General features: G+C 36.3%; 1 protein-coding gene and 2 long non-coding RNA genes across 8 annotated transcripts; 1 reads left to right on the top strand and 2 right to left on the bottom strand.

Moving 5' to 3' along the window:
- The first annotated feature begins 97,606 nt into the window (after positions 1 to 97,606).
- On the top strand, positions 97,607 to 288,079 carry LOC140526726 (uncharacterized). Of its 5 annotated transcripts, none has more exons than XR_011974498.1 (8): positions 97,607 to 97,903; positions 117,547 to 117,750; positions 120,677 to 120,778; positions 226,409 to 226,460; positions 237,283 to 237,462; positions 245,091 to 245,140; positions 264,727 to 264,832; positions 272,339 to 272,532. It is a non-coding gene; the product is annotated as an uncharacterized lncRNA (long non-coding RNA). The 5 variants fall into 5 exon arrangements; XR_011974500.1 differs by lacking the exons at positions 264,727 to 264,832; positions 272,339 to 272,532 and adding exons at positions 283,275 to 283,316; positions 287,342 to 288,079 and having other exon boundaries at positions 97,611 to 97,903; XR_011974496.1 differs by lacking the exon at positions 272,339 to 272,532 and having other exon boundaries at positions 97,613 to 97,903; positions 264,727 to 265,469.
- Positions 173,914 to 176,604, bottom strand: LOC140526728 (uncharacterized). The gene is made up of 2 exons (XR_011974501.1): positions 176,452 to 176,604; positions 173,914 to 174,316 (listed from the first exon to the last, which is right to left on the bottom strand). It is a non-coding gene; the product is annotated as an uncharacterized lncRNA (long non-coding RNA).
- On the bottom strand, positions 255,459 to 273,552 carry GJA1 (gap junction protein alpha 1). Of its 2 annotated transcripts, none has more exons than XM_072643175.1 (2): positions 273,234 to 273,552; positions 255,459 to 258,397 (listed from the first exon to the last, which is right to left on the bottom strand). In XM_072643175.1, exon 2 carries the CDS (start codon positions 258,379 to 258,381, stop codon positions 257,233 to 257,235), a length of 1,149 nt encoding a protein of 382 aa, XP_072499276.1. In that variant the 5' UTR covers positions 258,382 to 258,397; positions 273,234 to 273,552; the 3' UTR covers positions 255,459 to 257,232. The 2 variants fall into 2 exon arrangements, with proteins under 2 accessions (XP_072499276.1, XP_072499277.1); XM_072643176.1 differs by having other exon boundaries at positions 273,409 to 273,552.
- Positions 288,080 to 288,358: the final 279 nt, after the last annotated feature.

Genomic DNA, 288,358 nt, shown 5'->3' with positions numbered 1-288,358 from the left:
CCCTGAAATAGTCACTATATGGGACAGAATTATTTACTTTTCCTTCTTAGCCTTCCACAGTGCTAAGAAAACAGTGCTAAGAAAACAAAATGAATGAAAAAGTTGATTATCCCTCCACCCTGGGGAATCATAGAACCAATGTATTTCTGATGAATGAATAAATAAATGATCCTTTGTTTTGCACTAGGAATTGTGCTAAATGCTGGGGATGGAAATATAAAAGTGAAGAAAGTCCTTAATCTCAAATAGCTAATTTATAAGTTATATATACATATACATATATATATATACACACACACATATATATATATATCTCACATATAACTTATATAAATATAAGTTAAGACAACATTTTGAGGGAAGTGGTTTCTGGGGTGGGTGTTTTGATCTGAGCAGTCACCTTCCATTTACTCTAAATGCATCTATTGCTTTACAAGTTGTCTGCTCCATAAGGTTCCTAAGAGAAAATGTTGCTTTTGCCTTTCTTAGTACTTCAAAGTGTTTAGCAAGATGCCTGCCACATAGTATACACTTAATAAATGTTGGCTGACTAAATCTGACAAGGATAGTGAATAATGCAGTTGGGCAATTGATTGCCTTGTGATTTCTGTGAACTATAGTGTTGATCCAACCAAAGTTCCTAGAGGGGTAGCATAATGTAACAGATAGAGAGCTGACTCCTAAGCCAGGAAGACCTGGGTTAAAGTCACATTTCTTTCATTTACTGGCTATGTGACCTTGGGCAATTCCTTGACTTCTCAGTACTTTGGGTAACTTTTTAAGATGGTAACTTGCAGTGAAACTACTGACCTGAATTAGTCAAGGGAATATCTTCATCCTGGGAGTTCCTTATACCAGTGAAATTTCAGTTTCAGTTTATGATTCCCTAATCATATCCTAAATCTAGAGGTGGAAGAAGTGTGGGGAGGGCTGACATGGCAGGAAGATGGGTCTGGATCTGAGCTAGATATGGAGAACTCTCACCAATGAGTAGACCAGGGCCCATGGAAAGGAATTTAAGGGGAAGTGGACAGCAGAGGCATAGGTGGAAACCAGGAAGTAACACAGATTGATTCTCCCAAATTGTTTTTCATTTTGCATTTATTTTCCAGGATATGATTCTTTGTATCTTGTCCTCTTAGTTTTTGCTATTAATATATAGAAAGAATTTTAATGGTTATAAATTTATGTTGTGAGTTGCTATTTTGCTGAAGCTATTAATTTTCTCAAATAGCTTCTTATAAAAACTATTATTTAGGGTTTTCTAAGTAAAGCATTATATTGTCAAATAGGAACATAGAATAGAAATAGAATATAGAAAATAGAAAATATTTTTTTCTCTACCTTGCCAAAGCTTATTCTCTTAAATTATTTTTCTTCTTTATTGCTATAACCCTATATTTCTAAAACTTTATCAAATAAGAGTGGAAACAAGGTATATCCTTGTTTCACCTGATTAAGTGAGAAAGCTTCCAATAAATTCCTTTCCAATTCTTTGCCTTTTCACATTTAAATACAAACAATTGCTACTATACATTTTTGTAAGAGGCATTTTATTTCATATCCATATAAATATTTGTGTCGGTTTAGTTATTAATATGAATAATTATGTAAATGTAAGTCTAAGATAGCACCGTAGCCATTATATAAATGCTGCTTGACCACAATGAATAATTTTAGTATGAGAATTACAATTTTGCATTGGTATTCATTAATGATTTTGATCTGAAATTCTTTTGCTCTACCTTTTTCTGGTTTGCTTATCAGAGTCATATTTTTCCTAATAAAATAATTTGACATGGTTCTTTCATTCTCTAATTTCATAAAAGAATTATAGCTTAGTGAGTAATTGTTCATAGACTATTAGAATTAACTTGTAAATCTAGTTGTTTTTTTTAATTCTTTGTTAGTTCACATATGACTTTCCTAATTTTTTCTTACTGAAATGGAGTTAAGATTTCCATTTTCAGGGGGGCAGAGCCAAGATGGTGGAGTAGAAAGATGCAAATACTCTAGCACTTCCCCCACAGCCCACAAAATACCTGTAGAAAATGACTCTCAGCAAATTCTAGAGCAGCAGAAACCAGCAGAAAGAGGTTTCTCGCCAAAGGTAACCTGGAAGGCTGACAGGAAAGGTCTATCCCATGGGACACTGAGCTGAGAGGTGCCCAGCCCTGGCCATGCAGCATGGGGAGGAACAAGACCTGAACAGGCCTCTGGGGCAGAATCCTCAGCAGGGAGGGTCCCAGATCCTTCAACCCAGAAGCAACAAAGAAAGTTTCAAAGGTCAGCGTGGGAGGGCTTTCCCAGCTGGGCAAGAGGGGAGTAGGGTCCCAACAGCACTGGCCCCAGGCTGCAACAGAGGTGGCAGCAGTAGCAGCAGCAGTGGGTGGCAGGCAACTACAGTGATCAGAAGCAGCCTGGGTCCACTGTCTGAGCAGCTCAGCTTAAAGCCTGTGGGGGAATTGAGCAGGCGATCTGAACCTCAGCCCTGATAATGGTACTGGAGGGGGTAGAGGGAGCACTAGGATAATCCTCTTGACAAAGGATCCAGAAGTCAAATAACTGGCTGGGAAAATGCCCAAAAAGGGGGAAAAAAATAAGACCATAGAAGGTTACTTTCTTGGTGAATAGGTATGTCCTTCCATCCTTTCAGATGAGGAAGAACAATGCATACTGTCAGAGGAAGTCAAGGCTTCTGCCTCCAGTACCTCCAAAATGAATATGAAATGGGCTCAGGCCATAGAAGAGCTTGAAAAGCTAGTCAGCAGCTTGCTAAAAGAGAACCAAAAAAAAAAAAAATGCTGAGGAAAATAATACCTTTAAAAATTGGAAACTCAATTGGAACTAACTCAATTGGAAAAAGAGGTCCAAAAAGCCAATGAGAAGAAGAAGGCTTTAGAAAACAGAATTAGCCAAATGGAAAAGGAGGTTCAAAAACTCACTCAACAAATAGTTCTTTAAAAATGAGAGTGGAGTTCATGGAAGCTAATGATTATATGATAAACCACAAAGTTACAAAACAAAACCAAAAGATTGAAAAAATAGACGATAATGTGAAACATCTCATTGGAAAAACAACTGCCCTGGAAAATAGATCCAGGAGAGACAATTTAAAAATTATGGGACTACCTGAAAGCCATGATCCAAAAAAGAACCTAGACATTATCTTTCATGAAATTATCAAGGAAAACTGCCCTGATATTCTAAAACCAGAGGGCAAAATAAATGTTGAAAGAATCCACTGATTACCTCCTGAAAGAAACCCAAAAAGAGTCACACAGCTAGAAAGCATCTGAGGCTGGATTTGAACTCAGATCTGGAGCTCTATCCTCTGCACCATTTAGCTGGGGAAAAATAAAATGATTAATGTCTTCTAGGCTTCCCTTTTGAGAAGATGAGAGGGGAAAAGTGAAGCTTACTCTCTTCACATATGGCTTAAGGAGGGAATAACATGCTCACTAAATTTGGTATGAAAATCTGTCTTACACTACAGGAAAGTAGGGGAGATGGGGACGAGTGGGATGATGGGGATGATAGAAGGGAGGGCAAATGGGAGAAGGGAGTAACTGGAAGGAAACAGTTTTGGGAAGGGACAAGATCAAATGAGAGAATAGAAAAAAGGAGAAGACAAGGTAGGATGGAGGACAATATAGTTAGTCTTACACAATATGACTATTATGGAAGTCTTTTACAAAATGACACATACATAACCTGTATAGAATTGCTTGCCTTCTCAGTGGGGATGAGTGGGGAGAGAGGGAGGGAGAGAAGTATTAGAAATGAATGTTGAAAATTGTTATTATATATAACTGGGAAATAAGAAATACAGGTAATGGTGTGCATAAATTTATCTTGCCCTACAAAAAAAGAGAGAAGATGGGAATAAGGGAAGGGTGAGGTGTGACAGAATGGAGGGCATATTGAGGGAAGGAGTAATCAGAATGCAAGATGTTATGGAGTGGGGGGAGGGGAGAGATGAGGGAAAAATTGAAACTCAAAATTTTGTGGAAATGAATATTGAAATCTAAGAATAAATAACTAAAACTATCTTTAAAATTTCATTTTCAGTTGTGTTAATTTAGGTGTTTTCTGTTTCTATAGATATTTTCAATTTCCTTTATAATATATCTGTTTTGCTGACCTGTAATTGGGTTTATTAGCCTCCAATAATTTGCTTTTATTTCCTCTGTGCTGCTTCTAAGTTCACCCTTTCTTCCCTCCCTTTTCCTCTGAGATAATAAAGTGAGATTCACAATGAAAAATAATTGTGTCTCCTCTTTGCAGCATATAAGGAAAGAACTACTATTAGCACTTCCATTTTTTTGGATTTGCTTACCTTTCTTAAGGATTTACTTTTTACATGTTACATTTGCTTTTTAAAAGCTTTGTTTGAACTTGGTATTCTCAAAAGGGAAGCCTAGAAGACATTAATCATTTTATTTTTCCCCTACTAAATGGTGCAAAGGATAGAGCTCCATGCCTGGAGTAGGAAGACCTGAGTTCAAATCCAGCCTCAGACACTTTCTAGCTGTGTGACCGTGGACAAGTCACTTAATCCTTCTTGCTTCAATTCTTCATTTGTAAAATGAGCTAGAGAAGGAAATGGCGAACAACTGCAGTATCTTTGCCAAGAAAATCCCAAATAGAGCAACGATGAATTAGACACAACTGAACAAGTAAGACAATGCTCCGTTTATAGAAAGTCGTTATTGAAAATGTTATTTTTCTTTGCTTTACAATTTCATTAATATGCCAATATTTTCTATTCTTCATGTTGTTGATATGTAGACAAGGAAATTCGATATTCTTTGATCAGTAAGCTGACTCTTCTTGACTACTTGGAGAAAAAAAATATTTTTGATCTCCCTAGAGCCTAATAACTTGCAGAGGTGCCATGTGAAGTAAAAATGAGGTTCTTCTCTGCAGACATTCTAAAGATTCTCTTAATCCATTCTTTTTCCTCTGGTTCCAAAACCTGGAGAAGTTTTCTTTCATGATTTTCCATAACACAGTATTCAAACTTTTTTGTTTCATCATGTTTTTCTCAGAGACTGCTAATTCTTACATTGCTTTAGCATAGTCTATCTTCAAGGTCCTTTACCTTGACTTATAGAGGATTCTATTGTTTTTGACTTTTGTTATATTTGCACTTGTATATCTTGTTGTATTACTGCATTTTTTGTATTTTTTGTCCTCTTTCTTCAGAGTATCCATGCTTTATTAAAATTTTCTAGATTTTATTCTAAATTAGCAACTCTTTTCATCATCTTTCAAAGCTCTAAGTTCCTTATCACTTCCTTTAATTATTTTTATTAAGCTTCTCAATCATTCTGAGGTTCTGTATCTGCCAGTTTTTCCCAACATTTTAGGAGGCAGTTCATCTGAATTTGGTGAAAAACCAACAATAGCTTTTATCTGAATGTCCCGTTATGGCTTATAGGTCATTCACTCATGAGTTATTTAGTCACTGAAAGAGTTGCAAATGTAATAAGTATTAGTATAGTCCTCGGATGGTCCATCAATTGTGTGTGTGTGCATGTGCATGTATACAGAGTTATAACTATGCAAACAACTATATGTACACCGTTATAGCTGCAGTACACGTAGACCCTCTGAGAGTGTGGGAATTTCTTATTGTTTTCTGACTCTCGTCCATCTTCAGTATATTCTGTCACACATGGGTTATAAAGATGTTGAGAAACCAAAAGGGAATTATCCTTTCTCTGTCTTCTACTTTATTACTAGTCACATGAGGCAGAAGAGAAGCAAAGAAGGAAACAAGCCCAGCTGTCACTACAGTGACTTTGGCACCAGCAGTAACAAATAATGCAACCACAGGGCCCAAGGCAAATTAACCCAACAAACTTTTATCAAACATCATATTAAGTAGAGTGCCATACTATACAATGGGAAAAATGCAAATGAAAATAAGAAATAGTTCCTTAATACAGGCCAAAGGCAAGTAGGGGGATATAGCCCATACTGTAAAAACAGAAACACATAAAACATGGTAATAAAGTGTTATATAAGGTCCAAGAAAAGATTGCTCCCCAACGTTGGCATCAAGTAAGGCATCATGGAGGAAGTCGCTTTTGATTTGGCCTTAAAAGATGAGTATTCTGTCTAACAGAAGAATATGAGGGAAGCATGCCAGGTATGAGTATGTATACAAGCTTATGGGTTGTATAAAAGTATTTTAAGCTGTCTGATGAATGCAGAGTAGGGAGGTGTGGCTCCTGATTGGAAGGCTATGATGTCCCTTGAAGGAGAGCTAATCACTTGATCTCATCATCATGCTATTTAACTAAGTTTTGAATATTCTTTACCTTCTCAACTTCCTTAGCCTCCTCTCCCTTCTGATTGGAAGACTGAAAGGTGGAACACTGAACTCTCAAAGCTTTCCTTTACAGAGGACTGGGATGTGGACTTTTAGCAAATTCTCCTCTTCAACTCTCCACTTCATTTGTAGTTCTGTCAATTAGAACTCCTCTAATCATAATGCCTTCTCACCTCCCAATCCTTTCCAGCTTCTTTTTGTGAGTTGACTTCCCCATTAGACTATAAGCTGCTTGAGGGCAGGTACTCTTTCTCTAACTCTTCCCTCTGGTGCCTATCTATTAACAGATATCATAACACACTCTGCTGCTTTTTTGCCCAAATGTTTCTGGTAACCTAAATTTTGTATCAAACACAAAGAAACTAAGGATTAGCCAGAGATAAATATGAAAGCAGAGAGTCAAACTTCTTCCTAAATGTTAGGAATTTTTCTAAACTGAGATCTTGTAGTGATCATGCTCCTAACATTTTTCCTCTTGGCAAAAACTCTCTAAAGCAGTAGAGTAGGGAGCCACAGAGGCCTGATGGGGGCATTATGTTGCTTTTCAGCTTAAAATGAGCTAATCATTGAAACAGATATTACATTATAAAGTCTCTTACAATTTTAGCTCTATGACCCATGATGTTATGACTAAAAGTCCTCTAAGATCCTTTCCACCTCTAAATATAGGAGTCTGTGACTCAGGATTCTGTGGCATGAGGACAAGAATGTTTTTCTCCTCTTCCTAAATCAGATGCTGAATCGCCTCTTGATCACAAAGGGGAGAATTGGCGGGGTTGTTTCCCCCAGAAAGAACACAAAGTTAAAATGTTTGCGTACATCACGCTGACTTCCAAGCCCTCAAACAGCATCCATTGTGGCTAAAAACTGAAGAATATTCTCTAGGACTCCTCAAAAAATTGATGAGCCAAGTTCAAAATGGTTGTTAGGTATATGTCTGTGCTAAATGCTGCCAAACTTCATCCTGTGGAATCACTTGCCACTGCCACCCCATTCCACCCTTTTCCAGAATTGCTGCTTTGTTGTTTGACTTCAGAATTGTTACATCTGAATTACTGTTTTTTACAAATAATTTTTGAAATTATTTGAATAAAGGTCATTACAATACTTCTCGCAAATTGGGAGTACATGATTAATCAGCTATTATGTCAAGGCACATGTATTTGGACACTTTTGCTTATGATATACTATTTTGCTACAAAAACAATTCACTCCTTGGGGCTTTGGAGGGATATGTTTGCAATTATTTCATTGCAGAGCCTTACTGTAATTTGTCTTCATCCTGGGGGCTGGAAAGCATAATTTCTGAATTACTACTTGTTTCAATGGCAGTGGGTTTCTTTATTTGTTTGTCCACTCATTTCCCAACTTTAATCTGACATAGTTAATGACATTGCCAGGTTCATCTTACGGCCACCTGCTCCAAGGACCTCCTGTTAGAGGAATTAATGTTACTTTGGCAATGTTATTTCAATCATTGATTAATATTTCTTAGAAGTATCACGACACATAGTGTCTTTAATAAGGAGGTTTGTGTATAGATTCCAAGGGATGTCTAAATTTGGATGGGAAAAGTATTACATTTTTATTTTCACTAGTCTCTAACTTAAAATTAGTATTGCACTAAATTATAATTAAGAAAAAATTATTCTGAGAAAGAGTTCATAGGTTTGACCAGATTGCCAAAAGGGTCTAACACATACACACACACACACACACACACACTATTTAAGAGCCAGGTGCTTTACTATATGTATGTCTGTGACAAGTATATATGTATATACATACATATATGCATGTGTGCATATATATATGCATGTATAACACACATATAATTTTAAAAATCTATTTCTATATTAAAAGCAAAGATAGATATAAATAGATAGAAAGGCAGATAACATAATCCCTGTATTTCAGTATGTCACCTTTGTCTCTAAAATCCCATCTTTAACTGGAAATATTTCCTTTTATTTATAAATATTTATTTATAAACTCCTTTTAGTTGCAGCCCTTTCCTCTGTTATTTATCTTGGGCATAGCTTGCGTTGTATATATTTATTTGCATGTTGTCTTCTCCATGGGACTAAAAGTTCTTTGAGGGTAGGGACTGTTTTTGGCTAGCCTCTTTTTGTATCCCCAGTGTTTAGCACAGAGCCAGGTACATAGTTGATGCTCTGTAAATGTTTATTGATTGATCAAGCTAAAAACTCATCACTGTGGGGACTCTTGTCTTACTTCATTTATTCAACAAGCATTTATCAACATTATAACATGCATGTCAGGCACTGAGGACACAAAAGCAAAAACGAAATAGTCTTTACGCTCAAAAAGCTCACTCTGTATTGGGAGAAAGGAACATATGCACAACTCTAAACAGGCACACACATACTTGTATGTATGCTTGTATATATACACATATATGTGTTTATGTATGTATATATATATGTATGTGTGTATAAAATTTTATGTGGGTCAGTAAGTTGGTTTTTTTTTTTGCAGATTCTTTGCACATATAAAAAAAGAAGACAATGCCTGCCTTCAAAGTGCTTGCAATCTAATGATGGAAGATAATACACAAAAGCTGGGAAAGGGTAAGTGGGAGGTATTTAGCACAGGGACATGATGGAGAAGCCAAAGAAGTCCAAAATGAGTATAGCTGGATGAGAAAGGAGGAGACGACTGAGGGGATGTCAGTCCTATTCTCCCTCCTTAAATGGAGGCATTTATGATTCTATCATACTGTCACATGGACAAAGGTTACCAATGAGGTGTGAAGAACCTAGGTATGTTTTGGAAGATGATGAGTATGTATACATAAAGTAACATGGAGGTTTTGTGTGAGGATACTGACACTGGTGAGATCAGGATAAGTTTCACGTATGAAGTGGTGCTAAATGATCTAGTAATTCTAGAAGGTGGCCAAATTATGACCCCATCCATGTCTAAGTATATCTATATGGTCTTTGACAGCTGCTAGTGCAGAAAACTTCCTCATCCATGAGTCGACCTGTTCATAGACACTGTTGAATCTAGCTAGGTTGGTCCTAAGAAAACAAATATATCAGCTATCCCCAAACTCATCCACCAATCTCTTCCACCTTGCTAGCTATTGTTGCCAAAGTATGTGCACCATTGGCATTGACTTTAAGAACTCAATATGAGAAAATCAACCAGATCCTATCAACTGATAGGATAGGCCACAAACTACCAGACTTCTTCCCTGCCTTTATCCTTTCTTCCCCATAGACAATAAAATGGTCTTTAGAGCTTAAATTCAAGCCGCAACTCCCTTGACACAGTTTCCTAGTAGATCACTCTCCTCTTCTGGTCAGACTGGTTTCCACATGGAGAAATAGGGAGCCATGTCCACCTGTTCTAAGTGCCAGAGTATACTTGTTGAATAGTCTTTCTATGCTGAGGCTAAGTAAACTTCCTTTTGTTAACTGTTAAATGACTGGAGTATCTCATTTTCTTACAATGCTAACCTTTTTTAAACAGAAGGACACAGACTTGAGTCGGGACTTGCCCCCTCACAAGATTGTACTATGTAAGATAAACTTTGTGCTTCAGTGGAGCTCATTGATCTGAGTACATTCTGCAGTTCAGATCACAATCCGTCCCTATGTTCTAAGTTTATGTAATTCTTGTCTATGTTCTCTAATAGCTCTTCCACAGAGGTTCTAACCATAATCTTAAAGACTGTTATCTCAGGTACATTTCATCAGTGCCAGTACCACACTCAGACTTTCCATTTGTTATCTCTCTCTCTCACTCTAAAGTTGGTTTGGTTTCATCTTGCACATAGGCCATCCTTGGAGACACACTGAAGTCTATGTGCAACCATCATGCAAATTACATTCTTTTATCCAAAGGCAGCTAGGTGGCTCAACGGATAAAGCACTGAGCCTAGAGTCAGGAATATGTTGTCATTCATTTCAGTTGTGTCCAACTCTTTGTGACCCCATTTGGGTTTTATTTTTTGGCAAAGATTCTGGAGTGATTTGCCATTTTCTTCTCCAGCTCATTTAACAGATGAGGAAACTGAGACAAACAGAGTTTAGTGACTTGCCCAGGGTCACACAACTAATAAGTGTCTGAGATCAGTCATGAACTCAGGATGATGAGTCTTCCTGACTCCAGTCCTGGCATTATCCACTGTACCATCTAGCTGGCTTAGAGTCAGGGGGACCTAAGTTCAAATCTGACTTCAGACATTTACTGACTATGTGACCCTGGGTGAGTCAATTAAACTCTGTTTGGCTTAATCCATTGGAGAAGAAAATGGCAAACCATCCTTGTACCTTTGCCAAGAAAACCCCATGGACAGTATGGTCCATGGGATCATGAAGAGTTGAGCATGACTGAACGACCAAGTAGAGTTGCTTTCTCCATTAACCTTACTTGACTTTCAACTTTGCTTCTTTGAAGATGGTTATGTTCTAAGATTAACCGTTATAGAGCATTTTCAGGAGAACACATGCTATATATATATATTCATACCCAATATGCTATGTTACATAGGATATCATATATATACCATGTAAATACATATTTACATGCATATAATATAGCTATAGATGCATTTCCAAAGCCATATATACATGCATTAAGTAGTTTTCAACTTGCAAATGTGGAATTTATGGATGCCCTGTCTATAAGTACAGGCAGTGTTTGTTCCCTAATGCAGAACACATGAAGAGCAATTGACCCAGAGCAGCACTTCCCAAACTAATTTGGCCATAGAATACTTTGTGGCTTAAATATATTGGCAGAAATCATAAATGCTTTGTAGATGGTTAAATACATTTGTGATAAATGGGAAAGGAGAAGCAAAATAAGGTAAATTAAAACTATTTTTATATTGGAAATTTCTATATGCATTATTTTGATATATATTACATACATATAGAATTTTATATTTGAGATTTTAGAGAGAAAATTGTCTCTACCATAATTATTTTTTCTCACAAAACTCTTAATTGTATTTTAAAAGAACAATATGAACACCGACACAGAAAGTTTCTTTCTTTTATTCAAATTTAGAGTTGCTTTCTCTTATGGAAATATGGAAAGATAGCTTATGGAGGTATAGAAAAGCATTTCACTTATTCATTCAAAAATCTATATGGGACACTTATTGTTAGGCATTGTAGCAGAAGTAGCAGGGCATATAAAGGAAAATTAGATACTCTGACCTAAAGGAGTTTATAATCTAGGATAGGGTCTGGACCTGTCATTTATTGACATATATCTATATCTACATCTATCTATCTATCTATCTATCTATCTATCTATCTATCTATCTATCTATCTATCTATCTATCTCCTAAATGAAGAAATTTCCTCTCCCAAGGTAGGCACCTTTTTTGCAATTTATTGTCTTAGAGACTGGCCTAGGGCACTGACCTACCTAGTGTCACATGGTCAATGTGTGCATGAGACAACCCAGGTTTTCATTGTCCTTGAGGCTAGCTCTCTATCATGTCACAGTCCAATAGAGCTAAAAAACCTCTTCTACAAATGCACAGTTACTTTTCCTTAAGCAAATATAGAGTTAACTAGTCAGGATTAGTATAGTGCCATAAAAGGAGTGCTAGATTTGTAGTCAAGGAAGACAGGTTCAAATTTTGACTTTTTTATTTACTGTGTGACCTTGGATAAGTCATTTAACCTCTACTGAAATCATTTTCCTTATCTTTAAAATGAAGAAGAGGGAACAGATGACCTCCAACATCTCCACCAGTTAAAATATCTATGGTTTTATATTATATGATAAAAAAGTCATAGTATCCACTATTAGGTGTTTTTTAACCCTTCCTTTCCCCTTCTCTTCTTCCCTTAGCAGAGTCTCTACTACACACCTAAGGACATTATTGACTCCACCACTTCTTGATCCCTTCTTTTCCTATACACACACACACACACACGGGGTGGGGGGTGTAAGAGATTGCTTATAAGACAGTGAATTTTGCACATTCTTGCATTACGTAACATCACCATTATATAGAAATCACAATTCTCAAACAGAAGTGCTTTGTGAGACTGATATAGTATAATAGGTTCTCCAGGGCCTAGCAAACATGGAATTTCCAAAGCACTACAGGGAAATGCGCATGCTGTATTTCAGAAGACTCCAGCACTTCTCAGGAAACAATGGTTTGGTTATAGCACCCCAGTCCACTACAGTAATGCAAGATGAGAACATGGCCTTTTTTTCCACTGCCATTAAAACTGTAGAACAGTAGATTCACAGTCTGATTTTTTTTTTTTCTGTATAGTTGCTTAACGTTTTTTTAAGCTCTTGGCTTCTTGGTCATTTAAACTGTAGCCCTAGCTTTATTCCCTCACTGTTTCCTCTTCAGGCTGGAAGAGGTGGCATGTTATATGGAACACAGAACACTGGGCTTGAAGTCAAGGGAGACCTAGCTTTGAATCCTGCCACTGACACTTCACTAGTTGTGTGACCATGGGCAAATGATTTTATCTCTCTGAGCCTCAGTTTCCTTTCCTCTAAAAATGGCTTTTTTTGAAGATCAAATGAAATCAAGCCTATTATATATACTCTTCCCTTCACACTCTATGGTCCATCCAAACAGACCTCCTTGCTATTGCTCACAGGTGCCTCCAGTATCTATGCCTTTGTATAGGCTCTCCCCCATGTCTTCCCTGTCTTGGCCTCTCTAGTTTCTTTCAAAGCTCAGTACAAGCACCCCTCCTCAAGCACCTCCTTCAAGCATCCATGATGCTTTTGTGATTGATCCTATGAGCTGCTAGTACTTCCTTATCCTACCCCCCAAGAGAAGTATCCTGTATTTATTTGGTATATACTTTTGCTAATTAATCTCAAATTCTGGCTCCATATTCAACTACTTGAGTAACCTAGGGCAAGTCACAAACTCTTTGGGCCTGTTTTCCTCATATTAAAAGTGAGGGCTTTGAACGAGATGACTTTTAAGGTCTAAATCTACGGTACTGTAATTGATTTAATGCTATGTAAATGTCAATTACCAATATGCTATTTGACACATACTTTCCTGTAACTTTGATATTGCTTCTTCTGGAGGTCAGTCTCTGATAGGTTCAGCAAATGTTTCAAATCTGCTCTAGCATCATGGCAGGAGTTCCCAAGACAAGTTAAAATGAATTCAGGGACAGAATCATTCCAACAACCTTCCTTTCAAATCTAAAATGCCAAGGGGGAAGAGGGCAGTGTACCCCATATGACATAAGATTGCACTCAGCAAAGAAGCCTTTTAAAGGTTATGGGCCTATTGAAAGTGTGTAACAGAAACAAATCTTTTTGTACAACAGATCAAAAAAGACTCTTGGCTAACCAACAAAGATTTAACTACAAATGTTCATTTTAATGGCTTCCTGTTATTATTTACTGCCCTGGCACACAAGGCATGCACTACAGTGATACTAATCAGAGGCCAGTAATAGAATACAGCTAAAGCAGGTAGTTGCTACAATCTGGCTATTTCCTTGATACTGAGGTATGGAATTCATTTGTTAAGGCTTTCCCAGATCAAGTAAATCATACTTCCTTAAACCACATGCCACACACACACACACACACACACACACACACACACACACACACAGTTTTATTAAATAACTATTGTCTCAAAAAGAGCTACAATTTAAAGCCGTATTATATAATCCCTGCTTTTATGTCACTTGTTTAAGCTGTGCTGCTTGTTCAGTGATCCAAACCAGGAGACCAGTTGATTATTATGGAGTCCATTAGCTTTCCTGATTCTGTATGCTTACACTGCAGATTAGCTATGGTTCTAACTTCCAGTTTTAATGGAAACCACAGAACTGTTTTCTTGATATTACTTAAGGAGAGAGACAGACAGATGGATAAAGACAAAGAGACAAAGGCAGAGAAACAGGGATAGAGATAGAAAAAAAGATAGCAGAGAGCAGAAGGAAAGAGCATTGCAAAGAAAACCTTTGTAAAATTCACAAACCAACCACAGAGTAAGAGTGCTAGATAATGCTTCTGCTTTCTTTATGCTTACCTATACCATTGATCCTGTCCTTCCTTTGGTCTTCTCCCCATGTCACCCCACATTATTGTTGTTAGCCCTTTCAGTCACATCTGACTCCTGATGGCCCCATTTGGGACTTTATTGGCAAAGATATTACTAAAGTGGTTTCCCAATTCCTTCTCCACCTCATTTTACAGATAAGGAAACTGAGACAAACAGGATTAAGTGATTTGTTCAGAGTCATACAGCTAGTAAGTGTCCGAGGTCAGATTTGAATTCAGGTCTTCCTGACTCCAGGCCTGGAGCTCTATCCACTGCACCGCTTAGCCTGCCTCATGATACCCTACCATATTCCTCCTAATCTTCACTCTGCCAGAAATTCAGTTCCTCCTTACTTTTGGGAAAAAAAAACAAAAGAGAAAAACCATTTAAGAAAACTATCTATGACAATATATCTCTGTTGTAAAGCTATTTTCCCCCATTTTTTAAAATATAAAGATAATATATCACAAAGCCATAGAGGAACAGGAAGATTCTGACTACAGTGCAGACCTTATCCTCCAAACTCTTTGCCTTATTTAGAGGGGACATTGGCTCACAATGTGTCTTTCCATTGAGGCTGATTCAGAATTAGTATTAAAGTAGATTCAGGATCCTTTGAAAGGTAATAGTACTGTAAATCTAGAAGCTATAAATTGTGGTCCTTCTTGCACCCTTCAAACCCTGTTCTTCACAGTGATTTGTGAGAGGACTTAATAACCCACATTCCGGGGCCCCATTTTTCCTGAGAAGATATTCCCATGGCTCAAGATTTCAGCTCTGCTTTATATTAGGTGGTTTGTCACCTTTAACAGTGAATCTAGACTGAGCCCTACTAATCTGTAATTTGCTACCTTGCTACCTGCATAAAATTAGACCTATCTATGTTTATAAGGACATGGCATGAAGTTATATCCTTATCATTTCAAATTTTCATTGAAAAAACATCCTTCCTATTGAGGATTTCTTAAAATTCTCACATTTTTGACCATATCACTGAAACATCCATTTAATATTTTGCTCTCAAGTGGGTAGAAGTCAGGATACTGCCTAGATAATTCATCTTCTGTTAGAAGCAGCAGGTTACTTATTATGGCCATTTAAGTTAGGACCTAAAGGAGTCTTCAAGATCAGCTTTGCCACCCCCATTCCTCTTATTCACATAAGATAACAGCAACATGAAACAAGCCATTCTCCCTACCTCCAAATTTCCCTGCTCTGAATTTTCTCACTGTAGCTTCTGTTTTCCATAACATATTCCAAACAACCAGAGCCAACTTGTGACCTACCACCACAACAAAACAGAACTGGAAAATAAAGTCTCAGAGAAGGGACATGACTTGCCCTAGGTCAACCAAGTAAGAAGTTAGAAAGCCAGAATTTGAATATAATGATAATAATTGTATTCACGTAGTACTTCAGGGTTTGCAAGACAATTTATTAGCATTATCTCATTTTATCCTCATAAAAACCTGTGAGGAAGATGCTATTTTTAGTGTTATTTTTAGTACTATTTTGAAGAGGGGAAGTAGGCAAAGAAAAATAAGGTGACAAGTCAAAAAATTAACAAATGTCTTAGGTAAGATTCAAACTCAGATCTTCCTGACTCCAAGTCCAGTGGTCTACTCATATTGCCTTGGCAAGATATTTAAAACTAAAAGGCATAACATTTCAGTTTATAATGCCATATATTCATCATACCTGCATCAGGCCCTAGGTAATAGAAACTGTTCGGTTGTGTTGCATTGATAGGTCGCAGGTTGGCTGGTTGACTGTTTAGGATGTATTATGGAAAACAGGAACCACAGTGAGAGAATTCAGAGCAGTGAAATTTGGGTCTGGGGAGGATGGTTTATTTTATGTTTCTGTTGTCTTAAGTAAAAAAGAAAAGAAAGATTGAAGTTGAGGGTTTTCAAGGTGGGTTTTTTTTTAATGTATCTTCATCTAACTGATATGCTTCTACAGGAAATTATCTGACTTTCACAAAAGTCCTCATGGTAACCTTTGGTCCATCTACTCTGGATCATGATCCAGTCCCTTGATTAATAGGATTTTAGCACCTTAAAGTTGCCTGCTTAATATATGAGGACTTGAGCTCTATATCCTGTATCATAACCTGCCCAGATCAGGCCCTTGACAAGCCTAATTCCCTCGACTAAGTACTGGCAAAAGCAAAGATCATCCTGACCCCATTTTAACCTCTAAGTCCTCTTCCTCCTATCTGACCAAATCCCTGGCACCATTCTCTAAGGACTCTACTTCCTGGTTGTATCCTCTCCCCCTTGAGTTGTTTCTGGTTGTATGTATCAAATAAATCTGTTTGCTTTATCCACTTCCTAACTTCTCAATTCTTTCTGCTCACTAAGTTTCTCATGGGAATTCTCTTTGACATGTGTGATCCTTGGCATTTCTTCAGGACTTTTTACTGTATAAACCTTGGACAATAGAGATTTAAAGCTTCCAGAAGCCACCCCTCCTATCTGAGATTCCTCTTAGGGTATGTAGAGAGCAAGGACTAGGAACGTGAACCCAGTGTCCCAAGAGGGAGGGACTCTCTGTTTCTCTAACTGATACCCAGATTGGGACTACAGAGTTGGTCCTGAATCTCATGTCCTTTGGTTCTCCTCCCTTGACCTCATAAGCAGAGTTAATAGGGGTGGGATAGTCTCTCTAGTCCCCTTTGAAGAATAGTGTAAATGACTCCCTTGGCATAGTTTATTTCAAAAGAGTACTATGTGTCACCAAAATACAGAACCAGCTTTAGGCAACAGCAGATTGAGATCATTATGTCAAGCCCAATATATTTGGATGAGCTCACACTACTTTGAGTTCAGAGTCCCAGAGTGATTCCTCTGGCTGATGCTAAAAAACACCCAAAGGCATATTACACTCAGTCAACATGTATAGGTGGTGAGTATTGCGACTGGCTGGCTGCCAACAATGCCCCCTCTCTCTTTCCACACAACTCACAGATTTCATAGTGCCCTATTATGCCTGAGATATTTTGTCTTCTTATTATTCTTGTAAAGATACACTAAATGTTTATTTAGTCTGGTTTCACCTGGATAAACGTGATTTGTCCTGAACCCCAAAGACAACTTTGCTTATAGACTCTCAGATTTAGGAATAGAAGGAACCTCAGTGGTCATCTAATGCAATTCCTTCTTTTATTGCAGATGACAAATGGTAAGTTAAGTGATGTCCTGAAGATCCCACAGGTGAGTGACAGAGTTAGGGTCTGAACAAAAGTCTTCTGAAGTGATATCCAGATGGAGCTACATCATGACACTCACCTCCTTACTCTAGAGTAGTAAATGAAAGATGCAATAAATATTAAAATACAAATATATAACATATATAACTAAATATGTAAAATATGCTGCACATTAAAAATAATTAAAATAGAAAAATAAAAAAGATGGAAGTTCATTAAGGATAAGCTTGCCAACATATGGTGAATCTTCTGCCCTTATTCTATTGATTTAGTTTCATTTATTTATTCTCATAATAAATATTTATCACTTTGATCCCCATGACTGGAAATGTGACAGAGTAGAGAGAATGCTGGGTGTCTAGTTCTGAGCATCACATGATCATAAATATAGATAAATATAAATGTAGAATGAACCTTAGAAGTCAATTTGTCAAAGCACCTTATGCCTTCCAAAAGAAGAGTCTGAAACAAAGATATCTCAGTAACTTGCCCCAGGTAACAGAATTAGAATTCAAATTCAGGGCCTCTGACAGTCAAGCCAGATTTCTTTCCACTTAACCATGAAACCCAAGATTTGGATTTAAATCCTAACTCTCACATATTCCAGCTGTGTGGTCCTGGGCAAGTCTCTTCAGTTCTCTGAGCCTCAATTTTCTCATCTATCAAAATGAATTCAGTGACTTGTGCTAGTTATATCTCACAGATAGGTATAACTTAGCAGTCCCTAGAGAGAGATATAAATGTGAGTTAAAGTTCTTAAAAATAGCCCTCATACATGGTAACCACTCCCCCCAGAATTCTTGGCTTACTATTATTAAAGGAGAGAATTTTCAGCACCAATACCTTAAAACCTAGAAGGAAAAGCCTTTCAATTCATAGGTCTTGAGGTTCAGAGGAAAAAGTCAAGCCAAACAAGTCTCTAGCAAATATATTTTACTGCCCCCAGATAATTGTAGAACAGGCAGTAAATTAAAAGTATTTATTTCACATAAAATACATCCTCTGTTGTGATCTTAGCAAGGAGAAAGTAGCTCTTTCTGAGCTGCTGAGAAATGTACCAGTGTAAGAAAATAATTCACAATTCTCTCTTCCTCCTGTGTAGTAAATAGAGCTAAGAATGGCCAGGCAACCACATTAATTTTCTATGTGTTTGAAAAGATAGATATACACAAAGGTTCATAAATAATGACATCTGTCAAAGCTTTTTGCTCTACCAGGGTCATATATCCCTTTGTATTAAATGTGTAGACATACTCTTCAGACAGCTGCAAAAACCCAACTTTATCTTAAGTACCTGCCTCTCCCTTGAAGGTCGTTGATACAGAACCTTCCTCTTCTGGTTTACAGAAGACAAGAAAATGTTACATCTCCTTGAAAGAATGCTGTTTCTTGGTCTTGGAGAAAGATAGAACTATAATTAACAATTTTGTCTCCATTTCTTTTCCTAATTTGAAGATACTCCCTTTTGTTCCCATTTATCAAAACATGCATGCTTTAAAAAAAAAAACTGTCTACAGCATGTTTCAAATTATTCAGCATATTTAAATCATTATCCACTTCAGTTAGAAGAATTCATAGGCCTCTTTTTCATGATCTGCTCAGAATCTAGTACCTAGTGAGTGTTTAACATCCTGAACTCTGATTTTCCCTCGTTAAGCCCAGGAAGGAGCTTATCGTTTGCCCTCCCAAACATGGAGAGGAAAAGAACCTCACTGGTCCCCTTTTCTTTAAGTCTCTCCTTTGTTCAGATTTATTTTGAACTGAAGCAGAGACCTCCCATATCCTTGTCTTTCATTTTTCTTTTGAGTCACAAGAATCCCGCATAAACAATGCCACCCTTCCCCCCATTCCCCTACTAAAAAGAGAAGAAGCACAGGTGGAGCAAAGTCAGATTTTATGATCTTACCCAACCGGACCATGGTTCTCTAAGCATAGCTTCAAATTCTAAATATGTAAGGCACAATGTCATTTCAGTTTGCTTTGCACAATGCCAAACATAAAATTTAGTGAATGTTGTGATAATCAAAATGGATCATAGATTTAGAGCTGAGATTTCCTAATCCAATTCCTTTGTTTTATAGAAAAGAGAATTGAGGTTCAGAAGAGTAGAGTGGGTTGTCCAAAGATATAGACACTAAGAAGAAGATTTGGGATTAGAACCCAAATCCTCCTATACAAGACCCAGTGTTCTTTCCAGAACTCAATAAATCTATATCTGATAACTTGTATTTTACAAGTCACGTACTTTCAAATCACAGTAGTATTATTAATGCTCAAGACATAACAATTTTCATTTCTGCAGTACTTAAGGGTTCATAAAGAACTTTGTTCTCAACAATCCTATGAAATATCATAGATAATGCAAGTATTATTATCTAATTTTTAAAGATAAGGGGATTGATTCTCATAAAAGTTGACTGATTTGCCCATAGTTGATATCAGAACAAGGAACCAAAACTAGATCTCCTATTGCCTTGCCTAGTGATCTCTAGTGGTATGCCCCAGGAACTGAGGATAGGGCAAAAAGTGACTCCTTCCTTATTCCCACTTGGTATGGGGATGAATCTCCAGTACCCCATTAGTGTACTGGGGGAAAACAGAAGGCTTTTTGTTTTCTCATTGTCACATAACATAAAAGTTCCACTACTCGTGGATCACACAGATTCAGTCCAATATGGGAGACTGACCTTCAGTTTATTTGCTCCTATATAGAGTCTATTGGCACTAGGTGGAACAATGTATAGGACACTGGGCTTGGAATCAGGAAGACTCATCTTCATAGGTTCAAATCCAACCTCAGATGTTTAGTAGCTATATAACTCTAGGCAAATCATTTAACCCTTTTTGTATCAGTTCCTCATCTATAAAATGAACTATAAAAGCAAATGGCAAACTACTCCAATATCTTTTCTGAGAAAACCTCAAATGGGGTCATGAAGAGTCAGAAATGACTAAAGAAACCACCTTCTTACTTCATAGAGGATTTATGAACACGAAATTGCTATTTGCAGAGTTCTTTAACTTTTAAACATCATCAATACTTTTTCACTTTTAAAACACCTTTCATACAAAGCGTTAAAAATTTGGGGAAAAATCTGGAAAGGGATTGTTAAATTATTTCTTCTATAGATCTTTTCCTAATTTGTTGTTGTTCAGTCATGTCTGAATAACAACAACAAATTTAATATGCTATGCTAGACTTCAGGGGCTAGGTAAATACAAATTGTTGTTTTTGTAGGTGGTGCAGTGGATAAAGCACTGGGCTTGGAATCAGGAAGACTCATCTTCACGAGTTCAAATCCAGTGTCAGACGCTTAGTTGCTATGTAACCCTGAGCAAGTCACTTAACCCTATTTGCCTCAGTGAGTTAAAGAAGGAAATGGCAAAAATATTCCAGTATTTTTTCCAAGAAAACCCTAAATTGGGTCACAAAGAGTTGGACATGACTGAAATAATTCAACAACAAAAGAGTCTATTGCAGGTGAATTTCTGTGTGTAGCTTAGGGATAGCTTGTTTCTAGGTTTTCTAAATGTGAGTTGAGGTACCCAACTACTATATAAGCAATCGAGATAACAAATCCATGTTTGTTAACAGTCAGCCTTTGTTTTACCCTGCAGAAAGTGTTGGGCAAATAAAGACTCACACTAATACAAAATATATAAAGTATCCAAGATTTACCATAATCTTCCCTTGGAAGAGAATTGAATTGAGGTTGTCATTAGGACAAATTTTTGACATTCTGGTAGAACCATACATCTTCCACAAGAAAGTTTCCCCACAACTCCCAAGACTCATAGTAATCCCTGATATGGATTCTTCTTTGAAGGCAAACATCTCTTGGAGACTACTATATATGCAGCCCCTTTTCCCTTTGCATCTGCATGATACTAATCACTCATTAATAAGTTCTCAATCTCTTGCCTTTCCCTCTCCCCATGTTGTGGCTTTGCTCTTCAGTTGTAGGAGTTAAATGAGCAATCCCCTTCTTTCTCCAAGACACGTCATTGCTTGGGGAATCTCACTCTTTGTGTCAAAGGTCCAGTCCTCAAAACTCTCAAAATACAATTATCCATGAAGCAATTTCAAGGACACCACTGTCCAGAGAATCTATTCCCTTCTTTAAGTAGAAGGCTAGATATTAACATCACACTGCCTAAGAAACCAAACTTCCCTTTTTCTAAAGAATGAAATTAGAACGTGAACATGTACATGTTTGTTTCAGCCATGTGCTTGTCTAGAAATTCTATCAGTTTCCTGACTCCTGCTGTCCTATAAACTGAGAAAATCCAGTCTCAGTAATTATACTCTGTGGTGACATGACCCTTAAAATCAACCCCCCTCTTCCTCTAAACAGGTCAGTGTTCAAATGTGCAAGCACATATCTATCACTGCAGCTTGCTGCCATGAGTTACCATTACCTGATTTAGGTGTTTGGAGAGGAAGATATGGAAAAAGAAACATCCCTTGATGTCTATTACCATTCTATTCAACATAGTACTTGTGGGGGTGTGTTCATCCTTCATTGCCAAAGAAGACCGTGCCATCAGAGAAATGATGACATGACTTGCACTTGACTTTATTTTGAGTGAGGGAGGGCTGTGCAGGTCACCAACCTCACTTCTCCTCCAGAGCTATCCACTGTACCACCTAGCTGCCCACTCATGGGGGTAAAAGTACAAGGGAAGAGGTAAAAAAGACCAAATGAAAGTAAGAATAGGTTGCTCTCTTTTATAGGCTTTCCAAAGGAGGCAGAAGGAGCTCCTCTGAGAATATCCCATATTTCTGAATTTCTGAATCCTAACTGCCCCAATTATTGAAAGTTAATCAAGAGCTGCTTGTCCTTTGATGGCACCAATGAGCATGTGCTTTACTCATTCAAAGACTCAAGTCCTAGAGTTCAAAATAATTCAAATTAATCAGGGAGTTCATCAAATTCATTCACCTAAACAACCCCCTTACAAATGTATTCTATGTTGTTACTCTTTGAGTAGCAGTCAAACCCTTCTTTTATCCTAAATACCTATCTGTCCATTAGGATATAGGTCAGCAAAGGGTGCAGGATAGAGTCTTGGACCTAGAGTCAAGAAGATTCATGAGTCTTCTTGTATTCAAATCTGGCCTCAGACACTTGTTAGCTGTGTGACCCTGGGCAAGTCACTTAACCTCGTTTGAGTCAGTTTTCTGATCTATAAAATGAGCTAGAGAAGGAAATGACAAGTCACTCCAATATCTTTGCCAAGAAAACTCCAAATAGGATCACGAAGAGTCTGACACAACTGAAAATCACTTAACAATCACAACCATTAGGAGATTCTTTGCAGATCTTTAATGCAGCATCCAGTGTCCCTGAGGTAGTAATTGTTCTTCATGAGACTCTTCCCCAATTGGCTACTGTGATGCTGAGTCAGGAGGTTGCTTCACTAGCCTAAATATTCCCTTTTCTAATTTCACCTAGTTACTTTTGTAATTTAGATAATAATATCTCTATTTTATTTTAATTCTTTCAAGGCATTTTATATCTTTAAGAACTTTTTAGTCTTTGTTACTTAAAATTAATGTAGCTTCTGATAGGACTTTATTTTCTTCCTCATGTCTGTGTCTGTTATATCATCATCTGGAGATTTCAAGTACCTTATGCCAAGATGAAAACCTCCAGGTGATCATGCAAAATAGTGGAAGGTAACTTTTAGAAACTTATGAGAGGACCAGGTGTCATGGAATATTCCTATAATCCTTGTTACTGCTGGAAGTTGAGAATGATAGACTGCTTGAGCTCAGAGACCTGAGGTACAATGTGCTAAACCGACCCCAAGTCTGGTGGCAATATGGTCAGTCTCCAAAATTGGAATCTACCAGACTGTCTAATGAGGGGTAAACTAGTCCAGGTCAGAAAGTGAGTATGTCATAATTCCAGAGAGGAACAGAAGAGGGATCAGTCCCGTGAGTAGCTACTGTACTTCCAGCATGGGTGAGATAAGGAAGAAAGGAAGAAAAGAAAGGAAGGAAGGAAGGAAGGAAGGAAGGGAGGAAGGAAGGAAGGAAGGAAGGAAGGAAGGAAGGAAGGAAGGAAGGAAGGAAGGAAGGAAGGAAGGAAGGAAAAGAAAGAAATCTGCTTGGGAAAATTTAGAACATATTCAGAATAAAGGTAAAAAGGTAAAAAATATTTTTTAAAGTCACAACTATTATTTCATGACAAATCACTAAAAAGTATTTTTCCTTTCTTTTTTCAAGTACTAAAGAAAACAGAATAGTACAGTTGAAATGATACTGGGCTTAGAGAAGGAGACCTGGATTTGAATCCTGGTCATCACTTACAAGTTGTTTTGGGGAACAAATATTTGTTAAACACTTGCTCAATGTGTCAGGGCTGTCCTAAGAACTTTGCATATATTATCTCATTTAACCCTAACAACAACCCTGCAAAGTAGATGCTATTATTATCCACATTTTACAGATGAAGAAACTGAGGCAGACAGGTTATGTGATTTGCCAGTGGTCACACAGCTTCTAAGTATCTGAGGCAGGATTTGAACTCAATAATTCCCCATGAATTGTTCCACCTAGGTCTATGGTCAGAGGTGGGGAACCTGTGGCTCAAAACACTTGAGGACCTAGAAGGTCACATGTGGTCTCCAGGCTGCAGCCCCTGGTAGACATTTAAGTTCTCTGAGCTTTAAATGGGGAATTGTTATATTTGCACTAGTTACCTGACAAAGATATTCTGAGAAAAGTGCTTTATCTTAAAGCTTAAGGAAATACATAAATCTTAGGTAAGCTCACTTCTTGTGGATTTTTGTGTCTAGTTAGATTTCTGTAGGAACCATGAACTTGCCAATACAAGGCATTCTGGGAAGGAAGGGTTTGAAGAGATTAATATGATATGAGAAAGGTTAAAAGGTGCTAATTTCCTGAATATCTCCCTGCCCTAGCACTTGGTGAATAAGAGGGCACCTTCAAAGAACTCAATTAATCAAAATAAAAGTTAGACTCTTTTCCACAAAGGGTTCTCTTTTCTTCTAGTATGAATTTCCCATTGATACAAGCACACATATAAAAAAAAAGGAACACTGGTGCTATTTAAAGGATTTTTTTTTTTTGGTTGTCGGGGTGGGAAAGGCTTTCCCAAGGACTGGAACACAGTTGATGTACTGTTTGCAGCCATCATAAAGAATTTCCCATAGAAGAATTAAAATTAATGGGAGAAACTATAAAACAAAACAAAACATAAGACAAGAGAAAATGGTCTACTTCATCCTGCAATCCAGTTCCATAGTTCTTTCTCTGGATGTGGATGGCATTTTGCCTCAAGAGTCGATTAGGAATTTTTTAGATCTTTGCATTATGTGAAGGACTGTCTACCAGAAAAATTCCTCATACATTGTGGTTGTTGCTGTGTACAAAGTTCTCCTGGTTCTGCTCCTTTCACTCAGCATCAGTTCATATAAGTCTTTCCAGGCCTCTCTGAAGTCTTCCTGTTCCTCACTTCTTATAGACAAAGAGTATTCCATTACATTCATACACCATAATTTATTCAGCCATTCCCCAGTTGATGGGCATCCCCTTGATTTCCAGGTTTTGGCCACCACAAAGAGTGCTGCTATAAATATTTTTGTACATGTGGGACCCTTTCCCATTTTTATGATCTCTTTGGAATATAGTCCTAGAAGCGATATTGCTGGGTCAAGCTGTATGCATGCTTTTGTAGCCCTTTGGGCATAGTTCCAAATTGCTCTCCAGAATGGTTGGATCAGCTCACAGCTCCACCAACAATGACTTAGTGTTCCAACTCTCTCATATCTTCTCCAACATTGATCCTGTTTTGACATGTTAGCCAATCTGATAGGCATGATGTGGTACCTCAGAGCTGTTTTGATTGGCATCTCTCTAATCAAAAGTGATTTAGAGCATTTTTTCATATGACTATAGATAGCTTTAATTTCTTCCTCTGAAAACTGCCTGTTTATATCTTTGGACCATTTCTCAATTGGGGAATGACTTGTATTCGTGTAAATTTGACTCAGTTCTCTATATATTTTAGAAATAAGGCCTTTATCACAGAGACTAGTTTCCCAGTTTTCCAGAATGTCAATTCTTCTTGTGTGTATATGCATGCATATGTTTTCCATATTGAAACACTGCAGTCAAGTTCTAGGTTTGTTGACTAACTTCATCGTATTCTCTAAGCACCAGGAATTAAGCCATTTACTCAATGAATGAATGAATGAGAAATATAATTATCCTTTCCACATTTTGGGGATTAAGGGTTTGGTGCCCCCATAATCTGAAAAGTCCATGTAAAAATTTTTGGCCCTCCCTTCATACCAGAGAAGAAATCTGAATTTTTTCTTTTTCTTTTATTGGGGTTTCTACAGTATCTTATTGTTAAATTTTGGTTGATATTATAAAATTCTGCACATACATTTGATGCATTTCTGAAATTCTGAACTTTTTCTGTCACCTGCTGGCCTATGTGTGATATCTGCGGCTTCCACAAAACTCCCCCAAAATTCCCATTTCATCTTTTATGTTGACCTATGCTATATCAAAACCATGATGGGGAAAGTTGTGATGTGGAAAGGATAACTGTATATATCTATATGTGTGTATATGTATATATGTATGTATGTATGTATGCAAAATAAACAACTTCCTAGGGTTAGATCAAAGTTAATGGGATATTGAAAAACTTTGGGATGGTAAAGGGCTGATTATTATCACCAATTCGTAAAGAGGAAAGAATAAGAGAAAACTAAAATGAAAAACTGATTGGGCATATGTATTTATCTTTCATTTCAACACTACAGGGATTGCCTTGAACTTTAGTTCATAATCAGATGTATTGGCTATTTCTAATGCGCAAATCTTAGTTCAAGTCTTCTTAGATTGTGGAAAGCAATTAAGCTATACAAATCTCTACTGATTCAAGAGTGGCCCAGTCACTCTGTCTTTCTGAGCTCCCATGGTCCCATGTACAAAATGAGGATAATAATACTTGCTGTCCAAATAATGGAAGTTGATGGGGATCCAATCAAGTTAGGTAACTATAGAACAGTATATAAATCCAACGTATTATTGTTATTTGGTTTTATTTTTTATTATTCTTTTCTCGAGAGTAGGATTTACTTTAGTTTTAGTAGTCTAATTTTAACCAATTAAGAGGAGCTGTTTGTTGAGGTAGAAATGATTAATTTGAATTTGTGATAGATGAGGGGGTTGGAGCTGGGGGGAAGCCAGCCATTGTCTATCATGTATCCTACATTTGGGGAGAATTGGTTTCAGTAACTTCAAAAAAAAGAAGTGGGATATTGTGACCTCAAATTGTACTGCAGAAATTGGATGGAATGAATCAAATCCTCATGACATAAACAGAAAGGATTTTAATGAGAAAGTAAACTCACTGAACAGCTTAGGTTTTTAAAAAAGGTAGGTAGAAAAGTAATCATTATAGGGTATGACTCTCTAGGTGGGTGAAAGAGGAGGACTACAAGGGGAAGTTTAGCCAATATAAAACATAATATAACAATGAAATAGACATCTTAAAAATTTTTTACAGAAGATAGATGCAAGGGCAGGCAAATGAGGATGAATTCAAAATAAGAGTCCATAATTCTAAAATTAATATCAGAACAAACAAAGGCTAGAAATATATGCTAGAGACAACAGGTTTTTTTAAAATTTGTTTTGTTTTTTAGATACAACGAAACAAGATCAAAGAAGGGGTAGGAATGTGACTCAGAGTGATTCAGAAATTAATTTTAGGCAAAAAGAAGGCAAAACTACTCAAATTCTTATACTTTCTTTACCACAGGAACAAGCTTCTGAATTAGAACGAAAATATTTAAGATGGAGTAGAAATGCAAGAGAAGTGAGGAAACAATAAAAGAATATCCATCGGCACTCAATGAGTTCGAGTCATCATTGCTGGGCAAATGACATACTAGCACACAGATGTGATTTTTGAGTCACTATTCATGACTTCCAAAAAAATAGGATGATGGGAGAGATGCAACAAGCTGGAGCTTGGTATAAGTAATTCCAATATTTACAAAAGGGAAGAGGATAGATCCTGCAAAGTAGATGTTGGTGAGGTTGACATCAGTTCCTGGCAAAAATTCTAGAATATAATAATCAAAAGGAGGGTTAATAAGCATTTAGAAATGGAAAAACTGATCATTAAAATAGCTAGCATGGGTTCATCAAGAACAGGCCATGCCAAACTACTGCAATTCCTTTGGTCAACAGAATTATTAGACTAGTAGAAGAGGGGAAAACCAAAAACAGAGAATACTCACATTACAGCAACATAATTTAGCAAAGTTTTTCATTATATCCATGTGAACAAGAGAGAAAACTGGAGGTTAGATTACTCTAAAGTTAGGTGAATTCAAAGCTGGTTTAATGATTAATCTCCAAAAGCAGTGATTATTAGAACAACATCAATCTGGAATGAGATCTCTACTAGAATTCTACCAGGATCTCTCCTTGGCCCTGTTCTATTCAACATTTTTCAAAAATAGATTAATTACGTAGAGGCATGAATAGCATGCTGATGAGGCTTACAGGTATAGACTGTCCTGATGTTTATACAGCAATTTAAATATGGGGTCTCAATATTCAGGTTCAAGCTGTTAAAGACTAAGACTTTTGGGACAACCAGTATGCTATCTCATTTGCTCCTCACAACAACCATGTAATGACAATCCTACAAGAATTATTATCCCCCTTTTTTTTTTCAGGAAATTGAATATCAGAGAATTAATTTGGGGTTTTCAGAGAAGTGTGTTCATCCTTCGTTGCCAAAGAAGACCATGCCATCAGAGAAATAATGACATGACTTGCACTAGACTTTGAGGGAGGGAGGGAGGGCTCACTTCTCCTCCAGAGCCATCTGAATCCAGTGACCAGACATTCATCAGGATGACTGGAGGTGGCCCAGGATGAGGCAATTGGGGTTAAGTGACTTGCCCAAGGTCACACAGCTAGTGAGTGTCAAGTGTCTGAGGTGAGATTTGAACTCAGGTCCTCCTGACATCTGCACTGGTGCTCTATCCACTGCACCACCTAGCTGTCCCCTTCAGAGAAGTGTGCAAGATGATTGATTGGTGAACAAAAAGATAGTATTAGACATATCTGTTGTTTCATTTCAGTATTGTCCTATTCTTCAAGACCCCATTTAGGGTTTTCTGGAGTGGTTTGCCGTTTCCTTCTCCAGCTCATTTTATAGATGAGAAAACTGAAACATATAGGGTTAAGTGACTCGCCCAGGGTCATACATTTAGTAAGTGTCTGAGCTCAGATTTGAATTGACAAAGAGGAGTCTTCCTGATTCCAGGCCCCACACTATTCACTGTGCCACCTGTCTTACCATTAGACATGGAGATGTCAGCATAGCTGTTGGATGCTTTGGCAGCTGCTATGTGTCTCAGCTGTTCTCCCTACCTGTACCCAGGTGTTATACTGGAAGGTTAGCTGGGTATGCCTCTCTATAAACAGATTGCTGGGAAGGTCAGCAGTCAGCCTTTCCCAATCTGTATCTGTTTGCAAGTACCCAATGTAACCATGCTCAATGGTTGACCACACACACTCACTCCTAGATAGGCAAGTGGTTGTTTCCAACCTAATCCCTGTGCACCCTGTCCTTTCCTTCCTGTTCTAACATCTACCATGGAAGCAATGCATATCTGTTATATCTTCTAGCCTGTCCTCTGTTCCCCAGCAGCCCCAAAGCTTCTTGCTTCCCATCTGGGCTTCCTTGGGGATGGAAGAAGCTGTAGCCCAGAAAGAAGAGACACAGGGGCAATAGCAGTGGTAGCAAGCAGTCACAGATATCTAACAAGAGGCTGAAACTACAACAGCTGCTCCAGTGTTCAGCAGCCCTGCCCAGAATCTTAAACAGCTCTAAAGATGCTCAGCCCTGCTTCTAACCTCCTACTCATCAGACAATTTAGAAGCAAATGAAGGTCATCTGCCACAAGGAAACCAGGACACCTACCCAAGCATTTTACCTCCTTCCCTGCATTGACCCTTTCTCCCCACTTGGAATAACCACCTTCTGGCCCTGGAACCTGACCTTTAAAGACTATTAGTGCCTCACCTCCAGTGAGGAAAGATGGAAATTTACCCTATACGAATTTTAACAAAAAATCTTTTCATAATTTATGAATGGATTTAAAAATGAATATCATGATTTATTTTCTAAGTATGGCCAACAATGCACTTCTTTCATCTGGATCTTTCAGATACTTTTGAGATAACTTTTTCAACTCAAACAGCTATTAAAAACCAGGTATTAAAACAAATTGAACTTAGGACCAGAACTTCAAGCCATTATATCACAAAGTGTTAAACCAAACATCTTCAATTATATTGTTCTCATTAAAAATGAGATATTTTTAGTAAGAATAAAAATGATTTTTACACCTTTATTAAACTAAATTATTTACTTCCTACTTATCATACAAATTAGATTGTGGTCTTAGTATATGCATATAATTAATACATGCATATAATTTCCATGCATATAAATATCCATCGATTGGGAGCACATGCTTAAACATATATAAGAGGTAACTTGGCATAGTGGATAGATAGTGGACCTTGGAGCCAGTCAGACCTGGTTTAAGTCCTATTTTTGACACATAATAATTATGTGGCCTAGGCAAGTCATTTAACCTTTGAGTGCTCTAGCCACTGGTATTGAATTCAAATAGAAACTAGGGCAACTAAACAGTGCATAAGGATTCTTGCAGGCAACATACTGACTTATAAAACCTCAACTTAACATTTTCTGTCTTCTATTGTATTTTTATTTTTTTTGTTGAAATATTTCCCATTTACATTACAAAGTCAAGTGCAAGTCATGTCATTATTTCTCCGACGGCATGATCTTCTTCAGCAACGAAGGACGAACACACATGCACATACTTTTTGTGTTAAAAGAAAAGCTAGGAGTATAATCACAATCGTTCCACGCCCTCATTTAGAAAAATTCCTATCATTTAGGTCAAAGTTTAGTTGTCTGTCTTAATTTACATTTTTATTTTTAGCTAGCTAACTAACAACTACTTTAGTTGAGACAAAATTTGAGTTATCAGAAATATTAGGGTAAAGAAACAGCTAAGAATATTACAGTTTCATTTAATAGACTGACACTAAGAAAGATAGTTGGGAAAAGAGCAGACCATTTGTTGGAACTTCATCCAGTTCCTGAGAAGATGTGTACAACTGATTACATCAATCTGAATCTTCTGCTCTAACATATCTCTAGGGACAGTGGCTTTTCTTCACCTCCCCCTTCACTGCCACAGCTCAGCCCTACTTTCTCTTTCTCATTTACCAGGTGCCCCTGCTCTATCTAGGGAGGTGTCCAGGGCTTGCTAATAACTGCTGAAAAGTCAAGACGGGTTCTTACCTGATAAATTAAGGTATTGCATCTTATGACATTTTAAGCTGAGCGGGGTAATGATCAAGGATGACTCCCATCCCTACAATTATGTATAGGCTCGTCTTTTTTGATGTTGATTGATTTTGATTATTTTTCTTCCTTTAAAAAAATCTTTTTAAGGGATGAATTATTTAGAGTTGGGGTACATGGAGGGATATGGTATAAATGTAACATGTAGGTGATGTTAAAGCAAACAATATTCAGTTAAAAACGTATTTTTAAAAGTTTTTTTTTTAATGACCCATACAGGAATCAGACACATTGCACCTTCCTTCTTCCCTTCAGTGGAACCTCAGGTTCACTTCTATCTGAGGTTTTATTTTCTCTTCTCAAAAAGGTCTGCATCCTGGATCCACTGGGGTTGTAGCCCTTCTTTTTCCCCTTATCTCTGCTTCCAGCCCAATCCTTATCTTATGTCTATGATCATTTCATTAGAGGATCACAGCAATGTCTTAAAACCAGACTTCTATCATGCCCACTTTTGAAAAATAAAATGACTTTGACCTTTTAGTGCCCTCAGCATAGCTAACCCACAAATCTCCTATCTACTGGTGAATACCCTCAAATTATAAGAATGTCTACTCAATTTAATATGGATTCACTCAGAGAACCAATGCTTTGGCTACAGTTTAAGCATTTACCTCAGGCTCACTTAAAGTTTCAAATTGAACTAGAATCTTTTAATCTTCAAATCAATTTCTGATGAAGAAATGGAACCGCTGATTTTTAAATTGGGTAGGAGTAGGCTAAAATATTGAAATGACTTCTTGGACATTAAGCAGCTATTTAAAAAAATTCCATTATTTCATTTTAAGTGAATCAGACACATGTGGATTAAATTTCCTTAAACTACACAGGGTTTGAAGAATTAAGGGAATTTGATTTGGGTTTCACTGAATTTGAAACATTTGGAGCCCATTTCCTATCCTTTACTCCCTTGTTCTTTCTGTATGTTCTCTTGTCCAACAAGGCCTCTTCATTCATGAATTTGATGTATAAAAGGGAAATGCAAAAGATGAGAGAATTGAACGACTGAAAAGTAGAATGAGAAATCTTGGTAACCTAAAATTTAGGTATTGTGTCTCATGACTGTGACAACATAATAAAATGAAACAAGTTCTAGAAGTGGCATCAGAAGACGCTTGGGTTTTAATCTTACTTCTGGGCTCATGTAATCCATGGATGAGAATCTAGACTTACGTGGACAACAATCAATATCAGGCTTTTCTCTAAAAATTACTCTCTCAGTTCACTATTTGTCCCAACCAAGAGTTGCTTCTGGAAATTTTCAAAGTATAAAGCAAATATAGCTCCTTCTTAGGAATGTTTGTTTATATTAAGAAGGGGAAATTCACATATAAGCACTCAAAATAACAATACACGTCAGGTACAGGACAGATTATATTTCACTTCACAAAACACAATCACAGTACTCCAGAAAACAAAACAATGCAAAGTTCTTTTGGTGACTCCTACTTTTCCCAAGGACCTATATAGTTCCCAAGACTTACTGTCTTAAGGTTTTGGACTCTTCTCTGAAGAATCACTTGGGATTGCTAGAGCAGCAACACCCTTCCATTGAAATTTCATTGTCTGGAAAATGTATAGTAACAGCAAAGGGCAAAACCTGACTCTTTTCCATCTCTGTTTTGTGGAGTTGATGCCTTATTGATTCTTTGGGAGTGAGTGAAGAGAATGAGTGCAAACTTCTCTTTAAAAAGAGCCAGAAAAATAGCAAGGCAGGAAGATGACTTGGTTAGGTGACATAGAGTGAGCATTCACTAATTGGCCCAGCACCAGGGTAGGGAAGAAAGGTTGATTGGAGCAATGCAGGGCACAAGTGGTAGGCTGGTACAATGTGGCTGGAAGATGGTGTAGTCAGACAGCTGGCATGCATATTCAGAGTGAGCTCTCAGAAATCAGCATGGTTCTAGGGAAGCAGCTATAGGTCTAGATGAGAATATACAATGGCGACAGTGGTAGACCCAGGAGCCATGGTATTTGTCACATATATGCATGTTGTCTTTTCTGATAGACTATAAGGTCCAGGATGATAGGGATAGATGATTTTACTTTTAGCTTTTTATCCTCAGTACTTAGAACATAATAGGTACTTAATACATATGTGTTGATTAAATGATTAATAACCATTGCAATAACAATAACTGGACTTAATGTAGCACTTTAAGATTTCTAGAACTCTTTTCATACCTCATTTCATTTGATCTCCACCTCTACCTCAGGAGAAAAGTATCTCATTTGTATGTAATAGAACAGAGATAAAGAATGGTGAAGTAGCTTGCCCTTGGTCATGTGGGTAGCAAATGTAAACAACTTATTGTTGTTATTGTTAGTGAAATGGTTATGATGGCTATTATTTTTATTATTTTTGTTCTTATTGTAATGTATAAAGGTCCTAAGAACTCCAAGCTATTGATAAAGCCTTGTGTCATTTTCCATTTGCCTACAAATTACTTTCTCTTTAATTTATGGAATAAATCATTTTCACAATGTAATACAATTAAGAAAGATGATTGTACATGAAACTGCAAGTTGACTATGCACAACTTGCTGTTCCTCTCAAATATGCAACAAAATGATCGTGTACATTTTTTCTTTTTTTCTTCCTTCTTCCACCCCACCCTAGAGATAGCTACCATTGGACACAAATAGAGATGTGTATGTATGTATGTGTGTATGTGTGTGTATGTGTATATATGTATGTGAGTGTGTGTGTGTGTAAAATTATTCTCTATGTACTTCTGTTTATCAGTTTTTTCTCTGGATGCAGATAGAGTCTTTCTTAATGTGTCTTTATAATTAATTTAGGTATTTATAATACAGAAAATAACTCATTTGCCCAAAGTTGTTCTTAAAAACAGTTGTTGTGATTGTATACAATGTTCTATTGATTCTGTTCATTTCAGCCTTCATTATTTTGTGCAAGTTTTTCCATGTTTTTCTAAGATCACTGAGCCATTCTCATAGCCCAGTAGCATCCCATCATAATCATGTACCACAACTTGTTCAGCCATTCCCCAATTGATGGGCATCCTTGCATTTTTTCAGTTATTTGCCACCACAAAGAGAGCTGCTATAAACATTTTAGAATCTATAGATTCTTTTCCTTTTCCCCTAATCATCTTTGGAAATAAACAAATAGTGGTATTGCTAGGTCAAAGGATATAGGAAGTTTAATACCTCTTTGGGCATATTTCCAGATTGTTCTCCAAAATGGTTGGATCATTTTACAATTTCATCAACAATGAATCGGTATACCAGTTTTTCCACATCCTTTCCAACATTTGTCACTTTCCCTCTCTATCATTTTAGCCAATCTGGTAGGTGTAAAATGATATCTCAAGGTTGTTTTAATCTGCATTTCTCTAGTCAATAATGACTGAGCATTTTTATATGACTATAAATTGTTTAGATTTTTTCATTGGAAAACTGCCTGTTCATTTCCTTTGACTATTTATCCTTTGGACAATGGCTTGTATTCTTATAAATTTGACAAAGTTCTAATTCCTATTTGTGCATTTACCTCCATCTTGTTTTGTTCACTATTTTCCTTTGCAACCTCTCTTTTTTGCCATGTCTCCATTGCCTTTCTTTTCCCCTTATCCTCTTATTCCTTGCTTTATCAACTCCTCTAAAATCCCTCCTTTATCTTTTCCAACCACCCTCCTAATATTACTCTATATACCCTTTTAATCATCCTTCCCCATCCTGTTTTCTCAGCTCTCTACAAGTTAAGAAGACTTCTAAACCTCTTCAGACACACAGTTTGTTTCCTCTTCAATCCAGAGAAGAGGAAGGTTCCAACATCCCCAGCACTCCACCACCACCTGTTTCCCTTGTATTAGTTCTTCCTTTCATGCCCTGTTTTTATGAGACAATGGCTCTTTTTTATTTATAAGTTACTTTTTCGAGAGCCACATTACAGAAATTGAGGGGCAGTGTTCAAATTCAATATGCTTTTATATTGCATGCTTACATTGGATGTACTTTTAAGATGGTGCGATCCATCAATTTGTGAAAGTTATTTTGCTCACACGTAGGCTGCAAGGAAAAGCTTCTACAGTTTCCTTTGAAACAAGGGACATTTATTTTTGAGGAAGAAAAAATAAACCGTTTTGTAGAGACTCTGAACGAAATGGTCAATGCAGATTTTCCTTCCAATGAGGCCTTTTTCAGTTAGCACAAGAGCTGTGAACACTTTTCTAGAGGAAACTGAAACCAGCTTAAAATGATCCTGGTTTGGAGTCCAGAGGCAAGGTTATGCCTCCAAGATCTGATCTGGACTCTTTTGTTTGTTTGTTTGCTTTGTTCCTTTAGGGCCAGTTGAATGAACAGTTCAGTTTGCTTCGTTTGGAAATAGGATTCTCTTAGATTCTTTAGATTCATTTGTCCCAAAAAAGACAGCATCTTCACAGTTCATCTTCATTCTCGTGAAGGAGTATGGTGAAAGGTTAGATGGGGTAACAAGCCTGAATGGTCTGAAGGGACCCTGAATGTCTGAGTCTACCCCACAGAACTGCAAAGCTTTGCCACCATACCACTGTGGTCTGCTTTTTTTCCCCCCAGAGAGCCTGTGGTTAACTGAATCCTGTAATTGAAGTTCCCAAGCCTCTTCCAAATATTATAGGCTTTAATATAAGTTTACTGATGGTTGTGCAAGGGTCAAGGAAAGAAAGAGAGAATCTCTGCAGCTGGGGCTCATTTTTATAATCATCATTATAATCATCATTTACAATCATCATCAACATTTTTAAGCTCTTATTATATACAAGGAGCTTGGGATAAAAGGAGGAACAAGATTTGGTCCTTGCTGTAAAGGGGCATTCAGTTTAGCTATGGAGACAGGAATATAACATGGATCAATATCAGTTCAGGGAAAAAGAGATTTAGTGCCAATTCAATGGATAATTAAATGACTTCTGTGTGCAAGCCACTCTAAATGCTGAAGGATTTCAGAGGACAGAAAGATGGTATAGAAGACTTCATGAAACATTTGGAATCCATTAACCTGCTTTGGATCTATGGCTTTGTCACCCATTACCTGTGTGCCTTCGGTTGAGTTACTGAAATTTACTAATCCCCAATTTCTTCAAATATAAAAACAAATTAATTGATTGATTTATTAATCAATGAGCTTTCCAGGTTGGATTGATGGGCAGGCTAATGGTATTATGGTGGTTGATATCCACCACAACAAAGATTGGAATGTATAGTGCAAGGGGTCTAAGAGCCAGAACATTTTTCTGCAGCTGCTTGTAATGGTATTCTGGTTTCTGATCCACTGAAGTAATTCTGTTTTCAAGGAGTTGAAGAGGCTGTTCATGAGCTGACCCAACTGACCCCTATCCCTGTTTCACATGATAAGAAAGATGAAGCTACCCAGTGGGAAAGAGAAAAAACAAGAAGACAGCTATGGTCATTGGGACTGAGATAAATAATGTTGAGGATCCAAGATGTCCTTAACTTGAAGGTGTACATGCTTTGAGTCAGCAGCAATTCTCAGTACTACATTCTCAAGGTTGGTGGAAAGATGCTTATCTTTAACCAGCTAGCTATGAGGTAGGTAGGTAGGTAGCCATCAGGCAGATAGGTGGCCAATGGATAGAATAATAGGCCTAAAGTCAGGAAGACCTGAGTTCAAATTTAGCCTCACGTATTTTCTTTACTGAGTGACTCTGGCCAAGTCTGACTTGGTTTCCTCACGTGTAAAACAGAGTTAATAATGATACCTGTTTCTCAGGGTTATCGTAAGGATCAAATGCAATGATATTTGTACCCGACACATATGGGTATTTAATAAATGCTGGTTCCCACCTTCTTACCCAAAGGTTGCTATACTGTCCTGCATACTGATCCTGCAAGGGCTCTCAGGTAGGTGGTCATTTGGGGGAAGTCACTGCACACACTCCAAGGCACACCAAATTTATGTTCAAACCAAGGGACAGAAGTTGAAGCACAGTAGAAGCCATGTCTGTGAGGCTACAAAAATTAACACTCTTCCTTCCCATTGTAGTAGAGATTTTTGGGGGGCAATAACAACAAATAAACAAATGATCATATGAATGAATATATGGGTAAATGAATGCATATATAAATAAATGAGAACATATACAAGTGAATGAATGCATGAATAAGTAAATAAAGCAATTAAATGAACTAATTGATAGAAAGATGAATTAATGAGTAGACAAACAACTAAACACAAATAAATAGATGGAGACGTAAACAAAAATGGGTGAATAGATAAACAAATAAATAAATAACTTGAATGAACAAATAAAAGAAATGTTGGATTAGATGTCCTATAAGTGCCATTCCAACTTGAAATTATATAATCATATATAAAAAAGGAGATATAGATAATCATATATAAAATATAATATATTTTAATATATTTGTATATTTTATGTCAATATATTACATATTAACATATATATTAATTATATATAATTACATATAATAATATATTATTATACATAGTAATAATATATAAATATATAATTATATATATGTTTTAATATATTAATAATATATAAAATATATATGATATATAATCATATATTAAAAAGGAGATAAAAAAGAGAAAACATCAGTCAAGAGTAGCATTGCCCACTAATGAATTACAGAATGTCAGTCTAGGAAGGGGACTCCGACCTGGTCCCACGTGTGCAGAAAATTCCTCCACAATCCATTTCTGATACTTATGCAACTCTGATAGTTCGTCTGGCTTCTGATTTCATCATGCATATGAAACTGCTCTCTCTAAAAATATTAATGATTTCTTAATTTTCAAATCTAATGGCTTTTCTCAGTCCTCTTCCTTTTTGAACTCTCTGTAGCCTTTGATAATATCCATCACCTTCTTTTGATACTCTCCTCTCTAGGTTTTTCCAAAGCTACTCTCCTGGTTCTCCTCATCCCTGTCTAACCACTCCTCATTCTCTTTTGCTCCATTTTTATCCTGATCATTCCCACTAAACTGTGGATATAACTCAAGAACATCCTAGGCTCTCTTCTCTCTCTGTACTGTTTTGTTTTGTGTTCTTATAGGATCCCATGGATTCAATTTTCATCTCTTTTCCAATGATTCTCAGAACTGCTTATTCATCCCTAAGCTCTCTCCTAATCTCCAGTCTTATATCTCAAACTGGATATCCTCTAGACATCCTAAGTTCAGTTCATTGAATTCATTATTTTTTTCACCAAGTCCTTCCTACTACCTAGCTTTCCTATTATTATCTAGGATGCTACCACCTTTCCAGTTATCAAGGCTTTAACATAGGTATCAACCTTGACTTCTCTCTATTAGCCTTCCCCCTTCATATAATCTGTTGACAAGTCTTATCAGGTCTACATTCACAATATCCCTTATGCACTTCCCTTTCTCTTCTCTGACACTCTCACTTATCACCTGGTTATCTACTGTAATGAGTCCTCATAGGTTGCCACCATGTCCCCCTAACATGTGAGTGTAGCTGTATGACTTGACGGGAAGTGGCGTAGACATCTCTATCCTCTTCTCTCTGTGTGCAACTCCAAAGGAAACTTTTTAGTTCTGGCCAAGAGGAGGAGCAGGAAGTTGGGTCTGGAGGCTATTCTATTCTCTTCAAAGAGAGGTAGGGGCTACCAGGTTAGAGTTATATCTATCTATTCTCTTAAGTATTATTAGTTTAGGGAATATAATTATGTCCAATCTAACTTCTGATTGCTGTTTCTGATTACTGGGGGAAAGTAGTACCCCAAACTCTGTGTCCAAGACTTGGCCCCTCACTTTCCCACCCAATACCACTTCCATAATGAATAAAGTAAATGACAAAGAAACCCATTTATCTAAATAATTGCAGAATATCAGAGAAGGTGTACATAGAATACATACCAAACAATACAGATAGAGGGAGCTCTCCCCAGTACTGGGAGAAAGATAACTCAGCTCAGTTCTAGATCACCCCCAAGGGAAACTCTCCAAAGTCTTTCTAGAGTAGTGAGCTATCTGGAAAGGGACATGGAGGAGACCTCTGGTTCTTTTCATATCTTCCCAGAATCTTTTCCTTCAGCAGCCTAAAGTAGAGTTGGCTTTTACCATCTTTTGAAGCTGGAAATCAGAAGCACCTGAAGGAACTTGAAACATGAAGAAATCTTGAAGTAAACTGAATATGGTGAAGCTCTCTCACTCTCACTTCTCATTCAGGGCAGGTATTCATCTCCACCAATGAGGAGATACTCCAATACAATGCACTTTGGAACTGGGCCTGTATCAGTGTCTAGATTTCTTCCACAGAATTCTGGTCCACCTACCTCAAATTTCTTCATATTCCATTCCATCCTACTCTTAGCTGTCATGGATTGATCTTCCTAAAGCACAAGTATGAGTAGATCACCTTCCTAATCAATCAAGTCCAGTGGATCCCTATTCTTTCCAAGATCAAATATAAAATTCTCTGGTGTTCAAAGCCCTTTAGAACCTAGTCCCTTCCTACCTTTCCAATTTTATTACTCTTTACTTCTTTCCACATGCTTTATAATCCAGTGAAACTGACCTCCTTACTGTTTTTCCACAAGGCTCTCCAACTTCTAACTCCATTCATTGTCTGTGGCTCTTTCCCATACCTGAAATTCTCTCCCTCCTCATCACTATATCCTAGTGTCCTTCAAGTCCCAGATAATAGCTCACCTTCTGCAAGTACTTGATTTTCTTCAATTTATGTTCTCTCTTCTCTCTCTCTCTCTCTCTCTCTCTCTCTCTCTCTCTCTCTCTGTTTCTATATATATATATGTGTGTGTGTGTGTGTGTGTGTGTGTGTGTGTGTGTGTGTGTGCTTAATATTTGTATATTGTTTCCCTCATTAGACTGTGAGCTTATTGAGAGAAGGGACTTTTCTTGTCTTTTTAATCCCCAGGGATGTGCACAGTACTTGGCACATAATATGCTCAATAAATCCTCATAGGCTTGACTTCACTTGCCAACTGCCTGAATTCCAGGTAGCAGATGGGTGGAAGAGCTTAAATCAGGTGCTTTTCCTTGCCTCCCAGACAACATACATTTAAAAGAAGACATATGAAGACAATTTTCTTCTCAGATGAGACAGTAAGTCAAAGAAATTAACCCTAAGAGACTAAGGCTTTCCAGACAAGTGACACAAATCGGGAAATGGTATCCTGGGAAGCTTGTGGGAAAAGATATTTTTTCCAAGAAAAAGGATCATTTTGGACCCCTCAAGTCACACCTGAGCCAATTCCAGGTATTCACACTACTATTGAAAGTCTCCGAAACATGCAATTACTTCAGAGCACTCCAAGAGAAGTACCAGTTACCTGAATAATATGAATCATTCTGTCCATTCTGGTACCAGACTTTCATAGGGGAATATATTTAGATCAGGAAGGGACCTTTGAAGTCACTTAATCCATCCCCCTCCTTTTTACAGATGAGGAAACTGAAACACAAACGGGTGTTTAGTAACAAGTAAGTTTAATAACTTTGAACGAGTAAGTGACAAAGCTGTGGTAAATCCACATGTATTTTTACTCCAAACCCAGCATTTCATTCCACTATACATTGGCAGTGTGGTACTATGGCAAGACTGCTGAACTTGGAGCACTGAACTTGTAGTCACATGACTTGATTTAGAATCCTTCCTCTATTACTTACTGCCTTTGACCTTAGTCAAGACAATTAGCTTCCCTAGACCTCAGTATCCCATCTATAAAATTAGGGGATTGGACTACATGTGACTCTGAGTTCCCTCCCAACTCTAAATCCATGACCTATGATTTTGTTTCCAGAATGAACACATACATAGCTGATTGCTTTGAGGTGTGCAAAGAGAATGAAAAGAGAAAAAGGCAGAAATGAGTAATAGAGGTGAAACGGCATCACAGTCCTCAGTCAATTTGTCCAGAGAAGTAAGAAATAAGCCAGCCGTAGACTTCCCTTTCCAACCTTCCCAGAGAACTTGAGTGAATGAGAAATGGGAAACTCAGAGCCAGGGTAAAAAAAAAAAAATCACCTTTCACCTTTCTGATGCAAGCTAGAAATGATCTGATTAACTCCATTGAATAGCCAACAGTAGGTTTCCTCTTCTAATTCGGCACCATCATAGGAACTACTTATATACATGCACCATTCAGGTCAGATTCATTCCATAGGCCATTCAGAATATGAAGCTCAGAATATGACTCTTAGATGAGTCATAAAGGATGCTGACATATATGATTCCAAATGCCCAGAATAGGGTTGTAAAAAAGGCTACAAACAGAGAAATTTTAAAACTGTTTTCCCTGTTCCCAGCTGTGAAAAGAACAAGGTTCTATAATAATATTTCCCTCCATTCATCACACTGATGCTTCCTTTCAAGGAGAATGCACGGGGATCACAATAGATTGCTAATTAAGAATCATAAAGGAAGAATCTGCTCATATAAAAAATATGCTTTATTTCTAAAACATGCCTTGCCTTTGGTTGCCAAGGCTACCACTGAGCAACCAAAAAAGCAATTACTAATGTGTTGTCTGGCTTGTCCCTGCTCAAAAAGATGTTAAAAGGTCACCATTTACATGTATCTTCTCAACCCAGCAGTGATAGTAGATGGATTCTGGGAGCATTCAGGTACTACGCACAAAATAATTACACCTCTACTAATGTGCTCCAATTTATTTCTCATAAAATTGATGATCAGAGAGATGTGCAATTGCTGTAGTCAAAAAACCATTGCTGTATACAGGGAAGCTGATAACATTTGTACTGGGAGGTCATTAGAACTTTGAAGTCATTTAGTCTAATCCCCTCATTTTACAGAGAGAAACTGAGGTGCAGAGAGGAACTAGAAAAAAAAAATTAACATGTTAATCATAAAATTAAGCTCTTCCAAGAAAAAAATATCCCGACCAATAGGAAAGCAACATCAAAGTAAGGCATGATGAATCTGGAAAGAGAAGGCTTGGGTTCAAATGGCCCTGAGTTCTTTTATATATGTAACTATAGTCAAATCACTTAGCCTATTCATCTAGAAAATGAGGATGTTAGGCTAGATAACTCAGGGGCACATCACACCGGAGGCACAGTTATACTACAGAGTGCTTGGAGTCTGAAGACTTGGGTCCAAATCCTACCTCTGGCATTTGTTCCCTGTGGAGCCTTGGGAAAGTCACTTCATCTTTTGTCTTAGTTTCTTTAGCTGTTGAAATGAAGTCATTGGCTTTGAAGTCTCTTTCAACTCTGGCTATGCTTATGTGATCCCTAAGATTCCTCCCAGCTCTAAATCAAGGATTCTAAGTATGTATTTTAAAAATTCATCATAAATGTTCTCATGTATTATTGATTACCAGGTCCTGTAACAAGGGTACTGAGTAGGGATTAGGCAGAAAGCATCAAACAGTTTGGTAAGACCTTGAAAACTGATGGTTTTCATTTGTCCCCCCTTCAATGAATACCTTCTAAATCTCCTTTTTTCTCTCTGAAAAGAACTGTCCTTCACTGTTAAAGCGCATCCTGTTTACACCCAACCTGTACTTCCCTCGCCTCAACAGAGGCCTCTGTGCCTGTCCTAACATCCGGTGTGGAAAAGCATTCTCTTTTCCCAACATCACAACACCATGTTCTGAGAAGGCTTGGGAGAATTCTCTCACGGGAGCCTCAACAATTGGCCCTCACACCTTTTTGAAGTTCATAAAAAACCTTTTGGCTCTCAATCCCTTTAGCCACTTAAACAATGCTGGCCGTGGTTCTCACAGAGTTGTCTGGGGAGGAGCGTGGTTGGAGTTAAGTAGGCACAATAACAGGTTTTTCATGAAATAAAGCTGCTTTGAAAGGCATTTGAGAAGACATAGTCAGTATTCAATGCTGATGATCTCCTATTTTTTTAATAGCCACCATGTAATAATAGAGAGAACACCAGATTTGAAGTCAGAGAAACTGGGTTTGGATCCCATTTAAGTTATTTTCTACCAGTTTGTTCAAATCACTTCCTTCACTGAAACCTGTTTTTCTCTTGTTGGAAGAGATGTCCTCTAATCCATCAGTCAATCAACAAACACTTAAGCACTTACTCTGCTCTAGGCATTGTGTTAAGCACTGAGGATATGAAGAAAAATAAGTACAAATAACCCTTGCCTTCAAGGATCTTGTAGTCTAGTTTTTCATCTATGAACCCCCGAGCTCTCGGACTCATTCTTATGGAAAGAGAAGAGAATGGAAGGATAGGTTGCAAGGGGGAAAGTGTCTTTTAATTTAAAAAATGTATTCCAGAAACGTGTGGGTTTTCCTATGGATATGTAAGAAAAGTCACTGAGAAATACATGGCCCTGGCTTCCCAGGTCCTTTTGGCTGTCTCCTCTGGATGAATAAGTCTCCTCTGCATATCCTAGGTTTGCCTGGACACAGGAAGGTAGAGATGTTCTGGCACTTCAGATACCTACAGTCACGACTCTTAACCTGGGTTGGTCAAATTGGCAAGAAAAGATTGGGAACTCCTGCCCTAAAGGCATGGCTTCTGTTGTATAATGGATTTAGCAAATCCCTTTACTGTCTTTCCTACATAGGTATTTAAGGACTCTCCACAGTCACAGTTTATAACCTCTTAAGATTAAACCTTGGTGACTAGATCCCAGAAATAAAGAGTCATAATTCTTTTCCAGAAGGAAATAAGTCACCACAAGTCCAGAACTATTTCTGTTCTTGCCAGTTTATGATATGTTTGCTTATGACGTCATTAAAAAAAAAACACAACTCTGTCCAAACAGTTTATTTCCCAGAGTACTGTTAGCAAACTAAGCACTTCCTCCTAAGTGGCAATTTCCTAAAGTTTATTCACATTGCAGAGCAAAATGATTCAAGGCATAGATAGCTAGGAGATGACCCAAAATGAAGTTCAGTCATTACAGTGCTTGACTGATACTTCCCCCTCCACCCTGAGATTATAAATTATTAGCAGTATCTATTGATTAAATGGTGTGTTACTAAGTGAAAAATCCTGACCTTCGGAGCATGTATGAAGTCATATGATTGTCCTTTTCCCTTTTACTCCTGATAAAGCATTTGTGAGCTAGGTGAATAAAAGTACCCCACCATCGGATCAAACAAATACATTTCAGCAATAGTTTCCTCTGTTCCCTTCTCAACCTTGTCTTCATCACTTCTTGCACATATCTGTGGTTTGGTTTTCTTACTTAAGAGCAAATTTTGGTGATGGAAACTTGTCTAAGCCACGATGTTTATTTTTTCAAGGTTGTTTTTATACTGCAAATTGAAAAGGCATCCTCTTTCCTTTTGCCTTTGGGGATGATTACAGCAGCTTTGGTCTTCTTTTTTCTTTCTTTTTTGCAAATTTCCACCATACTTTCAGTCTTTTCCGGAAAGAAGACTAATTACTTGGCTGAAAATTATTTTCAGCACATGACCAAAAAGACTAGTTTTTTGATGCAGCTCAAAATAAAACAGGAAACACCAAAGGGAATTGTGGCTGAAGCTTCTGCTGCTATTTAGATGAAAGAGGAAAATAAGAGAGCCAGCAAAGAAGTACTTTAGAAATGCCTCTGAAAAGGTTGACAATAAAATCCAACAGATAACCATATAGATACTTGAGCAAACACTGGGTACTTAAAGAAATACTTAACCAACCAACAGGATCTAAAGGGTGTTCAGGGAGGAATAGCTACTCTGGTATGAGGGCTAACTGAGCCCTTTTCACAGCTGCTAATTTACTTCTAGTGTCCTCCTGTCACTCAGCTCTCACCTGTGACTTCAAGAAGCTGTAGCATGCATACAACAACACCCCAGTAAAATCATCTCAGCAGATGGACTAGACAAGATTGAGGGTAATTGATGAGCCTCAAACCCACTGGTGAGTTAGGAGGATGTCTATTCCAAGCATGCAGATTACTCCCAGAAGAATGGGAAGATGAGAGCATTTGTTCCAACAGCCATGAAGGCAGCGGAAGCAGGTGCTGTGGAACACTTAAAACTTAGTCAGGCATCTAAGAGGCTAAGATCATCCACTGCATCCCAAGCCACTGCCAATTATCTTGACTTTTGTCTTGTCTCTGGACTGTGATGACTCTGGAAGAAAGGGTGAGACTCACAACTCTGCCTCACTTAAATATGATCCATGGGCAAATCAAGATATAACTCCATGTGTCCTTTGTCCTCTTCATAAATGATGAATAATAACCATCAACAAGTATTTATTAAGTAATTTAAAAGAGTCAAGGCACCATTGTAGACTATAGATTCACTTATAACTTCCTTTTATGTATTTTTAATTTTAAAAAAAAAAGAATTAGCCATACTTACTGTATTGATAATGCATTTTTACTTATTATTAATATAATTTTGCTTCTTAATGGAAGATCTTCCCCACCCATTTATGGGCCTGGGAAGATTTGTAGGAAGATCCATGCCTTTTGTTAATGAGACACTGGTTCTCAAGGGTTTGATACCCTCTGGATCTGAAAAATGTATAAGTTTTTTGACTTGAGGTTTTACTTTGGAGCTTACTCATTGGAAGTGTTCGTTTGGCCAGAGAAGACTCTGGGCAGCCACTAAGGAGCACTCCCCTGCAAATTCGAAAACCCAGATGTTGGTGATTTGCTCTCTGATAACTATGTATGTATGTAATGGTTAGATATTTATCTGTCGATCTGTGTTGTGCTGTATGTCTAACAATTGGAATCCCTGTCTGTTGATTTTGATTTTTCTGTATTTTCTCTGAAGTCCAGGGTGCTGACTTTTTCCCCTGAACTAAGTGAATGATATATGTGCCTGATTAAAGTGATTGCTGACCCCTCAAAAGTTGCCTTTCCTTTCAGAAAAGCAGATCTAAGAGCCTGTGATAGCAAACCCTTCTGCGTATGTTAGGGTGCTTTCCATTACACCTACACTGCCAGGCATTTCTAGATATAACCTATGTTTCAAATGAACCTTTCCTCCGAACAAAGAAAAACAATTAAACAGAAAGCAAAGAATATGCTGATCAAATCTGATATCTTCTATGTTCTGTATTGCCTCTTTGCTGGGTGATATAGGTATGCTCTATTACTTGTCCCCTAGGATTATTTATTTGTTTTTCAATTATTCAGAGTTTGACTGTAAGTCCACAGTCCTTCTATTTACTTTGTCTCAGTCACTGTGAAAGGTGCTCCTTTAATTCTGTATCAGTTCATATCAGTCATAAAGGTTCTCTGAATTTTTAAACATTTATAATTTATCACAGTCTGATAACATTCCATTTCATTTTTACACAAAAATTGTTTAACCATTCCCCAATTGCTGGACACCCACTTTGTTTCCAGTTCTTGCTAGCTATTATAAAAAGTATGGCTGTGAACTTTATATTTTGAATCTTTGTGGGGTTTTTTTACTATTCATTACTTCCTTAAACATTTATTCAGCATATTCTACATATACAGAGCCCTATGTTAGGCTCTAGAGAAGATGAAAAGTTTAGATAGGACACTATACCTATTCTCATGGTTGTGGCAGTCTACTGAGGTAACAATAATATAATACTAGAGCACTGAAAAATAAAGTACTACGCTCAAAAAGTCCCAGGATAAGATACTATAGGAAGAAGTATGTGAGATGGAAGTTGTATGGAAAACAAGTGATGACAGCTGGAAGATATGGGTTGGCTAATGGACAGAGCACCATTCCTGAAGTCAGCAAGCCCTAGTTTAAATATGGCCTCATTAACGAATAAGCTGTGTGACCCTAGACAAGTCATTTAACCCTGCTTGCCTCAGTTTCCTCATATAAAAAGTAAGCTGGAGAAGTTTAAACCACTACAGTAAAATAAAACCCTAAATGGGGTCATGAAGAGTCAGACATGACTGAAATGACTAAATAACAACAGCTGGAAGACAGTCCAGAGAAAGCACACGGGGTTCACTGGATCAAAAATGTATGTAGGGAGAGTCTCAATAAAAGATTTTTCTGTAATGAGAGAGAAGGAAGAGGGGGGAGGTAATGCTGATGAGAAATGGTAAGGACTAGAGGAGGGAAACTGAAAGAATATAAGAAGGGTTCTTAGTTTTTTTCAATAAAATAGGAGACTAAGTTATGTATTATTTAGGGTTGGGCAGTAAAAAGCAAAAGGAGAGAAGAAAAGATTGGAAACAATTGCTTCAGGGGATAAGATAGACCAAGCAGAAAGATTATAAAGTAGTAATGAGAAATTATACAGTGAATTTATAGTGGATGAGATCGGCTCTGTTTTGTGATTTGGTGTTGTGCTAGTGCTCTGAGTTATCCTGACCATTGGGTAATCGTAGATGAATCACTTAGGAAATTATGAGACTAAATTCCTCTCGTGTCCGCTGATATGATGCCACTGACCTCAATAAATATTGTGTTTTTTTTCTTTCTGTCTTATTCAACACATCTTCGTTTGTCTTTTCACTCTACTAATAGTGGCCTTTCCTCTAGTTTACCCCAGTTTTCCCCTTTTCATTACAAAAAATTTCCCACTGACTCACAGGATAGTTCATTTCAACCATCACATCACTTCTGCTTCTGTTTTAAAATATGATTCCCATTAGATCAGCTAGTCCTGGCTAGAATAGTTACCTACAACAAGGCTCACTTTCTACATGTTTTATCTATTGCATTGCTAAATGGATTGTGATGATTGTTGAAGTACCAAGTCTAGTTTGAAAAAAGTCCATAAATATCTTCCAAAAAAAGGTCAAGTATTAAATATTGTTAGGAATAAGTTGCTGGTATTTGAGGAGTAGCTAACTTAAAATAGTATGTAAGAGTAAACATTTCAATAAGATATGGCATTTAAACTTTGAATCATTTATAAATGCCCAGCACATAGTAGATATTGAATAAATACTTATTAATCAGCTGTGTGAAGGATAGATTAAAAGATGATTCTCAGCTAAATAAAACATAATTGCTATATTTTCATTCCTTCTTTTTATGATAATCAGTTTTTAAATTAGGTATGAAGCTGAAAGACCCAAAATAAAAGATATTTTTCTTTGACATTTGTTCAGCTTACTGTTTGCCCTTGACATTGTAGCTTCTGCAGTTCTCTAGAGTAGGCTATTTGGGTCAGTTTTAAAGTGTAATAATAAAGAAGCCAATGTTGTGAGTTAAAAAAAAAAAAGGCGGATTGATAATGGCGTTTTAATTTGGCAATTTTCTATAAAGAGATGGTAATATTAACAACATAGAGATTAAAACATAACCTGTCACTCACTCTGTCTAGCATGCTCTCATTCTCTCTCTTTCTCTCTCTCTGTATTATATATCTATATTTATATATGTGTGTATAATATATGTATATATATTTATATATCTAGCATTTATGTAATACTTAAAGATTTGCAGAATACATTACCAATGTGTTGGCAATACGTTGGTTTCTTTTGCTTAATTATTTTAATTATTATGGGGAGGAAAGTAATATAAAGTAAGGTCACTGGAAAATGACAATGGTATAGGGAAAAACAGGTAATATTTTTAATTGTGCAAATAAATGTTTTTAAAGAGAGGTGGTAGTTAAAACAGTAGAGAAAATATAGAGAGATGAGAAAAATGGAGGACAGACTCAGGTAATGCCACAAGAAAGAGGACCAAAAGCCAGATGACAAAGAAAAATAAAGAAGTAATGACTAAACTAATGAATGAATGAATGAAAACATTTATTAAGTACTTTCTAGATCCCAGACATTGTACTAAATGTTGGGCATACAACTTCAAAAACAAGATATGCCATGGGCTTAAAATAATTATATCCTAATTGGAGTAAACCACAAGGAAGACAATCATTAGACTGCAATCTTTGAAACTAAGGAAATATGTAATACTGAGTTCCAAAGATCAGCATTGTCAAAAGCTGAAGAGTTTAGCAGAGATTTTTATTGAAGCAAAGAAATGGAAACAAATGTGGGTGCCCATTCATTGGCCAAGAGCCAAATACTACATGAATATAATGGAACATTATTGTTCTGTAAGATGTGTTGAAAGACAGATCAGACCTGCACAACATTTGGCCCTAAGGCTGTTTGTGACCCACCAAAAGATTTTGGGTAGCCCACAAAAAATGTAGAGTATATAAAAGAAAGTAAAGACGTGCTTTGTCCATGCCCTGATTAGCCCGCCTTCCACTAGCCATTATTGTGCCTGTCATGTAACTTGGTAGGTAGGTTGGCATTGTGCACGCTCTACTGTTTGTCCTGTGACCTGTGGCAACCAACCATCATTAGTCTGTCTCAAGTCTGAGAGCAGCAAGTAGCAACAATGCAAGGGCTCCTTCTCCTCCCTTGCTCCTCCAAGTCACATGAGTGCCTGCCATTCTGTCCAAGGTCAGACACTCAGTTCAGTATTTCTTTGTACGTGAACAGTTGCTGTGAAGACTTTTTGGGTTCTAACATTGAAATTTTGGGAGTGACTTTGCAAAATGGGTGATAAAAAAATGGGAGTTTCAATCAGAACATGGAGTGCTTAATCTGCAGTGGACAAATAAATACTTGTTTACTAACACAAGAGACAAAATATTATGACTTGTTTTTTGAGAAGTAATAGCCATTCGGAAGGAATACAGTTTTCATTGCCATTTTGAATCAAAACATCCTTACTTAAGTAAATTGGACACCAATGAAAAACAAATTGATGAAAAATCTCAGTGGGGAACAATGATTATTCAAGACAGTAAACTCTGCAAACGAGGCAGAAATTAAGGTTATTTTTCAGATTTCTAAAGAAATTGATTTCAAACATGATTCCAGAGTACAATAAACAGATTGCTGACAAGAAGTGTAATATGTTCCATTAAACAGTAAAAAAACCTGAAAAATGTAGTAAAACTTGTACTGCTTAGCAAAATAATGGTTTAACATTAATATGACTTCATGATAAAAATCTTGAGTAGTAAGTTCAATTAATTGATAACAATTGAAATTTCTCCTTTTTATAATTTGGTTTATTTGCAAATATAGTTTAATCATTAATTATACCTTTACTTGGAAAGCGAGCTGCTCAAAATCTATCTGTGACCTGAAGAAATTTAGCCTATTTTAATTTTGGTCCCTACCTACTGCCAAGTCGTGCAGATCTTAGATAGATTCAGAGAAACTCTGGAAAATTTACATGAAGTGATACAGAATGATGTGAGCAGAACATTTTGTGCAATAACTACAATAAAGGAAAGTAGCTGTGAAAAATTTAAGACTTCTGATCAATGCAATCTCTGATCACAGCTCCAGAAGACTGGTGACCAAGAGTGCTTTCCACTTCTTGACACAAGAACTAGAGGTATAGAATGAGATACACATTTTCATTTACTAAATTAGTGTAATTAATTTTGCTTCGTTGTATATGTTTGTTTCAAGCAGAGGTTTTTATTTAGGGGGTGGAAGTGGGAAAGAACTGTGAAGGAAAGTTTGTAGGTAGTATTAGTGATTCCAAAGAAAAGAGAAGATAAGAGCACAGACAGCTACAATCTCTCATCTCAGCTCCATGTAGTTTCCAAATGGTTTGACCACTCTCTACAAACCATTGTGCCAGCGCCAGTAGTGATGGTGGTTGCTCTGCTAAGATAGCGATACCTCATACAGTCTTGAACTTTGCCCCCTCTTGAAGAATCTCTGCTCACCCGTTATATCTCCATGAATATCCTACCTCACAAAACACATTCTCCCTTGCATGTGTGTGTTCCTCCTTTGTTGCCAAAGAAGACCATGCCATCAGAGAAATAATGACATGACTTGCACTTGACTTTGAGTGAGGGAGGGCTGTGTGCAGGTCACCAACCTCACTTCTCCTCCAGAGCTATCTGAATCCAGTGACTAGACATTCATTAGGATGGCTGGAGATGACCCAGGATAAGGCAATTGGGGTTAAGTAACTTGCCCAAGGTCACACAGCTAGGGAGTGTCAAGTGTCTGATGTGAGATTTGAATTCAGGTCCTCCTGACTCCTGCACTGGTGCTCTATCCACTGCACCACCTAGCTGCCTGTTCTCCCTTAGAGTAAGGGCAAAATAATGCCATCTCATTATGATATGATCCTCTTTTAATCCATGGATCGTAAAAGTCTTGTCCCAATAACAAGAATTACATTCACATAGAGGAAGGTTAAAAAAAAAAAACAAACCAGCCTTCTGCTTTAGAGATACAAACTTTTCCTCTAGTACAACCAGCATCAGACATGCGCTTTGTCATAAGGGAAGCAGTTCAGTATACATCTGTTACTATGACTGAATAAACAATTTAAATGTCTGTTCCTCTACCCCTAACAAGGTATCATATGAAATAAACTGGTAATACCACTTTCATTTATGGACAGGAAATTGGGGGTGAGGGCAATCTTACTATGAAGCACAATTCAGAGTTTTAACACATGGTGGTATAGACATAAAAGAGAAAATACATAATTACAACTATATAAAATTAGTAAGATATTACAAAATATTCAGCTAAAATTAAAAAAAAAAAAGAAACTTAGCAGAGAGAAAAATTTTCCCTCAGTTTTCTCAGTTAAAAGTCTAACATCCACTTTAATAAAGAATTAACAGAAATATATGACCATGGACATTACCCAATAGACAAATGTTAACTAGATATGAATAAATAGAGTTTTTAAAAAAATTATTGAAAGAAATCAGCTGCATCCATCCTAAGGAAAAATTGTTCCAAATAACTAATAATAAGAGAAATACAAATTAAAGCAATTCTGAAACTTCACTTGAATTCAGAAAATTGAAAGATGGGAAAAAAACCCCAGAAACAGACAATATCAAAGGAGTTGTGATAAAGCAGGCACATTAATAAACTATTCCTATGTCTTGTATGAAAGGAGAGGTTAGTGCTCTCCTTGATGGAAGAGGTTCTAGTCACATTTATGATATACTATTGGTAAAACTGTGAATTGAATTGATTTAATCATCCTGGTTAATAATATGGAATTATGAAATAAAAGTCATAAACTATTTTCACTTCTTGTCATAGAAATTGTATTGGAGTATTTTCCTTCAAGGAGGTCATATGTGTTTGAACATACATGAAAATATTCAAACACTTTTTCTGTGGCAGATAAAAGTTGAAAATGAAGTACATAGTCATATATTTAAAAAGTGACTGAGCAAATTGTGGAAAATGAATGCATACATATGATAACATCATAAGAAATGAGAAGCAACATGACATAGTGTTGTTGTGAATGGCCTTGGAATGAGAAAGACATGGATGCAAGTCCTGGTTCTAATATATGACACTGTATGACACTTTGCAAACCTCTTCATCTCTGTGTTCCAGGCAACACTCTAAGACTATAACTGCAGAGGTGCCAATCTGCATGGGTGGAGAGATTACACTAACGAGATAATACTTACACTAATGAGATAATAGATCCAGTCAATAAAGAAATAAGTGAGGAATAGGAGGAATTCAGAGAACCTTTGGAAGATTTATATGAGTTGATACAGAGCTATCATCAGTTGCTTTCCAGTAGTTTAGGTCCTATACTAAAATGAAATGAGATATTCATAGGCCATTCAATAATAGTTTAAAAAAAAGAAAGAAAAGGCAGTTTTCTTACCCATAGCATAGAAAAGATATTCAACAAGGATACAGCATTTAGTTTGAGTAAACACGACCCTCCCCCACCCCTTCTTCCCATACAGTAACTTCTCTGGTCAGCAGGGCAAGGCGTAGTGATTCCCACAGTCTCAAGTCTCAAGTGCCCAGATTCCCTCCAGCAGTCCTTTCTATACCCTTAGATGATAAGGAAGTCAGCTTGACAGTGTCTAAGGCCATGAGGAAGATGCTTTAAAGGCATATAGCCTGTGCCTGAGTCACCAGAGACAATCAGGTCTTGGGGACAATTTTGTTTCCTTTTTAGGAAAAGAACTACATGGAAGATGGAGGGAAATAAAAAGATAGTACTGAATAGCGATTTTATCACCCAATCTTAGAAGCACGAAAATAATGTACACAATAACTAAGAAACTTTAAACAGCAAGAACAGAAAAACAAAACTGAACGTTGTGTAATTGTGATGACGAACCTTGGCCCCTGAGAAATGACGAAGAAATGGACCTCCTCCGTTTCCTTGGAGAGATGTGGAATTTTGGCTGCAGTACGTGGGGGTGTGGGGAAGAGGTATATTCAGAAATGACTATGAGGTAAAAACAAATGACACGAGTAGAAGTTGAAGAATAACCTTAAAAACCCCTCTGTTTCTTCCTTTGACAAGTTCTCTTAAACTTCTGTTTCCCAGTTTCTGAGCTGGCTTCCTCTACATTAGAATATATCACCTCATTTGGAACACTAAGCTTTTCTAAAGTCGTGTAGTGTTACTGAAAGTTGTAGTGACCTCAGGAGTTGTTTAAATTCACTTACCTGTCATTTTCATGTTCATGTCTGAAGTCATGGCATAAAAATTCAATGAATTCTGTAGTGTAGTCAGTCCTTGAAGCCAAAAGGTAGTGAAAATACACTTTCCCAAGGAGTTGTTCACTTGACAGATGAACTTAATTCCCAACTGAACTTTTTTTGTCTCTGTTAACTATGGTTCAAATAATTTTGTTTCATAGCAAACACAATGTCAGATTTAAGCTCTGCTTGTTCTAGAAGCTGAACTCCCATTCCCTCTGGATGTTTCTACATAAAAGAAGTATTTAGATCTATTTTGTGTTTTTTGGCCCAGATATCTTCACTCCTAACATTTGGAGTCATCTTTTTCAGTAGGTGGAAGCAAGCCACAGCCTATATAGTATAACTTCAAAGGTACTAGAAAGGCTCCTTTGTTCCCCACTCTCTAAAATACTTCCTCCACCCATCTCAGGGATGCTTAAAATTCCATAATTAGAGATTCATTCTTTTCCACTTAAGAAGACTATCTGACTTGTACCACTCAGCTAGACCCACCCTGGAGAAGGGCCTCCAGGGGTGTGGATGGTGTGAAGATAGAGGAAAAGGAGATGTATCAATAGGACCGGAGGGGAAGAAGCAAAAGGCCTGTCACTGCATAGTATCATAGGCCAAAAGGACCAGACATCAAGGAGTGAGAGAACCTTATCCTTAGTCTTATAAACAGACTGATTACCAGCCCCAAACAAAGTTACAGACAGGCTAAGCAAATTAGGGTCTTGGTGTAAAGTAACAGGTCAGTGAAAAGAGAAACTCAATGTACAAGATCAAAGGAAGGAACTGACTGACATAGTTCTGGAGTCTATATTTTTGCATTTGCTTTAATTACTCTGCTGTTCTTTTGAACTGATCTTTGAAGCCCCAGATCCATTTCTACTTCCTCTGACTGAACTAAAACATCTCTGGTGACCATATTAACAGTATCTTCACTTGAATGTAAATATCCCTGAGTTCACTGGCAATATTTATTAATCACTGAATTTAAAAAGTGTTAATGAGAATATGGACTGGATAGGGATTAGATCTGTTATTTCATTCGTATTAGGAAACTCCTTGATGGAGGAAACTTTAACCAGTGTAGGTCAGGCATTTAAAACACTGGACTTATAAAAACAAAAACTGTCTCTGCCCTCAAGAAGCTCAGATTGCATTACATTGAGGGTAGAGATCATCTCCTGAGAACTGGCTTTGGGAGTCAGAAAGAGAAAGAAATTACTAAGGCATTAGGTTGCCTGTAACTTATTGGTAGGAGTGTTCTGGTTAATTTTTAGTAATCACCTGGGGGCAGAGATGTACAAACAGCATACTTTTATCTTTAATGTGCATTTAATATGCATTATTAACATTTTCTCCATGCTTTCTTAAGCCTAAACAATCAACAAAGCAATAAAACAAGCTGTAATTTTTTTTAATCTATTGGCAATTTCCAGTCTATGCACCAGCCTCAGCAAACCCTTTCCTAGTTGCTGGTCTTAATGATGGACTTGGAGGGGGTGAGATGTAGAGCAGTGAAGGAGCATCTCAATTTGGGATGACTCCAATTGTGAGGAAATTTTGTTGGATTTTCCTTGACATCAAGCCTCGTGTTATGCACTTTTGGCATCTGCCCTTTGTTCCTGGTTCTGTTTTGTAGGGCCAAGTTGAACTAGCCTATTTTTTTTCCTCTGCATGAGAGGAAAAATACTAAACAGCTGCCATGTCATCCCTCAGTCTTTCCTTCACCAGGATAAAGAATGTGACAAGAGAATGAAGTTCATAGAGTAGTAAGAAATGGAAGAGCAGAGGAGACGTTTTGAATATTTTGTCAGATGCCAGGGAAATTGATAGGGGACCCACAGAGGTAGGAGGAAAGCCTGATGTCTGAGGCCAATCAGGCTAGGAGTGAGATATTAGGGATAAGCCCGATGAGGCCAGACCATTTGTATTGAGAAATCCACAGTAAGAAAAGATTTCAAGCAGAAATGACTTAATTTCTCCCCATCATTCTACCCATAACTATTATTTAATGACTTCACAAAATGACGTGCCTGACATACAGGGAGACAGACACTCAATATTAATGTGCTCTTCCCCCATCTTTTTTTCCCTAAAACTTCTTCATCTCTTCCTCCTATGAGATTCTCTAAATATTTCTCTCATCTCTGAAAAAGGCAGCCAGAGACCTTATTAGTCTAATTTTTGATATTCATCTTGGCAGCTCTATCATTTAGCGGCTGATTTAAGCATTTTAAACTGAATTGTGGCACTTCTTAAGACTTTACATATGTGAAGCCTGCCCTATCTCAGTGAAGGCTCATGACTCATGTCTAGCAATCTGAGTCACCCTCCAGAATTCTGTGTATTGGCCTTAATGTGGTGCTTTCTGGTTATCAGCGTACAACCTGCCTGCTGAGAGCTTTGTTCTGCTTTCCTTCCTCTCCCTTGGCACTCCCTTAATTGGTAGTTGATGACTTCCATGTTGAAGGCAATGTACTTTGGGGAGAGCAAATTGGCCCTGAGGCAAAAAATAAAAACAAAGCAAGGCTGGAGAGAAACTGTTTAATGAGAAGTGTTAATCAAATGGGGAAGCCTAGAGATTTTTCAGGAAATTTCTTATTGGATTCTTTATACACTAATCAGCCTGACCATAGCCCATGGGCTGGGAATGAAGATGTAATCAGTTGTAAAGAGGAAGTGCTCTTTCTGCTGGGCTGACTTCCTCCTCTCAGCATCAACCAATCCCAGGACTTACAACTAGGTAGTACTGGTGGAAAACCTATGTTCAAATTCGTCCTCAGATTCTTACTAGCTGTGTTAAAGTGAGCAAGTCAATTAAAAGATTCTCCCAAATCATGGAATTTTAGGGAAATGAGCTTATACTTCCTCACCGTGTTGTGAGGACTTGGAATCATTTGTAGTATAAAATCACTGAACCAACTCTAGTTCCTTGATGGAAGAAATAATTAAAATAACAGAATAAAATGATTTCATGCGCAGCCAATATTCAACTGTCCATGACAGCAGAATGGTGGGGATGGTACAGACTGTTGATTATTTATAACAATGAGTAATCAAGAAATATATTTTATTGGGCTTAGAAGTGAATTACTCCTATTTTTCTTCAAGTATTTTCCTTAAGAAAATATTAAAAGATGTTAAGACAACAGGTGTTCATTAAGAATTTACTCTGTGCAAGGCACTATGCTAAGTGCTGTGGATAAAAGTACAAGCAAGAAGAAATATAGCCCCTACCCTCAAGGAGTTTACGTTCTATTAGGGCAAGGTAGTACACAAAAGGCAGCAGAACAAAGAGTGCAGGAAGTAAGGAGGCAGACCCACAAAAGATCAGGGTATTGAAGTCCCAAGAATCAGAAGTTAAGCCAGTAAAAGACTGAAGAATGGCTGGGATGTTCCCTTTCCCAAAATTGAGGCACTGGGAGGAATTAACCAATGTAGGAAGCAGGTCAGCCTGGTACAGTGATATTCCAGGTCAAAAAGGCAGGTGAGACAAGGTTGATGAAATTAGTAGAGTAAAAAGCAGAGAAGAAAAAACAGAAGAAGAATATAAAAATGGATCTGGATTTGTTCCCTAAGCAAACAGTAACAAGTAGGTGAGGAGGATTAGAAATGCGCTGAGACAGAGAGAGGCCAGCTTGTGATTAAGCTCTGTGAAGTTTTTCTATATTCAATTTTACATGAATAAAAGTATGTATAATGTACACAAGAAGAAAGCTTTACCTGCGCACAAATGAATCCTTGGATTAATGTTAAAAATCATTATGCATTTTTAAGTATATAAAACTTTCTACACAGTATCAGATCCTTTGTCCTCAAGGCCCATGTTGGCTTTCATTCTTTTGTAACTCATAGAAATCAGTATTACTAGAGTTGGAAAAAACCTTAAGCATCATGTCACCCAATACATATTTATGGATTAAAAAATCTGGCCAAAAGAGGTGTACCAATGTTTCTAAGTTCTTCATATGGATTTCTCATATGGATATAAAATAGAATTTAAACTCCAGTCTTCTTACTACTTGAGCAACTTTTGATGTTATGCTACACAAGTTACCATTAAAACGTAATTTGTTGTTCCAGGTTTATTTTATTGCTTTATTTGTTGGGAAAGAGATGACTGGGGGAGTTCAGCTTGGACCTTACCTGTGATCTCATTACAATAAGGAACTACACTGTTGAAATTGTTCTACAACCAGTGCATTTTAGTAATTTATCTGTAATTTATATCCTTAGTGAATTTCTTGGGTCACAAATGAAAACCATGGTCACACCATTGGTATGTATCAGAGGTCTTCTTAACTAAGACTAGGCTGCCAACCACTATAAAAAACTGCCTCTCATTCTCAGGTATACAAGATGAGAATTTTACAAGTCATTTTATATTCTACAAGCTGTTTTCTCATCTTTTAATGAATAAAACTAAATTAGAATGAATTGCCTTAGATATTTAATGTGCTAAGCATAATAAATTAAAAGTTATATTCTCTATCTACTCAGAGCTTCAGGGAATACTTAATTTGAACATTTTATAATATGGGGGGTAATATAAGTAGTGTACTTGAAGACAGACTTTGCAGAAAGAAGATAAATAAGGTGTTCCAGGTGCATTGATTAGATACCCACGAAGTTATTTTGTTCACTATTTTATATTTGTGTAGTTACAGAGGAAAGTTGGATCTGTATCATACATTAAAAAATGTGAAAAATATGAATTCTTATACAAAGAACATAAATAAAGGCAGTTTTTGATTCAGATTAAAAAATGTTTTTCTGTTATCTGTTTAATTAAGGGTATGATCACAATTAGAGGTTGTAATAATGATAATAGACAAGATTTATAGAACTCTTTCAAGTTTACAAAATACTTTATGTATTCTATCCCATATAATCCTCACACAAACCTTGAAACATGCTATTATTATCTTCATTTTACAGGTGAGAAAACTGAGACTGAGGGTTGACCTGACTTGCAATATTAATGGGATTTAAGATCTTTCCCACCTCACGTGGAGCCTATTAATGGAAGCTTCCTTCTGGGAGGCTTGCTTGTATGTTTCACACCTTTTGGTAATTAAGCACTGGAGCACGTGCATTAAGATGCCTTCTGGCTCTATATATAGTCTGAGGTTAGCATTTTGTTTTGGGGCTCATTCATTGGAAGAGTATTCATGTGATTAGGCCAGATGAGTCTCTGGGTAGCTGTTAAGGAGCACCTCAACTTTGAAAAACCAGATGTTGATGCTTCCCTCTCTGGTGACTGTGTGTGTATGTAACGGTCAGACAGTTGCATCTGTCTGTTGATCTATGATGTATGTATTGCTCATGGTCAGACAGAAGATCTGTCTATTGGTCTTTATGGTATTTTCTCTGTTTGTAATTTCTGCTTGTAACTTCTGTTTAGATTTTCTCTGAAGTTCAGGGTGCTGACTTTTTCCCCTGAACTGATTGAATAATACGTATGTTTGATTAAAGTAAGATGGTTGACCCCTTAAAAGTTGCTTTCCTTTAAGAAAAGCACATCCAAGAACCTGTACTAACAAATCATCCTGGGTATGATAGGGTGCTTGTTGTCACACTTGTCCAGAGTCACATAGTCAATAAGTATCTGAAGTCAAATTTTAATTCAGGTCATCTTGACTTGAAGTCCAGGGCATAGTTTCTTATTTTGACTTCATGAGTAGCCACATTTTATGTGGCTTTTACTGGAAATACCTTGGAAGCCCATTTGCTTTGACTTTGTTCTAAGAACCAACCACGTGTTTGCTATAAAAATGTTACTGAATAAACAGTTAATATACAAACGTCTATCTGGCACAAATAGTAGCAAACTGTATACAAAATTCAAGTTTGTATTTCATTGCAGTTTATGGAGTTTATTAACATGTGGCAGTTGTTTTCCATCTTCTCCAGGCAACTCTTCTCATCTCTAGCTTACAGAGATTTAACAACTGTTCTAAAACAGCAAGAAATTATTGGTCCATGTAGGTTTCTGCAAAAGTTTATAGGCTATTTTCAGGTAGTTTTTCATAAACACAAAGCAGACTCTTAGTATGAGAAATTTACTAAAATTTATTGCAACAAACATTATTTTCTGGTGCTTGGTTTATTACCATTCATTATAAAATACTCCAATTTTACTCTTATAGGTAAATTTCTAGTTATAATAATACTAATAATACTTTGTAGATTTGAAATAAAACATTATATAAAAAGACAGATACACAGATGATAGTTTTATAGGATCACTGATAAGATCTAGACCTACAGATCTATTTGGGTATATGTATATGTGTATATATTTGGCACAGTGAATATCAGACGTGGAATCAAGAAGATGTGAGTATAAGCCATGTGACCTTGGATAAGTCACACTTTGCGGATGCCTACCTGTTTCTTTAACCTGTAAAAAGAGAGTAATAATAGAAACTGCTCCTTCCGCTACTCCAGGATTGTTGTGAGGATAGAATGTGATCATATTTGTAAGGTGCTCTGCAAATTGTAAAGCACTATCTAAATGCTAGGTATTATTATATCATTATTATCCTAGCCTCCTCAAAGTGTATGAATCTACTCAATAAAATCTTCAGTTAAAAAATATTTGCATTCATGAGTCTTTCGAGTCAAGCTAACATTTGTTTTTTATTAGATTATTTATGATGTCTCCTCCAGGTAATTCAGAAATTACAGAGAGAAACCTGAATTGATTAATTTAAAAAAGGGAGGTGAGTAAAAAGAATAGAAGTATGAAGACATAGGTAAGCCAATAAAATAATTCAACAGTTCAATTAATGGCCGTAATATAAATCCTGGGAAGATAGTACTACCTAGTCAGTTGAAAATAAAAGCAATTTTCAGATCTTCCTGTATCATCCTTCGTTAGGATCAAATCATCAAGTGCTCCTACAGCCCTGACTTCAGATTTGAATATATGTGGATTTTTTCCTATAGGTGATGAATTAACTTTACCCAAAATACTGACATCATTGAGATGTCAGTGCAATAGCTGCCACTACCACTATTGAAAGTATCTCTACAGTCCTTTAAGACATACCAAACAATTTCCTCGCAACAACATTGCAAAGCCAGTAATGAGGAAATGATTTTTCTCATTTTCTAGATGAGGAGAAGTAAGATTCAGTAACTTGCCCAAGGACACACAAGTCTAAATCATAGAATTTGGATTCAGACTCAGGGCTCCTGAATCCAAGCTGAGGGCCCCTTTCTGCAAAGCATAATTCAGCAAACATTTATAAGCACTGATTGAATGCAAGGAAGAAAAAATGTTTTGTAGTAGTTAAGAGTATTAGATTTGCAATCAGAATGATAAGCCTTCAAATCTCACAGAGTCACAGGGTTTTTTGGGAGGAGGTACTGGTGGTTTGAGTTCAAAGGGCCCTTAATATTCATTTAGTTACAATCAGACCCCAAAGGTTTTCTAAAAAACTACCTAGTCACCTATACTCTGCTTGGAGACCTTCAAGTACAGAGGGAACCCACTGCTATAAGCGACAATACGTTCCATGTTTTGAACAGCTCTAATGGTTAGGACATTTCCCTTGATATCAAGTCCAAATGTCCCCTTTATAAGTTCCACCCATTGCTCCTGGTTTTGCCCTCTTGGAACCATCAGGACAAATCTTCTTGTCTGTAATAGCTCTTGGAACACTTAAGGACAGCAAGCATATATATCCATATTTAGCCTTTTCATCTCTGGGTTAAAATAAATAAATAAATGCAGAAAGGCAGAAATAATAAACATATCCCTTTTAGACTATAACAAAATGCATGGTGCAATCAATAAGAGAAAATGAACTAAAAACAGAAATAATTCAACATCAATGTTATCTTAAATAATGAGTGTTTCAAAGAAAAAATCATAGAAGTAATAAATGATTATACTGAATAAAATAATAATAATGAAACAATGTACCAACATTTAAGAAATGGTAATAAAGCATTCATTGCAGGAAACAGTTGTCTGTACACATATTTGTCCAAAAGGTAAAGAGGAATCACATAAATTAAATATGCTACCAAGAATAATTAACAACAATAAAAAGCTAGCTTTTAAAACCCCACAAATGTACAAAATGTGAGAATTTGAAAGTCAAAGAAAGAGAAATATAACTAAAAACAACTGTAGAGCTGATAAAAAAACCCAAAAGGCTATTTTTAAAATTAATCAATCTAAGACCTCTCTTGTTAATTTGGTGAGAGACAGAAAAACAGAGAAAGAGACAAAGAGAAACCAAATTGCCAATACATGAATTGAAAAATGAGAGGAAACAAGCAAAAGTATAAAAAATTATTATACACAACTATGTACTATGTTGAAATATGCATATAGCTACCTAACTTAGAAGATGCCATAAATATTTTGGCTCCAGTTTCTTCAGTAATTTGTTCAAGTATGTATTTTCATATATCTGTTAAATAAATCTTTTAGATTTATTTAAAATTGATCAAGGGACATTTAAATATCCTGCTACTATTATATAGTTGTCTATGTCTTCTTGTATTTCCATTTTTTAAATGAATTTAGATACTAAGGCATTTGGGCCATAGGAATTTGTTGTCTAGAATTCCTTTTAAAGTAATATTGTTACCTCGTTTATTCCTTTTCATAATTGTAAATGTTTTTTCCTTTTTTCCCAATAGCATGATTACAAACTCACTGCTTTTTTGAACTCATATGATATACAGTAATTTTTTCAGCCCTTCATTTTTATTTTGTGTATGTCTTTGTTTTTAAAAATACTATTCATACATATATATGCATATATATCTTGTAAGCAATAGATTGGGGGACGAGAGGTTTCTTATCCTGTCTGAAACTTTTTCATTTTATTGGATTATTCAGTTACTTTATATTTAAAGCTATATGAGCTAATTTTACATATTTTCTGTGTCTCTATTTTTTTTTGACATTAAGATTTCCTCCCTCTGTAAATGTAATATTGTGTCTCTTCAGTTATTTTAGTTTAATATACTTTAAGGCAACCCTATTTCCACTGATTCCCCTTGCCCTCAACCACACTCTGTTTGTTACCACTTTCCCCAGTTTGGGAGTTTTGACTAACTTCTTAGTTCATTTTTTTCTTCCCTTTATCAATTTACTTATTTGCTCCCCTATTTTCCCCTCTCAATTAAATAACCTAGTAAAATCTGCCTTCTTGCCCAAGGCTTTGCCTCTCTGTGGTCATCTCCCCCACCATTTTTCATGAAATCTGGAGGGATCCAGGTTCTTCTACTCTTTTGAGTATGTTACTCCAAAAAGTTGGTTTAGAGTTATAACTAAACACCACATCCCTCCAGATTATGGATACATGAAATCTATAGCCTCCTCATTGTTGTCCCTCATCCCAGTGGTTTTCTTCCTAATGGAATCCTGATCACCTGACTCTTGCGCTCAAAAGCCTTCAATGGCTCAACCAACAAAATTCTTTAGGCTTGCATTCAAGGCTTTATGCATTCTAAAGCCAACCTTCCCTTTTTCCTTTTTCTTTTTTTTACTGTCAACACTCCTTTGTATGGCCCATATTCTCCAACTTAACTGCAGTTCTTGCTATCTATAAAACATGTCCTGTTCTTCCCTGTTTCTCTGCCTTCAGTCATGCTATTTTCATTAACAGAATACTCAGATTTCTCCCCGAAAAATCTTTCTTCATAGTTTAGGTGAAATTCTACATTCTTCATTACATCTTCCTTTAACATTCCACCTACAGATAATCTTTAACTCCTTTGAGCTCATGTAGCACTTTGTTTATATCTATCTCATGGTACTTAACATATTCTGCCTTGAATTATAGTCATTTATATGTTATTGAACGTCTTCTTTACAAGACTAAGTATTTCTTGAGGCCCACAACTTTATCTTGATTGTATTCATATCCCTACAAAATGGTTATAAAAGTGCCTCATAAGTAAACCTTAAATCAATATTTGTTGAATGAATCAATGAACTATGTGCTGTCAATTTCAAGGGGTTTAGTGTCATTAAAGCAGGCCCAGCATTGCCTCTACTTAAAAATCTTCTTCAAGTTACCATGGTGCTTTAAAGTTTTAAGTTATATTTCTTTAAAAGTATTCTATAATGCAAACTTTATACTGCTTCAGACCAATCTTCTCTTTCCTTAGTCTAATTTAAAATTTTATTTTCTATATTGTAATTTTCTTGCACAGTCTCTTGTATACTAGAAACTATGAGTTTAGAAAGATGTCTCCTTTTTAACGGAAAAAATAAAGCCACCTTTGTGGAGAGTTTCTCATGATGCAATACCTAAGATTGGGATGTTTTGTTTTTTTTTTCCAACTAACAATCATTCATTTAAAATAATAGCCTTAATGCAGCATTCAGGTCCAGTGCTGTCACACAGTTGAGGAGGTGTTGAAGAAAGAGCTGCCAGCCTTCTAAAGATTCTAAACTAATGACTCATTTTTGAATGTAAATCAAAAGTGATGCATACTGGAAACTTGTCAAAAACTGATGACCCTTAGAATTCCCTTAGCAGAGTCATTCAGCTGTTGGATATGCATTTGTATGTGTGTATGTGTGTGTATTCTGTTTGGAAGGGGAGCAAAGTAGGTGTATGAGACAAGCAAGTCTGGAACAAAGGAAATTAATTGTTGGCTCTAGAACTTTTTCTTGGCCTTAGTTGCAATGACTTTATAACGAGTTGAATTAATCTTGCAAAGTATTTCATAGAACTTTTGTGAAAATTGTAGAGTTTGATGAGAGTTTATAGAGCTTTAGAGTTTGAAAAACCACTTTGCATGCATCTCATTTGAAAATCACAATAACCCAATTAGGCAGGTATTGTAGCTTTATTATCCTATCTATGCAGATGAGTAAACTCAGGCTCCAAGACTTTAAGTAACTTGTCCATGGTCACATATGGTAATGTCAGTGACTAAATATAAACACAGTCTTCTCAACTAAGTCCAGCATGCTCTCCATTGTACTACGTTATCTCTCTAATGTTTGTGTTAAGATTTTTGAAGATAAGAAAAGGTATTATATAGTTGCCAATGGGGGTAAAATGCTCATTGATTAATTGTGTCCTCTAAGATATGCCTTGTGTATAGAGTAAAAACTGCTTCTTTTTTCTCTCCATTCCTGACCTTCTTCTATGTCTGTTCCAAGTCATTTCAGGACATGTTACAAAGAGGTATGTTCCAAGGTGGGTCAACAGAGAGATTAAAACAAGCCACCAACAACATATTAAGATATTCCTATTCATAAAGGTAGTTAGGCCTCATTTTCATTATAGATAGCTTTTAGGATTTCGTCATCAACACTGTTCTTTCTGAACGTAACAATAATAAAATCATACATAAGATTAATACAATTAAATTTTTTAAATTTCCATTACACTTAACATATATGATTTATATGGTTCTTTTAATAATTCTCTGAAAATTAAAGTATATGCATTATTGCCCCCACTTCCACTTATAGACATAAGACATTGAGGCTCAAAGAAATTAAATGATTTTTCCATGTTCAAACAGGTAGCAAGTGTCAAGCAATGCTCAAACCCAGGTCTTCTGATTCTATGACCAATGCTTTTCCAACATACAACAGATTTACCACTGGTTGCACTAAGCTTTGTGCTAAGTGGTATTCTTTTTCAAATATTAGCAGGGAGAAGAAAACCAAAGGGGAAACATGATGGAAAATTTTGATGTGAATCTCAAAGGGAAGACAGAAAAGATATTGTAGTAGGACTATATTACAGAAAGTCCAGCCAGAAGAAAGAACTAAACAGTAAGTTTTAGAAGCTTGGAAGTAAGGGTTGAAGGCTAACATATAGGATTGAGAGAAGACTTTAACTCTCTAAACTTCTTCTGGAGGTCTCTGATTATGGAAGGGTAGCTGAGAAATTCTCATCTTTCTCACTGACAATTTTGTCATTTAAGTGATGTAGGAAATTAGGGAGCACCTGATAGCCCTGATGAGATTCTAGAGAAACTGGTGACATAAGTAAGAAGGGCATCTTGGCTCTCCTTCCTTAGAAGGAAGTGACCATAACATCTTTGACTTCATTATAGATAAGGAAGGGAATATTGTCCACAGTGTGATGGATAGATCCATTTAGGTTTTGGTGGAGAAGATCTCAAAGTGCTCAGCAACGGATATGCAGGATCACTTGACCTAAGATTTTCTGTACAGGAAGTTACCTCAGTTGAAAGAAATAGATAAATCAGCAGCAGAACTGATGACACAAACAAAATTTTTTGATGTAGAAGACAAGGGAAAGATATGTGAGGAGATGTACAACAGGGAAACCATCAATGAACTCATGGTTAAGAAAAAATATACATAACATGGAAACCAGGGCTGATTATTGAGGATGAATAAGAGAGAACAGCATAGCCCTGTAAGAATATCCAGAATGCTAAAGCCCAAAACAAAATGGGATTTGACAAATGCTAGAAATCATAGAAATTTCTTTTTAGCCATGCAAGAAACAGAAGAACTGGACCTCCATTTGGGATGAATGGGATATCAATGCTCACAACTAAAAGGGGAAGAATTGTCTTCCATTTAAATTCTGTTCATTAAGGAGGATGATCTTCAAGGATAGGATGTATAGAATGGAAAATCTCTAACAAGAAATTGAAATCCATGATAAGAGAAGAGATGGTTAAGAGAGCACCTAGCTGACATCCATATGTTTGGTTTATCAGGTCTGAATTAACTATATCTCAGGGTTCTGAAAGAACAGATATAGCTGATTTATTTTTAGTGTTTTTGGAAAATTTTGAACAGAAGATGAACAGCAGGAAAGGGACTATGAGATGAACAGATCTCCTGATATCTGAAAAAGAAGGTGGGTCTTTTAAATGATAGACCAGTAAGCTTGTCTTGAATTGCTGACATAATTCTAGGACACATTATTAAAGGGATTGTTTGTGAACACTTGGAAAAGAAAATGGTGATTGCTATGAGACAGCATTTTTGATCAATAAAATGTCATGCCAGATTAATTTCATTTTTTTTTTGACCAGGCTACTAAGGTAGATCAGAAGAATTACACACACACACACACACACACACACACACACACACACACACACACACACAGAGGCATGCGTGTGTAGTTATAATTTATTTTTTGTGTTTGTTACATTAAGGCATTTGACTATTTTTTTTCCACGACAGCAATGTGGATAATATATAGAGAGAAACTGAATGAATCCAATTAAGAGAATCCAGAACTGGTTGATTGACAAACCCTAAATATGATTAATGAATTGATTTAAATTTTGAAGGAAGCCTAGTGAAGTGAAATAGGTTGACATGTCAAAGGATTGCTCCTTAAGTGCCACTGTAATCAATATGTTTATTACCCAGTTGGACCAAAGTGTGCATATCAAGTTTGTGACCAGCATGCATCTGAGAGGGACAATAAAAATGTTGCATAACAAAATAGAGATCCCTCAAACCAAAAAGACTTGATAGAGTGGAAATCTAATCAAATGGAGTCAAAGACAAATAAATATTAAGGAATTTTAAAACCAGGATGCACAAGTAGAGGTATAGAAGATATGGCCATATGAAGAAGACTAGAGGGTTTTAGTGAAATTAAAGCTCAAAATCTGTAGAGTGAGATATGACTTCCAGAAAAGCCATTAATAGAAGAATTGTTGCAGGAATTTAGTGTGTACTCTTCCCTGTTCACATCTGGGAGACTGTGCTTAATTCTGAGGGTTACATTATAGGAAGAGTGACTGGAAAGTTGATGCAGACTCAGGAAGGTTAGGAGTACTCAAAGTATGGCATATGAGAACCAGGTGAAAGAACCAGGCATACCCTGGAGAAGAAAAGCCTTAGAGGAAATGTCAGGGTATCAAAAAGAAGAGAAGTTGGTGACCATTTTTTTTGGCAATTTTTGGTCCCAGATGTCAGAATTAGAGTAATCAATAGAATTTAGAGTCATAGTGCAGCATAATATAAACTTTTCAGTAATTAATGCTGTCCCAAAGTGGAATGGATTGCCTTAGGAGTTGAAAGTTTTCTCATCTGTAGAGGTTTTAAAACAAAAAAAGGTTAGATGACCACTTCTTCAGGCTATTATATGGAGGATACCTGATTGAATTAACTCTGTGACCTCTGACATCTATTTCAACTCTAAGTTTTTATGTTCTCATTCTTTTGAGCCAGAAAAAAAGTGTGGCATTTTCATAAGATCTTCCTCTGCTTACTTTTAAGCAGACAAATACATCTACTCACTTCTCTTGCTATTTCATTTCTTGCCACGAAGACGATGGAATGGAGTCAAAAAGAGAAAAATTTAGGTAGGAAAAAACCCACAAACTTGGATGCAAATGCCCCATGAATTGTAGCCACAGTCAAACTATTCACATGAGTCTAAAAGTGGAAGGAAAACTTTAGACATCTTGATTTGAGATTTACTTCATGGTCATTGTGGTTTCCAATTAATATGTGTTATTTCTCTAAAAGTTACAAAGCTCATAGAAGCATTCAAATAAAAAAAACCAAAAAATACCCATGTGAGAACTCTTTTAAAAAATACTGTAATAAAAGTGAGAAGCAGATAATAAATCATGAAACAGAGCTCAGAGAGTGCCCTCAAATACATTCCGCAAATGTATTTATGTTGCTAGAATGCTCTTTCATTTTCAAAGATCCTCTTTACACCATAAAAGTTACAAATCTAGTATCCTGCTTCAGAGAAATTGAAATAACCCCAGGTACTGACTGGCACAAATTTCTTGGAAAGTAATCATATCCTTCTAATGACTTTCCACCAAAGAAATGTTTTCACAGAGATTTCATTTTTTTGCATTCAAAACATTTTCACTTTGGTATTACTGGAGTACAAAGAACCACTGCCACCAGACTAACCTCTTTTATCATCTTCTTTGTTTATTTGTTTTTGGTCATCTTATGATTTACACACATCCAGACAAATTCTTGTTCACTTAGTAAAATAAAAGTGTTCCCGTGCTAAAACCTCAGAGGCCATGTTTTATCCCCACAGAAAATGTTCATGGCTTAGTAAAACTACCCTCAATTCGGGGGTTCGTTTAAGTAAGGAATAAGTCTAAATGTAGTGGTACAAAAAGCACCACTATGACAAATGACTGAAAATCTGTTTTGATAGTTTGCCCATTCCAGACTCACAGGCTGAGAGCTGTAGGAAAATAATATGCTACTAGCAAGAGAGGTAAGAACAAGCAGGCCGAGGGGAAATTAAATTCAGCTTTCCCCCAAAATAGTATTAGACGTTTCTGACCCCTAAGCCTTGCCACAACAAGCTCTTCTCTGGGGCACAGAAATGTCAGCAGATTCTTACAATTCTCCCTTCATTTTCCTGTGGAAATCCAAATAAGTTTTCCGGATGATTGATAAAAGGTTATCTTATTTTTGCTTTGTTCATGCTCTCAGATATTCACTTGTCTATTAATATTAACTTGTAAGGGACTTTGACTGAGGAGCCTACTGATCAACTTTAGAGATACCCAATCAATCAACTTGATGAGCCTATAGGGCATGAGGTGTGTCTGGGGAAAGAAGAGTACTTCCCTATGGAAATGATTGCTCATCTATGCAAAGTTGCCATGACATGAAAAACTTGTAAATGGCTTTCAATGACTGGCTCAATCCCCAAGATCAGAGCTTTGGAGGGGAACTAGATTATAGTTGATACACTCATGCCATGTTAAAAAAGAAAGATGATGTCCTTGTTGGGATCTAAAATATCTATTTAGAAAGTTCCTTTTGTGAATACATATAATATGAATACATATATAATAAAAGTATATATTATCAAGGAGCTCATGGATAGTTTACATTTATGGAACATTTCAAGATTTACAAGCTGTTTTACATATGTTCATCCAATCACACTCCCACTGTGGGCTAGATAGGGCAAGTATTGGAATCTCCATTTTATAAATGAGGAGTCTGAGACACAGAGAGGTCAAGCGATATATTCATTGTCACCTAAGTGGTACATGCCAGCAACGAGAGTTGGATTCTAATCTCAAATTCAATACAATAAACTAGCCTTGTTGAGTTCTCATGGGAAAGGAACTACCATAGCCAGCAACATTTGTCTTTTTATGATGTCATAAGTCTTGAACTCAAGAAGTAAGATTTGCTTTAAAAATTCATTCCTTATTTGCATAATGCAATATATATATTTTATATACATACATATATATATACATACATATATATATATATATATATATTACAGCTGGAAAGGATCATAGAGGTCATCTAGCCCAGTCCTATCCACAATATATATAGGTAGGAACTGATGAAGTGACTGGTCTGAAGAAACAGAGGTTGTTAATGGGAGAGGTGGGATCTGAACACAGTTCTCCTGATTCCTGCCCTAACATTTTTTGAATACAGCTTATTGCATCATCAAATACTCTGCCTTTTTGGTCAACATTATTAACTATAAGCTTTGTGGAGACAATGACACTGTTTTTGTCTAATACTTTAACTGGTATTTTGAGATTTCTGAATTTATTGCCCAAACTTAGGCTAGTAAAACTTTAACTTTCCGTAATATCATTTGTGAACACATAGAAAATAAAGATAAAGGATGAAAAAAGTAGAAACAAACTTTTTTTTTAAAATAGAGACAAGAGGAGAAAATGAATTTGAGAAACAATATTAAAATAGCAACCATAAAATGATGTGAGCAACATATCATTCCACATAACTTCTGGCTTAGAAATGATCAGTACAGAAATTTACAAAACTACTTTGCTTATTCCTTGGATTTTTTTTCATTGACTTAGATCACTTATTCTGAAGTAGAAACCTAAATGAATAAATATGATTTGGGGTTACTATTTTTTCATCCTCTCTTATCTCTCTTACCTCTCTTGGGAGTTGGTGGACCTTATTTCTAATTTTTCTTTATCCATCTATTATCTTAATAGTTTTTTTGGTCTCTCATCTTTTCACTCTGTTTGACTCACTAGTCCCTGAAAGTAATTAAATACTATTGGCTAGATAGTGCTTTATACTTAGATAACAATACATGCTTGGCTTTTTTTTTTCCCTTCAATAATTGATTTTGAAATATATATATTTCAAGTATAACTTCATTTTCTAGGTTCCATTTTTATAATTCTTTAGCTTTTGCATATGATTTTGCTTTGCAAACTGACTTGCAAGTTTATGCAGCAACCTCTCCCTTGTCAAGATTTATGACCTGGGAGGATCCAAAAATGTCTGGGTACATGATGGAATGTCTATTATTTGCTATCTGTCTATCCAGTTTGTAGCTCATGCTAAGGATCCTGAGTCATCTTTTCAGATTATCTGCCTGAAGAAGTCCAAAACAACCTTCTTCATGACCTTCTTTTCCTCAGTCTTTCACTTCTTTTGTCTATCCTTTCCTTCAAACCTTCATCATTTAACTCCACAACTCACAAACCCACATAGATCCTGTCCCCTCATAGAGAAGATGTAAATTCTTCATCCTGTAATTTGTTACTTTCTGTAATCTGACCATACTTGAACAGACTACATCAATTCCCCTAACAAATGGTGACCTAGTTACTAGTTTCTTTATAGGCCTTCAAACACATCTTGTTTATTATCACTCTTATCAATTTGATTATGTTGTTAATCATAGTGATATTACTAACAGTCGATTAATATTTATATAATGCTTTTAAGTTTGCAAAATAGTTTAAATTTGTCTCAGTTGACCCTTACAAAACCCTGAGTGGTAGGTGCTATTATTATCCCAGTTTACAGATGAGTAAACTGAGGCAGAAAGAGTGATGACCTGACTTACACAGCTAAAAAGTATCTAAGACAGATTTCAAACTCAGGTCTTCCTAAATCCAAATCCATCACTCTATGCACTCGAACACCTAGCTGTCTATTAACCATAAGTGTTATGAACTTGCCCCCTTTCTCCATCCACTGGAGTCCCAACCATCCTTAAAAGCCCATTTTAAATGTAACTGTCTTCATGGATTTGTATCCTTTCTATTCTAGTCTATGTCAATCTCCTCCATTTCCAAATTCCTGTGGCAGTTCATAGTAAATATTGCCTTTCATTATTTCCTCTATGTAATTATCTAGTTTTTGCAAATAGATTATAAATTCCATTCAAATATATGTTATGTTAGCTATCCTCCATAACACCTAGATGGCTCTCAACAAATATGTATTGCTGAACTCCTTTCAAAATATAGATATTAATGACTGAATGAAAACTGGCTTCTTATCACAAAATATATGGGTTGGGAGGAAGCTGATATTTATCCAGTTCATCAGTATAATTGAACATAACACTCAAAATCTGGTCTGCCTAAAACAAAGTACAGAGTGACTATCACTTTTTAGTCCTGGAAACTATGTCAGTGCACCCACAGATCTTATCAACTATTTTAGCAGCTATAGTATATATATACTGGAACTGCTGAATCACAATAAGCTTACATTCCACTGGCACCCTCAGATCTTTTACAGATGAAGTTATGGTCTAACCATCTCTCCTCCAACTTATACTTATGAAACTGATTTTTTAAGCCAAGGACAAGAATCTACATTTATCCCTATTGGATTTCATCTTCTTAAAATTAGAACCATTCCTCTGGCCTGTCAAGATCTTTATGAATCCTAGCTCTGTCATCTAATGTGTTAGCTATAACTACCAATTCTGCATCATTTGCAAATATTATAAGTGTGCCATCTATGTATTTATGCAAGCAATTCATAAAAATGTTAAATAGCTCAAAAACTGATTCATCTGGAGGTACTCCAATGGAAACCTCATGTAATATTGACCTTAAATTTCACTTCATTCTTCTAAAACAGTAAGTACTGAGATCCAATGCCAATTGTGTAGTGTATTTTAAATTCAGCAGATTTATGTTAATTGCTTCTGGGACTTTTCCTTTATCTTACCATCTTTCAGAGGATCTTCAAGAAAACAAAAATGTTCAGTATTTTTAAGTTACCTGAAGCAAATTTATTTTCCTGCTCTCTAGTATTATCTCTTCATTTATCTCAAATAATAATAAAAGGCTTATTTTTTTGTTTTTTTTTCAATTTGTGTATATATATGTGAAATGCAAACTATGACCCTTCATTTTGAAAACAATTAGTTAAGGACGCATTTCATTTTTCATTTTGCTTTTTAGTTTCACAGACAAGCAAGCAGAGAGGAAGCTCTCAAAGGTATCTAGTGATAATTTATCCTTTTGTGAAATATACCGAGCAAAGTCAAATTGTTCACCAAATGTTTACAAGAGACAACATGCACTGTAGAGCTTATGTGACAAGAAAAACAAGTATTTAGCTTACACAAATGAATTCTTTTTTAAAAAAGATCTTGAGCTTTATATGAAAGGCTTTATCTAACAGAATCAACTCAAAAATATTTTACTGCTAGATAGTTAACCTTAGGTTGACTCCTACTTTTGTGTGTTTCTTTCAAAAGTTGTTAAAAGAGCTAAGAATTGCAAAGACAAAGAGCTAAGAATTACAAAGACAAAATATGCTAGAGGATCTTAACCTTGTGTGTGTTTGTACGTCATGGCCCCTATTGTCAGTCTGGTAAAGCCTTTGGACTCAAATTTTTAAAAAATTTCTAATAAAAGGAAATACTAAATTTCAGTTACTGAAAACAAAATATATTTTCCCCATCCAACTTCATGAACCCTAGATTAAGAACCTTGGTATATCCTGTTAGATGCACAATTTAAAAAGCAATCTTTCTAAAGAGACTATGAGGAAAGAAAAGGAGGAAAGGAAAAACTGTCAAAGAGCCCAAGTATACAGCAGTTTACAAATTGTTATTCAAATTAATATATTATTAAAAATGAAGGAAAATGGAAGGATAAAGAAAGCTTTCTCAGTTATGGTTAGGGGAAAAAATCCTAACCAGACAAGTTAGAGGACCACAAATAATAAAATGTCAAATATTTTAATAACATATTGTCAAATATTCAAGTGAAAATTCACTTGATTTGACATTCAAAAAGTTTGTACAAATAAAATCAACATAACTCAGGCAAGAAGAGAAAATTGGGAGAAAATCTTTATGTCTCTAATAAAGGTCTCAGAACCAAAACAGATGGAGAATTAGTATAGATAATGATAATAGCAAGAATTTATATCACTTAAGATTTACAAATCTCTTCATTCATATTATTTCATTATTTTTTTTTAAAAGTAACTTAATTTTTTAAACTCTCTGACCTGTAGATAGTTGGATATATACTCCCAAGTAGACCAAAGACAAAAAAAATAAAAAAGTTCCATGTGAGGGCAAATAATTGAAAACAAAGTGGATGGAAACAATGAGATATTATTATACTATAAGAAATGACTAATAAGAATTCAGAGAAGCATAGGAAGACTTCGAAGAATTGATGTAGAATTAAATTAGCAGAACCATGAAAACAGGATAATTAATCAATAAATATTCATCAAATGCCTTCTGTTTGCCAAGTACCTTGCTAAGTGGGGGCCGCTAGGTGGTGCAGTGGATAGAGCACCAGTTCAGGAGTCAGGAGAACCTGAGTTCAAATCTTACCTCAGACACTTGACACTCACTAGCTGTGTGACCTTGGGCAAGTCACTTAACCCCAATTGCCTCATCCTGGGTCATCTTCAGTCATCCTGATGGATATCTGGTCCCTGGATTCTGATAGCTCTGGAGGAGAAGTAAGGCTGGTGACCTGCACAGCCCTCCCTCACTCAAAACAAAGTCCAGTGCAAGTCATGTCATTATTTCTTTGACAGCATGGTTTTCTTCAGCAACAAAGGACGAACACAAACTTTCATACCTTGCTAAGTGTTGGCAATAAAAAAAAAGAGGCAAAAGAGAGTTCCTGCCCTCAAGGAGATTCCTATGTAAAGGGGGAAAGAACATAAGAATGAATATATACAAAATAATTTATATGTAGGATAAATAAGAATTAATAGAGGAAAACACTAGAAATAAGAGGGGTTAATTGTGGCTTCCTGTAGAAGTTGGGATTGAAAGGAAGCTGGGGCAGGCAGCAGTCAGAGCAAAGAGAGTGTATACCAGACATTGGGGACAGCCAGAGAAAATGCCCAGACTCAAGAGGCTTTGGGGGGAAGAGAGGATCAAAGAAGATAGAGGACAACAGTTTAGGGTGAGGGGTGGGGAGAATAGGCTGATGAAAATGGACTGAGGGAAGCAAGAATCTTATTTTGCCTTACTTTTCTCTGCCAAGGAAAATGTTCTTTGACCTAGATAAGACAGAACAAAAATTACTACTGGAAATCTGAAACTGAATCTGAGGAAGCTATTAAGTGAACATCTATTTATCCTTTATGAATTGTAGTTATCAGGTATGAATTGTATCCAAGGGGACTGAAATGATTTGAAATATGAGTGCTAAGGCACTTTTTTTTTTGCCATGATAGCTGAAAGAATGTAAAAAATAGAGAGACAGGACAAAAGTAGAAAAGGGAAAATATACTCCTGATTTTCAAAAGAAGAGGAAAAGTAAATTCTGCAAACTATAGGTCAGTGAGCTTAACTTCAATAATTGGCAAAATTCTGGCACAGATTATAAAGTCATGGTGAGTAAATGTCTGGAAAAGGGATTGATGATCACAAAATGCCTTATCTAGAAAAAGTTATGACAAAATTAATTCATTTGCTTTTTGAAAATGATTACTGGGATGGAAGCTTTCAGTATAATATTTGACAAATATACTAATCTTTTGGCAAAGTTTGGAATAATGATGGTACATTTAGGTAAATTTGTAACTGGTTGAATGACCAGCCCCAAAGACAGACATTAAGGTCTAATTGGGGGTGGGGAGGGAAATTCTCAGGTAGAGGATCACAATGATCTTTCTGTGGTCTTATGTTATTTAACAGCTTTGTCAATGACTTATATAAAGATTGAAGTGATATGCTTACCAATTGAAGGGCAATATGGGACAATATAAAAGAATACTTTTTTAGTCAGAGTATCTTAATTTAAAGCACACCTTTGATACTTACTAATTTTGTGATCTTAGGCTTACCTTCTTAGATATCAGTAACTTTATTTGTAAAACAAGGGGATTAAGTGAAGTCATTTTGAGCTTTACATCTAAAGATGATCTTACACCATATGTACATGGCCCAAAGCAGGGAGTGAGAGCTAATACGTCTGATAGAATTTGGGTCCAAAAGAGATCTCAACAGGCTCCAATCTTGGGACAAATCCTATGCAGTTAAGTTTTGGGGGGATAAATGTTTAGTTTTACATTTTGGTTCATGAGATCAGTTTCACAAGTATAAAGTGGCATGGGTGTGGTAAAATAGCAACTCATCTTAAAAAGACCTAGGGAATTGCAAGCTCCATAAAATCCACAATGTGATAGGACACACAATAATGCAAATTTATCTATACTAAGAAAAGACTGATGTTCAGAATGAAGACTGCGATAGCCTTACTCTATTTAGCCCTAGTAAAGTCTCATCTGGAGAATTCTGCTAAGTTCTGGATGCCACATTTTAAAAATAACATTAATAAATTTGAGTGTGTCCAGCACAGGGCAACCAATATTTTAAGAGGCCTTGAGATGCTGTCAGGTGATCATCAAGTAAAGGAATCATGGATATTTGACCTGGAGAACAGAAGACTTGGGGAGTTAAAGGATACAAAAGCTGTGACATGGGAGAGTATACTTGCTCTTTTTGGTCCCAGAATGAAGGAAAAAGAGAAAAAGGTCAAAGCTGAAATGAAGCTGCTGGTGGCTAAATGGATAGAGTAGTAGACCTGATATCAGCATAGGTCTGAGTTCAAATCCAGCCTCAGATACTTACTAGCTATGTGACCCTGGGCAAATCACTTAACCTCTATTCACCTCAGTTTTCTCAGCTATAAAATGGGATGATTATAATAGCACCTACTTCCTAATGAGGATAAAATGAGACAATATTTATAAAAGTGTTTTGCACATTTAGCACTCTACTAAATTCTAGCTATTATTATTTCTATTATCATAGTATAATGTCAGGTAAAACTAACAATCACAATATAGCAAAAGTGCACTGGGTTGCCTTGGGGAGGTTAGAGGTCACACATGAAGGCTGGGAGATGCTGTAGATAAGACTGAGCAAATTCCTTTTTTAAGTTATAGAAGATGAAATTTTAATCCATCTCTCTCTAGGCCTCATTTTCCTTCTTTTCATATGAAAAGGTTGGATTCTATATTCTCTAAGATTCCTTCCAGCTCTAAATCTTATGATCTGACAATCAAAATAATTTTTAAACATAAATTTTTAAAAACTGTTCTATTTTTATCCCACATTGTTTTGTCTTTCTAAGTGATCAGTTTCTAAGGTCAAATTTACCACTCCCTACAGGGAAATGAAAACTGGGAATTCACCTTCTCTCATAAGCCAAGAAGTAGATAATAGTGATCATAATTATCTTTAGTCATATGAAAAGTGTTTCATGTTAGTTCAGTTACTTCATAAATATAGATTTGGCCAATCACTCAAACTCAACACAGAGTTCCAATCTGTTCCAATACCACTCTTTTTCTTGCCCTGTGTCTCTACCTAATGAGGTGATAGCCTCAGAATGTACTAGAGGTAAGAGCTTTAAAAATATGAAAGCATAAAAGATCATAGACCAGAAAAAAAACAATGCTATAAAACATAAAGATGTCTCTGAAGGAATATAAAATCAAATTTCTTTTTTAAATTATTTAGGTTTTGGTTTTATTCATTTTTAACATTCTGATCTTTACTTTTTATTTTAAAAAATCAATTAAAGTAGAAAAATCAATGTGTTGACCTCAGTCTTCTAAAATCCACATCTTCCCTGGGTCCCTACTCCAGTTGCCTCATTCTGGGTCATCTCCAATCATCCTGATGAATATCTGGTCCCTGGATTCAGATGGCTCTGGAGGAGAAGTGAGGCTGGTGACCTGCACAGCCCTCCCTCACTCAAAACAAAGTCAAGCGCAAATCATGTCATCATTTCTCTGATGGCACGGTCTTCTTCAGCAATGAAGAACAAACACACACATAATGGATGATAAATAATAAGGTGTAAAATTAGCAATGTCAGGTAGGTGGTGCAGTGGATAGAGTACAAGGTCTGAACTCAAGAAAACCTGAGTTCAAACCTGGACCCAGATACCTACTTGCTATGAGGCCTAGGCAAGTCACTTGATCACGTTTGCCTCATTTTCCTCATCTATAAAATGAGCTAGACAAGGAAATGGCAAACCACTCTAGTACCTTTGCCAAGAAAATCTCAGATGGGGTCACGGAGAGTCAAACATGGCTAAGCAATAACAACCAAAACATTAGAGAGAAAAGAGCACTATCTCTGTTTCAAGAGGACCTGGCTTTAAATCTTTCTGGTGCTTATTGCCTATGTGACCATGGCAAATTAGTATTCATCTCCCTAGGCCTCAATTTCCTTATCTCTTTAATGAAGAGTATACACTAAATAATTTTTGAAGTCCCCTTCAGCTTAGATCTACCCTGCATGAAATTAGATATCTTTCTACCTTACCCAGATGAAAACCACTTAATCTCATTTAAGTTAGTTCACCACAGTCTCTAGGAGAAAGATGGTGAGCCTGTAACACAGTGCAGTAATATTATCAACATGTTAATACAATTCAATTAATATAATTGAAATACATGATATTGTCCATGTCCCTGAGAAATTGAACTTGGAATTTTTAGTATGCATAAATTTGAGCCTGTTCCTCCACACAGGCAAGAGAACGGAAAACAACGCAGTTTTGTTTGTTTTTTGGGGTCCTAGGCTGAGGTCCTTGGCTAATGAATTGCATGCTAGTTGAAATATCACTCATGTTGAAATGTCTACTAGTTCCAACACAGCTCCTATATGGGGTTGTCCTAGAGCAGACTTCCCACTACTGAATCATCATCATTACTGCAATTATTGCATGCTGCTTTTCTCCCTACATCTCTCATCTAAATCTCGGCGAATGCCCAATAAACCCAGCTAGTTTCATGTAGCGTGTTATAACTCTTACTCAGACTGTGTCTACATTATTACATCATTTCACTGTGGCAAATGCAGAATAAACAAATATTCAGGTTTTGGGGGGTGTTGCAGGATGCATAACTTTCCAGTTATCTTGACAAAGAGCTCCACCTTTGACAATTTCTTCCAGCAGAGTGATCTTTCTCTAAAATTCCTGCATTAAAATACATTCAGATCTACTTGCCAGTCCACTGCCAAGCTTAATTCTGTCCCAAATTTATATTATATTCTCAGTATATTTTCAAAACATAGATTCTTTTGGAATATCAAGAATGAATATTTTTTAAAGTACACAAATAGAATATTTAGTTTGCTACCCCATGAATTACCTAAATATTTCTCCAATAATTGGACTCTCAGATCTCCACATATAGTCAAAATCTGTCTTCAAAGCTCCGGTCCTATGTCAACTGCTTATTAGATATTTCTAAGTGGGCATCCAACAATCATCTCAAATTTGAAAACTGAACTTAGAAGCTTTCTGCTCCCAATACAACTGTCTTCTGAATTTCCTCATTTATGTCATGGGTACCTCTGTCATTCCAATTAATTAATCAATCAATAAGCATTTATTAGTCATTCTGGCAGTACACATAAATAAGTTCATTCTTTATCCCAAATACTTTGGTAGGCACCAGGCATACAAAGGTAAAAATTAGAGTCCCTATTCTCAAACAATGTATTTACTCAAACTGGGCACAGAGTGGAATTGGAAGGTGATAGCTATCCATTCTAATACTACTCTTTTTCTTACCCTATGTCTCTACCTAATAAGGTGATAGTCTCAGAATACACTAATTTAAATATCATGTTCATAAGTAGTTATATACAGCATAAGAACAAACTAATATCAATCCCTGGCTTCAAGGAACTTAACAATCTAGTGGAGGTTATGAAACATCAATACATTTTGCACGTAATGTCATGTAAAAATTAAGCAATAAGAATTTTTTTACATCCTTTTACATTTATTGCATCTTTCTTCAACTGGCAGTTCCATTTACCAATGAAATAATACATTCATTCCCTATCCCCTCCACTAATATAACTAAAATGTTTGCTTGTTTGTTTTTTGATTTCATGTCCCCTTGTGAGTTTTTTCTACTTTTATTTATTTTTGTACATTTATAATTAGAGTGTATTATGCTGATCTGATTCTACTTCTCTGTCATATTCTTTAGCATCCCATAGATTTGTATTCTTCATTTTTCTCAATTCTTATGTTTTAATAATATTTCTTTATGTATATGACCAACAGTTTATTGAGCAATACAGATGTTGATGGCTATATGAATTGATTTCAGCTTTTTGCTATTATTAATATTAATGCTAGAAATCTTTTTGTATTTTTTTCCTTTTAAAAATCCCTATTTAAAAATTATTTAATCTGATTTAATCTACTCACTTGTTCACTCCACATGTATAACTTGATCAAAGTCCCAAGGGTAGGATAACTCTCCCTCCTTTTCACAGTAATATAAACAGTTGTTAACAGTTCATTCATAGGTTTAAGATTAGAAAGTACCTTACCGGCATCGAGCCCAAGCTCCTTCCATTCAAGATGAATCAGGGACATAGAATGGTTTAGTAGTGGAAAGAGTATTGAGCTTGGAGTCAGATATCCTGAGTTCAAATCCTAGTTCTGTCATTTACTCAGCTGTACGATCTTAGCTAAGTTGTTTAACTTCTCTTAGACTGTTTCCTCATCTATAAAATAGGAAGGTTGAACTAGATGATTTCTGGGGCCTTTCCACATCTGATTGTTTTTAAGAAACTGATATTCAGACATGTTTTATTGTTGTTTAGTTGTGTTCAGCTCTTCATGATCCTGTCTGGTGTTTTCTTGGCAAAAATACTGGAGTAGTTTGACATTTCATTCTCCAGTGGATTAGGCAAAAAGAGGTTAAGTGACTTGCCCAGGGTCACAGTTAGCTGATGTCTGAGAATGTGAACTCAGGTCTTCATGACCCCAGGCTCAACACTCTATCCACTCAACCAAACTATGTGACTTTTATTTGCCTAAGGTGACAATCTAGATAAGTAATAGAGTCAAAATTCATACCAGCTGTTTCAGTTTCATTCATTCTTTTTATTTCCATGAACATTTATTAAAGTTTTCAATAATGCTTTATTAAGCATTGTAATGTAATGTGCTTGGGCTATGAAAGGATAAAGAACGTTTGACCCCTACTAAAGGAAGGATTTGGACTCGATGCCTGCCAAGGTCTCTTCTAGCTTTCAGTCCTGTGATCCTATGAATGATTCCATAATCCCAGGTCCTCATCATACACTAGAAATAATTTTCTTTTGACATTTCTTAAACAGCTTAAATAAAAACTGCATGTAATTGAACAAAGAATAGCTCATGGAGACTTCACATTGTAAATTATAGAAAAATCCCTTCCAAAATATAGGAAATCCCTAATGAATGAACTAAATGAACTTTGTGTTTTGTGTTGGATTCCTAATTCATAAATTTTGTGGATTTACAAACGTTTATTCCAAAATGATTTTTTTATCTGCTTATTCTAGGAAACAGGAAATTATTTTTTGAGAAGGGAGTGAGAATAATAATTGAGGACAATGATTTTTAAAACACATTTTAAAAATAATAACTTCAGCTTCCTTTTCCAGGTTTTCACTTCTTTAAGACTAACCAAAGTGGAAGGATTAGCATAAAAACATTTTCAAATTCCAACTTTAGGGATGTATTTCAAATAAGTCTATAAATCCAGTCTCTGTCCTTTTTTTAAACACTAGTCATCAATGAAAACAAACATTGGAATAAACAAAAAAAAAAAATTAAATAACTATTCCTGAAATCTCAAACTCCACAATTTAAAGTTTGTTTTTAATAGTGAATAGAAAACTGATCTCAACACCAACTTTTTCTACTTTATTTATAAAAACTTTTCTACTTTTATTTATTTCTGCATATTTATAGTCAGACTACATTATGTTTTCTGATTCTATATCTTCACTATCACTTCATTTCGCATCCTATATTTTATTTTATTTTCGTTTTTCAATTCATATGTTAGCCTTAGATTATGTACAAAACCCACAATGTATGGAGCTATTCCAGAAATTGTGGCTATGTGAGTTCATTTCAGCTTTTTACTGTTATGAATACTGATGCTGAAAATATTTGCTTCTATATATTCCTTTCAAAAACACCCATAGAGAATAGTCCCCACAATGAGATTACTGGGTTAGAGAATATAAACCACTTTATAATTGATGTTGTTATGCTATGTTGCCCTCAAAAAAAAAGGTAACACCAATTCAACACCTGCACTAGAAGTATAATTATGGCACTTTTCCCCACAGCTCTGTCGAAATGAATTTTACCTTTTTAAAATTCTCTTCACCAATTTGAAGCATGTAAGATTGCAAAATTGTATATTTTTCAATTTTCTGACAATAGGTGATTTGAACATTTTTTTATTTGATTATTACATTTTGGGTTTCTTCTTGGAAGAACTGTCCATTTCTTTTCACCACCTATCCAATGCAAAAAAAAAAAAGTTCTTAATTTTTAATTTATATCAGTTCCTTGTGGATATTTTATATCAAAATTTTATCAAAAATATTCATAGCAAGGATTTTTTTCCCAATTTCTTTCTTTACTTTTGGTTCTGAATATATCATTTTGTTGCTCAAAACTCTTTATTTTAATGCAATTTTATTTATATTTTCTCTAATCACTTCTATTTATCATACAGGCAAGACTGTTAGTCCTATTATAGCATATGTTATATTAAACACATTGTTCCATTTTCTTTTTCTCTGCATCTAGGTAAATCATCTACTTGGAAATTATTTAAATATATAGTCTAAGATCAGGACCTGCTCCCATTTTCCAACATATTGCTATACGTTAATGCCATAATTTTTATTGAATAAATTTCCCAAGTTGTCCTTTATTAATATTCTTAATATCTGCTTTAAAATATGTTAGAAATGAATTTTTATTATTATTACTTTATAATATAATTGGCTCTCTGGCAATGGGAAGTTCTGTTCCTCCCCTCCCCCACCCCATATTTTCCCTTCATTTTTTTCATATAATTTTATAATCACTTTAATTCTATAAAATGGGTCACTGGTAATATAGTTGGCATTACATTATATTTATGACCTATCTTTATTATATTGGTTTAACATAACCATGGTTGTTGGAGGTCCTTTCTAATTGTTTAGTTTTTCCTTTGTGTAAGTACTTCAAGAATCTGAGACTTCTTTAAATGAGGCATTTTCTTCTTTACTGTAAATTAAAATCCCCTAGGACTTAACAAATTGTCTTCATGATCTCTGCTATGACTAAAAACTGTCATCACCTTGCAGTCTGCTTAGTGATGAAGTTTCCTAGGCTGACCCTCAATCAAAAGACCTACTGTCTGTCACCATTACCATTGTCAAAGCCTTTCTGCTCTATGAGGCACAGAAATATAACTGGGGTAGGGTTGAGAGGTTAATTTTTCCTTTACTTCCATTAAGGAAAGGTATTTTCTGTTGCTTTTATGTAGTTCTAACATATGCCTTTTTAGTAACTGAATACATAATCTTTGATACATTTTATGTATCAAAGATAAATTTTATCTTTATTGTAAATTATATACATAATTTTTATTACATTGGCCATTTTAAGTACCTTTTAAAATAGATTTGATAAACCTCAATTATGTGATTGAATTTCCTGAATTTAAACTGTTATGTAATGAAGTAAATCCAACATATATTGGACTAACAAAATATTTAGATTTAGTTTTGTCTATCCTCATTACATTTTGCAGAATAAAATATCACATATCTGGTGTTTTCATTTTTGCAAAGATAAACTAAAACAAAGATAAATCACCTCTTTACTTGATCAGTGCTTTATTATAAAATTATATTATTGTAATATAATGTCATGTTATATATATATATCATATGTAATATATAAATTATAAAATAAAATTGTAAAGATTAAATGTATTTTTGATTTTTTTGTACTAACTTTTGTAATTTGATTTACATTAAATTATTTCTTCTTAATTATATGCAATGAAGGAAAAATCACTGCAAATTCTAAATTTATAATGACAAAGCAAACCTATTTTCATGTTTGGCTAATAATTTGTAACATCTCTTGTTCAATCAAAATTTGATTAATTAAAAGAAAAATATGTAGTAACTCAATTTGTCTGGCATCATAAGAGAAGTAGATATTGCACATAAGTTAATTTTTCAGATGATTGAAGCTTATCTAAAATGTGCTACAAGCCACCATGCATTTTCAAACAGATTATATGCAACATATTTTAAGCTTTGTTGGTGACTATCATTGTTCTGACCACTCATTATCATGGTATGCATTATAAATATAGTGATTTCCTCAAGGACCATTTATCCTTGCATTATATGATTCCACAGTAGTATGCTTTCTAAGCATTTGTGTCTGCTATTTTTTCTGCCTTACTGCAAGCTATTAGTTCTTGCTGCTCTGAGGATGTCTGCTTTTTTTAGCCTATTCCCCTACTTTTTCATTCTAATTCACTCTTTCTAATTTTCTGGGAGCCAGGAAACTGCATCACCAAGTAAGAGAAAACAGGCTCTGACTAAGGATCTCTGCCATAAGTGCATGAGGATTTTACTCCAGAGGTATGAGGAATTTTTTCTGTCTTCTACACCCTTAGCTATGTTCCAGATAATCAATATTGCTATGTAGGTTACCCCTGCATAACTAAGGTATTCCTGAATTTTCAGCTAAATTGATATGATTTTTTCAATTGTAAACCCAGAGTTGGGCATCTTTGAAACACAAAGAAAATGCAGGGTCCAGTCAGTCCTTTGTGTCATGAATTCACGAATTTGGTTTACTTTACAAATATGTGGATATTGTCTAAAGAACTTTGCTAATTGTCAGTGGGAGCCAAGGCTGAAATTAATCTCAAAATAATTGTTCATGTCCCTCTCAGTTGTAATCTGTGTTGTTTACCCTGTGCTCTTCTGTGAATCATTTATAGTAGGAGGGAGGGAACAGCTAGGTGGTGCAGTGGATAGAGCACCAGTGCAGGAGTCAGGAGGACCTGAGTTCAAAAGTCTCACCTCAGACACTTGACACTCACTAGCTGTGTGACCTTGGGCAAGTCACTTAACCCCAATTGCCTCATCCTGGGTCATCTCCAGCCATCCTGATGAATATCTGGTCACTGGATTCAGATGGCTCTGGAGGAGAAATGAGGCTGGTGACCTGCACAGCCCTCCCTCACTCAACAACAAAGTCAAGTGCAAGTCATGTCATTATTTCTCTGATGGCATGGTCTTCTTCAGCAACGAAGGACAAACACGCACACACATAGTAGGAGGGAATTAATGGAGATCGTTTACTTGGTTCCTTCACTTTGCAAATGTGGAAACTGAGATTCAGAGAATCTATTTGCTTCAACTTACCAACAGAAACAAAACCAACATTCAGATTCAGGTCTTTTGGCATCAAATCCAACACTCTTTGTGCTACTTCAACATCTCTGGTGAAAGTCTTAAAGTGTTTTTCTCTCTTGCATTGGAAGTTAGATACTGAGACTTTAAACATGTTTGAACTAAAGTGTGTGTGTTATATGTATATGTGTACATGTGTACATATGTGTAACATATCACATTGTGTAATGTGTATTTCTCCTAGGTTGAAAGCCAGTCCTTTTAAATTAACATGTCTAATGAAATGAAAGCAAGATTAGTGTAGTGGATGGAAAGCTGTCTTTGGAGTCAGTCAGATAGACTTGAATTCAAGTCCTACATCTGACCTTTATAAGCTGACACATTTCCATGTGCCTCTAAGGAAATTACTTAAATTCTCTAAAGTTATAAATTATAAAAGAAAAGACACTGCATCAGTTGAGGGAATTTCCTCAGTGGAAGGTCCCTACAAAGATAAAATAAAGAAAAGGGAATAAAAAAGATGAAATGAGAAACACTGTAGTCCTATATTTTCAGTTTGATATACTCTTCCCACACCATTTATAAACAATGAACTCTCTTAGGTGCCTATACTATATTTAAAAGAAAACCACAACATTTTTCTATTGAAAAAATAGTAATTTGTGCTTGTGTAACATGTTAGGGTTTAAAATGCTATTTATATGCATTATATCATTTGAGCCTCCCATGAATCTTCTCTGAATGTCCCCTCTTCCTTCAGTTGATCCTCATCTAACATAAACTCAAGGTCTTTCACCATTCTAATTGCCCTCTACTGGATGCTTTCCAATTTATCAATGCCCTCTTTAAAATGTGGTGACCAGAACTGAACAAAATCCACCAGACGAATCCTATGAGGATAGACTATGATGGGGTTATCAGTTCTCTATTCCTAGAAACTCTGCTCCTCTTAATGCCCCAAAAGATAAAATTAGCTTGGGGGCAGCATATTGCACTGCTCATATATTGAGTTTGCCATCTACTAAAACCCTCACTAAAATCCACCAGAGAAGTACATGGCGAACCACTCCAGAATCTTTGCCAAGAAAACACCAAGGACAGTATGGTCCATGGGGTCACAGAATTGGACACAACTGAACAGTTCAAAAAGAACAAACAGAAGCCTCAGAATTTTTAAAGAACTGTTGCCTAACCATTTCTCCCTTATATTATATTTGTGAAGTTGATTTTTTATTGAAAGTTAAAACTTTATATTTATCCTTATTAAATTCCATCTTACTAGATTTAGCCCAAGGCTCTTACCTGTCAAGATTCTTCTGAATTGTGCTCCTGCTACACAGTGTATTATCTATCATTTTCAAATTGGATGATTATGCTATTTATACCTTGACCCAAATCATTGAGAAAAATATTAAATAGCAGCTCACTTATTTTTTAAATATATCCTTGAGGTACACTACTGGAAACCTGTTGCCATGTTGACATTAACAACTATTTTATGAGTCTAGTCATTCAACCAGTTATGAATCCATCCAATTATATTTCATATAGTTCACATCTCTCCATCTTGTCTAGAAGAATATTATAAGAAAATTTTCAAAAGTTTTCCTACAATTTAGACAAACTATTTTCACAGCATTCCAATCATCTGCTAGGTTAGTAATCCTGTTCAAAAAAGGAAATGAATTTAAATTACCTGAGCTACAGTTGAAGTGATGCTGATTCTTTGTAACCACTGCTTCCCTTTCTAGATGCTTGCAAACCATTTCTTTAATAATCTTTTCTAGAACTTTTTCTAGAATCTACGTTAATAGTCAAGGCTTATAGTTTGCAGATTCTGTTCTCTTCTACTGTTGTTGCTGTTTTTGTTTTTAATCAGGATGCTATTTGACCTTCAGGAGTTTTGTGGTATCTCTCTCATTTTCCATGACCTCCCAAATATCACAGATAGTAGCTCAGGGCCCACATCTGCCAAGGATGTGGTTCGTCTGAATCAAGTTGAATTAATCAAGGTCAGCTAAGTGATCTCTTGCCATGTCCCCGGTTATCTTAGCAGTCAACTCCCTCTTAGTTATTTTTGTTCTATCTTTTCCAGTATAAAGGGGTATTATTCTTTTCAGAGAAAACAGAAATAAATTCAGAAAGGTTAAATGAGTGAGGTGCCTGTGTTCACATAACTAGTAAGTGTTGGAGACATCATCTGAACCTAGACCTCCCTGACTACAAGACCAACATTCTATGTACTTTCTGTGTTGCACAATCTGGCTAAAAATAAACATGACTAAAATGTCATCATCTTTACTGACCCCATCATTTCGTCCACACAACCATTTATCCAGAATGATGTCATAAACCCTCGCAAATCATCTCATTAGTACCTCTAATTGGGCAATTCCTGAGACTGGAAAAGCTCCTACAAACATTTGTATCAGTTATGTCCACAGTTACAGTTTCTTTCATTAGTCTATATCTTGCTGGTTATTTTTTTAAAAATATGTCATTGAATTATAAACTTAAAAATGAGATGAAAATAAGGGCAGGAACACATATTTCATGAGAGGTATTTAGTATTACAGTTCCTCACTCAATATGAAATGCCATGCCATAAAATCAAAAAGTTTAATAGAATTAGTGTCCTGCAGATGTTTCTTCTTCCCTCTTCTTGTAATACATAAATATAAACATAAATTTTGGACATAATAATGGAGCAGTTTAGAGAACTAAGATAATGGATTTGGACAGCGTCTCTAGCTCTGTCGGTATTATGCTGTCTAAATACACACCCAGGAGAAGAGTTGCAACATATAGTACATAAAAGATTTATTGTATATTTACTTACTAGGTAGTCACTTAGCAACCTCAGTGTTATCTGATCAACAGCCCAAATCTCAAGAGAGATCCCAAAAAGGTGTATTAATTATCTATCATTAGTCTTCCTCACTTGTCTCTTGCCTTTTCTCCCTCCACCTTAGTTCTAAGACTGATAAATTTGTGTGCAACGCTATGTCAACAATCCATTTCTGTCTTTAAGGCTAATGCAAGAAGAAACGTCATTGGTTGTCTGCTCATTCCCTATAATCCCCAGAGACCAAAATGATGCCTAGCCACATTCAGATCTCTTGGTGTCAGGACATGCATGGAAGCACTTAGCATGTCAGAAGGAAAGGAGAAGTTAAACTTTATTTTTTCCTTTCTCTTGTAAGTCCTAATGTTCCTAGCCTGTTTTCCTCCTCATTAATGTCTTTAAAAATGGTAAAACACAGATGTTTTTTGGGGAAAAAATTTTTCCAAAAATATAACTATAGAACAAGATCAACTGAAGACCCCCTTAAGGGAAAAAGCTTGGAAACCTGGTATTATAGAGTTGCTTTCTGCCTCAGTTAACTCATAAACTCTGTCAGGTTTATTTTATTTGTTGCTGGAAAGGTACAAAACTACTTGCTTTATCAGAGACAACAAAATTTCTAAAGTGAAGCATTCAAGATGATGAATGAGATGAATTCAACTTGGATCATCTTAGATTACATGCTTCAGAGGCAACATAGTATTGTGGACCAGTATGCTGACCTAGGGAAGCTTGAATTAACTCCTTTCATCTTTCTGCCCTCAAGTGATCTGAAACCCAACTGTGAACCCTTTGGGCAAGGAAAACATATATCTTGCTCTATGGAGGCTCCTGAAACCTCAACGGGCCATCTTTTCTGCTTTTACTGTTTTTGAGAGGAGACTGATATTAAATAGAAAATAATTATCGGTCCAAACCTTTAGGCTCTGAGTGGTACATTAAAGGTGAATGTAGTACCTCTCTCCAGACAACTAGTAGAGTCAGTGGAATGCCAGACTTTCCTCACCATACCACAGTGCACTTCTCACCCTGGAAGTTCCCTGCCTCTAAAGCTCTTTCTTCTGATTGGTTGGTACCTCCCAGAACCTCCATTTTTAAGAAAACTGCCTAGGCCAGCTTCCTCTTCATTATTCCCTGGATTCTATTTCTGACTTTCTGGATAGTTTCAACCATGCTCCCTCAGGATATCTTCTTCTTCCCCTCCCCTTCCTTTTCAACTTCCTTTTCTATGTTGTCTTCTCTCCTCAGAGAGAATCTCCAGAGGACTGCAACTATTTTTCTTTCTGCTTATATTTGTGTTCCTAGCACTCAGCACAAAGCCTGGTACCTAGTAAGTGCTTAATAAATGCTTGGTAAAGGGCAACTAGGTGGCACAGTGGATAGAGGACCAACCCTGGAGTCAGAGGGACCTGAGTTCAAATCTAGTCTCAGATGCTTTCTAGCTGTGTGACTGTGGGCAAGTCACTTAACCCCAATTGTCTCCAAAAAACAAAAAAGCAGATAGATAGATGAATGCTTGGTGAATTGTTTTGATGCAGTGGCCTCCATTCAAGAAAACAAAATGGCAGTGAAGGAATGATCTGTTCCTCAGCAAAACAGGAAATTATAGGAGGAACCAGAGATGCACTGCCTGAAGGAATTCAGTCAGATAGTACCAGTAGCAGTGAAATAGTGAGGAGAGAGGCATACCCACCCTCCATCCCACGTTGAGCTATGGCATGGGGCCTGAGCACAGTCAGCAGGAGCCTGGGCAGCTGTGCAGGCAGGCCCATGCTATATTGCCCTTTGCTGTTGGTATTTGATAACGTCCCCTTACTTTGACTTCAAGGTTGATAGGGTAAAAGTGATTGTGCTATGAAGCTAATATTTATGGTGCTGGAAGCTAGGGGAGAAGGTATAGGTTGTTGTAGGCCAAGTTGCTATGACAGGAAATGGTAACTTGAGTTAACAACCCTCTATTTCCTTCCATTAATCTCCTCCCCACACAACACACACCCAAAAGCACTTGTGAGCCACAAAGCTATGGGAAACAGCTGAGACAGTTAAAATTTACTTGGTCCCTGAATGATCTGACCTGATACCAAAATTTTCCTCTTGGGAAAACAGAATTGAGGACCACTATTTGTATTAAATAAAAAGACTGCTAAGGCCTTCTGGAGTCTCCCTGTTGGCTTCTTTTATGTGGGGGTAACTAAACACATTATGAGAAAAGTAATTTTTGATCTATACTCTCTTGCTCTAAGTAATCCATTGCACTGGAGGTAGAATCCATGTTAAGAAACATGGCGTGATTGACTGAGTGCTATACTCAAGACTAGGGAGACCTGGCTTCAAGTCCTGCCTCTAGGACTATCTCTGGGACCCTGGGAAAGTCTCTTAACCTCTCAGAAGCCCAAACAACTCTCTGACATTAAGTTGCAGAGTAGGTGCTGATCTGAATTGGTAGATGGTGATTCCCCACCAGGATTTCCCTATACCAATCCCCATATCAAACCACAACAGAATATATACTTCATATCAGGCAAAAGAAAAGATAATTGAGTCAGGAAATCTTGTATGAAAGGTTTCTAAAAGTCTACTCTTAAAAATCTGGGCACTACATTTCTAGGAAATCATTACAGTACTAAATATACTCCCGTTTAGCCTCCTTTTGAGTGCTGGATGTTAAGGCTGTCAGATCCAGCAACATAACTTAAAGGCAAATCTAGGTAACAGGCAAGAAAATCAGGATCTGAGACCTGTTTCCACTGCTATTCTCGTGGTATGCTGACTGTCACGTATGGAAGGAGATCTTTGTGGGGAGGAGGGTAGATTAGAAATCAAAAGTCAGGCCTTTGAGATCCCTATAAACTAATTGGCTGATGACATTCAGGCACACACTGACTGATAACTTTCCCTTCCATGTCCCCCTCCACACTCAAAGAAATAGTATTTAAAGCTACTGGAGATATTGTTCCTTATTATCTTTATTCTAATAATATGAAATTTGATCTGCAAACTACTCTGTAAAACTTGAAGTTCTTTATGAATGTTATTTATTATTGCTGACATTTCCAGCATTAATAAGGGGGGTATTATCAATGGCTAAAACAATAATCCTCCACAGAAGTGCCATAGAAATATTTCATCATGGTGTGTGTTGATTGTGGGATACACAAGTTCCGGTAGGTTCTACTCAGCTGAAAATGCTTTACTGATGATAATAACTGACATACAGCACTTTAAGGGATACAAATCAATGTACATGTGTGACCTCATTGATTCTTAAAACAACTCTACTCATACATAAAACAATAGCTAGAAACTGTTTGGGGTAAAATTGAAACCCACTTCTTCCTGACTTATTTCTTGTCTAGGCACTACCCTAGTCAATTGTGGAGAGACTCGTCATAAAGATGGCCACCCAGGTTCTAAATTTTACTGGCCATGGAAACTCCTAAAATCATCTATTAAAGTTACAGGTAGTATGATCTCTGACAGTGCAAATAATAGCTGCACCAATAACAGAATGGAAGAGTCAAAGTAAGATTGTAAAAATGGATAATGTTGATAAAGCACCTTCATATATGTTATTTTGTTTAGTGTTCACAAGAATTCTGTGTAGTAGATAAAAATATCCCAGTTTTATACTTTAGGACCAGGGATTCTAAAATGTTAAGTACCTTGTGCAAGATCACACACTTATTAAGTTATAGAGCCAGAACTCACTCTCAGATCGTTGGCCTCCCAAACTAGACTTTTCCCCTTTATAAACTGCTTATTCCAAGAGTAGGAGCCCTCTAATGCTGGACCATGGCCAAACATTTATCTTCTCTGCACCAAAACCATTTTTCCATTAGAAAAATGGAGCTTGTTGCATTTCATTAAGGATTAAGATTATCCATTTAGGACTGGTATTGAAGGTCAGTTAATGAATCTTGGTCTTCTGACTCCAGAACCATTGTCCTTCCCATTGTTTCAAGTGTTTAAGACATAGCTATAGGTCATGAATTTAACTGTCAGCAGTACTAGAAGGTACTATGTGGAAGCATAATAGGCAATGTTTGTTGGGTCATTTTTCATCTGAGGTGATAAAATAAAGCAAATGTTTTAAATCAAAAGATGAATTCCCAGTAGGAATGGGTAAGATTGATAGTTTCTCAAAAGTTTCAGTCAATAGCAGGGTATACAAAAATGTGTACTGAATTTAGAATCATGGGACCTGGGTTTGAATCCTGATTTTGTTACTTACTGCTTGTGTGACATAGGGCAAGCCACTTTGCCTTTTGGGGTTTCAGTTTCTTCATCTGCAAAATGAATAGCTTGAAGTAGATCACTTCTATGGTCCCTGCCACTTTCTGAATTTATGATGTTACGATCAGTGTGGTTGACAGTGTTATCTTTTACAGGGCTTAGGAAAAGCCACTATATACAATGGAAAACACAGGATATACGAATTAGGGTGCCATCTTTCCCACAACAATCATTAAACACTCAAGCAAGCAAAGATGTTTACAAGTGTAGGAAGTACATAAACAGGAAAGAATTACTCACAACTCTTAGCAGGCAGATTTCTTACAGGTAATGTTGAAGGTGACACAATAGCCTAGCAAGTTTTAACAAGGTTCTAGTAATATAGTCATTGATGTTTTGCACTCTATTTTTTCCTGTGTGATCTCGCATGCCCAGAAAGCCCCAAACTGGGTCACAAAGAGTCCAATAAGACTGAAAAATGACTAAACAAATACAATAATGATCTAGATCAGGAAGAAACCTTATAGATACTATAGTTCAATCCACTCTAATCAAGTTAATTAGCAGAAAAAGAAAAGGAAGTACCAAGGAGCTGAAGTGACATCCCCAACTCTTTCAGGAGAAAACTCTGTAGCTAATTGAGTAATGTTTTCCATTTCACTAATGTAGATTCTTCACCATTTTAACAAAATCATACAAACATCAATATACAGGAAAAATAAATCTCGAGTGAAAGACATCAAAAATATAATTTTGTAAATATTTCTTCTTCAAGGTATCATGAATAGTTCCAAAAATCTTTTCTTAGTATAAAGTTATGTTAGAATTCTTCCTCCTCCCATTTATCTCATTATGTTTAATATACATTGCTTCATAGTAGTGGGTCTGAAACTATTATTTGGGGATAGAGAAGCAACACAATAGCAGACAAGAGGACATATGTATTGGGATGATTTCATTCCAAAACAATCTTTTTTTATTAATAAACATTTATTAAGCATTTACTGTATGCCAAGCACAGAAATTACAAACAAAAAGAAAGACAATCTCATTTCAATAGGAGAGATGACACACAGGGAAGATTCCAACTGCAGATCAGAGAGAAAAGATCCCCTGCCCTTCAGGGAGTAGCAGCCACAAAGGTTTCTTCCTGAATACCATTTGCAAAGATAAAATTTTCTCCATTTCTGATGTTGAATCATTTGATGGTGAGAAGAATTATTTTATAACAAAGTGTCTTAATATAGGCTTGATGCAGAGTGCGGTATGTTTCCTATTTCCTTTTTTATTTGGTTTTGAATAGATTTTTATTGATGCCTTTTGTTGTTATATCACCATAATTTCTCCTTGCAGCCTTCCTCCTGCCTCTTTCCAGAGAGTCTTCACTTTTTCACCTTTAATTTTTCATTTTACTTTTTTCTCAATTACATATAAATTTTGACATGATTTTTTTTAAATTTTGAGTTCCAAATTCTCTCACTCCTTCATCTTTTCCCTCCTTAAAAAAGACAAGCAATTTGATGTAGATTATACATTAGCAATCATTCAAAACATTTCCGCATTAGCCATGTTGTAAAGGAAAATGTGGACTAAGAAGAATAAATAAAGTAAAAATTTATGCTTCAATCTGTATTCAGACTCCATCAGTTTTTTCCCTGGAGGTGGATAGCATTTTTCATCATAAATCCTTTGAAATTGTCTTATTGCAGAGAATATCTAAACTTTTCACAGTTGATCATCAGACAATATTGTTATTACTTTGTACAACATTCTCCTGATTCTACTCATTTCACTTTGCGTCAGTTCATGCAAGTCTTTCCAGGTTTTTCTGAGAGCATCCTGCTCATCATTTTTTATAGCACAATAGTAATCCATCACAATCATATACTACAACCTGTTCGTACATTCCACAATTGATAGGCATCCCCACAATTTCCAGTTCTTTAAGTGGCATGGATCTTAATAGTGAGGACTTTCTGTTCTGCATCTTCAGGAGATATATGGTAGCAATACTGCAAATACCAGATAGATATGCTGTTTTTAGGACAGTCACTGTGGAGGCTGGATTGGAAGCATTGCCCTTCATCTGGAAGGTGCTCCCTTGATCAGGACTCCTGGGTTTGCCTGCTATAAGTAGCAGTTGGTGTTGGTAATAAAGGCAGACAACTTCTCCATGATGATTGCTCCCCTCAAAGATGACTGGAAGGGCAGGACTGGAAATAGGTCCAGTAGAATTGGAGTCATTGCTTTTTCCAAAGCTTTTGAGTTAGGATCTTAGACTCTCTCTATCAGGGTCTGAGAGGAGGAGTGAGTCAAGGTAGTGCTGGTGGTTTGAGCTGCTTGGCACATGCCACCTCCTGTCTCTCACTCAGAGTTCCTTCTTATTTTAGCTAGGCTGGCATCCCTGTCTTTGAAAATAATAGGGAAGTGGAAAAGAGGAGTACATTGGGGAGGAAAAACAAGAGTTCTATATTCGACATGTTGTGTTTGGGATGCCAATGAAACATCTCATTTGAAGTGCCTATCAGCCAGCTGATGATTCTCGACTGGAGTTCAAGAGACTTATTTAAGTTGCTTACTTAAATCTGGGAGCCATCTTCAAAGAGATGATTACAGAACCCAATGGGAACCAAATGAGAGAATGTAGAGGGATAAGAGAAGAGGTCCAAGGATAAAACCTAAGGGGACATCCATATTATGGGCACAACATGGGTTCAGCAAAGTAGACTGAGGAGGAGTCACTCAAGTAGGAGGAGAACTGAACAAAACAGTGTTACTAAATTCCAGAGAGATAAGACTATCCAGGAGGAGATGATCCATGGTGTCAAATGCTAAAGAGAGGTAAAAAAAAGAATTAGGATTAAACAAAGACCATTAGATCCAACAATGAACAAAATCCCTAGTAACTCAAAACAAAGTCATTTCAATTGAATGATGAGGTCAGAAACGTGATTGTAGAGATCTTAGAGGAAACTGAGAGAAAGAATTGGAGGCACTGAGTGAAACTTTCTTAAGGGATTTATCCAAAAAAAGAGACAAGAGGCATAGGGTGATAACTAGTGGAGATGGTTGGATTCAGTGACTCTGGGCATGTCTTATACCCTGAATGTTCCCAAAACCACTTCTTATTCATATGCCATTGAGATATTACCAAGGTGGACTCTTTTTACAGGACAGAATCAAATAACAAGAGACGATTTCAGATGCATGGAAAGCAGTTTAGTGGCCATGTGCTTCCAAAAGACCTGACTTATAAGTTGTTTATGGTATGAAACCATTAGAATCACTCTACAGAAGCAGCCCCACAGGAGGGGTCTCCATCCCATAGATTTTGCTTTGCAAGTCTTTTAAAAGCCTTTGGTTGATTTTGATTTATTTCAACAATGTTTGCCTGAGCCTGAGTTCCCTTGATGAGTGGAAGCCCTCCCCCCCGACCGAGGAGCCTGAGTGAAATCACAGCTTGCTTCTCTGAAGCCCCACCCTCACCCCCAAGCTCTACCATTCCTGAAGAGAAGGGTTCCCCTGGGAGGTCAATTTCTTCAGAAGATTGCAGGGTTCCACCAAATCAGTCTTAAACCTACAATCAACCTTATTTTTTATTTCAGTGATTCTTGTCAAAAGAGATAATCAGCTGATCAGAGGAGAGAGTGATGAGGAAGGGGGAAGAAATATTTGAAACAATGCTTTAATTCTTCCTTCACATGATAATCCTTCAAATGTATTATCTTCAGAATATATGTCTACACTTCTCACCAGACTGACTTCCCTTTTCTGGATGTAGACTTCAGCCTCTGTATATCCTTTCTACCATATTGCTCCTGTAACTGGACAGAAGACTTCAGACATGGTTCAGTCAGCCTTTAATCTAAAGTGTCTCTCTGTCCTTATCTCTCCCTCGTCTCCCTATCTCTGTCTCTCTGTCTCTGTCTCTGTCTCTACCTCTCTTTCTGTGTCTCTGCCTCTGTCTCTACTTCTCTCTCTCTCTCTGTCTCTCTCTCTCTGTCTGTCTCTGTCTCTCTATCTGTGTCTCTCTCTCTGTCTCTGTGTCTCTCTCTGTCCCTGTGTCTCTGTCTGTCTATCTGTCTCTCTCTCTCTCTCTCTCTCTCTCTCTCTCTCTCTCTCTCTCTCTCTCTCTCTCTCTCTCTCTCTCTCTCTCATTCTCTCTCTCTCTCTCTTCTCCACTGCCCTCACCCTCTGCCTACATATCTACATATAAATCCAAGTTTACTTACAAATCCTCCTCTAGACCTTCATTCCCTAAAAATTTCATACTGGAGCTCTCTTTCCTTTTACTTCTTCACCACTTACTTGTCCCTCAATTCCTTGCAATCTGTCTTGGAACCCTAACACTCTACTGATAATTGTTCTATCAAAGGTAACCAATACTCTCAGTAACTAATTCTCGAGGACTTTTCTTCATACTCATCTTCTTTAAAATTTCTGCAACTTTCAATACTTTTGATTCTACCTTGTTCTTTCCTTTCAGGAAAAAAAAAAACCAAACCACCATCACCACAACAACTCTCTCTTCTTCCTTGACTTTCATAACACTCTTCTCCTTCTATGTAATCATCCTTCCTCAGTCTCCTTTCATGGCTTATTTCCATTCTTCTTTCTTAATCATGGGCAACATTTGAAGCCTCTTCTGGGCCCTCTCATTTCTCCATAGTCTTGATGATCTCAAGAATCTTATTTTCACCTCTACATAGATGAGTCCCAAATTAGATTTAATAATAACAACAATCTCTATCCTGAATTCTGTTCTCACAAATCTTGTGTCTTACCATCTCCACCAGTTTCCCACCACCTCTTCAAACTCAATATGTTCAAAATGGAACTCATAATCTTCCTCTACAAAGCCACTCTGTTTTAACATCTCATGATTGTCCTTTAGTCTTCTCTCTTTTCATTCCTCATATCAAATAAACTCCCAGTTCTATATCTCCATGTCCTACATCTCTTATATCAGTCCCCTTCTTTTTATTCATACTGCCAACCTTCTAGTACAGGCCTTCATCAGTTCAATTCAATTCAACAAGCAGTTGTTGTTGTATGTTCTAAGAGATACAGTACCAGAGATGCTAAGATAAAAAGTAAAAATGAAAATCATGGCTCTCAAAGAATTTACATTCTATTGGGAAGGAAATAACACACAGATGTGTAAATGCAAAATATAAGCAAAGTAAATTTAAAAGAAAACTAAATTGAGGGAAAGGGTAGATCATGCACAATGATGTAAATCAGGAAAGATTTCATTAGGAGCTGGTACTTGAGCTTGAGATTGTAAGGGATTGTGAGCTGAGATTGTAAGATTCCAAAAATGGAGGTGCATTCTGCACATTGGTGCACTGCCTGAACAAAGGCTTAGAGCCAGGAAATAGACTGTTGTACACAAATTGTTTTCATTGACATGTAAATATGTTCTATACAGCACATACCCCCAAGAGATTATTAACTCCTTGGGGATAGGAACTTTGTCATTTTTATCACTTTATTCCTGGTATCTCACGCATAGTAAGCAATTAATAAAAGTTTCTTATTTTGTCAATTATTAACCTTTATTAAGGAACCTATCATTATAGGAATAACAAAACCGTTCTACTTCAGAGTTCCAGTAAGTGTTGGAAAGCATTCAGATAGTGATATTATAGCTGTTGGTTGCAGTAGGGTGGGGTGAACCTATCTCTGGTAAGGTGGTGGCGACAGATACTTATATTGTTAATGCATTTTTGCTTATTGTTAATGTAATTTTGCTTCTTAAGGGGAAGATGTTTCCCATCCATCAATAGGCCCATGTGACCTGCTTAAGTCACATGGAAGCCTGAGTCACATAGAACAAGAAGGGGTGGAGCAAGAAGGGTGGAACAGAAAGGGGCGGAGCTAGAGCAGAGCTGAGAGGAAGTTAGTCAGAGCTGGGCAGGACAGAGGAAGCAGGCAGCTGGGGCAGCAACTACTGTGAGTTCCAGAGCTTGTTTGTGATTGGTTTAAGGAGTGGGTTTGTGGGAAGCCTAACAGAGGGAAGGCTTGGGGATGGTGGCGCCCTCTGCCTTTTTACTGTGTATAGATTTCTTTGTTACTATGATGGATTTGGTTTTCTGGTGCCTGAATAAATGTTTTGGTTCTGTCTTCCACATAGAGAGTCTGTTATATTTTGTGATTCAGAATTGTGCTGTCATATTCATGGCCACTGTAGGTGCTGTGAATATCATGTTGGCACTACAACACTTTCTAAAAGTGTCATTATATTTTATGTTTTTTAAAGTATTATGTTTTAAAATTACATGAACATTTTAACAAGTTAAGAAGTGTTAGCCCTAGTAAAGAAACATTTAAAAGCCCACCATGTGCAAAGTACACAGACCACAAAGACAAAAAAAGCAGAGAGGAACAGCTGAGCTGAGTTGATGTCATCTGCCTTCACAATGAGGCTGTAACCAGATGCCATGGGGAGCGAGGTGGCCAAACAGATATATAGTATTGTACTTGGAGTCTGGAAGACCTGAGTTCAAATTCTACTACCTTTGTGATCTTTAGGCAAGATACTTGCCTCAGTTGTATAATGAGGATAACAATAGCACGTACTTTACTCAATCAAGAGAAATAACACAGGTAAAGTGCTTTCTTTGTAAGTCATGAAGAACTGCAATTTCTAGCTATCATTAGTATTATTTTGAGGAAAGAGAAAGAAGAGTAGAAGTGTATCCTTGATCGGACTAAACCTACACAGGGAAATGTACAGAGTGTGTGAGGAGAGGGTGTAAGCAGAAGGGGCTTATGGAGGTTAGGAGGAACATTGGAGGGAAAGCACCTATGATATTGGGATTCCTGTTTCCCACCCCACCCCACCCCACCCTGTTGTCTTATTGTAGTGATAAAAAGCTGATCTTTTCCCCTGAGTTTATTGTTTATGCTGAAGGATGTGGCTTATGAGCAGTGATGAAGCTACGTAATAGGTATAGACTAATCTTGTTTATGTAATTGTGCTTGGTGATTGGCTTTCTCTGTCCTGCATGGGTGGGAACAAAGTATCATGTAACAGACACTGGGACACAACAGACCCAAACCAGGTCTTCATATTTCAAGTCCACCATTCTTTCCACTAAATTATACTGGTATGTGGTAACTAAAGAAAATAATCTGACTGACAAGAGAACTCTCTGATGAGATTAGATTGAAAAAATCCATGTTCAAAACATGGAAGGAGGGATGAACATCTGTCGATCTGGTTTAGAGGATAAATCAATAACAGTGGCTGAAATGAAAACAAAATACTGCTATGATTTTCCCTTGATGTTCCCTTGAGTGATAAGAGATCACCAATAGACCCTAAATAAGGAAGAAGGTAAAAATTGTCATGTATTGGTCAAGTTAAACAAAGGTCTCTTTTTATGCCCTCACTTCAATTTCCTGTATTATCAAAAAGCATTTCTACAAGCATGTATCGATCACTTTTTATATTTAGGGCACTGGCATTCCCAGGTCCTGGAGAAAACAATAATTTGAAGAAATATTAAAATAATAACAGTCATAACCATGACAGCTAGCATTTATATAGCACTTGAAGGTTTGCAAAGCACTTGACATGTATCTCAGTTCATACTCACAGCAAGCTTGAGAGGTAGGTGCTACTAGTATTCCCACTGTACAAATGAAGAAACTAAGGCAGAGATTAAGTAACTTGCCCAAAGTCATACTGCTTGTAAGTGTCTGAAATGGGATACAGGCACAAGTCACATATAGAAACATTCTACAATCTTTAAAATACTATATAAACGTCAGCTATTCATACTGAAAAAATTAGTTCAATTGTTCAATTTCTAATCCAGTAGTAGAAAAGAAAGAATTATCAAAGAATTAGTTTAAATGATATTTCGTCAGTTTAGCAGGAAAAGGAGATGGTAGGTTATCCAACAAAGATAGCAATAACGGGCATGGTTACTACAGCCCATTTAACTGTATACAATATAATCATCAAAGAAAAGCATTAAAAATATTGTGACCACCTCTGCCTATAGTGTCATGTTGTAGGTATCGTGTTCACAAGTCAAATGCTATGATCTCCAAAGAGAAATGAAACTAGTATCAGTGATTCAAAACTGGTTTTCCATAGGGTCTCCTGGTGTACTGTAGGAAGGCATCAGGGTGAGCTTATTTCGTCATTGGGTTGTGGGGTTGCTTTTTTTTGTTTTTTTTTTTGTTCCTTTGGTACTAACAATTATTCTTCATTGGCCATAGGATAATAGTTATGGCATACTCAATGCACAAGTTAATAGCAACATTTGTAACTAATACTGTAATAGCTAATATTTCTATCACACTTTTAAGATTCACAAAAACAATTCAAATATATTATTTGATTTTATTCTTACAACAATGCTATGAAGTAGGTATTATTGCAACCTTTCATTTCTCAGATGAAGACACTGAGAGTGAAAATGACTAGAGGACTTGTCCAGGGTCACACTGCTAGTAAGATTTCCCTGACTCCAAGTCTAGGATTTTATCCATTGTGTCACCCAGCTGCCATTTGATCTTACCGCTAATGTTTTATGAATAAGTAACTTAAATTCAGTATGGCATTTTAATATCTCCATTTCAATATTTTCCATGAAGAAATAAAAATATAATTTAATTCAATAAACATGTGAAATCACCTACTTTGACTAACCCATTTTGCAAAGCCCTGGAGTTACAAAGGCAGACAAAATACCAACAGTTTTCAATGAACTCACCTTCCAGCACTATTAAGTGGGATCCTACAATCTTTCAAAATTTATCACTTATAATTTCTACTTAGTGTGACAGAATAAAATGGCTATTCAAAGATCTTACTAACTAGAGGATCTTCTCCTAAATTATATCTATTGAATTTGCCTTAGCCATTTGAAATCACAAGTGGAAACTAATTAAGACTAAATAGAAAAGGTAGCACTTATTTATCAAGATTTACCAAAGTCCTATTTCTATAGCCTACTTCATTTTTTTCTCATCAAGGACTACTTTGTTTAGAAGACTAAAAACAGAAGTAATCAGGTTGTCTGACTGACTCAAAAAAAATCATAAGAGCATTTCCAATTAACTCATCAAGTCAAAAATAACATTCGATCTCTTTAGCAGATGATGTTGCCTGATATGGCCAGCTTAGATCTAGTATTTATTAGCAAAGTGAAATTTCAATCAGAATATGAGGTTTTTTTATTTGGGATTTCCCCACTAAGAACTATATCAGAGCCTGAGTTAACATGAGACAACCAGGGCTATGTTTCAGATTAATATCTGGTCCATCCTCCAGAGGAACAGCTAGCTAGCCCTGGAAGAAAACTGAGGGCAGAAAGTGAAATAGGAAAAGTGTAGATGTGAGAGAGGGAAAAGGAAGTGAAAGAAAAGAGAAAGCATAGAACTGGGGGGAAAGGGAAGTGCAGAAGTGAAAGGAGAGGGGGAAAAAAAGATAGGATTGAGGAGAAAAGGGAAGTGTATTTGTGAGGAATGAAGATCCTTATTTCTGTCATCTATGGACTTTCATTCCTCACAAATACAATTGACACCTGGATTACAGCCTTCTCCATTCCAAATTCTTGAATACCCTCAGTATCTTCAATTCCCATGACTGATCTCATTAACCTATCTCAAACACCCAAAGGAGTTCTTATACCTTAGAAACCATTTCCCCATGTCCCTTAACTGAGGATTTTCACAGGTATTTGGATTTCTAATTAAGGCTCTTCTTAGTTAAGTTAGATTATTTGGTAGTAGACTAAGTTGTTAGTAATAATGAGTACTTAGACTACTCAATTTACATTAGACTGATCATTGCATTTCTAAATTACATTCATTTTAAAAGTTTGGAAGAAGAGGAAATCAGTGGGAGAGAATGACAAATAAGGGTAGTTTATTCTCCTCTTAAGGCAGAAAAGAACCTAAAAAGAAAGTGAGAGGAGCTAATGGATGGGGAAAAAAGATATTAGAGATAGAACAGAGAAGGGTAGACAACTGATATCCTAATGGAAGGAAGAAAAAAGTGAAGGAGGGAGGGAGGGAATTAGGAAAGGAAGGAGCAGAATGAAGGGTTCAGCCTTGAGACACAAGTCTCCTCTTGCGAATATAATTCAGATAACTTTCAAAACACAATAATCAAATTATAAATACCTTTATATATAAAGGCACTTTAAGAATCAGTCAACAAACATAGATTAAGTACCTACTATGTGCCAGATACTGTGCTAAACATAGGGAATAAAAAGAAAGGTGTAAACCTCTCTGACCTCAAGGAGCTTAAACTATAACAGGAAAGATCACATGTATTCAACTAGGTACAGACGTTTGTGTGGATATATGTAGATGTGTGTTTTGTAGTCATTCCCTTTGACAGAGATGACCTTAAAGTTCACAAACCTCTGCTCAGAGATTTTTGCCAAAAGGAAATTATTATAACTGCTCTATTTTTCTGAATTTCTAAGATACAAATACTACTCAACAAATCATTAATATTGTCTTCCTCTGCGTGAGCTACTTGACAAATAATGTATCCGTTGTGCCATCTCATAAACTGAAGCTTCCCTACAATAAAATTTCAAATTCAAATTTAGCATTTTCATGTCAAATGTCCTATGAAGACTTTATAATAATTTCAAAGAATGAGTTTTTTTTCATCTCTTCAGATGTATAGTTCCTAATGAACTAATGCTTGACCATAAGTAGCCCTTTTCCTAACTTTAGTTAGCTGTTTTTTTGTTACCAAAGGCCCTTGGGGCTAGTTCACAAAACTCAAATCAAATCATGGAGACTTCTCTAGAGAAGGCAATATAGTACAATGGAAAATGCATTGGCCATGAAGTCAGAAGCCTTGGGTTCAAGTCCTATGCAACCTTGAGCAAATCGTTGAACTTCCCTAAGCCTCAGTTTCTCCATTTATGTTATGAGGGGCTGGACTAGGGATCTTTTCTACAGTTGTGTTCTCAATGCTAAGGTGTCACCACTGTTTTCTCTGTACCAGTCAGCCCTACAAATATTTTTTATGCACATAGTCACTTCAGAGAGGATAGTGATAGGTACTAGATCTGTGATTTCACTGCAACAGGAAAAGTCCCAGCTGAAGAAACTCGCTCTCAGGGAGGCGCTTCTTCTGCATATCTTCTTAGAAAGCTACCTAGAGCAGTCAATCAGCCAATCAATTAACATTTGTTAAGGTCCTGTTCTGGGCAGGGCCTAAAGTCAGGAACACTCTTCTTCCTGAGTTCTAATGTGGCCTCAGACACTTACTAGCTGAGCAAGTCACTTAACCCTGTCGGTCTCAGTTTTCTCATTTGTAAAATGAACTAGAGAAGGAAATAGCAAACCACTCCATTATTTCTGCCAAGAAAACCTCAAATGGAGTCATGAAGAGTTGGACATCACTAAAAGATGAATGAACAACAATGGCCTGTTATGTGCCAGGCATTGTGTTAAGCACTAGAAATACAAAGAGAGGCAAAAAAGAAACCCCCCCTCAAGGAGCTAACAGTTTAATGGGGAAACAACATGCAAACAGCTACGTACAAACAAACTAGCAGCAGAACAAATTGGAAATGATCAATAAAGGGAAGTCACTAGAATTAAGAGGGATTAGAAAGGCTTCCTGCAGAAAGATGGATTTTTTAGTTGGGCTTTAATAGAAACTGGGGAAGCAAGTAAGTGCAGATGAGGAGGGAGGGCATTCCAGGAATGAAAGACAGCCAGGGAAATTGCCCAGAGTTGAGAGATGGAGTGCATTATTTGAGGAACCATAAGAAGGCCAGAGTCTCTGGATCAGAGAGCATATGGTTGAAGTTTGGGGAAATAGGAAGAAGATATAAAACTGCAAAGGTGTGAGGAGTAGGTTATGAAAGACTTTGATCACCAAACAAATGATTTTATATTTTATCCTGGAGCAGATAGGGAGCCATTGGAGTGTTTTGAATTTGGGGATAATGTGATCACATCTGCAGTTTAGAAAAATCACTATGTCTGCTAAGTAGAGGATGGACCAAAGTGTGGGAGAAACTTCTGGAAACCAGAAAGCTGAGACTAAATACGAGGTGATGAGGGCGATTATATCATGGCCAGGGTCACAGAGCAAGTAAGTGTCAAAGACCCTTAACCCAGGCTCTTCTTGTCTTCAAGGTCAGCTATTTATCCATTACACCTTTCAACCTCTCCCTCACTTTGAAACTCTCAGTGGAATGCTACATATGTGTACACACATTGTTTATCCCAAAGGAATGTAAAATCTTTTAAGAGAAGGGACTTTTCAAATTTATATCTTTGTTTCCCTCGGACCTACTATAATGCCTGTCACATAACAGACTATTAGTAAATTCCTGTTGATTGAAACCTTGATAATAAGTCACTGAAGAATGACTTCTTAATTATTTTTTAGAGTTCGGGGTAGATAGTAGACATCTTTCTCATCATCTTTCCTTTATAAAAACTATGCTCAACTTTAGTTCTTTCAGTAAGCGTAAAATCCAGAAATTGGGCACCTATTGTCATCCCCCCTCCTTGACAATGTCATTGACATTGCCCATACCTTCTTTTCATTGCCAATTCAGTCTAATATTTGGATGTCTAGGTACAACCAAAGAGGAACACTGGATAAATCAGTAACTTCAGTCATCCACAGAACATAGCACAGGCTTTCTCGTCAATTACTTTGTGTTTCACTGAAGTAAAACCAGGAGTAACTGGGGACTTGACGTTAGTTCAGTCACATCTGATGAGTTCAAGAGTAAATGTAATGGAACCTGATGAATGCAAAACAATCAGGCTTGATTCAATGACCTAATGTTCTTTGGGCTTGTCATTTTCTGACCTTTCATGCTGTTTCATTCTGGATGAACATTTCCTTAAAAAGAGGAAAAATGAACCACTGTCTTGTAAGTGTTTAAAGGAAAGTTTATCTCATAATGAGCTGATTTTATGTGAACAAGAAAAGACTACTATTAATAACTGCATATTTAAATAAGCCCAAAGGAGACTCCTGAAAATGTAAAGCTCTTTAAATTCACATCTGCATCTGTTCCCCTGAGTGAAAGTTATGAAAAGTATGCAATTTTTTCAGTGGTAAGCCATAATATAAAACTCTGAAGGGTCCTTTTTAATGCCTCTGAAGGGATTTGAAAGGCCCCATGGAAAGTTTATAATCTCCCCCCAGAAAAAATCTAACAAAATGTGTGATAGAGCTTTAGGTTTACTTCCTCATTAATATAATAATGTTCAAAATCTTATTGTCCTAAATCTAGACATACCAAGAGAGATTTAGAATTCCACATGATTTGGAACACACACACACAACACACATAGAGTCACACACACACACACACACATACACACACACACACTCCCATCAGTGGTAATAAGTAAATCAATGGGTTTCTAACTAAATTTGCTGCTGAGGAAACTATTTCAGAAACCTTTCTTTCTAAAGAAATAGTTATTATACCCCTTCACTTTCAAAATAATTACAGCCTCACTGACTCCTTAGGATAAGCTGCACAAAGCACAATACACACCCAAAGCACTATGCAGATGTTCATTTTTACAGCTAAACAATGAATATACAATTTTGTGTGTGAAAACCTTCTCCACTGGCATTAAGTAAAGAAGTCTTCAGGAATTACCAAGATGATTTTCTTACTCTTCTTTAAGGCTAGTGCCATCCCTCTGTGATTATATCAGATTTATCCTGTACATATCTTGCTTATTCCTAGTTGTCTCCATGTTGTTTACCCCATTAGACTGTAAGCTCCTTGAGGCAGGGACTGATTTTTTGTTGTTACTGTTATTTATTGTCTATTATCTATCTCTGTATCCTTATCACTTAGTACATAGAAGGCACTTAATAAATGAATACTTGTTGACTTAACATAGAATCACTCAAGGTCATAAAGTGAATGATAAAGGCATGATAAAAACCCAAGTTAGAGGCATGCTAAAAACCCAAGTCTTCCTGACTCCAAGTCCAGGACTTTATTCACTATACCATGCTGCCTTTAGCCTTGAAACACAAGCTCTGCTAGTGACTCGGTTCTATTTTACATATTGCTGAAGTGGTATGACAAATTCATTTACTTCAAGCTATTCTAAAAATATATTGTTATTGAACATATACCTTAAGGAGATCATTAATAAGAAGTCCTCATAAAACCTAAAATATTTTTTGTGTGTCTAGCAAAGAACTGACAACAAAATAGGTGTCCATTGATTGGTGAATGGCCAGTTGTGGTACATGAATAGAATGGAATATTGGTTAACTGTAAAAAAAGGATGGCTATGATGAATACTGAGAAGCATAGGAAGATTTATATGAACTGATACAGAGTGACACCACTCTGAGCCAAGAAAACAGCATTTACTACAATAGCAAGTAAATAGAAAGAATAAAAACCATAAAACAATAAAAAAATGACTATTCCAAAATGATACAGAATAAACATGACCTCAAAGAAGGTATGGAAGACACCCCCACATCACTTTTTTTTGTAAGAGGTCCATGAGTATGGAACATTAAATGTTTTCATACTTTTTTAATGGATTGATCAATTTTCTTTTTTTCAGTATTAATAAGGTTCATTCCCCTTCCATATCTTTGATCTCTTCCTCTTCTTCAGATACTTTATGAATCAATCCTTTAATCTCCTCATAATTCTTTCATCTCCCGCAGAAACCTCTCCTATGTAAACTTTCTCTAGCACAACTGTTTGCCATCTTTTTATTTACTCTTTTATGCCACTTATGCCTCTTCTACAAATGTTATGTCTCTAGGACTGTGATGTTAGCATCTAAGGGTGGTTATTTCACCTTCCTTTATGATAAAAAATTTCTTATTTTTAAAAATCTTTTTAGATTTTCCTATCTTTCTTCTGATCCCCCCCATCTTCATCTGTAAATACCAAGGATTACTTTTCTTAGCATGACCAATCTTCTCTAGACTAGTATGATCTTTAGCTCTGAAAATGTCTTCATTAAATTAATTTTACCTTCACTTGTTCTCTCTGTTTAATCGGCAATACAATTCATAATTTTCACATAGTAGGGAGATAAGTAGTGGATAATGTGAGATACTTGAGAGAGTGCTGAACTTGGAGTCAGGGAGACCCAGATCTAAATTTTGACTCAGCAGTTACTGGTCTTAAAAATCTATATAAATGTTAGTTGTTATTATCATTATATCAGCTTTCTCCTTAAGAGGGTACAAATGTGTTTATATTCTAGATTGGTGTTGTCCTTGGCTGCCTTAACTCTCATTTTGGCCAGTACATCAAGTATTTGCTGACAAAGGTGCTTCTTAGGTTCCATTGGTCTCTTAGTTAAAGAAGTTGATTTACAATGGTTGAAATTCTATATGTAATTATTATATTTTGTGTCCAAGTTATTTTTTCTATTCTTGTCCTATATTTTATAATCAATTTTTAAAATAAGTCAGGATGGAGCTGTTTTTACTACACATCTTTTTCTCATTTTTACTTTTCATCTATATTATTTTCTCCTAGCTTTATACTAATTTTGAACTTCACAAAATCAATGTCTTACTGTATACACATATCTTACTGCAGGATAATTCTTATGTCAATAAGTCTTTCATGTTATTACAAAACAATCAATTTTGTTTTTGTGATGTTATTTGATGCTCATTATTTACCATTTTTTCTGAAAGAATGTATTCATGATATATAGACGTGAAACTTTAAAGTCTATAAGTCTTTTGCCTCTCTCATTACTTATTCCAGCTTCATATTTTCCAGTATATTACTTTCATTCTGCATTCTACATTTTGCATTGAAATAACTTTGGCAGAGAAAACAGAATCCAAATAAGAAATGAACGGCTCTCCATTCTCTTGAACATCTCTTTTCATTGTCACACTCACCTTGGTATCATTTCATTGTTCCTTGTTGTTTCCGAAATATTGCTTTTTAAAAATGTTCCTCTGTTTTTGTATAGGGCCATCTGAGGTCGTGGATTTTATTATTGACTCTTTCCTCAAATAATGTCTTTTGCATATTACTAGTCCCTCAAATTGTTATTTTTCCTATACTCCAGCTGTAGCTCTCTAAGCTAACAAACTTGGCAGATGTGTGTGCATGCTTTCCTCTGTCCTTGCTTTTCAGCTTTAAACTTTCTCAACTCAGATTCAGAAGGATAAGGGATAGAGACTGGACTTGTAATTTCATTGACATAAGATTCTTTTAGGTGAGAAAATTCCTCCCAACGTAGGTCAGCACCTTTTCTGTAAGTTAAAGTCTTGAGAGACTTACCTAAAAGACAGAGAAGTTAGACAGAGAAGGGTAGACAGACAGAGAAGACAGACAAATCCAGGGTCGCACAGTCACTATGTATCACTGGGGCAACTTGAGCCTACATCTTCTCTCTTTCAAGATTAACCCTCTATTCACTTAACTGTATTGTCCCTCATTCACTTCAAAACTCTCAATAAATGAAGTTCTACATAATGTGTACAGATTTTTACCAGCATTTCTTATTCTACAAAGGTAGATGCATCTACAGTGCAGTGCATTGACAGTCTTGAAGCTCTGACTATGGACAAGACTGGACTTATATGGAAAGGACTCAGAGTTCCCAGGAACATTGTCTATTCTAGTTTGTGTGGACCAATGGAAATTATTTCTTATATTTTGCTTTACTGTTGCCAATACAAATCCCCTTCTTATATACTATGTTTTGAACTAGATCTTTACTTTTCAAATCCTGCCTTTCACTTCTGAAGCCCCCATCTTCACATAACATCAGTGCTGTCTCACATCTAAGATTAACCAAATCATAGATTATCTAACTTGCTATTAGATAATTCAGTCATCAATCAAATGTCATCCAGCCCTTAGCAAAAGCTGGATAAAGACAGCTGATGCAGGCTAGTGGACATGTTGATGCTCTCTCTTCATCTACAATTTGCAAATTTTATGCTTTATTAACTGAGGTCACCTGAAACAAAGTACCTAGATTGTGTTATCTGAATCCCATGAAGAAATGCTTTCACTGAGTTAAAACTGAATGTCGTATCTTCTGTCTTATGTAAAGTTAATAATAATATAAATTTAAATTGTGCTTCTATGGACTTATTTTTTATTTGGTAAACTGTGGTTGAAAATATTCTCCACCATAGTTATCCCATGTCTCTTGGTAAAGGAACCACATGATAAAGTCCAGATTCAGTTTGATTTCAGGAATAAAAAGAAACAAAACTATCTTTGCAGATAAGTCAATATGTCTAGTTTATATAAAAAAATAAAATTATATGACATAAGGTATTTTAGTACCTTCCAAGAAAGAAAGTCAAATTTAGTATTCAGTTTTAGCAATCAGCTCTTGCTCTCTCTCTCTCTCTCTCTTTTTTTAAAGTTTTGGTTTTCCTGGCTCACTAAAACTGGAAATCAAGAAGACAGTATTAGACTCCATCTTACTGCTGATTGAGATGGAAGCTTTGATTTGCTTTCGACCCTGGGTCAGCATGCCCCTCTTTAGGCTACCTGGTGCCTTTCCCACTGCTAACACCCCCCCACCCCGAGGCTTATCATATTGGTCCAAGCTTAGTATAGACCTTTAATTGGCTTTAGCCCTAATGCAACTCACAACTTCTGAATTCAAGTGATTTACAAGTGATCTCAGTTTCCTGAATTGCAGGTACTACAGGCTTGTGCTACCATACCTGGCCTAATCAGGTCATTTTTAATGTGAACTAATAACATTTAATCTAATTCAAATCAATGGGCCTTTTTTATCTGGTTACTATGTGCAGTGGAGTACATGGAGTGTTCAGGGAGAACTAGCATCTCTGGTGTGAGGGCCTGCCAAGGCCTTTCCAGGGCTGTTCATCCATCTTTGGTGTCCACCTTCACCCAACTCTCACCTGTGACTCCAAGAAGCTGTAGCATGTGCAGTGGCCATACCTTGGTAAAACCATCTTGACAGGTGGGCTAACCCAGGTTGAGGGTAAGTGATAGGCCTCAAACCCATTGGTGAGTTAGGAGGATGTCTACCCCAAGCATGTGGTGACTTCCCACAACATAATAGGTGAATGAGAACAATTTGTTCCTATGGCCATGAAAGTGGCTGTAGGAAACCCTATCGAGTGCTTAGAGCTTGGTCAGATATTGAAGATGCCAAGGTTTGGTCAGACATTGAAGATGCCAAGGTCATCTACTGCATCCCAGGCCACTGCCAGTCATCCTAACCTTTGTCTTCTCACTGATTCTGGAAAGAGAGAGCGAGGCTGATGACTGTGCAACTCTGCCTTACTTAAATCTAATTCATGCTTGAGTGAAAACATCACCCTACGATGTTACAAGCAACTGAGAACTACAAGATGAGAAAATAGAAACAGTGAGTAAAGACAACCCTTTCGAGGAGTTTGGCCATGAAAGAGAGACATGATATAAAGACTTATTAAAAATCTGGGAGATAATAGGAATGTTTATAGGTGACCAATTAGGGAAAAAATGGAGATGAGAAAAAGGGGGGAAATTTTAGGGGACATCTGGAGAAGATAGGAGGGACCAGGGTAAAAAAAAAAGTATAGGAATTATCTTTGATATGGAAATGATTCATTCACCCTTTCATCAGAGACTGGAGAATAGAAGTGGAAATGAAGAATAAGAGGGTTTGAGGAATATAGAGTGGAATAGAAGAGAGACATCAAATGGATTATAAATACAATAAATATACAAATTGTATATATGTGTATATATATGTGTATGTATATATACATACATATATACATATATATAAATGTACATATATATACACATATATGTACATATATATGTAACGAAGGAAAGGAGGTCCTCTGAGAAGGAGGGGAAGAAGAAGGAATTATGAAGAGAGAACCTAAGATGAAGAGATCTGTGATAAAGGAAAGTTTAGTATTGAGACGGAGTACAGATACATAGTAGGAGAAAACGCTTTCACCTCAGCAGATGGTGACACCACAGCAAGAGAATAAGAGGAAAGAATGTTTGGAATCTGTATGTCATTGGACAGAAAAATGATCAGTTGATAAAGGAGTTCTTTAGAGTCCTATCATGACTGAACACAAAGCTAGTGATATCTACCACTGCCTCTGACTGACACAAAATAAGAATTAGAACCACTGACATACAATTGGCTGGAGATGGGGCTGAATCCTCATCCTAAACCTGTCAGGGAACCTAATCCCAAAATGGAGAGAGATGAGGGACATCCAGGAAATACCCTTCATTAGAACACAGGCAATCCCTTGAAGCAAACCCTTCTAGCACATCAACTGAACTAAGCCTCAAGACCTAAGATTTTTATAGGCTCTTTCATAACAGGCTGTCTGGCCTAGAAAGTGACTACAGGGTGAGTCCTACACTGGATATGAGCCTCTTTGGAGCTGACCCTCTATTTACTCTGGCTCACTGTGGCTAGAAGCTCTTATAGTTCTAAGACCCTGGTGGCAGAGGAAAAATCATGTGATGATTAGATATACAGGGGTGTGGGGAGCTGACTTCATGCTCAACTCAAATGCCAAAGCATACCAAGATGGAGGGTGATGAGGGCCACCCAAGGAGTGAAGTATAGAGAGTTCAAGAGGATGGAGACAAACAACCTGCATTGGTAAAATCATTTAGCCTTTGATCTTAGAGCCCCTCCACAGTACCGTATAAATACAGTAACTTCAAGATGTGAAATAGCTTAGAGAGAAACTCTTCAATTTTCTCCTGCTCCTTAAGAATAATACTCCATACAGAAGATGTGTTTACTATAAAACTAGCTATGCTTCTTTGGGAAAAGGAATGGAAAAGCAGCATTGGACAGTGAAGAAAGACATTTCTAGTAAATAAAATTTTGGCTATTCATAGCTGAGCCCTCTGTTACTCAAACCCAACATTTTTTTATAATTTCTGACTGATAATAACTAGCATTGATACAGTGCTTTGGGCACCTAGATGGATAGAGTACCAAGCCTGGAGTCAGGAAAATCTAAGTTGAAATCCAGCCAAAGGGGGTCACAAAGAATTGGACACAACTGAAAAATGACTGAAGAACAATACAGTGCTTTAGGGTTTGCAGAACTCTTGCTTAGGCTACTTCAGTTCATTCTCACAGCAGTCCTGTGAAGATGGTGCCATTATTTTACTGGGGTCATCTAGCATAGGGTCTGAGCAGGATTTAACTCAGGTCCTCCTCATTCCAAGTCCAGCACTCAATCAGAATAGCTTTTGCCTTAGGATGAGAAAGGAGAGCACATGAATATCTTTATTTTAAAACATTTCCACTAAGCACATAAAGTACAAATTTATACCATTTTACATTTGATGAGCAACTAAAGTGTAGCTACATAGAAAGCACTATAGCCCAAGCCTAAGGAGTTTGATATTAATTTTAAACATCAAGATTAAATACACATTGGTGCAATAGCATTAACAAATATATATTGGAATATACATAGTTTTATATGTGTACATATAGTTTCATATATGTAATATATCAATGTATATATGTAATACATATCCCAATATATTACATCAGAAATTAACATAGGACCTCTGTTGAAAGCAGAGTGTTCTGGCTTTCTTAGAGAATACTTTGCAAGAAATGTTTTTGTTTTCATTCAAACTCGGCCCTCCTAATATCTTGAATTGGTTTTTTTCATGAGCATCAGAGTTGGGTTTATGTCAGGCCACTGAAATTTCTGAAGTTTGTAGTCATAAAATGACCTTTTGGTTTGGGTTGCTCTATTGACAGTGCACAGCTTCATAGGCTGTTGGCAAAGGAATGGCTTCTTTTATTGCTTTTGTGATATTTGGTCCCCATACTTATCAGCTATAGCATCCTCCAGGTCATGTAAAGCAAATGGATTAGGAATTAATCAGTATTCTGTAGGATTTTCTGAGTCAAGAGTGTCTAAGACAGGCTGACCAAATAGTGAGAGGCTGTGGCAAAAGTGTGACTCAAGCCACGTTCCCTAACATAGTTGAAATTACTCAGAACAAATGAATCACATTATTTAAATCTCTAGTGGTTCCCCGCCCCCCCCAACATGTTTCTTACTGACTTCATTCTGCAACCCAACCCTCATCTCTAAGGATAAGTGGAAGGACAGGGAACATAAAAAGTGGATTGCTACAATCCAGAACAGCCCTCAATTTAAAATCTGAGCCAAAATATTTGAGTTTTTCTAACTTTCAACCCTTTCTTTGTCTCCCTGTTTCCTGGCAGGTCTTTGATCATGATTTATAATTAATGCTGGCACTCTGGCCAACTTCCTGCCATGCTGCTGTTCCCCACCCTCAGCCTCAGACAGGTTACTCCAGCCGCTGCCCCAGAGTTCCGCACTCTTGATTTAGGAGAGGTCATCATAGCCCTTAGGTTTGAGTTTCACCATTCAGTTCTCTGGCAAATCCTACCAACTTCCTATAAAATTTCCCCTTCTTACAGCACACTCTGGGAAGAGTAATCAAATCAATCCTACCATTTCTGGAAAGGATGTCTCAATCCATTTTCCTATGAATCCATTCACCAGCCTCGTGACTTCTGAGCCCTCCCTGGCTACCAATCCTCTATATATGCTGACTTTCCTATTAGAATGAAAGGTACTTAAGGTCAGGGACTATATTACTCTTAAAAAGTACATCCCTAGAATTTAACACAATGCCTGGGATATAGTAAGTACTCAATTTTTTTTCATTCATTCAATTAATTAAAGTTTCCTACATTTATAAAGGGGAAGCTAGGTGGCATAGTGGATAGAGTACTGGGTCTGAAGCTTGGAAGATCTGGCCTCAGACATTTACTAGCTGTGTGACCCTGAGCAAGTCACTTAATCCTGTTTGATTCAGTTTTCCTTTCTGTAAAATGGGAGCTGGAGAAGGAAATGACGAACCACTCTAGTATCTTTGCTAAGAAAACCACAAATGGGTTCACAAAGAACTGGACATGACTGAAAACTGACTGAACAATAACAAGATATTTACATAATACTATGAAGATTTTATTACTATTCTCAGAGCAAGAGGAGTAAAGCAGAATAGGAAAGTTAAGTAGGACAGGAAAATGGCGAGTGCAGAATGGTGGGACTCAGCCCAAGAGATGTGATGAACTTTCATATGTCAGGAAACAGAGAAGTGGAATAGTGGCTAGAGTGCTGGTCCAGGAGCCCGGACTCAAACACTTACTAGCTGCGTGATGCTGAGCAAGTCACATGACCTTTATTTCCTTCAGATATTACTAGTACATACTTTCCATGGGGTCTTTAAGGATCAACTGACACATATGTAAAATGCTCAGCACAGACATAGCAGGAGCTATATAAATGATGATGATGATGATTATTAATATATCATTTTCCTTATGATGACCTTCTGAGATCTATAATAAAAGTATTAACCAATCCCATTTTAAAGATGAAGAAGTCAAGAGAAGTTAAGTGCATAGCCTTGGTCAACCGAAGAGTAAAAGATGTTTGAAAAGTACTTTACATCCATTATGTCTTTTAATCTTTAATCTTTACATCTATTATGTCTCACAGTAGCCCTGTGAGATAGGTGCTGTAATTATCACTAATTTAAAATCAATAAACTGAGACAGAGAGAAGGTAAATGACTTACCCAGAATAAATATCTGAGATGAGGTTCAAAATCAGGTCTTCTAACTCAAGGAAGCTGCAGTTCCAGCTGGATCCAGGGTCCAGTTCTTTGTCCTCTATAGCCCTCTGTCTTTCAGAGTTCAGATGATTAAGGCAAAAATCGATGCTCGCAAGGATCTATCAGGGGAGATCAGATACGTGTACAAATAATTAGCATGTGAACTAGAATGTGATGAGTATACAGGAAAATAGAGGCGAAATGTATAATGAGAGATCTAAAGTAGGTGGAAAAGAAATGCATAGAAGCCATCACAGAAAAATTTTATAGTGCTTCCTTCTTTAAAATATTAGCATCTTTAGTGGCTGCAGGTCAAAAGGAAACTAGCTTTAAATAGTATTCCACTTGAAAATACTTTATACTCCTTTGGAACTAGTTACACATGGAAACAACTCCCATGGAAAAATAGTCCAACCAGCTGCTGTTGGTATGACAACCTACCACCCTCTACAGCCACAGGTGCTAAAGATCTAGAAAAGACAATTTCCACCACCAAGTCCATGGCATTGTCAAACAGTCAATGTCAGGAACTAATATAGTTTAATAAACAAGATGACACTAAAGAGGATGTTTATCTATGTGACTTATCTCTCTTCTGCACTTCAGCCAAACTAGTTAATTTTCCATCTGGATCACTAGATCTTACCATTTACCCTGTAGCTTCATTCCTCAAAATGCTGAGCTGTATTCACCTGCCCCCTCTCTTTTTGAACCCCTAGATGTTGTCAACTACTCTGTAGGTGTGCATTGAATAACACTGGATATTTCCAACTTTCCTACAGCTAAATCTTGCTATATGTTATCTCCTCTATTAGAATACGTGCTCCTTTTTTTTCCATTTGTATACCCAATCCTTAACACAATGCTTTGTACATTGTAAGCATTTAATAAGAAAGTGTTCATTTATTCCTGATAAGGAAAGCAGAGTCCCCATCCCATTTGTTAAACCAAGGACAAATGCAATTTTTTGGGCTAGGAGAAAAAAATAGGACTCTGTGAGTGTATCTAGAACATCATTTCAATACTGGTATTATAACTGCGTTGGGATAATAATAACATCTACCTCCCATTATTGTTATGAGGATCAAATGAGATAATTATAACACACTTTGCACAGTGCTTGGTACACAGTAAGCACTATTGTAAGTTATTATTGTTATTATTATTAGGCACAGGTTAGTTTGGGTTTTTTGTTTATTTATTTTCATCTTTACTACAAATTAGCCTTTATTTTATATTAGCCTTTCTTTTCATCTTTACTACAAATTAGACTAAAGGTTTTGTGACATATCACCTTCTTGCAATTTTAAAAATATTTGTAATATCTGAGTATACTATAAGTGTTTTGGCATTTTCTGTGAACTCAGTTTTCAAGGGAAATAGTGAAGTTATTATTTCATCCATGACACATCTGAATGGTCCCACCCAAGCAATTCCAGCTTTCAAAAACTGTTGAATTTCCAGCTACAGGAAACAAATGACTTTCATTTGTTATTCACAGCTAACACTATGTGAAAAGTAGATAACAGTACATGTAATCATCTTTGTCATGTTTTACCAGGATTAAACATAAATTGCCTCATTCTTTCAAACTGTATGTTAGTAAGGAAAATCAATATTTGCTACTTAACAATACGCTTTTGTAATGCTCTCAACCCACCTATGATTTAAAAAAAAAAACTTTCACAAAAACTAAACTCTACTATTTTTACTTTATGGCAGATAGAGGGAGTAGAAAACCTTTTGGCATCAAAGCTAAAAAAATAACAGATGTGTAGTACTGTTACTTCTTTTCAAAATTAATATTGATTTCAGAAATACATGATTGTAGAAAATGCAGTGATTATGATGCCTCTGTGGGAATTAAAATAAGTATTCTTACCTTTGTTCCTTTCCATCGCCCACTGCCATTCATATAATGCGTTCCTCCCTTAATCCATCTTATGGAATTCCTACTTTCCTTTAAGATATACCTCTAGTTTCACTTTCTTACTTGAAGTCTTTCCTTATCTCTCCAACTGTCAATGTCTCCCTTTCCTAAATACTTTATATTTGTTACCTTGTACTTATTTATTTTTATGTATTCTTTATAAGATGGGAAGAAATACCATCCTTCACGTATGTGGAATGGACTGGCAAGTCTATATGGTAGAGATCCTGGCTTTCTGTTTTAGACCATAAACAATTATTCTGTGACTGCTTCTTGGTTATTTATTGTATGGCAGAAAGGGAGCTTTCTATTGGCTGCCGCAGCAAAAATAGCTGATATATATAAGAAGTTCCAATACTTGAATTCATTGTTTTTCTAGTGATGACTAATGGAAAATTGGTACAAGGTGGGCACAGAAGGTTAATAGAGTCACTAGGCCTACCCTACTGCCTAGGGGCAGCTAGGTGGCACAGTGCCCTAGAGTCAGGAAGACTTGAGTTCAAACCTGGCTTCAGGCACTTGCTTATGGCCCTGGGTGAGTCACTTAACCCTTTTTGCCTGAGTTTCTTCATCTGTAAAATAAGTTGGAACAGGAAATCTCTCTAGTATCTTTGCCAAGAAAACCTCAAAAGGGATCACGAAAAATCAAGTGTGACTGAAATTATTTAACCCCTGTATATTTCAGTTTCCTCTTATATTAAATGGGGATCATAATAGCACCAACATCACTGGATTGTTGTGAGGAACAAATGAGATAATAATTATAAATTGCTTAGCACAATGCCTGGCACATAGTAAGTGCTGTATAAATGTTAGTTATTATTAGTGTTGCTTTCTTTACTTGGACCTATATGTAACCATGAATATATGGCTCCTCTTTTCATAGCCACTTTGCATTTGATTAGAAGCTCCTTGAGGGCAGGAGCTATCTTTTGCCTCTTTTTTCTGTCTCTAGCACTTAGCACAGTATCTGTCACATAACTGCTACTTAATAAATATTGATTGCTTGACCTATTCTTTCCTGCTGTTAGTTGAAGGAATACATAGATGACTACAGTCCTAGAAGCTATGAAAGATTAGAAGAACAAGTCACCAGAAGTCCAGGAACTGGAGTCCATCCCAGAGTGTTCTAAAAGCTGACTGTAGTGAGAAGTATGTTGTGTGACTCTGCCCAGCAAAGCCTCAAGATCAAGATATGTCATACAAGCAAGGGAGCACGTTTGTCTATCAGTGAGGTAACATTTATAAGTGAACTTGGGGGGATGAATGTTTTGTAACAACCACTTTGAAATCTCTGTCTCCAGGGACTGAAGTGGTATAGGGGAGAATGTAACTCTAGGTAAATGAATAGAGTGCTGGGCCTGGAGTCAGGAAGACTTAAGTTAAAATCCAGACTCAGGCACCAGCTATGTGACCCTGGAGAAGTCACTTAACCTCTATTTATCTTAATCCACTGGAGAAGGATATGGCAAACCATTCCCATATCTTTCCCCCAAAGAAACAACAACAATAATATCAAAAACATAAGAGTCACATGCCACTGGGTAAATACTTTGCAGTTTCAGTTCTTTGGAGGCCTGCTCTGTAAATATGCCTTCATAAAAAATCAGTTGATGTTAATGGGGTAAATTTTGATGGGATGTTAATCACTGGGTCAATCAATCATATAGAGGTAAAATAATTTACCTGATGATAGATACTGGGGAGAAAATATCGGAATGGGAATTCCAGTCAATAGCGTAAAGAAAATGACTCCAACTCCTTATGAGTACTCCTAGAACTCTGAGGGGGACATGTAGCCATTCTCTTTCTTTTGCATATTGGTTTAATCAACTGACCACTGATTCAACCAAAAAAGAGAACTAGTTGCTCAAGCTTTCCATTTTTCTTAGAACCGCAAAGGGTGGTGAACAGTGGACTTTGACATTGTGTTTGAGGCAAGGGAGGATGACAAAATGCTCAAATTCCGAGTTTCACTTCCTTGTAAAACTTGGACTTTGGATTAGGGATTTTCCAAATTGTTCTCACATAGTGGGATTTCAAACTATTTTAACAGATAAAATACTTTGACTGTACTTCAGCTTAAAGTAATACAAAATGACTGGGCTTTTGAAATACAGCTCAAAGCATTTTGACTTTAGAAATTTGGACCCAATACAAAGATGTCAATTTCTGTTCAAATGTCTCTTTGATTTTTTTTTTTTTGTGAAGTAAAAAGTGAAAAGAATGTAGAAAAATCAAGAAAAGTTTCAGAAATATCCTCAGTATGACTATCATACTGTCGTCTGTGATTCATCACAGTGATGGCCACAAGCAATAGTGATCCCTGCAAGCCCCCTTTTTTTCACAACCCTCTAGGCATTTGGGGGTGGAGTGGGGAAGGGGGGGAGTAATCTAACTGTAATATTTTGCTGGAAGTTGAGTAATTGTCAGGATGTGACAACAGAATAGTTGTGGATGATCATAACAGCTAGTTTTCTCTCAGCCACAAGAGAATAATAAAGAATTTCAGGAGCATAAAACTAGGGAAGGATAAACTACATAGTATTTCTGCTCATGTATATGTGTCCTCTCTGGGCAGTTAGGTGGTGCAGTGGATACAGCACAAGTGCAGAAGTCAGGAGGACCTGAGTTCAAATCTCACCTCAGACACTTGACACTTACTAGCTATGTGACCTTGGGCAAGTCACTTAACCCCAATTACCTCATCCTGAGTCATCTCCAGTCATCCTGATGAATATCTGGTCACTGGATTCAGATGGTTCTAGAGAAGTGAGGCTGGTGACCTGCACAACCCTCCTTCACTCAAAACAAAGTGAAGTGTAAGTCATGTCACTATTTCTCTGATGGCATGGTCTTCTTCGGCAATGAAGGACGAACATACACATGTGTCCTCTCTAATTGTGATCACCAAAATATATGTGCCATTTATCACTTCCAAGAAGGATATACTTTAAGTGTGTTCCTTCTAGTGAAATACTTGGTATTTAATAAAAATGGCCCCAGAACTTTTAGGAAAATGAAATATTGTCAACATTTAAAGAAGGTGATGACTATTTTATTCTATTTACGTATACTAACCTGAACAAAATAGATGAATGACATGGCACATTGTATAAAATGTTATGGATTCAAATTTTATAGGTGGCATACACCTAGCATCTCTGAATCCTAATTTTCTAATCTGTCATATAAGGATAATAATAGCACCAATCTCACAGGTCTTATTATGAGGACCAAATTAAATAACGTATGTAGAAAATTGGAGACAGCTAGGTGATGCAGTGGATAGAGTGCAGGACCTGGGTCACAGAGACTCATCTTTATGAGTTCAAATTTTAACTCAATGTGTCCCTGGGGAAGTCACTTAACCTTGTTTGCCTTGGTTTCTTCATCTGTAAAATGAGCTAGACAAGGAAATGGCAAACCACTCCAGCATCTTTGCCAAGAAAACCTCAATTTGGGTCACAAAGGGTTGGACACAACTGAAAACAACTCAGTAATTACAATGATATGTTAAGAATTCTGTAAATCTTAAGGCAGTGTGATATAGTAGATAGAGATATGACTATAGACCCAGGAAGATCTCGATTCTACTCACACCTCTACTGCACATTGACTATGTACTACAAGGCAAGTTACAATTTTTTAGAAATTTTCCTCATACAGAGTTCTGTATACTAATGAAATCATAGGTCCAGTCCTAGTCCCTATTGTTAAGTTACCATACTGATGAGCTCACAGTTCCTCAGGGTATGGACCACTAATTTAGGACCTGTGAATTTCCTGCAACCAAGCAGGACGATGTGAGAAAAAGTTAAAGTACTTGCAGGGTTAACCTTGAGTGATCTAGAAAATTCCACTATCTAGATCAATTTATATTCCAAATCATAGAAATATAAGACTATGAATTTAGAGCTAGAAGAAACTTAGGAAGTCATCTAGTCCCTATATTTCAAACTCAAGGCTCAGGCTGTGGTGGCCTCCAAACTCCTCAGGGCCAACCCAGAATTGGGAAATGTTTAGTAAAGTAAATAAAAATAAAATATAACATAGATAATGTTATGTTGTGGTTTTCAAAGTCAATATGCAACTCATAGGGATTCATTTCTATTTGAGTTTGACTCTACTGATATAGTCCAGACCCTTCATTTCACACAGGAGGAAATTGAGATCACCAAGATTGAATGATCTGCCCAAAGTCACACAAGGAGTAAGTGGTCGATGCAGGATTCAGATCTAAATCCAAACTAAGTTATTGAGGTAAGAATCAAAAGAGATCATGCATGTAATTCGTAAATGTGATTAGCAAACCTTAATTTACTATATAAATATTAGCTACTTTAAGGAAATGTTCTCCTCTAACTAAACTCATTTCCTTTTGGCATAGGGCTAGTGAGTTCTATCCTCAGGAGATAACAACTGGACCTTTTATTTCACTGATATAGGCAAATCCCATAGAAGTAAACTCCCTCCGTTTATCTTAGAGAGGAGCCTAGATCACTGAAGGATTGGGTGACCTGTTTAGGGTCACAGTGTCAATATGTATGAGAGGTGGTACTTAAATCTTCCTAAGTTAAAGGTCAGCTTTCTATCAACTCCATTTAGCCACTAAAGTGATTTTCCTAAAACCCAGGTCCATGCACATACACCTCACACAATAAACTCCATTGTTTCCTCATTGCTTCCAGGATCAAATACAAAATGCTCTATTTGGTATTCAAAACCCTTCATAATCTCACCCTCTCCTACCTTAACAATCCTCTTACACCTTTCTTCCTACCATGTATTCTTCCATCCAGTGACATTGGCCTCTTGGATGTTCCAACAAAACAAACAAACAAAGCCACCAGCTCAATAAGAAACAGACAAACAAACTAAAACTCCATTTCTGTACTCCATGCATTTTCTCTGGCTTTCTTCTATCCCTAAAAAACCCCCGCCCCTTTTCTGACTACTGACTCTTTGGTTTCCTTTAAGTCCCAACTACAATTTTATCTTTTACTGGAAACCTTTCCCAACCTGCCTTATTTCTAATGCTTCCCTCTGTTAATTATTTCCTATTTATCCTGTATATAGTTTGCTTTGTATATGCATAGATATGTATACAAATATATGTATACTTGCATGTCATCACTCTGGTTAATTGTAAACTCCTTGAGGGCAGGCTGTCTTTTGCTTGTTTTTTATAATTTCAGCACTTAGAACAGTGCCTAGCACATAGTAGGTGCTTAACATTTATTTATTGATTTAGAAAAGACCTAAGACTTTTTGGGAACTGAAAGCTTAATTTGAGTCAAGGTGACCTGGCAAGGCAAAGATGAAATGTCATTTTAGAATCCATTAATAGAAGCAGGGACCAATATTGTCCCACTGTACACTACTGTACTGGCCAGAGTAACAGTTTTGTCCTTTTCACCACAAACAGAATTTTCCCCTAATCCTTTTGACTTAAATGCATTATAAGAGGTGCCAACACCCTTAGAAGTCATAGGTCAGTGAATCCTTATGAGACAGATTTTTTTTTACTTGGTCCAAGAGGTTATAACCAGGACCACAACATAGGGTCATAAGAACACAGATTTGGGCTCAACATAAAGAAAACTTCTTAACAAATTAAATGGAATCAGCTATCTAAAGGAGGTACTGAATTCCTTGTTACTATGATATATGTATGGGGGGGGGTGGAGGGGGTTGTGGAAGGAGAGGAGGGATTGGGTGGGAATCAAAGACCAGCTGATCACTTGGGACAGATAGTATATATAGCATTTATGATCTAATTAGAATAGAGTTTGAATTAGATAATGTAAAGTCTTTTCCTGGAGGGTAACTCAAAAAATCTATAATGCTAATTTTTATATAATTTCCTGAATGAGCTCTAGAATTTGTAGAAATACTAATTTTAATTAGTGTTGTGAGTTTTTTGTAGAGACGTGATTTGGCATACAAAAAGAAGTTCTAATTGTTCTCAGATCCCTGAGTAGCCAGGACAAATGTCCCTTTACTTTTTTCCTTCTTGTGCTTTGCTACATGAAGTGTAAATTTGCCCTTCAGGTCATACTCAAAGAACACAATGAAAGAAACTGTACTCTCAGATTCTAGTCTTAGCTTTGCTCCTGACCACATATGTGACCTTGGGCTTCTGGGCCTCAAGTTCTTCATCAATAAAATGAGGGGATTGGACAAAATGGTCTCTAAGGTACCATCCAGCTCTAGCATTATGTTGCTATACTACTCTAAAGCAATGCTATTTATTTAGTTGTGTATTTGAGTTACTCTTGGAGATCCTCTCAATATCTGTCTGTGTGCCAGAGGCACCACTGAGCTGAACAACCTCACCCAAATTCATCATTTACACCATTATCTCATTGAATGATAGCTCATCATTCTCCATGACCCTATCTTTTCTGGGCCTTGTGAGATTTTCAATGAAAAGCCAATTATTAAACTAATGTTATTTATTTAATTTCTGAGGAAAGTAAATGTCTATACACAATATTATGATTTCAAAAGCATATAAATGATTCTGAATAACTTAACTTTCTCCCATGACCTTGCATTTACCTGAGCATTCATTTCCAGTAATAAATCCTGACATATTTCAAGTTATTTTTCCCACTCAAAAAGGAAGCATTCTTTAAAGTGATACTGGCTACTACTCCATGCATATTTCAGATATAGTATTTTCCACACAAATTTAACAGATATATCAAATACAATCAAATAGAATAAAGTAAACAAAACAAAAATAGTGAAAATAACTTCTTGTTGCTATTTTTAGTAAAAATGTAACACACAAGTGTCATTTAAAAAATTACACTAAAACACTCTTTAAGTTAACATTTAGCATTCAGTGTTATTAACCTTGAATTCCATTCATAGACTGTGTGACTTTCCAGTCAAAATACTCTTTTCTGGCTGTCGTTCCTCTTTATATTTATCTCTCTCAATTAGATTGCAAGCACCTTAAGGGTAAAGACCTTGTATTTGTATTCTCAGTACTAAACAGTAGTGTAGTGAGCAGTAAATAAATTATTTTGCATTCCATTCATTTACTCAAACATAAGAATTTTTTTTTCATTTTTGTGTACATTAATTTCTAGCTCTATTCTTCTGATACATCTGTTTTTAAATGAGTTGAAATAAGTACATCCTATAAAAGGGAAGAGATTTTGCTTTCCCTAAAAAATTGTAAGGTGGATATAACTACCATTTTCTGTGTCATGTCTAGTACTTGCATAAATTAAAAGTGACTAAGTAACTTACACTTATCTCGAATGATGCATACATTAAATACTAGAGTTTCTTTTATCCTCCTACATAAAATGGAATGAATTAATAAATAGATAACACACTACTAGACACCTGAGGGCCAATCAGAATCAGGCTGCAATATTTTAGTAAAATCTGATCACTAGATTTTTCCTATTGGGCTTTATTTTTCAGAACCAGAACTAACATTGAAACCCAAGTGCTTACTACATCAAAACACTGTTAAATTTTGTGGACAATAATAGAAAAGAAAATACTTCCTTCTTTCAGTGAACTCACATTCTAATGGGAAAAATAACATATATAGGAAGGTCCAGGTGAAGAACTCATGGGAATGGCCAAATAGTGAAGATGGTTATACATCTTCTTCAGTGTTATTTCCTGGTATTGAATCACTTGACAGTGTGAAGGATTTCAATGCCAAGAACTTTCTTTTCTGGGTCTTCATTGGTTGTGAGTACCAAGAGGATGAGAAGATGAGAGTGAACAGTACCAGTAACCTGAGGGTAAGGGGAAAACTGCTCTTCTTATCTCTCTCCAAATTTAGGATCCTGAACTGCTCCTACTAACATTTGAGGGGAGGCATTCTTTGAAATGGTGTTGTTGGGTTACAAAATAAATTCACACAAGTCTTCTGCATTTCTGTGTATTACTAACAAAGGCCAATAGCAAGAGATAGAAAGAGAAATCCCATTTAAAGCTAGGGTAGACATTATAAAATATTTGGGAGTCTATCTGCTAAAACAAAAGCAGGGACTATAAGAACACAATTACAAGACACTTTTTACACAAATTAAGTCAGATCTAAGGTAGTGAAAAAACATCAGTTGCTTGTGGGTAGGCTGAGCCAATATAATAGAAATGACAATTATACCTAAATTAATTTATTTATTTAGTGCCATACCTATGAAACTATCAGATAATTATTTTCTAGAGCTGGAAAAAATAATATCAAAATTCATCTGAAAGAGCAAAAGGTCCAGAATATCAAAGGCACTAATGAAAAGAAATGCTAAGGAAGGTGGCCTAGCTCTGCTAGATCTCAAATTGATTTTTAAAGCAGCAATTATCAAAACCATTTGGTACTGGCTAAGAAACAGAAGGGTAGACAAGTGAAATAGTTTAGGTATTCAAGACACAGTAGGCAATGAATATAGCAATCTACTGTTTGATAAACCCAAGGGCCCCAGCTTCTGGGATAAGAACTCACTATTTGACAAAAATTGCTGGGAAAACTGGATAACAGTGTGGTGAAAACTAGGCATAAACCAATGCCTGACACTGTACACAAGAATAAAGTCCAAATGGGTATATGATCTTGGTATAAAGATTGGTACTATAAACACATTAGTGGACCAAGGAATAGAGTATTTATCAGATTTATGGAGAAGGGAAGAATTTTTGACTAAATAAGACATAGAAAGTATTATGAAGTACAAAATGGATAATTTTGATTACATTAAACTGAAAAGTTTTTGCACAACCAAACCCAATGCAAATGAGATTAGGAGGGAAGCAGAAAACTGGGAAATAATTTTTGCAACTAGTGTCTGTGATAAAGGCCTCATTCTAAAATATATAGAGTACTAAGTCAAATGTACAAGAATACAAGTCATTCCCCAATTGATAAATGGTCAAAGGATATGAACAGGCTGTTTTCAGAGGAAGAAATTAAAGACATCTATAGTCATATGAAAAAACTATTGATCAGAGAGATGCAAATCAAAATAACTCTGAGATACCACATCACACCTATCATATTGGCTAACATGACAGAACAGGAAGATGATAAATGTTAAAAAAGATATGGGAAAGTTGGAACACTAATTCATTGTTGGTGGAGCTGTGACCTGATCCAACCATTCTGGATAACAATTTGGAACTATGCCCAATAGGCTACAAAAATGTGCATACTGTTGACCCAGCAATACTGCTTCTAGAACTGTATCCCTAAGACATCATAAAAATGGGAAAGGGTCCCACATTTACAAAAAATATTTATAGCACCACTCTTTGTAGTGGCCAAAAACTGGAAATCAAGGGGATGCCCATGAATTGGGGAATGGCTAAATAAATTATGGTTTATGAATGTAATGGAATACTACTGTGCTATAAGAAATGATGAACAGGAAGACTTCAGAGAGGCCTGGAAAGACTTACATGATCTGATGTTGAGCAAAAGAAGCAGAGCCAGGAGAACTTTGTACATAGCAACAACCACTGTGTGTGAGGAACTTTTCTGGTAGACTTAGAACTTCATTGCAATGCAAGGACTTAAAAAATTCCCAGTGGTCTTTTAAGGCAAAATGCCTTCCACATCCAGAGAAAGAACTATGGAATTCAATCGCACAATGTAGCAAGTCATTTTCTTTTGTATTACATTTTGGTTTGTTATGTGATTTCTCCTATTCATTTTAATTCTTCTATACAACATGACTATGGTGAAAACGTATTTAATAGGAATGTATGTGTAGAACCTACATAAAATTGCATGCTTTCTCAGGGAGTGAGGAAAGGAGGGAAGGAGGGAGAGGAGGGAAAAAATCTATTTTATATGGTAGTGATTGTAGAATACTGAAAATAAATAAAATTTTAAAAATTTTTTAAAAATCAAGACAAAATGATTGTTAAACACTCAGAAAAATTAAAAAATGAAATGGTGTTGGAGTTGTGAAATATGGGAATGCAAATTACTGCTTTAATATCCCCAAGAGATCATAAAAATGGGAAAGGGTCCCACATGTACAAAAATATTTATAGCAGCACTCTATGTAGTTGCCAAAAACTGGAAGTCAAGGGGATGTCCATCAATTGGGGAATGGCTGAATAAATTATGGTATATGAATGTAATGGAGTACTATTGTGCCATAAGAAATGATGAACAAGAAGACTTCAGAGAGGCCTGGAAGGACTTATATGACCTGATGCTGAGTGAAAGGAGCAGAACCAGGAGAACTTTATGCACAGCAACAACCACAGTGTGTGAGAGTTTTTTCTGGTAGACTTAGATTTTTGTAATAACACAAGAACTTCTTACCAAAAAAAAAAAAAAAAAATCCCAATGGAGGATCTCAAGGCAAAATGCCTGCCACACTCAGAGAGAGAAATATGGAAGTCACTCACATATTGTAGCAGATCATGTTTGTGTATGTGTATGTGTTTGTGTATCATGTTCTGATTTGTTATACGATTTCTTTCATTTATCTTAGTCTGACTACATAGCATGACTATAGTGAAAATATACTCAATAGGAAAGTATATGTAGAATCTATACAGAATTGTATGCAGTCGTGGGGAGGGAGGGGGGTAGTGGGGAGTAGGTGGGGAGGGATAAAATCGCAATTGTATGGCAGTGATTGTTAAAATAAAAAAAAGAAAAAAAATAATAATAAATCAAAAAATAATTACTGCTTTATTACTGGGAAAGAGGGTTTTAAATCTTTTAAAAATATTTTATATTCTTTTGCTCTCAAATTTATGCAAAATCATTTATTTCTTTATCAATCCATGAATTTCAAAAGCATTTTGAAAAGATAATTCCAAGACTCTAATTCTAATAGACACTAAACTATTTGACTAAAATTGACATCAGACTCAAATCAAAATTTTTAAAAATCCTTATATCACTAGCTATGCTAGTAGTACCATTTTCAGAAGAGAAGAATTATCACTGATGCCTTCTTGGAAATAATGAAATTTGAATGGAGTCATAACATACTTCAATACTAATCCTGAACATCAACATCACTTCACTATGTTTTCATAGATGTCAGCTCTGGATTTTCTTGTTAGCATTTTATAAAATACAAGAAAAATGAGATAGTTTATTGCTATACAGGGACTAGCAATACTTAGCTTAGCATGACACTGATTTTAGAACTGGAAGGGATTTTAGAGATCAACTAAGTGGAGTGCATTAGTTTCAAAATGAGGAAACTGAATTCCAAAGAACACAAATGACTTGCTTTGCCCAGAATCATGCATCTCACTGCTGAGGGAATTGGGATTCCAAACCATGCTTTCTAACTCCCAGCTTGGTACTCTTTCTGTTACATGTTGCTATGTGTTTCATAGAAGATGTTTTTGTCTTCGATTGTTAAAAATGGAATTTCAAGACTATCATTCAGACATTGTATGAAGCTTGCCTTGTACTTTTCTTGTTTTTGCTACAATTTTTTGTGGTACCTCCCTCCCAGATACAAATTAAAACAAACCCATGAAAGGTTCAGTGTCTTTACATGAAAATAGTGCAATGTAATGAAAGCCTCATTATCTTTCATTTGGTCAGCCAGAGAATTTCAATAGCCAATTTCAGCACAGTTACAACAACTGATATCTGTAGACATGATCTTGAAGCACTGAAGAATTCTGAAGTATCTTTGAATCATCAAAGAAAGATTAAATTAGGTTCAACCCAGTGTTGTACACATTTTACTAGATTCTAAATCTTTTAAAATTGAATATACATTTCAGTTCAGTCATCAGCTATGCCAGACAGCAGAAAATTTACTCTTGCAAGTAAATTAGAGAAAGAAGAGAAAGAAGGTAACCATGATATGATGTGCATACTAGATTTGGCGAGAACAAATTTCAGAGTTATAAGGAAGGGCAAGTAGAATTCTGGTGACTAAAATTTTACAGAGTAGAGATGGGAAGTTTACAAGAATGGAATACTGATGATTCAATCATGGAGCATTTACTAAGCACCTACTATATGCCTAAAAGCATGGGAGCAAGCACACAGAACTGTTTTACTCCATTGGTGACTGGGAAGGCATGAGAGCATTGCCCGCTATCCAGAACCCAGGTAAGCATGCCTTCATGAAATTGATGTACAATACTGATGAACTTCTCTGGGTAACCAAATTTTGACATAATTTTCCACAAGCCTTGGTCAGTGTCAAAGGCCTTGGTCAGATATACAAATGTTGTGTACAGATCTCTGTTCTGTTCGTTGGATTTCTCCTGGAGTTGTTATGTAGCAAGCACCATACCAACTGTTCCTCAGCTCTTTCTAAAGCCACACTGGCTCTCCAGTAGATGACCATCTTCAAGGTGAAGGATTAGCCTACTAAGGAGGACTCTAGCAAGAATTTTGCCAGCAATGACTAAGAGAGAGACCCACCCTGTGATTTTCACAGTACAACTTATTCCCTTTACCTTTATAGAGACGGACAGTGGAGGCTTCTTGAACTCCTGGGGGATAACTTCCTCTTGCCATATAACCTGGAATATTTCAGTCAACTTTTGTATGAGCAATGAACCCTACCTTGTAAATCTCAGCTGGAATGGAATTAGTGCCAGGCGCTTTACCAAATGAAAGGAGCCTAATGGCCCTCAAAACCTCTTCTTCAGTTGGAAGTTCAGCTAAGGAGGGATTGACTTCAACCTGAGGTAAACAGTCAATGGCCTCAGCATTGACTGGTGATTGTCTGTTGAGAACACTATGGAAGCATTCAGCCCATCTCTCCAGGATCATGTCCTTATCATTAATTAATGTGTCTCTGAGTAGCGCTGGAGTGAAACAGAGCTGTGTGCTTACTCCCATGCTTTTTAGCATGATATTTTCAGCCATGCTGTCAAATTCTTTCAATGAGGATGAATAAGGTATCAAAGTCAGCTACCACACTCATGGTAAATTCTTCAATTTGAAAAGGCTACAAGCCAAGACCAAAGTAGAGGGAGTGTTGGTGCATGATTTTCTGTTTGCAGATTTTGATGCACTCAGTGCAGCCTCTGCAGCTGAGATGCAACAAAGTATGGATCAATTCTCTGTTGCTTGTGCTAACTTTGCCTAATACTTAACAACAAAAAAACACAGTTGCTCCATCAGCCACCACCACACCATCCATACATGCAGCCATCAGTTACAACAAATGGAGAAGTTTTGAATGCTGTGGATAAGTTCACTTACCTTGGCAGTGTATTTTCCAGGGATATACACATTGACAATGAGATTGATGCATGCATTGCCAGAGGTAGCTCAGTGGCAGGCTCTGAAGAAAGGTTGGGAGAGAAGAGGTATTAGACTGATTACCAAACTGGAGGTCTGCAGAGCCATTGTGCTGAGCTCATTGTTGTATGCCTGTGAAACATGGACAGTCTACTAGCTCCATGCCAAGAAACTGAATCACTTCCATTTGAACTGTCTTAGGAAGATTCTGAAGATCACCTTGCAGGATAAGGTACCAGAGACTGAGATCCTTACTTGAACTAAACTGACAAGCATTCAAACTACATTTCAGAGAACACAACTCCAATGGACTGACTGCATTGTTCACATGCAAAATGTATACTTGGCAAAAAGACTTATTTTATGGAGAACTCACATGGGACAGGCAATCACATGGTAGTCAGAAGAAGCAATACAAGGATACTCTCAAGAACTTTGGAATTGATTATGTGACATGGGAGACACTGGCACAGGACCACTCAGCATGGCATGCCCACATCAGAAAAGGTGCTGTGCTCTATGAGCAAAGCAGAATTGAAATAGCTCAAAGGAAACATAGGATGCACAAAGGTACTGTATCCACCCCAAATGTTCACATGGACTATCTGTGCCCAATTGGTGGCAGAGCATTCTGAGCTCATATTGGTCTGATCAGTCACAGTCAGACATGTTAAAACTTTATCAGTGACATGTTAAAACTTTATCAGTGAGGTCATTTTGGTGGTCTTTGAGAATGAAGGACAACAACCAACCAACCAACCACTATGTGCCTAGCACTATGTTAGACTCTGGGGATACAAAGGCAAAAATGAAATAGTGTCAAGAAGATTTCTTTCTATTAGGAGAGAAAATTTCTACAAAAATAAGTACATACTTTGGGTAAATGATTATGTATATGTACAAAAGCATGCATAAAAATATAAGGAAATTGGTTGGAAAGACACACTAACAGGTGTGATAAGGGAAATCTTCATGTATAAGGTGATGTGTAAGCAAATATATGAAGAAAATAAGACATTCTAAGAGACAGACATAAAGAGAAAATGTACTCCAGGAGTGGAAAATACCAGGATAAAGACACGTAAATGGAGGATGGTGTGCCAGGTATGAAGGACAGCAAAAAGAACAATTTAAGTGTACAGTTAAATGCATGAATGGAAATGATATATCAAAAACTTTGGAAGGACAAGTTATTAAAGTCTTAAGTCAAATGGGAATTTCTATTTGATCTTGTAGGCAAGGAGAAGCTATTGAATTTTATTGTGACATAATCAGAACCACACTTTGGAAAAATCGCTTCAGCAGTTGTGTGAATAAATTGGAGTGGAGAGAAACATAGAGAAGGAAGAATAATTTGGATGCTTTTTTTTTCTCAGTAACGCAGGCAAAAGTTGATGAGAGCTGGAAGTAAGGAGGCTATTAAGTGAGTAGAGAGAGTAGGACAAATATGAAAGATGCTATGGAAGTGCAAGCAAGAAGATTGAGTAACTGATTCGATATATGGGGCCAGTGAAAAGTCAAAAATAATGCCAAGGTTGCAACCATGTTTTACTCTTTTAAAAAACAGTGACATCCTCAAAAGAAATAGGAAAGTTTGGGAAAAGGGTGAGTTTGGGGTGAAAGATAGTGAGAAGTTTTGGACATATTGAGTGTGAGATGTCAACAAGACATCAAGTTTGAAATATCCAATGGGCATGTGAAGATGTGCAAATTCAGCTCAGGAATGACAGTAGAGATAAATATGTAGATGTGTAAGTTAACTGCGTAGAGATAATAAACAAATGAGAATTAATGAGGTTAAAGAATATGAGATCACAAGAGACAAAACAGAAAAAGCTTAGCACAGTCTTGGAAAACACTCAGAATTAGGGAGGAGAATATGGATGATGAAGCAACAAAGGGGACTATCCAGTTGAAGGGGAATCAAAAAAGAGAAGTAGGAAAATTAAGAAAGGAGAGAGAAGGCAGACAAGGACAACAGCTTTAAATTCTGCCAACAGATGAAGAAGGATGATAAATTGGAAAAGGCCAGCAAATTTGGAAACTAAGAGATCACCATTATCTTTAGAGAACATAATTGAAGTTATATGATGAGATCAGAGGCCTTAACTACAAATAGGTGAAAAGTAATTGAGAGAAGTGGAGGCAAGGGCAGTATATATATTTTTCTAGAAGTTAGGCTGTGAAAGGGAAGAGAGATTTAAGATGATAGTTTTAAAGGATGTTAAGGTCTAATGAGTTTATTTTTTCACAATGAAGATTCAGGTATATTTGTAGAAATCAGAGAAGGACCCAGTAAATTAAAGTTATGGCGTGAGGGAAATTGGTTATTGATGCAATCTGCTAAAAAATCTAGACATGGTTGGATCAGGGAAAAGGATCATCTCTTCATCAGATACTGACTAAGGAGAGAATAAAGGATGATATCAAGGAGTTTTAAGATGTAGAGACAGGGAAAAGAGAACAATCACAGCAAATAATTTCTACTTTATTATTAAAATATGAAATAAAAGCCCTCATCTGGCAGGGAGCACAGAGGGGAATCATGAGAGGGACTTGAGAAAAGAAAAAGTTTGGCATCCATCATCTGTATGGTGGGGGGGATATATAATAATATATAATAATAATTTAGGGAAACTATATAGCATAAAACTTAATAGGGAAACTATATAGCATAAATGAATAGTGAACTTAATAGGATCACTTTTGTGATTTCCTACAACATTATGTCATATATTTAAAATTATTAATTATATTAATAATTATATTTGTTATTTGCAAGGAGGAAAGTGAGTTTAGAAGAGAGGTGATAGCCTAGGATAGTACTGAATGGTAGAGGAATTAATGGTCCTAGTGAGAACAGAAAGTGATTTTAGGAAAGGTAAGGCACAGGGAGAGATAGAAAAATAGGAGACTATCGTCTAACAAAGGGATTTTAGAGTTTTGGGGGGATTTGTTTACTTTAAACACTTAAGGAGAACACTTGCAGATGATCAAAAGATAAAGAATGCATCAATCCTGGGAGGTACTTTCAGTGGGTTGGGATAGGTCATGGCCATTAAGGAGACTGAGCAGTTGAGAAGTTAAGGTGTTTGAGGAGGCATTGACATTTTTATGTTGAAGTCCCCTAATAAAAAAGGCCAGAGTTTGGGGAAAAATTATATATGAAAAAAAATTATGGTAAGGTCCTTTAGGAATTATGTAAAAGTTCTTACATTTCTTTTCATATGGATATGAAACTCTGGATATTCTTTTGGAGTGATATGCTATGTTGATTAATTTTGCAGACCTGGTGTATTTTCTTTTTCTTTTTTTGTTGTAATGGATGGCCTTGTTAATAAGGGGTGATCAAGGTATGCTATGAAATGAAGAAGGCATTAAAAGATCACTAAAATTATAGCTCCGACAACAATGTATTGGTGTGCCTGTCTTTCTAAAACCTCTTCAACAATTAATTATTTCTGTACTGTCATCTTTTCCAATTTGGTTGTTTTGATTTGCACATTTCCTATTATTGATTAGACTCAGCATTTCATATTTGTTAATAGTTTGCAATTCCTTTGAGAACTGTTTGTTTATATCTTTTGACCATTTATCCATTTAAAAATAGTGGTTATCCCTCTATTAATGCCCTTTATGCCATACCATCCTATCTTCTTCGAGACTTTGGCCCTTCAACCATTACCTCACTCTAATTTTGAACATCTTATCTATTGGCACTTCCCTTGCTGCCTACAACCATATCCATATATCCCTTATTCTTAAAAAAGAAAGATCCTTCATTTGGTACTACCATTCCTTCAAACTATAATTCTCTCCCTTCTTTCTTAGCCAAACTCTTAGAAGAAGCTATCTATACTTGTTACATCTGCTTCCTTACCTCCTACTAACTTTCCAACCCCATGCAGTCTGGCTTCCTTCCACATCACTTGACTAACATTGCTTTTGCAAGATCACCAGTTAAATCTTTGTTGCTAAATTCAATGATCTTTTTTTCAGGCTTCCCTTCTCGACCTCTCTGAAGTGTTTGACGCTGCTGACCATTCCCTCCTTATGAATATTCTCTCCTTCCTTAGTTTTCTTGACAATGTTATACTGTAGTTCTCTTCTTACCTGTCAGAACAATCCTCAGTGGCTCTTCAAGTTTCATCGATGAAATTGATCCCTCTACCCTTCTCTCTCCTCACCAGTGGTTCTAACACATTTTTTTTTTCCTTTTGCAATGGCAGAACTCTTCAGTTTAAACAAAAATTTGTCGGGATTCTTGTAGTAAAGTCTTCAAAAATTGTTATCTTAATGCCTAGTCTTAAACAACTTAAGACTCATTGACAAGGGGGAAGAAACCTCAGGGCACTTCATTTTTTCTTAGAGTTCAGTTTGATTTAACATGAATTGATGCAGTGAATTAAGCAGAACCAAGAAAGCAATATGCATAATGAGCACAATGCAAATAGAAAGAACCACCACAAAGCAATTGAAAGTGAAGGATTACATTGAAAGATAAGTGTGGCCTCAAGGAATAACTAAAAAGTCACTTCCCTCTTTTCCTTTGGAAGAAAGTGAGGTCCACAGGTGTGCATATATTTTAAGAATTTGAATTATTGACCAATTTTGCTAATTATTATTCATTTCCTCTCTTTCTTTAATTTTGTTTTTGTTATTGTTACATAGGATGACTCTGGGAGGGATGAGGTATGGATAAGAAATTTAGGCAATATAACAATGAAAGACATCAGTAAATTTTATTTTAAAATAATAAAATATTTCTTAAAGAAGAAGCATGGACTAGTAGAATGATGACCGAGATGAGAGTCAGAATTGGGACCAGATCTTGCTTCTCCTGTTACAAACTTTCTATTTGACCCTGAGCTTGTCACTGTCATGGAGCCAGTCAGTGCACCCCTCAGAAAATAGGAAGTTTGAATAAGATGATATCTAAGTTCCCCCTCCAGGTCTATGAACTTTATAATCAAAGATTTACTATCCCATGATGTTCCTTAAGCATAAATTCAATGGTAGTTTATTCGGAACTGAGGATTTAAAAGTAATCAAAGATTCAGCAAAAGATCAACATTATGTTACCTTCAGGCTAATGAAGGCAACCTGCCAGGAATTAGGGAAAGATGCCACTGAGATTGCTTCCAGTTCTGCTTTCTATTCCACCACAGGGAATAGAGTATTTTTCCATTTGAGAATTGCATTTAGAAACATCTGTGGAGCATGCTCATATTTTCAAGTGTTATTAGGCAGTCCTTCCTGAGTTTCCTGAGCAAAGACTTCTGGCTGTCAGGATGGTTCTGTTTTGTCCAAGAGAAATTCTGCAGTAAAATCTGTCTGTCTTGTGTGATTGCTCTGTCTGTGTGTATCTTTCAGCTGGTTAATCATTTTTCCAATGCTCAAAAGAAAAACCCAAATACAGTCTGAAGGAGGTTCATTACTCCATGAAGATATTCACCAGACATTAGAGTTGGTGGAATTTTCCTGTTGGGGATGACCTTAATGGCATTTCAATATGCATCATCATATTAAAGCCAAGTCCAGAAGCTTAATACAAGTATTTCCAAAGAAACCCCTCCCCCCTCAAGAAAAGATTTATTTTGGGTCTAATGAAAATTATTTGATATTTCACACCTAAGTATTGTTAATTTAGCACTCAATTGGAAAGAAAAATTTACCGAAAGTCTTTTGCTCTCTACATTGTACCAGTTGTCTCTACTCCAGCAATACTGTCTCAGACTAGGTGGAACAGTGGATAGAGTGTTGAGCGTAGAGTGAGGAAGACCTGAATTCAAATCTCACTTCAGAAACTTACTAACTATGTGATCCTGGGCAAATGGGCAAATCACTTAACTCTCTTTGCCTCCATTTCCTCACATATAAAATGAGCTGGAAAAGGAAATGACAAACTTAATATCTTTGTCAAGAAAATCCCAAATGGGATTACGAAGATTTGGACGTGACTGAAATGACTGAACAACAAAAAAAAGACTGTCTCAAGCTACAGAGATATTGTTGTAATGCCTTCTACATTATTAAGTTTTGTTTGATCTAAAATTAAACAAAGGTATCATATCTATATGTTCCAAATTATAGTCATGGTGACCTATTTAGTCTGTCAAATTTCTCTCCATTCCAAGATGGCAGTAATCCTGGCAGTTTGCAATGATGTATAACTTATGTCCTTTATCGCACTGTCTGCTTTCTTCAGGGAAGTGTCCTGCCAACAGGCAGGTTTATTAACAGCTGGTACATTCATGAGAGATTTCAGGAATCCAGAGACCAAGCACCACCATTAAATCCAATTTAAACCTTTGTACCAAATATCACAATGCATTTCCCTGCTATTGATTGCATTTATTTACTGCTTCCAGCGATCTAGTTTTTGATTCTTCATCACACAGAATCTTTTCTCTGAACTAGCAAAGGTCATTTCTCTTTTCAGGGCAATGACAATTTATAGGAAATTACATTTTGTGAAATAATGCCATTTCAATTCAAGAAACATAAATTCCTACTATGTACATGGCACTGCACGAAGCACAAAATTCTTCTGACAATGTCATCTAGCATAAAGAATGCTAGATGTAGAGTAAAGGGGCTTCAATTTGAATCCTATTTCTACCAACTTTGTATCCACATGACCTTGAATAAGTCACACAACCTCATTTTATCATTTATCAAATGGGAGGAATGGACTAGATAAATTTCTAAGGTCCCTTGCAGGTCTAATCTAAAATACTTCCAAACAGAGGCATTGAAAGAAGTATTCTGTTGTCTGTCAAAGGATGACTAATGGTTAATCATTAAACTAATCCTCAATGCTGGTGGTTTTCTCTCAGATTATCTCCAAGTTAACTTGGATATATCTTATCTTGTTTGCATGTTGTCTCCCCAATTAGACTGTGAGCTTTCTGAGAGCAAGGACTATCTTTTGTCTTTCTTTGTATCCCCAGTGTTTAGCACAGTGACTAAAACACAGTAGGCACTTAGCAAATGCTATTGATTTACTGGACCTAAAGCTTGCCAAATTCAGGTAACGGAAAGCAGTACCATATTTTCTGGCATAACTCTTGTCTTTTTCATTCAAAACTATTTTATGATGAAAGTTAATGAGAAAAGTTAATTTTATAATAAATACATTTTGTAATAATACTGCTATGACAGCAGAACCTTGGCAGCTGCTATAGCCAGCTACAAAATAATTTCTACTTCTGCTATCATAATTCTTTAAGAGTATACAGTGGAAAGAGCAGTGACTCTGAAGACAGAGGAGCTGGGTTCAAGTCCCACCTCCTAAAATTATTATTTGTCCAACCTTGGACAAGTCACTTAATGTCACTGAACCTCAGTTTCCTTACCTGTTAAATGAAAGGGCTGGACTAGATGACCTCCAACATATTCCTTATCTCTAAATCCGTGATTAATTTTCAAATAATCCTGATAACCTCGTAAGCGTAACTAAAATAAAATTATTCTTGAATTTGTTAGGATAAATATGTTCTTTGTCTTTCATTTTCCCCAAGACACTAGCTCAGATTTCCCCAGAGTGACCAGGATGAAGCATAATGTTTGGAGTTTGTTATCATACTTAAAAAATAAAAAGAAAAGTACCAAATTCATGCCTGTTTGCTTCAAGCTGATCTCAGAAAATTCTAAGGGATCAGGAGACATTTCAAATCTATAATTACCATGAATTCAAACACGTCCATCCATGTCATTTGCAAAATTACATCACCATTCTTTGTGACAGGCCTGTGAGGCAGAAAGCTGAATTTTAAAACAGTAACACAGAGGGAGCAGGAAATAAACATTTAGAAATGACAATTGTTGTGACACATACTAGATATACTCTCTTGAGATTCTAATGCCCAATTACCTTATCATCAAAGGTTCAAAACTGCTGGTTTAGACAATATGGCAAAGTGAAATGAAGTTGTAAACAAGGAGTTATCATGCCACCTCAGGAAATTACTGATGATAATGATCATAGGCAAGTCACTTAGTGGGGCAGCTAGATAATAGAGTGCTAGACTTAGAGTCAGAAAGAACTGAGTTCAAATCCAGTGTCAGACATTTAATAGCAGTGTGACCCTGGGCAGATCATTTAATCTCTGTCTGTCTCAGTTTTCTCAGCTGTAAATGAGGATAGTAACAGCATCTACCTCCAAACTTATTATGGAGATCAGGTGAGACATTTGTAAAACACTTAGCACAGTGTCTGGAACATAGAAGGTATTTAATAAATTGTTGTTTCTTTATTTCTTTCCTTTCCAAACCCAAATTTCCCCCTCTTTAAAATAGAGATAATAATACCTGTATTACTTTCCTCGTGTCATAAGGTTTTTGTGAGAAAAATGTTTCATAAATATTAAAATTCTATATAAAAATGACCTTATTCTGGAACTGGAATGAAGATGATGATGATGATGATGATGATGATGATGATGATGATGATGATGCCAAAATTATTATTGGGCCAGAACTGTGATAAGGGACTTGGACACTTGAGAAAAATTTAATTGTGGGAAGAGGAAAGACTGGGTAGAATACTTTTACTTTGAGGCACAAGGTCTCACAAGAGAAAGAGACTTTCATGTCAAGCCTCTGTCCCGCTCCCACATCCATGGCACTTGCAACAATCCCCAGAAATCCCACCCCCTTAAAAGAGATTAGGGGAAGAAAGAGACCTTCATGGTGAAAAGGGTGAGGCTGGGGAAGGGGAATAGACAAAATTTTGGTTTGTGGAGATCTGCATGGTACAAGGAAATTAAACCAGAACACTGACTTAGGGAAGGACTTTGTATTATTATCCCTTGTTAGAGCCCTGGGACAAAGTTCTAGCAGTCTGCCTCTTTATCATTAAGGAATGTATTGTATGTAGAACACTGAGGTAGGAACCGAGATAGATAAAAAACATTAGATAAGTTGCTATCCGGATCAATTTTGTGAGAGGCCAGCAGTTAAGACACACAAGCAAGTAATGATAATACAGAACAATCCATGAGAAATGCATTAATGAAGTACAAAACACAAGGTTTTGCTAGGGTTGAAATAAAAAGGTTGTCACTGAGGAGGGATCAGGGAAAATCATATAGAAGATGTGACATCTCAGTTGAGTTTAAAGTATGGAAATTTGGGGACAGTGGATATTCCAGTCATAGGGAATAAAATGAATGAAGTTACACAAGTGGGGAACTGCAGGGTGTATTTGGGAGGCAGTGGCAAGTCAGAGCATAGGGAACATGGATGGAAATGATAAGATTGATGAATCAATCAAGAACATTTAGTAAAGCACCCACTTACTAGCTGTGTGACTCTGGGCAAGCCACTTCATCCTGTTGGCCTCAGTTTCCTTATCCATAAAGTGAGCTAGAAAAGGAAATGGCAAACTATTCCAGTATCTTTGCCAAGAAAACCCCAAATGGGGTCACAATGAGTTACACATGACTGAAAAATGACTGAACAGAGACAAGAACAAAACATCCATCAGAGAAGTATTGGGGAGAGGTTGATGGGGGAAGAAGACTGCGAAGGATTGAGTGCCAGAAAAATGAATTGTACTTAGTAAATAATAATGATGATGATAATGATGACCATTGTTAGCCCTTAAATGGAGCTTTAAGGTTTATAAGGCAATTTGTGATTACCTTATTTTATCCCAGCACAGAGCCAGTCTTTTAGCATCCCAAATATCTTTGTTTGTCTGTTGTTGTTGACTCGTTTCAGTCATGTCCAACTCTCCATGACCCCATGTAGGGTTTTCTTGGCAAAGATATTGGAGTGATTTGCCATTTCCTTCTCCAGCTGATCTTATAGGTGAGGAAACTCGGGCAAACAGGGTTAAGTGACTTGCCCAGGACAACACTGATGGCAGCTATGTGAGGCCAGATTTGAACTCAGGAAGATGAGTCTTCCTAACTCCAGGTCTGGCACTCCATCCACTGAACCATCTAGCTGTCTTTCAAGTAACTTTACACTTAGTAATTCAAGAAATGAGGCAGTCAGTAACTATTGATTAATTTCTCAGGTGTTTTGTGGGGATGGAAGGAAAGGTGGGAGAATAGAGGTCTAAAGAGATATAGTGATTTTCAAGAGTCAGTCAGTAAAGGAATAAACCCAATATTTCTCTTTTTCAATCCGTGATTATCCCTAGCTCATGTTTTCTGTCTGTAAGACATGAGTGGAAAAAAATGATAAACAGATCAAGCTATTGTGATTAATGGATCCTACAGACCCAGTTACTTCCTTTTAGCATTAGAGAATGATTATATAATGACATACTACAGTCAACACCCTCCCGGGGTGGTCAGTAACAAAAAAGTATCCACTATAGATAACAAAATACCCAGAGTAACACTCCTAACAGTAGCAGAAACCTGGAAACAAAGTAGATGTCCATCAATTTAGACAATTGGTTCAATAAATTTTGAAGAAAACGTAGATGTAGAATTAGGAAGGGCCTCCGAGGCCATTTAGTCTACTCTCTCACTTTACAAATGCACATAGGTAGAAAGTGACAGGCAGGATTTGAAAGCAGAATTGTATGACTGTAAGGTCAGTGTTCCTTCAGTGAACCACAGTTCTCAATAATGAAAGTAGAGAAACATTATTTGATTTGGTGGAAAGAACACTGATTGTGGAATAGGAGAACTTGAATTCAAAACCTTTTGCTGATCTGTGTGATCTTGGGAAAATCATTTAGCCTCCCTGGACCTCAGCTTCCTTCTCTGTAAAATGAGGGTGTCAAAAGTCTAGATGTATGATATTGTTGTGCTATAAGAAGTGGCAAATAAGTGGAATTCTGAGAAATAGAGGAAGACAAAGACATGGTACTAAGTGAGGAGAGTAGGATCGAGGAAATAATATATACAACTTTAACAACGCACACAAAAACAATACGAAAGTGTTCCTGTGCTCAAATCAATGACAATGACCAATAATACTTCTTCCATAAAAGTGGGGGGATGTACTACAGGTGTGGAATGAAAGCTATACTATCTGATGCACTTGGGTTGTTCTTTTGTTGTTGGATTTTAGGGATTATCAGGGGAACCCTCTGATCTCAATTAGACTTCCTCCCAAGTAGCAGGTCAAAGGGGGCCTGCCAAGCATTCATGGAAGGTATGGTAGTCCAACAGAGGAGAAATGTCATTGTTTACTTCTATTAAGCTGATTTATTCGTTATGAAAGAGGATTCAGTAAAGAGAGGTAGCATATAGAGAAATTATTCTGATGATTTTAAAATGACACAATTAAGTTATTAGTTGAAAAAATAAAACAATACATAAATAACACCTTCCAAATAACAATGGCAAAAGAAAGTAAAAGGATGTGATTTGAACCATACACGTAACATGCTATAGTCCAAACACTATTGGCCTGAGACTCAGGAAACTTAGATTTGAGCGTCAGCTCCACTACGAGCAAGCTCTGGGACTTGGGTAACTCACATGATCCACTGAGATAATTTTTGTAAAAAGTGTTTAGCACAGTGCCTGGCACACTGTAGGCACTATATAAATGCTAGATTTCAGTTTACATTGGATTAGATGGACCCTGAGAAACTTTCCTTACCTTCACTTCCAGTTGGTGGTAAAACCAGGACCAGAACCCAATTTATCTGAGGCCATGCTTTCTTCCCACATGCTGTTACTTGCATTTCAGTTAATGGCAGTCATGTACACAATGTGCTATTGCTGATGCAAAATGGTCAACATTTAAAATATCTCAGCTTGTTTGATGGTTAATGGGTAGTTAAGGTTTACAATGTTATTAAATTGATTGGAAACACACACACACACACACACACACACACACACACACACACATACACACACACACACACACACACACACGGAGCTGCCCTGGCCTGCCCAGGTCTTGAGGTCTCTGTCCCCATGATTCAATAATTAGAGTACTCAACTGTGTGAAACCTAGGGCTCAAACCTATAAGCTGAGCAAAGGGAGAAAGAATCAATTATAATCTCTCCATTCCAAGTAGCTGTGATTAGCCATAATAAAATATGTCTGGTAATTGAAGCAGCACTGAAATTACCTCTTAGTGTGACTAAAAGTGGGATCAAATTAAGAACACTCAATTTAAACTTGCAATTTGGGTATTAAACTGTCCATTAGGAAAATCAAGCTAAAGCTGCCAGAAATTACCCTTAATGTGGGGATGACACCTTCTTTCATAGTCAATTTTGGTTTTTTTCCCAAGTCAAATATGGGGTTCCATTATCTTCCCCCTCTTTTCCTGCTTCCAGATGAGTGAAAATAAACCCTTCTATCTTCCCCTAGCAGCAGCTTATTTTTTGAAAAGTCATCATGTTTTGTGAATAACACATTACAAAACCAAGAAAGGACTTGTTTGGAGTTGTATGATCTTAAAAAAAAAAAAGCAAAAATTAACATTCCATATAGCATTCTATACTTCAGTGAACTAGTACAATTAACTAGATGGTAGAATATATAGAACCCTAGACTTGGAGCCAGGAGAATTTGAGTTCAAATTCTGTCTGTGGTACTTGCTAACTATGTGATTAGGAGCAAATTATTTAACCTCTGTAGGCCTCATTTTCCTTCTCCCTAAAATGGGGATAATACTAACCTGGTGATTGTGAGGATTTGATGAGATAATATATAAATGCTACTTATCATTCTTAGATAGGTAAATAGCAAATTCTTACCCAAAATTTCAATTAGGTATTGACCTCAAACCTGAAAGAGATCCCAAAGGTCACATCTAGTTCAACCCTTACCTAAACCATTCCAGCCTAATAACATGATTTTTAAAATCTTGATTATGTCATGTACTTTATTAGATATCCCTTCTAGTAGTGTGTCATCCATAAATTCCATTTAAGTTACTGATGTAAATGGTGATAAGAATAGGGTACCAGAGAGACCCCTGAGGGCACAACACTTTCCTCCGTAGTGGTGTAATTCTATTACTTTCTATTCCACATCTATGATTTCAGTGGTATAGGGACCTTCTGTTAAGAAAATTCCTTCTACCACTGCAAATCATGGTTTCCCGAAGCACCAAGAGGTTGAATGATTTGACCAGAGTTGCAGAGTCATTTTCCAAGGAAGAACTTGCACCCAATTTTTTTTTGACTCTGAGACCAAGTTACTATTTGCCATGTCATACTGACTCATTCCCTTGTTATATGATTATAACAACGCTGTCAGTAAAATAAATTAGGTTAGCTTGGCAAGAGTTGATATTAATGATCAACTCCCTTTCTAAATGTTGACAAATTTAATACTCAGTAATCCATTCCACAATTTTGATTCAAATGCCCTTCAAGTTCACAGGCCTATCATTACATATTGTAAAAGTAAGCAAACCATTTTCCAATGTTCAGTCTCCCATCACCTGTCTCATCCTCTTCAGTTCCTTAAAGATCACCAACAACAATTCAGTCACCTACTCACAGGTTATTTCTTTCAGCTCAGAGGTATATAATTACCCCTGTCCAGGGAACTTGAACTCATTCATCTCATTCACAAACCTATTTTTGTTTTTACTTCCTTCTTAAACAATTTAGTTCTTTTCTGCAACTTCAATTCAATATTATTATTAGTAACATTATTAACACGTGTATACTATGGGAGAGTAGGTACAATAATTGTAGCTGTCCCACCTGGATAGATATAAAGCTTAGGGGAGATAATGTATGTAAAAGCTTTGCACACCTTAAAGCCAATTCAAACTGTGCCTCAGAGAGCCCAACTCTGAAGGGCTGACCACGTTGTTCAGACACAGAATGTATGCTTGCCAAAAAGACTATTTTATGGAGAACTCACATGGAGCAAGTCATCACATGGTGGCCAGAAGAAGTCATACAAGGACACTCTCAAGGTCTCTTTCAAGAACTTTGGATTTGATTATGAGACATGGGAGACACTGGCACAGGACCGCTCAGCATGGCATGCCCACATCAGAAAGGGTGCTGTGCTCTATGAGCAAAGCAGAATGGAAACAGCTCAAAGAAAACATAGGATACACAAATGTAGAGTATCCACCTCAAATGTTCATGCAGATTATCTTTGCCCAATCTGTGGCAGAGCATTCTGAGCTCATATTGGTCTGATCAGCCACAGTTGGACACATTGAAACTTGTCTTTATCATGGCGATGGCATTTTGGTCCTCTTCCAAAACAAAGAACAACGATTAACCTTAAAGCTTTTATGTTTGCTATTCAGGCATTGTGCTAGGCACAAGATAAGACTAAGTAGTCCCTGCCTCAAGAAACTTATTCTACTCAGCACTCACTTCCAGATGAACTGGAAGGGAAGAGAGAAGTAATGAAGTTCCTTTAACCAGTGATTCATCAGGGTCACTAAATCAAACCTTCCCTGGGTAACAAGGATCAGGGTGACGCCCAGGCTAAGTATACATTATCCAGCTTATTCAAGGACTCTTCACCTCTGTTACCTTCTTTAGCCTGGGTGATAGGACAAAGACACACACAAAGTACAAGATTCCTTTGGGGAATCTGTCTACCCCTATCAGATGATGGCTACCTCTACTCTCATGGGATCATAAACTTGGAGCTAAAAGGGATATCAGCTAAAAGGGATGTAAAACCACCTCATTTGTTACAGATAGAGAAACTGAGACCTTGAGAAATTAATGTAACTTGCTTGAGGTCACACAGTAAATTTCAGAGGCTGAACTTGAACCCAGTGTTCTGGACTTGTCCAAGAATACCACACTGCTTCCTCTCTCAGGCCAGGGCAGAATTGTGGTGAGATGCAGCAAAGCTGAAGAAAGGAAATGAAACAACTAGAGAATGCCACCATGTTGTGTGTGGGGGGAAGAGATGCACTAGCTAGGAAATCAGGAGGCATCCTGACTCTACCCCTCCTTAACTGTATAAACCTGGGAACCAATCACTCAACCTCTCTGTACCTCAGTTTCATTATCTATAAATTGGGTACAGCAATATCAAGTCCAACTCTCATTTTAGAGATGAGCTAACTGAGGACCAAAGAGGTTTGACTTGCCAAGGATGTCTTAGATCAAACCTTTCTAAGTCAATAAACCTTTATTAAATATCTGTTATGTGTTAAGCACTGGGCACTATGCTAAGCAAAGTGAATATAAATAAGAAAAAAAAGACAATCTTTCTGGCTTCAAGTCTCTCATCCTATTCATTCTCCCATTCATTCCTTCCTCTACAAAGTAGATATTCCTATCCTTTGACCACTTATGAATGATGGAAGGTCTGTCTTTTAATTCACCCCAACTTTGAACCGGAAACTGAAAACACTGGCTACTAACAAAGAACTGTTGGATATCAGTTTATCTAGCTTCATAGTCACCACTCTTCTTTAGTTCAGAAGAACAATTATTCTTGACTTTGACATTCAACTCAGATGTCTTAGAAAACTAAAAGCAACAATAAACTGAAGAAAGCTATAAACATCTTTGAAGGGAAAATTCTGAGATGCATAAAATACACATTATGTTTCCCTCTTCAGTGCATTTGGTAAAACAGGCCTCAGAGAACAGGGTAGCTTTGAATTTTTTCACTATTATTATAAAGTGCCTTCTGGGAAAAATTGCAGAATGGAAAAGATACCCTCAGCTTTCCCATGACTACATGTGCTATCATAAGCACTCAGGCAAACAGAAGGAACCCTGTGCTTTGGTGAAATTGATAATTAATGCCTAGCTGGGTTATTGTTTTGGGTTCCACCCCCCACCCCCCCAAATGAAAGCTTTAAGAACTAAGGCTACTGATAGGCTGCTCCTTTCTAAATATGGCTGTGAACCAGTGATAGAAAGAATGAGAGCACAGTTGGTAGACTTAATTATATACTCAAGATAATGGGAACATTTTAGGTAGAAATTAAACCTTTAGTGGTGGAGTCTCGCATATTTGGGAATGTTAGTCAGCCCAATGATGAAAGAATAAAAAATCCAGAAACTTCAAAGACTCTTTCTGTTACCTTATACCCTTATCTAAAACTTCGTCGATATCTCCTAGGAAGTTCCCTGAAGTTCATAGACGTTTCATGACTTCTCCAGGATACCATATGCCCAGAAGGCATCATAGATAGTATTTGGGCCCAAGTCTTCCTGATTCCACATCCAGTGCTATATCTAGAAAAGTTTCTTCTCTTAGAGTTTCTGATTGGGCCTAACATTTGTCACACTTTTTTTGAACTAAAACATGAATATGACCTACAAATACACTTTGAGTTCTATAGGTACAACTTTAGCCTTGCTACTTTCCTCCACAGCAACAGGATTAATGGAGATATTATCTACCATCTGTACACCAATAACACCCCCCACACTAAAAGAAATTGCACAAGATAATGCTGAAGGAAATAAATATTTATTAGAGGCCTACTGTGTTAGGGCAGCTAGGTGGTGCAGTGGATAGCACACTGGGCCTGGAGTCAGGAAGACTCATCTTTCTGAGTTCAAATCTGGCCTCAGATACTTACTAGCTGTACAACTCTGGGCAAGTCACCTGCTTGCCTCAGTTTCCTTATTTGTCAAATGAGCTAAAGAAGGAAATGGCAAACCGCTCCAGTATTTCTGCCAAGAAAACCCCAAATGGGATCATGGAGAGTCAGACCCTGCCCTGTCAGCTCAAGTCAATGTCAGAGGAGTGAGCCCCGAAGGCATACTGTACTTACTTTTGGTTATATTTTTATACTCTTCTACAGAAGATTCCATCATTTTATTCTAGAAGTTTGATTTGTGGAAAGGGAAGAAAACAAACAAGGACATTCAGGTCTTATTGAATTATTAAATGAGGATCTGAGGATGAAAACATTAGTTCAATAGAAAATCATTACCTTTCTCATCTATTCTGTCATCTTGAGCCTTTCTTTTTAAGTTAGCTCACCTCATATATAACAAACTCTTCTCATAATTGACACACTTAGTAAGAATTCATAGAATTTGAGTAATGCATACCAACACGTACACAGCACAAAACATTTAACAAAGCAGGACTATAAGCAGTCATGATATTTAACAATGACCAGCTCACAACTGACAACAGTCTGCTACATTTTAAGAAAGTCAGGCAAATGCTGCTAGGTCCTGATTAGTGAGAAAAATGAATTGCATGAAGTGGTGCATGCCTCTGTACTCAAAAGTTCACCCTTCAAAGACGCCATTGGTTCCTGTCCATTGGGAACATGCAGTATGAATTTTTATATTGCAACTATTTCATGGCATTACCTATTTTCGCTAGTCAGGACTTGCTTGCATTTCTTAGCCATTCTTGCCCCAGAGCACATAAATTGATACTTACAATGTTGTTGTTCAGTCATTCAGTCACGTCCAAGTCTTTGTGAGTCTGTGGACCATGCTGTCCATGGGTTTTCTTGGCAAAGGTGCTGGAATGCTTTGCCATTTCCTTCTCCAGTGGTTTAAAGGAAACAAAGGTTAAGTGACTTGCCCAGTAAGTTTCTGAGGCCAAATCTGAACTCAAATCTTCCTGACTTCAGATCCAGTGTTTTATCTACTGAGTCATTGAGCTGCCCCAGGTACTTTTTATAGTGTGCCAAAATGAGCCAAATGGTGATTTGTTACTACCTTTCCACTTTCCTGTCCCTTTCAACCAACCCATACTTTCTAAGAGTTGTCTACTAAGTGACATATATTATACATACATACACATACATCACGTTGCAAAATTTTTTATAAAATTCATAATTACAATAGTGGCTTTTAGAGAAATTCACTTTGCATTTCAAATACAGCATCAGAAATGCATAAAAAGAACAAAAAACTGTCTGCATGATGAAAGAAATGTCCATGTGATGACCTGCATGTTGCATCATATTTGTCTACTCGATGTTCCAATACAATAACCCATTTCCCTTTTCCGTTCCTTTGTACCACAGTCTCTCATGCCTCACTTCTATCTCCTAGAATATTTGATTTGCTTCAAGATTCAACTCTAGTTCTTTGGTCCATTTAATGGATTCCTATTTGAACTTGCACCAAATGCTGTACTCATCTTTTCTCACTTTAATTTAGACAAGTCTTCCAAATTACTTCCAATGTGGTGGCCCAGAATTTGAAAATTGGGCCAGGCTTGAGAGCAATCAAATTAGACCAAATAATTTTTGAAATTTGAACCCCCTACACCAATACAATATTTCTTTCAAATACTAATCACAGTAAGGCATAATAAAGCTAGCTAGTTAGAAGTAAATGAAATGTTGAAAATTTACATTCAATTTAGCAATCATTTATTAAGTATATTCTATGGGCTATGAAGTGTATTCTTGGGCCATGTAAAGTCAAAAGTAAAATAGTTCCTGCCTTCAAAGAGCTTATTTATAATCTTGAGATTTTTGTATTCTTATTTTATATTTTAAAAAAATCTTTGGCTATTTTTATATAAAATATGTAAAATGCTTTAATTCAGCAGTATTTTCAGGGGAAAACAGTTATCCTGAGAGACTGTGTAGAACGCCACCAACCTCTCTATGTACTTTATGGAACAAGAAGTGCCAGGATATCCACTATACTGAGAAGGTGATAGCACATCTTTTCTTTGTTTTATTAGTAGTTAAATGAAGGACAAAGAAAGGAAGGAAAGCACATCCATTTAACAGTTTCTGTGTGCTGTAGGTACTGTGCTAAGTGTTAGGGATAGAAATACAAGTAAAAAGAAGGGAATTGAAAAGTGGTGGATTAGGGAGAGAAGGAGCACAGAGGATGAAGGAAAGTCCTGGAGGCAGAGCATGGTTTTAAAGGTCCAGAGACAGTCAAGAACAGAATCTTGGAAGGAATAGAAGTAGGTAAATGTGTAGGTAAAACTCATCAATGGCAGGAGAAAGGAGAGAAGTGAGGCAGGAGTAAGACAGGTCTTATGGAGGGATAATATCTAGTGAGTGGACTCTGGTAGGCCATTTGCTGGCAAGAAGTCCCAAGGGGCTTAGTCAGCTCCAAAATTAATCAGCGATCAAGGTGCAGTGGTTTTGAAGTCCAGAGGAAATCAAGAACTTCTAGAAGGTAAGAAAAAGTCATTTAATTCTGTTTGCCTCAGTTCCTCATCTATAAAATGAGCTGGAGGAGATGACAAACCACTCCAGTATCCTTGTCAAGAAACCACCAAATGATATAATAAAAAAATAACAAAAGGAAAATTAATGTTGTTTGGAAGAAATAAGTGATGACAGTGAACATATGATGAAAAGATTTTGAAAAATAGGGCAGGGGGCAGAGTCAAGATGGCACAGTAGAAATAAGACCTGTAAGAGCTCTCCCTCCACAGCCCTTAAAATACCTGTAAAAAATTACTCTAAACAAATTCTAGAGCAGTAGAAGTCACAAAATGACAGAGTAAAAGAGATTTCCAGCCCAAGACTATAGAAGGATACTTTTTTTTTGGTGAACAGGTATTTTCTTCCATCCTTTCAGGTGAGGAAGAACAATGCATACCATCAGAGGAAGACTTAAAAGTCAAGGCTTTTGCATCCAAAGCCTCCAAAATAAGTATGCAATGGTCTCAGTCCATGGAAGAGTTCAAAAAAGAATTTTGAAAATCAAGGAAGAGAGGTGGAGGAAAAACTGGGAAGAGCAATAACCCTAAATGAGAACAATGCAAGAAAATTATGAAAAGTGAATCAACACCTTGCTAAAGGAGACCCCAAAAAATGCTGAAGAAAATAACACCTTTAAAAATAGACTAACTCAAATGGCAAAAGAGGCCCCAAAAGCCAATGAGGAAAAGAAGGCTTTAAAAAGCAGAATTAGCCAAATGGAAAAGGAGATCCAAAAGCTCATTGAAGAAAATCATTCTTTATAAAATAGAATGGAGCAAATGGAAGCTAATGACTTTATGAGAAACCAAGAAATTACAAAACAAAACCAAAAGAATGAAAAAATAGAAGACAATGTGAAATATCTCAATGGAAAAGCAACTGACCTGGAAAAAGATCTAGGAGAGACAATTTAAAAATTATGGGAATACCTGAAAGCCATGATGAAAAAAGAGCCTAGACATCATCTTTCATGAAATTATCAAGGAAAACTGCCCTGATATTCTAGAACCAGAGGGTAAAATAAATATTGAAAGAAACCACTGATCACCTCTTGAAAGAGATCTGAAAAAAAAAAACTTCTAGGCATATTGTAATCAAATTTCAGAGTTTCCAGGTCAAGGAAAAAATATTGCAAGCTGCCAGAAAGAAACAATTTGAGTATTGCGGAAATACAAGCAGGATAGCATAAGATCTAGCAGCTTCTACATTAAGGGATTGAAGGGCTTGAAACATGATATTCCAGAAGTCAAAAGAGCTAGGATTAAAAACAAGAATCACCTACCCAGCAAAACCAAGTATAATACTTCAGGAGAAAAATGATCATTCAATGAAATAGAGGACTTTCAAGCATTCTTGATGAAAAAACCAGAACTGAATAGAAAATTTGACTTTCCAACATAAGAATCAAGAGAAGCATGAAAAGGTAAACAGGAAAGAAAAATCATAAAGGACTTACTAAAGTTGAACTGTTTACATTCCTACATGGAAAGATAATATCTGTAACTCTTGAAACTTTTTTCAGTATTTGGGTAGTTGGAGGGATTACACACACACACACACACACACACACACACACACACACACACACACACATACATATAGACAGAGTGCACAGGGTGAGTTGAATAGGAAGGGATGATATCTAAAAAATAAAATTATGGGATGAGAGAGGAATATATTGGGAAGAGAAAGGGAGAAATGGAATGGGACAAATTATCTCTCATAAAAGAGACAAGAAAAAGCTTTTTCAGTGGAGGGGGTAAGGAGGGAGGTGAGAGGGAAAAAGTGAAGCTTACTCTCATCACATTTGGGTTAAGGAGGGAATAACATACACACTCACTTTGGTACGAAAATCTATCTTACACTACAGGAAAGTAGAGGAGAAGGGGATAAGTGGGGTGGGGGCAGACCCAGATAGAAGGGAGGGCAAATGGGAGGAGGGAATAATTAGAAGTTAATACTTTAGGGGAGGGAGAAGGTCTAAAGAGATAATAGAGTAAATAAGGGGCAGGATAAGATGGAGGGAAATATAGTTAGTGTTTCACAAAATGACTATTGTGGAAGTCTTTAGCAAAACTACACATATATAGCCTATATCAATTCAGGGGAAAGAAGTTGGAACTCAAAGTTTAAGGAATGAATGTTGAGAATTCTTTTTTCCATCAACTGGGAAATAATGAGATATAGAAATCTATCTTGCCCTACAAGAAAACAGAGAAGATGGGGATAAGGGAAGGGAAGGGTGTGCTGGAAGGGAGGGCAGGTTGGGGGAAGGGGCAATCAGAATGCATGGTATTTTGGGGTGGGGGAGGGGAGAGATGGAGAGAAAATTTGGAACTCAAAATCTTGTAGAAATGAATATTGAAAACTAAAAATAAATAAATTTAAAAATTCAGTGAAATATAGGAAATGAGAAATATATGATTCACATACTATTTTGGAGAAATGCTAGCACAAATGAGACATTTACCTTAGCATGATTGAAAGCTAGACTTGATGCTTCTGATCTTTGATCTACTTAGAAATTCCACACTTTCTCCAGGGGGCTGTTATGACACTTTGAAAGATACTGTCCTAAAGTAAGCCTAACCAGCTTATTGATGAGTGTATTTATTTTTTTGTTTTTGTTTTATTTCCTTTAATTTTTTATTTTTTGTTTTTGTTTTTTTCTCCAAATCTTTTCATTTATTTGTTTTTAATTTTCAGCAATCAGTTCTATAAGTTTTAAATTTTCTCCTCCTCCCCAAGATGGCATGCAGTCTTATATGGGCTCTAAATATGCATTCTCATTAAACACATTTTCACATTAGTTAAAAGTTGCAGGATACAAAACAAACTCACATAAATCATCTGCATTTCTATATATTACTAACAAAGCCCACAAGAGATAGAAAGAGAAATCCCATTTAAAGTTACTGTAGACACTGTAAAGTATTTGGGAGTTTACCTGCCAAAACAAACCCAGGGACCATATGAACACAATTACAAAACACCCTCGCACAAATAAAGTCAGATCTAAATAACTGGAAGAACATCAGTTGCTCATGGGTAGGCCAAGCTAATATAATAAAAATGATAATTCTACCTAAATTAGTTTACTTATTCAGTGTCGTACTAATCAAACTACCAAAAAACTGTTTAACAGAGCTAAAAAATAATATCAAAATTCATCTGGAAGAAGAAAAGGTCCAGAATATCAAGGGAATTAAAGAAAAGAAATGCTAGGGAAGGTGGCCTAGCCATACCAGATCTTAAATTGGTGACTGTATTTAAACTCAAAAAGAGGTTAAAGTATACTTTCTCTATTGCTTCTCTGTCAAAGTCCCTCATTCTTCCAGAAAGGGAAAAAGATTATCCTGGTAGATGCCACCATGTTCCTCTTCTTGAAGTCATTTCCCTCTACCTTCAACATATTCCAGTTTCAACTTTCGCTCAATGCTTTCACTATCAAGGTTACCTTCAATATGCATGATGGTGGGGCATTTGGATAGATTACCAAGCCTAGACTTAGGTAGACCTTAATTCAAATCTAGTGTTAGACACTCACTATGTGACTCTGGGCAAATCACTGCTAGCCTCAGTTTTCTCATCTGTAAAATGGAGATAATAACAGTACCTACCTTCCAGTTTTGTAGTGAGCATCAAACGAGATAACAAGTGTGATGAACTTGACACAGTGCTTGACACTTAAAAATTTTATAAATGTTGTTGTTGTTCAGTCATATCTGACATTTCTTCACCCCATTTGGGCTTTTCTTGGCAAAGATACCAGAGTGCTTTGCCATTTCCTTTTCCAGTCTATTTTATAGATGAGAAAACTGAGGCAAACACGGTTAAATAATTTGTCCTGGCTCACAAACTAATAAATATCTGAAGCCAAATTTGAACTCAGGTCTTCATAATTCCAGGAGGCGTAGAGTGCTATCCACTGCACCACCTAGCTACCCTATATTAATATTAACTATTAAGTGAAATCCTCATCTTTTAAGGCATAGCTCAGGTACCTCTTCCTCTTTTATCTTCCTAAAGGGAATGTTTTCTCCAAATTTTTTCCACAGTACTTTGGCTATCTCTTTTTAATATTCTTTTTCTTTAATATTCTCCCTTTAATTTTTTAATATTCTCCCTTAAATCATATGTATTGGTGTGTACGTTGTATTTCTTCTCTTTGAATGTAAACTCCTTAAAGGCAGAGGTATTTTCATCTTGGTGTCCTTATGGCTTTATTGTTTAGCACCACACACAAGTTTACTGGCATCTGAAACCCCACGTGTGGGAACTCCCTCTACCAATGTAGACTGGCTTGCTTTATAGCTTAATGGGCCTCTGAAAAATTAAGTGACTTGTCCAGAGTGACATGGCTGATATGTATTAGAGGTGAGACTTGAACCCAAGTCTTCCAGACCTTCAGACAGGCTCTCTTTTCATTATTCAGCACTGCTTTGTATAAAGTAGATAATCAGTAAATGTTTGTTTTAATTGAATTAAACTGTAGTTATCATGCAGATCATTACTTTAAATCCTCTCATTTTCTATGTAGATGCAAACTGGGTTTATATATTTGTGATGTTTTATAGGTTTAATCTGTTTTATAAAAATGTGAGCTAAAATAGATAAATTGAAGGGTAGTTCTTCACTTTAAAAGAAAATTCTGTGTAGGATTACCTAAAGAGTGACCTTCTCTAGAACATTTAAATTTAATTATATTTACTACCCCCACCCCACAGACACACACACAATGAAGTTAAAATGGTTCAATGAATAGAATCCTGTATTGGAGATAGAAAGACTTGAGCTTAATTTCTGTCTCAGGCAGTAAGTTATGTGATACTGCCCAAATCACTTAACCTCAGTTTCCTTATACGTAAAATGGGGATAATTATGCTCACATATTACAGAATTATTCTTTAATAAAGAGGTAAGGTTACCAAAGACAGCAAGGTGGTGCAGTGTATGGAGTGCCAGCCCTGGAGTCAGGAAGACTCATCTTCCTGAGTTCAAAACTGGCCTCACACAGTTACCAGCAGTGTGATTCTGGGCAAGTCACTTAACCCTGTTTGTCTCAGTTTCCCTATCTGTTAGATGAGCTGGAGAAAGAAATGACAAACCACTCCAGAATCAAGAAAGTCTCAAAGGGGGTAACAAAAAGTCAGACAAGATTGAAAACTACTGAGCAACAGTAAAGTTGTCAAATGAGATAACAAATATAAAGTACTTTGCCAACCTAAAGGAGCTATATAAAGTCAGCTTTTATTAGCAGCTGCTATTAATTATACCAGCCTACCCATTTGGGGCACATATCTCTTGTATAAAGTGGTTAAAAATGTTTATCATTTCATCTTCATCCCAGACTGCCTTTAAATGCTTAGTCCATTCTGAAAAACTTGAAAGAGAATCTCTACCTCTGTGATGAGTCTATCATGTACGGAAGATGATTGAAATTTAGTTGGAATTACAGAACGCCTATTTTAATGTGCAAAAATATCTCTAAATGGAATCCTTGACAGTTCTGTAAAAACAGGCTTTATTTTGTTTTGTTTTACTTTTTCTTTTTTAAGATGCTCAACCCTATCTGGACAGTAGCGATTTGGATTTATTTGCCTTAAATAGTATATCATATTTTGTTAAGAAGCATAGCTCAATACTTTATGAGTATAAAGGCTATGCCTGGGCTTTTAAAAATATGAGACAAAGGTTATAGAAAGAACTATATTAGTTTTAGAGCAAAGACATGCAAAGCAATTGTTCTTGTGTTTTTAGGTCTATTTTATTTATTTCCAGATGTATATCTTTTCTATTAGATATAAATGTTCAGTGAAGCAATTAACGAAAAACTTAAAGCATTAGAATAGCTATTTTCTAATAGTGGCTGCCCTCAGACCTCCTACTTTGTCTTCCCAAACATGTATCTTCATGGACCAACCCATTCAGAAATATCAGATGAGGTTTGAAAAGGATGTTATTTATATATTGGTTAGTTTTGCAGAACTTTTTGTTTCCTTTCTCTTTTTAAAAATTATTAATTATAAGAGTTAGCTCTCTGGGAGGGGATAAGAGGAAGGATATAGAGAAATGTGTGTGAGGTAAAAACAAAAGATATTGATAAAACTTATTTTTTTAAGAGAAAAAGATACAAAGAATAGGGAATCTCGGTAGATAAGAGGGGAGAGAACAGTCCAAAGATTTTCCCAGGAACTGAAATGTTTCATAAATCCTAGAAAAGTTTATAGTAAGATGGCCTTGTAAGTAATTCTGGCTGGTTACATTTCATGATGCAATGAAATGCTCTTTGATTTATTTTGCTTAGGAACTATAATGTAGTTAATATGTAATATGTAATCTTGCCTAAATATTCACTTTCCATCTTACTTTTCTAAGTATGACCATTAAACCAAATCACCTAAAAGTAGCTACAATCTAAATATTATTTAGAAATACTACAGAAATTTCACTTGACATCTCACCCACCACCAGACTTATTTAAAAAACAGCCAACCAAAAGAACTTATTATTCAGACCTTGAAAAATCCCTTCAGAAGAACATAAATATGTTACAGATAAACAGTAATCATTTTATGTAATGGGGAAGATCTTGGCCAGATTGGATTAAGAGGAGACAAGAAGTGTGTCTCTTACTAAACAGTGAGTCTCTGGTCTCCTCAGCAGTAGCCAATACCATTCACCTGACCAACTTGACTTAGCCTTGGCAATCAAAAGTCGTAGTAGGACTGAGATTGAGCCAATACTGATATTGCTAAGATATCCTTGAAAGGCATTTGCATTCTTCCCTTAAATGGTCCTCAGTAAAGAAAGGAATGTCATACACTGCCTTTTTCCCTGATACTTTTTGGTTATTAATATGTGCCACTGTTAAAGGTAAAGGATTACATTAACATTATATCCTCTGAAAGTGTGTAGTAAAAACCTACTTGCTTTCGGCATCAAATTGCAAAGTAAACAGAGTTACACAGACATAGTCCCTGACCTCTGGAAACTTGTAATTCAATTCAGTCAATACTAACACAGAAAAGTAGAGGTCATATAGTACAGAAAAACAAATACAAGAAGTAGGCCATTTCAAAACTGGAAAAAAAACACACACATACACACACAATGATCCTGCTATGGTTGACCTTAAATAATCCCTGGGTAAGCACAACTGGACTTTTCTTGGTACCTGTGACTAAATGACTGTCCTATAAACTCAATCTTAGATTAAAGACCATATAGTTTATATACCACATGCATACACTGTATCACAAATTGTTTACTTCTAGAGAAGTTAGAAAGGGGATAGGACAAGTATACCATGTTGAATGTATCTATAAGACTTAATCTACCCAGAAGAGGCATTAAGTGAAATTATCTGATCTCTGATAAGCTTTCCTCTAAATTAAAATTCTTATCACCTTTCACCTGGATGATTGCTTCCTATTTGGTCTCCCTGCTTCATCTCTCCCTTCCTTAAACTATCTACCACATAGTTGCCAAAGTGATTTCCTAAAGCACAAGTATAACCATGTAACAGTAAGATCCCCAGCATACACAGAATGGTACAGGTTCTTAGATTTGCTTTTCTAAAAGGAAAGCAACTTTTGAGGGGTCAACAATCTACTTTAATCAAGCACATATATCATTTACTTAGTTCAGGGGAAAAAGTAAATACCAAAAAAAATAAAAACTAACAGACAGGGCTTCCAACTGTCTGATGATAAGCAATACATACATAGTTAACAGAAAGAGAAGCACCAACATCTGGATTTTCAAAGCCGGGGAGCTCCATAGTGACTTCCCACAGTCTCATCTGGCACACACATCTTCATCCAAAAACTAAGGCCCAAAGTAAAACCTCACCTCAGAGCACATATACACTTTTCAGAGCTGGAGGGCAGGACCCTCTGACCCAGTGCCTCAAGAGGAATTAATGAAAGGTTTTGAGGCCTGTTAATGGGAGAAGAAGATTTTTAACTCTTCCCCCCACTTTGCATTAGCCTTGCATTAATATTACATGTCACACACACTCCACTCCCTCAATAAGATCCAATGCCTCCCTATTACTTCCAGGATCAAATATACTCCTCTGTTAGAGATTTAAAGCGCTTTATAAACCAGTCTGTGGTAGGTACCCATTCAAAAAAAAATTGTCCTGATGGATTCAATCGCTGGGCTTCTCATTCAATTATATGAAATAAACTTGGTAATACATATTCTTCATTCACATATTTTGTTTGTTTTCCTTATGTTTATTGAAAGGTTTATCTTTTAAAAAAAAAAAATACAGATTTTTCTCTCCCTTTTCCATACCCTATCCAAATAATTGGTTCTCTCTCCTGAAATGGTCATGTATTATATATGTATATGTTGTATCATCCTAGTAGAATATAAGCCCCTTGAGGGCAGAGATCATTCAAGTTTTGCCTTTACATCTCTAGTGCCTATCCCATTTCCTTCCATACAGTTAGAATTTAATAAATATTTAATAAACTGAATTTAATAGATGAGATCCTCCATCACTGAATGTCATACTACAAACAGAAGCACCAACAAACATTTTTCTTCCTTTCGAACTTAATGACACTTGCAAACACCTTTGGCAAGCATACTTTTGTTTATTTTGTGCCTCACTTGATATTGATGTTCAAAGGATAGTTAAAAAGATTAAATTCTGTCAAGGACTTTTGTACAATCACAACATTTACAGAGATAGCCTATAAGAGCACAGTACGCTCTACCAATAGTTTTGATATATTTTGTTCATTTGTTTTTTAAGTCAACAAACGATATATTCAGTTGGATTTTGTTTTCTAAATCTTTGTGTTAATTATCTGACTATAAAGTTGTAGGCTCCTAAGGAATACTGTCTCCAAAAACCTGCCTATTCTGCCTTAATGTTCCACTTTTATATTCTTATAAAGGATACCCTCAATACGTGCCATCCTCATTAGGATTTTATGGAGATGAGAAGCAAGGCATATGGGATGATAATTGCTGATGTTTTCACAGTCTAAGTGGGAGTGGGGTGGGGTAGAAGCTCACAGTACAATCTGTGCTCTTTGTATTCTTTTGAATTCTTTCCTTCTGAGACATCTTCAACATTGATCCTTGAGTGTTTTTATAACCATGTTACCACTAACTTTTTTTCTCCATATGCCTTTGGTGAGATCCAACCACATTTTCCATCTTCATTTTCTCCACTGTAATCAATAGTGAGTATTACAAAAATTCTGACAAGTCTATTTTATTTTATATCTATCAATTGTCTTCCTAGTTGTCTATATATTCTTTTGAGAAGATCTAACTTTGCTGGGTCTCAGGCTAAGATTTAGTGAGAATTGCTTTCCTTTCTTGTTCTTTTTGACATTTTGTGGAGGTAATTATCTTCTATCATTTTCCTTCATGGGAAATTGTCAAATGACTTGTATTCTAAAGCCATTTTCCTTTTGGAGTCCAAGTCTCTGTTTCTTGAGAAAGTTAAGTATTTGCCAGCTGAGAAAGCTCCTGCTCTCTTTTGGCCTTCTAATAGTTGTAAAAACTTTATATTGGTTAACTTTTTCATAAGAATCAAGGTTAATGTTTTTACTTCCATCCTTTCTTGTTTTTCCAAGGTCACAACTTGTTCAAGTAGATTAGATTGAAGTTTTTGTAATGGCATTTAGTTTCTCCTTTTCAACTTTACCTTGTCAGAGTTGATGTTGCTCTTGGCCTTTGCACTACAAACAAAACTAATTTTGAAATGACTCCCACGAATGTTGGAAACCAGTAATTTCTTGTCTATGAAGAGTTATTGAATTTTTATTTGATGTCCATTGCTTAATTTTCATAACACTGAGAATTTTCTGGCTCTCTTCTAGAAGAACATATAATATATAGGTGCAGAGTTTTTCAGTAATCTCATTTTTTAATCCTGAACTATATTTTTCAATATATTATTTACTAACCTCATCAATATCCATCATCTTATTGAAGTCAACAAGTATCCAGTCATATGTTAACTTAGGGAACTTATCAGGTTATTCATAGAATTTCTCTGTTTTATCCCCTGCAAGAGATGTTGGAGTATCAACTGGAATTAACTTCATGGCAATCTGTTAGCTTATGACCAAGTATCCCAGAAAATGATATTTCTTATTGCCTTTAGGTACACAACCAAGCCAACTCCACAGACTTTTATTTATTTCTCTGTGGAAAGCTTGTGAAGCTCTATTTTGTTTTAACTTTCTTACTCCTTTCAGTTTTCATAATTACAAAGACAATCTAGATATTGTTCAGATTTTCTGGTAGCATAACAACTCTCTCATTGTTGGATAAGAATCTCACCTTAAGTGGATTCAAAAGTAAATTTTGCTTCTAGATGGCTTAAATGCTGAGTGATTCTTAAGACCCCTATGATTTCTACTCTGCCATTAAGATTGCAAAAGTGGAAGGAGGTAGCACTGGCTAATAATAATAGAAATAAATAATGATAACATTTTTATTAGTACTATGAGCTTTATGAGCATTTGAGCCTAACAATAATCCTAGAAGGCAGTTATTATTTTTATCCTCATTTTACATTTGAAGAAACTGAGGTTGAATGACTTGTCCAAGGTCAACTAGTAAGTCCCTGAGATCAGATTTGAACTTGTGTATTCATAACTTTCAGGCCCAACACTATCCACTTCACCCCCAGATCTAATCCGCTCATTTTACACATGAGGAAACAATGGCTTAGAGAGGTCATATATCTAGTTATTTGTATGTTGGAAATTATAACCCAGGTCATCTGAGCCCGGTCTGGTGGGATTTTTTTCTGCTGCAACAATATTGACTTGCTAATTGCTACAAAGGAAGAAATCAAAGGCAGAATCTAATAGGGAACTAAACTTCTTGGTTCCCAGTCCAGTATTGTAGAGACTCATACTGACTTTCATTGGTTGAACAATGTCAAAAGTATGATTAACATTCATACTTAATCAGTAGAATAATTCAATTAAATGCATGGCTAGTATTCATTTCACTGTGGAGATGTGAGCTGGCACCTGATTCTGCAGGTGTTTTACTCACAGTTGCTGATGACCCAGAAAGGAAAGTTCACTAATCCAGTATCTTGGGCACTGCCAAATGATTCAGCATCAGAAATGAATCTAGTTTTAACAGTGGAAATAATATTTTAAAAGATATATTACCATCTGCTTTGAACCTATGTGGAAAGATCTTCCCATCTGCCTTGAAGCAGAAATCTCCTCTATGTGCTGTCTTCTGTAATGTTAATGACATTTATTTTAATGAAAGATCTTCCCTGACCATTAATGGACCTCAGATTAGAGGAGGCTTGTTTTTCAGGAAGGCCCACACCTTTTGTTAATTGCTAAGAGGCACTAGGTCAAGAGGGTTGTGCCCTCTGACTCTGAAAAGTGTATATATAGTCTGAGGTGAGATTTTGCTTTGGGGGCTTAGAAGAAGACTCATGTTCCAGATGAAACTCTGGATAACAACACCCCCCAATCCCCTTGAAAACCTAGAGGTTAGTGTTTCTCTCTTTGGTAACTATGTATCTACGTAATGGTCAGACAGTTGGATCTGTCTGTTGATCTGTGATATTTGTGTTGCTTTTGGTCAGACAGAAGTCCTGTCTGTTGGTCTTTATTTCCTCTGCTTGTATTTTCTCTGTTGGTATATGTGATTAAAGAAGATTGTTGACTCCTCAAAAGTTGCTTTCCTTTTAGAAAAGCAGCAGGCCCCTCTGTGTATTCCATGGTGCTTGCTGCTATATCTTCCCCAATTAGAATGTCAGCTCCTTGAAGACAAGGAGGTCTTACTTTTCTATTCATACTGTCAGTGCTGACCAGAGTGATTTGAACATCCTAATGGTTAATATATGATTTTTTTCATTCATTCATTTATGATTAGAACAAAAACAGCTATATGATCCTTCTATTTCTGTCTCTCAGAATTTAGGGTTATTGAGCACACCATAACAAAAAAAAAAATTTCCTAGAAAGTAAAGTAGGATATGTAAAATGAGTTATTCCTTGACATTTTTTCTACTCATTGAGTTTGATCCAAATTCACTAAAAAGTACATTCTGCAATCATTAGCCATCAAATATTGTTTGTCCAGTAGCTGCACTAGATGGTAATGTAAACAGCACTTGTGTGTCGTTGCTCATCTACTCATCACAGGCCTTGAATGTGAATCATCATATTACACATGGAATTATTCTCATTTATGACACGACCCTGTAGTTGACTGCTATGAACTTTGTGAAACTTGGGCTAACCCTAGCAAAGTCAGTCAGACACTAACAGAAAAGACATTCAATCAAGGTCAGAGGGAATTAGGAGGCAGCCTCAATCTTATCCTTCTCACCAAGTACACAGCTGCAGGAACTCTGAAAAATTTTCCTTCCTGAGACATAACCACAGTGAGGAAGATGAAATATTCTTTAGAAAGAAGTCATTAGCACAAATCTCCTCCACTCAAAGCTGACATGGAAGGACATCCATGTGCTAAGGGAAGTTTTAACTTCTCCTTCCCACCCCCAAGAGCTCAGTAAGTCTTTTTGAACTTAAATGAAATATTCTAGCTCATTCTGTCAGTGAGATATAAGTAAACAGATGGACTGAACAGGGCTTGAAATGAAATGTCTTTAAGTTTGAAAAAAGAAATAAAACTAAAAGCAAAATTATTTTCAAAGAAATGGACAAATTATTTTGTACTAGCATGTGTGTATGTGTGTGTGTGTGCATGTGTAGACAGAAACAGAGATTTATGTAGAGATTTATGTCTACATCTATCTACCTATCTATCATCTACCTATTTACCTATCTGTCTACCTATCTACCTATCTGCCTACCTCTGTCAGTTTCTAAGTAACAACACAAATAAATTTTCTAGAGAAGCTTGAAAAAGTTCAAATGCAAGCATGTACTATTGTCAGAAGCGCAGGCTAATCAGCTGTGCACCAGAGACTGCAAGCACATGAAGAAAACCCTTATTCTCCAAGCCCAATAAATGGATCAAGAAATACCCTCAGAACTGGAACTGGTCATTGAGGGGATTCATTTTCCTTTTTTAATTAATTTTTTGTTGTTATGCTTTGAATTCCAAGTTATCTCCTTCCATTCCAACATTAGAGAAGGCCAGCATTTGAAAAATATGTGGAACTACACTATACATAATTCCATATATCACTTATTTCTCTGGAGGTGATGGGGCTGCAAAGATAGGGGTACAGGAACTTCAAGGCTGGAATTCCCTGCATGGGCTCTCTGGAGAAGAATTCAAGGACTCAAGCATTGTTGAGGTCAAGGTGGTAAAGATTAATTATGCTTTTCATCAGGCAAGAGTTCTTAGAGAACCTGCAACCTTAGAGGGGTACAGGTAAAGTTTATATAGGATTTTCTATGGTAAACATGCCAAATATGCTGATTAGGTGATTCAGGGTGGGTTTAAGGAGTAGTTAAGTGTGGTTAGTTCTTAAAGGAACATGCTCTATTAGTATCTACTACACAGGTATTTTACCCAGAGTTCACTGGGAAATAGCCCAAGAGGGGAGGGAGGGCTACCTGGAAGTGTGATTTTAGGCCTGAAACATCACTAAGTCAACCAGTGGTCCGGGCTGACTAAGGAATACCAGGCTGCTCTTGTCAATGTCTTGATAGACAAGATAAATGTAAGGGAGTATATGTATATCTAAGTCTAGGTCAGTGAGTAGTAAATGTCATTATGACCCAGAACATAGACAGTTCAGACTAATAAGTTCTATAGGTGTGACTGGCTACTGTATCAGGAAGGGAGATAACAGTTGTTGCTGGTGCAGGCTGTTCTTGGGCTGGGGAGAAACTGCCTGGGACAGTGCTTTGAGGCTAGGGAGAAATGTGATTTTTAAAGAGAAACGTGATTTTAGAATGGGGGCCCAAGTACATGCACTTAAGCAACCCATCAGAGGTGGATAGCATTTTCCTTTATAAGTCCTTCATAGTCGATATGAATGATCACTTTACTTGGAATAGCATAGTCATTCATAATTACTGTTCAAACAATATTGCTTTTACTGTGTACAAAGTTCCCTTAGTTCTGCTTATTTCACTCTGCATTATTTTATGCAAGTTTTCCATGTTTTTCTAAAACCTACTTGATCATCATTTCATACAGCATAGTAGTATTCTATCACAATCATACACCACAACTTATTCATCCATTCCCAGTTGTTAGACATTCTCTCAATTTCCAATTCTTTGCCACCACAAAGAGTACTGCTATAAATACTTTGAGTATATAGACTCTTTTCCTTTTTCCCTGATCACCTTGGAAAACAGATCTACTGATGGTATTGCTGATTCAAAAAGTATACACAGTTTTATAACTCTTTGGGCATAATTCCAAATTGCTATCCAAAATGATTGGATTCATTCAAAACTCTTCCAACAGGGTATTAGTGTCTTAATTTTTCCACATCTCCTTCAATATTTGTTATTTCCCCCCTTCTATCAGTTTAGCCAACCTGACACGTGTGAGATAGTGTCTCAGAGTTGTTTGAATTTTCATTTTTCTTGTCAATAATGATTTAGAACATTTTTTTCATATGGCTACATATGGCTTTGATTTCTTCTTCAAAAAGAGTACTTGTTTATATCCTTTGAACATTTACCAATTGGTCAATGGCTCATATACTTACAAGTTTGACTCAGTTTTGAATCACTCAATAGGTGTTACTTCAGACAAATTGAAATCTGGAAAAGACCTTAGCTTAAAAAGGCCAAGGTCTTCCCCTGCATTTGGGGCTATTGCCAATCATCCTCATGTATGTCTTGCTACTGGACTCTGATGACTCCGGAGGAAAGAGTGAGGCTGATAGCTCTGCATAGCCCTGCCTCACCTCAAACCAATTCACTTGCAAGTCAAGACATCCTGGTCAAAGCATCACTAACAGCAACAATAAGAACGAGTTGCATTTTGACAAAAGCTTTCTATTGAGTTTTTCCTTTTTTTCCCTTAAAAAATGCAGTGACAAGACAAGGTGATATGACTAGTGTCTGAGGTAAGATTTGAACTTTGAACTTCTGACTTCAAAACTAGTTCTCTTTCCACCATACTAGTTCTATTCCCCTCTCACTCACCCTCTTTTTCTTCATTTTCCAAACTGACTTGGGTGTGGTGAGGGAAAGGGTGTGAATAGAAAGTAATGGCTATGGCAAAGTGAGCTGGAGCAGTTTGAGTGGCTTAAAGAATACTGAGGTCTTGGGAACTCATGAGTCAGTGAGGTTTGCAAGGAGTATAAAGAAGCCAGAGAAGAGTAGCTTGAGAATGAGTCAGTTCAGCTTGAGAAGATCAAACCAGTGAGACAAAAAAGGGAAAGAGTGAGTTGAGATGGTTAATGCTAAGGAAAATATGGAATTGGCTAACACAGGCAGTGCATTAAGCCCTGATCCAAGAACTATGGGAGGGAACCTGCATTCTGTTGTCTTCTCCCCCCTGGACCCCCTCATCCCGCCAAAGCAGGCATACCAATGTAGAAGAGCAGTGATGAGAGATTATTTATCGTATTTATTTTGTGCTATTTAATTAAACTGAACATTTTTTCTGAACATTTTCTTTTTAATGGTATGCTAGAAGAATATGCCAGGATGGGGAGGCAGGTGGGAGGATATGGTTCGATTAGTTCAGAGATGTCATAGTAGTGTGACACTATGTACGTGTAAGTATGAGTGGCAAATTTTTGCCACACTTGATGGGGAAAGCCATGATGTAATATATTTCATGACTGGACTGTAACAATGCCAGCTGTTAGGGGACTGCCTGTTTCTAACATCCAGTTGAATATTAATCTAGGAAAATATTGCAGCTCACAAGGGAACATACTTCTTGTCTGCCACGCTATCCTTAGCCATCTTTCTTCCAGAGACAAATTTTTTAAAATCATTTATTGGATATTGTAAAAAGGGAAATGTTAACAGCATCTAAGATTTATTTAATGGATACTTTTTACTCACTACAGTCACATTAGATGACATTTATGTGAGATCTGTTCTACATCCACTTGGAAATACCTCATCCAGGAGGGAGCAGAGCAAAATGTTCAACGTTGGCTGATTCTGGGGACAGTCTCCACATTGTTCTTGAGCATTGACTTCATAGTCATTCATGATTTGGGGACTTCAGGAAGCAAAAAGAGAGGCCCAGTTTGGTTGTGGATTAAAGTGCCATATTTACATATCTCAAAAATCTCAAAAAGCTTCATGGCCACAAAACTATTTTTGTTACCAAATTGACTTTTGTTTCAGCTCAGAATCCTCTTGTCTGCTTAAGGAATAAGAACATTGACTAAAAATGACAACGCAGAAAACAAAAATCCAAAAATTGCATGGATTTCCTGTGGCCCTGTAATTTTCATATAGCCTCTCTGAAGGAAAATAGCTAAAGGAGAAACCAATGCACAAAAAGACCAAGTTAGGAAAGTGCATCTGTGTGTTGTCTTCCCAAATCAGTGTGCATATTTTCCAGCAGCGACGGCATTTCTCAAGGAAGCTTATTTCTAGCACATAAAGCCCGTAATTCCTGAGGACTGTTCCAAACAGATCAGCTTTCTTTTTATGACCTTGTTTTGAATTTTTCTGGGGTGGCACAATGCTGCAATTTTTTTTAAACATCTCTGTCCTCCAATCAGGATTTTATTAATTTTCTTTTGAGTTGACCTGAAAGTAGGCTGTTAACTTCGAAACTTCACAAAAACTGAAACTGCTATGCTAAGATTAACAGATAGTACAACTCCCTGATATCCATTCAGCTAGCAGCTGGATGAACTGGTTTCCTAATCAAGAACTGATGATTCCATTGAATACCATCCCCTACAAGTTGGATGTATTGCTTGGCTTTGCTAAACCACTTTAAACCTACCCACCCCCTTTGATCTTTATTCATTCTTGCAAGTAATGGTTCATTGGATAGGAGCAGGGGAAAAAGATATTCAGAAACAATAGTAATATCATAAGAAAAAATGATTCATCTCATATGAAAGAAAGAAAAAGTAAAGTAAAAGTAAAATATTCTGACCAAAGAACAGGAATAACATTATTGATCCCGTTTCTCCCGCAGTTTCCCACTGCAGCCTTGGGCAAAACACTTTACTAGTCAGTTTCCTTTTCAGCAAGATGAAAATTGTAATGTCCGCTTACCTCACTCAAACATCATGATGATCAATTATTTTCTATTTGTGAAGTACATTAAAGATGAAGTGTTACTTCCGATTCATTTAGCAGTTGTTATTAGCAATGTAAAAAATATTATGTATGGAAGATTGAATAACATTTTCCAGTATCTTTCCCAGTTGATAACAATTTTAATAGTTTGTCCAGATGTGTTCTATATGTTCCATTGATAGGTTGTTTTCAACTATTTTGATTTTACTTAAAATTAGAGAACTGAATTACCAAAAGAGCAAGGAAGAACTTAATCTAATAATGCCCATGAACCAGGCAACTATGGGTAAACTTTTAAGAATACAGAGTTATCTCCTAATTATTTCCACCAATTATTATGTCAGTTCATAAGACTTTAAAAATAAAAAAGTTGTGTTTAGAGAAAATTTAAAATTAGAAGATCAAAATTACATTGCAGATTTCTCAAGCATTACTTGGACTTAACATTAAGATTCATCAGTCACTTCTGAACTCCTGAAATGTTTCATTGTTTTCTGTTACAGGTTTAAAATAATAATAGATTCATATTATGCATGTAGTCTAAAAGTGCTATTATTATTGATGTGATATGTTTGAGTAGTATGGGAAACACTTGAATTAAACCTGTATTTTATGTAAGTTATAATGAAAAATGTCTTATCCTAATACAATATATTGCTTTAGAAAGTGATGAATACTTGAAATAAAAGCTGTGTTTTTATCATGATGCATCTTTCATTGGGCTCATAAAATTCCAGGTATGAATTAAAACTAAGAATTTCAACTATAAAATTCAGTAGGAAAATTATGGGGGAAAAAATTCTCATGAGTGGCCTCAAAGCCACAGCTGAGAGACTTCATTAAAATTAAGGCATAAATACAATGCATATAGCTTGAATTAAAACCAGTTTTTGACCCCATTATAACAACACTTTCTGAGTTGTTTATGGTTGATACCATTTGAAACCCTTTAGGATCATTTTAGGCTGACCTGGAAATATCGTGAAATGCCTATGTCTCCTCCTTTAATGTTATTTCTTTGTCCCTATTCCTTTCACACCTGATCTACTTTTTCTTGGGGAACACATTGGCCTGTGTCTCTCAGATCACCTACTTGAGTAATCTAGATTTATTACCTTTAAAGATGAAAGACAAAGAAAACAAAGAACTGAGGAAATGAAGTAGAACCGTGTTCATGCCGTGGCCATGTTTACAGAAAGGCACTCCATGCATTGCCATCTAAAAGGGAAAGGAAAACAAATTTCCCATATCCAGGCAGTGATGTGTGCATTTAAGAACAAAGCCAGAATAGAGTTTAAGAGTAAGCCAGGGAAGCTCATAGAATCCTTCTTTTTTTACCCATATGGTTTGTTGTATAGGTTTAGGATCCATGGTTTATATGATCTTGCCTCATGAATGTCATTTGCTTCCTACTGGCAAAGCTAATGCCAGATAAATGTTGGGCATCACTGCCAGGAGACCTAGCCAGCAGCACCCTTCCTCCGCTGCGTTTCCTGAAGTGAAACCATACTAATTTGACATATTGCCAGGTGATGTGCAATGAGAGAATCATTCACTCCTTTCTGGATAATGAGTAAAGCTGCAAGACACACAACTGAGCCGCTAAGTATTAGGAAAACAGACTTGTATTCTACAGGACTTAGTGGGAAAATGTCCAGGGATAAGCCAACTATGTAAACATTCCTTGTGGTCATTCAGGACAGCCAAACCCAGTGGCTTAATTTTAGGGGTGACTGCCCAGGGCTGGGGGTGTAATGAATTGGAGACAGGAGATCAAAGAGCCAAACATGGAGGGTTCATTTCCCAGGGTAGCCCAAAGAACATGGGGGCAGGAATTGTGGTCCAGTATTACTGAAATCCTTTCCATATACAGCTACTTTGAACCTTGTAATGCAGGTCGGGTAAGGGTTGAGCAAAGTCATCTTGCTTGAGCTGGCAGAGTTTATGTAACCAAATGCCTTAAAATTGTAATTGCCTTAAAAGTGTGGTCATGGTGATCAAATTCACAGGCTTGCCTGGAAAGGTAGACATTGCCGAGTAAGGAACTTCACCATGTTTGGCTGGAAAGCCTAATGAGATTTGAACTTCAAGTTGTTTTCTCTCTTTTTATCTATATATTTCACTTAATTACTAAAATGATCCCAATTATCTGTACCATTAGAAAAGCTAAGCCAGATATTAATCTGGGGAGAGGGTTTGAGAGTTCCCTTCTGCCAATAAAGTGGCCAGTAATATATGAAGTCAACTTTGAGTCATACTAATTTTGCTTATATAGAAAAAATCTTTGATCCATTACTACATAGCTATAGTATCTGTAGACTTCTATTTCTCATTTTAACAAACATTATGCTAGGCATTGTGCTAGAGACACAAGGTCAAAAGTAAGATAGCCCTTGCCCTCAAGGATCTTATATTTTCCCCAGGGGATGCAACATGTGTACAGACTAGTAAATCAAAGGTAATTTGAGAACAATGTACTCACCATTGGAAGGATTCAGAATGGCTTCAGAGAAAAAACACTGGAGACTCAAATGAAGAGAAATACTCTGGAAAGCAAAGATGTAGAAGTGTGTTCCAGGTTTGGAGAGCAGCTTGTGCGAATGTATGGAAGCAGGAAATGAAATGCTGAGCTCAAGGAATAGTTAGTAGTCCAGTTTGGCTGGGGCATAGAGTGAAGGGAAGTAGTATGAAATAAAGCTGGAAAGGTAAGTTGGAGCCAGATCATGAAGGGCCTTGAAGACCCTTACTGGAACACTCTACTAAGTGTTTCTCCAGGGTTCACTGAAGAAAAGTTGAGGAGTCTTAGAGAATTTAAGAGGAAAAGAGTATATTTTTATCCTGTAGATCTGAGAGGTGATTACTAAAGTATAAGAAACAGGGACAGTGTCATTTTTCACAATAAATGTACCAAAATTATGATTAATTTTATGCAACTTTAGATGGTTTATAGTAAGTAAAACATATGTTCCTCTCAATTAAATAAGTTTCCATCTAGCCAGCATAGAACAGACTACTTTGTATGCTCAGTTAAACTGTTTAAAATAGAGAATGGGGCAGCTCTAGTGAAGGATAAAAATGTGAAGATTGTATTCAGTAAATAAGAAAAATTAGTTTGTATTCCTGAGTCTCTCACTAACTTACTAGGTAAGTCACTTCAACTTTCAGACACTTATTTCCCTAATCTGCAAAATAAGAGGTTGCTTTGACCTCAGGAATTGTGATGTGTAAAACACCTATATGTTGTTAGATGTGGCTAATATTTTGCTGAACTCTGCTTGTTGCAAGTAAGGGTTCAACTGTCAGGAAGCAAATCAGTGGGAAGTGATGGTATTTTTTTTTTAAATTTAAGCATAGTGATAAAACATTCTACAACAACCAATAAGATGCAGAAATTGGACTTGCTGATCTCTAAATCCTAGTTCAGATTTGACAGTCTATAATCTTTTATGATTTACCATACCCAAAGAAAGGATGCATTGTTTTCTGCCTTTGGTTTCTTTAGGTACAGACGTGTGATTTCACCAGTCTAGGGAAATCTCTGATGAAGAACTTTGTTTTATCAATATAAATCTGAAAGGATTTTGCAACTTGAAGTCTCAGTATATTGCCTTGAAATTGGCTTCCTTAGCCAGAGTCTCATAGCTAGTTTGTGTAAGAAATAGGTTTTGAACTTCAGTCCTAATTTTGAGGCCCAATCTATCCATTATGGCACCCAGATTTTCTGTTTTCTGATTCTTCTGGCATCATTGATCATAGAAACACCATTTGAAGAACCTGATTTACTGGCCATTTAGTCACTGGTATGAATGAATGTGTTATCTGATGCATGAAAGTGACACCACAAAAACATGGTCAACAGGACATGTGTCACCAGCAGCACAAAAATTTTTGCCCTAAGATCTAATCCAATCCCTATTGCAACCAATAATACACATTCCCAACACAAAAGTCCAGGGTTGAAAGGGCAGCTTGGGACAATAGAAGAAAGTTTTTATTTTGTGATAAATGACTTTACAGTGACTGAACCCATGACCTTGACCTCATTAACACCATATTATAACCAACTGGAATGACTGGCCTAGTCAGCTAAGGGAAGCTAAAGAATGTGCTTTTGAACTGCAAAATTAATAGTTATTATAGAATGTTTTCATGTTTTACAGAAATTAGTATGCTTAATAGAAAGGGGTGTGAATGAAAGACTCTTAGGCTCACTCAGATGATCACTTTTTAAAAGGAATACTTAGTCAAATTGTGAACCTGAGAATTTTAACAATATCTTTTTAATAACAATGAATCAAGACATAGAAATGATATATTTCCCAACCATGGTGAGGAGGCGGTAATGAGCTTGATAATGCAATTTAAAATAAATTACAAGTCAATAATATTTGAGCATACAAACTCACTTTTCTTTAAGGATTCCACATGGATAGGGAATCAAGAAGCCCAGGTTCTAGTATTAGTTCTCCCACTGACTCCTCATGTGACATTGATGAAGTCACCTCACTTCTCTGTATGTCTGATTTTCATCTGAAAAATGACAGGATTGGACTAGGTCAGGGGTGGGGAACCTGTGGCCTCAAGACCACATGTGATCCTCTAGATCCTGAAGTGCCACCCTTTGACTGAATCCAAACTTCACAGAACAAATCCCCTTAATAAAAGGAATAGTTCTGTAAAACTTGGACTCAGTCAAAGGGCCGCATCTGGGGTCCTAGAGGTCACAGGTTTCTCCACCCATGGGCTAGGTAATTTCTAAGTTCCTTTCAGCTCTATTTTTTAATGTCAATAATGAGTTGTACAAAATGGCTTCAGTTTTCTTCTTCCTCCTCCTTTTCTTCTTCCTCTTTCTCCTCCTTTTCCTCTTCCTCCTTCTTATTCTCATTCTCCTCTTCCTCTTCACTTCCCTCCTTCTCCACTTGGAGTGAGAAAATCTGAGATAAAGACTCATGCTTCCAAAATCAAAAGATATTGGCTTGTATCTTGCGTTACTGGTTATTGCCTGAATGAGCTTGGCCAAATCATTTCATGCCTCTGTAGCTGTGTTTCCATATCTTTATAACAAAGACAATGAATTAGGTATTTTCAAAGAAAAATTTCAAAGAAAAATTCCATGACTTTATGATCCACATTTCAAAATCTGATAATTCTCTATCCCTCAGTTTCCTTGCCATTAAAAAGGGAATAATAATATTTTTTCCTATAAAAAAGAATGTTGTCAGTTTTAAAATGCTAAATAAATGGGATTTATCACTACTATTAATTTAAAATAATTTATTAATTTTTTTTGTTTTAAAATCACCCAAATTTCCCATTTTATTCCTCTTCCTACCCCAGACATTTTTCTCATGTAACTAAAGACTATTTTAAGAGGAAAAATAGAAAAAAAACTATCAACCAAATCAATTAATAAATCAAAAAGTATAAAAATACCTGCATTGTTCTATATCAGTGGACTACCCATCTCTGCAACAGAGGAGGATAAAGATATCTTCTCATTTCTTTTTTGGGGGACATGCTTGTTCTTTGCATTTTGAAACATTCACTTTCAACTATTTTGTGGTGATTCCTTCTGATCACATTGTTGGAGTCATTGTGTATGTAGACTGTTTTCTTTGCTTACTTCACCTTGCATCCATTCATGTAAGTCTCTCTATGTAGTCATCATATGTGTCATTTCATATAGTGTAATAATATTCCATTGTGTTCTTGTACCATAATTTGTTTAGCCATTCCCCCAACTGATAATCAACTACTTCTTTTCTAGTTCCGTGGTCCCACAGAAAGTTCTGTCATAAAGATTTTGGTGTATATGGAAGTTTTCTTTCAGTTAGTGACTTCCTTGGGGCACATGCCTAGTAGTGGAACATATGGATCAAAAGGTATAGATATTTTAATAATTTTATTTGCATAATTCCAAATTACTTTGCAAAATAATTGTACTAATTCACAGTTCTGCCAACACTAGGGTGCCAATCTTCTCATGACCACTTAAATCTTAACCATTTCCATTTTCCCCCCTTTGACAATTTTCTGGGTATATGGTGACAACTCAGAATTATTTTGGTTTTCATTTCTCTTCTTATTAGTAATTAGGTGTGTTTTTTCTTATGGTTAGTAATAGTTTATAATTATTCTTTTGAGATTCATATCCTTTGACCAATAATCTGTTGGGGAATTGCTTTTGAATATGTGTGTATGCATATGTGTGGATAGATATCCTTATATATGTATATATACATGAAATATACATACATATACATACATATATGCATATATAGGATACAAAATTCTTATATGAGAAATTTTATAAATTTTTCTGATTAAGTCAATTTTCTTCTTGTCCTAGATGCCTTAATTATTATTAATTTTAGAGTTTTTTTCTTCAATTTTTCATACTGATAATATGAAGAGAACTTTGTTTATCCACTTACTACCTCACTAACTTACTATGAAGAGAAATGAGATGGCCCACAGAGATTGCTTTTATTTCCTTAGAAGCCATAAAATCAAGTGGCTCGGTTGTCTCCACCTTTTCTGGGAGTATCTCATGTTTTCCCAAGGGTTACTCAATGTGACTACAGTGTTAGTTCTTGTTTTCTCTGGGAAATGCACACCCTAAATTGTCTGTAGTGTCATTACACACAGAAAGTTTTTATTGTGGTCTATCACTTCCCGTCTGCCAGTGTATTTTTTTCCTTTTATTTTCTTAGAGTCAAGCCCTGCCAAACAGTTTTTTTTCAAATTGACATTGTGTCTGAGACTTGTTACAGCTTGAAAACTAAATACTGACTAAATTCTTTTTTATTTAACAAAAAAGTTGTCAAGCTTGTCTCAGAACAAAGTAGGAAACAGAGACCAGCACATCATTCTGGCACATCTCTATAAACTTCTAAGGGAAGTTTTGTTTCTAAGTGACTACTTTTTGCTTTTGACGGGGTAACTAAATAAAACCAGACAACAGGAAAAGACAATGAGAAGGATCCTTTTAGATGTCAAAGGACTGCAGAAATGGAAGAACCTGGATATGCTTTCTTTTAAAATAATATAACTAACTTTTAGACTTATATTTAGATCCATGACAAGCATATTTATGATATATGAACCATTTTAGCTTAGATACATCTGTGTATTAGAGATTTAATTTCATCATCAGTAAACTTTAAAATATAAGAATACTCAATAAAAATAGAATTATTGAATTTGGGAAATTAAAACCTTAAGTCATTCATTTCACTTCCTACCAAGTACTGTGAAACTGTCTTACATAGCAACTGGCTCTCTCTCTGTCAAGCTATGAAAAACTAGTTATGTTCAATACACTACCAGAAGAAAAAGAAAGAGAAGTTTCGTAGTTCCTCAGGTTTTCCTTTGTAATGAGAACTGTACCTGAATTAAAGAAAACTATCTGGGCCTTTAATATTGGAAGTGAACAAGCCACACTGTAGTTAAAGAAGTAGTAGGATTACCATACCTCATGGCTGCAAATTCTTCACTAATTCAGAGCTGAGTTCATACTAGGTCAAAAACCTTTTTAAATCCTAACAATCAACTGCATTCATAGATGTGAGAGAAAGTTATGAAGGGAAGAGAAGTTTCAGAGAGGCCTCATTTACCATTCCTTCTTCTTGTGAATTAGAGAAGTAGGAATAATTTGGCATCATGAATTTGTAGTTTCTTCCAATAACTTTAAGAAGAATAGTACGATGACCCAGCAATCTCACTAACTCTGGAAGTGAAAGGTGAAATGGATATAGTCACCTACATACCAAAATATTAAAAAATAATGCTTTGGTGTGTTTGTGGTAGCAAAAAACTACCAAGTGGGTGCCTAGTGATTATTGAATGTCTGAATAAATTGTGCTATGTGAATGTGATGGGATGTTACCGTCAATGTGAAATTAGCAATATAAGGAATATTACATTTATTTTCATACCATAATGTAGAGAGTCATTCTACAATTAATGGAAGCCCACTTTATTTCTATTTGTTCATTTTGTTTTGTTTTGTTTTTTGGCTAATATAAAAAGTGCTGTTCTAAATATTTTGGTATGTACAAAGGTAGAAAGCAGAACCAAGAACATATACAATCGCTTCATTTAAGCAAATAAAAACAGCACTTGAAGACATCCAAACTTTAATTAAATACAATGAGTTGTTTTGGTTCCTGAGGATCAATGACAAAAAATGCTTTCATCCTGTTGGTAAGGAGGTAGTATGCTCCAGGTATGACAAGTTGCGCAAGGTATTAGAAGAAAGCACTGTGATGGGACTTTTTGTTGTTGTTTGGTTTGGTTTGGTTTTCTGTTCAGCTCCTTTTTCTTTGTTACCAGTAGGAAGGGATGTTGAGAAACAGCACCTAAGAGACAAAAGTAGAAAGCATCAATAAACTTATTTTTAAAGGAACGCCATGATAGAAACCACTATTATAGCAAAACACTCAATTCTTCTCATAAGCTGCCTAAATGTACATCATTCCTCTAGGAATTTGGGAATTCAAGTGGAAAATTAGTTTCCCTTTTTTGACTGCACCTATTAGAGATTTGCCACTAATCTTAAGCTGTGAAAATCATTTTCAGAAACTAATCATAGAAGTACAGTCATGGATGATACCCCAAAAAGCTGTCAGTGGCTGTAAATGATGTCAATCTAAACTCTGGGACTCAATATCAAAGTCTGTTCTCCATATAAACTAACATCTGGAGACTGCAGTCACTGTTCAAAGAAGAAGCTGCAGTTCACACTCTGAGTAGCATTTACTCACATCACGGTTGAAGTTGACATTAATATGGTCCTAACCAAACTACAAAAGGGTCTATAACAACAAAAAAATGTAATAAACAAAAGTACAACAGGAGCTTTTATTTGGGACTCCCTGGGAGATGAAATTCCCTAATGTTGTAAGGTTTCATGTTACAGAATGTTTTCCCAAGGGAAGTAGTACAGTCCCAATACTTAAAACATCTAAAAATTACCTAGACAAAACACTGAAAGGATTACTGTAGGCAAGGAACAAGATGCTTTAATAGTTATTCTCTCCAGTTTCTAGGAATCTCAGATTATGTATAATTACAGGGGGGAAATCATATATGGGCCCCATTGTATGGAGTTCTTGATTTCTGGGATTCAAGTATCATAACATTTGTCAATATAGAGTACTATATATACAAATACTCTCTCTCTCTCTCTCTCTCTCTCTCTCTCTCTCTCTCTCTCTCATCTATATCTATATATAGATATAGATGAGGAGAGTATATTTGTTAGAGAGAGAGAGAGAATTTGTATATATATTTGTATATATGGAGAGAGAGAGACAGAGAGAGAGAGACAGAGACAGAGACAGAGAGAGTACTATATATACAAATATATTTCATATATTTGAATTTTTCACATATATCCAGTTGAACCCAATGTAGGACTTCCTTAAACTGGATAAACCAAATTCTCAACTCAGCCAGTCTTGAAAAAATTAAAATACAAGAATATGTACTTTTTATCTTATTATTTTCAAGAGGGAAATATTCAAATAATGGGAAAAATAAGAGTTTCTTTCAAATAATACTTATTTGATATGTCACTTATATAGTGTTATATGGTTCTAACATGTGTTGCATTTATTATCTCAGTGGATGTTCTCATCAACTCTCTGAAGTAGGTAATGCGAGTGCTATTATCTTAATCTTTCATATAAATAAAACTGAGATTCAGAAAGGTCAGGTGATTTTCCAAGGTGCTGAAAGTAAACACAATAAGGTACATGTAGCATAGAAGATAGAGCACTGGACCTGGATTCAGAAAGATCTGAGTTCAAATCCAGTCTCAGTCAGTATTACATTGGGCAAGTTACTTAATCTGTTTGCCTCAATTTCCTCATCTGTAAAATGGGGAAAATAATACCACCTACTTCTCAGGGTTCTTGGAAAGATGAAATGACATAATATTTGTAAAGTGCTTGGCACATTGTAAACACTATATAAATGTTAGTTAGCGTTACTATCATTACATCATTACAAGCCATATGTATATCACAAACTCTTTACAACATCAATTGAAAGATACATAAAATAGTGGAAATGTTTATTAAAATTCTATTAGGAAGTAAGCCCTTTGAGAGTAAATTATTTAATTCCCCATTAATCAGCAGAGCCAAATCCTGAATCTGAGTTTTCAAGGCTCCTAAGACACTAACTTTAAAGCCAATGTTCTTTCTACTACTACTTCTCACATAATGCCTCTCTATAGATTTAAATATGCATGTATATATAATATACATACATACCTGTATATATATACTTATATATCTCCTATTTTCTTCAACTTTATAATCTACATTTAACAGATAAGAGAAAAAAGCTACCCAAGTTTTGGGGTATTAGATGAATATTTATTAAATGAATTAAGCAATTAGATGGTATAGAAAAAGAAGTTCAATATATTTTACCCATTGAGCAACAAGTGTTCCCTAGACAGAGAGCAGATAAGAGCTTTTCTCACCATCCTGAGTTTTCTCCTCAGCCTCAGTTAAGAACTGTCCACCTGACCCTTGCAACCATATTCCAAGTTGACATCTGATCATGCCAGTGGAAGGGTCCACTTCCACACTCATGGATGGAAAAGAGCCAAGAGTAAATTGCAGTGAAAAAGAGCATTTCAAAATATTTTTACCTAAAACAATAATATCATGTTTAGTTAGTATATGTTTACAAATTATGACTAGCTTTGCCTAGCAAAAATATCAAGACCGCAACTATCTATCTATCATTATCTTCATAAAAGGTCAACCACAGATTATATTCTGACTATGCCTGTAGTGATTTTTGGCCATTCCATAGATGTTGGAGAAATACACAGTAAACTCATGGGAACAGACTCCAAAGAGCAGTAAATAATGTAGATTCCTTTCTATGCCTGGATCCACAAAGCTTCTCTTACTGCTTGCCTCACCATGCCTTTGTCCATAACCTATTTATTTCAAATGTCAAAGTGTTGAAAGATGGAGTAAAAAGAAATGAATACTAAAAAAATAATAAGATATATGTCTATGTATCAAAGGTTATTTACAAAGATATTCAAAAACACAATAGATTTAGCATTTATTAAAGTTCAATTCAAACACAAGCTCTTTGAGGGTAAGGATTATATTTGTATTTGTATCCCCCAGGGCCTAATACAGCACCTTACACATAAATGCTTGTTCATTGCTTGAAGGATTGTGACACTATCACGTAGAAGGTCCTAGCCTTCTAGGGATTGATAAGCAAATATGGGAAGGATACATCATTTTTTTTCAGTGTGGAATACTACCACTATCTCTCACTACCCAACTGCAACTTAGTAAATAAATAGTAGGGAGCTGCCCAAACAACACAGCATAAGGTAGGCAAAATCATCATCATTAAACTCAAAGATTAGCATCATTGGTAAACTATATACATATGTGGAATTAAAAAAAGACATTTTTGAGAATTTAAGAATCTTAATTCTCCAAAATTCTAAATGATTTATCCAGGGATTTTTGTTATCATTCAGTTGTGTCTGACTCTTTGTGACCCCATATGGGGTTTTCTTGGCAAAGATACTGGAGTGGTTTGCCTGCATTTTACATATGAGGAGCTGAGGCAAACATGGTTGCATGACTTGCATAACATCCCATAGTTACTAAGTATCTGAGGCCAGATTTGAACTACAGAAAAACTGACTACTGACCCAGCACTCTATCCACTGTGTCACCTAACTACCCCTTATCCAGGGTTACACGGCTAGTAAGGATTTAGAGGATTTCAGAGACTTCATAACTTATTTAATTCAACACATTCATTTTCCAAATAAGAAAATTAAGGACAAGAGAAGGAGAGAGACTTATAGAAGTTCAGAAAATGAGTAGCAGAGTTAGGATTTAAATGGGTTTTTCTGATCCCAAGTCTTATACTCTACTTGTGGTTTCTCAAGGAATGGACATGAGCAAAGAATTGTCATTATCATATCAAACATAGGACTATTAGGAGAGTTATCTAGAAATTTTAAGATAGTATTTGGATGGAAAAGTGGTTTGAGAAGCTTAAACTATCCAGATTAGTTGTCTACATAGGTGGAATCATCCAAATGGCCCCTTTGTTTTCTATTCCACTATAGATAAACACTGACTCTAAGTTATATCTTTAATATTTTCTACCTCAGATGTTTTCCTTTGATTCCTTTCAGTTGAAATCACTGCTTTCCTGTCCGATTAATGGCACCATATATATCTAAGACCTATCATTCCTATTACTGTAGTTAACAACACAGCACAAGGTAGGCAAAATCATCATCATTATCGTTGGGTTAAAAGGAAACCCAAAGATTAGCATCAATGGTAAACTATATATATCTTGTGGAACTAACTTTTTTTGTTGTTGAGAATTTGGGAATCTTAATTAGGGCTCCAGAAGTTTACAAATGAGGTCCCAAATGAAATCAATTTATTAATAAGCAATATTTTCTTTATATTTTCTGTTCACCTTTTCCCACTCAAAAAAAATTCTAGGTAATAGAACTGAAGTAGCCCATCTTTGTTATCTGAATGGAGATGAGAACATCATTATTTTTGCTCTATTTATCTCTCAGCCATTGAAATTCACCATATATTTGCTCTACTTTAAGTTGAATGGAGTTGAGGGGGAGCAGGGATAAAGGATAAAGGAGGAAAAAAAGTGTGGGAATGGCACTGTAAGGTGTAGAGACTGATCGCATCAAGTCAGTAAGATACAAAGGTGTTCTCCTCCCTTGCCTAATAGTCATTGCAACCCTAGTCAGAATAGGAAAAAAAATGTCATAATAGATAAAGCAGAAAGATAAGAGAAGAAAATCCAAGTAAGAGACCAGTGGATAGGACAAGGTTAACATAGTCTCACTTATAATTACACATTTCACAATATGGACCCCAAAATAAATATCCAACAGATTGGTATCCATAGCAAAGGATCAAAAAATGTCATTTAGAAAAGACCGTTTAGTCCAACCTGTATCCAAATAGGAAATCCTTTTCTAATATCACTAAGAAGTAATTATTCAACCTTTAATTATAGAAGAATTCTCCTTTACCCACTCATTAGTTAGATCATTCCACTTTTGGGTAGCTGTAAATGATAGGAAGTATTTCTTTACATTGAACTTCTATCTACCTCTCTGTAATTTGTACCCATTCCTCTTAGTTCTGCACCAGAATAAAAAAAAAAAAAGTCTAATCTCTTTGATAGGGTTGTCTATCTACTATACCATACTTCCTCTTATTCAAAAATATTCAGAAATTTTAAAAGCTTAGACAGCTGAGGTTTTCTTTCAGTTACTTTATCACTCTCTATTTCCTTGGGAAGTTTACTTCTTGCCTTTAGGCAATGAATTCACCAAGCTCCTCTGAGCTTTAGTTTACCCATGAGTTATATACCCCACTCACAAAGGTATGGGGAAGTGACTAATACTTTTTGTAAACCACACTATATTAATTTCACTGATTGGGTAAATATCATACCTCTTACTACTACTACTTATTACTAGGTGTGGTTCTGTTCTGATTGCCATTATAATTCATTATCTTTCTCCCAAGGACAATATTACCCCATTGTCCTCAGCTCAAAATGGGTTCTTGGCTCAAAAACAAGAATCACTAGATAAGAAAACCCAGGTTGGAATTGAATTTATTCACTGACACCAGGTAAAATCTTACATAACTCAATTAAAAAGATATCAATACTTGAGTCTGACGTGCTCATATGTTTATGTATGTATGAGGAATATATAAGAACTAGATAGATATAAGAAATGATTTTGTGGATATAGTATAGATACTCAACACTTATATGTGTGAATGTGTGTGTGTGTGTGTGTGTGTGTGTGTGTGTGTGTACATAACTCTCAAGTATCCATACTAAGGGAGAGGAAGCAATGGAAAATCAAGAGAAATTTATATATCATTGTCTTTGTAATGTATTGCTATTCTTTTCAGAAAATTTGCCTTCCTAATTCCTTATTAACCAATCAGGAAAATTAACCAAACTAAGGCTAATCTCAAAACATTTGTGTCCTCTAAACCCAGGATCACTGGGAAAGGATAAAGAGTTTGGAAAGTAATCTGGAAGAAGGAAGCACAGTAGTAAAGTCAATTAAAAACTAACTGTAGGGATGGAGTCAAGATGGTAGCGGGACTTGCTTGAGATCCCTCCAAACCCATCCAAATACCTGTAAAAAATGACTCTAAACAAATTCTAGAGCAGGGGAACCCACAAAATGGCAGAGTGAAACAAATTTCCAGCCCAAGACAACCTGGAAGGTCAATATGAGAGGTGTCTTGCACTGCCCTGGGAGAGGAGTGAAGTTTAGAGCAAAACAGCGCCAGCAAACCTGGAGCAGGCCTCAGGGGACCGAATCACTGGCAGCTCAGGTGGTTTCTGGACTTCTCAGCACACAAATGCCAAAGACAGTTTAGAAGGTCAATAGGAAAGGTCTGTCAGAGCTGGGTGAGAAAAAGAGCTGAGCCCCAGCCCCAGGGTGGCAGCAGCAGTGATGAGAGCTGTTTCTGGAGCGCTGGCCCACAGATGGTAGGGAGGATCAAGTGGATGATCAGAGAGGCATTGCAGGGATCTCTCTTCACTGGCACTAAGACAGGAATCTCTTGCTTTGTCCTGCTTGGATCTGTGTTGCAGGCCTGGGTGGCGGTGCTGGGGTGAGGAGGAGCACTGACCTGGTGGAGCTTGTGGCAGCAGTGGAGAGGGAATCCTCCTCTCACAGTTCCAAGGCCACAAGAATGCTTGTGGTCATTCACATACAAGGCCAGGAGAGCAGTAAACTTCTCTTCTTTGATCATACCACCATGGAAGAACTGAAAATTGACAGGTCCCTACAAGTATCTTTGGTAACAACTACACAAAACATCTGAAGCTTGGGACAGCACATCCTCCACACTGGAAGCAGAATCCTACCTTAACAAAGAGTTAAAAAGTCAAGTAACTGGCTGAGAAAATGAGCAAACAGAGAAAAAAATCTCAGATTATAGAATCTTAGGAGAGATGAGGAGGAAATTTGGAACTCAAAATCTTGCGGATGTGAATGTTGAAAACTAAAACTAAATTAATTAATAAAAATCTAATCTGAACGGAGATACTTTCATATTTACTACACACATTTTACAGTTAAAGGAGCAACTTTAAAAATATAAATAAACCCAATAAGTAGAAATAAGATGAGGAATAAAATCCTATGTAAAACTATTCTTTTGCCTTAGCTATACTCATGTGTGTGTACATACACACATACATACACACATTTATTTATTCATTCTTTAATTCACTCTTTCATTTATATAGCTGTATGCTTACTTATCTCTCCTCTCTCCCTCACCTGTCCCATTCTTTACTTGGTTTCAACTTTGTATGGCTTTGCCTAATTTCTTGTGTATCCAGGCATGGGGTTGGATATTTTTTAAGTTGGCAAAAAAACAGCTGCTCTCCCTTGGATGGCCCTCATTTTCAGGAGGGTGGAGCTAGTGTTTCCCAATGCCTCCTTTCAGCAAGTCTGAAAGTGTGACTTTCCCTTCATCAACACTTGTACTTCTCTCTTGCTCAATGAGATGGAGTTTTGAATTAGATAGGGAAGTTTAATAGAAAGGAGTAAGCTTGTCTGAGGTCCCCACCTCTGAGGGAAGCATCACTTGTTCTTTCCTCACCAGCCTCATTTCATCACTGAAATCTGCTTATTCATGGTTCAGGCATGGCTCAGGGCATCTAGGTGGTTCAATGGAGAGTGCCGGACCTGAAGTCAGGAAGATTCATCTTCCTGAGTTCAAATCTGGCCTCAGACACTTATTAGCTGTGTGACCTTGGGCAAATCACTTAACCCTATTTGCCTCAGTTCAACATCCATAAAATTAGCTGGAGAAGGAAATGGCAAACCACTCCAGTATCTTTGCCAAGAAAGCCCCGAATGAGGTCATGAGTTGGATATGAATGAAAAACAAGTAATGGTTCAGTTAAATATAGTTGGTTATACCACTTGAGAGGTTATTTGGTATGCCCAAAAAACACTGCTATACATGTTTTAGTATCTATGGAGATTTTCTTATCATTAACTTCTTTAGGATATAAATCTATTAGTGGAATCTCTGGGTCAAAGGATAAGGATATTTTAGTCACCTTGACTGCATAATTCCAAATTTCTTTCCAGAATGGTCTTTCCTATTCACAGCTCCACCCAAAGCCCTAGTGTGTCTATCTTTCCATAATTCCTCTGATATTGACCATTTCTATATTTTCATCTTTGCCATTATGATAGATTTCAGGTCATATATTAGGCTTCTCTTGATTTGTGTTTATCTGATTATTAGTGATCTGGAGAATTCTTTCAGGTGATACTTAATAGTTTACAATTCTTTTGAGAACCGGTTATATCCTTTGGCCACTTAGCCATTGGTAAATAAATTTTAGATATATAAAAATATAGATATGGATGTATATATGGTTATCCATATAAACATGTGTCCATATGAATATACAGATAGATATACTCTTATATGTATGTATATTTATATGTATATCTGTTACTTCGCAATGTATTTTGGATGGCGAACTCTTTCTGAAAGATTTGATGTGAAGATTTTTTGCCCCTCTCTAACCACCTCCCTTTCTTAATCTAAATGTCTTAATTTTGTTAATGAAAAAGATTTTCATATAATCAAAATTATCTATTTTATTTTTGTAGTTATCTCTATCCCTTATTTGCTTAAGAATACCTCTCTTACCTACAGAAGTGAAAGGTAAATGTTTTGATTTTCTATTATGTCTTTATGCTATGAATTTTATTTTTAAGGTTCTGCGTCCATTTTGAATTTATCATGGAATATAGTGAATGATGTTGTTCTAAGCCTAATTTGCCAAAATTCCATCTTAAAATCATGAGGTTATCTTTTAAAATTTGGTAAGTGGTGCCTCAAAATTGTTTTAACTTACATCTCTCTAATTATTCAAGACTCTGATCAGTTTTGAGTGAGAATGAATGATTTGTTTTTCTCTCTTTAAAAATAAATTCACAAAGGAGTCATTCATTAATTTCAAAACTTGTGACCTGAATTTCTATTTCTTTAATGCAGCTTAAATAAAACCCATTAAGAATACTTAGGGAATTTAGTCATTAATCATTCAGCTAATTTCACTTTTTAGTTCATTGAACCAATCATCATTATAGTGAAAAAAGAATGGAACAGTGAGGAAAAAATATACTGTAGGCACTTTACTTTCTGAACAAACAATTATTGCCTACCTAACTCTATGCAAAGCACTACATTTTAGTACTTGGGCTAAATGTACTACTTACAGTGACAGTTGTACTGCAGTTGTCTGTAAATCTATTTTTTATATCTTTGCAAAATAAATAGCAGACTTCACAAACATACAAATGGTGTCCACAACAAACGTTTATTTAGTACCTCATATGTGTGCGCAGTGCTAGACCCTGGGGATACAAGTTGAAAGAATGTACTTTAAGGAGCAAATTAAGGTATAAATACACTTATTTACATGAACCATAGTCTTTGTAGAGAAAGAAAAGCTTTATAATCAGTTATATAAAATGGTTCTGGAATTAGAGAAAAATGTTACCTTAGAAATATCCTCATCACTTACATCCAATTATGAGGGCTCAGAAGAGTTCTGAGGACTGTTTCTAAATTTTACTTAAGGGGATTAGCAATCATTTTGGTGGCATTCTGTGTCCACCTTGGTGGTCCAGTAGAAACATGAAGGATAGAAAGAAATACCCAATGTTATTGGGTTCTGGTGAGTAGTTCTTCTAATGTAGAGAGCAAGCTTTTGCGCTTTTATATTTTGTGTAATCTAAACAAATACTTGTCATTTTTAACTGGAACTGGGAGAAATTTGTCACCAGGGATACTAGATAGATTTTAGTACATAAAGCAACATGAGTCTTTACCAAATCATTCCTGAGAGTAAGCATTCATATCTATAGCAAAGAAATGAGCAAAGTATTTTGTAAACCTTAAATCTATGAAAATATGAATTATTATTACTTATGGCATGACATAATAATGCCATACTTCTTAAAAAGCACTGGAAGAATTCCAAGCTTAATGAAATGCTATGAATATGAAAACTTTTTATTTTCTTTTAATTCAGAATGATTTCAACATCCATTAACATGCATAAGGTAAAATACATGAACAAAAAGGAAAATACAAACAAAAGCAAAAGCAAACAAAGCAAAACAAACAAAAAGAAGTTTGAAAAGACAAACACAGACTTGTTATCTGCTTATTAAAAGAAGCAAAAGTTTCACATATTAACTTTAACAGCTTTTATATATCATGGTTATATCATTCTATGAACATAAAATATATATTGTGTTCTGTTAATATTTATTTACTTAAGCAGTTGCCATCATGCAAGTTATTCTTTAGCTCTAATTTCTTGTGCATTACTTCATATGAGTCTATCTCTATTTCTTTTAATTTTTATTTTTAGTATTTCTTGTGGAATTAAGTACATAGTTACAATATGCTCTTACAGTAAAAGCATATTCACATGCCATAATTTTTTAGCCATTTCCCAATCGCTGGACACATAGTTTGCTTATAAGAACTATCCCCCCCTCCCCATTGCATTTAGTTCTGCTAGAAATATTGTTGTTCAAATAGATCTTTTTGCTCCATCAATAACATCCCTCAATTTTCTATTCTTTACCACCACTAAAAGAGCTACTATAAATGTTTTTTGTACATGTGGGTCCTTTTCCCTTATTAATGATCTCTTTGGGATACAGACCTAATAGTGGTATTACTGGATCAAAGAATCTATTTCATAGCTCTTTGAGCATAGTTCCAAATTGGTCTCCAAAATGGTTGGATAAGTTCACAACTCCACCAACAATATATTAGTATATCAATTTTCCCATATCTCCAATATTTATCATTTTCCTTTTCTGTCATATTAGCCAATCTGACAGATGTGAGGTGGTACCCCAGATTTTGATTTGCATTTCTCTAGTCAATAGTGATTTAGAGCATTTCTTATATGGCTATAGATAGCTTTAATTTCTTCATCTGAAAAATGCCTGTTCATATCCTTTGACCATTTACTAAATAGGGAATGATTTATATTCTTATAAATTTGATTCAGTTCTCTATATATTTTAGAAATTAGGCCCCTTGCTAGTTCCTCTATAAAGAGGTCAGTAGGTTCTACTGCCTCTACTGCTCAAGCCAAGACACACAACTACTTTCTCAAATTGTCTTCTTTTCTTTCTTACAATTTCTCTGTAGCCAAACTGCATCAAGAATATGATTTTGAAATCTAAAGAGCTACATGTTGAGTGTGCTCAAACCTCTTTTATCTTTATTAATTTTGTGAAAATCCTACCTGGTGTTTTTGCATCATGCATAACATATCTCCATAGGATCATAAGATTTAGAATGGAAAAGAACACTAGAAATGTGCTAGTACAACTAGAAAAAAACACTGTACAACCTCTTTTTGTAAATGAGGGAAGCGAAACACAGAATTTTTGAGATTTTTGCTGCTGTAGTCCCTGGGATAATCCTTCCTCACATATAATATTCCCTAGGAAAATATCTTAGGTTTAAAGGTCCTTGGTAAGTCTCAAAAGCATCCACTCAGAACCATAGCTCACCAGCCCCAAAAGATGCAATTATTCTGACTAGGAGTGAAAGGATGCAATTCAAAGCAAAAGCATAAAAATATAGTAAGAAAAGAAATAATAAAAGGTTTCCCCTATAAATCTGAGGTGTCCTTTCTCATAAAGTGCACTCTCCATATTAGATGTGCCTAGAGACTCTGGATTGGAGAATAACATGTGGGGAACATGTGTGGCCAGAGCAGATACAGAAAGAGTTGTAAAGGTCAGGCATGCATATGGCCAGCATGCATGCATGGTGGCACAACTCATACATCCCACAGGCTGCAAGGTGCCCTGAAATTGCAGGGTAAAGCGTACTTAGAATATTTCTCTCACTCCACTATACAGTTAGCAGAATCCAAAAGGACAGAATATAGAAATTAATAGGGCTGACTGGCATAAAAATAGAATGAGATGACCAGGAGTCATCTTAGTAACCTCTAGGGTTACTAAAATGTGGAACAAAATCTCTAATGGAAGATGCTATTCTAACAACCATAAGTAGGAAAAAAACATCTCATCATCAATAGTAGGATTTAATTGCAATTTTAGTCACAAAATTATATTACAATATATGTCAAAACAGAAGTGAAGCTTGCATTTTTAAAGAATTATTTGGTATGTACCAAATTAGTAATATTATTTTTAAAACATTGAGTCATATTACCTGTGTCAGTTTGGCCACTAACTAGCCATGCTAATTTGGGGCAATCATTTCAAATCTCTGTACCTTGGTTTCCTTGCCTATAAGATGAGGTGTTTTGACTACATTTTCTCTGTAGCCTTTTTCAGTTATGGCATTCATTCTACAGTCTTGGTTTTGCCTTCCTTTAACAATGCATGAACTTCATGGGAAATTTTCTCTAACAACTGCAGAATCAGGTCCTTTCTGAATAGAAAAGGCAACCACTGCATCTTCAGCTGAGAAAAAATGCTTTGGCAAGAGGGTGGAGGGAAAGGGGCCAGGAGGCTCATTTGTCACTGATTTGTGATCTGCCAAGCCAATTTCACTTCATAATTCATTCTTTCAAAAGAAGTCTGGGCTTTATCAGTAACTTGAAACTTCCCAGGTATAGAAGACTGCTTATGGGAGCCTTTCCATTTTCCCTCACTCTGGTGTTGAAGCTTTACTAAATACAGCATATGCATAGTAATGATTTTTTAAAGATGTCATCTTTTTTTACTTTGTATATTAATTTGGGTCTTTCAAGGTTTTAAATTGATGTTCGAAGCAATAAGGAGACCACAATAGAAAATGAGAGAGGTGCCAAGGATATTGAGCTGCACACTAATAAGACCTGAATGAAAATAAATGCTGACACTGAAGTTAATTTACCCTTTTCTTGAGGCTGACCTGATTACTTCCCATTGAGAATTTTAATATCCTGGCATTAGGGGCAAAGGAGTGAACTAACACTTGGAAGATATGGAATCTATTTCAGAAAAAAAAGAAATGTCTGATAAAAGTGACCTAACCATTCTGATATTTTATTTCTCCTGTCTTACAAAGAAAGATAATATTTGATTCTTAAGTATTTCTCTGCTAAAGATGTCCTCCAAAGTTTCATCATGCTGTGGAGGTGACCCTGGGTTCTCCCAGGCAATACTAGCACAGTTAAAACTCTGGCAACATCTACCATGCTGGAAAGACTTTGAGAAGAGGTCCCCACAGGACAGGATGTGGGTCACATGGAGATGAGTCAAGTTAAGTTCAGAGTTCCTCAGCACTTCATTTATTATTATGTTAGGAATGTTTGGAGGGCTCATAAAGACCATCAATCCACCAAAGAGTGTCAATTTGTTTCAGTAGAGGGAGTAGCCACACCAAAAAAATAAACTCCCGAAAATTTGAAGTACTTGTCAAGGATGTCTCTGCTAACCCAAAGCGGGGAGGGACATGATAATTCTGCCATTTTCTCAAGCTATTATTCTATATCTCTTCTGCCTTGAACTGTCAAATCAAATTCTTAGAAGTCATGTACAACTGTTCTATCTCCATTTTTTCATTGTCTACTCACTACTAATCCCTTGAAATTTGGTTTTTGGTCTTATTACTCTTCTGAAAATGTTCTCTCAAAAGCTACCAAAGACCTCTTAACTACTACTCAGCATCTCTAACTTCCCTTATCCTTGGAATGCTTTTCTTCCTCACTTCCACTTTTTGGAATTCCTGCTTTCCATTAAGACTAGGTTCAAACGTCATCTGTTTCAGGAGGGCCTTTTCTGGTCCCACTCCCCACTCCAGTTAACTGTATCTTTCTTACCCTCCTAAGATTTCCTTGTATCAACTCTGTAGGTAACTTTCATATGCCTATTTATGCAAATACAATCTCTCCCTTTAGAAATATATGCAAAGAGTTTTGCAAACTTTGAAGTGTCATATAAATTTTAGTTAATACTGATGACAAAGATGATGATGATGATAATAATGATAAAAATCTTAAAGAGAGAGCTTTCCACTTCTTTCTTTTATTGTCTGTGCCAGGCACATAGTAAACATTTGGCAAATGTTTCCTGGTTGATTGATTGGGGCACCATCATTCATACTAATACTTCCTTAAATACTCTAACATTCCAATTATGAAAATCCCTTGACTTACCCCTTCACTCCACCTCGCCTATACATTGGGGTGGTTATATTCTACATCTCACCATCACCCATTAGTGTTTTATTTCCTTGGTCAAAAAATCTGACATTCCTCTGTCTGCCTATACCTTTTTATCATCACATCTCTCCCTTTGTCTCATTCTTCTTAAATTTATTCTTTGCTTTTATCAAGACCTACAATCCCTCCACCCCTCAGTACTTTCTCAGGCTATTACCCCTCTCCTGACTTGCCTTCTTTCCTAACATCAACCCTATAGTTAACCACTTAAAACTTTAAATTGCCCTCTCCTCTTTAATCACTCACTCCTTTGCCCCATCACTGCTTGTATCTTGCCAAATCAAAATCCTGAGTAACCTTCATCATCTTTTTATTCTGCTCCTATTCATATGCTGCTTCTACTTACCAATATGCTGACTGGTTATAGTACAAATTAATATTAACCAACTTGCTACTGCAAGGCCGTTTCTCTATTCCTCCCTAACTGATTCTTTTTCTCACATCTCACAGAAGTTATTCCAAACCTTCCTTTCTTTTCTTAAACCTCTGATACCTCCTCCTCCCTAGAGCCTTCAGTTAAGGACCTTGCTTCTTACTTTACTGAGAAAATGGAAGCCATTCAACTTGAGGTCCCTATTGTTCCATTCCCGTCATCTTAAAATCCCTTGATATTATACCCACATCCTTCTTTTCTACAGTGTTTTAAAATGAGGAGGCTAGGTGTCATCCTTGGTCCTGAGTAGGCTGAGCTGCAATGGGCTATGTTGATCAGATGTCCACATCAATTTCAGAATCAATACTGTGAACCTCCAGAAGCAAGGAACCACCAGAGTGCTTAAAGAAAGGTGAACCAGCTCAGGTATGTCCAAACTCATGCCAATCTGTATTAGGATCAGGCCCAGGCTAGACCTTGTATTCTGACCTGAGTGAGATAGGGAGATGTAGTCTAAAAACAGCAGAGATGAGATGACCCTTTGTGTTGGCAAAGTTAGTCTCTCTACCTGTATTCTTACCCCATTTACTCCTATTTTTTTGAGCCCATTCACCCTCAGTCACCTCTTCTTTCTCTTTAAGCACTCCCTATCTATTGGTTCCTTCTCTATTGATGATTAAAATGAAGAAACAAACAAAAAATCTCCTTTGCTAGTCTCTAATATCTCTTTAAGTTATTCTACATCTCCTCAGTTTCTTAGAGTCCTAGAAAAAGCTGCATTTTGCTAGCTACTTCCACTCCCTCTACTCTCTCTCACTTCTCAGCCATTTATTGGCTTCTGATCTTATCACTCAGATGATCTTTAGTTGCAAAATCTAATGTTCTTTCTTCAAGTCTTCAATTGTCATGACTCCTCTACTATATTGGTACTGCTGGTCCCATTTTTTTCCCCTGGATGCCCTCTTCCCACTAGGTGTCTTGATTCTCCTACCTGCCTTACTGCTCCTTCTCATTCTCCTTTGCTGTTCATCATTCATATCAGTCTACCTAACCATGGGTGTTCCCCAAGATTCTGCCCTGTGTTATCTCATCTCTATATGCTATTTATCCTGGTGACCTCATCAGCTCCCATGAGTAAAATTATCTCTATTCATATGACTCACCAACATATATTCATCCTCAGTTTCTTCTCTGATCTTCAGTATCACAAACTATCTATTGAACATTTTGAACTATGTGTCCCATTTCAGAATGCCTTCTTTTTCCTCCAAAATATATCCTTCTTCCAAATTTCCCTATTTTTATTAAAGGAACCACCATTCTTCTAGTATCTCAAATTTGTGCCAGTAGCTTATCCTTGATTAATGACTTTCTATCTGTATTGATAATGCCTTTTTCCTTATTGTTAATATAATTTTACTTCTAAATGTGGAGATCTTACCCATACATTAATGGGCCTGCCCATTAAGGGGAGTTTGATTAGGGAAGATTTATAGGAAGGCCTATACCTTTTGTTTTTAGGCACTGGTTCTCAAGGGTTGTGATGCCCTCTGCCTCTGAAAAATGTATAAATACTCTGAGATGAGGTTATACTTTGGGGCTTACTCATTGGAAGTGTTTGTTTGGCCAGAGACTCTTGGCAGCCGCTAAAGAGCTCCCCACCCCAGACCCCCAGCTTTGAAAACCCAGATTTGATGCTTCTCTCTCTGGTAACTATGTATGTATGTAATGGTCAGACAGTTGCATCTGTCAGTTAATCTCTGATGTATGTATTGCTTATCTCAGGCAGCTGGAAGCACTGTCTGTTGATCTTGATTTTTCAGTATTTTTTCTGGAGTTCAAGGTGTTGACCTTTTTCCTCTGAACTAAGTGAAGGATATATGTGCTTGATTAAAGTGATTGTTGACCCCTCAAAAGTTGCCTTTCCTTTGAGAAAAGCAGATCAAAGAGCCTGTATGGCAGGCCCTCCTGTGTATCCATCTGTTTACACAGCCACCACTATAATTCAGGACCTCATCACCTCTCACTTAGACTATTTCTTTGAATTGGTCTCCTTGTCTCCAGTCTTTCATTACACCATTTGTTAACTCCATCTGCCAAAACGATTTCCCTTAAGCACATGTCTGACCATGTCTCTCCCTACTCAATAAACTCCAGTGACTCCTTATTGTCTCCACAATGAGCTATATGCTTTTTTGTTTAGCCTTTAAAGCCCGTCACAACCTGGCATCAATCCATCTTGCCAGCCTCATTATACATTACCAATATTCCCACACTTCCCTTGTATTATTACTTTATGCTCTTCATATTTATTCTATATATACTTACATATATGCCAGTCCTCTTGATAAAAATATAATCTCCAAGAGAAAAGAGTTCATTTCACCCTTTTATTTGTAACCCTAGATCTCAACATAACCTAAGGGCTTAATATATTTTGATTTATTGATTCTAAATATAACGACCTAACCTTTGTCTTTATACTCCTTTATCTGTCTTTTGACATTGCTGGTCGTTTTTTCCTTGTCTTCCATGCTATAGTGTTTTCCTGGTCTAGTCACTTGTTCTAAGCCTTATTTGCTAAATCATACTCTTCTTCCATCCCCTAAGTATGGGCAGCCTCCTACTCAGTTCTTGGATCTTCTGATCTCACTTTGCATTCTCTTAGTGCTTTCATTCCCTCTAATGAATTCATATATAATCTGTATCCCTATAAGACTACATATCTAGTGCTAAATTTTCTCCTGAAATCCAATCCCATATTTCTAATTGTCTGCTGAAAAAATCCACCTAGATATCACTTAAGCATTCCTAATTCCATATGTCCAAAACAGAATTCTTCATCTTCCTTTCTACTCAAAGCTTCTCTGTTATTGTGGAAAGTATCACTATTTTTGTGGTCACTTAGGTCTAAAATTTTGAATCCATCTTTGCCTTTTCTCATTTGTCTCCTATGTCTAAGTAGTTATTAAGTCTGCTGATTCTTCTTCAACAACGTGTCATATCTGTCTCTTCACTCATGTTGCCATCACAATAGTTGAAACTTTTATCACCTTTTGCCTAAATTAATACAATAACCTTCTGACTGGTTTTGCTGCCTCATTTCTCTCCCCTCTCCAGTTCTTTCACATAATTGATGAAATAATGTTCCCAAAACATAATTCTGACTACGTTATTCCTGTGTTCAAGAATCCTCAGAATAGAATCTCTATTGCCTATAAAATAAAATTCAATTCTTGAGTGTTACACTGAAGACCCTCCATAATCTAACTGCAACTTGCCTTTCCAACTTTAGAGTGATTATCAATAGTAACTGTTGCTGTTTTCCTCCCAGCTTGATTTAAATATTTTTCTTTGCCTCATTAAAGGGGCCATCCCCTGACTACTTAAACAGGCCTATTCACTGAATGGGCATTACCTCACCCTAATGGTGTACCTGAATGAGCCTTGGCCTGAAGGGACCAAGGTCTCCCATTTCATCCTGGGCCATCTCGAGTCATCCTGATGAATATATGTTCACTGGATCCAGATGGCTCTGGAGGAGAAAGTGAGGCTAGCGATCTTGCACAGCCCTCCCTCACTCAAAACAAAGTCAAGCGCAAGTTGTGTCATCATTTCTCTGATGGCATGGTCTTCTTTGGCAATGAAGGATGAACACAATATCACACCCCCTTTATGTACTTTATGTTCAAATCAAACTTAATTATGTGATGTTTCCTGAACTCAACATTCTTTCATTTGTAGTTGAGGTCTAAAATGTACTTCTCTCTTGTCTAACTTCAAGTATAAATATAGATGTCACCTTCTCCATGTAGTCTTCCTCGATCCTCTCCGTTTACAGCATTATATTGCCTCAGAGTTGGAAAGGACCTTAGAAACCATCTAATCCAATGATTTTTGAATAAGAATTCCCCATACAAAATCCCTGGTAATTGATCATCTATCTATTGCTTCAAAACTTCTATTAAGAAGAAACCCAAGCTCCTCTTCCCACCCAGTGTACCCATTTCAATTTTGGGTACAAAAATTGCTCTCACTATGAAAGTATAATTATATTGAAAACATTATTGAAAGTTTCCTTATATTCAACCTGTTTTTATTTAGCTTCTACCCATTGTTCCTAGGTCTGCCCTTTGGGACTAAATAGAAAAAGTCTAATCTGTTTTTTTCACATGACAGACTTCCAAATGCATGAAAAACAGTTATTAGCCCCCCTTCCCAATCTTATCTGTATTTTCTCTTACCTCTTTGCACCTGTTCTCCATAAATCTAAGGTGCACAAAGTACACACTATGCCCAACTTCAATGTCCTCTGTCATAATTTCTAATTTGAAGGGGTCATTTTGTTCCAATGTTTCCCTGAAGTCTTTAACAATTAACTTTTCATTGTGGACAAAGTTCAGTTCTAGAATAGCAGTTCCCCTCCATCTTTCACAGAATAAACTTTTCCTTAAGGTACACTAGGACCATGATTCCCATAGTGGTAGTTTGAGAACCTCTTGAGGGTTTGCAACAATGGTCCAAGGAGTTAGTGCTAAAAATTCTTTAATGGTACATTCAGCAGTAAATAATTACCCAACTGTGTTACAAAAACATTTTCCCTTTATTACAACAACCATGTGTAAATGTGAAGCATTCTAGGTTTGTTTCTGTAGCAATTTGAAACTGTCATGGTTATGTACCCAACATTTTGGTATTCATGTTGTTATTACATCAAACTGACCACCCTGAATAAGTGCAATGTCTTCTTGCAGTTTCTCAACCTGTCATCAAATTGTTTCCAAAATGCTACAAAACCTAACATTGAAATGCATGACAATTCTCAAGAGATTGCAAGACACAGGCACATACTCCAATTTGCACCAGATTAGCTCCATTTTGCCCTGTAACTAGACCTCATCAGTGGAACACAATCATAAATATTTGCATTCTTGTAGCACAAATGTCAAGTTATTTGAAAACCATGATCACTTGGGCAGATATGTTATGAGCCACCTAGAAACCATCACATATGTTCTGAGAAACAAACATTATATTCTTTCTTATTGCAATATTAAGACTTTCCTGATTTAAACTTATGTTACTATTTTTTTTTCTACTTGGCATAATTTCCAATGAACTCATTGGCAACACTAGTCTATCATCAAATAGAATTTCTGTGTGAGAGTGTAGCCAATGTGCCAGTGGTAGAAGAAAAGAAAGTCATATCTAAAGAGTTTCTTTCATTAAAATGGTTAGTTTTTATATAAACAATTAATACAGCACTTGTCACTTTCCAATAGAAAAGCAAATATTTTATAACATAGCTAGTTATTCATTTTGATTGATTGATCAGGTGGCTAATTTTTTAAATGAGTTTCCATCTCTCAGGAAGAGAGCCTATAAAATTCTGCTGAATGCCACCGCATATTTGCATGTACAAGCATTTTCACTTTATTTTCGTTTTAATTCAAAATATAGAGTTAAACTTGATATGAAATCAGATTGAAGACTGTCTTGTTCTAGTGTTTAGCCAAAGATTGAAAGCCCTTGTTCAAATATAAAATTATGTGACATCAAAATTAAGCTTACAAATTATTCTTATTTTAAATATTTTCCAAGATGTAACATTTCATTAAAATGTTATTTGTATTTCAAAAATTTATAAAATGAAGAAATTTAATGTGATATCTTACAGATAATATAGAGCATGTGAGGTCTTACTGGATTACTCCTTTTAATTTTTATAAAATGCTCCCCATAAAATATTCATAATTATTTTATAGTTTTATAGAGTTTTAATAATTATACATAGAACAAAATTTTATATTTTATAATTCTGTGATGTAAATTTTGATTTGAAGCTTTTAGGTGGCAGTTATCATTGTAATGGTAATAAGTACTTAATGAATAAATCTAAAAGAATATTATGAATAGTATGTTAAATTACCTTGAAGGTTCATAACACATTTTCTGTTATTGTTGTTGAAAGAGATTCACAGAACAACAACAAAAATGGGAACCATTGAGTTAAGAAATTATCAACTGTTCATTTTTAGGGACTGGGGTAAGAGAGAGATAGGGGAGAGATAGAGACACAGAGACAGACAGAAATGGAGACAGACAGAAAGCAATAAAGACACAGACAGAGACAAATAGAGAGATACAGGAAATGTTTGGAGAGTTGACATCTCCTTTCACTTCTAGTAATCTGTTTCCCTTCCTCCTTGTTTCTCCTTTCTGACAAGATGCTCTATCATGTATTCTGAATACAATGTCAGTTCTGCTTTGTCTTTCATTAAACTTAAAGCTTAAATTGTCTACTGTGATTATCTATGGTGGTTCTTGAACTTCCTGACATAATCTAACCATCTTGTTAATAATATACAGTGCTATTTCCCCAATCTACACCACTTTTTATGCATTTTTATATATGTAAATATGTAACTATATAAATTCCATATATGTGAATAAGATAAATTGATATTGAAATGGTTATTTCACTGATATAGGGAACTCTTGGATATGAAAACCTCCTCTACCAACTCATGGTTGTTATCATCTCTAAAATGTATATATTCTTAGCTAGTGTCCCTGTTGAGGTTAGTTGTGGGACTTGAATACAGGCTTTTCTGTTTTGGAGTCTCCAGCTTCATCTACTATGCCAGATTATATACTATATATCTTTTCATATAATAGGTGCTCAATAAACATTTATTGTATTAAACTGAATAAAAATGGATGAGATCTAGTTCAATTTGCTGGACAATTTAAAGGAAATTGAAATACTTAGATCAAAACATTAATGAAGACATTCTTTTCTATCACTTACTTCATAACAGAGCTAGAAATTCAGTAAGTATATGGCTCCTCTTTTCTCATTGCTGTTGATTTTGTCTTGAAACAGTTAAACAACTTAAAGGAAATCTAGGCCATCACAAGTCAGAACCATATCTGTGGCTTTTCCTATCACTGCCTCTGCAATTCTCATTCAAATTGCTTGAAATTGTGGTAAGAGGAGGTTGTAATCTGGGGTTAGAGCTTTGGTAATTTTCAAAAGACGAGTAAAGAGAGAGCACTATCATTAGCCCTTGTCATGTGAGATTAAAAAGTACCTTGTCATGCCATGGCACAGGAACTGACTGGGCAGGGCAGGTTTGGGGGATCTCAACACTCAGCATTTAATGTAGCTTGGTTTTTAATATATTTAACTTGATTTTCCTCTTCCTCCTATTCAGCCTACAAAACCTTTCTGCCTGCCTTTTGAAGTCTTAAAACCAGGAATTATGTCAGCCTACATTTTATATATCTTATAAGAGGTGAATGGATGATGGAGAGGAACCAGGAAGTAGAATATGAGATGTAACCTTCTCTTGGTCATTGTAGAACTTCCCTATAGTGGTTTAACCTCCCCTTTCTCTAAAACCTCCCTTCCCCAATCCACCTCTGTTACACTGATTGGAGAATTGTAAAGCTGCTTGATTTAAAAATAATTCACTCAATCCTGGGATATCTCTCCTTCTTTCTCCTACTACCACACTCTCCAGACCTGACTTTTGAACACTGCTATGCCACTATGTGGCACATTTTTCTCTCAGACCCACGCATCACTCCCATGCTTTCATATCTCACTCATCCCAACTCCCACACTCAGCAGGACCTGGGTTTAGTGAGTGAGCCCCAGACAGTGGTAAGAGGGATAGCTGTCTTGCTGATGAGTTAGCAGCCCTGGCCCCATTTCCCCTCATGATATGGTCATAATTCAAGGAAACAACTGAGAAAAATCATTCAGGAGCCAGAAGTCCATCAAGGACCCTGCCACTCAAAGTGAGAGGAAGAGAAGGCAGAGTCAGATTGTAAAGCCACAGTTAACAGACACTTAATACAGGGTTGGATTATCAGAAGTCTGAGCGAACTTGCAGGAGTGCTCTAACTCATTACAAATCCATATGACTGCCTTCTTTCTGGTACCACCTATCTTGCCTAGAGGCCTATAATGAACCCCTCATGGATCTATTTGATCCAAATTTCTTCCTTCTCCAGTTCTTCTTTCTCACAGTTTTAAAAACAAACAAACAAACAAATGAAGGTAGCAACATTATTACTACAACAGTCCCCTGCTTATAACAGAAAGAGAAGAAGGGGAAGGGAAGGATAAGGAAGGAAAGGAAAGGAGCCACCTATGATTCCCTCCCTACTGCCTTTAGGATAAAATGAAAAAGTCTTGAAGTGCCACCTCCCCATAAACTGGCCTCAGTCTGCCTTTTCAAGCAGGTTATTTTCCTTCACAAACGTTAGATTTCAACCCAACTGGACTCTTGACTACTCCCTGAGCAACATGTTATTCTTCTTCCTGCTTCTGTACATTCACACAGGCAGAATTTGAAAATCAGTCCCTTTTTCAAAATCCTTTTTCTCCTTCAAGACTCATGTTAGGTTCCAATTCCTCCATTAAGTGCTGTCTGATCCCCACTAGCTAATCTTCCTCAGATTTCCTTAGAGCACTAGGTCTCCCTCTGTCCTTTACTCCCACTGTACATTAATAGGCATTATAATTCAATCAATAAATATTTATTAAGCACCCCAGCTGAGTCCTAAGCACTGGGGATACAAAAAGAAATGGGAATGAAAGTCCCTGTCCTCAAGCAAACAAGGCAAGCTATGAAATCATTTACAGGGGAAAGGCCCCAGAATTTAGAGGGGTTGAGGAAGGCTTGATGTACACACTGGCCTTTTAGTTGGAACTTAAAGGAAACTCGAGAGGTCAGTGGTCAGAACAGAAGAGGGTAAGGTGGACAGTAAAAGAAGAGAGTGTTTTATTCATGGAACAGTCAGGAGACCAGTGTTATTGGACTGAAGAGTACCTGTTATGAATTGAGGTGCAAGAAGGCTGGAGAGGTAGGAGAGGACAAGGTTATAAAGAATTATAAATGCCAAAAATAGCATTTTGTATTTGATCTTGCAGGCAATGGAAAACCACCAGATTATTGTATATTATACATATACACACATATACATACATATACATATATGTGTGTATATACATACACACATATATTTCATACCTTCCCCCATGTGACAGGAGGGAACACTAATCTCTTGAGGGCAAGGGCTGTGCTTTTAAAAAAACATTTTTTTAATCTTTGCTTTCTCAAAGCGTAAGACTAAGAAACATTTGTTTCTTCAATTGAATGGCACCAGAAGTAGAGTTGTTGCAGCCAGCAAGTTGTGTCATCATTTCTCTGATGGCATGTTACTCAATACTGCAACAGCCTAAAGTCAGCTTAAGAGGCTCTTCAAGTAGGAGTCACTGAATAATTTTCAAGATCTCTTTCTCAGGGATTCAGAATCACCTTAGCATATCTGTTGGATTCGTGCTTGTGTCTACAGTTTTACTGCACAAGGCCAGGAGTTCTTAACCTTGGATCTCTGGATTTATTTCTAGCTGGCTAGGCCAAGTAGGTGGTGAAGTGGCACTAGGCCTGGCATCAAAAAACCTCACTTTCATAAATTCAAACCTGGTCTCATACACGTACTAACTGTGTGAAACTGGGAAAGTCACTTAACCCTCTTTGCCTCTGTTTTCTTATCTGGCAATTGAGCTAGAGAAGGAAATATCAAACCACTCCAATATTATTGCCAAGAAAACCCCAATGGGGTCATGAAGAGTCTGACATGACTGAAAATTACTGAACAACATCATCTATCCATCATCTGTCTACCTTTCTATATGTGTGTATGTAGATATCTAGCATATATCTGTTTACATATAGTACATAAACTATTTTAGTGTAATTTGTTTCTTTATAATCCTATGTGTTTCATTTTATGTTGCCCCAGCTTCTCATCTATCAAAATATCTGGAAAGGGAAATTGTAAACCACTCCAGTATCTTTGCCAAGATAACACCCCAAAAAAGGGGTCATGAAGACTGAAATGACTGAACGACAAAATTTAATTTCATGTATTTTAAAACATTATTCTGAGAAAGCATCTATAGGATTCATAAGACTGATAAAGTGATCCGTGACCCCAAAATCTTAAGAAGTCCTGCTTTAGGAAGAATCAGAATCCTCCCCTTTTCCGCTTCCTCCTCTCTCTCATGAGCACAAAAGTAAACCAGGATCAAGGTTCATGACGGTGATGGATGGATGAAGCATCACATTATACCTCTCGTCCAGTGGCACAGGCATTAACTTCTTCCCCCCCCACTTTTCAGTCTACTACCCCCCACCCTGCACGTACACACACACACACACACACACACACACGTGTACACACACACACACACACACACACACATACACACACACCCTGAGCTTCATCAATCATTTTCAAGGGAGGAGGCCAGATCTCCCTTTGGCAGACAGCTAGTTGAAGTTTCTGGTGCTGCAATTTTCACAATGGGAGAAAAAAAGCTACGTGTGTCACAAGGCAGAGGAACAGGTTGCCCACGCTCTCACAGCCTTCACAAAAATCTGAGTGACGTGAAAATAGAAGTTTTCTACCAGAGGAAGCCCATGGTGGAGCACATAAAACTAATGACAAATGGAATGTGATTTAAAACTTCTTGAGGACAAAAGCTAAGAACTTACGCTGTCTACACATGCAAAATGAAGTGAGGAATGAAGCTATTATCTGAATAGTTCAAGTGATCGGACTTCGCTTTTGGTTCAAGATTAAAAACTTTTTTGTTTTTACCATTTTAGGAAGCAAGGGGCAGAGTAGATTATTCTGAAAACTGTCTTTGTGTTTGTATACTATATACACACTATCATAGAATCATTTCTCAGTTTCTTTACAGGGTCCAATTTATTTCTTCCCAAAAGTCAGTAATAAGATATTTAAAAGCAATATCCCTGACAAGAAGCCCAAAGCCCTAGCCACACTAGACATTACTACCCCTCCTCTATTAGTGAAGAAGAACCCAATCAGATCTGGACCAGCAGAAATAAAGTGTTGTGTCCTAGTTAGATGAAATATGAGGATATTTCTATTCAAATAAAAATTCTCAGACTTTTGTCTCAAGTATTTACAAACTCAGTGCTGTGCTGTAGTGGTATACTGTCCTCAGATTCTTTCTCTGTTAGGGAAAGGATCATGATTCATCTCATTCAAGAAACAGAATAACTCTAAATAAAGAAATAGGGAGAGAAAGGCATGTAGTACAAGTTGAAGCATATATTTCTCAATTAATGCAGGGAAGGGATACATGCCCCAGTCAAACTTTCCTTTTGCCTCCCACACAGGACCTCTTCAGCAACCCACCCCTAAAGCTATAGAGCCCAGTGTTTTTATAGAGTAGGAATCAGTCAGTCAGTCAGTCAATGATCACTTATGAAGTCTTTACTGTTTGCCAGGAGCCACTAAGTACTGGGGATACAAGAAAGCCAAAAATGAAGTTGCTCTCCTTGGAGAGCTCTCAATTTAAAAAAGCAAATGACATGCAAATAGCTGTGTACATATAAAATGTAAACTGTTTAGGTAGAAGGTAATTTTAGAGGGAAGTGACTTGGGTGAAGAGGTGAGACAAAAAAGATCTTTTCTAGAAGATGGTGCACCAGCCGAATCTTGTAATCACCCTTGTATTCATATTTCTGTCCCCTTTTCAAGCCCCAAGGGTGGTTAGTTCTTTACTATGAAAATCTTGTAAATGTCTTCAAGTGACTTTCCTCACCTTGGCATCCAAACCCCCTGATTCTCCCCATATCCATTTGCTCCAAGTGAAAAAGTTGCTAGTTACGGTTCTCTGGGTCTCAGTTTCCTCATCTTTAAAAATGAATGAGAGTGTTGGACTAGATGGTCTCTAAAGTCCCTCAGAGAACTAAATCTAAGAATCTGTTTCTTTCCATTTATTTTTATTTCTCTGTTTTATTCTTGCTTTACTGTCACAAAGTACTTTCACATCTATTATCTCATTTGGTCCTTAGAACACCTTCATAAGGCAGGCAGGGAAGCTGTTTTATCTGCATTATAAAGATGATGAAGTTAGAACTTCAAGTGATCAAATGACTTCCCTGGGGGACACAGCCAGTAAATGTGGGAGGTGGGATTCAAGCCAAGACTTTTGCAGTCCAAATTCAACACTTTTTCCACTACATCATCAAGTGGAATATGTTAAAGTATTAACAGTGACAATTTGCTTTGTAACATAAACATGATGACTTCTTACATATCCACGTTTAAAGAGTAAAGCTTTAGAATCTCTAAACAACTGAGGTTTTTAACAAAAGTATCCTTTCCTCTAATTTATACATATACTCTTTAATATAAATATATAGTCATAAAACTCAATGAAAGCTTGACATTATAGTTTTCTAAGTAGCTAAAACCTTCCTAACTAGAAATAGGCATTGATTTTCTCTATTTGAAAGGTCATCACATGGTTAAACCAAGTTATAGAGTAAAAAAATGAAAATATGTTCATATAACAAAAAAAAAATCACAGAACTAAAAATTGGAAGAAACTTCAGTGGTTTTATAATTTCCATCCCTGTATTCTGCTTTCTAGAACTGAATAGGACAAATCTAATTCCTCTTCCACAATATACAAACATTTGAAAACAGCTATCATGTGAGTTTTAATGAAAAAATAATTGAACTTAGAGTGCTGAATTTGAAGTTACCTGGACCTGAGTTCAAATTCTACCTTTGATGCTTACTACAGTTAACAATGGTCATTTAATTCTTCCTCAGACTCACTTTTAATATTTATATAAAGGGTTTGGACTTGCTCACCTCTAAAGTTTATTTTCATTTTAAATGTATACTCCTAAGATATCATGTCCCTCAGAGTTTTCTTTCCTCCAGACTAAATATATCTGGTTCTTTCAACTATCCTTTGTCTCAAATCCCATCATAAAACATTACGTTTATCCCAATTAAAGTTTATTTTATTAATTCAGTCCAATGTTATAACTTGCCATGATCTTTTTTGGATCATGCTGGTCCTTCTTTGTGTTAGTTACCTCCTGGATTTTTATTATCTGATAACTTAATAAGTCTGCCATCTATACCTTTATCCACATAACTGAAACAACAAACAGATAAATAGAAACATGTCAAGTACATGTGCTTGGGCTACTCCACTGGAGATCATCTTCCAAGTTGACATTGAACCCTCAATGTCTTCACTTTTCATCTAGCTATTTAACAGGTTCCATATCCATCTAACTATCATGTCAGTTAACCCTGAAACTCTATCTTTTCAACCTGAGAGCTGGAGGGATTTTCACAAAACACCTACTAAGATCTAGGTGAATATTGAATCTATAGAATTTCCCAATCTACCAATCTAATAACCCTATCAATAACACCATTCTTACAGAACCATGCCACACTGTTGTATTCAGCCATTTTTTGCTACCATTATTTCTATTTAAAGTCTTTTCTGTATGAAATTTTAGATCTTTTAAATTGAATTTTTTAAAATTCTAAGTTGGTTGGCAGCTTTCCTGTGTAACCACATCATTTCTCTAGATAGACAACTTTTTTTTCCTATTTTTAAATAAAAAATTTAATTCTTAAGAGCTTCTCATTCCTTCTGTTCCATTTCCATCTGTAGAATTTTAGTCCATGGCATATTACTTACCCTACTATTGAATTTATAGATTAATGTGCTATTAACTTCTTTACTTAGGTTATTTTTTAAAAGAAAAATTAATTTCAGTTATTTCTGTTAAGTAATTGAAAATACTTTGCACTTAGGTCATTTTATTCTTAATTTCTGGAATTTGCATTATATTGGAAAACTAAACTGAAAACAAGCTATTCTGATCTTAAAGGAACAATAATAAGTTGGCATTGTATCATAACCTGCATGTATCCACAAGAACAGAAAATGTATCCTCGGATCTATTCTATAAGACTATTTCATTGCTTAAGAAGTTGATTGAATTACCTGGGGAAATACGTGCTTTTTTAATCCGAAAGTGTCAGGCCAAATTGTGGTAGCAAAACAAAAATGTTAAGAAACCTGGAATAAGAAAAATTAGAAAGTACAAAAATGTAAGCTTAAAAAGCAAAAAGCCCTGGACAGAGAAATATAAGGAGAAAGACCTCAAAAAAAAAACTTTAAAGAGTCTAAAATTGTCAGTGTTTTACAAAAACATTTACTATTAGTAAAGATATGATAGTCAAATATGCCAGATTTTAGGGAAAATAAAAGCAGGGATTCTTTATAGTATTTGTACAGTTATAACATAGCTAAGCCTATAACTATTCAATAATTCTTTATTTATTTGTTACTTAAGCTTCAGCTAATACTTATTTCTTTATGTTCTTATAGATAAATTGATGACATTTTACTTATATTATCTATTCTACTCAATCCACAAACTTAGGAACAGTTTTGTCTAACTAGTAATGTAGATTGGCAAAAACCAAACAAACAACATATTTTTGAGGAAATCTACATTGAAAATTTCACAGAAATAGATTAGTATGTGTCCAGAGAAGAAAATTCTGCTATTTACCTCATTTACCAATTATAGTGGTTGATAACCTCCACTTTCATATACAAAATTAACCTAGATCCTTTATGCTGCAATTTAAATAATCTATTACTTGTCTTACAGGTTTATGTTAAGTAAAGTATTTTGTGGACCTTTAAATAATGTATAAATTTAAACTATTTTTATTATTATTTCTTCTTGATCCATCCATCCATAGAGTCATAAAATGTCAGACATAGATACACAAAGACAATGGGCTGACTGGGTATAAGAAAACCCTGGGGGAATATTCATATTGGCCCTTCCCTGATGAAAATGAGAATGCTCCCCCAGGGTGTGCTGGCACAACCCTCCCACATTCAATACACCCCTATAATTCAACCTTGGGAAACTCCCTTTCCTACTCACAAATTCCTGCTACAGAGTCCCAGGCAAGTATCTACCCAAGCTGTGTTTGAATATTTCTGGTGAATGAGACCTAACTTTCTCAAATGATGGCCCAGCCATTTCACACAATTTTAATCAATGGAAAGAAGTTCTTTATATGCAGTCAAAAGTCTGTCTTTCAGATCAATTCAGTATTTGTTCTAGTTCTTTCTGGAACCTTGAAGAGTGAGAATTATCATTCCTAACAAGAATTAGGCTTATTCTCCTGTTGATGCTATATAATTACAAACTTTGGAATATAATAGTTTCCAAAGCATTAAACTTATTAGTGACCCAGGAAGCAACAAAAGGGTCACCATGAGTATAAACAGGTTGAAGCTAGTTATAATTATGACCTACTGCAAGAAGTGGTATAAGGAAGTATGGAAGAAACAGCTGCCTTCCTGGGAGCTTTACCTTAACCACTGTGTATCTGTTACTTGTAACTGATGCCATCCAGACATTTCCCGGTGTAGACACATTTTTACCTTGGGATCTTGAATGTTTCATGTAGAATGCCTTTTTTTTTTTTTATTTTCAGTATTATGTAGTTCGGTGTTATTTAAACTGAAAAGAATTCCTCAAACCTCTTGCTGATTTACTGAACAGCATACATAAATGAGACCAGATATTGCTTGCATCTTTCTGTTATCTTACTCATGTACACTGGCTTGTCTGTGATTAATGGTCTCGGATGCTAGAATTTATTCTGACCAATCAACAGAGCTGACTCAAGGCAGTACGATCTCTTGCAAAGTAATAGAACAAACCCAATATGCATAAAATAAATACAAGTCACTAGGCTTTAGCTGACAGAACAAGCTACCTGTGTTATAACAAAGTGGCAGAAACTATTTCTCAAGTGACTGCATAGACTGTTTATTATGTCTGATCTCTAATGTAGCTTTACTGCTGTTGCTTTGCCTTAAGCAAAATAGTCTTTTTTTTTTTTATTTTTAAAAGTAGTAAGTTGGGAGAGACACTGAACTATAGAAAGATGAAATTATATTATTTGATTAAAATAAATTATTTTTATTTGAAAAAAAGTGGGGTAAGAGTAACACACTATTGCATCACATGGAAATTGGTTCAACTACCGAGAAAAGCAATTTTGAAATAGCTAAAAGAGTGACTAACATGTTCATGCCCTCTAACCCAAAGATTCCACTGCTTAGCATACATCATCAAGGAGGCCAAAGACAGAAAGATCCTATATAAACCAAAATGTTCATTACATCATTTTCTGTGTTAGCAAAGACCTAAAAACAAAGTTGATACCCATTGTTTGGAGAATGGCTAAGCAAATTGCAATATGGGAACGTAATGGAATATTACTGCACCATAAGAAATTAGGCTTATGAAGAATTCAGGGAAACATGGGAAGACCTATGAATGGATGATACAAAGTGACGTAAGAGCCAGAAAAATACATTCCCAATGACCACAAAAATGGAAATGGGAGGAACAATAACAACAAAAAATGAAACTGCACATGGTGTAATGTCTGATTCTCCCAAACCACAGAGCTCTGAACACCTAAATCAATCTATGGTAAGTAATAGGACCAGTCCCCTTATCTCTTGATTCCTTGGCTATGGTTTCTGTTCTCATTCTCTGGATTTCTCTTATTCAATACACACTGACTCAGAGCCTTCTTCCCCCTCCTAACGAACCATCGTTTGGAATATAGGCTCTAGGAAGACATCACCTTCAATTGATCCATCAATGTCCCCTGAGCAGTCCCAAAGCAATTCAGCCATCCTCCCACTGCCACCAGTCCATGGCACAGCCAGGTGTTCTCTTACTATTGACTTTCTTCAATTTCTTCTTAACCATTTTTGTTCTATCCCTTTCAGACAGAGTCAGAGAAGTCAAAAACAGCATGTGAGATTGCTTTTTTGGTCTTTAGATCACCCATGCCAAATGTCAGCCCTTTTACCAGTTTACTTTTTGCCCTTTTTTTAATGCAATAGTGATCTGGTAGTAGGGCCCAAACAAAATGCTTTGAATCATTTCATAACAGCTTCATCAAAGACAGGTATTTGATAGATGAACTTTATTTTCCTTATTTGACAGGGTAACTAGACCAGTAGATTGATAGAATTCTGTGGATAGATCTTAGCAAAGCATTTGACCAAATATTTCATGTCATCCTTATCAACAAGATTGAGAGATGTGAGTAACAGACAATAACACAATTCTGTGAATTCACAATTTATTATCTTGACCTTGAAAAGCAGGTTTCAGTAGAACGATTCAGGGATTGACAGAGGCCATGTTACATTCAACAATTTCATCCATGATTTGCATAAAGGTATATGTTATCTGCTTATAAGATTTTCAGATGACACAATGTTGGAAGGTTAGCTAGTGAGGTGGACAGCAGAACTAGGACACAAGCAGATCTCGACAGTTTAGAATGTTGAGCTGAATCTAGTATGATGAAATTTAATTGGTATAAATATAGTCTTACATTTGCTTCTTTGGCTCCATAAAATCAATTTCATAAGTGCAACATGGAGTATGTGGTCAGAAAGAATTTTTTGGGTTGCTTTGCTCTGCCTTTTCATGAAAAACGACCTCAGCTTCTGTTTCCTCATATGTGCAATAGGGATAATATTTACTAAAGTTCTTACTTCACAGGGCTATTGTGAGGACCAGCTGAGATAACTTGTATAAAGCACTTCAAAGGCTGTTGTATAAATGAAAGTTATTATTATCTCCAAAAGGAAAGGTGTAATAAGGAGAACTCACAAAGAGATAAATTTAGGTTTATTAAAACTAATAGTTAAAATTAATCCAAAATTCAATGGGAATTATCTCTGACAGTAGGCTCCTCCTCACTAGAGGTCTTCAAGCAGAGACTGGATAATTACCTGTCAGATATATTTTAGAAGGATTTCTTGTTATTGATTAGATGCTTAGTCTTGTCTGATTCTTCATGACCTCATTTGGGGTTTTCTTGGCAAAGATAATAAAGCAGTCCTCCAGTTCACTTTATAGATAAGGAAACTGAGGCAAACAGGTTTAAGTCACTTGTCCAGGGTCACACAGCTATAGTCTGAAGTCACATTTGAATTCAGGTCCTCCTAATGCCAGGGTCAGAGCCTTATCCCCTGCAGCACCTACCTATCTGAACACATTGAACCAGGATTCCTCTGAGGTCCCTTCCAGTATCAACATTTTGTGATTCTGTACGTAGGTTGTGTCCCCTTCCCATTTTATTGCCCTTGGATCTTTCACAAACTTCAGTTTAATTGGGGTTTTAGCCTTTCCAACATTATTCCTCTTAGATCCATGCCACTCTTTTGCATTCTTAGTTATGCATCCTTCTTTTCATCTTTTGTGTATAAAATGTGAACTACTCAGGGTCATTTGTTCTGCTACTTCATTATCTTGAGATATAATCTATTTTACTTTCTCTTTGGATTACTCAAATTGTGTGGTAAGATTGTATTGTACTTTTGAGAGTCTTTCATTCCTCTTTCCACCTTAAGAGTCCAAGCTCTAGTGGGATCTTTCCAATTACTTATCACTGTTTTATTGTATTTTATGAAACTAGCTTGACTGATACTATCTAACTATAAAGTAAATCTTTGGTTGTTGGGGTGTGCATTTAGTATCTGTGTGTGTTTGTGTGTGTGTTTGTGTGTGTGTTTGTGTGTGTGTGTGTTTTGGTCGGGTGGCCACCCAAATCTCTTAACCCTTCTCTTTAGGTCTCATTTAAAACTCAACTAGTTTATGGGAAACTTTATGCAAGAAAGTTTACCTTACTGGACATGATAGCACACTGAAACCATTTCTTCCTTTACACAAATAAAGTCTCCCAAGCTTTTGCTTGTTCTAGTGCAGGGACATTAACCAGGCATGTTTATTTAAAATACCTGGCAAATTTCCTTTAACTCCTTTTGAACAGACATAGAAGACTTAACATAAATGGTTTATTTTGATCCTCTGGCTGTCCACATCTTAAAATTTTACTTTGGGAACATAGATAGAAAGATAGATAGATAGATAGATAGATAGATAGATAGATAGATAGATAGATAGATAGACAGATAGATAGATGCCCAAAGTTGCTTTTTTGCTTCTGTGATTTTTAGAACTTTCTTTTCCATAAGATTGCATATCATAATTGTCCCCTAGACTTGTATTCACCTCAAGACAAATCATTTATCTAAAAGCTCACCCTCAATTTCTAAGTAACAACATTAAAAATATATTTATTTTAAATCACTCAACACAACAGAAGCCAGGAAAACTTGCAAATAGGAAAATGAGGATTCCTGAGATAGAACTATGAGAACCTCACCAGTGTCTAAATTACCCTCAACCTAAAAATTGCTTAGTTAGATTTACTTACTCTTTTTTTTTCAGGATGCTCTACTTCCTTTTGTAAGTTTTACAACACAGTGGACGACTGGATGCATTTTCCTAAGTACTTAGAATTGGCCAGCAGTGGACCTTGGGGATATAAAACCCGAGCATTGTAGAAGCCACGTCATTATGCAGATGAGGAAACTGTGACCCAGAAATGTTAAATGACTTGCCCAAAGACACACAGCTCTTAAGTGTCTGAGACAGAATTGGAGCTCAGGTTTTACTGACTATAAGTCCAACCTGTTAGGGTCTTTGGAGACTATCTAATTCACCCATCCCCCATTCTACACATGAGGAAATTTAGACCTATAGCTGTTAAGTGACTTTCCTAAGGTCACACTTTTTCTAAGTGCCAGAGGTAGGATTTGAATCTTAATCCTATAATTTCAGATTTATGTTGCCTCCCCTAGCTGTATAACTTACTAAAATGGGAATTATGCTGAGAAATAAAGAGTATAAAAAATCTTTTAAAAACTCTCTCAATTAAAAGGGACTGGGAAGGAACATGGTACAGAGAAAAGAACTCTCAGTATATAATCAGCAAATCTGGGTTCAAATCTCAGGTCTGCCTTTTACTACCTGAATAACTGTGGGCCTTAACTTCCTAATCTATATAATGAGAGGGTTCAGCTAGATAATCTTCATGGTCTTCTCCAATTCTAAATCTATGAGCCTAGGAAATAGTTGTAGTGACACCTATATTGTTATTCTGGTTGACAAGGTAGTAATGGTAATAATAATCACCATATAATTATAGAATTTTATAACTGGGACTTCATAAATCAGGTAGTTTAATACCCTTACTACATATTATTTTTCTGAGAGGCCCCACATTGGGCGCCAAGTTGCTATGGTAATGGCATAACACACTGAGAGGAGCAAGTCTTATGCCTGGCCAGCAGGCTGCTCGTCCTCCTGTGGAGCTTGCGAGCAAAAGAATGAGGTGGGAGAGCGGGTCATGAAGCAACTCCGATTTATTCAAGCAAGCACTCTGGTTATATAGTCTCTGCCCGTCAGCCCAACGAACCATGGTAACACACACAAACAAACCCGAAACTACAGTAACAAATACAAGCAGGGGTGGGGCCATCCCTTCCAGTGTCATCTTGTTCACCCTTCCCTGCTCCGGACTCAGTTTACCTGATGTCCATCAGTGTGGCATCCCAGGTAGCATGGTGGTCAGCTCCCCTTACAGAAAGTGATTTGCTCAAAGTCACAAAGGTTCAGACTTCCAAGTTAGTGCTCTAGAAATTGATGATCTTTTCAGTTGATTATCTTATTTTATCATTTTTTATCTCCACTGGAAAATAGGTGATAGGCAATCTCAACTAAGTATATATTTAGGAAATGAGCGTGGAGTAGAATCAATGTATGCATAAAAGGGGACATTAAATATTGAGTTGTAATAAAGACAAAGAAAGACAGTCATTGATCAAATGAACCAATCTGGTATTTGAGAACCTGGTCACTTGTTTCATTATCACCTGGAACTTGACTCAACTGACACTTAAACTCTAGTTTGACACTAATTTTCACAATTTTTCAGTTGCTCATTTAGAAACTTTGATCAGGCTCTTCTTTAAAATTTATTTATTTTATTTTTCAACATTCACTTCCATGTTTTAAGTTTTCTCTCCCTTCTTCCCACTTCTCACCCCAATACAGCATGTAATCTGATATAGGCTCTACATATACTATTAAACATGTTTTCACATTACTCGTGTTGTACTGAAGAATTTTAACGAGTGGGAGAAAACATGAGAAAATAAAGCAGAACAAAAAAGAAAAAGTCTGCTTCGCTCTGCATTCAGACTTTATAGTTCTTTCTCTGGATGTGGATGGCAATTTGTCTCACAAACCTTTTGAAATTGTTTGAGGTCTTTGCATTGCTGAGAAAAGCTAAGTCTATCAAAATCACTCATTGCAAACTGTGGCTGTAACTGTGTACAATATTCTCCTGGTTCTGCTCATTTCACTCATGTCAGTTCATATTAGTCTTTCCAGGTTTTTCTGACATCTACCTGTCATCATTTCTTACAGCACAATAGTATTACATTGTATTCATATACCACAACTTGTTCAACCATTCCCCAGTTGATGGACATCCCCTCAATTTCCTGTTCTTGGTCACCACAAAAAGAGTTGCTATGAATATTTTTGTACATGTGGGTCCTTTTCCCAATTTTATGATCTCTTTGGGATACAGATCAGGCTTTTTCTTGACAAATTAACTTAACTCATTCTTTATCAATTGGTTTAACTCCTAAGTGGTTAATACTTTGAATGATATATTGAATCTAACAGACTCTCTTCTCTTGACTTTTTTTAAAATTAGCCCGTTTGCTGTTCCCTAGTCCTGCATTATTTCTTGTATTCTTCATAATTTTTCAAATATCACTGACAAGTCTAGTGTTGTTATGGATTGGCAACAAATCTAATTCAGTCTCTATCTAAATTCATAGATGAATAATGTTCAATTAAAAAGTATCTGTTGATCTTATTGCACTTTGAACAAGTCAGACCACATCTATAGTGTTGTGTTCAATTCTTGGAGTTGTATTGGCTCCAGAAAAGAGAATTAGGATTAAAGGGTATAAGTTAGAGAGAGGCAGAATTCTGCTCAATATCAGAACTTTCTAGTCATTAGAATGGCCCCACAATGGCACTCCAAAATGGTTGTTTCAGTGCATAACTGTTCAAGTAGAAGTTGGGTAAAAAGTTGGAGATATTGTAGAACAGATTCATATAAGAGAATGAGAAAGGAGATGGGAACAAATTACTCTGAAGACTCTTCCAAGGCTGAAATGAGAAAGAAGCATATATCTCCAGTTAGAAAACCTGTTAAGCTCAGGCACAAAAAGTTTCATGCAAAATCTGACAATGGAACTAGGCATAATTTCTCTCATATAATTTGGCAATAAAATCTTATTCCAGTGACACATTTTTCAGTGAAAGTGTTCCCTGAATTGTAGAAGGCTATGCCGCAAGAGCACATGCACTGGTAGAATCTCCAAAGCTTGAAAGCCGTTGAGTAATTGGCCCAGTGGTATACTGTGTCTGTAAATCAAGGATCAACCTTGAATTGATTGACTTATAAGGAGGCACTCCTCTTGAGGAAGACTTCAGAGTGACAAATTCAACCATTAAAACTCCTGAGGACTTTCACCTAAGAAAAAGGTTTGCAATCTGTATTGGTAGAGAGAATATTAACAATAACAAAATCAGGGGTTCTGCCATTCTCACCACAGAACAATTGTTACAATTAAGCAAAATCACTAGCCATTCATCTTTATATAAATATGGCTGCTATTTTCCCTTGGATTCTCTAGGACAGTCTATCTTTCAAGAAAATAAATTGTATTGTGATGAGACTTCATAAAACTACAAATCTGATTTTTTTCATTAAAAATATGCTCAGAATTCTTAGCATCTCACAGACCCCCTAACCCCAAAGGAGTAGGTGGTTAAATTTCAGGGGACTTGAAAGGGGAAAATTACATCTTTTTAAAAATTTACTATATTTTCTTTCTAATACTAAGTATTTTTATACATCTTAAAGCATTATTCTTAGAAAGAATCCATGGGCTTTGCCAGATAGCAAAAGACATCCATGGCACTCACAAAAATTACAAACTCCTGCCATAGCTAAAGAGTAAAAACTAACAAATCATGCCAACCAAATAAAGAATAGAGAAGCAAAATTGTGTGCATTTGTGTGTATATATCATCACACATATGCATACATATATAACTTATGCGTATACATATAAGTGTATACATATGTATATATAACAAAAATAAAAATAATGATCACTTCCAATTGTCTTTGCCTTGAGGTATATGAGATAAATTTAAAAGGGAAGAAACACCAACATTACTTTCGAAATCAATTTCTATAAAAGAAGCCTAATATATCTAGATCATTGTTAAGGTTACAAAATTAACCCAGTAAATTCATCTGTTTGATAATATTTATACATATTTGGTAATATATATTAAATTAAAGTTGCATATTGATTTACATGATCAAATGTACTGCAATCACTCAAACAATGAATAGGAAGGCACTTTTCAATATTGACTCTGTAGGAGAATATGGTGCTAATTCAGAAAAACTTAAATTTTCAGTTTGTGTAGGGAGCCTACATACATTATTTTATAGAGTAATATTAAGATTCATAAAACATCTCTGCTTACTTTGTAAAGAACAAATTATTGATTTGTGGAAAAATTTGAAGAAGCCATAGTATTTCTTCCTCTAAGCCTAATGTGGTAATATGTTTGATCAATAAAACACTTTTCACCTTGACTTTAGAAAAAAATCAAACATACTGCATTGTAAATTTAACATTCAGAGTGATGTAATTAATTATCAACAACTAGTTCCCTTCCATACATAAAAAAAAAATGCCATATTTAAAGACTTTTTCTCTTTAAAAGAAGATATTTGTTTAAAGGGATGGCTTTAGCAGGTGAGCAATGGGATGGTACATGGGGTAAATTTAATAAATCTAGTATCAAAATAAAAGCTACCATTATAAATCTATGCTTAAAAATTAAAGTCAGTAATATATATATATATATATATTTTAAAATATGTTTGCTTCAATAAGTCAGTGAATTATTTTCCACCTGACAAGTTTGTTAACTTCCAATTTTATACATGATTAAGGCAGCGCTACATGTACAAAGTAAGGTGAGAAGAAGACTTGGCACTGATTGTACAGATAATTCATACCAAACATCAGGAAACTGAAACCAAAATTTTCTTTTTCTTTTAAATAATTACTTTGATTATATAATTAAGTTAATGCTTTGGAGATACCAGGTAGCAAATTTTTCCTTTTTCTTTTTAATGTCAGCCATAGAGCAAAGCATTTATAATTAAATATTCTTCTCTGTGGACCTATCCTCAATTATAAGCTATTTTTCCTAGTTCTGTGTAACATATGCTATGGTTCTCAAGTGCTAATATTCATATAATATCTCCCTGGCAATTTTTATGATGATGATAATCATAGCAATAATGGCTAGCATTTATATAGCACTTTAAGGTTTACAAAGTACTTCACAAATATTATCTTACTTGATCCTCATAATAATCCTGGAAGATAGGTTATTATTTTCTCCATTTTACAGATGAAGAAACTAGAGTACATTGTGGTTAGGGAATATGTCTAAGGCCAAATTTAAATTCAGTTCTTCCTAAATCTATGTCAGACAATCTATCCACCATACCATTTAGTCTTTTGGCCATAGAAATTTCCAAAGATAGCTAATTATTTGAATGAATCTTAAGAAAATATATACTTCAAAGGATATGTGACCTCACTGATGTGTCTGCTTTCTGTAAACCATTCATGCCTGCCCTTCTTACATGACTCCTTGTCCTCCCATAACATCAACACAGGGAATCCACACGATTTTCTAAGGGTTTTCCTCTTATTCTCTTGCTGTTGCATGGCTGCCATTAGAAAATTCAGGCAATTGATCAATTATTACTCACTCTCACATGGCCAACCCATTTTATTCCAGTCAAATATTTGTTTAATGGCATCTTTTATATGACTTCTCCTACATAATCCCATGTTTTCAGTGTCTTATAATCTGGTCTTATCTACCATATGCTTCTGCTTTGCCCTTCGGGTGACCTTAAGCTTCACTTATTAATAAACTATATTGTCCCATGACTTCCAGTACTGCATCATCATGGGAAAAATATTGGTGTTAAAAAGATAGACCTTAACTTTCCCCAGTACTTAAGTGATCAAAGGATATGACTAAATATTCCTCAAAAGAAAAATTGCGAACTATTGACAACCATATGAAAGAATGCTCCAAATCAGCAATAAAAAGAGAAATGCAAATGAAGATAATTCTGAGGTTTCATCTCATACCCAACAAATAAATGTGACAAAAGATGAGAATAGTCAATGCTGGAGGGGTTCCAGGAAGACTGGCACAATTGTGTATTGCTGGTAAAACCTGTGAATCAGTATAACCATTTTGAAAACAATGTGGAATTATGGGAATAAAATGAATAAAATTTCCATTCCTTTGACCCATAAATTGCACTCCTAGGATTCTAGTCCAAGGAGGTTATTGTTAAGAAAGTTTCCATATTCACCAAAATATTTCTAGTAACAATTTTTGTAGTGGTAAAGAATTTAAAGCAAAATAGATGTCCATCAATTGAGGAGTGGCTAAAGAAATTACAGTATATACATGTTATAGACTATTGATATGCTATAATGTAAGAAATATGATGAATGTTGAAAAATATGGAAAAGTTAACAGGATCTGATAAAAAGTGAAATAAGTAAAGCCAAGAAAACAATATCCACAATTAATTACAGCAATACAAATGGAAAAAAAATCACAAAACAATCTTATTCTTTCTAAAGAGGGCCATGGGGGAGGGGTAGAGAAAAGAAAGAATATGAAATGATATGACAGAGGAAAATATCCTCTTAATAAGCATAACTGTATACATGATTGGGTAAATTCATACCTAATATGGAAGAGGGCTGAAGAGTTGAAAAATATTTTGTTTACAAAAAACACATAAAGATTCACAGAGATTTGAAAGAGGCATTGGAGAAGGATTTAATATGCTTCAGGTGAACTCAGAAGAGAAGAACAGAAATTATGATCTCAGACAGGTCAATAGTGAAAACAGACAAATAAAAAACAAGGAAATTACATTATGATTTAAGGCATCATAGACTGAAATATTATTAAAACAATATATATGCTCTGAAAGGCATAATATCTAAGTAAAATTAAAGGAAAATAAACTTCAAGGAAAAGTTAATTGAATTTCAGGCAATAATAGACAACAAAACTGTAATAGCTGGGGACCTCAATATCCCCTTTTGTAGCTAGGTAAATAAAATAAAAAATAAGCAAGAAAAAAGTTAAAGACATGAATAAAATTTTAGGAAAGCTAAATATGATAAGTCTCCGGCACCTTTATTTTTATATGATTTTTTGACCCTTTATCAAGGATGGTTTTCTCCAAAAATCTTGTCAATATCATGAAGAATAGGTTCTCTGACTCTAAATTGTTTCTTTTTTCACTGTAATCCACAGTTTCCCACTAACCTACAGACATATTCAGATTACCTCACACTTAAAAAAAAAAACACCTTTCTTTTGAGAGATTGTTTTGAAGCAGAAATAGCAAAATTTAATGACTTCTTGGGTATACTGAGTGGATGAAAATAAAAAGTCGGGGCAGACACCAAGATTGCTAACCTGAGATGGTGGTTTTCAAGACAACATCAGGATGGCAGTGTTCAAGATAGAAATAGAAAAGTTTAGAAATGGATGGTTTGGGGGGAGAAATATAATGAGCTAAGTTTCAGACATGTGGAGCTTGAGATCTACAAACATGATATTCAAGATGTCCATGAAGCAGTTGGTGATACAGGACAGGAACTCAAGAAAAATATTTGATCTAGAAATATGTCTCTGGGAATCATCAGTATAGAGATGATAATTAAATCTGTAGAAGATGATGAAGTCTCTGAAGGAGAGTGGAGAGGGAAAGAGGAAAGGGTACAGGATTGTAATTTAGGATCCACTCACAATCAAGGGACATGTAGTAGATGAAGATTCAGCAAAGGAGACTTAAAAGGAGCAATCAGATAGATAAAGAGAAAAAGTAAGAGTACCCAGAAGGACACTGTAATGACCAATGTCAAATGCAGGCAAGGAGAAAAGTCTCTTCAAAGGCAGAGAGATGGAAAATATAACTGAGTTCTAGGTAAAGTTCATAAGTTAGTTTGGCTTAACAATAAAATATCTGAAAGGAAGCAATATAAAATAAATCTTGAGAGACAGATTGGAGCCCAAATGTAGAAGACTTTAAATACTATGCTGAAGATTTTTTATTTTCTCTAGAGCAATGGGGAGACACTGAAGATTCCCCAGCAGGGCAGTGATTTTGCCAGTCATCAAGTTGTTAAAGGCTTAAATTCTTAAAACTCTATCTAGCATATTCTCAGATGCATGTGTCCTTCAATTTCTTGAGAACTTCTAAACATATTATCATAGTTTTTTTTTTTCCATGCCAAGATCTATTTCCCTTACCCTGTTCTTCCTTTAAATTAACATCAAAAGAAATTCAGCATAAACTGGTTCTCCTTTCTTTGTTAAGTTAATGCTAATTATAGCCCTGGTGGATAAGTTGCAGCTTGTTCTTGCCTATCTGATTTCATGCACACAGGGATCCAGGCTTCAAGGAGACTGAACATTCTGCTAGAATTAGTATAGACACTTTGTTTGAAAATGTCACATGCGGGATTTTTAAAAAATATATTTTTAAAGAAATCTTTCTTTTAAGAATCTTCAGCTTCCCAAAATAAATCTATGATCATGTCACTCTTCTGTCCCATGTCTTTTATTAAAAAATCTAAGCTTCTCAGGTAGCTATACTACAAGAATTCATTTGAGTATCTCAAAGTGAAATTGAATGAGTTTAAGAAATTTCATTCTTCTGTATTTGATGGGAAGTATATTTCCTAATGTAGCATTGGCTCAGGTCCACAAGGTGAGTTATAAAATATGGCCTGTGCATTCTTAGTAATTCTGCACTTAGAAGGATAGGTATGAAATGGCTTGTCCTTATATCCCCATATAGGAAGTAAAATTCCCTAACAATGCTCTATGTGTTGAACTCCTAGTTCTACCCTAGGAAAAATATTTCTGTCCTGTTTGACTTGCATTGCAATAAAGGAACATATGCCAACATAAGCACAAAATCAACTACAGGTGCTTTTGAGGAATAATATTAAATCTAGCAAATTTTTTAAAAATACAGTTAAGGAGAAGTAAGACTGGGATGGGGAAGGGTCTGTCCATTCTTCTCCACTGACTTGTTTGTTTCAACACTACTTGAGCCAACAATGACTATGAAATATGCATAATCACATACCTCCCAGTTTGTCCATTTAGATAGAGATCATCTCTCAAAATCTAAAAGAAGGGACTTCAGATCTGGCAAACACCAGCTGCTGCTCCCATGGTCCTTTTGCTGTCATGAAACAACTGTCACATCTTCCTTCTCATTCTCCTCAAGAATCTCAAAATTGCTACGGTAGCCCATATGTGAAAATCTTTGTCTAACCTGTCTATGATCTGCTCTTGAGTTAGTTTCTTCTCTTCCCAAACTAGGTAAATCCCAGAGGATTTTGTGAATAATCAACTTCTGGTCAGGGGTGTTACACTTACAATTTTTAAATGCAAATGTTTTAGACAATCTCTTAATACTGCCAACTCAGCTTTGGAGAGAGGTCTCAGAAAGGCTCAAGACACAAGAAATAAGACATAAAGGATATCAGAAAGGTCTCTTGTATCATATTGTTGTCTTCTTAAACACATATAAGTCTAACGAAATAGATTGGCACATGACGCTATGTAAACAACTTATTCCTCCAACTTACTCAAGCAACATTTTGGAAACAAGTTTTTGTTTTCTTAGCTTCTTTCCTCCCTAGGCTTCACTCCTATTTTCTAGACTTATACTCTATCATGCCACAGCAGCCTCTTCCCCCTGAATTTCACTCTACCTCCAAACTTCTCATACTGGAAGTACACTCTGCTCTACAGCCCCTTCCTCTGATTGCCTGATTCTTTCCAGAACTTCTATTTTAAGTGCTGTGATCAGTCACGTTTTTATTCCTCTCTGGGTTTCCATTCTGACTCTGGACTTTCTCTACTATTCCTGCAGTGAGTGCTTTTTCCTTTTCCCTCTCCACTGCCATTTTACGTTATCTTCTTTTTCTAGAATACAAGCTCTTTGCCATTCACCAATTGATAAATTGGCAAAGAATATGAACAGGTAGTTTTCAGAGGAAAAAGTCAAAGCTATCAATAGTTATATGAAAAAAAAAATGTCCAAATCACTAATAGTTAAAACAGCTCTGAGCTACGACTTTACTCCCATCAGATTGGTTAAGATGACAGAAAAGGAAAATGACAGATGCTGGAGGAGAGGTGAAAAAATACATACACTGTTGATGGAGTTGTGAACAAGTCCAACTATTCTGCAGAACAATTTAAAGCTATACTCTAAGGGTTAAAAAAATTGTGCATAACCTTTGACCCAGCAATACCACTACTAATTCTATATCCCAAAGAAATAAAAGAAAAAGGAAAAATGTCCGTATGTACAAGAACAATTATAGCAGCTATTTCTATTGAGGATACCCATCAACTGAGGAATGGTTGAGTAAATTATGCTACAAGAATGTGAAGAAATACTGTTGGATTACAAGCTATGATGAAGGTGATAGGTTCAGAAAAGTCTAGGAAGACTTACATGAACTGATACATAGTGAAGTGAATAGAGCCAAGAGAAAGATCTATACTGTAAAAGCAATTTTGTAAAGATAATTAACTCTGATCAATACAATGATCCCTCACAACTGCAAAGGACTCCTAATGGAAAACGCTCTCCACCTCCAGATAGAGAGCTGATGGATTCAGGATATAGATTGAAATATATTTTTCCTTTGTTTTTCTTTCTTTTTCTTTCCAGGACATGACTAACTTGGAAATATGTTTTGCATGACTTTATATATATCATGGTATTGTATTGAGGGAAGGAGAGAATTTGGAACAAATACATATATATATATATATATATATATATATATATATATATATATATATATATATATATATATATATAAAGAAAGAAAGAAAGAAAGAAAGAAAGAAAGAAAGAAAGAAAGAAAGAAAGAAAGAATACAAACTCCTTCAAGGCAGAGTCTGTCATTCTTTCTGCTTGGATTTTAATTTCTCATTACTAAGCACAGTACCTCAATAAATGTCCAATGAACATTTGTGGACTTGATTTTTAACATTAGACATTTTTATTGATAGCACATTGTCCTGTGTGATGTCAAAAATTCCTTGAAACATCTGACTCAGATTATTTTGGTTTAATTTGAGCATTTATATTTCAGCGTTTCTCTAGTGCTTTTTTGTTGTTCAGTCATGTTCAACTCTTCATGATACCTTTTCAGGGGTTCTCTTGGCAAAGACGTTGGAATAGTTTGATATTTCCTTCTCCAAGTCATTTTACAGATGAGTAAACTGAGGCCAACAGGGTTAAGTGACTTGCCCAGGATCTCACAACTAGTAAGTATCTGAGGTCAGATTTGAACTCACAAAGACCTAACTCCAGGTCTCGAACTCTTTCTGGGCCTGCTCCACCTAGCTGCTCCCCATTCCTTTTTAGTCATTGTATTCTCTCTGGAAAATGAAGAGATCTAGTTCAAGCACTGAACCCTTTTCAGTCTCATCTTAAAATTGAATTTTGGTGTGGTCTAGTGACCATATCATTGCCTAGAACACACAATAAACACAAAATAGAACTCTTAAGTCTTTTTTCATTTGTACAATGACATTAGATTTTATAAAATGGAGTTAAAAAATTAAGTCAGGAAAAATGAAGAACAATTTGAACATTTGTTTTAAAAGATGTCATTCTAGATCACGATTTGACTCCTAAAGCACTCTAAAAAGAATAATGCTGGTTTCTGCGATTGAGCTAATGTCCTGGTGTAAAAGCTCTTATTTTGCTCAAAGAAGGCACATTTATTTGTTAAACCAATAGGACCTTTAAAGAAGCTCAAAAGAGAAATGTATAAGAGTAACACTGGGCAAGACTTACGGTCAGCCAGGAAGAGAATGCCCTGGCTCAAATTCTCCAGTCATCACAATACCTTTCCAGGTCACCATATCCTGAACTAATTCCCCACTCACCTACACCCCAATATCTGAATAACTGTAACACTCCATCCCCCCCCCCCAAAAAAAACCTTCCTTGCAAAGTTTTATTGGTGTCTTTTGTTCTTATATCACTCATTTCTACCCACTGAGCCTTCTCTTATAACAAAGATTAACAAACAAATGGAGTGCAGCAAAACCAACTAATAAACTGTCTACGTCTGATATAAGCATCATTCCACATCCATAGTCTCATTTCTTTTCTGAGGCCAAGACTGGTCATTAATTAATAGGTTAATTACACAGAATTCATTTTTGTTTTTAATTTCTTTTCCATTTATGTAGCAGTATTTATTGTGTATATTGCTGGGTCATCTCCAGTCATTCTGATGAATATCTGGTCACTGGATTCAGATGGCTCTGGAGGAGAAGTGAGGCTGATGACGTGCACAGGCCTCCCTCACTCAAAACATAGTCAAGTGCAAGTCATGTCATTATTTCTCTGATGGCATGGTCTTCTTTGCAACGAAGGATGAACACAAGACAAAAACTGATTGACCTGTTAATCAGATGATATACACTAGCCTGGGAGCCTAAAAATCTGCTTTCTATTCCAGACTCTTCCACTTCCTTGCCATTGACCTTGGATAAAATTTTTAATCTTTTGACCTCAGCTTCTTCACCTATAAAATGAGGCTGTTGGACTAGATAATCCTTCTGGTGTCATCTATCTCTGAAATTCTATGAAATTTTCTAACAAATAAGCCAATTCCTTAAATATATAAAATATATTTTATGTGTGATGACATATTAAATAAGAATATATGTGTTATAATGTGTTATTGCACATGAATATAAGTAACATCTTACATATTATAATACAGTGTGCATATGCTAAATGTATCATATATGTGTAGGTACATATGTATGTATGTATTTCTTGTCACACTAGTTCCTGAGGTATGTCCTGAGGAGAGCCTCCTTTGGTCCTTATTGCAGCAAAGTTTTATGATTTGGAAACCGTTTATCTATTATCCACCTCACATAGCATCTCTGCAGATTGCTAGGAGACAGTAAATGTTTTTACAAGCTAAAGGCCTTCACTTTTTCCTACTGCTATCTACTACAAAGATTTGTAGAACTACTAGTCCAAATCATGCTGTTTTTTATTGCCACAGGGCAATGGTTATATTTCTAAAGGGTCTAAAGTATTGAAAGGAGAAAATATCTATAGGGGAAATCTAAATCTGCTAAATGTCATTTAATCTACCAAGCATGAGTACTAGATTATCTGAAAAGAGCAGGACCTTGCATCCAGCTTTATCTCTAAACAAAGACATATGACAAGATTGCTATCACAAACCAAACAGGCCTCTGTGACCTTATCTCAACCATACATTGCCTGCTTTAAACAGATTAGGAAAGTGAAACTGCTGCTTTAGATTTTCTTGACCAAACCACGGTTGAGTAGGCCCACTCTCTCAGGAAGTCCACCCAGATTAGAAAAACTAACTCCTTTTTAGTTTGCAAATTAAAATTGAGGGTATTATTTCAAGATTAATTAACACTCTGTATAAGTATCTTCCCACCTCTCTCTAGGTCCCTCATTAGTAACAAAAACTACAAACTGGATTAAGAAAACTGGTCAGGGAAAGGAAGATAGTCAACCACATATTTAGAAATATTCCTCCCACTTCTGATCTCAAAAAAGCAAGTCACCGATTACAATACTGCTTTTTACTAGCCAACAAAATAGCTAAAGGGAGACCAAGGGCAAAGACAAAGAAAAAAGCTGAGAAATCCCTTCAAGATGTCATAGTGATCTCTTCTCAGCTCCACCTATGGCTTGGCATAGGATCCAAGAAAGTCAGATTACTGCTGGAGCTTAACTTCTTAACTTGTCACATGTGAATAGCCTTATTTCTCACTAGCATCAGTAGCAGGTTGTTAAGACTAACGAAGGTCTAGTTCTCAAGAGACCTTCAGACGATTGCTGCAAGGTAATGCAAATACAATTAACAAAATTCAATAAAACTAAGTATTCTAATGGTAACCTCCCTCTGTCTCATTATTCTCAGTGACAAAATAGGATCATGTTTTTCCTTTCTCCCAAGAGGTGAAACATGCAAATAAAGGAGGTAGGCTCCCTATTGAATAAAGTCACTACATCAATACAATATGATTTTTATTGTTGGCATATAAACAAGTATTACGTAAATTCTGACTATACCTTGTATTACAGACAACAGACATAATCGCACTTCTTTTATAGCTGGTAAAACTAAGCGCTAAATAAAAGACACTAGCTGGGACAGGTGAAAATGGCAGAGAGGACTGATCGTAAGTAGGATTGTAAGGACCAGAGGGTTTTGAAGCAGGTCAGAGTGACCCAGGTGGAGTGAAAATAAATGCAGCAGGGAATTTTATAGACACAAAGAAAAGTCTTGCCCATTTGTGTTGAAAACCCCCACAATTATAAGAATTGGAAAAATAGACATCTATTTTACACATAGACCTATTTTGAAAGAAAATGAGCTGGACAGTGGCATAAAGGTGGATAAGTAGAGGGCAGACAAAGACTTCTATTCTGTAGAGTTGTGCTTTCCCTCAGGAAAATTAGAAGCAAATTACTCCTTTTAAATTTAGTGGGTCTCCTGTCCTCATCTGTAAAATGTGAGTATTAGATTAAATGATCTCTCTCTAAGGTCCATTCTGACTCTAAAATTCTGTGGTTCTCTAAGTTCTATACATCCCCAAGGGCACAGAGTTCCTGAATTTAGATATAAACTCTGTCTGCAGCTGGGAAAGACATCTTCCTTTCAGTGTAACAACAAACAATCGCCACCATGATGATGGTAGTGGTGGGGATAGCATTTGCATAGCACTTTAAGGTTTGCAAAGGGCTATACATGTGTTGTCTCATATGATCTGCACACACAACAGCACTATGAAGTAAGTGCTATTATTATTCCTATTTTACCAAAGAGAAAAAATGAGCCTATAAGAGATAAAAGAACTTGTCTTGGGTGACATAGGTAGTGTCTAAGATGGGGACTTGAGTAGGAGTCAAGTCTTCCTGATTCCAAGTCTATTGTACTTAATACTGTGTCACTTCCCTTTCAATATACCTAAGGAAAAAGAGAATATGATAAAAATTTGCAACTGTACTTCTGGATGCAAACGGGGATGTAGATCTAATAAAGGATATGGATTCAATAACTATCTGTGTTTTTAAAAAATGAAAGAAATTCTAGAAGACATCAAAATTAAAAGCTTCCTTTGCTTGCATGCCTCACTAACATCCTAGAATACTATCTTGTTCAATTACAAACTTAAAATCCCATTCCTCCAGAATAGCTATGAGTGTAACTTGATCTAATCACAATCCTTTGAGGTAGATAGCAAGCAACTTAAAACTGGGGACAAGGTGGTATGTTATGGTAAAACTGACTAGATTTGGAGTAAGACGACCTGGATTTAAATCCCAGCTCAACCACTTATTAACTGCATGACTTTAGGTGAGTCATTTCACTTCTCTGACCTCCAATGAATCTACTGAAACATGAAGGCATTGAACTAGATTAATTCAAAGTTGTCTTCCAAATCTAGATCATCTTCTTATCACAATTCCATAAGGAAACAGTAGGATTTTCTGGAATCTGGGGAGATTTTCTTCAATTAATCACCAATCACTGAACATTTATTAAGTGCCTACTATGTGCTAAACATTGTGTTAGGAGCTAAAGATCCAAAGACAAAAATGAAATTGTCACTGCCCTTGAAGAACTTACATTTAATTGAGGGGAGACAACAGACATGACATAAATTTATATAAAATAAACATCAGATAACTTTGGGGGAAAGAGAAGACACACTGGAAGTTGGTGGCATTTGAAATTGCTACATCCATCCCTACAGCTCTGATAGGCAATTGGTGATATAGGAATAAAGGTCAGGAGAGAGTGTAGGGCTAAATATTTTGACCTGTGAGTCATCTGCATAGTGATGATAATTGAACACGTGTGAATGGATGAGGTACCAAGAGTAGCCAAAGAAGGACCAGGACATGTATTTCCATAGTTAGGGGGCAAGATAGAGATAATGAGCCAGAAAAGAAGATCGAGAAGGAGCAGTCAGACAAGGAGGAAGACAACTAGAGAGGGGAGAGTATGTGGAAGGAGAGGATGGTCAGCAGTGTTCAGTGTTGTAGGAAGGTCAAGAAGGATGAGGTTTTGTAAAAGGTCACCAAAATTGGCAACAGGGTTTTGGGGCATTATTTATAGGGGAACCTTGTTTTTCCTAACTGATTAGTAGAGAGCAAAATCACAGTCTTTTCACATGATTTTATAATACTCCTTTGTTTGTATAGCTTATCACAATTCTTGGCGCATAGTAAGCACTTAATAAATGCTTTTTAAAAATTCATTTATCTTTTATTGATTCTTCATTAGATTCCCAACAACAATTTCAAAATTTCTCTTCTCACACTTACAAGCTTCTGAAATGTACTTATTATTATTTGTACATAATAGAAAAGTCTTTAACTACATTCTAAGGATGTTTATGGACTCCATTTCTCACAGTGTTTGAGGTCAAGGGAACCTCCCTTAGGAGAAATTCTCTGGAATACGTTTCCCAGAAGGCTGTGTGTGAGCTCACATCATTTTGAATGAAATGGCTCTTTCAGGGAAGAATGTGTGAAAATGTTGGAAGGGCAAGTTTGGCTCTCTCATGTGAAATGTAATATGTGATTTAAAAATAACTATCCATAATAGAAGTACATAGCTTCATATACATAGTTCATGTTTGCACCTTAAAATATTCATCTGTTTTGATAACTATCAAATCTATGATTAAAAAAAAGCTTAAGGGGGGAGAGGGGGCTCTAAGAATTTCATCCAGGAGTACAATGTGATCAAAATGAGATTATTGAGGTGGTTTTGAACCTAACCTTCTTTCAATCTCCTCAACCCTGCTGAAAAGCCTAATCATCTAACCAGAGTCCAGGGTCAGGGTAGACTCATATATACATATATATAGATATATAGATATATAGATGTGTGTGTGTGTATATATTTATATATAGACTCATATATACAGTAGATTCATACTTGTCATTCTGGGAGATGTGATCCAGAGAATTTCCCTACATAAACAAGATTCTTTTGACCCTAAGAACTGTATGAATTCACCAATCAGAGATTAGAATTCTCTTTCCAACATCTTCAATCACCTTTGCTCTTTCCATCTAAAAACAGGTCTCCTCTGTTCTAAAAATTCTTTTCCCTTGGTCAGCCCTGACCTAGATTTCCTGAGCTGCCTAAGCCATCTGTGCTCACTTCCTTCCTAGCTCAACTACTAACTCTCTGGCCTGCCACTTTTTCTCAGTTGCCCAGGAGATGCTTCCACTCCTGTGCCCTCTTCTTTGAGTAGTGAATCCCTGACCACTGTCCATGTTCACTTCATTGACAGCTTTACTTCTGACTCTTTAGGTTTTTTTACATCTTCCTTTTCCAAAAACCTTATCCCTCAGAAGGTACCCTTTTTATTCCTCCTTTCTAAGGCTTGTCCCACCCTGCCCTCCAGCTCCCCTTTATGTATTGTCTTCCCTCATAAATCCTAGAGAGTAACATGTAGTGGCATGTTGGTAAATGTTTAACAACCAGGTCTCTGAAAACAGTAAGATACTTTTAAGTTTAATCTTTATTATTGATATCTCCCTCATCACTTTCTTAAGTCTAGGCAATCAACAAAATAATATATCGAGCCCTAATTTGTAATGTTTTCCAATTTCTGAAGTCTAAGAGTTCACACTGAAAATTTAACAATTGTTCTGGCTCTAGCATATCTGTGCTTGATAGCGTCTGGGTTTTTTTTGTTCCTTTCTATGTTCTTTGCATAGTGCCTGGCATATAGTAAGTACATAATAAATGCTTTATCTTTCTGTCCCTCTACTCAGCTACCACATCCAGTGACATCCACCCCTCAAGCTATTCCCTCAATCTTATTCCTCTTTTTTAATTCTAAACTTCTTGGTAGTCTATACTTCTGCCTCCATTTCACCATTCCTTTTCTCCTTAAACCCTTGCAATATTGCTTTTCTCCCCACTTTTCTAATGAAACTACTCTCCAGAAAGGTCAACAATGCCCTCTTAATGGACAAATTCAATAGCTTTTTCTCAGTACTCATTGTCCTTGACCTCTCAGCAGTATTTGCCATTGTGAATAATCTCTCCCTCTGGAAATTCTCTTCTCTCTTGACTTTTGTAATACTGCGTACTCTTGATTTTCCTTTTGCCTCCCTTGTATTTGTACTGACCTTACTTTCTCTACTAGATTCTCTAGTAGTAGACAGTATGTTTATTTACTTTAATTATCCCTCAATATCAACATGGTTATTTTTTATGCGGTAGAAAATTAGCAAATTTTTGTTTAATGAATGGATGAAGGGTCATATGTCAATGGAGGAGCCAGTCTCCTAAAAGGTAGTTAAATGTTATTTCTGGTAGGATACTAGAGGAAGTGGTTCAGTTTCTGAAGAGTAAGACTACATTATAGAAGTATAGCAGAAAAATAAAAGATCTTGATAGGAAGTAGAGAATTAGGGAAAAGGAGAATTCAAGATGACACAGTTTGTGAGCTCACATTTTCAAATAAACAGAAAAGAAAACCACAGTGATGTACAATAGGTAGAGGTACAGACATTCTTTAGGAAACATATTCAATTTTCAAGTTGTTTGTTTTGTTTTTAAATTTGGTAGATATTCAGGAAGACATATTGAAGACAAGCCAAGATTTGAATCAGACCACAAGGTGAGAAATCAATGAGGGAAAGGTACAACTCAGAATTTCCAGCTTATAAAGCATTCCTGAATTTACGCAACTGAATGAGATCACTCACATAGTAAATAATGGGGGTGAAGAAATATTGGCCTCGTTCCAATTTGAGTAATTTTCATATAATAAGTGAATATGAATTACAGTCTTTAATATTCTGTGAGAACTTTCAAGATGAAAGATGACAAAAATTAAACATGAAAGTTGTCTTTAGGCAAATAATAAAAGAAAAGTCATTTAAGAATAAATGCAGCTAATGTAAGTATTCTGGGAATTTATACTGAAATACTATTTCTGATTACACAAGTAACCTTTGGAGAGCCACACATAAATGTATTGCAGAGTTGCCAAACACTTTATAATGGAAATAATCTGGAAAAAACTAAAATAATAAAGTCAGAATCCCCTTTGCCTTTAACTTATAAAAATAAACACAAAATTTTCAGGTCTGCATTTCATTGCTTTCAATTTGTTTCCAAACAAATTTGCTTGGCAAATTCATGGAGTATATTTAATATTGTAAAAATGATGTAGACTTGGTTCTAGGACTAGCATCTCTAGCTATATGCATGTTCCAAAGAACTTTAAAGGTTTCTTATATAATGATAAACTTAGGACTACATACATGGTTTCTCTCTGGGCAAAATATAACACTGGAGGATATTGCTTTTAAGTGCGAGAGAAAAGTACTTATATCCAACATTTATACCCTTGAAAGAAAAAAAAATTATTTTTATACTTTGTGATTATTTTTCCTAACAGAGAGAGACAGAGAGAGAGAGAGACAGAAAGAGAGAGAGAATATAGCTTTGTTTTGTTTCTTGTAAACAAACTGATGGAGTGTTTAAAGGGCTAACTGCTGGTCAGGCACAGTGTGGCTAAATTTGATTCCTTCTGATTCTGAGAATTAGTAATTAGCCAGGAATGACTAGACAGCTACTGAATCTTGGGTACAACTGACAACTAAGCTTAATTAAAATCAGTTGTGCTGGATGTGGTAGGGAATACTCATATCTCTGCTACTGGGGTGGCACATGCCAGAGGAGCACTTGAATTTGGTAGTTCTGAGCTTCAGTAGCGATCACATTGTTTGGAATTAATATGATGAGTTCCTGGAACCTGCGTACCATGATTGCCTAAGGAGGGACAAAGTAACTCAGGTTGGAAACGCAGCAGGTCAGAGTTCCTATGCAGACTAGAGTGAAGCTGGGTTCACTGAGTAATCCCTGAACTTCTAGCCTGGACAACATAGGGAGATAGGCTTAAAAAAACAAAAAAAAACATTTAACTCAGTAGTTATGAATATTTTCTGAAAATATCTCATTTTCAAACTCTCTTCTTTGGGTAAAAACAACTAGTAGTACAACAGAGTGGTAGTAAAATTCAAAATGGAAATCAGTTCTGAACCTCACTTTCTCATCTCTAAAAACAGTAGGTTAGACTAGAAATAATGGGGTAGGGAACCTGCAGCCTCAAGGGCACATGTGGCCCTCTAGGTCCTCAAGTAAGGCCCATTGACTGAATCCAAACTTCACAGAACAAATCCCTTTAATAAAAAGATTTGTTCTGTAAAACTTGGCCTCAGTCAAGGACCTAGAAGGTCACATATGGCCTTCAAGGTGGCAGGTTCTTGCCCATGGTCACTAGATGATCTCAAAGATTACAACCAGAGGCAAAAAACCCCACATGGGTTATTTACTACCATTTAATATGATGCTCATACACAACATGAATCCTATTTAAAATATAACTGATAAAAAGTGGTCATTCAAACTTTGCCTGAAAATCTATAATGATGGGAAATTCACTGCCTCTTTGGAAGCTTATTTTGTTTTGGAAAAGTTCTAACTAGTATTGAATAAAGTCTACCTTTATGTATCTTCATATGACTGACTCAAGAATAGTCCTTTGTGTATGATAACCCTTGAGATATTTGAAGATCTGTTCCTATAAGTCTTATCTTTTCCAAGCTAAAAATCCTCCCTGAATCTTTCCAAATGATTATTGTACGGTGTGATCTCCAGTACTCTTACCCTCCCTGCTACTCTCCCCTAGACACAATCCAGAACAAAACATGATACTCCTATGTGCTCTCTCCATGGGACAGTAGAACAGGATTATGATTTCCTCATTATATTTCCATTATTGCCATTTTATTTTGCATTAAGTTTTTTGACTGCCTCATCGGACACACGAGTCCAGGCAAGCCAATTCAATTCAATAAGCATTTATTAAAAACTTACTATAAGCCAGATACTATGTGAAATACTGAGGATATGAAGAAATGGGGGGGGAGGGGAGAAGTACATGCTATCCAGGAGCTCCAGTCTAATGAGAACACAGTATAAAAACAATTACGCACAAACAATCATGTATAAACATGATAAATTGGAGATAATCACAGAGGAAAGGTGTAAGTATTAAAGGGGATAAGAAAGGGGATTTTGTAAAAGATGGGGTTTTATTTTTTTCAAATTTATTTATTTTTAATTTTCAACAATCACTTCCATAAGTTTTAAATTTTTCCCACTCCTTTCTCAAGATGTTATGCAATCTTATATGGGCCCTTTACATACATTCTTATTAAACACATTTTCATATCAGTCATGTTGCACAGAAAAATTAAAACAAATGGGAGAAAGCATGAGTAAAACTAAACAAAAACAAAACTTCTTCATTCTGCATTCCAGCTCCCTAGTTCTTTCTCTGGATGTGTGTGGCATTTTGCATGGTGAACCCTTCAGAAATGTTTTAGATCTTTGCCTGGCTGTGGAGGGCTAAGTCTATCAAAAACAGTCCGCGCACAGTGTGCCTGTTACTCTGTATAATGTTCTCCTGCTTCTGTTCACTTCACTCAGCATCAGTTCACATAAATCTATCCAGGTATTTCTGAAGTCCGCCTGTTCATCATTTCTTATTGTACTATAATAGTATTCCATTGCATTCATATATCACAACTTGCTCAGTCATTCTCCAGTTGATGAGCATTCCCTCGATTTCTAGTTCTTGGTCACCACAAAAAGAGTTGCTATAAATATTTTTGTATATGTTTGTCCTTTCTCCATTTTTATGATCTCTTTGAGATACAACCCTAGAAGTGGTATTACTGGGTCAATTTTTATAACTCTTTGGGTACATTTTTATAGCCCTTTGGACATAATTCCAAATTGCTCTCCAGAACAGTTGGATGAGCTCTCAGCTTCACCAACGATGAATTAATGTTCTTACTCTCCCACATCTTCTCCACATTTATCATTTTCCTGTTTTGTTATATTAACCAATTTGATAGATGTCACGTGGTAAAAGGTGGGATTTTAACTGGTACTTGAAGGAAGCCTAGAGATGAAGATGGAGGGGGAAGGGAATTCTAGGCTGGGTGAACAGCTAGGGAAAATGGGAGATGGAATATTAAGGAGTCTAATGTCACTGGATAACAGAATACACAGATTATAGTAAAGTATAAGGAAATTGGAAAGGTAGGAAGGGAATAGGTCAATAAAGAAAATTAAATATAAAATAGAGTATTTTATGTTTTATCTTGGAGGCAACAGTACTTCAGTTAACTGAATGACATGGTCATCCCTATGCTTTAAGAAATCAATTTGATGGACTTGATTGGGGAGACTGGAGGCAGGAAGACAAAGGTTATTTCAGTAGGCCAGTTGTGAGGTGAAAAGGTCCTAAACCACAGTGGCAGCAGTGTCAGAGGAGAGAAGGGGTTATATAAGAGAGATGTTACAAAGGTAGAATCTACAGAACTTGGCAACAGATTGGATAAGGGAAAGCGTGAAATACATGAGGATTTGACTCTAAGTTGTAGGCCCTGCTTATTGAGAGAACGGTGATACCTTCAACAGTAATTGAAAAATCTGGAAGGGGAAAGGGGGAGATTGTGAACTTGTTTTTAGACATGTTGAGTTTAAGATGTCTGTAGTACATCCTGTTTGAGATTTCTAACAGGTAGTTAGAGATGCAAAATTGGAAATCAGGTGAGAGTTTAGAGCAGGACAAACAGCTTTGAGATTTGAGAATCTCAGAATAAAGATGATAATTGAATACATGGAAGCTTACAAAATTACCAAGCATAATACTCTGGAGGGGGAAGAGAAGAGAGCCCAGGAGAAAGAGTAAGTTTAGTGGGCATGACTTAGATGAACATCCCTCAAAGGATACTGAGGAGTGGTAAGAAATTCTTAAAAGTAGTTTCACAAAAACCCAGAGAAATGAAAGTATCAAGGAAAGGAGAATGATGAGCAGTGTGAAAGGCTGTAGATGAGGATTAAGAAAAATCTTTTGATTTGTGAATTAAGTCATCATTGGTAACTTGGGAGGGAGCCATATCAGTTGAATTATAAGGTTAGAAACCAGAGAGATAAGAACGGAAGTGGGTCCAACAAATTAGAGTGAATTTCTCAAGAAGTTTAGCTAGGATGGGGAGGGTACATAGAACAAATGATGGGTTTTTGAAGATAGGGAAGACAGGATCATGTTTGTGGAGAGTAAAGAAGTAGTCAGTGGATGGGGAGAAGCTAAAGAGAAGTGAGAGAGTAGGGATGATAGGGAAAGCAGTCTGCTTGAGAAGACTGGAAGGAATGGGATCCCTTTTGCATGTAAAGGAGATGGCCTTAGGAAGGAGAAGGACTATCTCTTAATCACAGAGGTGAAATCAGTGATAGTGCCAGAAGGCATCCGAGTGATGTAAGAAGATAAGAACAAACTCTTGTAGAATGGGCTTCATTTTTTCTGTGAAATATGAGGCAAAGTTCTTGATCGAAAAATATAGGAAGAGGGGAATTCATAGGAACTTTGAGGATGAATGAAAAGGTTTGGAAAAGCTGTCATGCTGACTAGGATAATAAAGTGATTAGAAAGGTGTAAAATTATTGCCTGCCTTCATTGAGGGCCTAATTGAGATTATATAACATAAATTTGTACTGGATTTAGTAGACACAGTTTCCTGATTTTTTCCAGATTTGTCCAACTGAACATGAATAGTAGTAGAGAAGGCAACAGTGGTAATCCAATAAAATTCCAAGGTCTTTTTTTACATGGACTGTTTTACATTACATCTTGTTCTTCCTGAATTTGTGCATTTGATTTTTTTTAACACAAGTGTAAGGCTACATTTTTTGATCTGCACCTATGCTTTCATTGGGGTAGGGAACATTTGGTGAAGAAACTCTCCCTAACAGTGCATTGTGGCACCAGTTTTAGATTGAAATTTGTAGTGTGTGAGAGTTGCTGAAGGCTACTGAGAGGTTAAGTGATTTTCCCAGGTTGATATAACCAGAACGTGTGAAAACACAATTTAAACATAGGTCTCCCTAACTCTACAGTCTGTGTTCTATCCTGTAATCATGTTTCTGTCTTTTGGGGGAAACAATTTTTCTGTGTACTACACTTTCCATCTCCCACCAAAAGGTGATGATTCAGCACCGGTTCTTCTCTGTTTTCACTTACTCAGGTAATACTGGTTGATTTATTTTTCTCCTCTTAAAGGAATGGTTACATTAAGCAGGTCATCACACCTAATCTCATAGTGCTTGGCACATAGTATTTGTTTAACATAAGCTTGATGATTTATTAATTAATTAGTTTGAAGTTACCTTTATTCCTGTGTAGAACAAACAGAAACTTTGTAAAGATCTCAGTTAAATTTTATCTTATTAACATTAATACACCATCCTAGATTGCCAAGAAGTCTTAGGATCATAATTCTGTCATACAGAATTCAATATCCCTCTTACCATGTTTGAATTTCTAGAAGAAATGGTTAACACCCTGCAGGACAGAATTATGATCCTAGGACTTCTTGGCAATTTAGAATGGTGTGTTAATGTTAATAAGATAAAATTTAACTGAGATCTTTACAAGGTTTCTGTTTGTTCTGTACATGAGAAAATAACTTAATCAATCACTAAGCCTTTATTAAACAGATACTATGTGCCAGGCACTATGAGATTGGGTGTCATACAGTGCATCACCCATTTCTTCTAGTCTCAGTCCATCCACAAACTTAATAAGAGGCAGAGTTATGATTTCTATAAAAGCTAGCAATAAAAAGTCAAACATTATAGGGCCAGGGACAGAACTCTGTGACAATTTTCTAAAACTGTATTCCCTCCCTATAATTGACATCAATTCAGTGTCATCATTTTTGTTCCGCTAAGTTAACAAGTTCTAGACCCAACTGAATATAGTATTGAATATTTCACAGCTACCCTTTTCTTTTGTTAGAGTGTCAAGGCAGACTTTGCCAAATGTCTTGCTGAAATCCAAGTATACGATGTCCTGAATTATCCCAAGTCTGATGAGTTTTCCATGAAGTAAATTTCAAAGCTTTCTCATAGAATACTTTCTTTTATTGCCTAAGTATTAGCCACCTCTGGATTTTCCTATTTTACATGATATGATAAGCAGAACTTCTCACACTTTGAACTCAGAACTTCCAACTAAAGACCTTTCTCTCAAACATAAATATTACTATTTACATTAGTAACAATCTCCAGTGGTATTCCCCTTACAATTTAGAAATGACTTTGCTTCTTAACAGCAATGTCAGCAGAGTATGAGCCCTGCTTGGTCTACCATACTTGAAAGACTTTTAGTATAGGTTAAACAATGTTGACCAAGGTTCAGTCTAGTTCTTCAAGGCTCATCACCATTTGGGCCACTGGCTGATAATTTTTATTCTGCATCACTGGAGATACTATCTATATTAGAATGTTGTGTCTACTTAAAGTATTTCAGTATTAGCTGCAGATTATTTTTTAAAACACAAAGTTTTCAGATTCATGTTAGTGATTGAGAAAGGAGGGTAGGAAACAAGTATTTATTAAATGTTTACTGTGTACCAGGTACTGTGCTAAGTGCTTTAAAAATATTATCTCATTTGATCCTTACAACAGTCCCTCAAGGTAGGCACTCTCATTATACACTTTTTATAGTTGAAGAAACTGAGGCAGACCAAGGCCAAGTGATTTGCCCAGGGTCACACAGCTAGTGAGTGTCTGAAGCTAGATTTGAACTTGTCTTCCTGACTCCAGGCCCAGCACCTATCCCCTGTGAAACTAGTAATGTTATCAGGTCTTTTGGCTCTTAGCCAAGGTTGAACCTAGTCATCAAGTGGTAAATTACTTTGCCACAGTGACTTGTGACGAACCATCTACTAAGTCAAAAAAGGACTGTGACTGGTTGGTCGTTGTCCTTTATTTTCAAAAAGACATCAGTATATTAGAATCAAGTTACCATGTATCTGACTGTGACTGATCAGGACAACATGAGCTTGGAATACTCTACCACAGGTCAGGCACAAATATGTGAACTTTTGGGGTGGATCCTCTAAATTTATGCATCTCGCATTTCTTTTAAGCTATTTCAATTCTGCTTTGCTCATAAAGCACAGTACCTTCTCTGATGATGGCATGCCATGCTGGCTAGTCTTGTGTCAGTGTCTCCCATGTCACACAATCAATTCCAAATTTCTTAAGGGAGACCCTGAGAGTGTCTTTGTATCACTTCTTCTGACCACAATAGGAGCACTTGCCCTGTGTGAGTTCTCCATAACATAATCTTTTAGTCAAGCACATGTTGGACTTTCCCACAACATGACCAGCCCATGATAGTTACACTCTCTGGGGTAGAGTTTGAATGCTTGTCAGTTTAGTTCAAGAAAGGATCTCAGTGTCTGGTATCTTATCCTGCAGGGTGATCTTCAGAATCTTTCAAAGGCAATTCAAAAGGAAGTGGTTCAGTTTCTTGGCATAGCACTGGCATACTGTTCAGGTTTCACAGGCATACAATAATGAGGTCAGCACAATGGCCCTGGAGACCTTCAGTATGATAGTCAATCTAATATCTCTTCTCTCCTACACTTTCCTTCAGAGCCTCCCAACACTGAGTTAGCTCTAGGAATGCATGTGTCAAGCTCATTTTCAGTGTATACTGTCCTAGAAAGTACACTACCAAAGTAAGTGAACTTATGCACAATATTTAAAACTTCTCCATTTGCTGTAACCAATGTTTCCATGTATGGGTGGGGTGGTGCTGGCTGATGGAATACCTAAATTGTTAGGCCAAAATTAGCACAAGCAGCAGAGAAATGATCCATTATTTATTGCAACTCATCTTCAGATGCTACATTAAGCACATAATCATCTGCAAACAAAAAAATCATGCACCAACACTCTCTCCACTTGAGTCATGACTTGTAGCCTTTTCAAGTTGAAGAATTTACCATCAGTGCAGTAGCTGACCTAGATGACGTGTTCATCCTCATTGAAGGCATTTTACAACATGACTGAAAATATCATGCCAAAAAGCATGGGAGCAAGCACATAGCCCTGTTTCACTTCAGTGGTGCCTGGGAAAGTGCGAGAGCATCTTCCATTATCCAGAAAATAAGCAAGCATGAAGTCATGAAACTGACATACAATATTGATGAACTTCTCCAGGAAGCAGTGGGATTTGCCAGAAGAAGGACTATGATCTGTGTTGGTAGAAGAAGTAATAACACCTGTGATAGTTTAACTCTTGGAGTGTTGAAGTAAGAAATATTGATTGATGAGTCAAATATTAGTTAATATGGGTTGATTGATAAATAGAAACCATGGGGTATGAAACATTCAAAAATCAATTGCCTTTATATACAAAATGGGCAATAGTAGAAGAGTGAAAATAGTGGGACAGGGGAGAACTGAAGAATTCCTCTCATAGAAACACAAGATCTTTAGAGCTAGAAGACACCTTAAAGGTCACCTCCTTTTACAGATGAGGAAATAGAGACCCAGAGAAATAAAATAACTTGCCCAGTGATTTGTTCCTAGGTCCATAGACCACCAATCCCATTCTCTTTCTATTGTACCACCTTACCTCTCCCCACATAGAGTTTTATATTCTCATTAAAGGGGAAAAAAGGATAATAATCCATCTATGTCTCTGGCCACCAGCTTTTATACATTAGACTTCCTAGCCTATTTTCAGCTTCAGAAGTGTAATACTGCCCCATTAAATAAAAACTTATCCCAATGGCTTTTTAAATGCTCTCTGATCAGCTTGTTAACCAGACTAGTGACTTCTTAATAATGTCTTTTTCACAAGGTCAAGGTTGCCATTCCTGTGTGAGTTAGTGAACTTTGCTCTATTTCTTTCCATTTTTTTCTGTCCATTACTGGTTTCTAAACTCTCAAAGGCAAATATAAGAAAAAACTTTTTATTCCTTTATAGCTATAAAATTACACTTAAAGCTTCTTATCATTGAGCAATCTTTAAAATTAGAATTATAGAGAACCTGGCTTTTTCATGGGGCTTATTTGGGTCTTGAGACTCCTGCTACTTAAAGTAAAATTGATTCATTTGACTTACGCATAAGGAAAACATCTTATCCAGTTCGTAAAGAGTAAATCAAATCCTACATCTTCAGAAAGCTGTACTTCGTTCATCTCAAACTTTCTATGCCAATAAATATGCCAATTTCCCTTATAGCATTAGCCATATTACATATAATGTGTGCATATATATTTTTCTCTTATACTTTTAACAAGGATGCCATTAGACACATCTTTACCCTTTATGGAGAAGTATTTTCAAAATTAACAAACAAAGGCTCACTGCCCCACAAGTTCATCAAGTTGATTGAGCAGTTCCCCAGATCAATCCACCACATAGTATATATGGGTATTTGGCAATGATATGTCATTTATGGTAGAAAATAGACAAGAATCACATTGAATGAGAAAGCATGGCAATACTTTGCAATTTCTATTGTTGGAAGGATACCCACATCAATGAGGTCATGTATTCATTCAGGAAATATTAAAGTGCATATATGTCCATATTTAAGTGTATCTTAATAAATTTATTTTATATAAAATTACTACATTATCTCATTGTACTATAGCATTATCAATTCTAATGAGTCCAGGGTCAAAGTTCTCATTCACACATGGGTCTTTTATGTCAATCTGTTATCTGACCACAGATTATATTCAACCTAAACTAGATGCTATGTCAGGTATTGGTAATAATAATAATTTTAATTACAAAATAGCTATTATTTATATCATGGTTTAAGGTCCTCAAATCACCTTTCCAAACATTAAATCAAGGAGCCGTAATGAATCTGCATAAGCTATTCTTCACTACTACAAGAACAGTTAAAAATTCTGAGGGAGAAAACAGCAAAATTATTGAAATTATTATATAAAGAGGAGAATATACATACATAGAAAGAATATATCTATATAGAGAGGGAAAATATACGTGTATTAAAGATATAGAATATACACATATGTGCATATACATACATAAATATATAAATATATCTGGGTATTTTATATCAGGCTTGTTTACCCCCAAACTAAAAAAGTTGCCAAAGTCCATATTTGAGTTCTATGACTTTGTAGAACTCCTCCATCTTTCTTGTTCCAGGTACCTGATGCTCTCATATAACCTTGTGGCTTTCCAAAGACTTAAAATATATATTCCATCACTACAGCTTTCTTCACAGGAAATGCTCAGAACATTTAAATTACCTCCCCATACATACAAACACACACACACACACACACACACACACACACACACACACACAAAACACACACTACCTACTCCTTAAGAAACTGATTAAACTAATTCATATTGTCATGTGAATCATTCATGGAGTAAAACCTCATAAGGGGTATTCTCACTTTAAATGAGATTATTATAAAGAATGCATAATTAATAGACTGTGGGAGAGATGAGGGGGATCTTTCTTGTGCTCTGCCATTATTAACTCAAGTATTTCCCATTCCCTCAGGTGTAGAAATAGAATCTTAGTGCTGGAGGAGGCTACAGTACAATTTCCTATCCCTTCTACAACTACCATCACTACCAGTACCACCTTCTCTATCCCCCCATGGAAAAGATTGTCTATCAGAAGAGCAAAAGTGAATAACCTGGCCCTCCACTTTTTTTTCCTCCAGAACTGAAGTATAAGGTAGGATGTCCTTTTCTGATTTAGTTCTAAAAACCTCATGCTAGTTTTTCATCATTTATACTTTCAATCATCCGATGTTTATTGTCCTCCCTGGTACACTTGGGCAAATCCATTTATTAGTAAATGGAGTCACAAGTGACTGAATTCATAACTGCTTATTTTTGATCCATTGCTCAATCCTTCAAACCATGAGAACTTCAGAATGCTGTAATTTTTAAAAATTGGTGACATCTTGTCAAACAATATTATCACTTAAAAGCTGAATCAAATAGAAACTAGGCAAGTTTTATTTCCTTCAGATTGGGTGATTCAAAGGGTTTCAACACTTTTCCCCATCATTTTCTGGCGCCATATTGAAACTGATGGGAAACTGCTCTGCTCTTCAATATCATATTAAAACACCATCTGTTACTCAAATGTCTTAAATAATGATTTTTGAAACCACAATTCTTGTTTTCTTTTTTTAATTAAATTATTATTTTTTTAAATTTTAAGTCCCTAGTCTTAAAATTGTAGCATAAAAAGAAGATGCAGGGCATAAAGGTAAAAACGCAGAGGAACAAGACACCTAGGATGGAGAGAACATAGTTGGCTGAGGAAGTTGAACAAAAATGAATAAAATGAAGAGGACTGTGTAAATAAATTGCATTTTGGTGTGTGATTTTTGTACATCTGTATACTTTTAAAGTCAATCATAGGGGCAAAATGTAGATTAAGGATGAAAAGAGAACATTAACCAGTTGGGGAAAACATCTCAATGTACCAATTAGACTGATCAATTTTTGAAATACATTTGATAAGCAGCTTTATCATTAAGTCAAATTCTGCAACCCTTTTACTGACCATTTATCATGTGCCTTATCATTGTTGTGAGGTTGATCATTTCCATTATCAGGAAAACCTCATAGATTTATGAAAAATCCAGAATTATCTCTGATTAAGTAAATGTTAGCCTTAATTTTTAGTTATGATATTATAACTCCCTTATCAACTTACTATCCACTTTTTGCAGTGCCTCTTTCATCCCTCCTCAGTCTTCTCATGGCTTTCACTCCCCTTTCTTCTCAACTAAGAAACTCATACTTTACAGAAAAAAATTGAGGCCATTCACTATGAACTATCTCTTTGCCACTCTTCCTCAACTCCTATTGCTAAGGTGCCACCTTCCACTTTCTCTTAGTTCACTCATCTCACATGACAAAATGGCCTTACATCTTACTAAGACTAGCCTCTCTATTCATTCAAGAAATCCCATTACATCCTATCTCCTCCAATAGATTGCCCCTTTGGCCTTCTCTATTTTTTCATTTATTTTCAATTTCTCCCTCTCTGATGGCTCATTCATTTCCTACTGCCTACAAACATATCCTTAACATCTATGTCCTGAAAAGACCCTCATTTACTCTCCGTCTCCACTATTTTCCAATATTTCTTTGGCCCTTTGTTTCTAAACTCCTCAAAAAGGCCATCTACAATGGGTTCCTCCAGTTTCTCTCCTCAAACTCTTTTCTTAATCCCTTACAATTTGGCTTTTGACCTTATCCTTATAGTTCACCCAAACTCTCTCTCCAAAGTAATTAATGATCTCTAATGGCTTTTTCTCAATCCACATTCTCCTTGGCTTCTCTGCAGCCATTGACACTGTTGATCATTTTCTCTGTCTTGATACTTTCTTCTCCCTAGATTTTCAGGACCCCACTCTCTCTTGGTTTTACTCCTACCTAACTGATGGTTCCTTCTCTGTCTTCTTTGCTGGATTCTCCTCCAGATTATGCCCTCTAAGTGGAGGTGTTCTTCAGAGGTCTGTATTGGACCCTCTTCTCTTCTCCCTTTATCCTACTTCACTTGGTGATCTTATCAGCTCCTAGACTCTCAAACCGCATTTTAGCAGACATCATAAACTCAGTACATCGAAAATGGAACTTATTATGTTTCCCCCTACCTTCCACCACTCCTATCTTCCCTGTGTCTATAGAGGGCAACACTACTGCAACGTAGAAGTCATCTTGAATTCCTCATTATCTCTCACTCCCACAGGTAATCCATTGCCTTTTGATTTTATCTTTGCAACATCTCTTGACTATACCCCTTCTCTCCTCTGACACTGCCACCATTCTAATGAGGTATTCATCACCTCATCCTTGGATTATTGCAATAGCTTGTTGACAGGTCTACTTTCTTCAAGTCTTTCTCCAGTCCAATCCATTCAAATTTAGCCATTAAACGAGGTTTCTAAACCAAGAGTCTCACCATTACCTCTCTTAAATTTCAAGAAAGAGAGAGTGTATAGTATAGCCTATAATGATGCACCTTGAGGTGATGGAACAAATGCTGAATTTGGGGACAAAGGCTTAGGTTTAAATCCTGCCTCTAATACTACTTTGTGACCTTGAGCAAGTTACCTAACATCTTTGAGTTTCAGTTTAAACAACTGTAAAATGAAGGGATTGGATTTGATGACCTTGAACTTTGCTTCCATTTCTAAATCTATGATTCTATGACTCAATGGTCCTATGACTTAACTTCCTGGAATCACTGATTCATGGGATAACAAATTACTTCCTTTTCATTTCTGGTTGTTTTCACTATTTTTATGATTATTTAAAATTTTATTAACAAGTTCTAGACAGTAAATTGATTCAATCTATTAAGAAGAGGGAATACAAAATTACTCAAATTAGACATAATCTAGTCATCAATAGATTATTTACAAAAGACACAAAGGATTCTATAACCCACTTCTTTCTATCATCAAATCAGAAAAATTTAGTGTGTAAGTAAAAACAGCTAGGTGGCATAGTAGATAGAGCACTCAGTCTAGAGTCAGGAGAAACTGAGTTCAAATTTGACTTCAGATATTTACTAGCTATGTGACCTTGGGCAAGTCACTCAATCCTATTTGCCTCAGTTCCTCATCTGTAAAATGAACTGGAGAAGGAATTGTAAACCACTCCAATATTTCTGCCAAGAAAACCCCAAATGGGGACATGGAGAGTTGGAAATGACTCAATAACAACAAAACTTTGTGAAACAGATTTCAAAAACTTAACATAAACGTTTATTGACAACTGTAAGTGCACCAAAATCATTCTTGTGAACTATCCAGTTAGAGAAAATTAGTGTAGAATTTTCTAGCAAACAACATAAAGCACTTTTTTCCCCCTGAGGTTATTCTTAAAAAAAATATTTAAAATTCCCTTGGGTCATCAGGTTATTAACTTACTGGAAGCCTCCAATTGAAGCAGGAAATGTCCTTAATGAATTGTTTATATAATATGTAAACTAACTAGAGGATTCTGTGTTTTGATATTCCATATGTAGGAAAATATAACTCTTACTTTTGGCTGCAATTGATTTTAAAAGCAAGGTGTGATACATAGACATTGATAAGATTATCTGATCAAGTGAAAGTCATGCTCAAAGAGCAGCTAAAACTTTTAAACAGTTCTAGAAATTATGGAATTCTTTATATTGTTGACCTGGTAGGGAATGTAGAGATCAATGTAGTATTTTGTTTTTCTTTTGCTTAGTTGTTAATTCCTCAGAGATCTGTAATTTTTTTTTGCTGGTGGATACTACTACAATCAATAAAGATTACAAACCCTCTACAACATAGTCAAGGATCTTTGAGAGCACTCTGGCTGACAAATTAATCATCCAATATCCTACGTAGCAGGGGATAGATAAATAGTGGTTGATCCTCCCTAGACAAACATATGGTTGAACATTGAGTTAATGTAAAATGGTTAGGATGACGAAATTCTGAGTAATGAAAACATTTCATTTTCCTCCTCTTTTTTCCCCTTCCCTACCATTTGATTGCACTCATAGCCTGCATTTATTAAGTACAAGTGGGAGATCTAGTCTTAATCACTGACTGTGTATTGCCTAGTCAAACTGAGACCTGAGGAAGACCTTAGCTTAAAAAGGTCAAGGTCTCCCACTGCATCCAGGGCCATCTCCAGTCATCCTGATCTATATCTTGCCACTGGATCTAGATGGTTCCAGAGGAAAAACTGAGGCTAGTGACTTTGCACAACCCTCCCTCACTTAAGTCCAACTCACTTGCAAGTCATGGCATCTCCTCCTTAATATCATCATGGTCCTCTTCAAGAACAAAGGACAAGCAATTTCCTCTATGGGCAGAAAATAGGAGTTATTCTGCTGGGGACCCAAGTGGCATTGGCCAGTTGGGCAACATGGCTCGCTCTTTCTTTTTCTTTCTTTCTTTCTCCCTTTCATTCTTCCTTCCTTCCTTTTTCTTTCTTTCCTTCTATTTTTCTGTTTCTTTCCTTCCTTGTTTCTTTTTCTTTCTTTCCTTCTGTCTTCTTCCTTCCTTCCTTCCTTCCTTCCTTCCTTCCTTCCTTCCTTCCTTCCTTTCTTTCTTTCTTTCTATTCCCTCTTTTCACATGGGGTATCATACATACCCCTTAGCTGCAGATGCTCTGGGCAAAGGAATGTAAATTTGGATCCCTGAAACCTTTTTTTTTTCCTTAAGGACTGTGCCTTAAATCCAAATCACTTTATCACTCTGGTGCTCATTGATTGACCAACAGTAGGTCCCAGGCCAAGCCTCACTTAGTCATTGTTTGGGCCCTGATTGGCTCAGAGTGAATCTAAACAGCAATTGTTTCCATTTTGGTCAGAAACCCAGAGTCTTTCCCTCCCAGACTGATTTTTTTTTTTTTGACTAGGTAATTGATTAGAAAATAATAAGAAAGATGGGGGAGAATAGTGAGTTCTGTATTCAGAGGATGAGTAATAATGGAATGGGGGACAGATATTTCATAACACAGTTCCACGTAAATTATCAGGAAGAACCTTCAGCTCAGAATAAGCTTGTTTGTTATCCAGGGTAGTCTTGAGAGTCTCACAGGGAAAGAGAATCAGTTTACAATTGGTCATTTCTACAAGAAATCTCAAGTCAAAGGTGAGGACTTCAAGAGTACCTATATGTAGTTTAAACATTGCAACGGAGTAAAACATGAGCTGTTTTCCTGCCAGAGTAGCCTGTCCTGTATCTATTGAAAAGCTCCTCCTTTTCCTTAGGCGATACTGTTAATGTGCACTAATGCTTCTGGATATGCAGGAGAAACCTCTGCTATGATCTGATTAGAGCAGTTCCTTTTCCTCTAATGATCTTTGATGCACTTGGCAGAACACTTGCTGGTTACCTAACACTAACTTGTCTGCTAGTAAAGACCCAAGCTGGCCCTATCAAACAGGGTTTGACTGGACTTATTCCAAACACAGTCTGAGGTTTCACATTCTAGCAGCATGTGGCTTATTATTTTTTTTCTACCTTAAAATATGACTTTTTGAAATACAGTCTTGTGACTTTGCTCTTAGGGGAGAGACTTTTGCTACCCACAAGTAACCTGAGGTTCACAAACTGAGCACACTCTTCTATGGATATGTAGTATAAGTTGTATAAGCCTAAGATCCTTTCCTCATTGTTTCTACATAGCTACCTCAAAAACTTGCCGTAGGCAAGTCAGACAAAGCGTGAGGCTTATCATAGTCTTCCTTATACTGTATGATTGCAAAAAGATTTAACATAATCAGGGAAATTGTTGAAGTTTAAGGGAAAGACCCTGAAAAATTAAAGATAAGCTGCAAGATTGAATTTTTTACCTTTCCTCTCATTTACACCCTTACTTATCTCAACTACTAACTCTTTTAAATCTTTGTGAACTGCTGGTTTTTACAAACCTCCACCCACCAGTTTTTATTCTCACTCCTCTCCTGACTTCTATTCCAAAAAACTTCAGACAAAAACAAAAACTACTCTCTCCTCTGTATTCAGACAACAGAAGCCCTCTAATTTCTTGCCAAGAAATATTTTCTTTTGCATCATATCTAGGTTAATACCTTATCTAAAAATCTGCAAAAAACTGAGAATGCACTTTAGATTTGGCTTTTATATTTCTATTTTATTTGTAGTCTGTGTGTGTGTTTTTTTTTCTATTTTAAATGAATGAGAGGTAATATGGTAATAGAATAGCTGGGACACTGGAATCAAGAGATATCCAGATTGATATCTCCCTCACAAAGTGACTAGCTATGTAGCTGCGCAACCATGTGTGCATATATATATGTGTATATTATGTATGCCTGTATGTATACAGGCATACATTAATATCTAGAAGAGGAGAGGAAGACGGAAGGGGGTGTAGAGAGAGAGAAAGGGGGAGAGGGTCACAACCTTCATGTAAATTGGAAACTACAGTGTTATTACTCTCCTTATTTTTACACATATGGAAACTAAATGACCACTACATGGTGGTCCATACAAATAAGTCAGTATCAGAGGCATATTTGAACCTACATCTCTTCTGACTCCAAGGCTCCTATTGTCACACACAGTAGATACTTAACAAGTGTTTACTGACTGACTCACTATAGTCTTTCATTCAGTTTAAATTGAAAAAAATTTGCTATCGTTCATCCTTTGTTCTCTAAGAGGAGGGTGATGTCTTGACTTGCAAGTGAACTGGAGTTACGTGAGGCTGAGCTATACAAAGTCATCAGTCCCACTCTCTCCTCCAGAGTCACCCAAGTCCAGTGGCAAGATAGAGGTCAAGACAACTGGCAATGTACCAAGATGCAGTGGGAAACCTTGTCCTTTTTAAGCTAAGGTCTTTTCCAAGTCTCAGTTTGTCTGAGGCAACACCCATTCAGTAGTTAAAGGCTAGGTAAGAGTTGAGGTAAAAGATGGCCAACTTTGCCTTCACAAAAGAATCAGTCAGGGAGAAAAAGATCCTCAGAGTTTCTAGCCAGAGCAGAAACAGTTATTACTTACACTCATTGTGAGCCATCAAAACCCAAACAATGAGCAAGTGAGGCTTGGGCTGGGGCCTAAGGAAAAAAATAGACTATGAACGTATATATGTACAGACACACACATGTATCTCTCTATATATACACACACATATACATATATATGTATGTATACATATAAATTACAGAGAAAATGCTAACTTTGGAAACATTAAAGTGCTTTTTTATGCATACATATGTATATATGTACATATATATATGGAGAGAGAGATAAAAAGACAGAGTGTAAGGGAGAGTAAAAAGGGAAGAGGGATAGAGAAGCTCATAAACTTAGAAATTAGAAACTACAATATTATTACCACCCTATTTTACAAATGTGGAAACTGAATGACTCCTCCCTGCTCACGTAGCTAAATCTGAGAGGAAATTTTGAACATAAATCTCTCCTAACTTCCAAGATTCCTATTTTTTCACTATATCTACTGCTTGTCATGAAGGAAACAGAGAAAAGAAATTTTGAGTATATATATGTGTGTGTATGTGTTTATATGTGTGTATCTAAGTATATATGTATATCTATAAAATACATAAATATATACATATGCATATATTATACATACATGTGTATATATATATATACATACATACTAGTATCCATATAGACAAACAGAGACAACAGTCAGAAGAAGAGAAGTGGAGGAGAGAAAGAGGGAGTGAGAGGGAGAGACCGAGAAAGAAAGATCACTAGTTTTGTAAATTTTAAAGTGATATACATATGTATATATACATATATAGTCACAACTTTTTCCAGAAGTGTTACAAATGTAGATTCTTTGTCTCTTTTGCAGAGGATTGTGACATATTCTACCTCTAATTTTGTCTGCCCACATCTATTAAGGTAAACTTGAAAAATAAGTATGTATAACATCAGATGACAATCAGGCAATTGGGGAGTCATGCTTTGATCTGCACAGTATAGTTTTTATAAGTTTGTCATATAGAAAATCACCTTATAATTAAGGACTATCTACAAAGAGGCTAGCAAGACAAAAAGGAAGGCAGAATTGCTGAGCATGGATAAGAGGATCAGCTAGAAGCTGGTGACAAAGCGATTTATCTTCCCATGGTAAAATGCCTGCAGTTTATGAAAGAATAACTTCTGATTATTCTGTACCAAGCACTAGAGTCAGATCAAGGCTTTTTTCTACTGGGTATGGAATGTAATTTAAATTAGATTTAGAATCCATGTGGCTGATCATGGAGTAGAGTGGAATGCTGAGATTAGGTAGCAAAGGGAAAAAAAGCATTCCAGTAAGGTTAGTGTGTTTATTTAAAGAGTGCTGCATAAATATGATGTATGAACTGGAAATATTTAAAGTGCTTGACACCCTGATTTCTTTATACACTTACATATTTCTCACATTATACAACTTCCCTGCGCTCAGCTTTCTTATCACTAAAATGAGCTTAGGGTAAGAAATCATTTATCAGACCCTTCAGGATAAGGTGATAGTTATTTTCATTTCAACAAATTTCTGTTAACATTTATTAAGAGTTTATTCTGTGTCAACCACTGTGTTAGACACTGTGGATCCAAATACAGAAACAAAATCAAGTTCTTTGCCTTTCCAGAAGCTTACCTTCCATCTTGTGTTTTGTATATATAATGATTTTGACATAAGTTAAAATATATTGGCAAGATATTCAAAGCCACATTCTTATATATGTTGTACCATATTCTGCTAGACAGAACTATCTTTCACAGGTGTTTAGATGGTGGTGCTTCTGCTACTCCACTTGAAAGAAAAAGCATTGATTGAACATAATACCCCTAGAACTCTCTATTCTCATCCTCTTCACTTATTCCTTAATAAATAAAACTATTGGTTTTTTAAAACCAGCAATGGGCAATCTTTTGCCAAGTTTGATTTGGGGTGTTAGGCCTTAGGAAAAAGTCAAAGCACAACACCTACCAACCAAAGTTTGCCAACTCCACCCTTCTAAACCAAAAATTACTAAAAATCATACTGAATTTGATCACAGAAGAAAAATACATCTTCCTTACTATAAAAGAAACAGAATGGTAAAAATAAACATACGAATTCCATGTTCAAACCATCAATAGAGCCATACTTTGACATATGGTAGTATTTATGGTTTTCTGAGATCCTAAAAATAACAAATAAGGGCACCAAGATTTGTTTAAAGCACCAGTTCAGAAAGTATGTAGTGTCTGAGAGAGGGCATATGTCCATGGTAGCATTAACAGGGTTAGGAATTTTTTTCCCACAATATGATTTTTTCTAAGTTTAATATTGAATATCAACCATCCATTATGAATACTTCCTTGTTTTAATGTGGAGCATTGTTCTCACTGTGCCACAAGATTTTATTCATCATACTAATTTTGTAGAAAATTCCTGAGAGGCATCACAGTCTCTGTCCTGGCATAGCTGGAAACTCCCCAGAAGTCCTAAGACTATGTGAAACTCTTAAGGCCTTCATGTTTCCTGGTCTTGAAATCATTTTCAGCCTTATGATTAAATATAATGTGGCTTTTAAAGTAGAGCCTAATTGCAGAAGATCATCTGGCACTTAATCTCATATTTAAAGAGTAGCTATTGATGTTTTTAAAGAAAAAAAGCAGGGTTATATACTTCAAACAACAAATATTTATTCAGTAATGAATCAACAAGTATTTGTAGAGTCTGCTATATGCTAGGAACTATGTTAGACATTGGAGAAGCAAAGGCAAAAATGAAGTCATCAATAACCCTCACATTCTATAAGCTGAGATAACAGGTACATAAATAAATTTTATAAAATATTTACAAAGTAAATATTTTGAAGAGAGGAACACTAGCAGAAAGGAGAGGGCAATCTGAAAGGGCTCATGTAAAAGGTCGAATTTGTTCAGGGTTTTGAGGGAAACAAAGAATTATGGGAGGTACATTCATTCAAGATATGGAAGACTGTTGGACAAAAAGGGACGTGGAGTGTCATATGTGTGAAACAGCAAAAAGTCCCTGACCATGTGGCTAGCTATGCACTAGACTGACTTAGTACAAGGAATTTCAAAGGTCAGAAATTGGCATTACATAAAGAAAACTTTTAAACAGTTATTTTTATTACTGCTTGATTCTAAGTCCAAAGTGTTGATGTAGCTAAGAAGGTTTTTTAATTGCCAAAAGTTAAAAACCAATAAATCTCAACTTTCCTCCATCCCCATTGTGTTTCCTATTTGGTGTTTAGCACTTTTAAGATTAAAGCATCATAGATTTAGATCTGGAAGGGACCTCAGAGGCCATTGCTTCCATCCCCTTCATGTTAAATATGAAGAAGCTGAGACATGGAGAAGTTAAGTAATGACTTGCCCAGGGTCACATTGTAAGTATCTGTGATGAGATTTGACCCTAGTTCCTCCTGTCTCTAACTCTAGCACCTTACTCACTATATTATGCTGGCCATGCTTCTACATTTACTAAAATTTCCCTTGATTGACAGTATTACTTCTAATATTTAATGTTCTCTTAACTCTCTTCTTAGCTCACACAATGGACACAAGAAGAGTTTTCAGTACTCATGAGGCATGACTCCATGCCAAGTAGAATCATTAGTTGGTAAGCAGGTTTTGAGTTTGTGTGAGGTGGACCAAAGGCCTGGGCAAATGCCAAGTTACACAATCTTCACTACATCTGCCAAGCTTGGGATCTTAGATAAATATCACTTTCAGTTCCTATAATCTTTAATTATAAAGTGCTTCAAAAAAAAAAAAATCCACTAGACAAGTGAGAACCAGAGTAGGGATAGAAATAAAATGGATTTTAACAGGTCCAAATGACGCTCCTTAATTACAATGTTTAACATCTCTTAGATTCATCCAAAGTCAGTTTTAAAACGTCTAACATGCCCCTTGTTGTTATAGAACCTATTTAGGAGAACAAGATGTCCTAAGATTGTGACATGCCATATTACACATGGAATCACTTGAAGCAACAGGTATTTTTTTGTTCTCTAAAGAAACTTCCCAATGTGTGGAAAGAGTGGAGTATCAGAGAAAAATTTTCCATCATTCAATGCCTGGGTCACAATGGAGGTTCAAGATTTTAAAAAGAAAATACAAAACTTTAGCTAAAAGAGATGAGCAAAATCTGAGTGGAAATGTATTTTGTATTCAATCTTAAACAGAACATTTTAGTGAAAGTTAATAGAAGAATAAAGTGTGGGTGGAGAATGTAGAAACTAAATTTATAATTACTAGCTCTAAGATGAAAGAAGGAACTTCAATTATATTCTGATTAATGATATCTGGTACCATTTTTATTTCCATTGAATCATAAATGGCATTATGTTGGCTAGGATTATATTCAGATTTAAAATTACTTCAGGGAGATTGAACTTTGAAACTCATGAACAGAAAGTGACTACACAGGAATGTTTTTAAATTACCAGGCAAAAAAATAATAACAAATTCTAGCACCCAACCAGTCATATAGCGATTCTGATGTTAATACCCAAGCAAAATTCAGGAAAAAACCTATCAGAGCAAAAACTATCTTTAACTAGTTATTCTGTTGTGTCTATTACCAACTGAATCTAAGTTCATATGACAAAGAATATAAATGATTTGAAGTAGGCCTCTTAGAAAAATTTGGAGGGCTTTAACTACAATTTATCTAAGCTTTTATCTTTCCTTCCATGTTTGAACCTAGCCACTTCTACTTCCAAATCTTCAAAGGTACACAACATATTCTTTGATTCAAACTCAAAACTTGGTTTCTGAAAGGGTTTTACTCTAAGATCTTTTAGAGCTCTTCAGATGAATTTAAATTTTAAAGTCATCTTTTCTCTTTGTTAAATTAGAAGAGGCTGTGTAGCAAACAGATTTCAGTTCAGACAACCTCTTTGGTCAGTAATGACAAATACTCATCTAAGAGTTCTTTCTTAGTCCTGAGTTCACTATATGGAGGTGGAGCCAAAATGGTAGAGTGAGAGCAACTACTCACCTAAACTCTTAGCTAAACTCCTTCAGATACCTCTAAAAATAGAATCTGATCAGATTTTGGAGAGGCAGAATCCAATAGGAGACAGACTGTGGCAGATTCACAGCCAAGGAAATACTGGAAGGCCAATGGAAAGGATCTGTTCTGCGGGGCTGGAGGAGCACACAGCACAGAGCTCACAGGCTGTACCAATACCTCCCCACCAAGCAGGAAGCCCTGGGAAGTCTGAGGCAGTAGCTGCACTGTGGAATCTCAGGTATATCAGTCCAGGACAGGAATCCAACAGAATCGAGCAAATGAGAGTCACAGAGACCCAGGTATCTGCAGGGCTGCTTCTGAGACTATCAGCCTGCAGATTAAATGTCTGTAAGTCACCTACTTGAACTTCCAGTAAACAAAATGGCAGAGTGATTGGTAAATGCTCTCTCCCCCTCCCCTTGTTGACCTTGAAAGGACCATAAAAAATTTCCCCAAAAAAATCCTGGAACAGTGGATTCAGCAGAAGGGGTAAACTGTCTCGTAGCATGTGAGGCTAGGAAAATCACCAAGGAAGATCCTTCTTGCTGTGGTGGAAGGAAACCAGTGCAGGATGGAACTGTCCCAGACAGCCCCACCTCAGTGAACCAGGAGGAGACCCAGAGCCCCAAGGCAGTGGAGCAGTGCAACCACCAACACCAGGACCCCAGGTGTGCCTCAGCACCCCAGGGGAATTGGGAAGACACTAGGGCAGCCAGGATGCTCTAGCTCAGCAAAAGAGATCTCCTGTGGCCAGACCACCCCTCTCTCACACTTAACAAGCTAGCTCCAGGATGAATCTGGGGAAGCACAAAAAGACTTCACCTGGCCTCTGCCTTCTCACACCAGACATCTTAGCACCAGGTAAACTGCAGCTCTTTAGCTTCTAGCTGAAAGCATCAGAGGACACAATACACAAAGCCTCAAGTTCAAGGTACAAGAACTGAACAGAGCCCTTCGTGTCCTAGAAGCAGAGATCTACTTTAAAAGTCAGGAAAAGGGTGATAATCATCATCATGAGTAAGAAGCAAAGCAGGAAAGAAAAGACCATAGAATCTTTCTATGGGGACAAGGACCAAAACACGAATACCAAATAGGTCAGCACTGAGACTTTACTCCCATCTGAAATTTCAGAAAGAACTATGATCTGGTTGCAAGCACAAAGAGAACTCTTAGAAGAGCTGAAGAAAGATTTTTAAAAGCCAAATTAGAGAAATAGAAGAGAAACTGGCCAATGATTTTAAAAGTATGAAAAAAGAATTCACTGAAGAGAACGGCTCCTTAAAAAGAAAAATTGGACAAATGGAAAACGAAGCACAAAACCTAACTAGGAAAATTGGACAAATGGAAAAGGAAATACAAAAACTAACTGGAGAAAATAACTTTTTAAAAGGAATAACTGGACAGATGAAAAAGGAGATGCAAAAGTTAACTGAAGAAAACAATTTGATAAATATTAGAATTAGGCAAGTAGAAGTTAATGACTCTATGAGACATCAAGAATCAGTCAAACAAAATCTAAAGAATGAAAATATAGAAGAAAATATAAAATATCTAATTGAAAAAACAACTGACCTGGAAAATAGATCCAGGAGAGAAAAATCTAAGAATTATTGGCCTACCAGAAAGCCATGATGAAAAAAAGAGCCTGGACAATATCTTCCAAGAAATCATCAAGGAAAACTGCCCAGAAGTCCTAGATCCAGGGGGCAAAACAGTCACCGAAAGAATCCACCATTCACCTTCTGAAAAGGATCCCAAACTGAGTTCACTTTATGCTGATGAAAATAGTTACAGTTTTCTATACTTTTTTTGTGACCAAAATAGCCACTTGCATTCCTGCCAGGGAACTCCAGCTCTTAAGCAGCAAAGTGGTAAAATTCTCACTGTCAGTTCAGAGCTTTTTGGTCTTATGATCTATGATAATAAAATGAGTGGTTTAAAATGCTCACATGAAATGCATAAAATTCTGTTTAGTTTCACATTACATGGGGATAGAGAGTTCATTGGAACAAAATAAACTTTTGGACTTCAAGTCTGACTTTTAACGGAAAAGGTAGGTGTCTGGTTGGAACCATTTTTGTATTCAACTGGAAAGTCTATGGGCATTTAAACTACTCTTTAGGCAACAATCTAAATAGACACTGAATTGGTCGGACTAGATGACCTCTCTGTTCCCTTTCCACTCTAAGATTCTGATTCTATAATTACTGGGGACATCAGTTAAGCACACAGACACAAAGTTCCTAAGCAATTTGAGACTGAGAAAGCAAAATAAGACTACTACAAACCATTTTGCTCTTTCATGTAGCTGTCTTACTTTTCTAAACTTCTTTTTAGTATCCCTTAGTTGGTAGTTAATTCCATGCTCATGGTAAATGTCTGAAAGTTACCAGATGCAAATTCTGACGTGCCAAACTTTTGCTATGCTCTAATCAATCAAGGAAAGGTAGAAATTGAGTTTAAGAGCCAGTAATATTTTAAATAATGTTTCCATAACCTTTTTTCTTCATTAACTGAGAGGCTTATTTAATGACAACAATAATAATAATAATAAACTTTAATTAAAGTCAGCAACACTGCTGTTAAGTTTTCTCTTTCTGTGTACAAAATACACCTGCTGGCCAAGTGTGTTAGACTTTGAGGTGTGAAACCTTCAGGAGATGCAGACAAGAAACAAATAGTAACAATAATGAACAAGTTAAAGAGGATTTGATAGAGTTTTCACAAGTTGAAGCAATGGCAATCTGGAAGTATGAGAATAACCTCTCCGAAACACATAACTATTTTGGCCCTCCTAATGTCTAAAGTAATCAGAATATTTCAGAGAATTTTGAATGTCATATTTTTCTGCAAAATTCCAAAAAGTGGTATAGTAGCAGTATAAAAGCCTCTATTATACAAAATTTAGGCATCTTGTGAATTTGAATGAAGGGTTTTGTAATACTTATGGATAAGCCAAGAAATATGAAATTAGAATCCAATAACTGGGAGGGAATTTTGAAAAAATATTCCCTTTTCATATAGGAGTTGTTTGCCATGTTTTTTGGAAATAAGGAAAGTCATAGTACCATCCACTGAGGGCATCAATACAAACTGAGCAACTCATATACCTCATAAACTCATAAATCTGAAAAAATCATTTATTTTCTAAATGTTAAAAAAAGAAAAAAGTCCATAAAATGCAATAGTTTTTATTGTGCCTAGAAGAGTAATTTGGATATAATAGGTGCTCATAAACTTACATTGAATGAATGAATGAACTTCTTCCAATGTCTCACAATCTTTAGATTTGTACCCATTTAACAGAATCTAAATTGGCCTTCAGTTTTTTAACATGGCCAGTGTAAACAGGCAAATAAAGATGATTAAAGAATCTGTATCATTCTGCCCAGAATTGACTTTTCCCAATTTTTAGCTTGCCCAGACACACCTAATTCTCTCCCAAATATTTAAAATTAGGTCCTGCCACCACCAAGCTCAGACATTCAGCAGTACAGTTGTTACTTAGCCACACCGTACATGGTTATATCCTTATATGCCAGCCATGAGAACAGAGGACTTTCTTTCCTAATGACCAACATTTACATCTTCAACAACCATCTCCTTATTCCTAATCATCCTAGACCAAAATCTTAGCAAAGGGAAATGGAGAAACTCAGGACATGCAAGGAGAGACTTGGAGGAAGGATGTGGAGTTGAACTGGGATCAAATTTGGTTCTAGTCCTTGCTATCTGGTTGATGTTGGGAAGATCTCTTGAACTTTCTAGGTCCCAATTTGCTTCTCTTTAAAATAAGCAAGTTAGACCATGCCATTTTGAAGATCCCTATCAGTTCTAGATCCATGACATATGATATCAATGAGCAGAAACAATATAACATCTACTTCTTCCAAGCCCTATATGCCAGTAAAAATCCACTTTCTTCTCCAGAATCAATCCCTTTTGTTTTCACAACAAGAATTCACTCAACTCTCTGTTTGATATTTTATAGATATAGCATTCTAGAAAACATACCTGGTAAAAGATGGAGATATCAGTTGTTTTCAGCATAGTGATTCTGAATAGATAGAGTCATATTGATATACTTTCTAACATGGAAGCCTAGGGATAATAGATAACAGAACAAATATGGATTCAGAAGACTTGGTTCCAAAATCTGACTGTGCTATTTGCTTATCTGTGTGACATTAGGCAAGTAGCTAAAACTTTGTAGCTATGTTTTCCAATCTTATTTTAAAATTTTATTTTCTTACATGTGAATATGGATATGGTGAAGGATTTTAAATAAATCAAAACTAATTTGTAATTAATTCATAGCAGGTACTTAGTAACTAGCTGAGTTAAATTCAAAAATTTATTACAAGTATTGATCTGTGAACTATAACTTACATTATTTTGTTTAAAATGGATTTTCTAATTTGGTTTGTGTTTATTTTTATTCAACTATGCTGTCTTTAAATCTTAATTTTATTCTTCTGTCTGCCTCAAAAAACTATTCAAAAAGTGTCTTCATGATAAGGCTATACCAGAAATTTCAAACTCACATCCCATTAAGGCAAGTGGCAGCAAACCTCTTGAGTGTGGCCCTAACCAAACTAAAACATAATTGGGAAATGTTTAACAAAAGAAATAAAAATAAAATGGCATAGGTCATTTTAATTTGTGATTTCTAACTCAATATGTGGCCTGCAAGGATCCATTGCTGTTTGAGTTTAACACCATTGAGTTTATACTAAGGGTGAGGAACCTGCGGACTCAAGGCCACATGTGGTCCTTTAGATCCTCAAGTGCAGCCCTCCGACTGAATCCAAACTTCACAGAATGTGAACGGACTATGCCACTTTCTAGTATAACAAATTCATGTTTCATTCTTGATGCTTCTATTTTTTTCCTCATAAAATAATCTTCCAGATCCAGGAGTTGGGCAGGTATATCATCATGTAAACCTAGCCAGGAACACTGTTTAAGCAATCATATTTCAGAATTACATGCTCTTGAATTTCATGAAGGTATCATGTGACTTCAAACTGTACATTGTGTGAGGGTTTAAGTACTCAGTATATAACACAAATTCAATAAAAAATGAATGGATTTAGTAGGCTAGTCTGGAATAATTTATTATTGATTCTAGTCATTCTAAATGGAGTGAAACAAATACATCCCATTATATCATTATTTTTCTGTGAGACAATGGAAAGGATGAGATTTTTATTCTCAGGACATGAGCTTATTTTAAATCATGAATGACAATAAAATTTCCCAACTTAATAAAAGAATGAATTTGAAAGTAGAAGAATTCTGTTATAAATTCAGACCTACATCCTTATCATTCAGACACTCTAATCTATAAAGTAGTGAAATCAGTTTTCAAAGCCCAAAGTCACTAAATTTCTAAAATGGTCAAGTACTGAATGCCACTTAAAATAACAATTAGTATGTCTCAAGAGAGCTGGATTTGGAGTTAGAAAATCTAGGTTCAAATCCTTACTCTACCACTTACAACCTTCATAATCTTTGGGCAAGACCCTAATCACTCTGCAACTCAGTTTTCCATTTGTAAAACGAGGTTGCAGCTTTTAGTCTCTCATGTCCCATCTACTTCAGCAGTCTATGATCAAGATTTATAAAAATATATATAATCATCTTAAAAATATCTTTTCTATCTAATAAAGTGATTGTTAAAAGCCTTTAGATTTTTTTGATCCAGTTCCTTTTCTTTTTAAACTGGAGGAAAAAGTATGGCATAGTGGATGAGGAGCTTGCCTCTGAATCATGAAAACCTGAGCTTAGGGGCTGCTTCTGACATGCTGACTGTGGAACCCAGGGCACGACATTAAACCTCTCAGTGCTCCGGCAACTCCCTAGGATTATAAATTGCAGCAAAGTTGCTTCCTGCATTGGTAGTGAGAATTTTCTCCCCTAAGAATTCCCAGCACCATTGAATCACAGATCCAGTTCCTATCCCTTTAAACCCAAATAATCTTTTTCATGTTCTAGGATAGCTCACTAAATTTTAGTCTAAATAAAATATATGCTTTGGTTACTTATGCCCTAGAATGTGAAAATGTAAAGGAGAATGTGAACGGCAATATGATCTTTATGTACAACTTGAAACAACACAGTGGACATGGGGCCCTAAAATGCAAAAACAAATAAAAATAAAAAGAACCACACAAGAAATGATGAAGCCAAGTGTTATACTAAATTAAAACTTTATTGACTAAAGAACACTCCTGGAAATAGAATCTGATGGACTAGATCTACATACATGCAATCAAGCTGACCATGACAGTAGTTTAACATGGAATGTCAAACAGATTAGTCTGTTGGATTGTACAAAACTGTTTTACGTATGTTGTGCAACAAAATGAAACTATGCTAAGTATTTCCCCTGTTTGACTGTGATAAACTAAAAAAGAAAAAGCGATGCATTTGAAGAAACTGGTTGATTTCTCTGGTATATATTTCAAATAAATTAGTTTCTTGTTTACTTTTCAAAACTTTTTCCGGCCTCTGTTGAATTCCAAGCAAAATGTAAGTGCAAAGTCAAAATTTCTGAAATCCCCCAGAGGTTGAACTGTCAACCTCAGAAAAGAATGCACAATGATAACTAATCCTGTGTTTAGCTGAATATATGGAGTAAGGAAAAACCAAAAAAAGACCAGTTACTGCAAAATTCATGTAGGCACACATAATAGTCCAGCTCTAAGCATTTCTTCTAAGATTCTCACATTAATGACTAAAGCTCGTTTACAGTACTAAAGGTTCTATTGTTCAAGCATCAATGATTACATTTCAGAAAAAGAAAATCATTCATGCCCTCAATAGTGTCACTGCTACGTTAAAAAAAAATAATTAACAAAACAAGTATCCATAATAGGATACATGGAAAAAAAGTGTTTTAGAATTTAAAAAAAGACTAAGGTGTGCTTTTCTTGCACAGCAGGAATTATATCATGTAAACACCATATTGGCCCACACCACAAAATCCATGAGAAAAGTTCAATTCGGAGCATGCTGTGTGTGCATTATTTTTCTGCCTGTGCTTGTGATTTCACACTGTATATGCCTGTACCGATCAATATACAGGATATCAAAATGCACTCTAACACACACACATACATACACGTACACACACACACACATACAGAGACACACGTGATTTTCCCAAAATAAAACATGGTTTGACTCCCTCACTTAAACTTGTAAATTTGCAAGTGGTAGCCAAACTATTTTAAGATTGTCTATAGGAACAGAAAGATATGAAAAGTGAGGATTTATATGTGATGGTAGTGATAAGAAAAATGGATATAAAAAATCCAATATATGTCCAACATGGAAAAACTTTTACCTGACTGAATGATCTGCAAGTATATATGGAAATGATCTTTTTGGTGGGCCTTGTCTGAAATTTTAGTTGATTCAAAGGATGTATGTTATCTGGTTCAAATTCATTGAAACCTAGAATATCAGACCTAAGAAGCTTACTTTCAAAGTGCAAATTTTAACAATGGAATGTTCTGAACAGGGAAACAATAAAGGACAATCCTGCGTCTTTAACTTGTTCAAAAGAAATAAAATCATTTTCAGGCAGCATTTTATCCTGACAAAAATGATTTCTTTGTTAAACAGAAAATTATTTTGCAACCAACAATTTACAAACACACTCACATATATAAAACCTTTCTAGGGAGAAAAAAACAAAACAAAACACCCTACCTATGTACTGGCTAATCTTTTCCCATTTCTTTTTTAGTGTTTAAATTCTCTGAATCAACTACTTTAAATACCGTGTGCCTCTCTCATCATTTTCCCAAAAAGAACCCAAGTATTTTAAAGTCTTTGTGTTTGTCAAACCTCCTGCCTGAGGCTGTTAAGTACCACCTCCAAGGGAACAAAATTAACATCTAGGATGAGCATCCCAATGCACCATTTTTCACTACTGATCCAATACTGTTGTCATAGAGAGTTAGATCTCCAGGTCATCAGGCCGAGGTCGGCTGCTGGCCCTGCTGCTGGCTCTACTGGAAGGCCTTTGGTCCACAATGGCAAGTGGTTGTAGCTCATGTCCCGCTGCTAGTTTTTTGGAATTCTGGTTATCATCTGGAAAATCAAAAGGCTGGGCATGCGAATTGGAGATGGTGCTTCCAGCCTGTCCCATTCTATTCTGCTCAGCACTATAGTTGGCCCAGTTTTGCTCACTGGCTTGCTTATTGTAATTACGGCAAGAAGAATTATTGCGATCTCCAGTAACAAGCTTGTACCCTGGAGGAGACATGGGTGACAAGGGAGCAGTTGGAGAAGAACAGCCATTGAAATAAGCATACTTGGGAGATCCACACTCTTTGTTGGGACTCAGTGGGCCAGTGGTAGCATGGTAAGGATCACTTTTTCCCTTCACGCGATCTTTGACACCCTTAAAGAACACATAGAACAGCTCGATGATATTTAAGGCAAGGGATACCAAAGACACAACCAACATGAAGATAATGAAGATGGTTTTCTCGGTGGGACGAGAGAGGAAACAATCTACTTGATGAGGGCAGGGATCCCTCTTGCAAGTATAGACTGCATTCAAGCTAAAACCATAGATGTACCATTGGATCAGCAAGAAGGCCACCTCAAAGACAGACTTAAAAAGGATGCTGATAATATAGGTACGGAGCAACCCTCCACGCATTTTCACTTTGCCATGTTCTTCAATTCCATATTTGAATTTCTTTATTTCAATTTGTTTCAAATGCATATCCACATTGGCACCATCAGTTTGAGCGACTTTTAGCTCTTCCTCTTTCTTGTTCAACTTCTCTTCTTTACGCATCACATAGAACACATGAGCCAGGTACAAGAGAGTTGGCACAGACACAAAGATAATTTGCAGGACCCAAAAACGCACATGAGAGATTGGAAAGGACTTGTCATAACATACATTTTCACAACCTGGTTGCTGAGTATTGCATCGAAAAGCAGACTGTTCATCACCCCAGGCTGATTCAACTGCAGTTCCCAAGAGCAAGATTCGAAAAATGAAGAGGACAGAGAGCCACACCTTCCCTCCAGCAGTGGAATAGGCTTGAACTTTGTCGAGGAGTTTGCCTAAGGCACTCCAATCCCCCATGTTACCTGGATGTTGTCTAAAAAAAAAAAAGAAGAAAACAAAAAATCATATTTGTTAAATTATTCTAAGTGAATTATATTGTTTATAGACAGTAAAAATTAAAATACAATCAAGGATCATGGAAACTATAGAAAAATTCATTTTAAATCTTCATACTATTCTTCCTACCAAAAGTACAAAATATTCTTACATCACATTTTTAAAAGAAAAAACTGGTCTTACTAAAGTCAGGTAAAGCCTGAAAGCACTCCACTGATAAAAGCAGATTAAATACTTATAACTTATGGTTACCTGGGACACTGGAAGCTCAAGTGACTCAGTCATAGTCATACAACTGATAGGTGTCAGAGGCAGGTCTTAAACTCAAGACTTTCTGAGTCCAAGGAAAGACTATCCACTATATCATTCTGCCTCTCTGAAAAAAAAAAAAACCCTACAACAATTTATTTATTGAAATTAAAGCATCTAAATAATAATAACAACAACCAGCACTTAAAAGATGTTTTAAGGTTTACAAAGTGCTTGGCAAATGGGAATCTTACTTTATACTTATCGCCGAGAAGCAGGGGCTATTATTATCCCCATTTTACTGATGAAGAAACTGGAACAGAGGGAGGTTAAGTAACTTGCTCAGGGTCCCACAGCTAGTATCTAGAGGCTAGATTTTAACTCACATCTGTCTAACTCCAGGCCCAGGATTCTACCAACTGCACCACCTTAAGTAACATATTAAATGTTGTTTATGTCAGGTTGGTGGCACAATGATGGCACCAGAGTCAGGAAGACAAAGGTTCAAATCCAGCGTTACTGTGTGACCTTAACCCTGTTTACCTCAGTTTTTTCATCTGTAAAATGAGCTGGAAAAGGGAATGGCAAATCACTCCAGTATCTTTGCCAAGACAAACCGAAATGAGGTCATGAAAAATCAGGCATAACTGGAACGACTATGTAATAACAAAAACAAATATTGTTTATATTTTTTTTTAATTTATAGAATACTTTTGGACTAAGATATATCACTAGTTCAATTTGATAAATGAGGGTAATGTTTATTTGTTATGATTTATGAAGGCCTAAGTACAAAGCTGGTCAGTACTATTCTATAGATTGGTATCTAGCATAGAGACAAATATTTCTTGACCTAGAGTCTCAATGTATAGGATCATAGGACTTAAAGAGCAGTAACTCTCAGTTAACAGGTAAAAGAAATGAGGTACACACTTGTTCTTGGCTAGTGTTATTCACATAAGTAGCTGAGCTTGGATTGAAATTTAGATGCCTAGACTCTAAATAAAGTATCTTTCTTCCACATTACCAGGCTGCTTTTATCAAAGCATGTTTCACTTATAGGCACAGATTACATACACACACTTATGTGTGTGTACATATATATATATATATAGATATATAGATAGATAGATAGATAGATAGATAGACAGACAGACAGACAGACAGATAGACAGATAGACAGACAGACAGACAGACAGACAGACAGACAGACAGATAGATAGATAGATAGATAGACAGACAGACAGATAGATATAGGTATATAGACACTATGGCCTTACCAGGGAACTCCAAGCCCATTGTGGATTATATACCCAGTGATTCTAATATATATTTCAGTCTTATTGGCTAAGTAGTGTCAATAATGTGGTACAGATGGCTTCTCTTTGACCAAAAAGGAAGAAAAATCCAATGAAACATTTCAATTTGACACATTTGTGTATAACTTCTATAAAAGAATATACTTCTTGTACACCATATTTTACTAAATGGAAAAAGATGTGATTTGAGCATTTAAGTGGGAAGACATAGTAGTAAGAGGATTAACTTTAGCTTCATTTTCCCACAAAAACACCAGATTCGGTCTTTTCTCTCTCTCTCCTTCTGGGTAATTAACATTTTTAAGTACACTTGTTGTGACAGATGTGATTCGTAACATTCCTTTAGACAGCTCACATATAAAATACATCACCATCTGTTGTGCCAGTACTGCCTTGAGGGGTGGAAGTCACACGAGTATGGTCTGTTAATATATACTATCAGTTGAATGATTTTCCCCCTCCTAACTTTGAATGTTAGCAAACCATTCCCTAAAGGGAAAATATAGAGGAAAAAAGGGAACAAATGGTTCACATTCAGCTACTTACTGCAGAAAAGTGGTTAAAGACAATAAGTGAAGGCAAAAAAACTCATTCAGTGCCAGTGTTCATTGGCTAGGACTAATGAAAGAGAGTTGGTCCTCTCACTTTAGAGTATGAGTAAGTGGAAACATTTCAATAAAAGTAAAAGGTCTGATGAAGAAGCTCATCAGTGTGGGGAACAAACTTCATGCTGAGAGTAGCAGTGGGACATCTCGGCTCTGTGAAGGAGCCATGGTAGACTTAACCTCATGGTCTTATAGTCCCAGAGTCCAATATCAGTCTGGGGCAACTGGAGGAAGAGTCAAAAATCACCAAAGGCAGAATGAGATGTTACATTATGACTTTGCTTTATGTAGAGCCAGAGGGAAGAGTGGGTGTAGGGAAGGAGACTGAGTGCCAAGGACTACCAGCACATTTAGTGAAATCTCCAGGAGGAAGATGAAGATACTGAAGGCCTGAAGATCAAGGAGGTGATAGCTTAAAAGCCTAGAGAGGTATAAGCTTTCTTACTTGGGAGCCAGAAAAAATAAAGGAAGAACCACTCCTGGTTCACTGCCATCAAGTCTAGGGTAAAGAGAAGGAGGCAAAAGGTTGCATGATGACAGGCTGAACTGATAGGAGAATGAAGAGGAGGAGAATGTGTAGCAAAGGTTCCTGCCTCATCCCCTACATTCTCTTCACCTGGGACTGAGTGCCAATGGAAGCAGTATGTAAATAGATGGGAACTAGTAAAGACTTGACGCTAATTAGCTACATGACCCCTGGTCAGGTATTTAACTTTTCTGAGCTTTGGTTTTCTTCATTTCTAACGTGAGATGATTTTGCCAGATTACATCTGAAGCTTCTCTCAGTTCTCAGTCTATGATCTATGATCCTCTGAAACAGACTCCAGGAGGCCAATACACTAATAGCCTTCCCAGACAAAAAGCTATCAGCAAGATAAAGTAAGAACAGAAGTAAAACTGAGGAAAAGGAGGTGGGAAGTAGAAAAAATAATGTCTAGCCTCCCTTAGTTGGTATACAGGAACAGGATTATTCTTACAGCTGTTTTAAGCAAGTTAACGCAAAAGAATAACTTCTGGACATCTAGTCCTTTGCAATTTCTATCACTCACTGTCATCCTAAAAGAAGGAGTTATGTGGACAAGACGGGGATTAAAGTTTGGTAGAGAGTGAGGAAGTAATTGTTTCAGGTCTAGTCAAAGAAAATACTGTTTTGGCAAATGTAAGGAAAGAAGGACACTATGATAGGTCAGAGACTGGAGCAGAAAGTATAATCAAATTAATAATAGAAGGGAATAAGTGAAAGATTTAGGAGAGGATGGAGAAGTTGTAAAAGGAAAACTGCTAATATTTTTAAAATCAAAATACAATCCCAGGGTCTCACTAATGCATCAATATTTAAATTCAGTAAAGATTAAGGACCTCATATATGCTATATATTGAAGATACACATTAAAAAAAAAACCCACACCTATCCTCAAAGAAGCTACCTTCGGTTTGATAGAGGCTAAGAACAGTGAGAAATCTACTGGGCAAAAGAAAAGGGATTCAATCAAAATTCAAATCTGCCATTTAATATTTGTATTACCTTGGACAAATTATTTAACTTCTCTTTCCTTGTGCATAAAAATAGTGAATTCAACTAGATGATCCTTAATGTCCCTTCAAATTCTAAATATACATGTTACAGGAAAACTGCTAAGCTAAAGATGGGTTTAAGTGACTTAGACATTTTGTTCATAATCATAAGAATTCTGATGAAAGGTCCATAAAACATGTTTCTATTTGTAAGTAAATAAATTCAGTTCTTCCTGCCCTATCTCTTCATGGAATGATATCCTTTTTTCTACCATGGCTATAGTGGCAAATGCCCTTCCCCCTCACCCTCTTCAGGGACATAAAAGTTGTACCTTATGAATACACGTACCAAGCAACCCAGAAGGCATTTGTCTTGATGTTTCCTGGATAGAACAAGGAAGAGGCTAGAACAAGGAAGCTGCTGTGCAGCTGTGATAGACCTTCCACTTACCATTTACAGGTCTTCAAAAGGCAGTCTGTACTAAAAAGCCTGCAGGCTATCACCAAAAAAAAAAAAAAAAAAAAAACTGGAACAAGAGAGAATGGGTCAAAGCTCGCCATATATAAGAGGGCACTTTAATTCTTTTAGTTCCATGGGCACATTTAGATCTGTTTGATTCTGAGAGGAGAGGAAGTTTGGACTGTGAAATGAATTTAGGACAGGACTGAGAGTTGCAGGCAAATAAAGAGGACAGTGGATAGTCTTATCTTGAGAAACAAAGAAGGTCAAGAAGGTTGTGATGAAAGACATAGAAAGGGAAGAAGGGAAGTCAAGGAAGAGGAATTTAGTTTTGCTGGACAGATATTATAGAGAAAAAAATCTACTGAAGATAAAATACTAGGTAATAAGTTAAGAAACACAATCAACTAGGTTCATATGAACAGAAGAGGATTTTTGGACCTATGTCAGTAGACAGCAGTGAGTTTCTATGTGATGATGTGTAAATTGGCCCTAATTCTCTTTCCAAAGATTTGTAATTTTTTGTCAGTACCATCTGCTTTTGCTCAGAAAAACAGCAGTCTTGAATGATTGACTTCAAAATTTCAGGAAAACATCCAATGAGGTACATTTGTAAACTCCGAATGATTACCAAATGCTTCCTATATATCACACCATAATCATTCAATGAAAAAAGAATTTAAGGCAGATTTTACACATGATTAGGAAGTTTAAGAGTAATAATTTTAGCTGGCCAGTGTTTTATATCATTATTCAAAATTTAATAAGTTTTCCTAGATGCTTATGGCAAATAGCTACACAGGTTACATCAAATGAAAAATCTAGAGGGGCTTTTAAATAATTGTGGATCACATGGAACCATTGGTTCATATTAGTTAAGTATGGAAGAACACATGTGGTGTCACATTTTAAATGCTCCTTTCCATTTAGTTCTGATACTGTACAAAAGTCCCAAAAGTGCCAGGGGAAATTAATTCAATGTTTGGGTAATTCTCTGGCTAGCATTTCTTTAAGGTTGTACCAACAAACACAATGTACAAAATAATGATTTTGCACCCAAATAACTTCTATTCAAATTTAATGAGTTATGCACACTCATCAGAAGCATAATATAGTTTAGTAGGGAGATCACATTTATCTGGTTGATCATCTAATTTCCTACAATATGCACACACCCATCATTATCACTAAGAGACCATCAGAAAATTTGAAGGCAATGAGCTTTAATCCATCTGACTCACCAGTAAAGGTAACAAAATCAGCAAAAGGTAACTCCTAAGTGCTGCATCCTTCTCTCATCACTCTCTTTTCCCTACTCATATTGATAATCAAGTTGCATTTGTCCACCTGATGGCATAGTCCTTACTCTATGTCTTTGTTGAAAAAAAATTTTAAACCCTAAAATTATTATATATTAAATCCATTTATGGACCATATCTCATTAAGTCACCAGTAGGTAACAGACAGAATCTTTATTTTACACAGAGTGACCAAAGGACAGAGAGGATGACTGACTCTTAATTATACAGGAAGTCAGTTGCAGAGATCGGAATGTGATTTTTTTTTTTTTTTTTTTTTGCTTTCTAGCTCCTAAAACCAGGGCTATATTTGTTGAATGGACGCTGGAAGTAACTGGTATAAGCAAACTCTTTGTAGAAGCCAAATGCTCAGTTGCTAGAGTTAATGAATTATTTTGGTACACATATGTTAGCTTACCTTTCACAGTAATAAATGGTACCTTATAAAAAATACAGACACCAAAATCCCCAAGGCCAAAGTTGTACTTTCTTTGGCTCCTTAAAGACAAAAATAAGCCCCAAAGTAGGCAAACTATGATCCCAATAGTTTTTTCACTGAGACTATTCAGGATCCTTGTAAAGAGCAGAGAAGTTCCTGAAGGGATAGAGGGGTTGAAAGGCTTGCAGGAAAAGAGAATAGGGTTCCCAAAGCAGCCATACTCTATATTTTTAAAGTGAAACTCTTTCTTCCCAAGCAGCAATACTCTCCATATCTTTCAGGTGTTCCACTTTTCCCTTCTGTATGAGCCCCTCTCTTCCTCCGCCAAGTCATAAGAATTGAGTAAGTGGTTTTATTAAGAATACAAACATCCTGAAAACAAAGCTTGAACCTGAAATTATTTTGCCTGCTTTTTTGCCAGAGACCAGCCTAAAAGACAAATCATGCTTCTGGACTTGTATTTTTGAGCCAATAACCTCAGGCAGAGCCAATGCCAATGCCACGATCTGAGCCTTCTGATGTCAGGAGTGAGTAGTATTCAGTCAAATTTAAAAAAATAAATTCTAATTTCAGTCAGACAGTTTCTCATTAAAAATACAATTTAAGCTAGCTGTCACAGCAGTCAAGAATAGGGGAGGTGGTTAAAGCACTGCCTTTTGGGATAAAGATAGATTAACATAGGCTCATTTGTGTCTAAAATGGCACTTAATAATTCTGTTAATATAAGAAGTAAACATTTAAGGTGGATAAATTTGATATAATGATATGAGCATTGATTGGGAGGTAGAAGCTCTAGGTCCCACTCTGGCAGTAATTGGCTATATAGGCTACAGCATGGTATAGTGAAAAAAGCATATGGGCTCTGGAGTCAGAGGATTTAGGTTCAAACTGTGTGTGACATTGGGTAAGTTACTTCACCTCTCTGCATCTCAGTTTTCTCAGCTGTAAAGCAATAAGGGTTTTGTGTGTGCATGTATGTGTGTGTGTGTGTGTGTGTGTGCATGTGTGTGTTGGAATAGATAGTCTCTGAGGTCCTTTCTAGTTCTACATCTATGATCTTAAGTCATTTTCCCTCTCTGGTGAGGGGAAGGGGGCAGGGGATATGATGGGACTTAATAAAATTTCAAGGAGAAAAAGTTATTACTTTTTTCCCCTTTCTCTTGAGTCCTCTTCCAATTCTAACTTCTTAGTCTATTTATTATTTGAAACAGTAAACAATTGAATGTGGTAAGATAGGAAGGAAACTTTCCAGAAGTTAAATTCCTAGATTGCAGAATAGGTTTATCAGGAAAGGCAAGGGAGGATCATCTGTGCCCTTTAGAAAAGAACCTAAACACAAAAGCCTTATAGTATATGGACATTTGCCATGAAAGAACTAAAACTCATACCACCAAAACTTTTCTTTAAATGTCATAATTCCCTGATCCCAAAACAAATTGTTTCTAAAAGGCAATGCTTAAAGACTATAGGCCATGTCTACACACTTAAAAAACATTTAGCAAATAACTCAAATACTTTCTTTTTTCTACTATTTATAAACTGTATACACACACACACTTATTAACTGAGTTATTTTAGAAAATGAAGGGTAGCCAGGTGACACAGTGGATAGAGCGCCAGACCTATAGTCAGAAAGATTCATCTCCCTGAGTTCAAATCAGGCCTCAAACACTTACTAGCTGTGTGACCCTGCGCAAGTCACTTAACCCTGTTTGCTTCAATTTCCTCATCTGTAAAATGAGCTGGAGCAGGAAATGATAAACCACTCCAGTATCTCTGCCAAGAAAACCTCAAAGGTTCACAGAGAGTTGGACTGAAAGCACTGAATAACAACAAATTAGAAAAAGTTTTTTTCTGCTTATACTATCCTCCTTGGAATCTGGTATCTAATCATCAATGACTATCAGTATAATAGAAATTGCTGTGAACTTGGGACTCAACCATAATAGCACAGCGATAGGAACCTATTTCATTTAAAGGGATTTTTATAATACAAAGTCTAATAAACCATGTTTGGGGCTTTTATTTTGCATTTGAGATTGCATGGTTTATTATGTTTTCAAGAATCTCAGGCTCCCTCCTCCATGCAGCTTTCCCTTAACCCCTCAGCAAATTGGGAATAAGAGAAAGCTACACATAGGAACCTGAGATTCTTGAAAAATAATGGATATATGTTTATGTATGTATATGTATATGCATGTATATGTATGCACACACACCCCTCACTTCTCCTTCACATTCCCAATCACCATCTACTTTTATACTTATATGAACACGTCTTCATATCCCTAGAAGAATGACAGTTTCTTGAGGCTAAGACTATCACTGCCTATTGAACTGAATATAGGAGGAACAGCATAGTAAAGTTCAACATTTGCTAGATTCAGCATGAGGAAACCTAGGATCAAATCCTAGCTCCAGTGTGCCTTTGTACAAGTTATTGTCTCGTGTCCTGTTTTTCTCATCTGAAAAGGGTAGAGTTTTGATTAGATGACATCTCAATTCCCCTTTCTCTTGAAATCTATGATCCTATGAATTTAATCAAAGTACCTAATAAAAAAACTGTTTCAAAAGCACATATTACATACATACATACTTGAGCTGATGATGAGACCCATCTGCAACTAAGCTTTTCTATAAAGTTCTCTTTATTTTATTAACCAACTTTATGATTTTAAAGATTTGGATCAGTAGAGTTTCACCAGCTACTTTGTATTCCAATTAAGTTTAACTGTAAGGTTATTACAGGTTGAAAGAACAATTAAGAATGAAGTGATATTATTCATGCTACAGGTGCATTAACTTTTAACTAGATCGGGAGTATTAATATAATCAGAAACAATGCTCCAAATCTGTCACATCCTATATCATATTTTCAAATTCATCTAATTTTTCCCATCTTTGTATTGTGTGTATGCACAGTTTTGAAATGTGATTACAGTTGCCTATGTAACCTTCAACATGATTTGCAGTTGTTTAAACTTGTATGTGGAAGCATGTTGCTTTAGTAGAAAGCCTTGGATTTGGAATCAGAGGAATTGAGTTCCAATTTCAGCTCTGCTACATGCTTTGTCACATTTCATTAAGTTTCTTTCTCTTTCCTTAGAGTTTTCATTTCCTGATATCCCGGTTAGCCACTTATATCTTTGGTTAAAAACAGTCTTTTATATATCTGCAGGTGTCTCAATTTGATGGATGGCATTTTTACTCCTAATAGCTGAATTGCCTTAAAACCCTCTTATTAGAAACTGGAGTTAGTTATTCCTCTGCCACTTCTTAAATGGAGGTGCTAACCTCCACAAAAGTTTCTCTAGATGACTATGGGAAGTGGGGGGTGGGGGGACTGGTAAGAATCACTGCCTACTTTGACACAAATATAGAGAGTATATACCTATACACAGCCCATTAGCTTTATCCCCATGGAGAATGGAAATAGTAATGGGAGCAAGAAAATGGGTAAGGCAAATTCAGGACCTAGAAGGTGGTTGTGTGCAAGTAGTCATTCCTCCTCTAATGTACTGTCTACTGCCCTATGCAGCAAGGGTTTTGCTGTGTCTCTTTGGAAAGGGTACAACAAAGCACCTTTGGTGATAGTCACATAAACTGGTGGCTTCAGAGTTATTTTCTTCTTTGATCCGATGACCAAAAGAGCAAAACTAGAAGAACAAAAAAGGGGTACAGGGGTAATGGTGATTTCTCTCCTTAAAAATGAAGGCAGGAGAGGAAAATAACAAACCTGAAACATTCGATTGTTTTGTCTATGAATTATATAACAAGCCTGGTGGAGTGAAAGGAGCATCTGACTGCCCGTCAGAAGACCCAGATTAAAGGACCGGCTCTATCACTAACTAGCTATGTGACCCTAGCACACTTCATATGAGTTATTTAACCTTGATAGTCCTTATTTTCCTTATCTGTAAAAATAAAAAAACTATGTCTAGCTGATCTTTAAATCCCGTTCTAACACACTAAGCTTTTCACTAATTTGACTGATGTTTTCCACACTGAATTGACTCCTTGTTTTGACATCTTGACACACCCATAGTACTCCCATGAATGTACCAGTTAGGTGCAATCTATTTTCTTCCTTCTTTAGAACAGCCCTTCTAAATATTTCTGTTCTAACTTTGCTATCATTTCCTTAGGAAGGGAAAAATAAGAATTGACATTAAAAAAAAAATATGACTTCAGCAAGAGTCCTTAACTTAAAAATATATACTTTGCTTACAATATAATAGGCTTAATTTGTAATCCCTATGAATTTTATTTTATGCATTTAAAAACATTATTCTGAAAAAGGGTCCATAGGCTTCACAAGATTACCAAAGGGTTCATTACACAAAAATGGTTACAAATCTCTAAACCAGTTTTTCTTGTGGTAGACTTCTTTTGTTTTTAAAAGATAATCTTTTTCCTTTAACTGTATAATCGTGATATAATAAGAAATTCTTGATTAGAGATATACAGAAGAAGACAATGTTTTCTGTAAATGAATTACCATGGAATACCAGGCATTAGTATCTGTACAGGATGTAGACAAAGAAAAAATAAAGGAAGAACAGAAGTTCAACTCAACTTGCTACTTACTAGTTTTGTTACTGAGAGCAAGCCATCAACCTCTTAGGGTCTCATCTGCCTTGATGACCTCCAACTATAAAGTCTACTATCCTGTAATCCTGTTTGGAGGACCATGAAAATTCCAAAATTGCACAGAAAATCTGCCACCCAATAGTCAGTTCACACTTTGTCAACACAATCTCCTGAAAATGAGTAACCTTTTTGTGTTGTGTTGGTAACAGTTTGACAGAAGTGTTCCACAGATTTCACTTTTGTCAGAAATAGTTTAAAAATCTAATAAAGTTTAAAAATGAAGAATAAAAGGGTAAAGACCTTTCATGATCTTTATCTTTTATGCAATAAGTTTAATGAAAATTACAAGAAACATTTACTAAGGAATTACTATGTACCGGGCACTGGGAATAAAAAGGCAAAACATTGTCTCTGCCTTTAATACAAAAGACAAGCACAACCTAGCCTATAGAGATAAAGTAAGGAATTCATGAAATATGTTGTTCGGAAAATAATCATAAATTTACTGAAAAAAAGGAGAGTTTGAGTGACTTTTGATACAGTGATTCATCATCCAGTTGGGATGTGAATATTAATCAAATACATGAGCAGACTACTTTTGTCTCCACTTGATAACAGTGGTGGGTGGGTATATGTGTGTGATATGTGTGTGTTTTTGTGTGTGCACATGTGTGTGTAAGTATGGGCATTAATTCACAGATGGAACACTGAAAAAGACTACAAAAGATAGAGAAGAAAGAAAAAGAGAGGAGGGAGATAACAGACACACATGTGTACGTGTGCACATATATATACACACACACACGCACACATTTGCTTTCCTTTCTACCAACCCCCTCCCAGGCTAAGAAACATACTACCCATAAAGCACCTTTATATTATAGCAGTGGTCTACAACTAGTCAATGGAATGAAATGTGCCAAGAGCTCTGGTCCTTCTCCACATTCCTATATGTCTGTGCCAGAATTTAAAGCAGATTTAAACAACCAAACAGCTCAAAAAGCCAAGAAGAGAGAACAGACCCTCCGGGATGATTGGAGAAAATCTCCAATCCCTTTGAATCCTGCTTTTCCCCAAGGATGCCCAACATCTGAGGAAAAGCAGCTGTGAAAGGTAAAGAAGTGAGGAGAGAGGGGTTACTTTGTCAGTAAACTTCAGAAGGTTTCAGGAAAACCTGAAACATTTTTAAAAGTATTGAAAATATAAGAAAAGCACTTTCATTACATTTTGTTCCCCATTCTCTGCCCCCCTGCAAAAAAGCAAAAGGCAGTTATGTTCACAATTAGAAAGTAAAACTGCTCCTCATTTGGCAGCATACCAGACTTCAATAATCAGTGCATTGCTATTTCATAAGACATGTATATGTAGATGTGTGTGTACACTGTACTTAGTACAATGTTTTAGATATTCCCCTTAAGAATTTATACAATCTTTCTGCATTTGTCTGTCTCTTGTTCTTCTCTCTTTCTCAATGTCTCCTTCTGTCTCTCTGTCTTTATCACTTTCTCTGACTCTTACTCTCTATCTCTGTATTTCTATATGTATGCGTGTTTATAATCTCTCTCTCTCTCTCTCTCTCCCTCCCTCCCTCCCTCCCTCCCTCCCTCCCTCTCTCTCTCTCTCTCTCTCTCTCTCTCTCTCTCTTTTGTTTTTGTATTCCCAGCACCTAGCACAGTGCCTAATATGCGCCATGACAAGCTTAAAAAGTTGATTGATTAAAGAAAATAATCCTCCCTTCAGGCTAAACTTAGTAATTTCTTCTTAGCTTCTAAGTGTGTCCTATCTGAAAAAAAGTCTTGGAAGGCCCCAGTTCAAATCCTTGTTCAGTCATTCACACTCCCTGTGACTTAGGGCATGTCACTTCATCTTTGCCTCCCTCCCAGTTTTTTCACCTACAAAATGAAACAGTTTGGACTAAGTAAACTCTAAGATCCCTCCTAGGTCTAAGTCTATGATTTTTAATACATTCTAGCTCAATTCATCCTGTGGTCTTTATTGTCTTTTTCAGGGAGTGGTTAAATGAAAGGTGGTTTTGGAGGATAGTGGGAATACTCAATTACATAGGAGTTTTGCCTCAACAATCTCAAGCATTAAGGAAATAACAAATTAGCTCAACTCATATGTTTTATAATGCAATATTTATCTTTTCTATCATTAAAGACTTGGTTCAAAATAAATGCAATCCATTCCCAAACCAGAAGCTTGTGTTTGATACTAAAATTTCTAAGGTACAGATAAATGCCTCCTACTATCACTCTGTACCCTCACTTCCCCAAAACCTGGGGTTGAAACAAAGAAAAATACATATCTGTGTATATAGATACAACAGATGTGGTGGTAGAGAGACAATTGAAGCAAGATAAGGTTGTAAAATTCACCTAGCGCAGGGCTGGGCAAATATGAAATCAGTCAATATTCAATTAAATAACCACAGCTAAGGAGGTAGTACAATCTAATCATCCCAGGATAGGGTTGGACTTGGGTAGAGTACATTTTCTCCTTCTCTCAGTAATACCTCAGTTTCTTCACTTAAAAATTAAGGCAATGTCTCCCACTCAACTCAGTCTCAGAGATGTTCATAGAAGCCCTAAAAATGTTTTAAAGTTGCTTCAAGATAAAAGTTATTAGGCATGTTTTATCACACTACCTAATATGGTCTGACTTTGAAAGCTATAAGGGTATCTCTGTGTCCTGCATGTTTGAGAGAATAAAGGGCTCTACTTATGCCTATCAGGACAGAGAGTGACAAGATCAAATCTATTCTTCTCTACCAGTATTTCAATCTTTGTTCTTTGCATACCAACCACCACCCATTTTTTATGAGTAGACCTGGGTCAGCAGGCGCACTTTAACTCTGGAAGACTCGGAGGGCAACAACTTGGTAAACATTTCAAAATCCAGATCATCAGGAGTTCTGTAGTATGTTAAGCAGTCCAGATGTTAAGATGGCAGAGCTCATGTTACCTCTGATCTGATCTCCACCACACACGAGTCTGAGACACAAGTCACTACTCACAAAGAGTTTTCTTTTTCATTCTCTCTCCAACTCTGTGTTTAATGTTCCCTTTTCAAACATGGAAGCTGCCTAGAGAAAATGCTTTTTTTTTCAACCTTTTTACTACATATAGCAGAACCTACTTTAAGGAGTTAAAGTAATTGCTTTAGATTGGGGATTAAAGCAAATCAGGGGAAAATCCACAGAGCACAGACGTGCATTTTTGCATTTCTGAATAGCAGAACATGTGTTATCTCAATAAAAGAAAATATTTCTAACTGAACCCCCTTTGACAACATTGGCTGAATCTTTGATTACTGGCAAGAACTCAGGCAACAGTAACAAAGGGGAAACCCCTCTAGAGTCCTGGAATCTGCTTCAGGTTTAAGAAAAGGCATCTTTGTAAGATGCTGGTTAAGAATCACACTTTTCCTATTCTTTTCCCTAGCTCTGGAGACAACTTATGGATATTACTGATTGGCACAAGGAGATGGTCCTTCCAGTTGTTGAGATAATCAGTAAAACACCCACCAGCCACTGAAAATACCTCAGTTCCCACAAATTGCCAACGTGGTGGGAAGCACAGGAGGCTTTCTCTTCAAACCTTCCCTCAACAGGAGAGTTCTAGTAGGAGTTGGAAACACAGAGTAAACTTATTCAGTTACTTTTTTTTCTTTTAATTTCCACATTTCATGTATCCGTCTGGGGTCTTTCCATCCGGTTTTTAGAAAAGCAGATAATTTCAGGGAGAGACCACGTGCAAGTCACCGGATCAGGGTTAGCAATATCTTAACAATGCGCCTAATTAAGAAGTTAACTCGGTACAGGCTATTATAAAGCAATCAAGATTTCCATATTAAAGTACACCGTGAAGAAAACAGATAGAAAGCAGGCAAGGCAAAGCTCTAATTTTGAAGATGCTGTCAGTGCGCACCCTCCCTCCCACATTTCCCTCCAACTGCAACACACCTAAATTATTTTAAGAATCAAAGTAAAATTACACTTTATAGAACGGCACTGTGTTATTACGTATATGTATACATATATGTATATTCTAGAAACCCCCCCAAAATCAGTTTCGACTTTCCAGCTTCCAAGCAGAGGGTTCTGGACATTTTACCTGTTGCAGCATTAACTGACAAAACTTTTTAAACTCTCAAAAGAAAGCTAGGATATTCGAAAGTCTTAATTTAAAAAACAAAACAAAACAAAGTCCATTCCATTCACCATATTATTTGCAGTTCTTTACTTAAATACGAAATTTTCAAGCACTTACAAACTTTAGAAAAGTTTTACTTAAAGAGAAAGAAGATAATAGGTAAAGTTTTTTCTTTAGAACTTACTCTTTTGCTTAAAAGGAGTGATGGAGCCCGAGCAAATGATTGAACTCTTTGGAGGCTGAAATAAAATGGAAAAGCCAGTTCAGGCACTCAGACCTGTCTATTTAAAGTTTAAAAGTCTGCTGCCGTTTTGTCCTTTCCTCCCTCCTTCCCTCTAATGAAAGAAAAGTGCTGATACCTCGTAAAAGCCTTTTTGTAACTTGGAGCACAGAGAGCTTTTTAAAAGTTTTCAAGCCACTGACTAAACTTCAAGGAGGGGTTAGCATCAGAAAGGGGACGGGCGAAAGGGGAGGAGCGGCCAAAGAGGAGCCTGGAACAGCAAACTGTGGGAGGAGAGGGGGGCGGAGAGGCGAGGGTAAAGCGAACGGGTAAGAAACAGAGGAACTTGAAAAGGGTCCCGCCACTAAAAGTGGGAGCAAAAGAAAAGTACGGTTAGACTCGTTCCTCTGAACTATGAGTCTCAGCATCGTCGTTGATGGGTGTCCCTTTTAACCAGAAGCTCTAGAAAGTAAGACAATAGCTACTATATTAAAAAAAATAAAAAATACAGCCTTTTCCTAGAACACAGGCGATTGATTGTGAAATATGTCGACAGATTAAATAGACAGGTAGGTAGGTAGATACGCAACGATTAATAGATGCCAAATTTTTTTAATGGAGACAGAATTCCTTAGACTAAGTAATGGGAAAGCTAAAGGTGACGAGAGTAACTTCTTTTTATTCAACACTTTTCTTCTCTTGGATAGTGACAAATAACAGGCAAGTGGGGGACACCCTGAAGTTTCCAAAATAAACACATCTGTCTTAACTTTTCCCCCCCTCTGCCCATCCTGGATTTTTGCCATTTCCTTCAGAAGCTAACCAAAAAGCCAAGGTGTGTTTATTTAGTTAGCTTTTCGAAATTCAGCTGACTGTGAAATCCTTATCTGCTCAAGTTTCTATGAGGGAGCTGTAGTTACTATAATATAATCTCAGAACCCTTTAATGAAACAATGCCCAGATTAATGCAAGATATTTAATGAAACAGCGTTTAGCAAGAAAAAATATTAGGTTATTTTACTGAATACAGGCTTGTAGTGCTAATGTTGCCAGTTGGGTTAAGGTCAAGTTAGCTTTGGCTCTCATCCATACCCATTAGACCCTCCTTGAGACCAACTCCCTCTCTAAAAATCACAGAAGAACCTTTTGCCCAATGACTGTTGAGCGTTGCACATAATTTTCATGAGTCGCTTTAGTGTTTTCATGGCACTAACTATTCAAGACTCTGCATCAGTCTTTATAATTACCTGAGTCATACAGAGTTATTTTGTTGGATGCTCTCACTCCTGGTGTGAGCAGTTCCCTTTGTGGGCTTCTCAGCTGCCCCAGCAGGGCTCTGTGGTTGGACAGCTCCCCACAAATATGTTTGCACCATGCTACCTGGATAGGATAGGTGGGAGATAGTGCTCACGACACTCCTTGGGCCCATTTTCTCTTAGCAAGGTGAGCTCATCTAGTGCTATAGACTTTCATCTTCATTTTTGAAGTCTCCCACCAGAAAGAAATGAGACAAATATTTTGAAAGAAGTAACCTTTCTCCAAAGATGCGAATGACTTTACTTTCACTGAATAGACTCATAAATATCTTGTGGAACTTATGAAGCCTTTTCTGTTAAGACATTAGTTTATCCTCATTCTAATTGTGCTCTTCTTAAGGAGTCATACAACACTATGAAAGACAACACATTTGAGTGAGTAAAAGAACATTTTATGGTCTGCAAACACAAATTGGTTTGAAGGTAACCCAGCTACATTTAGTCAAACTGGTTAAACAATTGATCACTCTTCAGATTAACCAGTTGTTTAAATTTAAAAAGGTTCTCCATTGTTGTTGTTTTAAAACTAGTTTAAATACCACCTAACTATTCAGTTCTTCATGGAGCTCTGTCCTAGTTAAACTTTCAAAGTACAACTCCCATAATGACTAACTATATACAGTCTTTGTATCAAATCCAGTGTAACTCTTCAGGTCCTAAACATTTCAACTCCTTTACCATTAGATACAATCTGCTATATTTATCCTAATATAGCCCATCCCTTTTCCCTTGCTTCATTGAAAGTCATAATTAAACTTGTTTTCCCTGTAACTAAGAAGGAAAGCTATTATATGCATGAAACTGTAGTACAGCTTTCAATGATCGATCCTTAGAAATTCATAAACATTATTATTGTCGTTTATTTTACATTTATCTAGCCATTTTTTAAGGAAATGTTTTACTCATTTTTAGGAACAAAAGGCAAAACTGTGGGAAGATAACTGTCCCAGGATTCAAAAGACTTTAATATGGAAATGATTCATTATAAGAAGTGCCTCACTATTTCTTTTTTAACAGTTGGATTTTTCTTTATCCAGTTTGGTTAATAATCAGATTTTCTGCATTCCATTAGATAGAATTATTATGAGAATTCACCATCTCATAGATTCCAAAGTTGCATTTCAAATTAGTTGTGGCAAAGGAGATATTGTGACTAACTAGTCAGTAGCAATACCATGAAAACAAGATTGTCATCATTACAAATAGATGGATCTATATTTAAGGATCTAGTCCACTTATAAATAACTTGATACATTTTTGACCTGTTATCTTTATGAACAAAGAGAAATAGAACTCAAGTCAAACTGATGTGGATTCTTAATGAGAATTTCATAAGCTGGTGGTCTAAGTCAAAGACTAGACCCCAATTCATGGGATTCAATGAGAGAGATAGAAAGTTGAACCTGGAGTCAGGAAGACCTGAGCTCAGCTCTATGCTGCCTTTGACACTAGTTGTGTGACTATGTGCAAGTCTCTTAACTTCTTTGATCCTTAGTTTCCTTATATATAAAATGAGGGAGTAAGAACTTCCAAAACACCTATAAGTTCTAAATATAGGATCCTAAATTAGTCTGCATTATTAAATCTACCTGATTTCCTTTCTTTGCTCTGAAATGGTTTGCCAACAATCTCTTATGAGATGAGAAGTTTATAGGTATTCCTCTCTGTCCTTACTTAGAATAACTGGATGAAAATTTGTGCACTGTTGCTGATAATACCAAAAATCAGCTCCTTTCCTATAAACTGTCCTATTAGAACAACAATAACTCAACAGAAAAGATCTATCCAAGTTGAAATTATAAAATTTGGATTGTTCTCCTCTACTGATATTTTGTTTCTCTAAATTGTACCTACATAATGTAATTATTTTAAAATTTTTATAATTGATTCCATTTTTAAGAATTATTCTACTACAATTTGGATTTCTTTTCATTTGGAAAGAATTATTCTACTACAATTTGGATATTTTTTCAGTTGGAAAGATTTATGGAAACATTTAGATTAAGATTTGAACAGTTAATCCAAAATATATGTCCCTGCTTTTTTGGACTCACATGTTCTCTTAAATGACTTTTGCCCAATTGTCAAGTGACGCAATGATTCTTCAATAACAAGGTAGAATACGGGCATGAATTAAACAGGACAGATTTTTTTTTTAGTACATCCTGAATCATTCTTCAATAACAAGGTAGAATATGGGCATGAATTAAACAGAACAGATTTTTTTTTAGTACATCCTGAAAATATGAATTGAAAAGTAGAATGCTTCAATGAAGCTTGGAAAAACAAAAAGTTCATTAAATGACATAGGTTACTCTCAGAATTAACTCATGTTGTTTAATTAACAATAGTTGTTGTAGTATATTGAATGATTTCTTGCTGGTTAAATAGTGTTAACCCAGATAAGTGATCTGGAGATTAGATTAGTTGGGCAGAAGAAATGAACAGTGCCGTTATTTAGGGAAATAGCTAAGCAAACTGTGGTATGTGAATGCAATTGAATATTACTGCACCTTAATAAATGAATATGAAGAGTTCGAAGAAACCTGAAAAAAAAACCTTAAATAAACTGATACAGAGTAAAGTAGGCAGAACATATATGTGTACATATATGTGTATATGACAATATAACAATGTAAATGGAAAGAACACAATTAGCTCAAGTAAATCTTAATACTATGTAATTTTAACAACCAAGTTTGGACAGGAGAAAAGAAAATGCATCTCGCTCTCCCTCTCTCTTTCAAAATATGCAACATTGAATATGCTACTATCAGATTGGGTTGATACGTTGTTAGTTTTACTGACCTGTTTTTCTTTCTCCCACTAGGACAAGGGATAGACAATTTGTTGTTAGTGTAGGAGGATGGAACACATACAAAAACAAAGCTGATGTATAAACAAAAGCTACCAAATAAATATGTTTTTGAAGGAAAAAGAATTGGACAGGGCCAAAACATTCAGGAGGTTTTTTCCAGAGTTAACCTTCCTCAGAAAGAAGCAAGGAAACAGGAGTCATGAGTTCCTGCCCTAAGTAAGGCAGTCTTTCTGATCTGCTGGGGTCAATCTTTCAGCTTTAAAAAATTCTGTTACTTGGTTTTAATACTTAGCTTGAAAAATATACAGCAAATTACTGTAGAAGAGCAAATTACAGTTTCAGAATGAAATATACCAATACACATTGTTGTGAGAAGTAGTGTCTTAGCTTGGGGACTGGTTCCACTGATTTTCCCTCTTTGGTTTATACCATATTGATAAGCTAATCTTCACTGATAGAGTCAGATTTCTGCATTGCCTTATTTTTAAATCCAATGCAGACAAATAATATGAAAAGAGTGGGGGAAAATAAGCCAGAAGATCAAATAATGGTACTTCGGTACAGTGATGTCTCCTCTAACATTAAAATACACTCCAAGCAAATTTTCCAAGCTCAATTTAGTGGAAAGAATACAAGTCTGGCAAAGCCAGCTTGAAAAGTAATGACACAATTTAATCTGAGAAAGTCCCCTGTAACCAAAGGTGAGGTGGATGTTAGCTACCCCTACTTCATTCTCCAATTAAAGGCATTCCCATCACTTCCCATCTGCTGCAACTCTTTTCAACAGTTATGAACCTGGGAGATGAACCTGGGAGTCTCATCTACATATTCGTAACTTTTGTTTTTGCATCATTTTAATTTTGCTGTATCCCTATCTTCTCTCCTACCCATATAGCCCCTTTGTAATGAAGAATAAAAAAATGAAAAATGGAGAGTAAGAGAAAGTTTACTAAAACTAACCAAAAAATCAAGCAAGTCTGACAGCATATATACAATGTTTCATACCCATAATCCTCAGCCTATGAAAAGAGAGGAGAGAAGTGTATTTTCTTATCTTTTCATTTCTTGCTCATTTGTGTATTTAATGTACTTTACATACCCTCAACCTAGAGGAGGTACCTAAAATTTGATTTTATATGTATAAAATTTCTGTTTCTTTACTTCAGCAACCTTAGTTTTCTAGCTCCACCCCACTGCAGGCCCCCTGCCCATCACCTACAATGTCCAAGTAATTTTTACTACCTTCCACCTAAATAAAACCAGGGAGAAACACAGACTAGACTTTTGAAAAAGGTTCAATAAGGAAAGTAAAATCTTCTGTAGATAAATTTGAGTTTGGCTCCCCCTTCTGTGCAAAGTAAAAATAAACTCTAACTATAAAATAGCTGTTAAATACTTGAATTCTCAGTATTTTGTTATCTTCATAGGGTCATAGATTTAAAGCTGGAAGGGAACTTAGTGGGCATTGAATTCAAAGCCTTCTTTTTGTAGATGAGAAAACTGAAACCTAGATATATGAGGCATCTTGCCCAAGGTCACACATGTAGTAAGTGACTGGGATTAGAAACCCTATCTTTTATCTCCAGATCCAAAAGTCTTTTTACCACACTCTATCATCAAATAAAATTTTTTTATTGGACTTTAACAAATGTTCACCTTCTCACCTTAACATTTCACTTTCAATGTTAAAGAATTAAGGAATCATATTTTAAGGGCTGAGAGTAATCTCTATCTCTGTCTCTCTGTCTCTCTGTCTCTGTCTCTATCTCTCTCTGTCTCTGTGTTTCTCTTTCTTTCTCTCTCTTGCTTTTCTTCTCACCTTATCTCCTCTGTGTTTTTCTTCCTCTCTCTCTCTCTCATACCACTGTTTTTTATATGGTTGGTATACATTTATATGAACATGAGTACATATTTATTCAATTAAATATATTTTAATATTCATAAAACATGTTTTTCCAAAAGTCTTAGAGCAATTTTAAAATATTAAAAGCTCAAAAAACACCCTCAGACCTTTGGAAAACCCTGTGCATTACACATGGGAGAACATAGCAAAAAGTCTGATGGTTTGGGCAAGCATGGATGATTTGGATGCATTTCTACATTATGGGAAGAGACATCCAAAGCAATGAGGTCACAAAATTAATTGAATTTTTTAGTATGCTTAGCATTTTGGATTATTTAAGTCACTGGTGTCCCTACTCTCTGGTCTCATAAAGCCTCATCTTCAATTTTCTATTCTACTACCAAATGCTTTTTTATGATTTACCAATAAGGAGCTCAATAGCAGCATATATTCTCTACATCTTTTATTTGTGGAATGGCAAAGATGTAGTCCATAACTGAATATTACTTGTGAAAGCTTTCATTTTCCTTTCTCATAACCCCATTAAGGATTCCCTTGATTCACATTGAGATAGCTCTCATAAAGATTTTTGAATAGGAGGATAGATGAATTGAGTGGTTCTTACTGATGTTCTTATGGTAGCCTTTTAAAAATATGTTATTAAAATGTTAGATTTTTTCCATAATCTCATATCTTCCTCTCCTTCAAATATCTTGTTTATCAATCTGTTAATGCCTTCCCAATTATCTCACCTCCATCAGAGATTTCTTTTATTTACACATGGTCCAATTCAGATGCTTTCCCCATCATTTTCCTCTTTAGTCTCATTTCTATCTACACATACAAGACTGTAATAGTAGGGTTCAAGTGTTATGGTTCTACTATTCTTGATGATGAAGATGTTTATAATAATCTTTTATAGATTCCCCTCATTTTCTTTTGTTGTGTTTTCTTTCCCATTTTCCTCCTTAAATGCTCATGGGATAACTTTACTTATGTGGATTGGTTGCCAAGTTTTCTTTAAAGCAGTATTCCTTTGATTAATGGGATGCTACTGCTCATAATCATCCATCATCTTCCTCCCTCATATTTTATAGATGAGACTATCTTCTAAAGCAACATTGTATTTGTCTGTATTTTCTTTCTGTTTGGCTGGTAAGTTAAATATTTGTGAACTTAGACACTTTCTGGACTCTTTTGCTATTCTCATTGTGGTAATAGATTTGCATTAATTAAATTTCATATTTCCATATGAACTCATTATGTGTTAATAGTGTTAATGCCATTCCTGTTGTCTATTTTCAATTTTTCTCAACTGCATATTTGAGTAGTTCGAGAATGAAATATTTCAATTGTGCAAAAGGTCATTTTATCATTATATTTCTTCTGGCTTTTTATTACTTCTGATCTATACTCTGAAAATTTTGAATGTCTGAATGTACATTGCTGATTCAGGAATAACTCAGGTCAATAAATAAGTCTTTTCTTGCATGTTAAAATATAATATATTCCATTTTAATTTATCCATCAAATAAGTAAATATTTTAATATTTATATTTTTGTATTGATAAAATTAATATTATCCAGGAATGACCACATAGCCTTAGGTCACATGGTAGATAGAGCACTGGATCTGGAATCAGGAAGACCTGAATTCAAATCTGATCTCTGATACTTCCAAGTTTTATGACCCTGGGCAAGTCACTTTTATAAGTCTCATTTTCCTCAACTATGAATAGGGGATAATAATAGAACCTGTCTGCCAGTGTGGTTGTGCGAATAAAATGGGGTAATATGTGTAAAGTCCTTTACAAACCTTAAAATGTTTTATAAATGCTACCTAGGATTATCTTAATCATCAAAGTAATTTTATCCACTAATTATTATAAATTAGCATTATATATATCTGTTGTATCCTTCCAGGGAAATATAAGCTCTTTGACAAGTAGAGATTGTTTCATTTATATTTTTTTCTTTAAACACAAGCAGGTGTTTAATAAATGCTTATTGAATTGAAATGAAATGAACTTAGCTGAATGTATTCAGTGCTCCGCATATATTGGAATAATGGACAATTAGGTCTGAAATGGACCATAGCAATAATCTAATCCACCCCTACCCCTTCCATAAATTGAAAGCCAGACAGACAACATTGCTTGGTCAATGTCACATAGACAGGAAATGACAAAACTGGAATAGGACCCAGGTTTCTGATGCTACCAACTCTCCTCTGTCCCCCACTCCCAAATGCTTTTCCTCTGAGCCATGGAATGGTGACTTGCCTAGAGGGTGTTTTAATACGTGAAGAAACACTGCCCTAGTGCTCAAAAAGCAAAGCTAACCTTAGCTAATGACATAGTTAAACATGTATTTAAAATTGCATGAATACATGAAAAAATGCATTTCTATATTGTTGGAACAGCTACCTAAGAAAAACAAAAGGTTTAACATTGCTTCAAAAGTCAGCTGAGTTAGTAATTCCCAAATGAAATATTTACATGCTTGGTTATAGCACCACTTACAGAAGCTATTAAAATGCCTTTCTGTTGTATGTCTAAAGTCTATTCTCATACATCGGAAGTGCCTATGGGCAGTTTTACACAATAGTCCTCTTTGGACGCTCCTGAATTAATAATTCAGTTCCTTGCTTAGAAAATCTCTAAGAACATAAGCACCTCTGACACAGTCTCCCACCTCCAAGTTCTAGCTGTGAAACATTCCCAACTTATACACTTCTGAGAAATACATTTATACTCCTCAGAGAGCAAAGAAAGTCTTCCATCTGTGATCGTAACTGGTTAATTAGTGTATACTCTAGATAGGAAAAAACACAAGCTCATTTGTGTCAGATACCTTCCATGTATGGCTATTACCAAAGCTGCATTTGATATCAGACTGTAACAAATCATTTCATTCATTCAACAAGATTTATTAGATACAATACAATATACTAAGACCTAGGGATGCAAAGACAAAATGACAGTCTCCAACCTCAAAGACCTCACATTTTTCTAAGGGACTCAATATTTATGCAGAAAAATAAATACAAGATAATGTGAAGAGGAAGAGAGTACTAACTAGTCAGATGAGAAGAGGTTTCCTGTAGAAGATGGATCTTGACAAAAACTAAAAGTTCTAAGAGATAAGAGGTAAATGAGGGAGAATCGCATTCCAAGTGTGGAGGACAACATATACAAAGCCACAAAGACAGAAAATAGAGTGTGGGGATTGGGGATGTCTTTAATCTAGGACTAGATCTTCCTGAAAGCACATGACACAGTTTCTGTCACAAAATAGTCACTTTAAAATGCTTGTTCCCTGAGTTGTTGATTGACTGAAAGCAAAGCAAATCCATGGAATGTTATAAGGGATACCAAAAGACCCCCTTGACAAAAATGTCTTCCTGACTGCTTGGTTCTAGTGCCCAAAATTCCAACATTAGTGTCATGCTTCTGATTTAGATATTTTGCTTCCTTAAGACCTAAACTAAAATGTAGATGTATAACTAAGAAAGAATACAATATTAGCTTTTAGCTGGCATCTCTAAAAGAACTCCAGCTCAAGAATTATATGAACAGGGTTTACATACTAAGAGAGAAGCTGGATTTCAAGTCTTACTGTCTTTTCTGCTTTATTTTCTTGTCCTGAGCACAGATGATTGAACAGATATCTAGAGATCACTATTGTTCTGGCCCTGGTAATAACCTGAATTGAAAATAACAGGGGATCCTAGATCCATGTTCTAGTTTCACAGCAAAAGGTGATCTTCACACCTTCTTGGAGGAGAGGATGTCCTCCTCCTACAGAAGGATGAGTCCAAGCTATGGCCTGGCTTTCTAGAAGAAACATACATTGAGTTAGCTACTTAGTGCAGAGCTAAGGTGAAGGTGAAGTTTCTGACCAGCCGTCCTACAATGTGTTTCATATTTTTTACTGATTTAAGTTTAAACTTGCCAAGTTAGTAGATCATGTTTTAAGTATTTGTCAATATATTCTCATGAGTCCTTTGTGTTTTAAATATTTTGTAGAATCAGAGGTTCAGAGATTCAGAGACGGAAAGAACTTCTGAGGTAATTTAGTCCAATTTAATACTTGAGAAAACTGAAACCCAATGAGCCTAAGTGATTTGCTCAAGGTTACACAGGTGGTATTGAGCAGAGACAGGATTTGAGTCTAAGTCTTATGACTACAAATCTTGCACTCTTTCTACTTAGGCCGCATGGAGGAAATAAATTCCTCCCCTCCTCACCCACATAAGCCCAGGGAGAGTTTTGAAGAATCTCAATACTCTCCACAGATGGGATGGTGGTCAGTTCTCTTTTGACATCATCCCCATCCCTACTATCATCATGGTGACAAAGAAACTAATCAGATGAATGTGGAATTATGTTTTGGATCTGATTATTGCAGGGAGAAGTTGTTAGAGTTGAAATGACAGGAACTTTGGCAGGGTGTGACCACTTATTCCTTGCGTTTGTGATAGGGAAGGAAAGGAAGATCTTAGGAGAGCAGATTTAACAGTATTCAGAGGAAGAACATGTCATAGAAGAAGATGCTACAGGGGAAGTCAACCAAGGAGAGATAACAAACTCTCAATAAGGAAATTCTGAGACACAGAAGCAATTCTGTTAAGAAGGGGAAAAAAAAGAATCACCTGAAGAAGCCAATGGAGATGTATAGAGAACTCATCAAACATCTTTGATTTGGAAAGTATGTGTACTAAAGATGGAAGTAAGGGAAGATCAACAAGGGGATAAATATTTAAGCTTGATATGGTTTTATCAAATGATTTCAGGAGTGCTAAAACTTAAAAGAGCTAAGTCTAGGCAAACTAATAACAACATAAAAGAATTAGAGTTTTCTGTTGTAGGTATGTAGGAAGAAAGAGGAAGGTCAAAGAAGAGAAAGGGGTGTATAAGACAATAATAACGGGTAACTGAGAGAATAAAAAACTGTTTAACTATTATTTTGCTTCTTTTTGATCTGCCAAGTAGACTATATCTTTGGACCAGAAAGAACAGAACAAAAATAAATGAATTATAGGAATTGTTATCCCAAATAGCTAACAAGACAGAAAAGAATGCTCATCTGATCTTAATGAATTTAAGTCACCTGATCCAAATGAACTACATCTTCAGATACTAAAAGAATTGGCAAATGTGATTGCTGAAACTCTGTCAGTGACATTTCAAAGAGCTCAGAGAATAGGATCACACTTCAGACCTGGAAAAAGGACATATGATGATATCTCAATTAGAATAAAATCCTCAAAACTGTCAAATATTTTAACTTCAATTCCTGACAGAATTCTAGAATAGGTTATTAAAGACGTGATCAGGTTACTGAATATGTAGAAAAAGAAGAAATGACTACAAAAAGTAACATGACTCTTCAGAGGTCATGCTACATGTAACTTTTTTTGTACATGTATTAAACTAGTAGATGAGGGGATTATTTTAGATTTTTTACCTAGGTTTGGGCCAAATACTTGATAAATTTTCTTGAGTTATTCTTGTGAGGAAAATGGAGAGATGTAGGGTAGGTGATAATACAAGTTGTCGGATTAAGAACGGGATGAATTTCCAGACTCAAAGAATGGTCATTAATAGACTTCCTAAGTGTAAGATGGACAGGTATGACTGGAGAGCAATTCATCTGAAAAAGATTTAGGAGTGTTAATGTACTGCAACCAGCAAAGTGATATGGTAGCCAAAAAAGCAAATGCATTTTAAAAAAACATAGCTTTCAGAAATAGGGAGGTGGTTTTCCTGCTGTGTTTTTCCTTGTTCAGACTATATTGAGTATTGCTTTCAGCTCTTTTAACTATATTTTGGAAAGGATATTGATAAGGACAACATTTATTCTAGAGGAAGGCAACGAGGATGCTAATGGGCTTTGAGTTATATGTGTAGAACAATTGAAGGAATGAAAACCATAGAACTTTGAGAAGAGAAGGCTTGGGATGAGAGGAAGGGAAGTTATTCATTCAATAAATATTTATTAAGCACCTACTCTGTACCAATCACTGTCCAAAGTGCTAAGGATACAAATATGAAAGTTAGTTCTTGCCCCCAAGGAGGGCTTACAATTCAATAGGGGTAAGACAATACACAAAAGGAAACTGAAAAGGGAAGGTGGAGCAGAAGTGGAGAACATAGGGAAGAAGTCACCCAGCACTGAGGCATGGTCAAGTCCAGTTTAAGGAGTAGAAATCAATTAGAAATGAAAAATGGCTAAACTGGGAACCCTCTTTAAATGGAGACTTTGGGAACAGTTCTTTGCTATGCTATCCAGTCCTCTAATTAGTGAAGCAGAGAGTACTGATGAGAAGTGAATGCCAAAGCTGATGCAGTCTTGAAGTGTGATAAGTTTCTTAGTGAGTTTTCCTAGGGAAATTATTGAATCCAGTCCTAGGCATGCAACTTGATGGGAAATGAAGACATGGTAGATGTCTTCAAGCATCTAAGGAAGAAGAATGAGAAACATTCTGCTTGGCCCCAGAGGATGGAAGAGAAGAAAAGACTACATTAATGAGAATAAATCCAAAAGGGAAAAAAAAAAATTCTATATTAGTTCCAAGATAATGTATGGGCAATGAACTAACGCATCACACTTTAAGTTAGAGGAGTTTGGAAAAAAACCAAAATGACAGTTTTCATGATAACCATGAGTTTTAAAAATTCACCTATCCCTCTCCCACTTTTATTTTACTGAATCCTAGAATACAGAAACAGTTAGTATACACTTGGTTTGGAGTGAAAATATGAAATCAGTTCTCATATGTTTGTATTTACTCAAGATTTTGTGGACAGAAAACAACTCAAGTTGGGATTTAAAAAAAATCTCTAGGTTTTATGAACTTGAGCCAAACTTCTTGTAAAGCTCAAATAAGTTCATTCAAGTTTAATGTGATTTTGGGTCTTTTTTTTTTTTCTTCATTTTTATCCACCTAGATTCCTGGAGATTTTGCAATGACTATTAGACTGGTTGGTTTCACCTATTTCCTGACCTTGAAGGCAACAGGGACCACTGGCATTCTCTTGAGAATCCTGTCTTATGAGATACCCAGTATGGATTTGATAGGTTGAGCTAGTTCAGCTAACTGTCTAAACACTGGAAGGTTAATATAATCTTGGGCTTCAAATCCTTTAAATTTCCTTCATATCACTTATCGTTCTTTTCTTTCTATTTTAAAATCTCCTATTTCAAAGGAAAGAATTTCCTAGGTAAAACAACATATACATACAGGGGCAGTTAGATGGTGCAGGGGATAGAGCAACCAGTACTAGAGTCAGGAGGACCTGAGATCAAATCCAGCCTCACGCACTTACAAGCTGTGTGATCCTGGGCAAGTCACTTAACCCTGATTGCCTAAAATGTGTGTGTGTGTGTGTATCTGTGTGTACATGCGTGCGTGTATAATGTACACATACATAGATATGTGTATATAGATATGTACATACATATATAAGTGTATATATGTGTGTATATACATACATACACTCCTGGATCACTGCCTTGTCATGGCAGAAGTACTAGTATAGCTCAGTGAAGCTATAAGTTATGCCATGCAGGGTCACCCAAGATGGAAAGGTCATAGGGGAAGAGTTCTGACAAAAGGTGATCCCCTAGAGAAAGAAATGGCAAAGCACTCCATTATCTTCTTCCAAGAAAATCCCATGCATAGTATCAAAATGCTAAATGTGATGAGTTGGAAGATGAGCTCTTCAAGTTGGAAGGACCTGGCATGCTATGGTCCACAGGATCACAAAGAGTCAAACATGACTGAACAATGCACACATCTAACTCTGTGTGTGTGTGTGTGTGTGTGTGTGTGTGTGTACACACATATATAGATTAGAATATAGAAAGATTAGATTTTAGTTGAATGTTGAAATTAAAACCTTCTCTGTGGATTAAAATTATATTGTGATGGGGGTGGGGATGATTGAATTTATGACTTCATTGGTATCAGAGAGTTCAGGTCTACCTGTGCACATTTACAATTTGTCTGCAGCTGAGGATCACAGGATCATATATTTAAATCTGGAACAGACAGTAACAATTATCTAGTCTAACCCACTTCCCTTTACAGATAACGAAACTTGGACCTGAAGAGTCTGAGCAACTGACTAATGGTCACACAGGAAGTAGCAGAGCCAGGCCGAGAACTTGTCCTCCAACTCTACACAAGAGGCTTTCCACTGTATCATTCTGCCATTAGCCTTACAGAATCACCTGGCACATTTAGAAATTAAGTGACTTTTCCTAGATCAAAAAGCTAATATGCCTCAGAGGCAGGATTTGATCCCAAATCTTCCTGGCTCCAAGGCTAGACCCTTATTCATTCCCTCAAGCAGCCTCTTGTTATGAAATATACAGTGGCAATAATCCAGAGACTGAATATTACTCCAATAACTAATGGGAAGCTATCTCCTGGATTTCTACCATCTGTGAGACCACATACAGCTTTTTCAGCCATATCCACACAGATGCACTGTAACTGCGTCAGTGTATTCTGTGTCCAAAAATGCTCTGACCCTGAGTAAAAAACTTCATGAAATGACCAGGCAACAAACAACCAAAAAAATAAATCTCCATTTGGGACTTTGACTAGCTAATGTTAGCAATGTCTTCCTGAATTTCAGGTCAATTACAAAGGACACATAACTAGTAAACACTAGAATGTACTTACTAATGGAGGCACTGAGAAACAGACGAAACATAGCACAGTTTCAGCTTCAAGGAGCAGAATACCATATGTATGCAACTAAATGTAAGGAAAGTTAGAACATGCCTGTCATAGGAGAAGCTGAATAGAGAAAGGTAAAAGATCCACCAAGCTCGGCTTTATTATCACTCTGTTACTTATAAACTTGGTTGTTACTTAAATTTTCCAGGCCTTGTTTTGTTTTTTTTCTTAAAAATATTGGCATTGGACTAGAATCAGGGGTAGGAAGCTTGCAGCCTCAGAGCCACATGTAGCCCTCTAGGTCCTCAAGTGTGACCCTTTGACTGAATCCAAACTTCACAGAACAAATCTCATTAATAAAAAATTATTAGCCAAAAGGCTGCACCCAAGGACCTAGAAAGCCACATCCCTGGGATCATC

The sequence above is a fragment of the Notamacropus eugenii genome, chromosome 2, assembly GCF_028372415.1.
Source record: "Notamacropus eugenii isolate mMacEug1 chromosome 2, mMacEug1.pri_v2, whole genome shotgun sequence".
NCBI classification, from domain to species: Eukaryota; Metazoa; Chordata; class Mammalia; order Diprotodontia; family Macropodidae; genus Notamacropus; species Notamacropus eugenii.
This window is presented reverse-complemented; position numbering and strand designations above follow the sequence as displayed.

What these genes read in the sequence shown, in the direction of transcription:
- GJA1 (XM_072643175.1), bottom strand. Translation starts at nt 258,381, where the DNA reads ATGGGGGATTGGAGTGCCTTAGGCAAACTCCTCGACAAAGTTCAAGCC.